The following is a 212,533-nucleotide window of genomic DNA, read 5'->3' on the forward strand; positions in this document are numbered from 1 at the left end:
AAATTCAGTAATTTTGAAAATTACTAAAATTCCCTTGAACTGGAAAAAAATCTCCGCTTCCTTGAAAGGTTAGATCTCCTAATCATGACTAAGGCCTGCTGCCTGACCTTTTGAGAACTAGCCAGCAAGCAGAAAAACACACCTTCACCCTCAGAATTCAACATGCATATCTCTTCTGGGATTCAAGCTGAGAGGATCAAATTAAAATAAGAGACTCCAAAAGAAGTTTTTTTATTTTATTTTATTTTAAGACGGAGTCTCACTCTGTAACCTGGGCTGTAGTGCAATGCAATCTCGATTCACTGCAACCTCCATCTCCTAGGTTCAAGTGATTCTCCTGCTTCAGCCTCCTAAGTAGCTGGGACTACAGGCATGTGTCATCACGCCTGGCTAATTTTTGTATTTTTAGTAAAGATGGGGCCAGGCTAATCTTGAATTCCTGACTTTGTGATCCACCTGCCTCAGCCTCCCAAAGTGCTGGGATTACCGGCATGAGCCATTGTACCTGGACAGGAGCTTTTTATTAACCCAGAAGTTGTTCTTCTTGGGACCAGCACAGTACCAAAAACTCCCCAGGAGCCCAGGTACAATCCTACTGCAGGCTGGGGTTCAGAGAAAGGAGGGTCTTAACATGTTAAATACAGTGAGCTCCAAGTTTCTCTTCAAAGAGTCAGTATGTCAGTATGTTCAGCTCTCTTATTCTTTATTCTCCATTTTAAAGTTTATCTTCCTTGTTCTCTTCACACCCTTGCCCCTAGTTTCAGTAAACAACCTGCCCACCAGTTCAAATCAGTAGTCCACATCTGTTACCCTGGTAACCTGCTCTGTCCTGACTCATGCTGGTCACCTGTTCTGACCTGAGTCACCCCTGGTCACCTGCTCTGACCTGATTCACCTTTAGTTACCTGTTCTGTGACCATCTTTCCCACTGAAACTGCTCACTTCACCACTCTGGCTCATACCCTTGCTCTCTTTAAAATAGTCAGTTGGAATTAGCTTAGACTGTGTGGTTCAACCCTAGCCGATAGAGGAATGACACAGTGGTAGGGGCTACCAGTGTCAGGGGTAAGAACCCCTTCCCCTCCCTTGTTCAGATGTGCTCTTGCCATTTCTCCATCTGCAAGACGCACCCTCCTATAGAAGTAAAATGCCTTGCTGAGAAAATTTATATTCAAGTGCTACTTCTTTTGTGGCACTGAAAGTTTATTTACAACATACAGAATAAGCAGGAATTTATCAGCTGCAGGGACAGGGAGAAGGACATTTTTGGCCTTTCATAGGCTTGAGACAAAGAAGAACTGTAGCTGAGAGGCTGCCAGCATTGGTGGTAGGGAAGGAGAAGTGGGTCCTCACAGGCGACCATATTTTCCCCAGATTGGCTTTGCATATCTGCAGTCTCAAGTTCTCTGAGTTCCAGAATCTTGTATCCAATTGCTTACCTAAAATCTTTACTGGAGTTCTTACTGACACCTCAAGTTCAACAGTTCCTAACTGAATCATGATTTACCTCTATCTATACCCCCAAAAGTCTGATTTCTCTCTAGTTCTCCCTCTCCTAGTAAATAAAACCACTGTATTGAATTATACAAGTCAGAAACCTAGGATTCCATCCACTGATAACTGTCCTTTCCTCTCTGATTGTGCTTCTCGACTTGGTCTCCTTTTCATCGCCATTCCCTGATCTGGTCTGAGCATTTGATCACCTCTCCTCTGGAATACTACAACATCTTTCTTATATCCACAATAGGCATGTGTCCAGTACTTTCTAAAAGCACAACTAGAAAAACATTCTAAACATGCTAATCTGACAATGCTATTCATCAGATAAAACCTTTAAGTGACTTTTAGTTTTCACAACCTAAAGCACAATGTACACACACACACACACACACACACTTCCTGTCTATGTGAAATTTACATGATAAAAGCATTAATACATCATAAAAGCATTAATTAAATGTACCAATTCATGTAAAATTTCAAGAAGGAGGTGAGAAGAGATGCATGACATATGTACTATCTCACAGCAGCAGGGAGATAAGGAAAGGCTTCCCAGAAGCAGCAAAATTTGAGCTGAAATCTAAGGGTGAATAAATAACATTTAGTTAAAGAAGTGAGAGAAGAGTAAGACAGACTCTTGGGGCAACACCTTCAAAAGGCCTTGAGGCGAGGAAGGAACAGGCTAAAAGAATGCCTGTGTGATTCAGCTCAACAGAGACATGTAGTTCAAGAAAGTAGAGAGGCGGAAAGACTATGTAGACCATGATAAGTAAATTTAACTTTATCCAAAGTAATTAAAAGATACCAAAGGTTGAGGTGGGGTTTGTTTTGAGATAGGAGTTCAGTAAGCCTTTTTTCTCAAGACACAGGTCACAAAGACCTTACTGATAAAACAGGATGTGATAAGGAAGCCAGCCAAAACCAGCCAGCATCAAAATGGTGATAAAAGCATAGTTGTCCTCATGGGTTATTATACACTAATTATAATCCATTAGCATGCTAACGGAAACTCTCATAAGCACCATGACAGTTTACAGATACCATGACAACTCACACGAGTTAACGTATATGGTCTAAAAAGGAGACGAACCCTCGGTTCTACAAATTCCCTGCTCCTTTCCTGAAAAACTGAAGAATAATTCACCCCTTGTTTAGCATCTGAGCAAGAAATAACCATAAAAATAGCTGACTAGCAACACTTGGGGCTGCTCTGCCTGTGAAGTAGCCACCATTTTATTCCTTTACTTTCTTCATAAATTTGCCTTCACTTTACTGTTAGCTTGCTCTTGAATTCTCTTCTGCATGAAGTCAAGGACCCATGTGACTTCCCAGGTTGAGCTTCAATTTTGGGGTTCACCCTGTGACATTATAAGACACCTGATTGACAGTTTTTGTTCTTTCAGCACCTTGAATATTTTATCCCATGCTTTCTGGCCTCCATTGTTTCTGATGAAAAATCATCTGTTATCTTATTGGGGTTCCCTTGTTTATGATAAGTCATTTTTCTCCTTTCTTGGAGGTGTCCCCCCACCAACCCTGCTTTTTGTGTAGAGTGGGCTCTGGCTATGTTGCCCAGGCTGGTCTCAAACTCCTGGGCTCAAACTATCCTCCTGCCTCTGCCTATACCCAGCCCATTTTTCTCTTGCTGCTTTCAGCATTTTCCTTTGCAATTTTCTCTTTTAACGTTTTTATTGTCATGTGTCTGGGTGCGAATTTCTTTGCATTTGTTCTACTTGGAGTGCGTTAAACTTCTTGGATTGTAGATTTCTCTGAACCTCCGTTTATTTTTCTTCATTCTTTTTTCCATTTGTTCTTAGTCACATAATCTCTATCAGTCCATCTTCAAGTGTGCTGATTTTTCTGCTAGTTCAAATCTACTGTTGAATGTATCTAGTGAAATTCTAATTTTAGTTATTACACTTTCCAAATTTAGAGCTCCAATAATTCATTTGGTTAATTTTTTATAATTTATATCACTTTACTGCTATTCTCTGTTCAATGACATATTGACATTATACCTTTCTTTACTTCATTAAGCATGGTTTCTTTAGTTCTTTGAACATACTTGTAATGTCTGCCTTAAACACTTTGTCCATCGAATCTGACATCTGGGCCATCCTTGTCAAGGCAATTTCTATTGCCTGATTTACTGCCTATGTATGGGTCACACTTTCCTGTTTCTCTGTATGTCTTTTTATAGATATTTAAGGTAATAGATTGTAGCGATTCTAGAAATTGATTGTCCCCTGAACTCCAGGGATTATTTTTGCTCCTTTTTGCTTATTTATTTAGTGACTTGCTTAGATAATTTTAGTAAAGTCTATTTTCCTCACAGTGTGAAGCCTCTAATGTTGCTCCACAGAGGACATACACAGACTTGGACATGAACAGTCACTGTGGGATGACAGTAGTTACAACAGGAGTCTCTTTCTCTCTCTTTCCTTGATCTCTCTGTTAAGCTACCTGCTTTTGTTAGACACTGCCTAATTGTCAGATAATTGCTTTTTTTTTTTTGACAGTGCCCTGAGACATAAATCACTCCACAGTCTGATCCAGTTAAATTTAATCCCCAGAAAAATAGAGGTAGTTTCTAAGCCTAGTTTTTGAGGTTTGTTGTGACTCCAAGAGGGTTCCTCTTAGCTGTCTCTTTTCCTGGTTCTCTCTGGCAAACTAATTGGCCTATGGTTCAGCTTCTTGCTCCCATGGAGTTACCAGCTTCTCTTAACTGCTTACTACCAGAATCTCCACTGTATTTGAGAGAATTTTTAGACTTGAAGTTTCTCATATTCTGCTTTAAATAAAGTCAGTTTCTTTGGAAAGAGCATTAGAGTTCTCTGTTCTTAGGGACTGCCTCTTCTCCAGGGCAAAAATCCCTGAGCCACTGCCCTGAAGGTGAGGACAGGGACAGTAGCCTGCTTCTCTTGAACAGACACCCCTGCTTTACAAACAAGGTAGAAGATGGAAATGGTAGCCTCAGAACTACCTGGCATGAAACCTCTCCTGGCATGAAACCTCCACCCTAAAAGTAAACTGGAACAAGGACTATTGGGACCCGAGTACTCTTACCTCCCATGACTAGGACAGAGCCTCCACCTATGAATGGGGGTTGGGTGGAGGAAGGGAGCCCCTTACCTCTCAGCCACATTCACCAGGAATTTAGTTTCTGCAATTCAGAGGTGGGGGATGAAAAATGCTAGTGGCGTGCCCCTCCTAGAGTCCATATATCCCTTTACTAGGAGCAGAGGGGAGAGGATCCCCATTTTCATGGTGATATTTGACCAGATTGGAGCTTCTGTCATCAGGTTGAGATGGGAAGGGAGGAGGGAGAGGGTGAGCTATGTCAAAGACTCCTATTGTTCTTCCCAAGATCTAGTACATTCTCTTTCTTTCTTTCCCTTCCTTTCTTTCTTCCTTCCTTCCTTCCTTTCTTCCTTCCTTTCTTTCTTTCTTTTTCTTTCTTTCTTTCCTTCTGTCGAGAAGGGGTTTCGCCATGTTGGTCAGGCTGGTCTTGAACTCCTGACCTCAGGTGATCCACCGCCTTGGCCTCCCAAAGTGCTGGGATTACAGGCTTGAGTCACCAGGCCCAGCCTAGATTATTTTAAGTAAGTGTTTCTTCATCTGCTATATGTTCTTGGGACAATTTCGAGGGATTTATAAATGATTGGGTTTTTAAAAAATATAATGTTCAGTAGTTACAGTGAACTCTAGGGATTGTGTCCATAGAGCTCCTCATGCTGCTGTTCCACAAGTGGAACTTCTAAGAGGTTTAAGGAGGGGATTTAATGACCAAAAGATCCTTCTGACTGCTGGGTGAAGAATGGATCAAAGGGAGATCACAGTATAAGCAGAAACACCAGTTAGAGGATAAATGGAGTTGTCCAAAAGAGAGACAAAAGTAGTGACTAAAGAAGTGGTGTGAAAATGGTGAAATAACCACCACATCTTTTGTTTATCATTGTAATTCTAGCACCCAGCACATGGTCGGTACTTAACAAATATTTGTTAAATGAAAGAGTGACTGATGCCCACCTTAGAATTAAACCGTCACATTATAAGGCTTCTCATCATTGACTTCTCTTTTGCTCTGATGCTGGATTATGGCAAGACTTGTTTTGGGGAAAGGGCTGAAAAATTATAGTAGAAATTCTAGTATATGAGAAAGCCTTTGAGTAGGGTGAGATGAGTCACCTCATCTGAGCCAGGAAAGCTTTTCCAAAAAGGTAAAACATTTGGCCAGGCACAGTGGCTCATGCCTATAATCTCAGCACTTTGGGAGGCCAAGGCAAGCGGATCACAAAGTCAAAAGTTCAAGACCAGCCTGACCACCATAGTTAAACTCTGTCTCTACTAAAAATACAAAAATTAGCCAGGCATGGTGGCAGGCACCTGTAATCTCAGCTAATTAGGAAGCTGAGGCAGGGGAATCGCTTGAACCCGGGAGGCGGAGGTTGCAGTGAGCTGAGACTGTGCCACTGTCCTCCAGCCTGGGAGACAGAGCAGGACTTCATCTCAAAACAAACAAACAAACAAACAAAAAACATTTGATCAGGCCCTTAAGTGTGATACTGGTGATACTGCAGCGGAAAAGAAGGAAAATATCAAACTCTGCTATGTTTTCTTAGACAAAAGCAACATTGTAATTAGCAGAAAGTCTCTGGAATATTTGCTACACTTAGAATTCCAGTAAATTTATCTCTTTCCTTTCCTTGGTGTCCTCAAATGTAAATTAAGAAGGTTAAATTGCCGGGTGCGGTGGCTCAAGCCTGTAATCCCAGCACTTTGGGAGGCCGAGGCGGGTGGATCACGAGGTCGAGAGATCGAGACCATCCTGGTCAACATGGTGAAACCCCGTCTCTACCAAAAATACAAAAAACTAGCTGGGCATGGTGGTGCATGCCTGTAATCCCAGCTACTCAGGAGGCTGAGGCAGGAGAATTGCCTGAGCCCAGGAAGCGGAGGTTGCGGTGAGCCGAGATCGCGCCATTGCACTCCAGCCTGGGTAACAAGAGCGAAACTCCGTCTCAAAAAAAAAAAAAAGAAGGTTAAATTAGCTGATCTGTACAGATTCAGCTGGCTCTGACATTCTAAGAGTCTATGCATCCATGAATAAAAGTATGCAATGAGCCGGGCACGGTGGCTCAAGCCTGTAATCCCAGCACTTTGGGGGGCCGAGGCGGGTGGATCACAAGGTCGAGAGATCGAGACCATCCTGGTCAACATGGTGAAACCCTGTCTCTACTAAAAATACAAAAAATTAGCTGGGCATGGTGGCACGTGCCTGTAATCCCAGCTACTCAGGAGGCTGAGGCAGGAGAATTGCTTGAACCCAGGAGGCGGAGGTTGCGGTGAGCCGAGATCGCGCCATTGCACTCCAGCCTGGGTAACAAGAGTGACACTCTGTCTCAAAAAAAAAAAAAGTATGCAATGAATAAATTATGAAAGGAACAAAACGCTCTTCCTATTAAATGCTAAACTTAAATCAAGACAAATGCATTTAATTTGGATTATGTGTTGTTTCCTTTTTCCCCTTGAATTTCACACACATGAAATTATAGTCTGGAAAAGAACAGATAAAACATAGTTTTACTGAACAAATAATCACTATTTTAGTAATCGGCAAAGATTAAAACATTTCAGCAATTTTTTTTTTTTTTTTTTTTTTTTTAGACAGAGTCTTGCTCTGTCACCCAGGCTGGAGTGCAATGGCGTGATCTTCACTCACCGCAACCTCCACTTCCTGGGTTCAAATATTCTCCTGCCTCAGCCTCCCAAGTAGCGGGGATTACAGGAATGCTTCACCATACCTGGCTAATTTTTTGTATTTTTAGTAGAGATAGGGTTTTACCATGTTGGCCAGGCTGGTCTCGAACTCCTGACCTCCTGATCCACCTTGCTTGGCCTCAGAAAGTGTTGGGATTACAGGCATGAGCTATGGTGCCCAGCCCATTTCAGCAACATCTAAATGAATAAACACAAAGCCAATCTGGTACCTTCTTCCTGTACTTAATTGTTTCAAATAATAATTTCCATTTTCAAATGCTTTAAAAATTTTTGGTGGTCAATGGATTATTTGAAACTCACTAAATATATGAGCATTCCCTGAAACACACATTAAAAAATACATATGCCCCCAGGTATCCATGCAACTTGAAGAGTTTTCTCAAACCTTAACGGCTCTGGTTTCCAGAGTTAAGTTTATATTGTGATTTACAATTTACAAAGGGCCTTTTGTATCTTGCTTAACACACATTTCTGTAAGTAAAGCAATATCAACTTCATCTTACATATGAAGAAATTGGAACTTAGAAGAGTTTATCATTCATCTTTTTCTAGGAAGGGAAGAGAAAACACTGAGGCTGCTTTTTTCCCAGAGTGTTGATAGCCTCCCATGGCAAGAGGGAAGGAAATCAAAGCTAATGTCCTGTCCAAAATAGAATCTCTAAGGAGGGGCCCCTTCACTCCAATGAAGATAGGGTACCAAAAGTTTATACCTCTTCCTTACTCCAAGGGCTATAAGAAAATTACCTTGTTGCTAAGCCTAAGAGAGGGAAAAGGACTGAAAAGTGTTGACAAGTTAATCATCACTCAAATTTGCAGCCTACAAATACATCACTGAATTTGATTTGTCAAAAAAATTTGGCAATTTCTGAATTTGTTTAAAAATTGTTAATGCCTTTGAACACCAAATAATCAAATATATATCCTCTCTAGAGGAAAACACCTTTATCCTAGACCAGAAAAAAATCCAACATATCATTTTTTCAAATAAATGAGCAGCACACAGTCAAAAATAATCAAGCACACAAGCAAGATACCCTGAACAAGATCCTTTAGAAACCACAGAACAGAGACAATATACCAGATTTTCACATATTTCTGATATTGGAATGATGACATTTAGGCTATAGAAGAAAATACTTTAAAAAACTATGCCTTTTTTTTTTTGATAGCTGGGAAAGGAGGTGAGGAGGGATGTGTGTGTGTGCATATGTGCGTGCATGCATGCGTGTGTGTGTGTGTGTGTGTGTGTGTGTGTGCGTTTTAATTCTCAGAGAGATAAAGCTTACTTCTGATTGGAGAAAAAGAATAATGGATAAAGTAACCTAACAAATTTGAAAAGGAATCAAAATGCATGTCTATAAATACAAATTATAATAATCAAAATTAAATGCTCAATAACATTAAATATAACTGAAGACAGAATAAGTAAACTAAATGTAGTTTAGAAAAAATTATCCAAAATATCACGAGATAAAAATATGGAAACTATGAGCATTCAGAGACATGAAGTATAGAACAAGGTCTGATGTATGTTCCATTGAAGCTCCACAAGGAGAAGGAGACAGAATAGCTGTTAATCCTCTTACGGCTCTTTGTTTTTTATTAAAATAGTACTATAAACCCTACATGCCCATCACCCAGATACCACATTTAACAAGATTTTGCCACATTTGTTTATTTTCTTTCTTTGTTAAATATGTTAAAGTAATTCCCAGAGGTCATATTGTTTTGCTTTTATAGGCAATACTTGAATATTTAATTGCTAGGAATTTTCTAAAATGAATAAAATGTACCACCCACGAATTCAAAAATCCCAACCATTCACAAGCAGGGTAAGCAAAAACAAACCCATATCTGGACACTGTACAGAAATTGTGCAGAATATCAAGACAAAGAGAAACTCTAAAAAGCAGCCACAGGTTTACGTAACTTGCTAAAGGCCGTGTAGCTAATAAATGACAGAGTCAAGCCTCCTTTCAGGGTCAATTTATTTCTAAATTCAGCATCTTCCCTTAATAGTACACTAAGCCTCTATACTAAACTCATTGCTTTTGTATCATGAAGAGAATTGATATATTTACATTAATAAATATATCTCTCGATATATATCTTCTTTTACAGTAATTTCTTCTAACCTATTTTGAGTTTACTAACTCTGTCTTCAGTTATATTTAATATATTATATTTACATTCTCCTTCAGAATTAGGACTGGAAAGAACTAACACTGAGTCCTTTACTAATGGGTTTTTAACTAAGGATTAAGACTAGACAGAGCCCTTACAGCTCAATGACCTTAAGTCTTAATTTTATAGATGAGAAAACTGGATCCTAAGTGAACAGAGTTGGCTGAAGATAACAGCTAACATATCATTGCCCAGATATACAGGAAGCTTCTGCTTGCAATGGAAATTGGTAACCATGTCCAAAATTTTTAGAGAGAGCTAGCTACATAGAAGGAATTTTTATTTTTAAGTTAGAAAAAAAATATTTCATCTGATCTGAAAAAGATGGGCTGTGTCAAAATTTCTTTAATTTCCTAATGAGAGAAATAAATTGGATATCCTTAAAACAAGCAGTTGTAGAAGTAAACGAATGTCTTCACCCTGGTAAGGTTGGGAACAATCAAAGAACTGGTGGAGTGAAAGCCACTAACAGTTGAGGATTAAAGGACCCGTAAGAGAAGACAGAGTGACATTTAATTCCAGCCTAGACCAGATATTGTTGGAAAGTGTGAGCTGTACAGAACATTTTAATCAGACTTTGTAACTTTGTATGTAAGATCAGGATTCAGTGATTGATGAGTTGAAGATTCAATAAAAATTACCAACATTTTAAAAATAAATTCTTTTTAATTTTTAGAAGTTATACATGTTTATTATAGGAATTTTAGAAAATACTGAAAAATATAATAATAAAAATTTTAAAAGATATATAAGAAATATTATTTAAAGTGCAATAAGGTCAGGCACAGTGGCTCATGCCTGTAATTCCAGCACTTTGGGAGGCCGAGGCAGGTGGATTACCTGAGGTCAAGAGTTCGAGACCAGTCTGGCCAACACAGTGAAACCCTATCTCTACTAAAAGTACCAAAAAAAAAAATTAGCCAGGTCCACACTTGGCACATACCTATAATCCCAGTTACTTGGGAGGCTGAGACAGGAGAATCACTTGAATTCAGGAGGCAGAGGTTGCAGTGAGCTGAGATCATGCCATTGCACTTTAGTCTGGGCAACAAGAGCAAAACTCCATCTCAAAAAATAAATAAATAAAAATTTAAAAATAAAGTGCAATAAAATCATCAATAACTCAGTAAAAGTTATATCAGTAAGTAATGATACATTGCTAATGTATCATTGTTTTCTTCTCATTTTTCTTCTATGCAACATAAATGTTTTTACTATCACTGTCATAAACAACCTCATTCATAAATCTTGACCATAATTTGTTTATTTCCTTTAAATAAACTCCTAGAAGTGAGGTTATAAAGGTAAGAGCTTTGTACAGTTCATGATATATTACCAAACTGACTTTCAGAATGGTTAAAATTACATTTTCAAGAACTTTATTCAAACTGGAGTCTAACAGTAGAGAATTTATTTCTTCAGCTATGGTAAAGCATATGATGAACTATTATGTAGCCACTGAAAATCATACATTATAGAATTTGAATTCTATATAATGATGCAGAAAATGCTTACACTGTAACATTAGGTTAAAAAGCAGGATACAAAACATTATACCCAACACAATCCCAATTTTGTTCAAAAAACTGCATGTACATCTAGAAAACACACGTAAGTATGTATATAAAAGAAACTGAAAGGCAAAATACCAAAATATTAATAATGGTCAGCGGGGAACAGAGTTCTTGTAAAACTGCAGAGTTGTTAAGAGATTAGACTTCCAGTCAAACAGAGCTGTGTTTGAATCCCGGCCTGCCTCTTGCAAGCTCAGGTTTACAACCTTAGGCTACTTCCATAACTTCTCTAGGACTCACCTACTCTAAAAAAATATGAAAAATGTAAAAAGTAAAACTACTTCATAGGTTCACAGTAAGGATTAAAATAATGGAATGAATCTAGGACTGCTGAGATACAGTAATCAATAAATGATTTTTATTTTTGTCTTTTGGATAGCATGATTATAGGGGCCTTTATTGCCTTTGGTGTACTTCTTTTTTTTTTTTTTTTTTTGAGACGGAGTTTTGCTCTTGTTACCCAGGCTGGAGTGCAATGGCGCGATCTCGGCTCACCGCAACCTCCGCCTCCTGGGTTCAGGCAATTCTCCTGCCTCAGCCTCCTGAGTAGCTGGGATTACAGGCACGCACCACCATGCCCAGCTAATTTTTTGTATTTTTAGTAGAGACGGGGTTTCACCATGTTGACCAGGATGGTCTAGATCTCTCGACCTCGTGATCCGCCCGCCTTGGCCTCCCAAAGTACTGGGATTACAAGCTTGAGCCACCGCGCCCGGCCGGTGTACTTCTTTTTAATTAAAACAAAAATTTTTTGAGACAAAGTCTCCCTCTGTCACCCAGACTGAAAGTGTGGTAGTGTGATCTCGGCTCACTGCAGCCTCTGCTGCCTGGGTTCAGGCAATTCTTGTGCTTCAGCCTTAGTAGCTGAGATTATGCTGGTGGCATATGTATGCCACCATGCCCTGCTAATTTTTTTTATTTATTAATAGAGACAGGGTTTCGCCATGTTGTCTAGGCTGGTTGAGAACTCCTGGCCTCAAGGAGTGATCTGCCCACCTCAGGCAGACAGATGAGGCTTTATTGTTTTTTCACATCCTCTGCAGACAAATCACTTCCTATTGCAACAGACTAGGCACTTCTACGGCTCTGCCCTTGGCATAGCACTGCATAGCTCCTGGCAGATAGCAAGCACTCCATACCTGTAAACTATTATTATTTCACTACAGGTCTTTTAAAACTTGAGAGGTTCCCAGGATTGTGCTTTTTGGTTTTTTGTTTTGTTTTGTTTTGTTTTGTTTTCAGAGAGAGAAACAATGACATAGAAATATGACTTCATTCCCCAATACAGAAGTAGTATTATCAGGCTGGGTGAGGTGGCTCATGCCTGTAATCCCAGCACCTTGGGAAGCCAAGGCGGGTGGATCACCTGAGGTCAGGAGTTCCAGACCAGTCTGGCCAACATGATGAAACCTCTTCCCTACTAAAAATACAAAAATTAGCTTGGTGTGGTGGCAGGCACCTGTAACCCCAGCTACTCTGGAGGCTGAGGCAGGAGAATCGCTTGAACCCAAGAGGCGGAGGTTGCGGTGAGCCGAGATCATATCACTGTACTTTGGCCTGGGCGACAGAGTGAGACTCTGTCTCAAAAAAAAAAAAAAAAAAAAAAAAAAAAAAAAAAAAAAGGATTATTTTAAGTTGTTCATTGTTTCTAACTAAAGAATAAGACAATGATGATAACTGTTAATAATTTTGTTGTTCCCGTGTCAAGCATGCCAGATATACCATTGTAACCTTGCCAGGTGCTCTTCCTCATTTAATAATCATGATGCAATGTCACAGATGAGGAGTTCAGAGAACTTCTGTAACTTGCACAAGTTCCCACAGCTAGAATTTGCTGACCTGGTTATCAATCCCACATTTGTCTCACTCCTGATCCCAAGATTGTAACTAGTGTGTCAGGATGTTTGAGTCGCTGACAACAAAAGCAAAGTGAGGAATAAAGGTTTTTGAGCTTTAGGTTCATTTTGAAAATCGAGCCTTGCTTCAAGGAAGTTCACTACTTTTGCCAAGAACCTTGGTTTTTAGATTGTCAATTATTTGTACCAATACTCTCCTAAGCAATTACCCAGGGCCCTGAAGGAATTTATGCACCTCCCCATAGGAAGCAATTTACTTTCCTTTCTCAGGACAAAAACAAGGGCATTTTCTCAGGTCACATAACAGAAATTTTATTTTTTTTCTAAATAATATTAAAATCATAAAGAGGTTCTAATTTTGGAGTTGAGACAAGGATGTTATAATGAGCCAAATGGGCTTTCTCAATAGATTAATAACTGAAGGCACTGGTGCTCACTCTGTATTACATGTGCCTTGACATTTACTTCCTAGAGAGGCACCAACATTTACAGTGCTTTTAAATGCAAGACTGCTCTCAAGCCACAACTTTTAATTCCGCTGTGACATTATCCTTTCCTTTTCCCTGAAGTCATGAATGAGTTGTGCTTGGCAACACATGAAGAAAATTGCTGATATCAGAAAAAGGACTGGTAATAGAATCAGAACTTAAATGCTGGAAGTGTTGGGATCAGGTTACTAAAGTCTTCCCTTTGGCAAAATTTCAACTCGAACTTTCTCTCACTATGGAAGCCCTTGAATTTCCAGGAAGATACTTGTGTTGGCAGAATGAGGGGCAAGAAGAAGAAATGACAAGAATTCAGACTTAAATATTCATTGAAGGTATGTTATATGTCCTGAAGGCTCTTACCTGTGCTTTGACATTTACTTCCTAGAGAGGCGCCAACATTTACAGTGTTTTTAAATACAAGACTGCTCTCAGGCCACAACTTTTTCTCAAACCTGAAGGCTCTCATACTTTTACCTTCACAGCAATCTTATGAGAGTTCTGTTTGTTCTTATTTTATAGATAGGAAAAGGGCCTTTTTTTTTTTTTTTTTTTTTTTTTTGACAGTGTCTCACTTTGTCACCCAGGCAGGAGTACAATGGCATGATCATAGCTCACTGCAGCCTTAACCTCGTGGACTCAAGCAACAATCCTCCCACCTCAGGCTCCTGAGTAGCTGAGACTTCTGGCATGCCCATCATATTGGCTAATTTTTAAGTTTTTGTACAGATGAAGTCCCACCATATTACCCAGGCTGGTCTTGAACTGGACTCAAGCAATCCTCTTGCCTCAAACTCCTAGAGTGCTAAGATTGCAGGCATGAGCCACTCATTCCTGGTGAAAAACTGCTTTTAGCAGAGACTGAGGGACTTGCCCAAGGTCTCACAGCTAGTAGGTAGTAAAATGGATATGTTAGCTCAATTGTCTCAAGTCTAGGGCTTTTCCCATCATGCTACAGCTGCCTCTCCAAACTATGGCCACTTCCATCCCCAACATAGCATTATCAAGTTATGAAAAAAAATCGCATGGACTCTGGCATCAGATAGCTTGAGTCACCTGAATGACTATGTAAAGCTAACCTTGCTACTTAATAGCTATTGGGCAGTAAACAAATCTCTTGGAGCAGTGACAGTGGGAATAATGCTTACCAAATAATCAATTTCTTCTACATTTCATCTACCCTTTGGTTATGTGAGGATATGTGACTAGTAGTAACTAGTAAAATGCAACCAAAAGTGGTATGTGTCATTTGTAGACTGAAGCAGTAAAAATTCCATGGGTAATTATCCAACCTTCTCTTCTTCCAGAAAGGGTTGGAAGAATTCAAGTTACATAGGGTGCAGCTAAAATATCTTAGAAAGCCGGCCACAGTGGCTCATGCCTGTAATCCTAGCACTGTGGGAAACTGAGGCAGGTGGATCACCTCAGGTCAGGAGTTCAAGACCAGCCTGGTCAACATGGCAAATCCCTGTCTCTACTGAAAATATAAAAATTAGCAGGACATGGTGGCATGTGTCTGTAATCCCAGCTACTCGGGAGGCTGAGGCAGGAGAATCACTTGAACCCCAGGAGGTAGAGATTGCAGCAAGCCAAGATTGTGCCACTGTACTCCAGCCTGGGTGACAGAGTGAGATTCCATCTGAAAAAAGTAAAATATCTTAGAGCCTTCATAAGCCTGGGCACCTGAATGATTGCGTAAAGCAGACACTATTATTGCCAACTCTCTCTCTGGACCAACTGCTGTGTCATACATACTGCAATGGAGAAATAAACCTTTCTCCTATTAAACCACCTAGATTTGAGAGTTAATTTGTTATAGCAGCTTAACACAGTCTATCAAGACTATCTTTTATACCTCATTTTACTAATCTCTAAAATAGTAATAATAATTTTTACTTAACAGACTTACTATAAAGATGAAGCAAGACTTTGATATGTTATACCTGAATACATTATCAAACTACCAAGAGGCAAGAAAAAAGTTGAATATATGGCAACCTTGGTGACTTGTTATCTCTCTGTGTTTTTCCCAAAAGTATAGGAAACTGGACTACGTGATCTTTAAAGATTCTGTGCCAGCAACTGCAACATTCTGCTACTTCTCACCTCTAAATTTCTCTTTAATCAGACTTTGTCCATTCAGGTGTTCAACCCAGATTTATCAGTGATGATTCTGTGTCAAACACTGTCCAGGGAATTGACCTCAAGAGTGGTCTATAAGAAGGGACAATCTAGGCTGGGATCATGCCTGTAATCCCAACAATTTGGGAGGCCAAGGCAGGTGGATCACTTGAGGTCAGCCATTCAAGACCAACTTGGTCAACATAGTGAAACCCTGTCTCTATTAAAAACCAAAAAAAAAAAAAAAAAAAAAAAAAAAAGAATTAGCTGGGCATGGTGGCATATACCTGTAATCCTAGCTACTTGGGAGTCTGAGACAGGAGAATCGCTTGAACCAGTGAGGTGGGGGTTGCAGTGAGCCAAGGTCATGCCATTGCATTCCAGCCTGGGAAACAGACCAAGACTTGATCTCAAAAATCATCATCATCATCATCATAAAATTTAAAAGATAAGGGACAGTCTGAATTTCCACTGAATTTAAACTGAGGACAGGGTACACATTTTCTGGGGATAGAAAGAAGATGGCCTGGAGGACCTTAGCATAGTTTCTCTTTCCTGCTTTTGAGGAAGCCATAAATGAAACTCTCCAGGAAGGAGCCTAGGGAAGCTGGTGACAGTCATGAGCAGGCCCTTCGGGAAGGGAACAGCATGTCATTTTTGCTTTACTACTCTTTTAAAATGTCTTTCTACATCCCTGCAACTAGCTGAGGGGGAGTAAGAGAGCAAAGCTGTCAGACCAGCAGCATCTTAATTATGGAGATTAGAAATATTTTATGCAATTGACACAGCCTCTTCTAAATTACATAGTGCTAAGGAAACGCCTCTGTCTAGCACCAATGGAAAAGGAAGAAAGGAGATCTGTGAGAAAGAACAGGTAGATTTTGACAGTTTTTTCAATAAAATAATAATAGGGAAAGAAACTTCAAAAACCAAACTAATACTATACTTTTCATTGCCTTAAACAAATCTCTTAACAGGACTTGAGGTAAGCTGGGAATGACTGCAGCTAAGCTTCAAATTGCTAGTTCAGCAATTTATACAGACCTTGTAGCCCACCCTGCCTCCCCATTCCTCCACATTGCTCTGTAGCACCACACTAGCAGGCAAACTATCAGAGCACTTGGGAAGTAAGTTGGTGGTCAAGTCAGGCTTCATTTCCAGGGAGTCTATGTCCTTTGCTCAGTGGGAGTAATATCAGTTAGTATCCCTGAAGTGGTACCTTGGTATTCTCAAAAAGGTCAATTACTTCCCAAGGCCTAGTAATTTCCTGCCAGGCACAGGAGCATCTGGTTCTATGAGAATTGAGTTCCACTGAAAGCATTCTGAAGACTGAAGGCTTTGGAAAAGAATATGGAAGACTCCTGTCAATCACACTTAGGCACCATTTTTTCTGAATTGAGTAGGGGAGTTGATGACTAGGGGCATAGCTCTAGCACCTACTGTTTTTATTATTTAATCTTTCTTCCCTCTAGTCCTCCCCGTAAGATACCATCACAGTGATCATTTTAAAGCAAAAAGCTCACTGTATTACTACTTTACTCAAAACCCTCTGATTCCTCTTAGCTGTAGGAGGTACAAATTCCAAGGCCTATGAATGCCAGAGGGTAAGGTAGATAGGAGAAACTGGCCCCCGTCAGAAGATACTTTAGTGTTTGAAACTGTGACAAACAGAAGAGCTCATGCCACAATCTCCCAACTGACATGTTCTTCTTACAGTATGACATTGATATTACTCAATGATACAGTTTGGGGAACACTTACAGTCCCTTCCCTTGAATCTGAATGGGCCTGTGACTATAGCAAAGTGATGCTGTGTGCTACCCAAAGCCAGGTTATAAAAGGTAATGCAGTGTTAGCCTGGTCCTCTAAAGATGCTCACTCTGGCCTGGTGTGGTGGCTCACACCTATAATCCCAGCACTTTGGGAGGCCAAGGCAGGTGGATCACCTTAGATCAGGAGTTCAAGACCAGCTTGGCCAACACGGCGAAACTCTGTCTCTACTAAAAATACAAAAATTAACCAGGTCTGGTGGCAGGTGCTTGTAATTCCAGCTACTCGGGAGGCTGAGGCAGGAGAACTGCTTGAACCCAAGAGGTGGAGTTTGCGGTGAGCCCAGATCATGACACTGCCCTCCAGCCTGGGTGGCAGAGCAAGAGTCTGTCTCTAATAATAATAATAATAATAATAATAATAATAATAATAATGCTTTTTTAAAAAAGATGCTCACACTTAGAACTCAGTTACCAAGCTGGGAGGAAACCCAGGTCACATGACAAGGCTCCAAGTAGGTATTCTGGCTGATAGCCAACAGCCAGTATTAACCTCTAGGCATGAGGAAACTTCAAGGTAACTTCTGCCTCATCCAATATCTAAATGCAACCACATGACAACGCTTAAGTGAGAACCGCCTAGCTGGGCCTACTCTGGTCCCCCAACTGTGAGAGCTGATGATTGTTATTGCTTTAAGTCATCAAGTTTTAGTTTGGTTTGTGATACAACAATAGATAACTGGAACATCCAGTAGATCTTATTGATTTCTAAGCCTGCACCTTTGCTTAAGTCATTTTACACCTGAGAGTTCTCTTTTTCTCCCCTCATCTTCACTTATCCAAAGCTACATGTTGGTCAAAAAACAACTGAAACACTATTTCCTTTATGAAGCTTTTCCTAATCATGGCATTTGTGACCTGTTCTTTCCTTGTACTCTGGACACCGTATATGTTCTTCATGATTAACAGGTCATTCCAGAGAACCCCCTCCCTGTTCTTAATGAAATAAAATGTTTTGTTTTCTTTTATTAAAATATTTAAATATAGTTTTGTTTTGTTTTGTTTTTTTTAAAGGTGGGGTTTCACCATGATGGCCAGGCTGGTCTTGAACTTCTGACCTCAGGTGATCCACCCACCTCAGCCTCCCAAAGTGCTAGGATTACAGGCATGAGCCAAAGTGCCTGGCCTAAATATAGTCTTTTAAAAAGCATATGCTTTTGTCAAAACTACAAAAAAATTCAGAAGTTATAATTCAGAACATGTCTCTCTTCTGTCTTGTTCTAGCTCACCACGATTTATCCCCACCTCCTCTCCAAAGGTAACTGTTGTTAACAGATTGGTATATATTCCTCACAGCCTCATCTATATAAACATGCACACATGTGCTCGTGCACACACAATTTACATCACATACACACAACTGACATGAACAGAATTCCATCATAATCCTATTTTGTGAACTACTGTTTTTTAGTTGATGGCATATTTTAGTTATGCATGGCCCATGTCATTAAATACAGGTTGCTCATACTTTTTTTTTTTTTTTTTTTTTTTTTTTTTTTTTTTTTTTTTGAGATGGAGTCTTGCTCTGTCTCCAGGCTGGAGCGAAATGGTGCAGTCTTGGCTCACTGCAACCTCCACCTCCCAGGTCCAAGTGATTCTTCCGCCTCAGCCTCCTGAGTAGCTGTGACTACAAGCGCATGCCAAATGCCCAGCTAATTTTTGTATTTTTAGTAGAGATGGGGTTTGACCATGTTGGCCAGGATGGTCTTGATCTCTTGACCTCATGTTCTGCCCTCCTTGGCCTCCCAAAGTGCTCATACTTTTTAACAGTTGTATAGTGCTTCCTATTTTTTAAGCAATTACTTAACCAATCTTCTGTCTATGGAAATTTAGATTTTTTCTCAATTTTTCCATGTTAAAAACAAGACTGTATTGCTGCTGGATATTCTAAGGGGAAGAATTGCTGGATTAAAAGAATACACCTTTTACATTTTGATACAAATTCATAAATTTCTCCCCAGAAAGAGGGTAACTATTTATATCACCATTAATCATGTGTAGAGTACTATGACCTTCTCTCACACTGGTTATTATTAAGCTTTTAAATCTTTGCCAATATGCTAGTTAAGGAATGATGTCTCCTAATTTTTAAGTTTACAGTTTTATTATTAGTGAGGTGGAGCAACATTTCACATTTTATTAGTTCTTATATTTCTTTCACTGTGGATTTTGTCTGTTATGTCCTTTACTCATTTTTCTGTGGAGTGGCTTTTGTTTTGTTTCAAATAGAAGCTTCTTGTGTATTATGTAAACCTTTATATAGACTTTAAAAGTATTACTAATCTCTTTGTAATTGGTATTTATTTTGTAGTACCTTTTGCATGGAAGAGTTTTAAAAATGTTTATGTGGTTAATCCTATCTGTCTTTTACTAAGGTATTAGGCTAGTGTTATCCAAAGAAAAGCCTTCTATACTTCCAATATTAGAAAAATAAACTTTTTTTTTTTTTTGAGACAAAGTTTGGCTGTATCACCCGGGCTGGCCTGCAGTGGTGCCATCTTGGCTCACTGCAACCTCTACCTCCCAGGCTTAAGCCACCCTCTCATCTCAGCCTCCTGAGTTGCTGGGACTACAGACATACACCATGATGCCTGGCTAATTTTTGTATATTTTGTAGAGACAGGGTTTTGCCATGTTGCCTAGGATGGTCTTGAACTTGTGAGCTCAAGTGATCTGCCTGCCTCAGCCTCCCAAAGTGCTGGGATTACGGATATCTGCCACTGTGCCCAGCCAGAAAAACAAACCTGTTTTATACCAGAAATTTTACAGAAAAAAAAAAAAAAAAAAAAAAAAAGGATTTTTTTTTTTTTTTTTTTTTTTTTTTAGACAGAGTTTCTTTCTTTTTTTTTTTTTTTTTTTGAGACGGAGTTTCGCTCTTGTTACCCAGGCTGGAGTGCAATGGCGCGATCTCGGCTCACCGCAACCTCCGCCTCCTGGGCTCAGGCAATTCTCCTGCCTCAGCCTCCTGAGTAGCTGGGATTACAGGCACGCGCCACCATGTCCAGTTAATTTTTTGTATTTTTAGTAGAGGTGGGGTTTCACCATGTTGACCAGGCTGGTCTTGATCTCTTGACCTCGTGATCCACCCGCCTCGGCCTCCCAAAGTGCTGGGATTACAGGCTTGAGCCACCACGCCTGGCCCCCACCCAAAAAAAGGATCTTTAAAAGTAGTAATCTGATATTTAAAATAAGCTTTCCTTTGAGACATTTTAGGCATTTATAAATCTAAATTCCTAGGGATTCATTGACAAAATTCATTTATTCATTGAATAAATATTTATGAAACATTCCTGGATACCAAAAACTGTTTTCTAGGCATTTGGTACACAGTGGGAACTTGTCTAGTGGAGGTAAGAAAGGGTTAACAGGAAAAAGAGGAGTGTAGCAGCATTTGTTTAATTAAAAAAAAAAATCAATCTTTGTGGACCTCCTTTAAGCTTATATAGCATGTGAACTTTTCCCTTTCATTAAATTTAAACTATACCCTGTTCTTGGTTTAAATATCTTTCCACACCTTAAGAATGATCTAAAGGCAAGGAGTGTACTTTGTCTTTGAATCCCAGGGACTTAGGTAGGTATTCGGTTCATTATAATGGCTCAAGAAATGTAGTTAAATAAATAGATTTCCCTGCTTTACAAATGTCTTCTTTCCTTCTCAAATTAATGCTCATAAACCTGCTTCTATTTCCTCCTCTTCCTCATCCCACTATCCCCCCAAAAAAGCCAGCACTAATTTTATGTTGGAAACAGCTCACATCCCTGAGGACTGACGCTTGAGCACAGGCTACTTAATCAAAATCTAACATGTTTAGCTCATAGAAAGCAGTCAATACAAAAATTATTAAATGAATTGAATGATTACAATTTTTTTAAAAAAGTCGTTTGGAAAAGTAGTAGGGAGAAGCTACACCTCTCTAAACAGAAGTTCTAGAAAGCATTTAAAGAGAATTCATACATTGTTTGATCTTGCAACAAAAATCCAAGTGAAACCACAAATGAAAGCCAGAGGTATTAATTAACACTGGAGGAATGTCAACTTACAAGTGTGAGCAGAAACAAAGTTGCAGAGCTAAGGACTTAAGAATTGCCAGTCTTGCTAATACAATGTTGTCTTTTTCTATTGCATGCCTGAGTTCTTTTCAGGTAAAGTGGATTTCTAACTTCTGGTTTAACTGGGAGGCTGAGATATATTTCTAACTTCTCAAATAGAGACCTGCTCTTGCCTCTCTAGCAATGAATGAACAGTTACATTGGTTACAATTAGTTTTTGCTTTTGGAGCATCTCCCAGGGGTGATATGTGAATGCTCAGGAGGAAGAGGTTGTGAGGCAAATCTGGAAGCTAGGGCTCTGCTGAAGCAAATATGCTCTTGTGGGATGTGACTGTGAGCACAGTATGTGCTAAAACGTAAATAACACAGCCAAAGCACCAAATGCCATAGTTTTTAAATTAAGAGGACAATTCTGAGCCGTTATATACCTATAGAGATGCATTTATATTTCTGTTACCCGAAAACCTGAAATCATGTGAACAATGAGTTGGGCTTTATTAAAATCATTGGAAAGACCATTAATTCAATGTTTTCCCTCAGTGAGTGGCCAGCACCAAGCCCTCCATCTGAAGCTCGAACCCTTGGAATTCACAAGGCCAATTATGCAATACTAGACCATTGGGAAGCATTTCTGGCTGGCTCAGCTGGTGATCCGATTTTACCCTCCAGCACCAAGATTGATAGACCTTATAATTTTATCCTGGTTAGTGCAGATGCTGTTTTTACATAAGTTTTATAAAAACTTCCTCTTTTTCCCAAAAGAAAAAGAACAACCTAAGCCCCTTTGAAAGGGCTTGCCCTGACATCTCACCATAGTGAGATGAGTACCCTGATCACTGGCTTCAGAAAAAAAAAATCCCTTTTGTGATTTCTGAGTTTGCTGTTTTTTAATTTCATTGAATGCTGTGTATACTTGTTTATGAGAAAGAGTGAAAAGGAATAGTAATTTGCCCCTCTCTCATTTTACAAGGCTTTTTTTTTTAGCCTGAGGGGGATGGGAAAGAGACTCATTCTTAGAAGGTACAGGATATCAGTGCAAGAAATGTTAGTTTCCCTGAGGCTAATGATGAGGTATAATTTTGAAACATCACATTCATATGCATATATGGTGCATACATACATAATTAGTGTGTTTACAAAGCACCTTGCAGAATCTTAGAACTCTTAGTTCTATTAACTTTAAAGAGGAAACCAAAGTTCAGATCAGTCAAGCACAAGGGACTGTGGTTGCTTTCAGTTATATTCACATTATCTATGTCTAGGAAAGAGATTTCCAAAAAAGTAAAATATATTTTATGAAGCACTGCCACAGTCTGTTACACATTTATCTGCTTCTACAGTTCCAGTTACAGAATAAGCACTAGCTACTCTATGGAACAACAGCACTAGCCAAAAAGATTTTTCTAATCTGAGAGAAATGCTCCCATATTGACTCTGCTAAGAGAAACAACTCCCCTTTCCTTGACAATAAAGGAGGAAGACAGATGGCTTCTTGTTTAGGACTGTAATTTTACTTTCAGCCTCCTCCCTGAGTTAAAAACAAGATGTACTTTTCTGGCTTTGAGGGAAAAATCTCAAGGGAATGTTTTTTATTCCTGGCTGCACTGAATAATTCAACAAACATTTGAGAGAGCTGAGGGAGATACAAAAGAGAAAATACTTTTCCTTGTTCTCAGGGAGTTTACAATCTAATTCTGGAGTTTACAACCAGAATTGGGACTAGAACCAATAGAGTTTTATGTCTTCACTTGTATTTATTGGTCTAATGGTTGCCGGAAACATGTAGGATTCGCCAGCTCCGTGGTATGGTGGACCCTCTGATCAAACTGAAAGGAAACTAGGAAGAAAGCAGAATTCAAGATTTCAAGCAGCTGGGTACTTGCTGACCTAGCAGCACATTTTTACGTTATTTAATCTTGACCACAAGACTTTGCAGTCATACCTGCTACCAGCATTTCACAGCAGAGGACAATGAGATTTGGAGAAGTAACTGCGTCCACAGTCACAAACTCAGGAAATGGCACAGGAAAACACCAATTAGAATTCTTCTCTGGCCCTTTCTGTTGCTGTCCCCTTACAGACTCCCATTCCAACTTTCCTTTGCTTAAATTCCCTTTCAATGTACGTAAAGTCAACTGAATTCGGTGTTCTTTTCTTCCCTTTAAAGTACTCCTTAACACTTGATATCTCATATTTGGTGAATCAGTCCTTTTGGAAGTCTCACTCCCTAGCATCTTTACAAATCAACTTACTTCCTTTTCTGAGTCTGTCTTTAGAGACATTCTTTGACAAGATGAAAGGAGATGCGAAGGTTATAACATTTCCTGACAATGTGGTTCTCTTAACATTAATCATTATCGTTAGTTTTATTTTTCTTTCACTTTTTTTTTTTTTTTTTTTTTTTGAGACAGGGTCTCCCTCTGTCGCTCAGGCTGGAGAGAAATGGAGCAGTCTCGGCTCATTGCAACCTCCACCTTCTGGGTTCAAGTGCTTCTCCTGCCTTAGCCTTCCAAGTAGCTGGGATTACAGGCACCTGCCACCACGCCTGGCTAATTTTTTTTTTTTTTTTTTTTTTGAGACGGAGTTTCGCTCTTGTTACCCAGGCTGGAGTGCAATGGCGCGATCTCGGCTCACCGCAACCTCCGCCTCCTGGGTTCAGGCAATTCTCCTGCCTCAGCCTCCTGAGTAGCTGGGATTACAGGTACGTGCCACCACGCCCGGCTAATTTTTTGTATTTTTAGTAAAGACGGGGTTTCACCATGTTGACCAGGCTGGTCTTGATCTCTTGACCTCGTGATCCGCCCGCCTCAGCCTCCCAAAGTGCTGGGATTACAGGTTTGAGCCACCGCGCCCGGCTTAATTTTTGTATTTTTAGTAGCGTCAGGGTTTCGCCTTGTTGGCCAGGCTGGTCTTAAACTCTGACCTCAAGTGATCCACCTGCCTCAGCCTCCCAAAGTACTAGGATTACAGGCGTGAGCCACCGCGCCCGGCCATTTCTTTCACTTTTTAACTGTTTTCACCTCACACTGTATTTCCTAACGACTCTTTTGTAGTGGCAAATTTCTTGAAGGTACTGACCATGTCTACTTTAACTTGTTACTACTTCCTTGAGTCTATTGGTTTAGCAGCAGGAACTTGGTAAGTCTCTTTTGTTCGTCTTTATTCCCAGTACCGGTTACTAGAACTTAGCATGTCTTCGGTAAGTATTTTTAATATCAATAAATGAATGTCCGCTTATTGTTTTTTGTAGACTATCCTGTATAAGAAAGTTTAGCTTAGATCCAATATGGCTTTGACTGGCGAGCCTGGATAACTTTTTGCCTTTTCCTTAATTCTGGCTCTTTATTCCCATTTCAACCTTGGGGACGTTTCATTAGGTTCTTGGTCCCTTTCAAGGCTCAGCTTCCACAACAGCAAAATAGGGACAGTAGCAACAGATGCTTGTTTCTTCCCGTCTTCTATCACCAATTCCTTCTCCAGGAAAGGTTTCTTGTCTACGCCTTCCTCTGGAGAGAGAGAGAAAAAAAAACAGCGACGGAGCTGTAGGAGGCCATCAGGACCCTCGGTTGCGCGCCCAGCGGGAAGGGTCTGAAGTCCCGCCTGCCTCCGGAGTCTGGAAGCAACCCGGCCCCTTCTCGGCAGCGAGTCGGCCGGTCTTCGGCTGCCTCCGTCCGCGCCGCCCGCTCGCCTCGAGGCCGAGCGCTGCCTCGGTGCCACCGCTAAATGAGCCCGGCGCCGCGCAGCCTCTGACACGCGCGGAAGGGCCCGGCCTCGTTCTGGCTGCCGCCGCCCTGCCGCCCGCGCGGCGCTGCACTGGGGGCGGGGAGTCTGATGGGAGACGCGCGCGGCGCTGAGGAGGCGGCGGCCCGGGAGAGGGAGCGGGAGAGGGACTGGGCGCGGGAGGCGGGAGGCGGGGGACAGAGGGAGGCGCCGCCGCCGCCGCTGCCCGCCCCTTTCCGCTGGGGAGCAGCTGCAGCAGCAGGAGCAGAGCAGGAGCCGCGCAGCCGCCGCCGCCGCCGCCGCCGCCGCCGCCGCCGGGGGATGTGGCCGGCGCCTGCCCCGAGCCGCGCCGTCCCTTGAGTACCAGCCGCTGCCGCCGCCGCCGCCGCCGCTGCCGCCGAGCCGTGCAGGGCCAGGCCGCGCCCTCCCCGGGCGCCCGCCGGCTCGCATGCCGAGGGGCTCCGGGGCGTAGCTGCGCGCCCGGCGCCGCCTCCGGGCTCCTTCGGCCCCGCCATGGGCTGCTGCAGCTCCGCCTCCTCCGCCGCGCAGGTGAGGGGCTCCCGCCTCCCGGCCGCCCGCCCGGATGCCTCCCTTGCTCCGCGACGCGCAGCGGGCGCCCGCCGCCCGTTGCCTCTCGCTGTCCCCAGCCTCCCCTGAGCGCACCGTGCAGTCCAAAGATCCCCACTCCGCCTCTCGCTTCCCCGGGTCCCGCTGATGCCCGCGCGCTGGCTCCGCGGCTGCCGACTCGCAGGCGCCTCTGCGCGGCCCCCGGTGCGCCCTCGGCGGCCCCTTCCCCACTCGGCCCCCTCCTCCCAGTCACACCTGAGCGGCCCGTCCCGCCCGCCGGCAGGTAGAGGCTGCACTGGCGCCTCCTCTGCCCCAGGTGGCATCCCCTTCCCTGGTCTTCCGGGCCTGGCTCCTCTCTTCCACCTCCTTGGAGTCTCCCCGCCATCCGCCGCCTGTTTTCTGTGCTCCTCGCAGCTGTACCCCCAGCAAGGGCTCTTCACCTCTCCCACCGAATTCCAGTTTCTGCTTCATTAGCTATTCGGTCCCTTTTCTCTTGCCCGTCGCCCGCCGGTTGGGTTCAGGTGTTTCAGCGGGTCCCGGAGCCCTTCCACGGCCCGCTCTGCAGACCTCGCTTGCTCGCTCGCACCCCATCCCCCCTTCGTGCCGTGACCCGGGCCCCGCGGCCTCCCCGCACTCGGAGGCCCCTGCGGGAGCGCTGGCTCTGGGCTGGGAAGGAGATTGGGCACCTGGTGGGTGACGGGAGCGTTACGGAAACTCCCTCTTTGTTGCTAGTGTAACAGGAGGAAGAGGTTCCGAATTTAGTTTTTCTGTGGGCACTGGCTGAATGTTGTCGCTGAGGGCTGAGATGCAGAGATTTCTCCCAGCTTCCACCCTGCCCCCATCCAAATTTCGCTAACCTCCTTCTCTCGGATCCGAGCCCTTAACCTGGGTGGAAATGTTCAGACAACTGTACGAGGATCAAATGTAATAGAACTTGACTGCTGGCCACTAATAACTGAGAGGACCTGTTTGTAAATTACCTAATTTAGTGGATTAGTGAGTGTATTTACAAATACGATATAAAGCAATCAGGAATACTGCATCAAACTGTCTTGTGGTGGTGTATGAAAAATAGGCTCTGACAACGCCTGGGATGTAATCTCACCAGTTTCATTAGCGTAGAATTTAACTGTGTCTTTGATTTGTTTGTTTTAGGGGTAGAGAAGGGCTCTTGTTTTTAGAAATAAAGGATGATTGGTTCTTGGTGAAGAAAAATTGCTAGTTTGAGGGGGAAAAAATTCCTGTAGCGATCTAGCATCTGTGATAATGCCAGAAGTGTTTTTGCTGCTGCTAAATGACTATATATAACTCAGTTTTAAATAACCTGCATACTTGTTCTGAAAATCTGAGATCTGCTAGAGAGAAAATGACTAGCATTGCAGATGAATGGGGGACATTTATGTTTTATTAGGTATCCATCCTGTCATCCTATTCTTCCAGTCCTTTTTTGTCCCCCAATGTTTGCTTACCCATTTGCTTTTTTTTTTTTTTTTTCTACTAGTAGTATAGTCAGGCTTATTGGTGTAGTTAAATATTATTATTCAGTTATAGTAGCACAGGAAAACTATATGTAGAGGTGTTAGGAAGGAGACACTTGGTATATCAGAGTTTTCATATTAATATACAAAGGTGTAGAATTACAAATAACTTTCAACTGGTTAGGAATTGAGGGGTTCTAGTTGGTTGCTGTTCATCTAATATTTATTTAAATATAATTTTCGCCAAAAAGGTGTTTTTCAGATTGCCTTTCTTTTTAGAATTCGGTTGATTTACATTCTGTTTCGATGGCGAAATGCCCTTAAGACAGAAAAGTATTGATAGTTTATGGATGGTTTGTTCAGTGCATGAACAATTAAATTTGGGAGGGATGGGTGCTGCACTGGAACTCTGCTTTACAACAGGTAGTCTTACATTTGTCTAGCTCCACGTCATACTTTTTAGAATGCTATCGTATACGTTTTCTTTTCTTTTACCTCTTCTCAGTGCAGAACATACCATGTTCTACAGATAAGATGCATGTCATGCACCCAAGGGGTGCATTTTTTTCCTGTGGATTCCTATAACCAATCAACAGCTGTCACATGCCTTTTAAGTTCAGCTTTAGGGACTTGTAGTGTTCAGTGGAGCATTGAGGAACAGGTTTTGTGCCTAAGAGCTGTTTTTTTTTTTTTTTTTTTTTCTTATTTGAGATTTTTGGCATCCTTCTTCATTTGTGAAATGTTAATAATCTGCTGGCATTTTAACTCTCCTTTCAGTAGCATCACCAGTTTTAGAACACTGTTGTTCCTATATGTGTTTTGAAGCAAAATAGGGTTGCAATTCCACATCTTCTCCAGCCTCTCTTAGGCGTCTCAAATGTTCAAATATATTTTCTTTTTCTTCTTGTTTATTTTTTTAAGACAGAGTTTTGCTTTTGTTGCCCAGGTTAGAGTGCAATGGTGCGATCTCGGCTCACTGCAACTTCTGCCTCATGGGTTCAAGTGATTCTCCTGCCTCAGCCTCTCAAATAGCTGGGATTATAGGCATGCATTACCTCACCTGGCTAATTTTGTATTTTTAGTAGAGAAAGGGTTTCGCCATGTTGGTCAGGCTGGTTTTGTACTCCTGACCTCAGGTGATCCACCTGCCTCAGCCTCCCAAAGTGCTGTTGTTACAGACATGAGCCACTGCACCTGGCCAGGGGTCTCAAATGTATTTTCACATAGAATATGTTTGTTTCATCCCGTCTACTGGATTGTGAGCTTCTTGAGCATAGGAACTGTTTTTGTTTTCCTTATCTGTGTATTCACTGCAGTGCCTCACTGTACCTTGTGTGTAATAGTCGCTCAGCAGTAGTCACCGGAGGGAATACATACACATATATTTGAACCTCTGGCTGGCAAGTGGCATCAAATGTGAATCTAGACCTGACCCTTCTTCTGTTTGAATTCCATGGGCTGGTTGACTAATTCTGCCAAGCCATCCTCTTCTGAACTCAAACCTGGACTGTTTAAGTTAAAATTTACCTGCCTTTCCTATATTCCTTCTTATTCTTTTCATGGTACCATCAGCTTGCAGAATTGTGCAAAGTTTTCCTTTGCTCCTGATGACTTGCTTAATGTGTCTGTTTGGAGCAGTGGCTATAACATCTTAAAAGAGCTTGTCTGCAAACTCTAATGATGACCTACACAACACATCAAAACACTGTGCTTTGAGGTAATCTTCAGTTCAGCTTAGCTTTTCTCAGCAGTATCTTTAGCAACTTTAAAGCTCTGGCAGGTTTTATCAATGTAAATAAAATGCATTTTCTTTTTGTGGCAGGGATTCACTTTTGAAATATAATTTATTTTCCTTTACAGTCTCTTGCTGTGTTGTAGATTCTCATAAAAGTTTGTGGTCTTCCAAACTTTCATCTCTTGTAATCTGTCCTGGTATTATTTTCATTTTCTTGGCAGTGTCTGGGTATCATAATTTTCCATCCAAATAATTATACTGTCTTAGGATTTAGATCAAAGAAAAGTGTCACATTCTATACGAGTATTTCATTGCTAGATGAGCAAATTATTGGCAAAATAATTTGTTCTGTATTAGCTATGTACATCTAATAATCTTAAAAGTGTGTAGTGAGTCAGGGCTCTTAAAAGAACTTTTAAAATTATTTTTAAAAGATTAGTGGCCATTACAAATTATTTACTAATATGGGTAAAAACCAACACGTGATAGTCTTTGCCTAAAAGCCTTTTGAGGTGAACATAAAAGTAAGATAGTCTTGAGTTTCTTTTTCCAGTACTAATCCTCCCTAAGACTCTTATAATTTTGTTCCCATCTCCCTATAATTCGTTTGTTCTGTTATAACCTGACATAATTTCTATCCTTGTAATGTTAAACTTCAAAGTTCACTTGTAAATCTTCAGATTTATTAAATGCTCTTTCCCATTGACAAACCAGTTTGAATGAATCTTTTGAAAGATTACTTAGCAAATTGCCATAAGTCTTTGTCCTTAATGGCTTGATCATTATTTCTCACAGCAGTGCTTTGGAGGCAAGGAGATTTTGCAAGTTCTGTGAAGTTCTATGTCCTTCAGTTCTAACCTTAGAAATTGTGAGAGGGATGGAGGAGACTCTTTCGAGTTGAATAAACTGCATCTTGTCTGTCTAGCTTTAGGAGACTTTTGTCCACTGTCTCATCCCATGGTCTTCAAATTGAAGGCTGTATAGTAACTGTCTTTTTCTAGCTCTCACATTCTGTTTTGGAAGTAAAAAAAACGATCCAAAGTGGCTTACAAATGCTGGTTAATATTTGCATATGCTAACTGTGCTTTAACAGAATTTTAATAATACTGTCATCTATAGCAGCTTTGTGGAGTTTGAAGTCAGATGGTAAAAATTAAATTTGAAGAGTATAGTGGGAATTACCAGCAGAGACTAAGTTGCTCAATTAAATTATGACCTGCAAAGTAAACTTGCTCTAACTGGAACAGAAATCACGACATGAAGCCTTTTTTTTCTTTCATCTTCTGAATACTGTGCTGTTAGCATAGAAGATCCACTCCTCAAAATATGTAAATCAAAGTTAGTGTCCAAATTGGAAAATAATGTAGAAATGGTATTTAATTTTATTTTTTAAGATGGAGTTTCACTCTCAGCGCCCAGGCTGGAGTGCAGTAGCATCATTTTGGCTCACTGCAACCTCTCCTTCCTCGGTTTAAGTGATTCTCCCGCCTCAGCCTCCCAAGTAGTTGGGATTACAGGTGCTCGCCACCACACCCAGCTAATTTTTCTTTCTTTCTTTTTATTTTTGCTTTTTTAATAGAGATGGGTTTTTACCATGTTGGTCAGGCTCATCTTGAACTCCTGACTTCAGGTGATCCACCTGCTTCGGCTCCCAACTGGGATTGCAGGCATGAGCCATCACGCTGGGCCAAGAAATGGTAATTTTTTTTTGTATAGCTGTTTTCCACAACCATTTTCATGTTTTAATTCCTATAGTAACTCTGAAGTTAATTTTGCTTCCATGTTACAGCTAAAGAAATTGAGACTTGAGGATTAGGAAACGGCTGAAGACACAGAGATACTAGGTGATTGATTTAAACTTAATCACAGATCTTCTGAATCTGAGTCCTGTGCTTCCCTCAGTTCACATGCATAATTCCCAAATCTTTTTTTTTTTTTTTTTGAAATGGAGTCTTGCTCTGTTGCCCAGGCCGGAGTGCAATGGCATAATTTCAGCTCACTGCAACCTCTGCCTCCTGAGCTCAAGTGATTCTCCTGCCTCAGCCTCCCAAGTAACTAGGATTATAGGCACGTGCCACCATGCCTGGCTATTTCTTCTCTTTTTTTTCCTTTTTTTTTTTTTTTTGTTTGGATTTTTAGTAGAGACGGAGTTTCACCGCATTGGCCAGGCTGGTCTCAAACTCCTGGCCTTAAGTGATCTGCCCTCCTTGGCCTCCCAAAGTGCTGGGATTACACACATGATCCACTGCGCCCAGCCAATTCCCAAATCTTAAATTGCAGCTTACTTCTTTTTTTTCTCTCTCTTTTTTTTTTTTTTTTTTTTCCTGAAACAGGGTCTCGATCTGTCACCCAGGCTAGAGTGCAGTGACGTGATCATAGCTCACTGCAGCTTCAATCTCCCAGGCTCAAGTGATCCTACCACCTCTGCCTCCTGAGTAGCTGGGACTATAGGCATGAGCCCACACTTGGCAATTTTTTAAAATGTTTTAAATTTTTTATAGAGACAGGATCCCACTGTGTTGCCTAGGCTGGTCTCAAACTCATGGGCTCAAACAATCCTCCCACCTTTGCCTCCCAAAGTGCTAGAATTATAGGTGTGAGCGACTACACCTGGTCTACTTTTTTATCTTTAAAAAAGGTTTACTTAATAAAATTTTGAATTAAATAATTTCCAAGCTAAATTTCATGTCACCATTTTGAACTTCCTGCAGTTGCCATCTGGAGAGTAGCATGGTACAGCAAAGCTACTCCACTTAGAATGCTTGCAGGCTTCACAGATACTATACCATCAAATACTGTTTGATGCAGTAACAGGGCAATCATTTAAAAATGTTGCAGGCCTGGGAAAATTATTTGTAAAAATATATTCTACTCCCAGTAATTGGTTAATAGTTTTTCTATGCTCCCCTTTCCCCACTCAGACTGCAAAGAAATAATAAAATATTTCAATTTTGTAATTTTGCCTCAGATTTTTGGGACTATAGGGGATATAAGAGATAAACCCACTATTACTTTTCTGTTGATCTAAACTAGAATTTAGGAATATGAAGTAGTCTGAGGTCAGAGAGATACATTATGAGGTAGCTGGGATCAGAAACCTGCTTAGTCTGTTAATCTCTTGTCCTTTCTGTAGTACAGTACTATTAATTCTTAATGTCTTAGGCTTTCTCCTCCTTTCAGCCTTGGCTACATGTTAGAATCACTTGGAGAAGTTTACAAAACACTGATGCCTGGGTCCTATTCCCAGATATTCTTATGTATTGGTTCAGGACTGCTGGCTGAGCATCAAAAAAATATTTTTTCTTTTTTATAACTGCTTCTTGCAGAGCAGGGCTAACTCATAGCAGTGCACCCAGAGTAGCCAGCATCAAAATGTTTAAAAGTTCCCCTGGTAACCCTCATGTGTCACCAAGGATGAAAGCCACTGTTCCTTATCCTTTCTGTAGGTAATTTCATCCCTTGTATGGTTTCAGTTACAATCTGTATGCTAACAGTTCCCCAACTAAATTACTGTTCTGGTCTCTGATCCTTATATGCAACTGATTAATTAGCATTTACACTGGAATATTGTACAGGCAACTCAAACTCAGCATGTTTAAATCTGACCTCAAAATTGTACCCCTCACCCCCAGCTTTTTCAGTACTTTATCTCTGGTTCCCTGAATGATACCAGTGTCCTGGTTGTGGAAACTGGAGACTTGAGTTCTTTAGAGAACCTGTCTTTCACTCTTCTATATCTGGTCTCCACATCTTGCCTCTTTGACTTTCTCAACGTCACTACCAGCACTCTGGTTCAAGCCTCTATCATCTCCAGCCCAGTACCTTGGTTACAGATCTCTTTGTAACTGTTCATGCTCCCTTCTGAAATTTCCTCATATTACAATCTTCGTGATCTTTGAAAAATCCCAAGCCAATTGTGTTCCTCTCTGACTTAAAACCCTTTAATGGTTTCCCATTGCTCTTAGGACAAAGACCAGAACCCCTAACCCTGGACAAGAAGACCCTGTGTGGCTGTTCTCCATCTGTCTACAGGTTCATCTTGTGCTGTGCTTATCTTTGCTCATTGCACTCCAGCCTCACAGATTCTTCAGTTGGTCATATTCCTTCTTCTCTGAGGGCTTTTGCATATGTGGTTCACTTGTCTAGAAGTCTTCTTGCTTTTCTCCCTGGCTTTTGGCTGATTGCTTTAAGTTTCAGTCTAAAAGTCACTTCCTTGGAAAAGTCTTTTCCGATCCCTTCACACTAGGCCATGTCTCCTCATTAAACTCTCATGGTCTTAGGTGTTTTCCCTGTGAGCACTTAAAGCAGTAAATACATAATTTTACAGTTAATATTAATGTCTAGACTAGGAGTTGGCAAACTACAGCCCATGGACCAAATCTGACCTGCTACCTGTTTTTGTATGGCTTGCAAGCTAAGAATGGTATTTACATTTTTAAGTGGTTGAAACAAATCAAAAGAATATTATTTCATGAGAAATGTATTTCATAAATTATGAAATTTTAATTTCAGTGTTCACAAGGTTTTATTGGGACACAGTCATACTAATTCATTTACTTGCCTGTAGCTGCTTTCATGGCAGGGTTGAGTGGTTGTGACAAAGGCCTTATGACCTGCAAGCATAAATATTTACTCTGTGTCCCTTTACAGAAAATGTTTGCTGACCCTTGCTCTAGCCTGAGTTGATGAAGAGAGGGGTCATGTTTGCTTTCTTTATTGCTATCTTGGTGCTTAGCTGGTACCATACATGCTAGGTCTTCATGAAATACTTGGATGAATTAACAAATATTCTCTTTCCCTCCGTGGATAGAAGTGATTGAACTCCTACCATAGAACTTTGGGGTTTAAAAATTCAATATAAAATTTAAAAAAAGATTCTTCTTTAGAAGATTCTTAACAGAATTTTCAACAGCTCTCTGAAGCAGCTTGTCTGTTGAAGGTATACATGTCATATACAAAGCAAGTATAAAGGTGTAAGTTACTGGATCAAGATGGATGTGAAAAGGCTAGTGCACTCCAGTAATGGGCCAGTCAGATTTACAGTGCTGATGTTTTTATAGCAAGCACAAATGGATGAAACTTTATGGCAAGCATTGTAAAGAAAAGATGTTTGAGCTGGTGAAAAATTTAAGTCATTAAAGAGTTGGACATTGTTATCTCTGCTATGGGAATTCACTCTGTGAAAATGGTTAAAGTTTTTGATACAGTAATATTTTTTCCTTTTTGGTAATTTTTGTTTTCTCATTTATTTGGAATATAGTATAGTGTAATGTTCCAATTTCGAATTTATGCATTGTATCAAATTTAGTAATCTTTTTGGCAATTTAAAAAACTGATTTGCATTTTTCAGTATGTTTTATTATACTCAATAAAGGGGTGCCAGTTTATTTCCTCTGGGGGACTCTTTTGTAACTGTATAATATGATAATGTTGTATAATAGGGTTCATTTAACAAACATTTGGTTGATAGAAACCACTGGAATTTATTTTTGTGTGTGTGTGAAAATATTAATTATTCCTTTGAGTTGCTCTCTACAGTATCCCACAACCAGATATTTAGACTTTTATTTAGTAGGGAAACCCTTAAAAGCAATTTTTATTCGAATTTTTAAAGTTGCTGGAAGTGCTGAAAATTCTTAAACAGAAGTGTTTGACTTTTGGATATGTTTATATTATTTAAAGTAAAAAAAACCAGCAAGAAGATGGAAAAATTAAAAACAGATGATTGCTTCAAGATATTTAAGTAGCAGGGAAGGTATTAAAGTTTGTGGGGTTTTTTGTAGATTTGTGATAATATAATGATGATTATGATCTCAGGACCTTTTTCATTATGAACTACTTATGAAGTTATAGCTATAAGAAATTTAAAAGACCAGGTTCAGTGACTCACACATATAATTCCAATACTTTGAGAGGCTGAGGCAGGAGGATTACTTGAAGCCAGGAGTTCTAACCCGTCTCTATAAAAGATAAAAAAAGAATTAGCCAGGTGTGGTGGTGTGTGCTTTTGGTCTCAGCTACTTGGGAGGCTGAGGTGGGAGGAAAATCTCCTGAGCTGGGGAGGTTGAGGCTGCAGTGAGCTATGATTGTGCCTGCACTCCAGCTTGGGTGGCAGAGCAAGACCCTGTCTTAAACAAAAAAACAAAAACTTAAATCCAAATAGCTAAAACATTCAGGAAAATTAGGTATCTCCTATAAGTCAAGGGGTAGGATAGCTTCCAGTTTGGTTAGTTCAGTGGCTTGATGGTATCAGCGAGGACCTAGGTTCTCTCCTTGTTTTTTGTTTTTTGTTTTTGTCGTTTTAAGGAAGGTAGCTTTTTCTTAATTAGATCCCCTGAAGATCCCATGATGGCTATGGGTCTTCTTACTGTCTTTTGCTGAGCTGACAATCTCCAGTGGTTTTCCTGTCATGGGAATTAGAGAGGGCTGCACACTCATGCCTAAACAAGCTTTAGCGAGAAGAAGGCAAAGGACTCTGCAATTGGTTTAGACTAACCAGGATTTCCCTGAGTCAAGTGAGGGGCAGAGCGTAACACTGGAACCAAAGGAGGACTTTGCCAGCAAGGTAGTGGCAGGGAGCAGGAGCAGGCATGGTGGCTGGGTAGGTAGCCAATTCTATCTGCTGTGGTTTTGCCATTTTCTTCTGTCTTTAAATCAGACTTCTGTAGTATTTCCTAACATTTTACTTATAGCTCTGTTATGAGCTTCACAGTTCGTAGTTGAAAGTCACACGGTTATCTTCTTATTGTCCTAGTGATGCTGCTCTAGCCATCACTGAAACCCCTGTCTTTCTCCTTTGCCCACCCCCGCTGCATCTTTCCCATTCTGAGCTAAGGACAGTTTCAGATAACAAGGGCATTTGAGGTTGGAATAACGGTTAAGTAGTGAGTGAGTATTCCTGCAAGCCATAGTCCCTCCAGAGCACCTTGGGGGTTAGGATATCCTCTTCTCTCTCTAGCTCACAATCTCCTTTTCTACCTCTTTTGAAGTCTCACTTCTGTATGTGTTTATCTCTGTTTCAAAACTGAGTATCAAAAAATTGATAGTTTTCATTTTCCTTATTTTTCTATCTTCAGCTAATACACTTAAGGAGCTATAATACCGAGTAGAATATACCTCAGAGGGAAAAGGAGAGTACCTCTGTTTTCTTTCTTTTTTTAACCTGTTTAATTACAGGTTTTTTTTTTTTTAAAAGTAAACAAGAAACTGAAAAGTCCCATTATTTAGAATATCTCTAATATAGAGTTCTCACAGTATATAAAATGCATCCTTGCAATAAATAATTTACAGAAGGAAACTAAAGTGTAAATATGTTTAATCTTGTTAATCAAATTAAAGCATAGAGGCATCCTTTCACATCTGTAACTTTTGCAGTGGTTAACAGAATCATATTAATTGCCCACGTGGTTTTGACTCACATATACTTTATTGGTTTGCTGAATAAATTGGAATGACCCTCTTGAGATACATTAAAAGCCATAAAAAAATTGACACCCTTTATTTGGTAATTTAAAAGTAGAGTGATGCAATATGTAAGAATCTTTCAATTGTAGCGCTATTTATTTATTTTTTTTATTTATTTTTATTTTTATTTTTTTTGAGACGGAGTTTCGCCCTTGTTACCCAGGCTGGAGTGCAATGGCGCGATCTCGGCTCACCGCAACCTCCGCCTCCTGGGCTTAGGCAATTCTCCTGCCTCAGCCTCCTGAGTAGCTGGGATTACAGGCACGTGCCACCATGCCCAGCTAATTTTTTGCACTTTTAGTAGAGACGGGGTTTCACCATGTTGACCAGGATGGTCTCGATCTCTCGACCTCGTGATCCACCCGCCTCGGCCTCCCAAAGTGCTGGGATTACAGGCTTGAGCCACCGCGCCCGGCTGTAGCGCTATTTATAATAGCAAAAAAGGTTTAATTTAAAACATTATATATTTACTGTAAAACTTTCTTCCCTTTTCTTAATAAAATTCATTTGAATTTAGTCTGTTATACTTCCTCATCCCCAACTAAATGGTCCTCCCTTAGTTCTTGAGTGGCCTTTTGCCTTCCTCAGAAGTCCTTTCACTATTTCTTCTCTAAAGGGCTATTAGAATCCAGAGGATTGAACACCATTGTGTACTGGCAGCAGGGTGGGCTGTATACCCAGACTATATGGTTTTGAATCCCACCCTGTCACCAGCTGGGTTATTTAGGCTACAACTTAGTTTTTTCTGAGGCAGAGTTTTACTCTGTCTCCCAGGCTGGAGTGCAGTGGCTTGATCTCGGCTCACTGCAACTTTCACCTCCTGGATTCAAGCGGTTCTTCTGCCTCAGCCTCCCAAGTAGCTGGGACTATGGGCACGTGCCACCACGCCTGGCTAACTTTCGTATTTTTAGTAGAGATAGGGTTTCACCATGTTGATCAGGCTGGTCTTGAACTCCTGACCTCATTATCTGCCCTCCTCAGCCTCCCAAAGTGCTGGGATTACAGGCATGAGCCACCATGCCTGGCCCCTATTTTGGCTACATTCTTTAACCTTTGGTGCCTGAGTTTCAACCGCTGTAAAATATAAACAATAATAAAACTTGCTTCAGAAGCTTGTAGCAAACTGTACTACTCATTAATGTATCTCAAAAGTTACAATTTTAATGTAAACCAAATCTCTCTGGTGTTCTAATAACCATTAATCCTTCCCTTAAACAATTTTTTTGTGTTTGAGTTTTGGAAAGGTACCCTGACTTGCAAAATTTCATTTTTTATTTTTGAGGCAGGGTCTCGCTCTATCACCCAGGCTGGAGTATGGTGGTAGATCTCGGCTCACTGCAACCTCTACCATCTATACTCAAGCAATCCTCCCACCTCAGCCTCCCGAGTGGCTGGGACCACAGGCAGTTACCACCATGCCAGCTAATTTTTATACTTTTTGTAGAGATGGGGTTTTGCCATGTCACCCAGGTTGATCTCAAACTCCGGAGGTCAAGCAATCTGCCCACCTTGGCCTATCAAAGTGCTGGGATTACAGGCATGAGCCGCTGCTCCTGGCCTGTATTTTTTGTTCAGATGAGGTCTCCCTATGTTGCCCAGGCCAGTCTCAAACTCCTGGGCTCAAGGGATATGCCCGCTTTGGCCTCCCAAAGTGCTGGGATTAAAGACATGAGCTACCACGCCTGGCCCTCAAATTGTAAACTGTGTCTGGAAAATGAGTGCAAAGAGGGAAACAAACAGAAATAATGAGAGGCTAAATTGGGTGGTGAGGAGTTCAGGGGATGGGGAAACCAAGAAAAAAAAAAAGGAATAGTTGGGGAGTGAGCTTCCTGAAAATGATTCTCCAACAAAAGATCTGGTCTGGAAGAATGGGGTTTAGAAAGAGTGAAAGGCAGACAGATTTTAATATAAAGCAGGGAGAGGAGAGGGCATTCCGGTGGAAAGGAACAGCTTGATCAAAGGGAAGGAAGCAGACAACTTACTGCATGTCAGTGTGGAAAGGAGACCTGACCAGAGTAGAGTGAAGAGATGAAGAGATGTTACATGTAGGGAAGGCATTAATATTTGAAGGGGAGGAAAGTGGGCAGCAATTTATATATATACAAATTTATGTATATGTGTGGCCCGGCACTGCCAGGGTTCAGCGACTCACACCTGTAATCCCAGCATTTTGGGAGGCTGAGGTGAGCAGATCACTTGAGGTTGGGAGTTTGAGACCAGTCTGACCAACACTGGAGAAACTCCATCTCTAGTAAAAATACAAAATTAGCCAAGTGTGGTGGTACATGCCTGTAATCTCAGCTACTTGGGAGGCTGAGGCAGGAGAACTGCTTAAACCCATGGGTGGAGGTTGTGGTGAGCCGAGATCACACCATTGGGCTCCAGTATGGGTGACAAGAGCAAAATTCCTATCTTAAAAAAAAAAAAAAAAAATCAGTGCACCTCTAACTATAGAGGCCAGGGTACAACAGTTTGGAGCCGAGTCTGAAAATGGTCATTATAAACTTTAGACTCTAAGTAAGGACCAATGGCTACTGTGCATTTCCTCCAAGGCCCTTCTATATTTTCGTCTGAGAGCTATGTCTGAACAAGTCTATCATGGCAGCAAGTTTACTACTTGTGAATATAATTGTGTTCTTTCCCTATAATTTACCAGTTTCTGAGAACACAGTTTTAAATAAGGAATGGATATTTATATGTTTAGTCAGTCTTTGGAGATTCATGGCCTCCGAAAGGGTTAATCTAATTGATGCTCTTGTTATTAATATTGAGTACCAACAAGGCTCTGGAGAGCAGTAAGAGAGGAAAGGGTGAAGAAAATGGCCTCAATGAAGTTGACTCTGGAGCACAAATGATTAGTGTGCACATTAAGATCATATTACGAAGGCAGAGATTCCTACCATCAGAGCAAGAACCGGAATTTTTAAAACAATAAACTTCACTTTAAAAACGCAGCATATTTAAGAGAATTTTCTTCCTTGCTTGCTAAACCTCAAAGGTTTTGCAAATCTATTTTGCATGTGGTTTTGTATTTTCATGACAATTCTGAAGCCACAAATGTTGGAAGACAATTCTGAAGATATCAAGTTTTAAATATACTTTGATATATTTTGAAACTAGCTGTACTTTTCATCAAGAAAAACATTTTTGAATGTACACTGCTGATAGAAGCAGATTTCAGTTATGAAAGTTTGGAAATAATACTTTAATAAGGCACTTCATTTTAAAACGGAAAGCAGTTCTAGTTTGATGCTAGTTTTAAAAGTTTATAGTTTAATGTTATCTAAGAAAGTAAACCAAGACCAAGTAGAAATACTTACAGATCTTGAGGTTGCAACAAGCAAGTTGAGCTGGGAGCCTCTGGGTGAGGAAGGATCTGCTACTTAAATCAGGCTCTAAGATATAGGTAGATGGTGCTCTACACACTATCCCTTTTAAAGATCCAAATGTTTCTTATATAAGAATATCTTAATTAGGATTTCTCCCAAGTATGTGCTTCCAAAGCATCAGGGCTACATGGTGTTCTGCCAGAAAATGGTTCTGAGGTCAGAAAAGTTTGAGAGGTTCTTTTGGTCACTTCATACCACTCCCAACCACCCCCCCCTCCCATTTGAAGAGTAATAATGCATATTAACATACTTAGGGTCAGTGCCCTGCCTCCCAGGAAACCAGTTTAACTTTGCTTAACTGGCGTTTATTGGACTTACCTGACCTTTAGAATTTTTTTCATTGCATCTTGAACTGTTCTCCTGCAGAGCACACTTTGAGTAACACTGCTTGAAATATTGGTTCTCAATTTCATTTTCCTAAATGACAACACAAATGATTACAGTGAAACCAGAAGCAACAAGAAGGTTGTTGGATCAGATGACTCTTAACTAAGAATCACTCAGCTCTGAAGCTGAGTTTGAGTGCATCACAAACTTCATGTTCCTCTATAAAATATTTGCAAATGTAGATAAATTTCAGGTCACTCAAGTATATTTTAACTTAAAATCCTTGCATGTGAATCATTGTTTCTCAGATTAGTGATTTGAGATCTCCAGGGGATATTAGGTAGGGTAAATGATTGACAAAGTATCCTTCAAGTTTGAAACTTAATAATATGAACTGCTATGGGGTCAGCTGGGCCAAAGCAAGAAGGGGAGCTGCCATCTACACTGAAGGATTTTCTCTTTTTCTTCAAGTCTGTTGTAGCAGAGGGGCAGTTACAGTTATCACTTAAACTCCAAATGGCCATCCAGAGATGGAATGCTATCTTTTGTTGGAGTAAGAATTGAGGACAGGGATAATGTTATATGGGCCAAGCAAGTAACAGATCCTCAATAAATGTTTATTGAATACATATGAAACAGGGATGGAGTACTCAGAGATTAAACATTTAGTTTGTGGTGCTGATACTTGTCAAGATTATGGTTAAAACAAATATAACTTGTCAATGGAGAGAAATGGGAATGAACCTGAAAATTTAAACTAGCTGCCATTCAAAATATTTAATTCTGGTGGGCTTTTGAACCATACCTTGCTAGCACGTATTGCTACATTATAATGAAGTCTTGGCGAAGACATTAATATTAACCAGTCAGGAAAAAAGACACATCATAAGCTAGAACCCTTTGGACCTCATCAAAACATCAGTAAGACAGGTAAACAGCACTGGACAATAGATTTATTATATAAGAATGAGGGCTTCTTTTCCCTTCTGTCACACCTGCTTCCCCCAGTTCCCCCACCCTTGTTTACTGAACTTCATCCTTGCCAGTTAAGCATAAACACAAACATGTTTCTGGCCCACAGAGCATAATGGAAGCTCTTCTGGCCCATTTTCTCAGTGCCTGCCTGGGAGTAGAGTGGGTAGAGCTCCAGTCCTGAGTATTTTGTTCAGAGTGGGACCAGGAGGGTGACAAGCAGCACTGCAAGAAGGACCCCTGCTTCTGCCCAGTGCAGCAATGAGGAAACTCAGGGCAGAGGGAAGATACTGAAAAGTAAAAGTAAAAGAACCAAGAATATCGATAGAATTAGAAGAGAATTCCAAGCTGGCTGCATCCTTTGGTTCTTTTCAATGTTTATGGGCTGGTATGCTGCTCAGGCTCCTAAATACTGGGCTCAACAAAGAATCAGGCTTTTCCCTCTGTAAGTGTGCAGTTTGTTAAGGGAGATGCTACAGAGGGGTGTAGCTTTGTCAGTGTGCCAGAGCACAGCTGAATCTGTGTTTCTTTTTTTTTTCTTTTTTTTTTTTTTTTTTTTTTGAGACGGAGTTTCGCTCTTGTTACCCAGGCTGGAGTGCAATGGCGCGATCTCGGCTCACCGCAACCTCCGCCTCCTGGGTTCAGGCAATTCTGCCTCAGCCTCCTGAGTAGCTGGGATTACAGGCACGCGCCACCATGCCCAGCTAATTTTTTGTATTTTTAGTAGAGACGGGGTTTCACCATGTTGACCAGGATCGTCTCGATCTCTCGACCTCGTGATCCACCCGCCTTGGCCTCCCAAAGTGCTGGGATTACAGGCTTGAGCCACCGGCCCGGCCTGCTAATTTTTTTAAAAAAATTATTTTTAGTAGAGACGGGGTTTCACCATGTTGATCAGGCTGGTCTCAAACTCCTGACCTCAGGTTATCCACCTGCCTTGGCCTCCCAAAGTGCTGGGATTACAGGCGTGAGCTTGTAAGAAATCACCGTACCTGGCCGTGTGTTTCTTATATAGCTAAACATTAGTATAGTTTACAAGGTGTAAAGCACTGATAATTTCTTGCTAGATTTTAAACTAATTTTCAAAACAAAAACCTAGAAATACAAAAATACCCTAAAGAAACATAGAGGTTATTTTTGAAGTTTACTTTGTGTTTATGCTTAACTGGTAAGGATGAAGTTCAGTAAACTTTAGGATAAAGTTACTGTAATTGTAGGCATGACAGAGTTTTATGATACAGAGTGGAAAAAAATATTGTCCTTGAGTCGAAAATAACAAAGATTCAGATGCCTATATGCAAATCACAATGACTTTTGAGGCAATCCCATAGAAAAGATTGTACCAATAATATGTGTAATATTTTAATTTTCATGTTGAAATGACCAGCTTTTAAGTTAATTTATGAGTTTTGTTTTTCGATAGAGCAAGATTCTAGAAACTTTAAAGTAGAACACATCAAAAGTATTCTTCTGTTGTTGTTGACTAACCTGTGGTGGCTCTTTTGTTGTTCTTACGTGTTTATGACCTAGTCATTTACCTCTGCCCTATTCCCCTGCCAGGAAACCCAAGTGCTCTTACCATAGTCCCAAAGTCTCATACCTAACTGGGTACAATGACCTGTTTAGTGTTCCATGGCCCTGAACTATAGGGTCCAGAATGGATTCAGGGACACCCACTTTTCAATTTGTTTCCTACCACTGCATCAGACCACCTTCTCATTTATCTTCCAGCTTTCTCCCATTCAGACATACATTTTCTCTTTATGTTCTTTAAGTTTTTATATCTCATTTGCTTCCAAAAACGTTTTAGGTAATTTTTAATCAAATGTAAATATATTTAAGACTTTTGAAATGAAAAACCAAAAGCTGAAAGGAGGTGGAGGTGGGATAAAAGGAAAAAGCAGCACAAATGTACTGAGTGCATAAGCTGCTTCACCTACCAGCGTTTGTAGTCCAATTTTAGAATGCTACTGTTTCAAAGGAAATTATCACATGAAATCCTTTACAGAATTGCACAACTTCAGGGACTTAAGAGGTCTACCATGGTAGCCATGAATTTTATATCTCATCCTCTACATGGATTTTGTTCAGTCTCTGTTTAAACACTTCCAGCCACAGATAACTTGCTGCTTCCTGAGACATTTGTTCTACATTCAGGCAGTTACTAGAAATTTCTTTTTGCACTACTGAGCTCTGTGTCCATGTAACTTTATTGTCCTGATTCTGCACCCTTTAGCCAAACAGAATAAAAAACTGAAATTAGCCTTTAATGTGTGCCAAGGGGTGTGTGTGTGTGTGTGTGTGTGTGTGTGTGTGTGTGTGTTTTAAAGTTAAACACCTTTAGTTTTTACAACCATTTATAAATGTCAGACTTTCAGAATCTTTACTGTTCTGGACCCCTTCCTTATTTTCCTTTTATGCTTTCATTATCAAATATATTTAATTTTTATTTTTATCTGTTACACAAGTATGTTTTGGTTTCTTTCTTTTTTTTTTTTTTTTTTGAGATGGAGTTTTGTTCTTGTTGTCCAGGCTGGAGTGCAATGGAGCAATTTTGGCTCACTGCAACCTCTGCCTTCTGGGTTCAAGTGATTCTCCTGCCCCAACCTCCTGAGTAGCTGGGATTATAGGTATGTGCCATGATGCCTGGCTAATTTTGTATTTTTAGTAGAGATGGGGTTTCACCATGTTGGTCAGGCTGGTCTGAAACTCCTGACCTCAGGTGATCTGCCCACCTTGACCTCCCAAAGTGCTAGGATTACAGGCATGAGCCACCATGCCCAGCCACATGTATGTTTTAAAGAGTTAAGCTTTTCTAGGGCTTGTTATTTTGAAAATCCACCTCCCCATTTTCTGCTGCATCACTTTTAAATATTTTATTCTTTTGCTTTTCCCCTTCTATGTCTTGCTTATACTTGTACCTCTTCACTTTTCAATTTTTGACATTAATTTTGGACTCCAATGTTGAAGATAAATATTGAGCTGTCTCCCAACACTATCCTCTGCCCTACCCCATGTACCTACTTCTGGTTGCCCTTATTCTTCTGCTGCAGATATATCATCATAACTTTGTTTGGATCAATGTTCAGTTTTTTGTTTGTTTTTGTGTGTGTGTGATAGAGTCTTAGAGTCTACTCTGTCACTCAGACTGGAGTGCAGTGGCATGATCATAGCTCACTACAGCCTCAACCTCCTGAAGGGTCAAATGATCCTCACACCTCAGCCTCCTCAACACCTGGGACCACAAATTCGTACCACCACGCCTGGCTGATTTTTAAAAATTATTTTGTAGAGATGAGTTCTGTGTTTCCCAGGACTGTCTTGAACTCTGGGGCTCAAATGATCCTCCTGCTTTAGCCTCCCAAAGTGTGGGGATTATAGGCATGAGCCACTGCATGCTGCCTAATGTGTAGTCTTCCTCTTATGACTAAGCGGTTGCACTTAACAACTGAGTCATTTAATATTTCATGATTTGTCACTCTTGGAGATCGTGATTGTCTTGTTCTATCTATCCAGCTTTCTATTAATATACACCTATAACTGATTATGTATAAACTCTCACTTAGTTGTGTGAATCTCCTTTATGTATACAGTACAATTCATTTTTTGTTGTACAGTTCTGTGAGCTTTGACAGGTGCATGGCCTTATGGAGCCACTACCACCAGTACCAAGATACAGAACGGTTCTCACTTTGAAAAGTTCCCTTGAGCTGGCCCTTTGTCATCAGATTGTTCTTCTACCCTTGGCAGCCTTTGATCTATCCTTCTAGTTTTGCTTTTTCCAGAATGTCGTATAAATGGAATCATAGAGTACTGTAACCTTTTGAGTTTAGCTTCTTTTCATCAGTGTAATGCATTTGGGATGCATCCACGCTATTGTATGCAGCAATAGTTTGTTTTTGCTAAGTAGTATTTCATTATATGAATATATTATAGTTTATCTATTCACCAGTTGAAGAACACTGGGTTGTTTCCTCTTTGGGGTGATTATTAACAAAGCTCCTATAAACATATGCAGTGTGAACATTTTCATTTGTTTTTGGTAACTATCTGGGAGTGGAATTGCTGGGTTGTATGGTAAGTGAACGTTTATAAGAATCTGCCAAACTGTTTTCCAAATGGACTGTACCATTGTGCATTCCCACAAACAATGTGGGAAGAGTTTCAGTTGTTTCGTATCCTTGTGAGCACTTGGTATTGTCAGTTTATTTTCTAAATTTTTGGCGTAAATATTTAGTGATATCCCACTGTGGTTTTAATTTGCATTTTCCTAGTGACCAGAGACGTTGAACATCTTTTCATATGCTTGTTTAACATCTGTATATCTTTCTTGGTGTCATACCTTTAAAATTACTGCTGTATGTATGTGTGTGTGTGTGTGTGTGCGTGTGTGTGTGTGTGTGTGTGTGTGTTAAGAGACATGGTCTAGCTCTATTGCTCAGGCTGGATTGCAGTGGTGCAATCATAACTCACTGCAGTCTCAAACTCCTGGGCTTAAACAATCTTCCTGTCCCAACCTCTTAAGTAGCTAGGCCTATAGGTGTGTACCACTGTAACTGGCTAATTTTTTTTTTTTTTTAATTTTTATGTAGAAACGGGGTCTCATTATGTGCCCAGACTGGTCTCAAACTGCTGACCTCAAGCTTCCCAGGTTTAAGCAATTCTTCTGCCTCAGCCTCCCAAGTAGCTGGGACTACAGGCACATGCCACCAAGCCCAGCTAATATTTGTTTTTTTTTTTTTTTTTTTTTTTTTTGAGACGGAGTTTCGCTCTTGTTACCCAGGCTGGAGTGCAATGGCGCGATCTCGGCTCACCGCAACCTCCGCCTCCTGAGTTCAGGCAATTCTCCTGCCTCAGTCTCCTGAGTAGTTGGGATTACAGGCACGTGCCACCATGCCCAGCTAATTTTTTGTATTTTTAGTAGAGATGGGGTTTCACCATGTTGACCAGGTTGGTCTCGATCTCTCGACCTTGTGATCCACCCGCCTTGGCCTCCCAAAGTGCTGGGATTACAGGCTTGAGCCACCTTGCCCAGCCTAATATTTATATTTTTAATAGAGACAGGGTTTCACCATGTTGGCCAGACTGGTCTCGAACTCCAGATCTCGTGATCTTTGTGCCACCGTGCCTGGCAGATCCTTCTTTCTTGGCCTCCCAAAATGCCGAGATTACAAGTGTGAGCCCCCATTCTTGACCTTCATTGCTTATTTAATCTCTTATTGTGTTGATTAATCATTTACTGTTGAGAGTTCTTTTAGACACTCTGGATACAAGTCTTTTATCAGATATGAGACTTGCAAATACTTTCTGCCAGTATGTTTGTTTTTCATTATTTCAGTATTTCAAAGAACGAACTTAAAATTTTGACAAAGTCTGTTTTATCAATTTTTCTTTTATGAATTATACTTTTGGTATCATAGCTAAGAACATTGCCTAGTCCAAGGCACAAATACTTTCTCCTTTGTTTTATTCTAAAATTTTCTAGTTTTACATTTTACACTTAGGTCTATTATTCATTTTGTTAATTTTCATATAAGGTTTGAGGTATAGGTTGAGTTGGTTTTTTGTGTATGAATATTCAATTATTTCAGTGCAAATTATTGAAAAAGACTATGTTTTCCATTGAATTACCTTTGTACCTTTCTTAAATATTAATCATGTATGTGTGGGTCTATTTCTGAGCTTTCTGTTCTGCTTCATCCATCTGTTTGTCTGTCCTAATGGTAATATTGTATGGTCTTGATTATTGTAGCTTTATAATATATACTGAAATCAGGTTATGTGAGTCCTTTAACTTTTTCCTTCTTTTTTGAAGTTATTTTTACTATTGTAGTTCTTTTACCTTCTCTTATACATTTTAGAATCAGCTTGTCAATATCTACCAAAAAATTTTGCTGGGATTTGGCTTGTATTGAAACTATGGATCCATTAGGAAAGAATTAATTGTCAAATAATACTGAGTCTTCCAATCTATGAATGTGGTTTAGTTCTCTATTTATTTAAGCCTTCTTTGAGTTTCCCCTGCCGCCCCTCCCTCCCCCCCCCCCCCCCAATCAGTGTTTCTGTACTGGTGTTTTCTTTCTTGGTTTACTCTCGGTTTGGTAGAACATCTCCATCAGTAGCTTACTGAGAAAGGCTCCATAAGGGAAGTTTTTTGACACCTTGCATTTTTAAATTTAGTTTTGTTTTTTTCCTTTTTCTTTCTACTTCTTTTTTTTTTAAGTAGAGACAGGGTTTCACCATGTTGGCCAGGCTGATCTCGAACTCCTGACCTCAGGTGATCCACTGCCTCAGCATCCCAAAGTGCTGGGATTACAGGTGTGAACCACCGCACCTGGCAGCATGTTTTTATTTTATGTCACATATGTAATAGTTGAGTGAATGTAGAATTCTAGGTTGGAAATTATTTTTCCTCAGAATTTTAAATGAGTTGTTCTACTGGCTTCTGACTTCTAGAGTCCCTGTTGAAGTCTGATATTCTGATTCTTGACTCTTCATATTAAACTTTTCTTTCTTGAATACCAGTAAGTGGGAAAAATAAAATTAAAAAAAAAAAACTACTCTCTCTCAATCTCTTAGGATCTTCCTCATAACCCTCCTCTGACATTTTTCAGCAATGGGCCTTCTATCTATTATGCTAGATACAGTGTGGGCTCTTTCAATCTGGAAATTTCTTGTTTGCAGTTGGGAAAATTTTTTCTTAATTATTTCTTGTTTTTTTTTTTCCCCCATCTTTTCCCCGTTTCTGAATTTTCTTATCTTTTAAAAGTATTTTTGAACTCCTTGTCTTTTCTCCATATTGCAATAGATTTCCTTAATTTACCTTTCTGTATTTCTATTGTGTTTTTATTTCAGCTGTGATTTCTAATTTCTTAGGGAGTGCTATTGTTCTCTTCAGTATTCTTTTTTGTTTTTATATCATCCATTCTTATCTCTCTGTGTGTGTTTTAATTTCACTTCTGTCTGCATCTGCATCATTTTTTTCTTCCAAGTTACTTTTTTCTGTTTGACATGGTAAAAGATTCCTTAAATGTTTGTTCATCCTTAGCTCTCTGGTTGTTATTAGTATTTGGGAACAGGGCCCTAAAGTTGTTTGAAAGCATTGTATTATTTGGGCATGGGATTGTTAGCTATGGCATTTTCTGTGGAGTGGTCTGGCTTACCTTTTTCTTTGGAAAACACCAAAGGTCAGTATCAGTTGGTGTTTTCTTTTGGACTCATCAGATTTTTCCAAAGAAAGTCTCTTCTGGGCTCCTGGAAAGGATATTAGTCCGGCTGCCAGAGTCCTGGGACTCAAGCAGGGAAAGAAGGTTGGGGTGGGGGTTGGCTTCAGTATTCAGTGTGTAAATTTCCACTTCATCTTTTTATTTTCTGTGTGGTACCTGTGTGTGGTCCAACTCTTCTGGGTAGAAGAGGGGCAATTGTCCAACTGCACAGAAGATCTGAATGCTCTCATGCAGCCCAATGACTCCTTCATTTTTAGCCCCATTGTCATCTGCAGTTCCAGAGATATTTTAAACCAGGAATTCTAGAGTTTTGAGGGAGTTTTGTGGCGTAAGTGGATTAGCTTCCTATCTTTTCCCACTGCTGGTTTAGGATTCAGCTTTTTGGAGTATACTAGGTCAATTTATTCTCTCCAACCTGCTTCTTAGTTCCAAATGTTTTAAATCCCTCTATTATTTCAGTGGAGTTTCGGAAAGGAGCAGAATTCAGTGCATGTATTCAGTTAGTCAGCATTTACTCTAAGTAGACTATATAAGTCTCTTTCATTGGTCTGAGTTCCAGTTTAACAATCTTCTTTTTTTTCTTTTTGAGACAGAGTTTTGGTCTTGTTGCCCAGGCCAGATTGCAATGGCGTGATCTCTGCTCACTGCAACCTCTGCCTCCTGGGTTCAAGTGATTATTTTGCCTCAGCCTCCTGAGTAGCTGGGATTACAGGCATGCGCCACCATGTCCAGCTAATTTTTTTGTATTTAGTAGAGATGGGGTTTCATCATGTTTGTCAGTATGGTCTCAAACTTCTGACCTCAGATGATCCACCTGCTTTAGCCTCCCCAAGTGCTGGGATTACAGATGTGCGCCACTGCTTCTGACCAACAATCTTCTTAAAGTAGGGTATGCAAAAAACAACTCATTAAAGTACATACAGGTAATCCTTTCTTCTGGATTCTTAATGTTGCCTAACGTTGAATTTGCTTTTTCAGCAACTTTACTTAACATTATCTTGCTGTTCACCAAAGCCCTTAAAGCCAACTTTCCCTTTTATGCTGTTGTTTCTTGTAGGATTTTGAAAACCTAGGTATGAAGTTGGAATTTTCCCCAAGAAATTTAAAGCTGTTGATTTTTGCCCAGCTTTGTAGACTATCATGAACTTTTATTTTTATTGTCCAGTGTATGTGCTATTCCTTTCCCAAGTTTCTATTATCTGATTAACATGCAGACATAAAGCAAATTATGTCTTCATATTAATTTAGGGAACACCTCCTGATTGTGGCGTTCACTGTAGGGTGGTCTGGCTGGCCTGTTTCCTTGAGAAACCCCTAATGACAGTATCTTTTGGCCTTGATATTACCATTTTATTTTTATTGTTAAACATTTTTAAACATTTTCTTTCAGATCCTGTCTTTAGATAGTCACTCTCTTTAGCTGGTCACCTCTTTTCTCAAGACCATCCTGGCAGTTTCCTATACAGTTGATCTGTACTTTTGTCCATTTCCTCCCATTTTATCCCCTGAAGTATTACCAGAGTTAGAATTAATAAATTTTAATAAAATTCAGGTATGTCATGTGTTTCCCAATTTCCATTCTCCTATCAAAAATGGACAAGACTTTAGCCAGGCTCACTCGGATGCATGTGTTGGCTCTAACTGGTCACCTCTTTGTCTAAGTGCCCACAGCTCTCCCTTTGTATTCTGTTCTAGGGTTTTACTCAGAGTTGACATTATGCTCAGTTGCTAAGTGTGTAGTGTTCACTTTCTTTCCGCTTTTAAAACCAGGGATGCTGCCATGTTCTCTCTGTGTTTTATTGCTGTGGTTCTCTGCTGTTGCTTGAAAGTTACTGACAGCTGCCAGCAGTCTTCTTGGCCCAGTCTTCTTTGTACAAATCTTCTTGATGTTTGTTCAGGCATGTGACTTGTCTGGGCCACCAGGGTGTGAACTCTTCCTTGGGAGACAGGAGAGGCAGGTCTTAGCTCTCTGTTCTTAGTGTGCCTCACTAGTAACATTCAGAGGACACTCAGTAAATGTTTCAGTAAGCTTGTTTATTTGAAACAGTTTACTCACCTACGAGAGCTTAAAGGTTTATAGACCAATATTGAATCCCATCTCACTAAATTTTGGTAATACCTGTAAGGTTATACTTGCTTTCTTGTGTTAAAGTGTCAAAATTTGTTGGAAAAAATATCTTTTCCCGGTACCTGCTGATGTTCCAAGCATTGTGCTGGGCTTTGGAAATAATCACAATGCATGACAGCTCTTACTCTCATGGAGCCCAGCAGTATTTTGTGCATGATCATTTTCTCCACTTGTTTATCGACATTGGAGGTTGCATATTTGATGTCCCTTTTTCTAAAAATTGTTCTAAGGCTGTCTCCAGTCTTTCTTTACGTATCGTATCTGACGTGTGTCAATTTTGTTGCTGCCATCCTAGTCCAACTCACAGTCGTCTTGTGCTTAACTGCCTGCAGTCCTTTCTTCACTCAATAGCCTAAGTGATCAAAAAGGTGATTCAGACTCCACATCCTCTCCCCTCCAGAGGCTTCCATCACACATAAATATAACATCCAGACTTCTTCTCTACCTTACTCTGACTCTGCCTCCCTTTCATCTTCCCACTACCACCCTTCTCATTTATTATGTTCTGACCAAGTTCACTGTTGTCAAACATGTCGAGATCCTTCGTCTTTCAGGGCCTTCCTTTTCTCTCTAGCTCTACCCTCAGATCTGCCAGACGTCCTCCCTCAGTTCTACACCTTCTACCCTAGCTGTCATTTTCTGTTTCTGTACTTGGCTGTATTTTTTCAAAGCTGAACATCACCTGAAATCATTATTATTATTTCTTTAATTGGCTTTCTCCCTCCATAAGCACTGGAATTTTGTCAGGTCTGTTGACTGCTGTATCCCCAGTGTTAGAACAGTACCTGGTCAATGTTTGTTGAATGAATGATGCAGTATTGTATCAATTTACATTGTTTCTCTCTACTTCTCCATTTTTAGTTCAGAGCCCTTTGGATGAGACAGGACAGTTTCTGAACAAAGGCATTCTTCCAGACTTAATTAGGTTCCCTCTTCTAGGGTTAAGTGCTTAATCTTTGCAGCATCTTAAAATGGTAAAAACTAAATTCTATTCTTTGATGCTATCTGTGTAATCAGTGGTTAACGTTTCACATGATTTTTATTCCTGTTGGAATAATACATGAAAAGATCAAGTGTGGCTTTAAGTCCTTTCATTTTGTAATTCCTGGACACATTTCCTGCTGCTGGTTTTCTTGTTATCCCATAATCTTGACAGGTTTGTCTCTCACCTCTCGGATTCCTCCTGTCAGACCTTGTTAGACTCGTTAATTTTCTGTATAGCATGGAGTGATGGTTTTCTAGAAGGTTCTGACAAATTTTTAATCTCATTTATCTCATCACTCCTATGGTACAGATCTTTCATTCCTCTCCTGTGGTCCGTGGTATATTTTTTTCCCCCTAAATCACCTCCCTTAATTCCAAGTGGGTGGAAGGAAAAGGAATGGAATTTGGTTTTACAGGATATCAGTAAAGGACCTGTAGTCTACAGGAATGGTAGGAGCAAAGACATAGAAGTGTGAAATGCATAATATGTTTGGCAAAAGTGGTTTGGGATGCTGGAGTGTGTTTTTATCTATAGTGTGAAGTCAAGTCTGGCCAAAAGGGTAAAGAGTAGATTGTGACTGCCCACTCCCCCCCCAGCCCCCCAGACAGAGTCTTTGTCTCCCAGGCTGGAATGCAGTGATGCAGTCTCGGCATGCACAAAATACTTCAACCTCCACCTCCCAAGTTCAGGTGATTCTCCTGCCTCAGCCTCCCAAATAGCTGGAATTAACAGACACCTGCCACCATGCCTGGCTAATTTTTGTATTTTTAGTAAAGATGGGGTTTTGCCATGTTGGCCAGGCTGATCTCAAGCTCCTGACCTCAGGTGATCTGTCTGCCTTGACCTCCCAAAGTGTTGGGATTACCAGGATGAGCCACTGTGCCCAGCCTGATTGTTATCTTAAGTGCTAGTTTTAGGATTATGGAAGTCTGTGCTTCGGTTTTATAATATTTTTGTTTTCGTAGTGTAGGAATTATTTTGCTCTGTTTTATATATTAGTTGAAAGCAATAGACTTTTTTTTTTTTTCCTCATCTTCAACAGTATCTAATGGAGTAGTTTGCGCGTAATAAGAGTTCAAAGTTGAGTTGAATTGAATTCTGATAAAAGGGTTTAATTTTCCGAAGAAAATCTAGAAGGCTGGACTATTTCTACTTATTTAATCTAAAGGAAATAATGCATACTTTTTAAATTGTACACCTTATATGAGTCTGTACTGTGAATATTCATTTTTTGTCTTTGTATCTCCTACCTCACTTCTCCTTTTTGTAATATGTAATTTCTACAACAGGCAGTGCTGGGATCAAGGAGAGGAGTTTGGGAGAATTTAACTGCTCGGCATCTCCATCAAGTCCCCTTTATTTGATAGGACAATTAATCTTTTCATCATCTTCAGTGCAGTGCTATGCAGAGGCATGTTCATGTACCTCCTTCCAGTCAGAGAACTGCCTGTGTCTATCAATGTAGAAAATCTGAATCCACCATTAAGAACTTATATCCCTTTGAGAAAGGCTGAGAGAAGAAAAAAAAACTTATGTATTAGGTATCACTCTTCAGTTTACAGGTGAAAAAGCTGATTCATAAAGGTTAAAGCTCTAAGATTAATTAGCTAGTAAGCAAATGAGTTGGAATTAGAACACAAGTCTTATATTATTTTCTTTCCTCTATTTTTTAGGTATGCCAAATTCCACTTAAGGTTGATGAATGGGCTACTGGTCAGTTAAAAAAATTGAATTTGTGCAGCATTGGCTAGCACAAATTCTGAAAGTAGGTCTCCTCATCTGCTAAGAGATACAAGCAAATTCAAAACCTCTAGCTTTTCTTGTGACACATGCATAAAAGTAGGTAATAAAAAGAAAAATAAGTATTATTTCATGCCACACTAAGTATAATGTTAAAATAATTTCATTCAGTACATTTAATTTTCTTTCATATGTATGTTACAGGCACCAGTCACTATACCCGGCTAATTTTTGTATTTTTAGTAGAGACAGGATTTCACCACGTTGGCCAGGCTGGTCTTAAACTCCTGACCTTGTGATCGCCTACCTCAGCCTCCCATAGTGCTGGGATTACAGGTGTGAGCCACTGCGCTTGGCCTCTTTTCCTGTATTTTTAACAATGACATTGTAATTCTCAAAAGGACTTCCACCATTTGGCATAAACTATTGCTGTTGATTGATAATTTTTTTTTCTTTTTTGAGACAGAGTCTTGCTCCATCTCCCAGGCTGGAGTGCAGTGGTGCGATCTCAGCACAGTGCATCCTCCACCTCCCAGTTTCAAGGGATTCTCCTACCTCAGCCTCCCAAGTAGCTGGGATTACAGGCACGCACCACCACACCCAGCTAATCTTTTTTAGTACTATTTTTAGTAGAGATGGGATTTTGCCATTTTGGCCAGGCTGTTCTTGAACTCCTCACCTCAGGTGATACACCCCCTCGGCCTCCCACAGTGCTGGGATTACAGGTGTGAACCACTGCACCCAGCCTGATAGTTTTTATTACAGTAAGAGTTTTATTAGAGTATGAGTGACCAAAATTTATTCCTAGAACATAGAGTTTTGATGAATTAGAAGGCAGTGGATGTTACTCCATATTATCTAAATGTTTCATGTAGACTGTGGAGATGAATGGATTACATTTGGCTTTTATTAATACTTATAAGCTGTATTTTAACTTTTTGCTTTTTTCCAGTTCCGACTGAACAGGATTGATTTGAAAAATTCATATGTAAACTCAGGATGCTGGGCTCTTATAACATTTCATGGTGGATTATTTGTGTAAAATTGCAACTGAGTGAATTTCATTCAAGCAGTAGGAATCTTGAAGATGTGAGTCCATTACTAGCAAATGCTATGTTCTGAGTATATTGTCTGAGTTTTTTTTTTGCTTGCAGTCACAGAGCAGTGACAGTTCATACTATTGAACATAGCCATAGCCATATCATACTTCGTTAAACAGTTTTACATTCCTCTAAAATCAGTTTTTGATTTTGTCCTCAACGATATCTGTCTGATTTTTTTTTTCCTCTTAGTAGTAGTAATAATAATCTACTTTCCCTGGCTATGATGCTCTTTAGAGATCAAACAGCATTTTTAAGTTGCATGGAACCCCTTCCCAGTTGTCGTCTTCTGCTTTTTACCCACACCCACACAGTCACATGTTAATGAATATGATAGTTCTATAGCTTATTATTTCTTTATGCATATAAATATGTTTCATGGTACTTAAAGACATGGTAGGGTAGTAATAATGACATTGATGTTAAAGTAGTGAATAAAGCCAGTAAAAAAAAAAAAGCAGTAAAGGATATATCCATCAGTAAGGTTTTGCTTATGCTTTTATAGCAAACTTATTCATCCATTTACTAGATAAACCACTAATTTTCATTTTACCAGATGTTTCCCTTAAGCAACATGAAGCTTCTTCTTTTCCACTTTTTTTCTGTTCTGCAATATATCTTTTATATCAGCGTTTGATTCAAACCTCCCCCTGGACTATTCCCTCAATTTACTCATCTGACCTATGTCACTGAACAAGAATTGTACTGGTGGAGGTGTATTCACCTTTTTGAATGAGCATCTTCACTGCTGCCTCGCTGCTTTTACTTCTGAGGTTCTTGTTTGGAATTTTTCTTCCTCTTATCCAAATCCTATCCTGATGAGCCGGTTCATATTGTCTCTTTTCAAGAAGGCTTCCTCTTCAGTCCACACTGACCACTCCCTTCTCTGAACACAGCATACATTACCTTGGGTATTGTTACCTAAGTGTTTCATGTCACCTACCTAAAGAAATATTAATTTTTTTTTAAAGCATAGGATGAGGCCCTATCATTCTGAGCATGAAACAAGTTCTTCTACCCAGAATTTAATAAGATTTTATTGAACAGTACGGGTCGAGCAAATAATAGCAGCACAGCTATGTGTCCAGTGTTACTTTGGTATATATAGTGGTATGTATTTCACATATACTGTGGTTAGCCTCACAACTGTTACAGGTGAGGAAAATGAGGCACACATAGGGTTAAATGATTTGCCTATGTCATGTAGTAGCTTTTTTGTAGTAGAGCCAGGAACTGTTAGTTATCTCCTCCAATCCCATCTATGAGTTTCTCAGGCATTTCTATCTTTCATAACCTTGATCCTATTGAAAAGTAAGCACATGTGCTTTTAAAGCAATGAATTATATAATCTGAAATCCACACATGTGGACCTATATGAAGTTTAAATTCTTAACAATAATGATATAAAACAGTTCAGTAGTATTATGATTCCAAAATTAATTTGAAATCAGTTTGATTTTTCCTTCAGAAGTACATAGTTAAAGGCTTGGAGCTAGTCTTGACAGGAAAGTGGTGTTTAAGAAACAACCATACTCTACAACTGTAGCATGTTAGTGAGGCCTATCTCAATTTGTTGTAATGCTAGATTTATATCACAGATGGTAACTGCAGCTTTGATTTCAGCTTTTTCATGAAAAATAATGTGTTTTACAGAATCAAGGATTATAATCATGTTCCAAAGTTGACTGCATGTGAGAAGTTTTGGGATAGCTCTACGCTTTGTAAATTCATCTTCAGAATGTCATGAATATCGAGTTTTTGTTGATTATATTTTGCTTTCAGCTCTTGCATTTTGTTCATGAAAATGTGAGCCATGGCAATGGGATAAATGCTTGGTAATTCAGGCCTGTCCCTGAGGTATACACCTTGGAGGTAAACACAGACAATGAAAGTGTGATTCCTTATAAAATTTTGTAACCTTCTTTTGAAATTGATTTCTAGGAAATGTTCTCTACGTTTAAAATTTAGTGATTCTGTTGAGTTTGGGGGTTGGTCAGCTTATGAAAAATGAATGCAGTCTCTGCTGATTTGATCCACATGTCTGGTTTGAATCAGAACGCTTGTGTTTCCTTGATCGTATCAGCAGTGCTACTGCTTTTTTCCTTCTGTAGTTTCAGTTTTGGTGTGATCAGATGTCTTGTCACCTCAGGGAAGAACCAAAATATATATATTATATATATAAATAATATATAATATGGGGGGGGGTGTGTGTGTGTGTGTGTATTTTTTTTTTTTTTTTTTTTTTGAGATAGAGTCTCACTCTGTTGCCCAGGCTGGAGTGCAATGGCTTGATCTCAGCTCACTGCAACCTCCAATTCTTGGGTTCAAGCGAATCTCCTGCCTCAGCCTCCCAAGTAGATGGGATTACAGGGGCCTGCCACCATGCCTGGCTAATTTTCGTAGTTTTAGTAGAGACGGGGTTTCACCATATTGGACCAGCCTGGTCTCGAACTCTTGGCCTCAGGTGATTGCCCACCTTACCCTTCCAAAGTGCTGAGATTACAGGCATGAGCCACCGTGCTCAGCCAGAAGAGCAATTTTATGAGTCCCCAGGGGGTCTGACAAGTTGAGCCACTCCAAGCTCTTTAATTCCAAGTGTCCTTGATCCGAGGAAGCAGCTTTGTAAATCTCTTGAACAAGTTTTCACAGCCTAGCTATATGACTGCATTAAAATAAAGTCAACTTCTATATACCTCTTCATCTTCTTTCAAATATTTCTTGGATTTGTGAAGATTAAGGTGACTCAAGAGTCACAATCTCAGTCCGTCACTGCCTTCATCACAGCATGCAATGAACCTGATTCATTCATTCAGTAAGTAGTTTTTGAGATTTCTATGTACTAGGAACTATTCTAGGTACTGGGGATACAGCAAAGAACCCCTATTTTTTAGGGGATGAAACAGAGACACAGGTAAAATATGTAATATAGTAGATGAAGATATGTACTGCTTTGGAGAAAATTAAGTTAGGAAATGGGGATGGGGAGCCTGTGCGTATGTGTGTGTGTGTGTCTGCAGTTTACAATAGGGTGGTTAGGAAAAGCCTCACTGGGATGAGGGGGCAAACCAGCTTGATATTTAAGAAAGGAACATCCCAGGTAGAGGGAATAACAAGTGAAAAAGTCAGGAGGCAATCCTGAGAGCTGACGCAGCATGAGGAAAACCAGCGTGGTCTGAGAACTGGAAGGAAGGGAATAGCAAGTCCAGGCTCGTCTGTGCCTGAGCATCTAGGGTGTTCCAAGCCATTATAAAAACTTGGCTTTTGCTCTGCATGTGACAGGAAGATATTATGCGGTTTCAAGCAGAGAAATAATAAGAACTGGCTTTCTGATCACGTTATTGAAAATAGTATTGAGGGGACATGTGTGGAAACAGAAGGCTATTGTAGTGATCAAGGTGACAGATAATGGTGACTTGAACCAGGATGGTAGCAGTGGAGAGCTGATAGGACATGGTCAGATTCTGGCCATATTTGGAAGACAGAGCCATCAGCATTTCCTGATGAACTAGATATATGCTGTGAGAAAGTGGCAATAAAGTTTTAAGTCTAAACACCTGAAGGTGGAATTACTGTTTACTGAAGTAGGGAAGGCTGTTGGTGGAGCAGGTTGTGTAAAGTATCAGGAGTTGGTGATAGATGTGTGTCCTGGATGAGACAATGGAACCCAAGTGTTGGTTAGCCTTATCTCTTGAATACACTTCAAAAGTTGCACACCCCTCTCTGTACTGCAGTTACTCCATTCATGATAATGATTTAAACTTTTCAGTGTTTAAATCAAGTGTCTTAGATTCCCTGATAGCAAGTACTCATGCCTATTAGCTAATGGGGTTACAAAAATATCTCAAATCTCAAGCAGGCCACACTCTGGTAAGCAGGTAGCACTAGATCCAATGGTTCTATAAGGAGGATCCAAATGTTTCTCCTGCCACACCGTATGGGAAAAAACAAGAAAACAAAATAGAATAAAATGGAAGCCTCAACAATAATTAAAAAATACAGTAAACAACTCATATTTGCAAAATCAGGGACTGAAAACAGTAGTGCTGATGGGAAAAATGGAGTTGGGACTGACCTATTAAAACTGAGCAACTTTGTAAACCAAGTAGTTTAATAGGACTTAGTCCTTCCCATGACACCAAGTAGTACATGGGAAGTACTCACAAAAGGTTAGTGGCTGTTGTTCATTTGTTGACACAAGAGTACTAAAAAACAAACTAAAACAAGAGCTAGCATAGTCAAGTCTAACTGGTATTTGTTTCTAGTATTACAGTCAGAAAATTCTATGTATCTATAAATCCTGGGCTCATGCTTTCTTCTTTGAGAAATAGTCTTAGAGGGTAATTTGCTTCTAATAGAGACCATTTGCATCAAAATTTAAAAGCTGATCCAGTATATAGCCTTCTTAATTAATCCATTGTTTTAATAAAGGGAGGAATGTATTTGCAGCCTTTGTTTTTTTGTTTGTTTGTTTGTTTGTTTGTTTTTGAGATGGGAGATAGAGTCTTGCACTGTTGCCAGGCTGGAGTGCAGTGGCACAATCGGGTTCAAGCAGTTCTCCTGCCTCAGCCTCCTTAGTAGCTGGAATTACAGGCACTTACTACGATGCCCAGCTAATTTTTGTATTTTTGGTAGAGACGGGTTTCACCGTGTTGACCAGGATGGTCTCCATCTTTTGACCTTGTGATCTGCCCACCTTGACCTCCCAAAGTGCTGGTATTACAGGTGTGAGCCACTGCACCTGGCCTTCTGTTTTTTGTTTTGTTTTGTTTTGTTTTTTTGTTTTTTGAGAAGGTTCTCACTCTGTCACCCAGACTGGAGTGCAGTGGCACAATCTCCACTCAGCACAACCTCCACCTCCCAGGCTCAAGCAATTCTCCTGCCTCAGCCTCCTGAGTAGCTGGGATTATAAGTACGCCACTACCACCCAGCTAATTTTTTTTTTTTTTTTTTTTTTTTGTATTTTTAGTAGAGACTGAGTTTCATCATGTTGGCCAGCCAGGCTGGTCTTGAACTCCTGACCTCATGATCCACCTGCCTTATCCTCCCAAAGTGCTTATAGGTGTGAACTCAAGTGATCCACCTGCCTTGGCCTCCCAAAGTCCTGGGATTATGGGCATGAGCCACCATGCCTGGCCATATGTGCAGCTTTCTCATCTGCATTTGCAGCTTTGCAGATAAAAGAAGGAAAGTATGGTGGTTTTTGAAGCCACTGAGTCAACTACCACTTATGCTGAAGTAAGTCACTTCTGTAGACTTTCAGCTTTTTTTCCCCCTGCTTCAGGTTATCTTATATTGCAAAGGCTTTCTCTTTAATAATCATGAGAAAACTTGTCTCTGCTTGAAAAATTATTTTGCTGGGAAAAATTACATGTGAGCCAATGTGACTTCTCTATTATGCCAACAGCATTCATCTGTTGCCAGTCAGGTATGAGGTAATGCCTGTCAAAGAAACACATTGCAGCAGAACAAACCGTGCTGCTGACCTAGGACTCCTTAGATCTGCCCTTCAACCTAGGAACCAAATGCAGATCAACTTCCTTATCGATACTCTAGGATTTTTCAGTTTAAAATAGTAAGAACAACCTTAAATTATTTTAATATGCTCAAAAAACATTTGAAAAAAGCTCAACATCTACATATTTTTAAAAGCCATTTTACAACTAGGGAAGAGAAAACTGTATCTTTAATAAGATCCATCATCTCAAACCAACAAGCCAGTCTTGTGCTTGACAGTGATACACTACAGCATCTTCAGTTTACTTTAGGAATATATTAAGTAAGCCTTCTATCACCATTAACATTGTTCTAGAAGTTCTAATTCGTGCAATAATCCACAAAACCAAAGTAAGTATAATGATCTAAAAGGAGATAAAATACAAAGAAAAAAGGAAATCAACTAAAAATTATAAGTGCTATATTTGGTAAGTATACAAAAATCGCTGTCTTTCTCAAGTGTTAGCAATAACCAGTTAGAAACATATAGTGTTAAAAAAAAATCCATGTTTTTATCAAAGTTTTAGCAAATATAAAATTAGAAATAACCCTAACAAATATGTTCAGTTGAAATGAAGAAAACTATAAAACTTTTCTTGAGATTTAAAAAATAAATAAATGAACAAGAGGGATATACATTGTTTCTGGATGCAAAAACTGGAATATTGAGATGTCTTGTTCAAATTAAATTTAACATGATTTGAGTAAAATTGACAAAATTATTTACAAAATGATTCTAAGCAAGAAGCATCCTCCCACTATGACCAATTTTAAGCTACCAACGTAAAGTCCATGAGTAGGAGTGAGGAAGAAATGTGCAAGGTTGGCTCTCATGAGCTGGCGTGAGCTCACTGTAGCACACAAATGACACAGGCATGGTAGAACATGCTGAGAAACCGTCTTGAGATCACCCAGTCCACCGAGGTAAACTTGTAACTCCCAGGCCAGAGCACATTTATTTTTGTAGATGCCTTCCCCAAGAAGCATAAGATAGACATAGCAGAGCAAAAAATTGACTGTCGTGCTGAAGAGCACCTTGACAGGAAACTGGACCTGCACATGGAGGGATTTATTTCTCCAGTGGAGAAATCCCTGTAGAGTGGCTAGGGCTTACCCCTGGGAGCAACTTCTTTGGGAGCAAAGTCATACAATGGCTGAAGACTACGGAGAGAGGTATGGCTAGGCAAATGCTCTGGACCAGAACAGAGATGACCTTCTGGTGGCTTCTTTTCTTTCTGAAACCTGTGATACTCTCGGCAGTGTCCCATGTGTTTTACTCTCTTCCTTGGTAGGGTGCTTATATTCTTTCTCTCTTTTTTTTTTAAACTATCTTTTTGACATTGTTTAATTATTGACTATAACAGTTTTCATAAATGTAGTCACCAGAAAGATGATTCATAGAGGCAGTGGTTGTATGTGAGTGCATGAAGGGTTGTGTCTAGGAGTGATGACTCAGGTGATATAGTAAAGGATGTGTCTCATAGTATCCAGGCAGACATATCATCAGGAAGGAGGTTTGAAGGTATAGAGGCTTGGGGTCTTGTATGTAACATGTTTGTTGGTTGACACAGGGCTTCCATCAAGGGCTTGCCCTTTTTATTCCACAGTGGATGACTACCAGCTGGTCATTTGGTAACCCAGGCTTACATGTGCCATCTTAAAATGGGTTGTTCCTTTGTGATTGCATCTGTGGTTCTAGTGGAAGCTTATTCTTGGGTGGACTTGAAAGAAGCAGGATTTAACTGTGTTTCAGAGAAATGAAGACTTGGTGAATTTGGGAGCCATATTATTCAAGTTGTATAGTTATTTGAAGCCTGTGATTGAGAATCATTACTTAGGGCAGTACAGAAAGAAACAATTGACGTGGGGTGGGATGGGGTGCAGAGAGAAGAAAGAATAGTTACTTTTGTGGGATTAATAAAGATTAATTTTATACTGTGAGAAAAGTAGCTGTAACAGACACATAGAAGACTGGCTGCTGGGCAAGATGAATTGCCATAATTGTATACAAACCAGTCAAGGTCTGAATGAGCTTGGAACCTGGCTTTGGAGATAGATGGATGACAATAGTTTCTTCCGAGTGCAATGTCTTAATGACTCATTGGGTGTGGAAATTTACAGATGCCTGTGTATTTAGAGCATTTACTTATTCAAGTTAGGTTCATTAGTATTCATTTTTCTTGGTTTTAAGAACAAGTTTAGTATCTCTGATTTGCAGAGCTATTAATTTGATGATTCAGTGTTCCCCCTCACTTATTTGGGTGTGTCTAATCTTTTTATGTGAGTTTTTATTTAACCACTTTCGTTCCGTAGCTGGTTTTCCTTAACTCAGCTTCTTTCTGGTGTGTCCTTATGTTTTCTTTTTTTCTTTTTGAGATGGAGTTTCACTCTTGTTACCCAGACTGGAGTGCAATGGCGTGATCTTGGCCCACCGCAACCTCCGCCTCCTGGGTTCAGGCAATTCTGCTGCCTCAGCCTCTTGAGTAGCTGGGATTACAGGCACGCGCCACCAGGCCCAGCTAATTTTTTGTATTTTTAGTAGAGACGGGGTTTCACCATGTTGACCAGGATGGTCTCGATCTCTTGACCTTGTGATCCACCTGCGTCCTTATGTTTTCTTCTGAATGTTTGCTGATCATGGAACCATTGAATCTCAGAGTTGGAAAGGACTGTAATATAATAGTCTTCTAATCAGACTGTCAATTTGATGTTTGAGTTGTCTGTATTATTTTCTTTTCTACTTCCTTCTTAATAATAGATTGGTTCTTAATTTTTTTTTTTTTTTTTTTTTTTTTTGAGACGGAGTCTTGCTCTGTTACTCAGGCTGGAGTGCAGTGGTGTGATCTTGGCTTACAGCAACCTCCACCTCCTGGGTTCAAGCAGTTCTCCTGCCTCAGTCTCCTGAGTAGCTAGGATTACAGGCGTGCGCCACCACGCCCAGCTGACCTTCGTATTTTTAGTAGAGATGGGTTTTACCATGTTGGCCAGGCTGCTCGTGAGCTCCTGACCTCACGATCCACCTGCCTCGGCCTACCACAGTGCTGGGATTACAGGCGAGAGCCACCATGCCTGGCAGGTCTTGATTTTTTACTAGTTGGAATTTGCCAAGAAGGAGGATTTGGGGGTTTTGTGACAGTATATCATATTCAGATTCAGTAGTCACTTGGAGATAACCCATTGGTCATACTTAGGGGTAGCTGAAGGCCAGCTTGTTATCTGATGCTGAAATGTCAGTGTACATTCAGTGGTCCCTGCTGCAGGGTACTCCAACCTTTAATTTTAAATCCTGGGCTAGAGGTGGGAGTTTAGTTGGACTTTGGACCCAAATTGTAGGGCCACGTTAAACTAAGCACTCTTATGTTCTAAGGACTTTCTCCATGGTTCTGATCTATTTCGAGGCATGGTGAGGGTACTGGAGGTTGGTTGGTTGTGGAGAAATAACCTTGTTGTATCCAAAGATTAAAGGCAAGCCGGCAGGTCAAGAGCTGCTTATTTGTAAATTGTACTGAAATGCTGGGAGAAGTTCTCTGAAAGTGGTCTAAATTGTAGTTCTTTAATATTTTCTGCTTGTAGAATTTGAATGAGGAGTACTCGGGTGGTTTAAATTTTACCAAGGAAGGCCAGCTGATGGCTGTGAAGAGGCTCTACTAAGTGTCATTGACCTTAGAATCCACCAAGCCCTGGGACTTTGGAGACTCAGAACTCAATTTTGCTAGATCTAGAGTGTACCCTTCTGTTAATGTAGAATTCATGTAAAACTGTATCATAAGGCTCACCTATCAATTCAGAAGGCTAATTTTTTAAAGAATCAATTGACAGGCAGACCAGAAATTTTTAGTCAGTTTGGTAAGCATAAAGTAAAGCCAAATTATTATTAAGAACTATTACATTTATTCTTAATAGAAAAGTAGTATGGTTATTTTTTAAAAATCCAATCCCAATGTGTATGAGTCCTGTCTCATTCCACCTCATGGAATAATAAGTGTTAACAGCTTAGTCTGTATACATTTTTCTCAATTGTCTGTAAATGCAGTAACTTCCATTGCTGTATTGCCTTATTTTTCTATCTCTCTAGTTATGTTGTGCACTACACTTGCTAACCTGCGGGAAGCAAGAGGACAGTCAGAAGGTTGCCTGATGACATGGAATCACATGAAGGAGAGTAGGCTGGATGACTCATGGCACAGTCACAGCTCAGTGACCTGAATTGTCTCTTCAGCAATAAAAGCACATCTGCAGGAGAGGCTAGGTGCTAGAGTTCACTCTCCTACCACCCTTTCCCCAACACAGTTTGGAAGAGCAGTATCAAGGTTTATCTCTCATACTTTTATTTTTTACTGTAACTACCCAGGTACAAGTCCTGGCACCTGATAGGTGCTAAGTAAATAGTAGCTATGTATCTTCCTGCCCTATCCGTTTCCTATTTTCTGACAAATACAGTCTTTCTTTTTTTAACTTTTTTTTTTTTTTTTTTTTTTAAAGAGATGGGAGTGTCACTATGTTGCCCAGGCTGGTCTTGACCTCTCAGCTCAAGCAATCCTCCCACCTCAGCCTCCCAAAGTGCTGGGATTATAGGCATGAGCCATCACACCCGGCCCTGAGAAGTACTATCTTTCTGTAGCTGTGTTTATGTTGCAGTCTGGTTTTGCCTTGTCACATGAGTCCTTTGGTCTCTTTAAGATGATTTTTCTGAGACCTATTTTATGTTATATTTTAGTTCTCTGCAACATTATTTACCCCTTCCCCTTGTGTTGCCTACAGAGGGATTGAAAATCAGCACCTTATCTAGTAATTCTAGTAACTTCTCATTTCTCAGAAATAAGCTTTTATTCATCAAATTTCATTATTACCCAAGTCTTTACATTATTTAAAGAGCTTCTGCTTTCGTCTTCTATGTCTGATGTGGTAGCTATATGAAAAGTGTTCATATGGAGTCTGTCATGAAGTCAGCAGAACTCTGCATGTGAGGTGGCCAATGTGGACCCTTTGAAGTGTTTTAATGTGATTTCTTTAATACACATAACAAATTTATTGAGATACAATTCATATACCATAAAAATGATTTTTGGTATGTTCACAGAGTTGTATGACCACAACTACAATCAGTTTTAGAACATTTTTATCATTCCAAAGTAAACCCCATACCCATTAGCAGTCATTCATCATTTTCCCTCCACTCCACTTTCTGTCTCTATAAATTTGCCTATTCTGGATATTCCATATAATTTGAATTATATAATATATGAGCTTTGTGCCTGGTTTCTTTCACTTAGAATGTTTTCAAGGTTCATTCATATTGTAGCATGTATCACTACTTCATTTTTATTGCAAAATTATATTCTGTGGTATAGATGTACTGTGTTGTGTTTAATCACTCACCAGTTGATGGACATTACATGTGATTTTTTTAATAGCAAACTAGCACTTTAGGTATTATTGTTTTTGAAATACAATCAGGTTTTTTACAGAATTTAGGTGGAAGTTACAGATGGTGAGGAGGAAACAACAGTTTGTTTCTATCTGTTAAATATCACTGCAGGTGTTTTCTTCAAATATAAGAGTAATATTTGAACATTTGAAAACCACCTTTGAAATCAAAAGACAAAATATGTTAATAACATGTTATTCTTGGTTATGACCTATAATTTTCCTGTAAGAAAGTTATCCATGTAAAAAAAATAATTTACCAGCCTGGCTAACATGGTGAAACCCCGTCTCTACCTAAAAACACAAAATTAGCCATATATGGTGGTACATGCCTGTGCCAGCTACTTGGTAGGCTGAGGTGTGAGAATCACATGAACCTGGGAGGTGGAGGTTGCAGTGAGCCAAGATCATGCCACTGCATTCCAGCCTGGGCAGCAGAGTGAGACTCTGTCTCAAATAAATAAGATAGACAGATAGACAGTCAGACAGACAGACAGACAGACACATACATACATACATACATACATACATACATACAGAATATACAGCAGTATTTTTACTGCAATTCTTATGCCTCTCATTTTCCTCTTTTCCCTCCTTTTTTCCACATAGTTCATTCCACAGTGTCTACACATGATATGCTAACTACAGTAAACAGAGCAGAGGAAAGTGTCATGAGTCCTGGAGCCCAACTGTCTGGTTCACATTCCTGCTGTAGTACTTACTGACCATTTCACTTGGGGATGTTACTTAATCCCTCTTTGCCTCAGTTTTCTCATCAGTAAAATGGGAACAATAACACTACCAACTTCATAACACTTGTTCTGAAGAATAAATGGGTTAATATAGGCAAAATGTCTGGCACATGAAATATGCTCAATAATATTAGCTAAAATCTATCTCTGTATAGTATTATGATTTAGTGTTACACAGTCACTTTAAGTACTTGTATAAAACATCATTTTGGTAATATTCTTAATTATGATTGCTCTATAACCTTTTTCTACCTTAATATGCACAGTTTTTCCTATCATTTTGCCAACCCTTAATTATGAACTCAAGTGGGTCGTGTTATAAAAGGGAGGACAACCAGGCATAGTGGCTCATGCCTGTAATCCCAGCACTTGAGAGGCCAGGGCAGGAGGATGACTGAACACCAGGAGTTTGAGACCAGCCTGGGCAACATAAGCAAGACCCTATCTCTACAAAAATAAAATTACCAGCCAGGGATGGCAGTGCATACTTGTAGTCCTAACTACTCAGGAGGCTAAGGTGGGAGGATTATTTGAGCCCAGGAGTTTGAGGCTGCAGTGAGCTATGATTGTGTCACTGCTTTGCAACCTGGGTGACAGAGGAGGATTCTGTCTCTAAAAAATAAATAAAATAAAAATAAAATATAAAAGGGAGGACAGAAAAGGTAGAACCCAGAGATGAAGAAGGTAAATTAGTAAGAAAACAGCAGAAAGTTGAAAGTAAAGTAGCTGAATCTCTTAAGCTCCAGCACAGTTCCTTTCGTATGATAATAAGTTATTTATCGAATGAATGGATTTTTAAGAGTTTGGTTGATTATGGGTTTCAGAATTGAAGTTTCCTTCAACTTTCTTTAAAGCTTTAGGACTTCACAGTGTATATGTATATCAAAACATCATGTTGTACACCTTAAATATATATACTTTTTACTAAATTATACCTCAAAAAAGCTGTGGAAAGTTTAAGCTATAAAAAAGGCAATTCAGTTTTTCTCATTGTATTGTCATTTGAAAGTTACTAATTGTTTCTTTCCACAATTTTCTATAAAATTGTGCACTCATTCATTTCTTCTGGTTGTGTTTCCCTTACAACTAGTTTTTCAGTTTTCAAGCACACATTTTGTAATATGTACAATATGGGAACAACTTAAATATGTTTGAGGTGAATATTTGTGGGAACTCAGTTTTTTAAGTGCTTTAAGGGAAGATTTTCCCTGTACCCCTTTAGGAAAGGATGTTAACAATGATTTGGGGCCGAGTTCTAGGAACTTAAAATAGTGTATGCTGAAAACAATGCATGGTATAGGGTGGTTGTCCTTTCCTGGCAGATGGGGAGTTCAGTTCAGCTGATCATACTCCTATTTAGAAGACTAGCTAGAATTCAAGCCCAGATTTGTGTTTCTTTCCCTCTCCACATCAGTTTACCTCTCAGAACTGCCAGTTTTCCTGCATTTTTCAGGAGAAATCTTGCTCCTACCTAGGTGATTCTCAGCATACAGCTTTCTAAGGAAGTTTGAAGTGTTCTGATCTCCCATCAGTAAATGTTATGTAAAATGACTTAAAACATTTTCTCGTGGTTTTGATACTATATCTTTTTATAGGTGATATAATGAGGAAGTAGAAAAAGCATAATCTGGATAAATGGGAGCTAATATATATATTTGTTATTTCTTTCATAATTAAAAAGCATTAATGGAAATTAGAATGGGAAAAATGCATTATAGATCAAACTACTTAAAAATTGCATCATCCCTTTCCAATGCTTACATATTTGCATATTCTCTTTTGCATATTTGTATAATCAGAACATAGATACAATTGCAAACCATGTTTCTAATATAACTTTATTATAATCATTTTTATATGTTACTATACAGTCTTCATAATTATTTTTATGACCACTTAATATCCTAGTTGTATATTTAACTCTTTCCTATTAATAGTTCAAACACTCTATAAATGTTCAAACAATTTTTTTTCTCATAATAGCATTGTATTGAACATGTAAAGCTATTTTAATGTGTTTTTTTGTTTGTTTCTTGTTTTGAGATGGGGTCTTGCTCTGTCACCCTGGCCAGGGTGCAGTGGTGTGATCCCAGCTCATTGCAGCCTCCACCACCTGGGCTCAAATGATTCTACCACCTCAGCCTCCCAGGTAGCTAGAACCACAGGTGTATGCCACCATACCTGGTTAATTTTTAAATTATTTGTAGAGACAAGGTCTCACTATGTTGCCCAGGCTGGTCCCAAACCCCTGGGATTAAGCAATCCTCTCACCTCAGTTTCCCAATGTGCTAGGACTATAGGCATGAGCCACCATGTCTGGACCCTATTTTAGTATTTTGGATTATTTCCTTGGGCTTCTAAAATGTATTGCCAAATTACTTTCTTAAAGTGGTTAACCAATTTATATTGCTTTCAGTTACAGCGTAGTCTCAACCAATGTTGTCAGCCTTCTGAAAGTTTTTCAGTGGGAGTAGCATCCTAACTATAAACTCTTATTCTTTGATTTTTAGAAATATAATGAGAGAGGTTGGCATTGTCTGCAACTACTTCTCTCAATGAGTTATTGACCAAATATGTTTTGGAGAATCTTACAATAAAGGCTCAAAGAAATCCTGCTTGAAATACTAGACTTCATTAACCCACATTTCCAAAACTTATCTAAAATGGGATTAATTTTTCTCATATAATCCATTAACAAGAAACATACCATATAATACCTGTGGGAGAAGGAGTCCGCTTATGATGCAATAGAATACTTTTTGGGTAAATAATCTCATGCAAGAGAAGCAGTAAGGTGGTCTGTTCTAACATGATGCCACTCTAATGGTAGGAGACCTTACATGCTAGCTGCTGTAACTGCTGGTGACATAAGAGTTAACAAAACCAAGTCCCTATCTCCAAGTAGGCAATAAAGTGGGAAGACTGAACATTATATATTCAACCATTTAGAGGAAGCTTCTGAACACCTTGTTTTGCATGGACTAGGTTTTCATTTGAAGAATATTTGAGTGTTTTCTATAAACAGTGTTAATCCTTGGGTTAAACAAAAAATAGACACATTACACTTACCATCAAAAAGGTCATCACCTGGGAAAACATAAATAATTATAATATGGAATGATAATTACTGTGATGGTATATACAGAGTGTGCTGTAGGAGCACAAAGGAAGGGAACCCAATTCACCTTATGGGTCCCTCCTGTAGGGATTTGGTTCACTTAAGAGTTTTATCCCAGTGCCGTAGAACTGAACACGTATTGTTTCAGTGCATGACTCCTGTGAACTGAAAACATCTTAATTGGCAAAGACAATATGTAATTTTGATTTAGAACATAAATTTGCCAAATTCTGCCTTCCATTTGCTATGTTATGATCAATGTAATCTTCATATTACTTCTCTATAAGTCAGTTCTTTTATTTTATTTTTTGAGATGGAGTTTGGCTCTGTCATCCAAGCTGGAGTGCAATGGCACAATATCAGCTCACCACAACCTCCGCTTCCCAGGTTCAAGTAATTCTCTTGCCTCAACCTCCTGAGTAGCTGGGATTACAGGTGCCCGCCACTATGCCTGGCTAATTTTTTGTGTGTTTTTAGTGGAGACAGAGTTTCACTATGTTGGCCAGGCTGGTCTCAAACTCCTGACCTCAGGTAATCTGCCCATCTCAGCCTCCTGAAGTGCTGGGATTACAGACAGGCATGAGCCACTGTGCCTGGCCTGTAAGTCAGTTTCTATCTGTTCCACTGTGGAAAGGGAGCAAGATTGGAGTAAGAATCTTATATTGCATATGTGTGAGATTTTAAAAAATGGTTACAGCATAGCAAGAAATGTCAATATACCTCTTAACGGTCTGGAAATTGTTCTGTAGCAGATGGGAGGTGGAAAGTAGAGCTTTGGTCTATCAGTCTTGGTATCGTCAGGTACTGAAGAGATTCTGACCTTTGTAGGATGTGATGGGAAAAAAATGAAGCCCATGAAACCTATAATTAAAAATAATTAAATAGTAATTTTAAATTATAAAGGTTGCTTACCACTGATTCAGAAGAAAGACGAGTTAGAGATACTGTTTGAGGATTGTAGGCAAGGCTTGTCTGTGTAATTTTGATTGTTTCTAAATTAATAGAGATAAAATATGTTATTAGCTATGTTGCAGAGCAGGATTAACTTGGCCTCTGCCCAGTAATTATCATGTGGTCACATGCAAGAAAGACAGTCATTGAGAAGTCTGATGCAAGAGGGACATCTGTATAACAGGCCCACAGTTATTTTTTAGGGGAGTTGGAGGAAGAATAAAGTCATTGGCAATTTATGTCTCTGTGATCTATCACTATGTAAATACCTAACTTACAAAGCAGCTCTGGTTTCCCCCTTTCTCCGTAAACGGATGGATGTTTGTGATTTAGCATAAAGTTCATGAACTAAGAAAAGCAGTTGGGCACAGAATCCTGTATCTTTCCATGCAGTGTATCTTATTACCTTTAACTGTCTGTTAAAATCATGCTTTTAGTTTTACCTTTCCATAATGAATTGCTGTCACCAGGCTTAGCAAATGAAACAGATTACTTATGGTAACTGTAAGTAGTTATGCACTTCAGATCCTTGACAGAGCCTTCCCAAAGGACAGGCAATGTCTTTCAAAATCCTATTACAAGATTTTATTTGCAGATGCTATGAACAGAAGGCTAGAGCCTCTATCGTTTATTGCTACTCAACTTCATCAGGTCTGCTCACTCTATTGAAAACTCTGGCAAAAATGATATACATCAGCTCTTTTATTCTTTTGTTACCACTCTGCGCAAATAAAAGCATATTGGGGAATTTAATGAAGCAGTATGTCCTTGGAGGGAGCTTTAAAGATTCTGAGTGTACAACTATTCATCTTTAATACTGGAGGTTTCTGTGTAAAACTGGCAGGAGCAAAATAAAGTCTTCACAGATCCGTGTTTGCCACATACACACTTGAATTGCATAAATGTCTATGCAGTGGTGACCTTGGAGATGGATGCATTCAGCGACTATTGTAGTGGCTTTTGAGATGTGTCAGGGAGTAGTTAGGTTAGTGAGAACTACGGCAGAGCTGCTGGAACTGTGAGACTGTTTTGGAGATGGTCTGTGCTAACTCAGGAAGTGAAGACTATGATGTTCAAACGAAAAACTGGGGGAGGGGTTGATTACTCTTACTCAGCAATTACCCAATTCAACCCAAGGACACATTCTGGAATCCATGCTGGATGACAGTACATCTTAGCTTGCTTTGGCTTTGCTAGGTACAGTTGGCTTTTTATCCGAATCTGGGAAAAGTAGTCGTGATGGATCTGTGCTGCAAAGATCTACACAGACATGAAGTTTAATATTCCTATGCTTGTCCTGAGGTGTAGGCTTCAGGTTATATGGGATTCCTGGCCTGCCAGCTTAACTGTCCTTACTAGTGACCGTAAGAACGGGCATATGTTGATAACCTTGTCAGAAGCATACTCTTGATTGTGCTTAAATTTCTAAGCTTCAATACTTTGTTAGTAATTAATACTTTTATGCCTCCCAATTGATTAGAAAAAATACAAGAATATGGGTGGTGCTGTAGTTGTGAAATGGGCGGCCCAAATGGTATTGGAATCTATAATGGTTGGTTCCTTATTTTTTTGTACACTTAACCCTGCCCGTATACCGCTTGCTTCTCTTCCTCGGGACCAGCCTCCCAGGCTGCTTTTTATTGAAACTTTGAATGTCGGAGAGTGCAGTTCTCTGTCTTACTCTGGGGGAATGCTAAAGGAACATGTAGTCATTTAGCCTGTCAAAAATTCCGAGTTGCAGCAACTCTAGATATATGTGACCAGATAGTACTGAACTCGTTGTTAGTAGGGATCTCACAAGTGACAGCTACATGAAATTATTATTCCAAAAGCTTAGTAAATATAGCCCTGTACAATAAGTGTCAGAAAACAAAGGAAGATATTTTTCCTGATTTCTGAGGCTGAAGGCCTCTTCCTAACTGGAGCCACAAAATCTTTAATGTATAAAACATCTTGATATGAAGTGAGAAATGGTTGATTTTTTTTTTTAAAGCAACTTAATGTTCTATTTGTTTACTACTAAACATTTCTGGGTGTAATAATTCTTATTTCCCCATAACTACCAAGAATTTTTAGAATGTTTTGGGGCACAAAACACATTCTATTTTAGGCACTGAAAGATCATTTTCATGTTTGCCTTGGAACTTAATCTGCAAAAGTTTATGAGGTAATTTCAACAGATCTTACAAATGTTTCCCCAACTATATCTGTATTTGCAATAACATGGAAATTTAGGTTAAAACATTTTATAGGTATATTTACTGAAACATACACACCTTTACTATAGCATATCAAATTCACTAGAAAGCTTTGGGTTTCGTTATTAGGGCTCATGGTGAATGTGGAGTCTAAGACATGATAGTACTATGACTTCTATAAGAGATACCATGGAAGCTAAAAAATTAGATATCTGTGCAGTACAAAATGTGGCAAGGCATATGAAGGCGTTACACATTGTTCCTCCGTAACTTTAAGGATATAAATATAGCACAAACAAGAGGTATATGCCAGCTGTGGTCTGACTTAGAATTGTTCCTTAATTCTCTAGTAGTAGTATTAGAAATTGTAATTCTGCCTTCTACATTATTAACCTTGTATACATGGGCAAAAAAAGCATGTACTGTGGATATTGTTATAAGAATATATTCACACACTTATTTTTAAACATTAAAAACTCTTTATTATGGAAAATCTCAAACCTTTGTTTTACCCGTTTTTGGAAATCTTTAAATCTTTCTTTTGTACCCCCAAGTTTGTCTGGTATCAATTCCTTGTGCCTGAAGAACTTTCCTTAACATTTCTTACAGTTCAGATCTGTGACTAATAAATTCTGTCATGTTTTTTTTTGATCTGAAAAGTCTTCATGTCTGAGAGATACCTTCTGCCAGCATAGAATTTGGGGTTGGTAGTTTTTTGTTTTTTGTTTTTTTCGTTTTCCTTTCAGTGAATTAAAGATGTCATTCTGTAGTTTTCTACTTTGCATAGTTTCTAACAAAAAGGCTGTTTTAATATTTGTTTTTCTGTATGTAGTGTGTCTTTTTTCACCCCTTTGACTGCCTTCAAGATCTTTGTATCTTTGGTTTTCAAGGGTTTGAATGTAATATGTGTAGGGGGTATTTGTTTGTGTGTTACATTTATCCCGCTTGGGATTCTCTGAACTTCTTGGATCTGTGCTTTGATTTCTTTCATTATTTTGGAAAATATGCAGTCATTATTTTTTCAAATATTTTCTCTGTCTCATTCTGTCTTCTTGGATTTCAATTACACATATGTCACATCATTTGTTCTTGATGCTCTATTCTGGTTTTTAAATCTCTCTCTCTCTTTCTCTCTCTCTCTGGGTGTGGGTGTGTGTGTGTGTGTGTGTGTGTGTGTGCATGTGTGTGTTTCAGTTTGGAAAATTTCTGTTAACCAATTTCTGTACCAATTTTTTTCCTTGCCTGTGTTTAGTGCACTGATGAGCCTGAGAGAGGCATTCTTCATCTTTGTTACCATGTGTGTTTGTTTGTTTTGGCAACCCTGGATCCTGTCTTATAGTTTATATTTTTTCTGCTAGAGTTTGAAACTCAGATGTCGGACATAGATTTTTCCACTTGTTTTCTTTGATTTTAGGTTTTCTCTTCTATAAAATAGAAAAGTCGAGAGTAATAGTAACTAACAGAATTGTTTTGGGAATCAAATGCGGTCATAGATAACAAAAATGTGTGCCCTTGGGCAAGCCCCTTTGTCTCTGGGTCTCAATCATTCTCATTAAAGGCTTGGACTATATGATTCCTTTGGTACTATTTAGTTCCTCAATTGCAAGATTCTGTGAAGGGGAGAGACCTAACATTTACTGAAAGCCTGGTATTAATCTCATGTAGAATCTGAGAAGGGGGTAAAATCACATTTAAAAAGTGCTTTTGCAAAACAGTTTACATTTGCTAGATCTAGGTAGAATTTTAATTGGAAGAAACAGACAGCATTAAATCCTATTGCCACTTGGTTGAATCTGTTAAAGAATTATTAAAATTTTTCAGCTCTTGGGTTTTCTGACTCACTTGAGAAACTTCATGGCTCCTAACATATCTCACTTGCTTTCTCTGTACCAATAGGATTTTAAATTATCGAGTTGGCTTACAAATTTTTCATTGTGAGGAGAAACTAATGGAGGCTGTTGCTCTTTACTAACTAGTGCAATAGACTTTGGAATAGGCTTTGGAGTCAAAGACTTGGAGACAAAGACTGATTGTACAGGTGTGAAACATTAGGCTGATTATTTAACTTCAAAGCCTGAGTTTTCTCATCTGTGAAATAGAGATGATACCTACGTTATCTCTATTCTACCTTTTGAAGGTAGAAGACATAGTGTGTGTGAAGCTTTGAGTCTAATGTTTGATTAATAGCAATCAGTAACTGATAATATTAACAATGGTGCTAAAATTATATGTGCCACCATTGAGTCAAATTTTTAGTAAGTATAAGGGAAAAAGAGAGTTTAACGTTCTTTATATCCTTTTTAGTGGGAAGGTCCACTTGGTAAAAGGATATTTTAACAGCAAAGAGAGGGTTAACTGAAAAGTATTGATGAATAGTAATAATACCTGAGAACTGAGTGCATGCTGGGTGACAGGTGCTCACATGTACTCCTCAAAACAGCTCTGTGAAGTAAGTGACCCCTCCTCTGCTAAGTCTTCCTTTGTCCAACTTTTGTTCTTCCACTCTACTTTAGACTCTGTCAATATTTTTTGTATATAACTCCTACCCTCTTTCACTTCTCATTTTCAGTGAAAGAATTTCTGTGTATTTTGCACAGAGGTAACCCACAGCAAGTTGAATGGAGTTATTGAAATGTTGAATCTTTGTATTTTTCTAGTCAAGAGTGAAATATCTCTTCCTTTATGTTATAGATGAAAATTTAAGCATTAATGAACTGAATGTTGGTCTAAGGTAAAAATACTAAGAAGACAGTTGTGGATAAAGAAACTACTCAGCCAGCCTGAGGCTTCCCCTTTCTTCCCTCCCCATACATGCTTTTTGTCAAGACAAACAAATATAGCATTTCAGAGTAGCTTTTGCTTTATAAATTACCATAGAATAAATATAATGAATATCAGAGATGTGTCCAAATTCTGTGTTTGGAAGCAGTTTTACTGTAATGGGTATTATTCAAGACTGAAATCATTTAATACAAAGAAACATTCTTCATTCACACTGTGAACAACTGTCTTCCAAAATACCACAATAGAGGCATTCTTATATGAATAATACAGGGAATTATGTCAAATTATTTTGCAGTTTTTTCCAGTCATAACAAAGTTTTCACAAAAGTGCATCCCTCATCATAGATTTTTAGAGTTGGAAGGAACCTAAGAGGTACAAACTAACTCTTTCCTGCCACCAAGAGAGATGAAGCAATTTATCTCAAGTCATGTAGCTAACTAATGACAGAGCCAGGGAGAGAACCAGTGCTTCGTCTATTATGCCACAGTGCTGCATTCCTCTGGAAAAAACTGCCTATTCATTCTTGGTTTTAATGCTAGTTAGAGTCTTAGGGTAAGGTTTTTTTCCATGACTAACTAGTGTTCTTTTGTTTTCTGTGTGGGTGTTTGGGAACAAGCTAACTGGTTGTGTTTTTTGTTTTGTTCTGTTCATAACAATTGTACAGTGTAAGGTAGTAACAGAGCATTTGTTTGGTTAACACTTTAGAGGTTAGGAAGAAATGCTTTTAACTCAAATTCTCTGCCGTCATTGTTGATAGGCAAATATTTTAAAGTTGTGTTTCTTAACCTGGGGTTTGAATTCCCTAAATTCTTATGAAAGTTATGTGATTATATGGTTACTTTTAGTTTGGAGATGGAGTTTCATTCTTGTTGCCCAGCCTGGAGTGCAATGGCATGATCTTAGCTCACCGCCACCTCCGCCTCCTGGGTTCAAATGATTCTTCTCCCTTAGCCTCCTGAGTAGCTGGGATTACAGGCATGCACCACCACGCCCAGTTAATTTTTTATTTTTAGTAGAGACGAGGTTTCTCCATGTTGGTCAGGCTGGTCTCGAACTCCCGATCTCAGGTGATCCGCCTGCCTCAGCCTCCCAAAGTGAGGCACTGCGCCCGGTCTATGCTTACATATTAAGGAAAGAATCTGTAGTTTCCTTCAGGTTATCAAAGGACACATAGTTCAATACTATGGTTTTAGAGGAAGAGAGATCTAAGCCTGATTACACTCTATATATACTAATTTTACTAGAGGGCTCCCTTATTTTCAGTCCTCTCCTGCTGGTGCCCTTTCTTCCTGACAAGTCTTTTCCAAATAGCTTCCTGAATCTTGTCATGGAAGCCGCTGGAGGCCTCAACCTTCTCAGAAGAACCTTTCCCATAGGCTTTCCAAGAATATCTTATTTCTCACTTCTCTGCTTACTTTTTCCAGGAGAAGGTGTGAGACTCAGGGATTTTTGTTCATTAGAAACTTCAGGGGGGTTATTTCAGTTACATTTCCATTAAAAGGAATTTGTGAGCTGACCTGAGATCCTTAGACTATTGAAATAAGAAAAAAAAAATTGCAACTAGAATTCCAGTCAATACTTTGCAAATTAACTTTTAGAATGCCTCTAGTTCTGTACTTCAGGATTCTCTGTGTTTGATCTAGAAACTCACATTTTCTAGGAGCAAAATGAAAATGCATGAATTTGCATGGATTATTTAGAAGTTGCACAGATCTGTCTATAAAAGCAGAATTTTTTCTTCCTGAATATTATTAGACTTAGAAGAATCTACCCCTGAATAGAACCTGAATAGAAATCCCGCCCCCCACGTTTTTTTGTTTTTGTTTTTGTTTTTGTTTTGTTTTTTTTGAGACGGAGTTTTACTCTTGTTGCCCAGCCTGGAGTGCAGTGGCATGATCTCGGCTCACCGCAACCTCCACCTCCTGGGTTCAAGCAATTCTCCTGCCTCAGCCTCCTGAGTAGCTGGAATTACAGGAGCCCACCACCATGCCCAGCTAATTTTTGTGTTTTTAGTAGAGATGGAGTTTTGCCATGTTGGCCAGGCTGGTCTTGAAATCCTGACCTCAGATGATCTGCTCACCTCAGCCTCCCAAAGTGCTGGGACTACAGATGTGAGCCACCAGGCCTGGCCTGAATAGGAATCCATTTTGATGGGCATCCTTTCTAAGAGATAATATATATATATATAAACAGGACATTCTTTTTTTTTTTTTAAGTTTAGCATCTGAACACACAAAGAAAAAGCTAGCATTAAGACTGAATTTGGAAGAATGTATTCATTTATTTATTCATTTTTTAAAAGCCCTTACTGAGTACATATTATGAACCCTCAGGCATCATGTTAGATGCTGAGAAATAAACCTGGTCTCTTTGCTTGTGAAACTCACAGTCTGCTGGGGACATAGCATAACAAATAAGAATGACAATTTTGCCTGCTAAAAACTCCATTATAGGTACCAAAAAAGCAGTGAACTCACTACCGGGCCTGACCAGGAAGAGGATTGGAAGTAGAGCCAGGGGAGTATTAGCTGTAGGAGTTAGCGTAAACATCACAGAAAAGGTGACAAATATTTGAGTTGTGTCTTAAAGGTTCAACGGAAACTTGTTCGGCAAAGAATGGCTCTAGCTGTAGCTGATGTTTTGTACCCTTCTAACTAAACTTAACATTTAACACTCTCTTATTTTGTGTTTCCAATTAGAGCTCCAAAAGAGAATGGAAGCCACTGGAGGACCGTAGCTGCACAGACATACCATGGCTGCTGCTCTTCATCCTCTTCTGCATTGGGATGGTAAGGAAACTCTAATAGATAATCTGAACCTGGACTCATGAGCCAAGGGAATGATGAGGAGTTGGTTTAATGTGGGGACTTGTGGAATATACCATTCCTCATACAATTCAGTGGTATTTTGTGTCACCCTTGCTTTTTTTTCTATATGAAAACTGAGCTCAAACTAAGGAGCAGCGGGGACTCATATGACATTCATTAGATCATTTCAGAAAGCCGATCATTTGATGTAAGTCTCTGAATAGTGATCTTGATGGGGTGGTGAGCAAAACAGTGACCATGAGTCAAGAGCCCTGTGTAGTCACACAACCCAGTCACACCAACTTGTTGGTTATCTTTAGGGCAGTCAGTTCCTCTCAGGGACTTGGTGTTCCATAGTTTTTCCTAGGTGGGAGGCTGGTTGCTTACTGCTCCTTGCTCCTTCTGCCCATCCTAGGCCCCTGCTGCCTGCTGTGTCTACTGTAATGAGTGGCATCTTTGAATTGGAGATCAAGGGACCTGGTGATTTTCCAATGGGTATAGAGAATGGAGGAGCAGAGTGCTGGTATAAGGTATTAAGGGTGTGCACATTCAATTGTATACCCACTCTGCCATGCAGGAGTTTCTAACACAGACTTCAGTGGCATTAGAGTCCCTGCTGGTGTGCTGGGCTGGAAAAAAGATAGAAAACTGCTATTTTTAAAGTGGACTGATATTTAGAGATAAAAAGGACTCAGAACTCCTCATCTAGTCCATCGTCCTTATTTTACAGATTAAAAACATCAAACTCAGAGATGGAAATGACTATACCAAAGCCATGCTGCTAGTTCATGACAGAGCTGGGTACAGAGCCCGGGCCTGTCTACTTCCAGGTCAATGCTGTTTTCTAACACCCCATTTCCTCTTCCTCAAGGGGACTGTACAGATTATTCCTCTCTCTTTCTTAGTCTTTATGTAATTACGCTACCTCAGGCAGCCGTTTTCTTACTCATGTGTATTTTTAACCCCCTTCTTACTATACCTTTTATAGAGTTTCTTTAGGAAAATCTTATTCTTTGTCTCCTCTAACTGCCCACCAGGCCAGCGCCATTTGTGAATCACAGAGCAACCATAATCTTGACTAATAGGCACAATTGTAGGTACCAGGTCTGCCTCTGAGCAAAGGAAAAGAAAGCAATACATTTTAATGAGATCTGATAAATCTAGTAAAATAAGGAGAGTTTATTTTAAAGATAAAAGCACAGTTTCACCAAATTTAGGATATTTAGGAAAGGTCAAAATACCTGTCTCCTAACTTATGACTTATAAGATATTGCTCAAAAGTTTACTTAGTTTAATGGAATGGCAGCTGAAATATATGCATGAATGTTTATGCAGCATGTGAAGAAATTTTGTTTTCTTTTGGAGACGTAGTTTCGCTCTTCTTGCCCAGGATAGAGTGCATAGCATGATCTCGGCTCACTGCAACCTCCACCTCCCAGGTTCAAGTGATTCTCCTGCCTCAGTCTCCCGAGTAGCTGGGATTACAGGCATGTGCCACCACGCCCAGCTAATTTTGAATTTTTAGTTGAGACAGGGTTTCACTCTATTGGCCAGACTGATCTAGAACTCCTGACCTCAAGTGATCTGCCTGCCTCAGCCTCCGCAAGTGCTGAGATTACAGGCATGAGCCACTGCATCTTGCCAGAGAAAGATTCTTTGATAACAGAATTAGTCCACGGCCTTTCCCCACTCCCTGAAAATAACCCTGGGACAAATAGAAGCTGACCTTTCAAAATTGTTTACAAAAACATATAACATGACACCCATGGTGGTTTGGATTTTCTGTGCTAAAATAGGTCAGGAAAGTACAATCATTAATGTTAATAGGATGATTTGGGAGTGACTTGACACTAAGGAGTTATTTGTTTACTGAAACATTTTAATGCAGTGGTAATTAATATAATGTTGATTTCAGTGCGATGGTAATTAAGACCCACTGTGTGAACTCTTAAATGTTGGCATAGCATTGTTTTCAAATGATTCTTTTTAATGGATCACCTTCACGGAATTAAGCTAACATCATATTTTGCCATGTAGAAACAAGAAATCTCAAAGTTCTATTCACTGGCACAACAGAAATTCAACATTTTTTGGCTTCTGGGTATTTGTTTTAAATGATTTTTGGAAGATTTCTTGATTTCTCCCTCTTTGGATTTCATTCCTTAGTACTTTTAAAAGAGATATTTAACAAACATTTGTTGGGCATTAATCTATGCTCAACACTTTAGTACGTGTGTGTGTGTGTGTGTGTGTGTGTATCTTTTTAAGTTTTTTTAAATTGCTCTATGAAACAGATTGTGTGTGTGTGTGTGTGTGTGTGTGTGTGTGTATCTTTTTAAGTTTTTTTAAATTGCTCTATGAAACAGATTTTATCCCCTGCTTATAGACAAAGTATAGCAAGGTTAAATATTAGCTTGTCTAAGAATATACTGCTGGAAATAAGTGGCAAAGACAGAATAGGAACTGGAACTTTCTGGCTATGTTCTTTTCATTGAGTGACCCAGCTGCCTGCCTCTCTTACAGATTATTTCTTCTTAGTCATCTTGCAGCCTGATACTTAAACCGTATCTTTATTCTCTGTCTTTATTTGTATTTTTTTGCTCACTTTTTGACACCTATGGTCTAGTTCTTAAATATTCTAAGATCTTGTCATCTTTCACTCATCTCTACTATTAAATCTCTACATGTTCATCTCTTCATCAATGTTTGTACTTCTCTTTTATTTCTTTCCTTAGTTTCAAGATTATTCTAATGCTTGAGTTGTCTAGAACTTAAGAGTTTTCCAAAGCAAATTGCTATCAGCCTTCTTAAGCACTATCTTCTAAATTTGAACTTTCCTTTTTCATCACTATTTTGGAATTACTGGGTATATACTTACTCTGCTCAGAAAAATTACTTGTAACATTGCACTGCTAAATTTGCATATTTCATTAAGGTAGTAAACAAGTGATTTTGAGGCCGAGTTGTACATTGAATTAGCTGGGATCTTTTCTTTGTTTATTATTATTATTATTATTATTTATTTATTTTTAAGATAGTCTTGCTCCATCATTCAGGCTAGAGTGCAGGTTGCCATCTCGGCTCACTGCAACCTCTGCCTCCCAGGTTCAAGCGATTCTCCTGCCTCAGCCTCCCAAGTAGCTGAGATTACAGGCACCCAGCACCATGCTTGTCTAATTTTTGTATTTTCAGTAGAGACAGGGTTTCACCATGTTGGCCAGTGTGGTTTGGAACTCCTGACCTCAAGTGATCTGCATGCCTCAGCCTCCCAAAATGCTGGGATTTCAGGTGTGAGCCACCGCGCCCAGCCTAGAATTAGCTGGGATCTTTTCTTTAAAAAAAAAAAAACCAAACCTATTTCCTCAGCCCTACCTCAGCAATTCCCATGTAATCTCTGCAAATCTGATGTTCAACCAAAGTCGAGACCCACTCTTATAGGCACAGATAAACCAGTGAAAAGTGTTGAGCAAGAAGTGATATGAGTGGGTTTAGAAAGGTGGCTCTGGCAGCTAATGTTAAGGATGGCTTGGAAGGTGTAAAGAGGTTTCAAGAGACTACTTTGGAGGCTGATGTAATGGTCCAGATAAGAGGTGAAAAACCTGAAATAAGGTAGTGCTAAAGGAGAGGAAGAGGGAGATTGAAGAATTAGGATGATTAATATTTATCAATGATGTTATCAGTGTTGTAGACAAGTGAGAGACAGATCAAGGATGACTAAGAGGTTCTTGTGTTAGGGGTTAAGGATAGGTTTTTCAGCTCAAATCCCTCCCCAGCTCCTCCTAAGTTCTCAACCATGGTTTCTGTACACATTAGAAAACAAGAGTGGAATGGATAAAGCCCCACTTTATTAGTAGATACCTGATTATGCCTAATAAGGTACTCCCGGGTAAAAATAACTTGTGGAATGAAACTTGGGCCCAAAAGGCTAAAGTTCCTTCGCATCTAGAATAGTCTGACTTCATTCTGTCTCAGGGAGAGGTGTTTGTCAGAAAAGGAGAAGAAGAGAGAATGGAAATCTACCTGGACAAAATCTGCCCAGATCAGGTTACCACAAAAAAGCAAAAACAGAAGAGACTGGAGGGCCCTAAAAAGAGTGCTTACCATGGAAAACAGAAGATACACAGACCCCCTACAACTTACTTACCCTAGTAGTTATTGCTGCTTACTCTGAGCTAAACACCGTTCTTAGCGCTTGACACATAGAAACTCATTTAATTCCCATACCTTCTCAAGGAAATGTACACTGTTATCACATTCCCATTTTACAGAGAAGGAAACAGAGGCATAGATATAAGCTCAATAACTGTCTAAGATTACATAGTGGCAGCACTGAACCCAGAAGAGAAGAGGGAGAAGGGAAGGCCTCGAGACGTAGTCCCCACTCTGTTGCCTGGAATTGAGGACAATAGAAAAAGTTGTTCAGAACATGGACCCACAGGACACAGTAGCCTTGCTTGCCAGTGAAATGTGATCTCATCAATATCTCAGGCCCTGACCAAATTGCTTGGCATCACCTCTTCCTTTAGTATGGTGTAAGGAAGCTAGAGAGTGAGGGGCAGAAGCACAGAGAGAGGAGACTGCAGTCTTCCACTTGGTGTCTTGTGTGTGCCACCTCGTAGATAAGTGATGCCACTATTAAGTATATGCAGAAAAGAGAAGTGTGGAATCTGAAAATGAGTTGTGGACACGTAGAATTTGTTGGTAAAGAGAAGCAATTGGAAATGCAAGGTTGGAATCTTGGAGAATGATCTGGACTAGAGTTGGATTTAGGGGACATCTTGCCTAGTTTGTCCCTTCAAACTGCTTTCAAGGAAGGACCTTTTCTGTTTTATAGCATTGGTTTACTTCCCAGGGCATGGTGTTTCTACCTCATTAACTATTGTTGAGCATTAAGAACAAAATGAGAAATTCACGGCAGTATTTAGTCACCTGTTTGATGGGCTGTTTTTTGCTGAAGAAATAAGCAGAACAGCATGCCAAAGATTACCATAAGGTTACCTGATCTAAATGACTTTCTACTTTCTGTTAAGTATGTTTCTTTTCTTTTTTTAAATATTGTGAGAAAATGTACCTATTTACCACTTTAACCATTTTTAAGTATGTAGTTCAGTTAAGTCCATTTGTTTTTAATCTGCTTTTGCTTTATTTATTCTCAATCACTGTAGTAAGTCAAACCGGTGTGAACTTCTCCCTGCACATATACTCTCAAAAATAGTACTCTGTATCCGCTTTCCCTTAGAATCACAATACATTGGAAGAGGAAGGGCTTTAGAGATTAATCTAATTCTATCCTTGTGATGATAAGGAAACTGAGGCTCAGGGAATGAAAAGTTACTTGCTCAGGATCGTAAGGAGCATTCATGGCAAAGTGAGGATCAGTTTTCAGTCTTCCTTGTCTGTGTTCTCGTCATTGTTTTAGCTGACCATGAAATTGAGCCTCTAATTTTGCTTCCCCTTACCCATTATTTTCTTCTCTTGAGAACATTTCAGTTCTTTTAGGGTAAACCTTGCATTTGTAATATGCTCAATAAATGCTTATTCAGTGGTTATTTCCTAGGCTTTCTATCATTCTTTTTTTTTTTTTTTTTTCTTTTCCAGAGTCAAGGTCTCACTTTGTTGCCCAGGCTCAAGTGCAGTAGCATGATCATGGCTCACTGTAGTCTCTAACTCCTGGGTTCAAGCAATCTTCTTGCCTCAGCCTCCTGAGTAGCTGGTACTTCAGGCATGTGCCACCACGCCTGGCTAATATTTTTATTTTTGTAGAGACAGGGTTTCACTATATTGCCCAAGCTGGTCTTTAACTCCTGGCCTCAAGTAATCCTCCCACCTCAGCCTCCCAAAGTCTCCCAAAGTGCTGGGATTACAGGATGAACCACTACTCCTGGCCTCATTTTTGTTGGTTTGTTGTTGTTGTTGTTGTTGTTGTTGTTGTTGTTGTTGTTTTCCTTTTTCTTCTTTCCACATTCTTAGAGTCAGGCATCCTATTATACTTTTTAAAAAATCTAGAAATCTGACAGATTGGCAAAAGTTTAAAATTAATTTTGTTTAATTTGTTTACATAAATTCTCACTCTGCATCAGGCTTTTCTAGGGTAGGATACTAATCTTGCCCTATCTGCTGGGTCCTAATAGCCCTCTGTGTCTCAGGGTTCTTAAAAGAAGAGAAACAAGCCAAATATTCCAAGGTTTTACAAATCAGTTTTTATGAGATCAAGCCCAAGCACTGAAGAGATACGGGCAGGATAGAGGTGAAGTGAAGGAGGTGATATCTGAGAAAAAGAGAGTCTGCATATGTTTTCATTAATTCCAGGGGAGAGGGCTGTAAGCAGAACTCCTTTTTCCCCTATCTTTTTAATTTGAAACATTTTGCCATATTCATGCACCATCTCCCACCCACTCTATACGTGTTTTTGTTGACCATTTTTTTCAAAACTAAATGAAGTCCTTCTGCCTTGCTCAGTTGCATAGTAAAAGCTCCAGGTATAAAATTCAAACATGCTTGTAAAATAAAAATGTGTCCTATTTTTTTTTTAACTAATAGCAAATAAAAGTAAACAAAAGCCCTCCTTAAGTACAACTAGACCTTGTGATATAAAGGGAAAATGAGCACAGTTCATTAATGAGCAAATTGTCTTTCTCCCACTTAGGCAGTCGGTACTTATGAGGTGCCAGATCATGCCTCTGAGCCACCATCCCTGTATGCCTTCATCTGACTTGAATCACCTCCTGTTTGTGAATAAATTTGTCTGTTCCTCTTCCCTTTCTCAAAATAGCAGTGCTGAAAGCACTTCCATAGCTCACTCATTTGAACATTTTAGCCATGGTTTTCTTCCTTGCTTATAGTTTTACTTTCTCTCTAAGATGGCCTTCTACTACATGCTTATGAAAGCCTTCCTTACCCCTTATCATTTGCTAAATTAATGTGATTTTTCCTCCTGTTGAATGCCCTTTCCCTCCTCTCTCTACTGAACCATTAAATTATTGAGTGTATTCTGTAAAGTTTCTCTCACCCCCACTTTAATTTTATGTGCCACATTTTTTCCCTTCTGAAACTATATTGCTTTCCACATTTGGATTTTAGAATTTTTCTTTTTAAAGAGATTGTATTTTTAATTATATTTGGCCTAGTTCCCCATTGTCAGTGCTTGTACCATATGAGAAGTCCCTAGGATAATAGTCATGGTTTCTTCTTATCTTATTAGCTTATTATTCTCCTGGCCCACCCCCTACCCCTGGCAGCTTCTCACCCTCTCTAATGCTTCTGGAAGCTACTAAGAAGTTTAAGTGGCCTGTGTGAAAATATGTCAGTGTCCCAATTTAGCATATATATGTAACATTCACAATTTATACCCCTGCCTACATCCCAGAGGGATGTGAGGTGGCTTATGATAAAGAAAAAAACCCACATGTCCAACAGTACTGTTAAAAATAGTCAGAAAAGGAAATCAGAAACCACTTAAAGGAATCTGTAACACAATGTACTTATCAAACATAGGAAGAAAATTTCTATAAAAAGTGAAAGAAGAACATAACCTTTTAATTATGTAACAACTTTGCTATTCTAGATTAGTAGTGAAAGAAGATTGTAATTGTGGTCTGAAAATATTTTTATATGGTAGCAAAATTATATTCTTACTGTTCCCCCCTAGAAATTTTTGTTCTAAAATAGAGAACTGAAGGGGTTTTTGTTAGTGTCCAATTACCGTTGTTAACCTCTTTAGTCTGACTTCCCCATTCAAATTCACCGCTAACAGCTACCATTTATTGATCACCTGCCATGGATCAGACATTCAGCTAGGGACTGGATATGTGTTATTTCATTTAGTTTTCATCATTAGGCTGTGAAATAGATGGTATTACTCTGTATTAGAGATGAGGAGGAAACAGAGTCTAAGTATGTAATTAGATCAAAGTCACACAGATAGTAATTGGTAGAGTGAGGGTTTGAATCCAGGTTTTACTGAATACAGAGTCCATTCCCTTATCATTAATCTGTGAGGCTTGTTAAAAAATGTGTTGGAGGCCAGGAGTGGTAGCTCATGCCTGTAATCCTAGCATTTGGGGTGGCCGAGATGGATGGATCACCTGAGGTCAGGAGTTTGAGACCAGCCTGGCCAACATGGTGAAACCCTGTCTCTACTAAAAAAATTAGCCTGGTGTGGTGTGCATGCCTGTAGTCCAAGCTACGCAGGAGGCTGAGACAGGAAAATCGCTTGAACCCGGGAGGCAGAGGTTGCAGTGAGCCGAGATTGTGTCACTGCACTCCAGCCTGGATGACTGGAGTGACTAGACTCCATCTCAAAAAAAAAAAAAAAAAAAAAAAAAAAAAAAGACGTGTTGGAAAGGTTAGCTATTAAACCTCTTAATACTCACCTCCTTTTCCAGTTTTTACTCAGCACAAGGCTTTTTAACTTGCAGTTCAAAGATATGCTTAAAATGGTATGGTATGTAAATATGCAAATATGTATGCAGAGGATTAAATTTTTTTCTCACATGTCTTAGTATTGGGTTGAAGTTCTGAGGTGGGATTGATTACCCTACAGTGTCCTTGGAGAAGTCAGGAGATGGGGAGAGGGGCGAAGGGTGAGTGTGCATGAATAAGTACTGACCAGCTGTGTCTAACCCTAATGCTAGCAGTTTGGTGCTTCTTGGAGGCAGAAGGAGACTAACATGTATTGAGATATGCACTTTACATGTAACATGTGTTATCTCATGTGATTTTCACAACAGCTTTTGTGATAAGTGGTTTTTAACCTTAATTTATAGGTGGCAAACAGAGGCATAGAATTAAGCAAGTTTGCTCAAGGTCACCCAAGATTGAAGGTCACCCAAGAAGAAAATGGAGTCATCAGTATTCCATTGATCAACGCAGGCTTTCTGACCTAAAAACCCACCATCTTTCCCTTATAGCATGTTCTCATTCCTAATAATAGTATCTAACAGCTATTAATAGCTAAGACTTTATTGAGCTCTTACTATGTGCCAGGCAGCTGTTTTCTTTTTAATCACTTTACTGGATTATATCATTTAATCCTTATAACAGCCCAATGAGCTACCTACACTCATTATCTCAATTTTACAGATGAGTAAATTGAGACAGAAAGTTGAAGCTAGTGAGTAGCAAATTAGGAATAGTCTCTACTCTGTCTACTTTTGCACACGGTATAGTTTTCAATAAGTTTCTACTGACTGTAGCTATGCTTTTTATTCTTTCCTCGTAGCTCCCTTACCTGCACAATGAAAGTACAGGGGTTATTTAGAAAAGACTTTGTTTGCTTTTTTAGGTAAGTATATTTAAAGGGGAAATACTTTTCTCTGAGGAATTGTATATGATTATAGTATTTTCCACTGTAGGCCTTAGATCTAGCAGGGCTATTTAGATAAGTACTGCTCATGATACTTGGCTGTGATTAATTAAATAATGGTAGTCTCTGCCTTCTTAGCCACTTTACTGAAGATAATAAAAAGTTAATCTTTTAATGACCAGGTTGTAAGAATAGTTGTTAACCTCAGTCTTTCCCCCCAATACAATCAATTTATCAGTAGTGATTCACTTCCTCTTCTTTTGGCTAGTAGCTTGCTGTCAAGCGTAGGCTTTTATTGATTTGTTTTGGTCAGTGCATGCTTGACTTAGCAAGCATGATGTGCTTCTGAAGTATCTACCATTTGCCTTTAGTACTGTGATGAAGCATATTCCCATGAAATGAAGTGACCTTTGCAGTATACAAAGCAAGCACTTTTACTCCCCTCGTCTTCAGTATTAAGAACATAAGAACATGGCACTGCTTCATGATATAATTCTTTGACTTGTATATAGCTTTATTGCAGGAAGGAAACAGTAGTGTGTGTGTACTGAAGCGATAGTAATTCAAAACCCACGTTCCAGTTTTTCTCTGAATTTGTTTCTTTCATCCTTTGCTGATGTTCACTTAACAGAACCCCTTTACAACCAAATGAAACTAAAGAATGAGGGAAGCTGGGTTTGATTCTATTTTCTGATCTTTGCTAGCTTTGATGGCCTTGGATAAACTTGTTTAATGTCTCTAGGCCTCAGTTTCTTCATCAGGAGGATTAGAGATAACATACAACAAGCACCTATTAAGAGTACACAGACTGCCACAGAGCAGATGTTCTATATTGAGAAGCTGCTGTTATTACTATTATTATTATTATAAAATTCAAAGATGATCTAATGATGTAAAGGTTGGGATTTGTTTTGTTATGATAGTAAATAGTGTTTCCCTATGGACTTCTTTGTACTGCTTATGTGCAATCCAAGGAAAACAGTGGAAGTGTTTGCAATAAGGAAAGATAGCTCTTTGTTCCCTTCAGCAGACAAAAGACTCTCATTATCGTATCAACTAGTGACTGTTGGCTATTGAAATGGTTTATTTGTATTTTTTTTTTCTGTTTCTTTCCTAGGGATTTATTTGTGGCTTTTCAATAGCAACAGGTGCAGCAGCAAGACTAGTGTCAGGATACGACAGCTATGGAAATATCTGTGGGCAGAAAAATACAAAGTTGGAAGCAATACCTAACAGTGGCATGGACCACACCCAGCGGAAGTGAGTAGACTGTTGCTGAATGATGAACACATGGGAACTTTGAAAGGGGCACAGAGAAAATCCTGCTATTCCTACTGTTTGAAAGATAATATCTTACCAAATATTATTTTTATGTGACTTCTGTTGGTGTGTTTGATTTTTTTTCCACTGAACCCTTGAATCATTCTTGGTTTTGGTCTACAAATATATTCTTCGGGAAACAGAATTAGCTACCATGTTAAAATGGCTACCTTTACCCATGTTAATGTTAATGGATAAAGGCTCGATTTGAACAGGTTATTCTTTTACTCTTTTTTTTTTTTTCCATTAGTCTTTAAGTTATACACTAAGTTTTAACCCTGTAACATTTTCCCCTAAGATTATACTTAATGGGAGACAGAGGGATGAGAATGGATTTTGAAATATTAACATTATAAAAAACATTTTATGTTGTATCATTTATAAGTACACATAAGTTTCCAGTTTTATAAAAGATACATTTTCTTTGTCAAACTTTAACATTTTCTTTAGGTTCTCAATATTCATCTTTTAGATTTCACGAAATTTCTGACTTAATTGATTTTTTCTTCAAAAGAGCTGTGATTTTGTTTTTAATATCTATGGAGAAAATAGATTTAATTTAGCATATTTTATGTATGATGCTAATATATTTGTACAGACCATATATTTATGCCCCATGAAACCTTATTAGGCATTTAAAATATCTAATTTGTTCTTCAGAATTAACAAAACTAATTTTAAGGTAGCAGGCTAACTAATCCTGTTAATGCACTTTATAGGAAAAGGCTAAGCAGGTAACATTTTTAAGGTTATAGGTCTATTATAAAGCATTTTCCAGGAAAGTAATATGTAACAACTGTATTTGTTATTATATAAATCTGTCAGTTAAATCTGGGCCCCTAGTGGGAAGTATGATTAATTTGATAATGTCACAAACCTGAAGAAATCCAAATAGTTAATTTCTCAGTGTTATTCCTCCCATTAATGAAGACAAGATAATGCAGTTTAAACAAAATTTTAAGTAACAACAATGAGTATTTGTATAGCATGCCAAAGTCAACTAGCATATGATACCACCCTGTGAGGTAGGTATAACAGAGGCCTGGAAGATTGAAGTAATTTTCCCAAAGTCACATGGCTGGTGGGCGGTAGAATATCCAGCCCAGAAATTGAGTTTTTCTCTTGATACACACCTGCATCCATTGAGAGAAGTGAAAATTGGACTCTTAGCAATTTGAAGGATTGTTACATTTATTCTTTATGATTGCTTCATGGCAAATTTTAGAATGTATGTTATTTCTTGTAACAAGACTACCCATATCCTTTTTGTTTATTTTTATTTTGAAATAACTTTAGACTCATAGAAGTTACAAAAATAGTGTAGAGTTCCACAGTACTATTTTTTTTTTTTTGTAGATACCATCTACTTTTGAGATGGAGTCTCACTCTCTTGCCCAGGCTGGAGTGCAGTGGTGCAATCTTGGCTCACTGCAACCTCTGCTGCCTGAGTTCCAAGGAGATTCTCCTGCCTCAGCCTCCAGAGTAGCAAGGATTACAGGCACCTGCCACTGTGTCTGGCTAATTTTTGTATTTTTAGTAGAGATGGGGTTTCACCATGTTGGCCACACTGATCTTGAACTCCTGACCTCGTGTCGTGATCCACCTGCTTCAGCCTCCCAACATACAGGGATTGGTCGTGAGCCACCGTGCCCAGTCAATTTAACTGTTTAATGCTGCTGACATGTATCAAATACAAAATATTACAATTTAGATAATTGAGAAGAGGAAAAGGGATCTACTCCCTCAGGTCTTCTACTTACATGGGATTGGAATCATTTTTGTGGATCCTTTCATAACTTGCCATGACTCCAAGTACATTCTCACCATAAAGTTTGTGTAAATGCCACTCTTTATATTTAACCTTGTGGTGATTCATCTGTTCAGTGGAGCAGATTGCAAATCCTAGAATTATTCTATGTACATTTTGGCCTCTTCCAAGAGAGGCTACTTATTATTCTGAAAAAGTGGTCACTGTTCCCTGAATGCTTAGCATAGTCAAGAGCCATTCACATAGAGGGAAAATAGTTTCCCAAGTGTAGCTGTTCTTTAATTCATGTACACATGCTTACAATTTATTTTTGATTTTGACTTTATCTTCTCTTACAGTATGACCTTTTTAGTGCTAACCTACTTAAATATTTCTGTCTATAAATGTTTATCTAAAAAAATGAAGAGGCTTTTTTTTTACTTTCTCAGATAAGTCTATGATATTTTGATTTGAAAAAAGACAGGAAAGCAGCAGTCTTTGTGTTTGCCATCCTCTTCTTCCATCCTCTTCTTCCTCCTGAAGATGCATTCGTTTCCTTCCTTTACACTTACTTCCTCGTACTTTTTTGCTTCCTTATGGATTGTAGGCCCTTCTGTAGCTATACAGTATTTTTACACCTGTTTGGCTCACTTTCTCCCATTCCTTACTGTCAGCCCCTACTACAGTAGCTGGTCTTACTAGGACCTTCTTACATATTTGTTGAAAAAGTCAACAGATCAGTCCTCTAAAATATCAACTATAACTCTTTCTTGCCTTCATGAATATTGTTTCTTCTATCAGGAAAAAAAAAATTCCTCCCAATCTTCACGTGGCAAAACTCTACTCATCCTTCAGCCCTCAACATAAATGTCACTTCCCAGAGAGGCCTTTTTATTGTCACAGTTTAAATCTGATATTCAAAAGTACTCTCATTGTATCCTGTAATATGTGTAATTATGTACTTATTTTTTGATTGTTTGTTAAATGTGTATCCTAAGTGCCATGAGAGAAGAGGTGAGATATATTTGATTCATTGCTGTGTCTCAGATCCTAGCTCACTTCCTAGAGCATAGTAGGCACTCATTTAAATCTTGTTGAATAGATAAATCAGTTTATTTCCTTAGAAAATATTTTAAGAATTAGTGAGTCTGAGGATTTGAATATTTTAAAATTATTAATGCATATTGCTGAATGGCTTTCCGTAAAGACCGTTCCATTTATATTCCCACCAACAGTGTCTGAGATTACTTTATCTTTGCTAGTATTATTAGTTTTTATTATTTACTAATTTATTAGGCCAGAAAATGGTGTTTTATAGTTTTAATTTGCATGTCTTTGATTATTAATGAATGTGAACCTTTTTTCCCCCATGTTTGTTAGCCTCTCATGAAGACTGTTGTGCTAGCATATCTATTCTTGGTCATCTTATCTCTAATCTGCTCTATCCTTTATACTTGATAAGATTAAGTTCTTTAAAATAGGGCTCTTATGTTGTCATTTCCCACCTCAAGAGCCTTTCCTTTGGTGGTGGTGTCTCTAGCATCAAAGAAGAGCCTCTCAGCCCTGCCCTTTCAGACCTTTTGTGATCTGGACCTGTCTCACCTATTCAGTCTCCTCCCACTGTTCCTCAGTGTGATATTCTTATTGTCCAAGACATTCAATTGATTCTTACCTCTTTGCTGTTCCTTCTACCTGTCTGCCAGTCTGAATTCTTGAAACACTTAAGACACGTCTCATAACTAACCCCTGTATGAAATGTTTCAAAACTAACCTTATCTGTAGTGAGCTTTCCTTTCCTTTACCTGAAATTTTCTAAATTTACTTGTTATTCTACTGCCTTAGTTTACGCTCTAACTGTATTTTGTGTTTCTCATTTGTCTGTATTAATTGGCAGTTGCTAGATAACAGTGTTACAATAAACTTAGTAGCTTAAAACAAGACACATTTGTGATCACTTTCGGTGGGTCAGAAATCTGTGGCTTACCTGGGTCTTCAGCCACAGAGTCGCTCACAAGCTGCCCTTAAGTTGCTGGTCAGGGCTGGGATTTCATCGGAGGTTCAGTGAGGGCAGGTTCCCCTTCCAAGCTCTTGTGGTTGTTGGCAGCATATTTCCTTGAGGATTGTTGGACTGAGGGCCTTTGTTCCTCTCTGGCTGCCGTTTTTTTGATGGTGGGGATGAGGGTGATAGTAATATATTTTGAACTCTGATTAGGAATTCCAAAAACATACTTTTTCTGCCACATTCTAGATTGTCTACAGCCTTTAGGTCTATAATATGTAAGTAGCCTTAGAGTGTATATGTCAATTTTAGATAGAAAATTATCATTATTATTATTATTACTATTGGAGGCAGAGTTTCACTCTGTCACCCAGGCTGGAGTGCAGTGGCGCAATCTCAGTTCACTGCAACCTCCACCTCCTGGGTTCAAGCGATTCTCCTGCCTCAGCCTCCCATGTAGCTGGGACCACAGGCATGCACCATTACACCTGGCTAATTTTTTTTTTGTATTTTTAGTAGACATTGGGTTTTGCCGTGTTGCCCAAGCGGGTCTCAAACTCCTGAGCTCAGGCAATCTGCCCGGCTCAGCCTCCAAAGTGCCAGGATTACAGGCATGAGCCACTGCACCCAGCCTTATTATATTATTATTATTCCCAGAGAGGAAGCTCCCTATCTTCCATACCTATTTGGACAGAGCAGTGATTATCCTATTTAGTTGTAAGATACCTGAATAAATGAGTGTGTGGACTGAGCTGGGGCAAAAGGTCTCACTTTGTTGACCTCTGGGAGAAGATTGGGGTGAGGGCAAGGGTGCTGTGCTTCTACTAAAGATGTTCCCATGTGTTGGGTGCCTGAGATGGGAGAAGATATGGCAAAGTGACGGTAGCTCCTAGTAAGCATAGGTTATCATTGTAAAGTTGGGCAACAGTTTAAGTAAGGAACTGCTCTTAATCTTTTTGACATAAGCATTATATCATTATTAGAACTCATTCTGCAAACGGTCCTAACACAGCTTAGTGTCAGCTTTCCTTATTACTCCAAGAAGTTTTCCCAGTGTGTCTCACACATCAGTATCGATTATTCTATAGAGGTTCTAAAGATATATTTTTGCACAAATCTAATTTTCTTTTTTATCTTTTTGTCTTTCTTCCAAGAAAGCCATTTAAAGTTCCAATCACTGATAAAGTCTTCATTGCCCTAAAATGCCTCTCAAATTTCAGATAATCTATATTAACAGGATGTAAAGAATTAGGGGTCTGAGGAGGATAATAGCATCTATGTATGAGTAAAATCTATAGGGGGTTCATTTTATTTGAGCTCTTTTCAATTTTCTGCGTAATCTTTACCAGAGTACCTAGTAAAAACAGAATCAGAGTGTGAGTTTTATTTCTTTCTCCTTAAGGTTCTCATTGGCAAGATTCTTAAAGCTTAAAATGTTTGTCCTAAAACGATCCTTGAGATCATTTTACAGGTGAAGAAACTGAGTCTAGGAAATGAGTGACCCGATGGTGATAGACCAGCACTCAATTCTCACCCTCAGTCAGTGCTCTTTGCATCATACACCAAAATATCATCATACACTAAAATAGATCTGGTGAGTTGTAAGGTAATTCCAGCTTCCCACCTTTTTTGCTTTGGGGCTTTCTCCCTCCCAACATTTAAAAGTGAAAGAAATTTTTAGGGGAACTTGACAAATCCCCATACATATTTTAAAAACTTTGAAGGGAACTAAAGCACTTATACAATCTAGAAAGGCTTTGAGTAATTTGAAGGCAATTTCGTGTGTTTCTTTCTCTGTCAGATAAAGAATATGAATTGTGATGATGAACTGTATTATTCTTAATTCATATTTGGATTCTTTTTTTTACCATTTATATGTTTTCAGTATTTACTGAAAAATACTTAGCTTCAAACTGATAATGAGTTTCTTTTTTAGTAGGATAATTGATTGTTTAATAGACAGTGGTCTTATTTTAGGGAAACTATTTTTATAATATCTATATGGATACAGAATAGGACTTTAGTGGCCACTGATCACCTTCTTTAAAGTCAGAGTTCTGTATCTTTTATGTCTCTGGTTCAGTCTACCCCATGATCACATATTAACCTGTGTAGAGGATTATTTAGGGGATTGTACCAATATGACAACTGTGTTCACTCTTTAAATGATTGCCAAACTTTCTGGGCCTATACTATGCCATGTAACCATCTATTTTAGGAAGAATCTTATTCTTTAATTAGTCAGCATATAAAATATGTCTCTTTTGAAGACTTTTTAGAGAGTTACCAAATCTAATTGACTGTGTATACCTGTTCCTGTTTGAAAAAAGAGCTAGAAAAATACAGATAAAATATGCTAAAATATTTGCATGGAAGGTTCTTTAATCAGCTAAGTACTTATACAGTTTTTCATTATGTGACTAGGACTTCTCTTCCTACTGATGACTTAAATCATATTGCTGTTTACTAAATGACTATCCTTCACCATTTTTGAAAATTGTGTTTATTATTTAGCCCTCAGCAGACATTTATTGTAAATCAGCTGTGTGCTACAGACCACTATTAGGAATATTAAAATAACAAGCAACCTAAGTGGCTGAAAAAAAGGTTTGGTTAAATTCATTCATTCATTTGTGAACTCTATTTCTTGGCTATCTTCTTTGAGTTAGGCACTTGAGACTATACTTTTGAGCAAAAGAAGCATACTATTTTTATCTCATGGGAATTACAGTTTAGTGGAGAAAACAGTAAAATTATCATATAATCACAAATTATTATAGCTATAGGAAGTGTTTTGAAAAGAGAGGTATAAGAGTATTGGAGAGGTTATAATGGGAGGGCCATGAGAGAGGTTACAATGGTAGGGCCCGGGCTGGTCTGAGACTGGAGTCAGTAAAATGATGCTTAGATGTCCATAGCATGCAATATATGCATAGTATTATTAAGGGAAAATAAATTGCAAACCGGTATGTACAGCATGATTTGATTTATATATGTAAAAATATACATGTACATAGGAAAGTATAGAATGACGTGAAAATGTTAACAGTGTGATTAACTGTTGAATTATGGATGTTTTAATTTTATACTTACCTCTTTTTTTCTAAGTTATCTATAATCAATATATATTACTTGGGATAATGAAAAAAAATTAAAAGGATAAAAAGACATTTGTAGTCCCTGTCCTTGAAGACCTTGCATTCTAGTGGGGAAGACAAAATACATAGATAAATTATAACAGTTCAATGTTGGAACATCATTTAAAAATGTTGTCTATTGTAAGCTGAGTGACTCCACTTTCTTGAATTCCTAACAGCAGGCTGGTGGGGAGAGGAAAATAAGGCAATTTGATGGTGGTACTGGAACCACCATTGTGTTAGTTTCCTAATGTTGCTGTGACAAATTACAATAAACTAAGCAGCTTTAAACCACAAAGTTCCATAAATCAGAAATTGAAGCAAATTCATTGCTTTAAATAACAAAGTTCTGTAAATCAGAAGTCTGTGTACAGCATAGCTTAGCTGGTTCTCTGCTATAGATTTTGAAGGCTAAAATCAAAGTGTTGGCAGGGCTGTGATTTTTTTTCTTGAGATTCTAGGGAATGAATTCTCTTCTGAGCTCATTAAGGCTGTTGACAGACTTAGTTTCATATGGCTGTAGGACTGAGTTCCTATCTCCTTGCGGGCTATAAACTCGGAGTCGTTCTCAGCTTCCAGAGGTAATCTGTATATTCTGTAGCATATATTCTATGGCTCATGACTCCCTTCCTCCAGTGTAATTGGGTCAGATTCTCGGTCTTGAATCTCTCCCCTGCAGGGCAGCATCTTAGTTACAGGTTGTACCTGTGGGTTGAAGACTCTCAGCCGGTGACTGGAGATTCAGGGACAGCGTAATGTTAGGCAGAATTTTGGAGCCCCAGTTAAACGTAAAGATGTGAACTAAATTTTCAGAAGGTAAATTTATGGAGATTTCATTGCAAATTTTTTTTTATTTTTGTCGTATTTTGGGGGTTCAAGGTAGGACTTGCATTTTATTAGGGTAAAATCAAGTAAAGTAGGCTGTAGAAGGATGATACATATAATGGTGATTGGAAAAAGAGGTGAATAGATGGTTATGAGGGTTTGGGGACTGAGAGCTGGCTCCAGGAGCCCATCTTCTGGTGAGGACGGAATTCTGATTAGAATGCCAAGCTTGGTTCTCATCAGCTGAGAAATAGTGTGGCTAAGTCTATAGGATGGAATTCTTGCTGGCCATCCTAAAGCCCAGGGAAGACTGGTCCACACAGGAAGTTGCTCCCGACTCTATCTTGTGGAGTTGTAGAAGCTTAGAAGAAGAGATGTATACATTTGTCCATTGGACTAATGCTTAAGTTTTACAGAGTATTCTACCTACTTGTTGTCAAGGTCTTCCTCAGAGCAGTCCCAATAGATGACCTGCTAGTTCTCACACTTAGGGATGAGTTTAAACAAATGGAGATGCTCTAAGCCTTGGATGAATTTGGCTTTACTTTGAGGGAAAGCACTCCTCTCTCTGTATCCTGTCAGTACTCTCTGATTCTAACTCTAACCTACTACCACTCCTACTTTAGCATAAAGTGAAAAAGAGCAGCCTAGGCACATACCTCACATAAGCTTGAATTTGAGAATTTATTTCCCTCAATTTACAAGCATTTGGAAATAGTAACATCTGTGAGGTTCTAAATGAAAACTGACTGTATTATTTATATAGATTTTTTGTTTGTTTGTTTTTGAGATGAAGTCTTGCTCTGTCACCCAGGCTGGCTGGAGTGCAATGGCAAGATCTCAACTCACTGCAACCTCTGCCTCCTGAATTCAATCAATTCTCCTGCCTTAGCCTCCCGAGTAGCTGGCAACACAAGCACCCACCACCACACCCAGCTAATTTTTGTGTTTTTATCAGAGATGGGGTTTCACCATGTTGTCGAACTGCTGACCTCAATGATCCTCCCTGCCTCAGCCTCCCAAAGTGCTGGGATTATGGGCGTAAGCCACCGCACCTGGCCTATACAGTTTTTTTCCCCCCCAAATTTTCATTCTCTCTCATGGAAAATATTAGAAGTTGTAAAGATGCTAACTAAATTTTTAGAAGGTAAATTTGTGGAGATTTCTTTGGAAAATATTTTTTGTCATATTTTGTGACCACGTTACTCTTTAGCCTAAATTTTTAAACTCTTTACAAAGATAACATCTGTATTGCTAGTGTAATTCTGCCTTTAGGATAATACTTGCTGTGGAAAATACTGCTATCATTTGAAAGAGGAGATTCAGCTACATACCTTAGAAAATATAGGAGTTGAAAGTCAAAATGTTTCACCAATTCTAAATAGGGAAGTGAAAAGCTGTTTAACAGAACGAGATGACATGTATGCAGCTAGGTGGCAAGGAAGGGATGATTGGTTTTTCTCCATGTAGTTTGACTAGGTGTGTATATTTGCCATGTCTGAGTTAAACAGCTGATAGAAATGCTCAATCTTAAGTCTCACTACTTGAGTTGGTTCTGGGTTACCTGACACCTGTAAAGTTCTTTAAAAGCTGTGATCATTGTACATGAGCTCATAGACAATGACCTTTGTAATATACTTCAGGTAATTATTAACTGCTTCAACCACAAGTCTGATACTCACTGGTTTGCCACCCATTTGTGTTTACCTGGGTGTGAGAGTTGAGGACACCTAAGAAGTTAGAGAGCACACAGTCCACACACAACCATCGTTATATCTGACCCCAATTGCAAGGTTAGGGGGTCCATAAAACCACCTATTTCCTGGCAAATAACTTGCCAGGAAGACTTACAGAACTCACTGAATGCCACTGTACTCATGGTTATGGTTTATTTTTAGGAAGGCTATAGAGTGAAATTAGCCAATAAAAGGAGTGCATGGGGCAGAGCTTCCATTGTTGTCTCCCTTGGAGAGAGTGGAGTACAGGGAGTCAGAGCACAGTACTTTCTCGTATGGGACAATATCAATATGGGACAATACACAGTGAGTGTGGCTAACCAGAGAAGCTCACCTAAGCCTCAGTGTTCATAATTTTTGTTGGGACTCTATTACATGGCTGACTCAGTCTCCAGTCTACAGCCCCTTGGGTCAAGTTGATACCATGTGATCGCAAACTCCTAATCTAAACAACATTGTTGGTCTTTCTAGGGTGCTCAACCCCCACCCTAAGTACTATGTGGTGTGGTCTATTCTGACCCTAAAACACATTGTTAGATGTCTGCCATGACCCAAGAGCACCAAGTAAACAAAGACATTCCTATAAGGCTTAGAAATTAACACCCAGAAGTGAAGGGCAAAGTCCAGATCTCTGTCTGAGTAATGTTAAACTCTTACTACACACTGGGGCTCATTAGATTAAATTGGATTTTGTAAAGTCAATTTTCAGGAAGAAATTTTAAAATATTTTATTTTATAGTTTTGTTGAGTTATAACTTACATATAGTAAAACTTTATATAGTTATCAAACTATAAAACATATTGTAAAACATACTGTATATAATTATCAAACAAAAGTTTAGTTTGAATTTTGATAACTATATACAGTCGTGCATCCTCCACCACAACCCACACATCTTTTGCTCTTAGAAAATTATCTTATGCCTCTTTGTAGTCAGTCCTTGCCCTCATTCTTGTCTCTTAGACAACCACTGATCTGTTTTTCATAGTATAGTTTTATTTTTTCTAGAATGTCATATACATAGAATTATACATTATGTAGTATTTTGTGTCCGCCTTTTTTCAACATATCACAATAATGCTACTGAGATTCATGCATGTTGTTCAGTATATCAGTGGTCAGTTCCTTTTAAATTGCTAAGAAGTATTCAATTATATGAATATAACACAGTTTATCTGTTCACTAGTTTTTTGCTATTTGGGTTATTTCAATATTTAACTTTTTTTTTTTTTTTTTTTTTTTTTTTTTTTTTTACTATTGTGAGTAATACTGCTTTAACAATCTGTTAATGTGAGTTTATCTATTTCATGACTCCTGGATAGTTAGCTATGTAGCATTGAGATTGCAGAGTCATGTGGTGAGGATGTTTAACTTTAAAAGAAATTATCAAGCTGTTTCCCAAAGTGGTTGCACCACTTTGCATTCCCACTAGGAAAGTAGGAGGGTTATATTTGCTTTACTTCCTCACAAGCATTTTGTATTATGAGATTTTTTTGTTATTTGTTTTATTTTATTTTATTTTATTTTATTTTTTTTAGAGATAGAATCTGTGTCGCACAGGTTGGAGTTCCATGGTTATTCATGGCATGGTTATAGCATACTACAGCCTCAAACTCTTGGCCTCAAGTGACCCTGAGGCTCCCAGATAGCTGGGAGTATAGGTACAGATCACCATGCCGGTCTCTGTTCTTTTTATTCTTAGCCATTCCAGTGAATTTGCAGTGGTATCTCAATGTGGTTTTAATTGCATGTTTCTAATGACCGATGATGGTGACCATCTTTTAAAGTGCTGGTTGACTATCCATCTGTTTTCTTTTGTGAAATGTTCATATCTTGCACATGTTAAAATAAACTGGTTAGTCTTAATGAGTTATAAGCACTTAAATCTGTATACAAGACCTTTGTTAGGTAAGTGTTTTGCAATTATATTTTCCAATCTTTGGTTTGCTTTTTGTTTTCTTAATGGCATCTTTTGATGAGCAAATTTTTAAATTATGATAAAGTTGAATTTGTCTTTACTAATAGCTTAGTTTTTTTGTGTCCTATCTGAGATATTATTGCCTCACCCCAAATTCACAATTTTTAATGCTTTCTTCTGAAAGTTTTTTAGTTAGCTCTTATGTTCATATATATGATTCATTTTAATTTAATTTTTGAATGTGCTGTGAAGAAAAGGTTAAAGTTTATTTTTTTTCTACAATACAAAAATACAGTTATTCCAGAAGCACTTATTGGAAAGACTATCTTCCCCGTTGAATTACTTTGGCACCTTTGTTGAAAATAGATTTTATTATAGGTTTAATGGAATGAAAGGAGGCTGATGGAGTTTCTAGTAATAGCAGCTACCAATATTATGGAGAAATAGAAATAGTATACCTCAAATTAAGTAAGCAAGAACATCATCTTTTTAATAGCACTGTTTTAAATAACTAGTTGCAGCAAATCATAATAAAAGAGATAAATAGAATATGTATAGGTGATTAGAAAGAAAAATAATACTACTTGCCAATGACCAGGGGCTATAACTTGGAATGTTTAGTAGATTCAACAAAAGCATATCTTGAAATGAAGTGCTTAAATTATAGGTTATAAAACAGATGCCTAACTAAAGTCAGTCATTTGTCTTATCAGTGCACAGAAAATACAATGAAAAATATAATACCTTGTTTTATTAAAAAATAAAATCTAACAAGATATATCTAGGACCAAATACAGAGAGTTATAGTACTTAATTTAACAAAAAACAAATAAGAGAGATGAGTAGTCTTAATATAGTAAAGATGACAGTGCTAACAAAGTTAATTTATAGATTTAATACAGTACCAGTTAAGATCCCAGTAGGATGTTCATTGAACTTGATTGATAGCATAAATCACAGAGTAAAGAACCAGGCAAGAATTTCAGAGGGGAAATGTTTTTACATTGTTTCTCATTCACAAAATAATTTAAAAGGATTAGAAGTAGGTGCATATGTTATATGACAATGAAATGGGAATAAAAAAGATCAGGAATTACACAATGGAAGTAGAGAAGTGATGAGACCAGAAATCTAGGCTAAGCGTAGTTACTGACATTAAGCACTAAATTAACTGTGAACTTTCCGGTTTTATAGGCAGGAAGGGAAATGCACGGTTTCATCAGAGGTTGCAGATCCAAAAGCCCCTAGGCATACAGTATAAATCACTTACATGGGTTGGGTATAAAACAACAGAAATGTTGGACACCCTGAACTTTATATGTGTGTGCCCCATATGAAGGAGATCGCTGCTAATTGGGTGAGTTTTGGCATGTGAGTAGATGCAGGCAGTGATGCTAAGTTTTTGAAAGAAGCCGGAAGTCTGTTTGTGAGAAGAAGAGTGTATCAGTATTAGGATTTTTAAATGTCGTCAGTATACTAGCCAAATAAAAGGTAGGAGTGAAGGATTACTCATTGTGTGAGTAAAGATTGTGTATCTATAGTTGTTATTATCTAATTAATAATTGTGTTACTTAGAGGAAAATAAAAGGGGTATTGCCATTCTAGGGCGAAACCTGTTCCAAATGACAGTAACAAGACTACCTGGACACAGGTTAATAGCAATGATGGAAACAAAATAGAAACAGCAGAAATAAAAACTGTTAAAGCAATTAGTGTTTAACAAAAAATGTGGGTTGAGTGATATTGTGAAGAAAGCTATATTTAGATCTATTTTAACCTCATACCATGCAAAATAAGTTCCATGTGTGTTAAGTATTTTAAAGTGAATATTCTACTTTGTATAATTGAATATTCTTCTTTAATGAACAGAAATTATACTTTGTAAATTTCAGTGTTATAAATATTATACTTTGTATAATTTCAACAATTGATATATTGTTAAAGCAATAAAGAAATTAAGTAAGGCCAGGCGTGGTGGCCTGTGATCTCAGTTGAGGTGGGCGGATTTCCTGAGGTCAGGAGTTCAAGACCAGCCTGGCCAACATGGTGAAACCCCCTCTCTATTTAAAAATAATACAAAAATTAGCTGGGCATGGTGGGGGGCACCTGTAATCTCAGTTACTCAGAAGGCTGAGGCAGGAGAATTGCTTGAACCCAGGAGGTAGAAGTTGCAGTGTGCTGGGATTGTGCCATTGCACTCCACCTGGGCTACAAAGCAAAACTCCGTCTCAAAAAAAAAAAAAAAAAAAAGAAAGAAAGAAAAGAAAAGAAATTAAGTAGTTCCAAGGTAGGCATGTTTGATTATCAAAAATTTGATTCTCTGATATAAAAGCAATACAATGGGAACAACATACAGTTTTTCTATAATGGGTAAGATTTTTCATGCAATTGGGGATGTGTCCGTATGGGTAGATCCAGTAGGCAAATATCAAAGGACAGTTTACACTGTTGAAAATAACAACAATAATGTTTGACCTACGATCTTCATTTGTAAAAATGAAAATAATAGCAGTACTTCCTTGGGCATTTTAGAGGACTAAAGATCATAAATCATGTATACTCCTTAGCCCAGTGCCTAGTACCATGAACATTAACTGCTGTTTATTATAAACGTCTTCATTACCATCATCCAAAAACAAGCTTCAAAATTACTTATCAAGGGTTCTTTCCTTTTCACCTAAATGAGGAAAACATAGCTATTTTAACCAACTGTTACATTTATGTAGTTTACAAAGTACTCTCACATACTGTCTCATTGATTCTCACTATCTCTGGGAACTGTTTAAATTTTTTCTCAGTGGAGGCTTGCAGGGTTCACTCTTTTATAGACACAGCTTGGTCTTCATCATCACCCTTAATTGTTTTACCTATAAAATCAATTCAGAGTAATTAAAAAATCCCCCACTCTCACCTTGGGCTTCTCTCCGTCCATCTTGCATTGCATGTCCTTTTTTGCCCACTGCAGTTATTCTTTGACCTCTAGTCCTTTGACTCCGGTACTTTCTCCCAAGTGCTTTTTAATTTTTCTTTTCTGAGACAGAATCTTGCTCTGTGGCCCAGGTGGGAGTGCAGTGGTGTGATCTCAGCTCACTGCAACCTCTGCCTCCTGGGTTCGAGTGAGTCTCCTGCCTCAGCCTCCTGAGTAACTGGGATTACAGTTGTGTGCCACCACGCCTGGCTAATTTTTTTTTTTTTTTTTTTTTTTGTAGAGATGGGGTTTCACTGTGTTGGCAAGGCTGGTCTCAAACTCCTGGCCTCAAGCAATCCACCTGCCTCAGCCTCCCAAATTGCTGGGATTGCAGGCATGAGCCACCATGCCTGGCCTGCAAGTGTTCTTTTTGCTCTACTTTCATCCTTGTTTTTTTATTGTAATATAATTTTTTCATAATGTTGTGACAATATCTAGTATATATCTATGCCTTACTCTGCCTTACTCAGAAATTTGAAAGAAAACTATGATAGGCAAAGGATTCCAATGGACATTTCTTCAAAGCCAGTATATGAATGGTTAACAGGCACATGAAAAGATATCCAGCATTGATAGCTATCAAGAAATGCAAATCAAAACCACAATGAGTTACTCTTTCACATCTACTAGAGTAATTATAATAAAAAGGTAGTTATAGATGTTGGTGAGGATGTGGAGAAATTGCAGCCCTCATACATTGCTTCTGGGGATGTAAAATGGAATAGCTACTCTGGTAAACAATATGACAGTCCATCCAAATATCAAACATAGAGTTACCATATGATCCAGCAATTCCACTTCTTAGTATCTACCCAAGAGAACTAAAAACACGTGTCCCCACAAAGACTTGTACACAAACATTCATAGCAGCAGCATCATCTAATAGCCAAAAACAGAAAACAGCACAAATGTGCATGAACTGATGACAGGATAAACAAAATGTGGTATATCCACACAATGAAAAGGTATCCAGCCATTAAAAGGCATGAAGTACTTATATATAACATGGCATGGATGAACCTTGAAAGTGTTATACTACGTAAAAGAAGCCAGCCACATACTGTATGATTCTGTTTATATGAAATTTGTAGAATAGGCAAATCTATAGAGACTTAAAGTAGATTAGTAGTTGCCTAGGCCTAGGGAGTAGGAGTACATGGAAGATATTCACTTGTTTTCAGTTGCCTATAGCAACTGGGTAATTTATAAAGAAAAAGGAATGTATTTCGTATAATTATGGAGGTTGAGAAGTCCAAGATGGAGCGTCTGCATCTGATGAGAGCCTTTTGCTGGTGGGGACTCTGTAGAGTCCTGAGATAGCTCAGGGTATCACATGGTGAGGGGGTATGCTAATATGCTAGGTCACATCTCTCTTCCTGCAAAGCCACCAATTCCCTTCCCATGATAATCCATTAATCCATTAACAAGGGAAGAGCTCTCGTGATCTAATCACCTCTTAAAGGTACCACCTCTCAATACTGCCACTCTGGGGATTAAATTTCAACATGAGTTTTGGACGGGACAAATATTTAAATCATAATAGATGGGAAGTAATTCTAATGGATGTAAGGTTTCTTTTGGAGGTGACAAAATGTTCTAAAATTAGATTGTAGTAAAGGATGAACTCAGTCAGAAATACTTAAAAACAGTGACTTGCACAGTTAACACAGGTGAATTTTACGGTATGTTAATTATATTTCAAAAACACCGTTAAACTAAAAAGAAAATGAAATTTCTGGCCATTGGCTCATGACACATATTATTTCTCAGTATGAGTGCTGGAACAAGTCGATTTAGCAATGTTCTTCCAATTTATTGAAGTAGGTAGAAAATTGTTTTTTTTTTTTTTCATGTGGCTCTTGTGGAATGTTCTTTAATATTTTTTTTTTTTTTTTTTAAGAGACAGGGTCTTGCTTTGTCACCTAGGTTGGAGTTCAGTGGTACAACCTTGGCTGACTGCAGCCTCAACCTCTTGGGCTTAAGTAGTCCTCCCGCCTCAGCCTTCCAAGTAGCTGGGACTTCAGGCATGTCACCACATCTGGCTAAATTTTGTATTTTTTTTTAGGAACGAGGTCTCGCTATGTTGCCCAGGCTAGTCTCAAACACCTAGCCTCAAATGATCCTCCTGCCCTTGTCTCCCAAAGTATTGGGATTGCAGGCAACAGCTAATGCACCTAGCTAAAATTGTTTTAATTTACTTTCTTGCCTCAGTTTATGATAAATATTTATAATTTATAACAATTTATTATATCTATTATTTGCTGTAAGTGACTCTTGGTTGCCATTCTGACAATTGTGTCTCCTTCCATAGTACCTAGATAAGGAGGAGACAGGCATTGTAGCTAAATAGGAGTGTCATTCTTCCCCTATGCTTTTCCAGTTCCATGACTTTGCTTTGCAATGTTAGTATCCATTTTGGCTCTTTCGTCATCTTTCTTTTTACTCTTTAGTTTTCATCTCTTCGGAGACCTTTGACAGTCTCTTCAAAACTATGAAGTATAAAGTCTGTCTTCAGAAAAATACATGTGAATTTGCACATCAGATTTTGCTTATCATTTCTGGAGGCTCACAGATTTCACCCAGGCTAAGAATATTAACCCTTCACACTGACTTTGGTGATCTCATGCATTCCCAGGGACAAGTTACCATTTATATGCTGATTATTCCAAAATCTGTATCTCCTGTCCAGATTTCTCTGCTAGAACCCTACAGCCAACTGTATAGGTCTATATGGACACTTCATAAACACCTCCAACTCACATTGTCTAAAGTTGGAACGTCATCCTTGTCCTTCTGTACTCTGCTCCTCCTCCTAAGTCCCCTATCTTACAAAATTGAGCAGGATTCCAAACCAGAATGTCCTAGCCATCTTGTCTGAGATGCTAAGCATCTTCTTTATTATTTTCCTTTCCCCCTACATAGAATCAGTCATCAAGTTTTCTTCATTGTGTCTAAATACTTTTGAAATCTGTTTCTTTTTACTCACATTCCCACCCTAGTCCAAGTCATCATTTCTTGATAGAAATTTAGTAGCCTTCTGACCAGTCTCCTTGCTTTTCTTGCTCACCTTTGATTCATTCTGCACATTGCAGCTGGTGAGCTCCCAGTGGCTTCCCAGTATCTTTAAGATGAACTTCAAGCTTTCTAACATCTTTTCTTTTTGGAGATAGAGTCTCACTCTGTCACCCAGGCTGGAATGCAGTGACACAATCTCAGCTCACTGCAACCTCCACTTCCCAGATTCAAGCAATTCTCCTGCCTCAGCCTCCCAAGTAGCTAGGATTACAGGCTTGCACCACCACACCTGGCTAATTTTTGTGTTTTTAGTGGAAACGGGATTTTACCATGTTGGCCAGGCTGGTCTCAAACTCTGACCTCAAGTGATCCGCCCACCTCGGCCTCCCAAAGTGCTGGGATTTACAGGCATACCATTTATAAGGCCCTACATGATCTAGTAACAGCTTGCCTTTCCAGCTCTCTGCCTCTTTCACTGTAGTTCCTACCAAGCATCCTGACCATTTTCTTATTCTCAACTGTGCCATGATCCCTTTCACCTCTTTGCCTTTGCCTGATCTGTTCCTGCCCTCTTCCTGCCCTGTTTCCTCCACACTCCACTCTTACTCATTCTTTAGGTCCCAGCTTTAGATATCCCTTCCTCAGGACACCTCTCCTGATTTTCCATTCATGGGGTATGTCTGATGCCTCCTCTGTGATCCTGTTTTCCGGGCTCTAGCACTAGCACACTGTAATTGTCTTCTTACTCTCTGGATTGTGAACACTGAGAAGGGAGACACTTATTTGTGTGGTCTTACGTATCATCGTATCTTTGGTAATTATTTAGGACTACACCTGGCAGAATAGGTGTTTAATAAAATTCTTTTGAATAAATGAGAGTATCTCTCTGTTCCTGAAATGTCTTCTTCCCTACCTTCACTCCACTCTGGCCCCACTTAGCAAAATCTTATGTAATTGCCATCTGTTTATTAACTTAGGAAATAATTATGCAGCAGCTTCTTTATTCCAGGCATCATTTTAGGCACTAAGGATATAGGGATGAATTAAGTAGTCAATTATCTCTGCCCTGTTGGAGCTGATATTCTACTAGTGGCAGTGGAAAATAAACAGATAAATAAGTAAAATATACAGTGTATGAGCGAGTGTAAGTCCTGAGGAAAAACAAAGCAGGAAAGATGAAGGCACATCAGAGTAGAAAGCTGGTGTTTTAGACAGGCTGGCCAGCGAAGCCTTCACTGAGAAGGTGTCCTTTGAGTGAAGACTTGAAAGGAGGGAAGGAGCTAGCTCTGTTGCTATCTAGAGAAAGAAACCAGGCAGATAGGCAGTGCAGCAGCCCCGATAGGAGAGTGTGCCAGGCTGCTTGAGGAACAGAAAGGAAAGCAGTGGGAGACCAGGGAAAGATGAGGTCAGAGAAGTGCACATTCCTGAGTATTGCTCTTAATCTGATCCTTGGGCTTCCTCTACAGTTTTAAAGTTATTTTCAGCTCTCAATGCTGTGAGTTACCTGAAAGGACCATGAAAGTTTCTCTTCTTAGCAGTTGCCTGTAAATCAAGGTCTACAGAAGTGCTGGCGGAGGAGGCTGCCATGCTGTTTAGAATTCAGTTGTCTCTTTGGGGGTTGGTGAGATGCATCCTTAGGTTTTAGTTTTAACAAGTGGCACCTCTTCCTTAGGATTTATGCCTCTTCCTAATTAGGATTGGGGAAGTGGTGGGAAAGGGGCACACCCCTGTCATCAACCTTATGGGTTGGTTTTCTTGGGTTTCACCAACTCTGGTGTGCTGCCCCCATAGTTCTGTCCTAATATAACAGAGCTCTTCTAGGGCTATTCACATCCCACCCCAGATGAGATGACTGGACTTGCACCCCGACGCCAGCCGCTCTGGAAATAAGAGGCCTCCTCTGGGCAGAATTCCACTGTGGGTGGAGTACAGATCTGCAGAGCTCTCTGTAGCCTATGTTTAGCAATAGCAAGCCTCTACTAGGCTGTCATGGTTTTCAGTTTGGTGTGATTCACTCACGGCAATGCTCTCTGTGGAAAGGGGCTGTAAATTGTAAATTGATATAAGGTAATAATTGGAAAAATGATCAGACTCCATTTTTATTCCCCTCTGGGGAAGACACGTGTCAAGAATCACTAAAGCAGAAGTGATGGAGGGATTTTTCAGCCAGCTCTCCGGCTTTAGTACCGCAGTGCTCCATCCTGATTAGAGAGGAGAGCAGCCAAATTCGGCAGGAGGCGGCCAGCAGACCTAGTATCTGCTTGCCACCTTTTGCTCCAAAAAGCCTTGTTGCAGAGTTGCCATGGCAGCAGGAGGCAATTGAATGGCAAAGGTTCATCTCTGGAGCAGCACTGCTGTTCCCCAGCCATTCCCTGTCTAGCCTTCAACCGAGGGGCTGGCCATACCAGGGTATCACTGTTCCTTGGCCATTTGAGTGCATGTTGACTAATGGAAGAGATTTAAGATCTTCCAGATTCTAAGGATGGCAACATCTTCTATCCCCTGCTTCTCCTTGGTGCATAGCTCTTTGATGCCCCATCCTGTAGTCGACTTTATCAGATTATTTGCAGTTCCTTCAATATGCTTTTTCATGTGCTTTTAGACATGCAGTTTCCTCTGCCTAGAGTGCTCCCTTCCCCATCTGTCTGGAAAATTCCTACTCAGTTTCAAAATGTGCCTTAGATGCTGCCTCCTCCTCCTCCTCCTCAATGGTTTCACTAACCCCTTATCCTCCTATGCAGAATTACACAATTTCCACTGCCATCTCAGCCTTGCCTCCTATCACATGGTTTTAAAATGACAGTTTACATTTGTGTTTGTTCTTCTCTAGAGTGCTACTTACTTGTATTCAGGAACTGCATTTTACGAATTTTGTATCCAAAGGATCTAGCCCAGGAGTGTACACCTACTGATGTTTGTTATAAATGAAGTTTTTCTTATCATCCTATTTAATTCCTGTCATGTGAGTGTCACATACCACATAGAGTACAGCCCTATATCATGTCCAGGTAGAGTTTTGTTTGCAGAGGGCATCCCAGAAGATCACACTGATTTAATCAGCTGACTTGACTGGTCTGTAACTCATTCTCCTTTACATTTATTCTCACTTTCCAGTTTGAACTGAAAAGTTAGGTTAGTCACCTAGCTTGCCAGTCAGTTCCCTCATTTGTTAAATTAGGATGTTGTGAGGGTAAAGCCTGCGATGCTTTATGACTCAAAGCAAATTACTGGTGAATGTTATTTTCTTTGCCTTCTCCTATCTTCAGTAAAGAAAGTAAAAGCAAAACAGAAGTTTAAACAAGTTTTAAACCTTCCGTGGCATCATATCATTCATTTTCATCTTCTTGCCGAGCATAGCTTTAATGTCCCACCTTTGCCTCATTGTCCCCCTTGTTCACTGTGTAGACAGAGCATTTTATTTACACATCTCTCCTTTGCCTGCCTTTTGGGATAATTTGTTACTGTATCTCAAAAATATCCATTTAAAAATAAACCATTTTCTCTTCCTCAAATAATTTCTGGAAACCACCCCAACTGTAATATATACATATTTATATGCCTTACCTGCTATCCTCTGTAATGTTTGCTTTGAAGTTTGGTCTGAGCATTTTTCTCCATTCCCATCTAACTTTTAAGTTCAAAGCTTACTTAGGCTGTTTTGCTATTTCCTTTGCAAATGTGTTTCTGTATCAGCTGATCATGCTATGTGTGTGTCGTATATGCCAGTGCCTGCAGGTGTCTAGGCTGTTTTGTTTATTGAGTATTTTTCTCTTACTGCTTCTTGTCTTTCATTCTCACTTTTGGTATTTTATTTATTCCTGTTCCTCTAAAGGATGTGAAACTTAAACAACGTTGTATTTAGGTTACTAATAGGCCCAGTAAAAGATTCACTGAGGATAGCAATGACAAACTTGCTCTTAACTTACATTTATGGATTATCTGTGACATGGGCTCTCCACCTTGGAGATGGAGTAGAGAAGCAGAAGGTATAGAGGCCAAGACACACAATCAGACAGGAGAAGCTTTCTCAAAATGGATGTGCCACATCTTTTTCCTGATTCCCTTTTGGGAGTAAAAGTAGGGAGATACTTTGCATTACCCTCTCAGCTGAAACTTCTGTCATTTTCAGTGATTTACAATGACCTCGTTTGACATTGCTGTGCTTATTTAAGATTCAATTGTTTGTTTCATTGTCAAAAAAGAAAAACTATCACACACAGTTCATTTACTTTAAGGTGAAAACTGAAAAACTAATGTAAGCATTTATTTACCTGGTTAAGGAAATTTTCAAATCAAAAGGCAAGAAAGTACAGTTTTAATAAATCATAAATTGGTTTGATACAAGCACTTTGCCCCCTCTATAAATATTTAGTTAAATATGAATTAATTAAAATATAATTACTTGTATGCATGTTGCCATGGATTGGATGAACTTCAGAATGCTGGAAGCAGAATATTCAAAATTAATAGAGAGCAGTTAAAGTTATTAATGATTATTTGTAGGAAATATTTTGAGAATAGAAAGTGAAACTCAGCATCAGAGATACTAGGTTTGAATTCATGGTTTGGAACCTACTAGCTGTCTTGGGCCTGGTGTTAGGCCTCAGGGCCTCAGTTTTAACATCTGTGGTGGTGATGGTCCCTACCTCACACAGTTGTTGCAAAGATCAAAGGAAGTCTTGAATGTGACACTGACTAATACCTATGCACCCAACAAATGTTAATAGAATCTGAACCTAAGGTCAAGGTCTCTATGTTATTTTTAATTTTATGTGTGTGCATTTGGATATGTGAAATGCATAGATAATTAAGCTTAATATATTATTTTTTCTTTGTTTCTTTCTTTTTTGAGACAGAGTCTTGCTCTGTCGCCCAGGCTGGAGTGCAGTGGGGTGATATTGGCACACTGCAACCTCTGCCTCCCACCTAGCTGGAAAATATAGATGCCTGCCACCACACCCAGCTACTTTTTGTGTGTTTTTAGTAGAGATGGGGTCTCATCATGTTGGTCAGACTTGTCTCAAACTCCTGACCTCAAGTGATCTGCCCACCTCAGTTTCCCAAAGTGCTGCGTTTACAGGTGTGAGCCACCACGCCTGGCCAGCTTAATATATTCTTAGACTTTGGAGAGCAGGTAAGATATGGAGTGTAAACATGCGATGTATGTGAGTGTGTATTTTTTGAAGATACCATTTCAAGTAAGTTTTTAGATCTTTTCAAATCATATACACGGGCTAAACAAATGTGCAGTATTAATTTCACAGTGTTGTCGTCATGGTAGCATTCTTCTCAGCCTCCTGTTCTTGTTTTCCTTGTGCTGGACCTATTGTGGGGGCCTACTTAGTTCTCAAGGGTAATGACCTTACCCTTAGTCATGAATACTCCTGCACAGAATTTTTTTTTTTCTAAATGAAAACTGAATGTTAGTGTTGTATCCCTGTTTTATGCCCATATAAGAAAGTATTGCATTTAGTTTCTTACTATGAAATGTAAAATGTGTGGAAAGCAAATAGTATTCTTAATGATAATGACTTGAATCACTGAATGCCTACTACGTTAGGTACTTATGTGTAGCATTGGTCACATTACAACAAACTATAAAATAGGTGATATGTAGTTTTTCAGATAAGGAAACTGAGGCTCAGAAGAATAAATGTATTTTCCAGGGTCAGAGAACTATTGGAACCAGAAAGCAAGTTCACATTGGTCTGACTAAAGGAAAGGATAAGGTTGCTGCCCATTCACTAGTATAGATCAAAGGAAAATGTTTTTAGGTATAAAAAAAGTTAGAAATATAATAGGGATACGTTTGCCCTTGGAGAAGGCAGAAGCCTGCAGGACAGATAGTGCATCTTTTCTCAAGAGGTTGTCATTGATCCAGCCTAGGCCCAGCAGCAAGGCTCTGGCAGCTTCTGGCTTTTTTTTCCTTTTCCCTAAGCTTCTTTCTCTACCGTGATGTGATTTCCCCAGATGGTTCTCAAGGCATTGCTCATCACTTAGAACTGTTTCCTCAATGCTTCTTTCCCATCCCAGTTCCGTCGCACACCTCCCACCCCATAGAGAAACACAACAGAATTACTATGAGAATTAAATGAGTTAATACTTGTAAATGATTAATACAGTGTCTGAGAAATAGTAAGTCCTCAATAAAATTGGCTATCACTTTAAAAAGTCTTTATCATTAAGTATTATTAGGCCAGGTGCAGTGGCTTATGCCTGTCATCCCAGCACTTTGGGAGGCCGAGGTGGGTGGATCATCTGAGGTTAGGAGTTCAAGACCGGCCTGGTCAACATGATGAAACCCTATCTCCACTAAAAATACAAAAAGTTAGCTGGGCGTTATGGCACACACCTATATTCCCAGCTACTTGGGAGGCTGAGGCAGGAGAATTGCTTGAACCCTGGAGGCAGAGGTTGCAGGGAGCTGAGACCACACCATTGTACTCCAGCCTGTGCAACAGAGCAGAACTCTATCTTAAAGAAAAAAAAAAAGTATTCTTAGTAGTAATGGTGGTGGTGATGGCAATGGTAGCGGTGATAGTGGTGGTGGTGGTAGTAGCTGTAGTGGTTGATTCAAAGGTTTTATGACACATTTCTCAAGGTTCTGATTGTTCCCTGTCCAAGATCTTCATGCAATTCATTATACGGGGTCTCTGGCATAGACATGCTTAGTCAGATGCCCGGATAGTTGAAGGGAGAATTACTAAGGGCATGCTTGTTTCCACTCAAAAGCTGGCAGAAATAATTCTCTGTATCAGCCATGGAAGCAGTCCACAAAACTGACTTCTAAACCACATCTTCCTGCCTGGCTTTTTTTCTTTCCTTCTGTTTGTATAGACAGAACATTAATGGATTTGGAGTCACTGATAGGATCATATATAAAATTTTTTTGTTTTTTAGTTTGGTAAGTTATACCTGACCTTCATGCCGGGTTTCCAGTCCCCTTGCTGTGCTGAAGTGTTCAGTGTTACTTGATCTGCAAAGGCCTCTGTAGTAGTTCCCCAACCCTCCGCCTTTTTTTTCCTACTTACTGTTTTTTTTTTTTTTTTTCCTGGTATCCCTTTATATTTTCCATTTCAGCATATGTATTGACTTTACCTTTCCTGCTTTTCAGTTTATTCGCCTAATTTTTATATTTGGTTGTATTTCCCGTTCCAGATTTGAAACTCACACAAGTTTAACTGTGTGAAAGGCTATTGACAGATGTATGATTTTATAAAACTTCTTATGGACTCAGTGGAATTGAACCCTGGTTGGAGATTGTTAACTCTTGTTTTAGGTGGAAGCATTCCTTCTTGTATTCCCTTCCTTGATCTGTAATATTGCACTTAGCTTATCTCAGTTGAGAATGTTTAGCCCTCACTTTCTCTTTGAGCAGGTGTTAACATCTATAATCTTTATCATCTCATTTACTTTATAACATTAAAAATACTTGCTTTAGCGTGCTTTCTAATTAATCTTCCCTTTCCTAAATATTTCCATAAATATACAGAACTTAACTTAAAGGGTATAATTTCAGACTTGGGGATTATTTTGTCTATCTGTAATGGACAGTATTTAAACCATTAATAAACAGTATTTACTGGAGTTATAGCAGTTCAAAAGTAATTTGCATTCTTTCTAGAAGATGTGGATTCCAAAAGGTAAAATAAAGTAAATTAAAAATCCCTTTATTTTAACACCTAGAGATGACTGTAGTTGAAATGTTGGTGTATTTCCCTCTAGTCTCCATTTAACTTTATATATTCAGTTGTATATATTAATTGCTATATATAATATATATTCATTTTTGGAATTATATAATTTTGTTTCTATGAATTATGTATAATGAATGAATTACATTTATTAACTAAAGTTTACAGTTTATATATGAACTGTAATTCATGCTGTACTAGATAGCAGTATTATGATATTCCAATAATTGTTTTGGTGCAAGTTTGACAAAATAAGAAAAAATTAATTATTTGAAGAAAATTAAAATAGGTGATTTCTGATTATAAAATCTTCATGTGCACATTACAAACACTTAAATGTTAGAAAAATAGATCATGAAAATTATGATCCTATGATTCCCCTATTCCCACTGTTAATAGTCTATTTATAAGCAATTTTTTAAAAATGTATTCATGATGAGATTTTTATTGTGGAGAAATGTAGAATAGATGTTCTTTGCTTTAGGCTTAGTCAAATACGCAGTGACCCGCAATGTGTTTTGTGAAATAATATCTCAGTTTTTTTTCTCCATGCTTTAGGTATGTATTCTTTTTGGATCCTTGCAACCTGGACTTGATAAACCGGAAGATTAAGTCTGTTGCACTGTGTGTAGCAGCATGTCCCAGGCAAGAACTGAAAACTCTGAGTGATGTTCAGAAGTTTGCAGAGATGAATGGTGAGATATTAGGCCATCCAAATCTATGTCCTGTCACTTTGTTCTCTTTGTTAAATATAAATTTGCCCTAGTGTTAAATAAATTATCAAGCAACCTTAGAGAATCGAAGTAATTTTGGACTTTCTTGCTAAAAGATATTATAGTCACCCAGGGAGCTGTTAAACTCCACATTCCTGGGCCCACCCCATGAAATTCTGACTGAGTGGGTCTTTGCACTCTGGAAATTTGTATTTTTTAAATAAATATCTCAGGTGAATTTGATGTAGTCTATTGAGTATTTGGAAATTACTAAACTACTCTGTGTAAAATTTGTTTTTTGTTCCCCTTTCCCAAGTGTTGGTTGAAAGTATTTTAATTCACCTGTATATATATGTACATAAATATGTAAATCAAAACAAATTTTATTTATTGAAATTATATATATATATATATATATTTACCCCTGGTTAGCAATGTAACTATATATATTATAGGAAATTTGAAAAGTTCAGAAAAAATAAGTAGAAATTAAAATTCCACCATCCGTACTTTTTCAATGAGTCGGTGTGTGTATAATTTTGTGTTCTGCTCTTTAAAATTTAATGTATGTCATAGATCTTTTTCTAAGAATAATTGTGAGAAACTTTGAGGCTAAACATATGGAAATTAGCTGAGAAAACTAACATAGTTTCCTGAAATTTAGCTCTGTTCTCTTAGGCTTTTAATCTCTAGGTACCATCCTCAGGTCCACATGATTTGCTTCACTTCTCTTCAGAGAATGGTTTGGCTTTTTAAACTGCCCTTTGTAGAGGCCCAGGTTTTTAAATTTCCTTGAAGTTTTATGCTTGTATTTAGTGTGTAGGAATCCTCAGAGCTGTGTTGGTCCTACCCAAATCCACAGGCTAGTGCTGGTTCTTTGGAACAAGGACTGACCCAAGTATCCCGTGGGTACAACTTCTAGCTGGGTGGACAGACAGGCTGGAACCATAGCGCTGTACATGGTAGCATGGCTCCAGAGTCTTTCAGTTGGAGATCCTAGCCTTCTGAAGGCAGGGGGACTGCAGCCTTCCAGGCTGGCTATATCCCTGTTCCATCATTCCATGCCCTCAGCATAGGATAACATGGATTGATTTGGATCTGATTCCAGTGCTGACTTTGTCACTGACTGGCTCTGTAATGAGGGCAAAAGGCAAAAGTTCTCTGAGCCTAGGCTTCCTCTTCTGAAAAAATATAGATTAAAAATAATACTCCCTCATAGGTTGTTGTGAAGACTAAATGAGATGATGTGTGAAGAATACTGGATGCTTGGTAGGCACTGAATAAAGAAGTGCTAATCACTCTTTACGATCTAATTTTTTATTCCCATATGGTATGTGGGGACATGTGTTGTTGCTGAGCCTCACAACTGTCAGCCTCATCATTATAAGGTTTCTTAGGGAGGAGTGAACCCTTCCTTAAGGGGTTTTCTAGAGTTTTAGACAGTGTGAGTACAGATAGTATACTCTGATAGGTGGTATGGTTGAGTGGTTAAAAGTATATGCTCTGGAGTCCAATTGTTTGGGTTCAAATGCTCCTCCTACCACTTACTGACTGTGAGACCCTGGGCAAATTATTTGACTTCTCCTTGCCTCAGTTCTCCCATCTATACAACAGGGACAATATTCATACCTAATATACTTTATAGGATTGTTATGAGAACTTGATACATGAACAATGCTTAGAACAGTATCTGGCAAAGATAAAGTTACTAAGAAAAATTACTGGCTACTGCTATTATCATTATAATTATTAATATTTTTATTCCACTAACAGAATGTAATAGTCTTTCTGCCTCCGGTCTCTCTCTACTTTTCGCTCTCTTATGTACTGCTGCCATATTAATAGTCCTAGAGCTTCAATCAATGCTAATCCCTTGCTCAGAAATCATCCATAGTAAGAAATAAAAGCCTATATGTCTTATATTGTCATTCAAAGCTATGATCTAGTCATGAACTATCTTCCAACATATCTTCTCAAATCCACTGGATGTGAGTCTTGCTACCTTGAACCTGAGCTGTCATCTGGAGGGCTAAAAGAGAGCTAGGTCTTTGTTGGCTGTATGGCCTGCTGAGATGTTCCCTGGAGGAGAAATGCCCCATGCTCTCCTGCTGGTATGCTTTGTTTCCAGGCTGGTATCCTTCTAAGTGAATATGATACTGACTGTGGCCTGTTCAGGTCTAGTTAAGAAGACACTCCTGGTGGGTTTTACAGCTTTGTATTTCTCACTGTGTCTTGCACAAAGAAGGTGTTCAAGATGTCGTCATGAATAAACATTATTTTAGAAAACAGACTTCTTAAGTTGGTCCCTAGCTACACAGGTACCATTAGGCTTTTGTGCCAGCTATATGAGTAATAATAAGGTAGCCATAAAAAATGACGGCATCAAGAAGCGCAACGATGGAGGATGGAGAAGACAAAATTTTAACATGCAAATAGAAAAGTTGTAAAATTATATCAGAGAGAGAGGCTTTGGTATAGGGGCCTCAATGCCTTATTTAAGTAGCAACCCTAAGTTGAAATTTCTAAGTTTCTCAAAAGAACCTATGCTGTTGTTTGAATTGCTGACTTAAAACTAGACCTGGTAAGATTTAATTCCAATGTTACCCTTATCACTGAGAGAATTACTTCTCCGTTTTTTTTATTATTTTTCCTTCTTTTGTCTTTTTTAAGTTATCTGGTTTTTTTCTCAAGTGCAGAGACAGGCTGAAGTGCAGTGGTCTAGGCTGTAGTACAGTGGCACAATCATGGTTCATTGCAGCCTTGTACTTCTGGGCCCACATGGTTCTCCTGCCTTAGCCTTCTGTGTAGCTGGGACTACAGGCATGTGTCACCATGCCCAGATAATTTTATTTTACTTTATGTGGCAATGAGGTGTTGTGTTGTACAGGCTGGTCTCAAACTCCTAGCCTTTAGTGATCCTTCCTCCTTGGCCTCTCAAAGTGCTGGGATTACAGGTATGAGCCACACATCTGGCGATTCAGTTATTCTTTCTATCATTTGAGGTGCAAGTTGTAGCAGATAATTCAAGAGTAGCAAATAATTTTTATTAGAATCTGCATCTGCATGTTATTACAGTATATTTCTTTAGAAACTACACAGGCCTTTTTACCTGAAATATGTAGACCTCAATCATTAATTTCAGAGGGGAATATCTTTAATATATAATTCAAACTTAAGTGGGAAATTTTCAAATCAGTATGAGGGGATAGTTAAGAGTCCATGAAAGAGCCTAACTTACAGCTAAAACTGCAAAAACTCATAGAAGAAAGTGGAGGGGTAAGCTGCATGGCATTGCATTTGGCAGTAATTTCTTGGATGGCACCAAATTGCATCAAAATCACAGGCAACAAAAGAAAAATAAATTGGATTACATCAGAATTAAAAACTGTACATCAAAGGACAAACATCAACAGAGTGAAAAGTCAACCCATAGAAGATATTTGCAAATCAGATATCTGGTAAGGAGTTAATATCTAGACTATTTGAAGATCTACTATAAAAAGCACACAGAAAAATCACACAAGTGTTGGTGAGGATGTAGAGAATTGGAACCTTTGTATACCATTGATGGGAATGTAAAACAGTGCATCTACTGTGGAAAATAGTATGGAAGTTCCTCAACAAAATAAAAATAAAATCAGCATATGATATAGCAGTCCCACTTCTGAGAATATATCTAAAAGAATTCAACATAGGAACTTGAAGAGTTATTTGCACAACCATGTTCATTGTAGCATTATTCACAATAGCCAAGCGGTGGAAGGAACCTGATGTTCATGCACCAATAAATGGATAAAGAAAATATGGTGTACTGCCAGTCATGGTAGCTCACACCTGTAGTCCCAGAACTTTGGGAAACTGAGGCAAGAAAATTACTTGAGTTCAAGAGTTCAAGACCAGCCTGGGCTGGTGCGATCTTATCTCTACAAAAAATAAAATTAGCCAAACATGGTGACATGCCCTTGTAGTCTCAGCTACTCGGGATGCTGAGGTGGGAGGATCGCTTGAGCCTAGGAGGTTGCAGTGAGATAAAATCATGCCACTGCACTGTAGCCTAGGTAATAGAGTGAGACCCTGTCTCAACAAAACCTCAAAAACAAGCAAAAACAAAGAAAATGTGGTATATACATACAATGGAATATTATTTCAGCCTTGAAAAAAGGAGGAAACAATGTCATATGGTACAACTTGCATGAAAATTGAGGACACTATGCTAAGTCAAATAAGTCAGTCATAAAAGAAAAAGATTGCATAATTCCACTTACGTGAAACAAAAAGTAGAAGTGTGGTTGCCAGGAACTGGAGGAGGGGGAAAAAGGGAGCTGTGGTTCAGTGACTAGAGTTTCAGATTTATAAGATGAAAAAGTTCTAAAAATCCGTAGCACCACAATACGCATATAGTTAATAGTGCTGTACTATACACTTAAAAATGGTTAAGACAGTCAGTTATATGTTATGTATGTTTTACCACAATAAGAAATAGGAAAAAGAATTCCGACACACGCTATAACATGGATGAACCTTGAAGACGTTATGTGAAGTGAAATAAGCCAGTCACAAAAGGATAAATACTGGATGATTCCACCTTGGAGTAGTCAAATTTATATAGACAGAAAGTAGAATGATAGTTGCCAGGGTGGTAGGGAGAATGGAATGGGGATATTATCTAATGGGTAAAGAGTTTTAATTTTGCGAGATGAAGAGGGTTCTGGAGATGGATGGTAATGATTCTTGCACAGCAGTTTGAATGTACTTAATGTCACTAAACTGTATACTTACAAATGATTAAGATAGTAATTTTATGTTTTCTTTATCATAATTTTTATTAAGTTCATGAAAGAGAAGAGTCCTGTTTGAGGTAGTAACAGTTTAAGTGCTAATTTTATACCTATTTTAAGATGCAAGGCAATATAACATGTTTCTTACTAGAATGAGAAGATAATATAAATCCTTTTCAAAGAATTTTAAGTTTCCGTGACAACATTTGAAAGTACTTTTTAGCACTTACAACCATCCATTCACATGAAATTTTATTACCTCTAGAAATTACAGGGGAAGAAGCTCTTGGTTCCTATGGTGGTGGTTGTAAGAAATGTATTTACTAGGAAAATAAATTATTTCCTCAGATCTTTGTTTCTTTTAAACAAGAAAGAGGAGTTGTTTTCTTGGGCACTTAGAGTTTGTGGAATGCCCCTGTCAAGTATGTCTGACTAGAATAGAGAGTTTGGAAACAATAGCTGGAAATTAAATTGGTATTGTGGAGATGCTACCATATTACAAAGAGCTTTGAAAAACAGGCAAACAAATATAAAAAATGTAAGTGCTGGCTGGGTGCATGGCTCACACCCGTAATCCGAGCACTTTGGGAGGCCGAGGTGGGTGGATCACCTGAGGTCAGCAGTACAAGACCAGCCTGGCCAACATGGTGAAACCCTGTCTTTACTAAAAATACAAAAATTAGTCAGGCATGGTGGTGTGCACCTGTAGTCCCAGCTACTGGGGAGGCTGAGACAGGAGAATGGCTTGAACCTGGAAGGTGGAGGTTGCAGTGAGCCAAGATTGTGCACTGCACTCTAGCCTGGGCGACAGAGCAAAAGTTCATCTCAAAGAAAAAATAGAAGAACTGTGAGTGCTAGTACATAAGTTGGGTGGTAGGGTACGTATGTGCATTTGTTTTTATGGTTCATAATTCATATAACACAATATTATAAATACATAATGCTAGAGAAGAAAACAGTTTAAAAATTGCCTTTAAAAAATTAAAGTTGCCAAATACCATAAGGACTCAGTATCAAACTTCTTGTAGTTGTGTATGAATTTCCTAGGAACAAGCCCTATACATCTGAGAATATCCAGGCCCTAATATAGAGGCTTACATAGTAGATATCCATAAATGTTTTTTGAAAGAATGATAGGCTGGATTTCCCTATTCACCTCTATTGCCATTTAATAATTTCTTATTCTCACAGAACCATTTATCCTAATTCTGCATCTGTGTGAGTTGATACCAACAGGTAAATGGTTCTGCTCCAATCTAAACACTATTTCTGTGAAATTGATTGTTTTATTCATCTCTAAATAACTCATTTTATTCATTCACTTATCTCCCTTATACACACTATCCAAGTGATTATTCATATCTCTTCTTCGTTTAAGCCCTCTTGTTTGTCCTCTTTCCTAAACTTACGCCCTACAGAGAAAACTAAAACCATCTGGTGAGAGCTCCCATCTGAGTTCTTATTTTCAGCAGGGCATGAATTCCATCTTACTTTTACTTTCCTTCTCTTCAGTTTCTGATGAACAGGCTACTTTGCTCCTTATTATCATTATTTTTAAGAGCTCAGATAACACATAAAATAGTTCTCCCTTATCCACAGTTTTACTGTTCGATTTTAGTTACCCCTGGTCAATTGCAGTCTGAAAACACTTAATGGAAAAATTTTAAAATAAACAATTCATAAGTTTTACATTTTGCACTTTGTTGAGTAGCATGATGAAATCTTGCACAGACCTGTCCCATCCCACCCAGACATGAGTCATCCCTTTGTCCAGCATATCCACACTGTGTATTCTACCCACCAGTTAATCTCTTAGTCGCCCTGTCAGTTATCAGATTGAAAAGACATAGTATATAGAGGGTTTGGTACTACCCACAGTTTTGGGCATCCATCAGGGGGGTCTTGAAATGTATTTCCATGGATCAGGGGGACTATGTACATTGTAGTGGCAGAGAATGTGCGATTTTCAGCTTTATGTGAGATTTTCATCTCAACCCAGCCATACCAACACAGGTGGTGAAGGGAAGGGGAAGACAGTGCCTGCTCAGACATTTCTTCTGCTTTCTCTCTTCTCTAATTCTGGCCCAGCATCTCTGGTCCATAAACCACCCTTCACTTCACTCCCCTGTCCCCACTGTTCAGCATGGGCAACTGAATCGGAATAGAAACATCAGACCTAAGCCCCAGGTTTTGTTTCAACATACCATTTATTGGTACCTATTGTATGCCATGGACTGTATCAGATGCTTTGCATATTATTTTTATTTTTTGTACTTGCTATCTAAATTCTAGGCAACTTACAAATGAGTACAATTTCCCTAGAGTAGTGATACATGTCTGTATTCCCAGCTACTAAGGGGCTAAGGCCGAAGGAGCAGTTGAGCTGAGGGGTTCAAGGCCAGCCTGGGCAACATAGCAATATCACTGTCTCTAAAAAAAATAAAAAATAAAATAAAGAAATAGAAATGAACATAACGTGCGAGTCATTTAGGGGCTGACTACAGGTTTTCAGTCCTAATCGTTCACATGAAATTTTTATTACCTTTTCCATTATTCTTATCAAACTAATTTATAATACCTGTTTTATCTTTCCTAACACAGTAGTAAACTCTGTCAGAAATCTTATTTTCCCTTTGTTTGCCTCCTGTTTAAGGTATGTAGAAAAAGCACTCCCATTTAAGAGTGCTTCTTCAATGTACTATATTTTGAAAAAATATTTGAGAGCTTTATAACCTGCCCTTGAGACAGTGTTTACATTTTGAGTAGAGCCATAAGCTTGGTATTTTCTTTTTTTTTTTTTTTTTTTTTAGATGGAGTCTCGCAACTTTTTTTTTTTTTTTTTTTAAATTGGAGTCTTGTTCTGTTGCCCAGGCTAGAGCGCAGTGGCACCGTCTTGACTCATTGCAACCTCTGCCTCCCAGGTTCAAGTGATTCTCCTGCCTCAGCCTCCTGAGTAGCTGGGACTACAGGTGCACACCACCACACCTGGCTATTTTTTTGTATTTTTAGTAGAGACAGGATTTCACCGTGTTAGCCAGGATGGTCTCAATCACCTGACTTCATGATCTGCCTTCCTCAGCCTCCCAAAGTGCTGGGATTACAGGCATGAGCCACCATGCCTGGTCTAGCTTGGTGTTTTCTTAATGATTATTGTTTAGCCATTAAAAACTTTAACTGATTGTGTGGTCCATTCAGATAATGCTAGTTGTGAATACTAATAAATCTTTTGATTATTGTTATCTGGTTGTTAGAGACAGTATCAATAGATGATCAGCATATCATCCTCTTTCTTACCAGTCAGTATCAATAAAATTTAAACTCTAGATTAATTATGTATTCTTTTTGGCACAGTAAGTCAAAAGATTTGACTTGATATCATTTATAAATGAATGAAATGATCAACTCTAGCAACTGAATTGCCTCCAAGTCAGATATCAGCAAAGATGCTTGGTTTTTAAAAAGAAGGAAAATTCTTACATTTGATAATGCAGTTTAAACTAATTCTTTCATTCAACAAATACTTGGTACCCATTAAGTATGCATCACAGATACAAAGTACAGTGCCCACATGTAAGGAGTTTGCAGTATAGTTGAGTCAGAATTCTCCTTATCCTCCACAACATCTAGTAGAAGTCTTGTACATGGATGTTCAAAATTAATTCACTCAGCAAATATTTATTATGTATGCCTAGTATGTGCCAACAGTGGTTGACAGATGATGCCACATTCTTATGTGGATAATTTCTGTAGGTGGATGCTTCTTGGGAGTTGCAAGTATGTCCATATTTTTCATGGGTTACTAGGAATTAAAATTGGAAAATTATCTTCCATTCTCTCAGCATATAAATAGTGGTTTCCTAATTACAGAAAAGGAGGTTAAATTCATTACACATCACAAGGCAATGGAAATCTTTCATAATAAAAACTGTTCTGCATTGAAAGACTCTCTCTTCTATTAATTTCAAATTTCCAAATCATGTTTTAAAGGATATTTCTTCTTTAATCTATCATACAAATATTGTGGTAGTAAATTAAACAAAATTTTAAAGCAAGAAAAATTAGCCTTCAACATAGCAACCCTTGGTTTTGTATCTTTATTTCAAATAATGTGCTTGATTCACAACTAAGAGTGCTTTTGACTCCCCAAAGATAATTGGCAATGTCTGGAGAAATTTTTGGCTGTGGTGAAAGCTTAGGGAGAGACTACTGGAATCTAGTGGACAGAAGCCAGGGATGTTGCTAAATATCTTGCAGTGCACACAAGACAAGCCCCTACAACCAAGAATTGTCCAACACAAAATGTCATCATAGCAAGATTGAGGAACTTGTTTTATATAGTATACTTTGTAGCAAATGGTGAAAAGCATCTGAACATTGTATATAACACAAAACATAATAGATTCAAAATAATTATTTTATCTTTTCCCCACTCAGGATATCTGTTTTATTCAACAGAAGGTTTTTTGATGACATCTGTGTACCAGGAAATATAGGTTCCAGACATTCCAAAGGCATAAGGTTCAAGTTCTCAAAGGGTTTGCATTACAAAAACAGGGATAATATATAAACAAAAAATTACAAAAGCATATTCCATGTTTTATCATAGAGCTAAGTAGTAAACAGCTTTGTTGGGTGGGTCAGAGAAGGCTTGACAGAAGAGATGAAGTTTGAATAATGTGTAGAAATTCTGCTCAGATGTTAACACTCAGGTGCTAGCTGGGAAAGGATGGAGCAAGCAGAGGGAACAGCATGTGTAGAAGCCTGGAAGCTTGTTAAACAGCAAGCATTGATTTCAAGTAGTTTATTATGTTGAGATGAGTCTGGAGTTTTAGGTAGAAACCTGCTTTAGAAGGATCTTGATTCCAGGGTGTTTGGACTTCATCCTAAGGAGAGGGGTATAGTATGACTAATTTGCATTTTACAAAGACCATTCTGATGGTTATATGCAGGATGGAGATGAGAAACACTTTAAAAGAGCATTTTAACTGACTCAGTAGGAGATCATGAAAGTCTGAGGTAACATAGGAAGGTCTAATCCTCAGGATGCGGCATCTCTTGAATGGTATAGGAAGACAGTAAATAAAAAAGATGTAGGATGACTGTTTCACAGATGATAGAACCATTAACCAGGACGGAAAATATACAGGCAGAAAAGTACATGCTGGAACTAATTTTTCTCCAGAGATGTTCTTTTTGGGGTATCTGTAGAACATATATATATATTTTGCCTAGGAGTTTATTAAATACTTGCCCAATTATGAGTCTTAGGAATGGCACAAAGGAAGCATGGTAGCTTAGGGACAAAGAATTCCACTTCTAAATATGCCACTGATTGCATTTAAGGCCTTGGAAGTATTACTTTTTTTATTTTTCATCTGTAATATTTGGAGTTAGTGATGGAAATGTACCTCTTAGGGGAGTTGATATAACTGATACTGAGCTAAAGAATAATAAATAAAGAGTAAATAATTGGCTATTATACAGCGTTTGAAAAATTGTAGTAGTTAAACATTCTGGGGGCCATAGCAACCATTTACCATGATGAATGTTTTTACACTAAAGTTAGGGTTCCTAAGCTCACTCATTTTGATAGTCTGAATAACATTGGCTGAGTTGCACGGATTGCCTCTGGTGTGCTTTAGATAAGCTTTTGTTCTTGGTTTTCTCCTTTTCATTACTCATGTATAATTTTTACCTGCTTTTGCATTAGAAGGAAAACTTTGTCTTACTGGTTATATCCAAACTTTGTGTGCTAAGTATTATTTATACTTTCACTGCAAAAATAAAACAGATTCTACCTTCCAAAATGTTCACTGAAAATGCCTTAGCTAATGAACGTGAAAGAAATACAATTGTAAAATCTTTGCCATTACTGCACTGTTTTAATGTTCCTCATTGAGGCTTCTCTGTTCATCAACCCTTTGAGCAGGAAGCAGTATAAGATTTCTTATTATTATTACTACTAACACATTGTAAAGATCTTTTTCGTTTAATCTGTTTAGTACAGGATCTATTTAGTACTGGCCTATGTCCCAGAACACCATCAGAGATAAGGCTATTTTCCTTTTATTGAGTATTATCCTGGGAAAGTATTTATAAAATTGAACTCCGTTGCACCTGCTGACCTCCTTTTTTAAATGAAGAAAGGGTGGGGATAGAGATTATGCTAACTGAATTCAGATGAAGCTGTGGGTTTGACAACACTGACACAAAGTGCTTTAGTTAGGGCCTTTTATTTTGTCCAAGTCAATTTCATCTTGGACTCTGAAAGAAATAAGTTGACAGTTCAGATCAGGAAGTTGATGATCACATTGGGTGCTCTGCACTTACTGCCACAGTTGCTATTTTTCATAAGCAATTCTGTTCTAGGATGCCTAGCTATTTCAGGATTAATCTAAAATGTTTGCTTGCCATTGTTGTCATGTTTTCTGCAAAATTGCTATAAATGTAATCTAGTAGCATTATATTCAAGCATGAAAGACATTACTTTTAGAAGAGTTAAATATTTAATATTCATGCTTAGCTTTTTTTAAAAAAATAGATTGTGAAAATGGAAAAGAATAGTCAAGCACAATTTTTAAAACTTAGTTTCTTACTGAGGCTATCTTAACCTTAAAAAGCTTGAACAGCTGCCCTGTAACTTGTAATTATCTCTTTAAAAATATTTCGCATTGTCAGATTAGTGGGACTATCTTTTTATAAAATATATGCTACACGTACTTATTTTGGTATGCTATTAAGGCTCACATATTTAAACAGTTAGGTTTTTGGCTGCTTTTGGGCAGCATTCCTCAGTTAATGGTTGCCTTTCTAAAAATTATTTTGATTGATAGGACAAGATATAAATGAAACAAATATGCTCCCGATTTTGTTGTACCATTAAATCAATCTTTTTTCTATATTCCCTTACAGTTCCTTCTCATATGCTTACATGCCTTTTCCATAATTAATGCAGTGTTGCAGTCTGCTGTTCACATTATATTTTAAGCTTTTTCCATGGTGATATAATATAAAAGTTCATTATCATAATACAAATGCAAAGCTATTCCGTTTACTTAAGAATAAAGTATTTGACCAAATTAGTAATCTAGTAATAATATCAGTTAATCAAATATAAACAGTTTATGTGATAAAATGCAGCAAAATTAGAACTGGAGCCTAGGTCTCCTCACTTAACAATATATTATACAATGAACCTTCGAGTATTCTGCTGTATTTTAAAATTAGCAGGTCAATAAAATAAGACTTATATAGGATTTAGTGGACTATATTCATCTCGATTTTCTATTTTAAGAAAATGTATATACCAGCTTTATAGAGTAATACTAAATTATATAATATACAAATGTAGTACATAAATTTTACATTATATACATTTTACATATATTAGATATGTGTTGGCCATATAATGAGAAAAATTAATGTTTTTTTTTGCATAACCAATCTAAAGTTGAATGTAAGCTATCTTAAACTCCGAAAACTAGGAATCACATTTATCAATTTATCAGTTTTATCAATTTGTTCAGTTTATTTATAGTTAGAATTGATTGCTGCTACCCTTACAGTTTTCCTGCTTTCCTGCTTTTTTTTTCTGCTCATGTATTATCTGAATTTACATGTGTTATATGCAGTAATTATAAACATTTAGTAATGGAAAGCATAGGAAAGACAGGCATAATGCGTAGTTGAGCACAGGCTTTATAGTCAGAGATGTGCTGTTTAATCCCAGCTCTATTCTTACTAGCTCTGTGTTCTTAGGCAAGTTATTTATCTTATCTCTTAGCCTCTATTTCCTTCTCTCTAAAGTAGGCCTAATAAAACCTGCCTTACAGAATTATAGTAAATTTTATAATATATAAATGTCATCTTGCCGAGAACCTGACACTCAATAAAGGTAGTTCTAGTACTTGTTACCTTTAATATTGATTAAAATCTGTACATGAATTACATTGATAGTAATTTTAGAGAAGAATCAGTTTTAAATGACTGAAGACTGATAATACAGATCAAATCAGATTTTTATGAATTCTATGATGTTTGGAAATTTGCATATGTTGAATAATACAAAATTAAAATGAATCTGTAAGAGAATTTTTTCAGACTGTTGGGCCAGCTGACATATAATTTTTCTTTTAACAGGTTCAGCACTATGTAGCTACAACCTAAAGCCTTCTGAATACACTACATCTTCAAAATCTTCTGTTCTCTGCCCAAAACTACCAGTTCCAGCGAGGTAAATTTTATTGCAAAGTTATTAACCTGTGACTATTGTTTTTGTAGGTAAATTTTAAACAATGTATGTTATTCTGAGCAAATAGTCATTTGATGATACCTGTTGGCGAGGTCCAATACTTTTAAACAAAAATTTTAAAGTAGCAATAGAAATGACATTATTTATTTCATATTTGAAAACAACACATAGACAACCAACTTTTCTTGTTCTGAGTTATTTTAAATTTCTTTTAGGGGCTTGCTTTTTTTGTTTTTATTTTCATGCCATAACTTTTAAGTACACAAAACCACTGAATTGCTGTAAAATCTGCAACAAAGTCAGAAACCAACTTTCATAATCTCCAAAGAATTTTTGAATTGATTCCAGTAATATTTACTGGGATTGTTCATTTACTTCATAAATTTAGAACATATGCCAGTGATTATTCCCCATAGTTTCTTTCAGGTTATATTTTTTAGGTAACATTCTCTGTATTAGGTTGTTTGCTGTATCTTATCCAAGGTCTTATTCAACAAACATTTATTATTAAGTACCTACTGTGCGTAATAGATGCAAAGATGAATCAAGAAATGTTCTTTGGAAGGATCTCAAAGTAGTTATAAGTAAAGCAACACTTAACATTATAAATAGATTTTTGAAAGGAAATGAATTATGAAACATTGTAGAATATATCCTCAGAATTAGGTAGGTATATGTATATGTGGATGTGTATATTTTTGTATATGTGCTCGTGTGCACACACACCCCCACACACTTTGGAGTGTTGCTCAGATCACCACCTTAGTGTAGATTGCCAACTATGTGTAACATGAGTCAACTTCTTCAGGAAAATTGACTTGAGGCCACTTTTATTGTATCAATATATTATAGAAGCTGTTGTATAAAAAATTTTGGGACTCATGTGTACTTTCTTTTGGATTACTTAAGGCTGTAACTTGGGGTTTATTGGCTTGAATTTGAAATTTTCTGTTGAAAGTAGAAAAAATACATCAGTTAAATATATTTTTAGCTCATTAATCTTGTGAAGTTGCTATTGAAAATCAAAATTTAACGCCTGTAGACATAAAAATAAAAGGGACTATTTTAAAATATAGTAAGAAAGACCTGCAAATTATGGCCTTAAACCAACAGGTAAGGAGATTGCATTCATAAAAATTGAGAATATTAGGGAGGCTGTGGCAGTGAAGAAAAGGAGATCCTTTGAATAGTCTTAGGAGAAAATTTATCCATATAAAAATGAGAAAAGCTCTGTACCCTTATCTACCCAAGTGATAAAGTCTGTTTTAAATATCTACTTTGAGTGTAGAATCATGCTTTCAAGATTAAAACATATTATGACAGGATAGCCAGAAAGCCTGGTGTGAGAGGGAGGCCTCTGCTCCCCTTTAATGGAGATTGGATGTCAGGTGGGGCAGCTCAGCTTATCCTGCACCTCCTTCCCTGCCTCTGACCTCTGAAGCTACCATGTTGAGGACTGTTCCTGGTTATCTTGGATTTTCCAGTTTTTGGTGCACACATGCATCTCACAATGTCCTAGGGGTATTCACTGGAAGACAGAACATAGTATTAAGGGAGAAGATTTTAGAGATGGACAGAAATGGCTTCTAACAAGATCATCATCTGATATCTCACTAATCTAAAATGCAGTGCTGAACCTATACCATCTGAAAACTGAATGCATGCTGTGTTTATGCTGCGTTTAAAGATCCTTATGTTTTACTTTTTTTAGTACATCACAGTCTAAGTATGTTATCACTTTTGTCTGAATTAAGCCAATTGGAAAGTAGGAGAGAAGAGCAGTTGATAAAAAGAAGGCAAATCTTGTAAATGCCAGAGCTATTTAGCATTAAGAAAACAAACTGAAAGGATCCAAGAATAAGAATAAATTTGTTTTAATAAAAAGACCCTGGGCATTGCCCCATTCCACACACCTTTGTATTAGATACCAAGTCTCCAAACATGAGTAAGACCTAGTCTCTGTCCTTAAACTCATAGTCTAGTAGGGACTACATTTTTGGTGACTTTTTTAAATGGCCAAAGACCAGCACCTGGTAAAACTGTGGGGCAGGCATGCACCCCTCAGCGTCTTTGACATCTCTTTTGGTGTTCTAGGAGCATACTATTGGACAGAAGAACGTGAACTTTGAGATAAGTCTGGGGTGAATTCCATGTAATTCCTATTTGTCAGCTTGAGCAAGTCTCTTAACCTCCCTGTAAAGCAAGTTTTCTCATGTGTGAAATGGGAATAGTCATACTCCCCTCAAGGAATTGTAAGAATTAAACCAGATAATATACATTTAACATCCATTACTGTGCCTGGCACTTGACTTAAGAGGTCTTTCTCTAAACTTCTAGAAACTCTTCCTTTGGCCCATCCTTCCTGGGTATTCAGGGATCTTTTATAGCTAAAAGCAGCACCTGTTTTAGAGAAGAGCAATTGTAAACTAATTTTCACTAAAGTATTAGTGACACATAATAACCAGATGATTACCATTCCTAAAAGCTTTTGAATTTTAAAAATAAATGCCTAGAAAGGGTTGTATTTTATCCAGATTCGTAACTCTCTATTGGTGAAGTGTCAACCATGGTGGCAAGATAGGGAATAACTAACCTGCATGTTTACAATGCTTTCAGAAATAGCCAGGTAAAATAGCAATAGTAGAAGCAGATTACATAAATTCACTTTATTCATCATGTATTTAGGTACCTCTGGGTGCCAGAAAAGTTACTAGGTTCTGGAAAATTAATGATACAATGATGTAAAGATGAGAAATTAATAACCAAAGGCTGGGTGTGTTGGCTTATGCCTGTAATTCCGGCACTTTGGGAGGCTGAGGGGGGTGAATTGCTCGAGGCCAGGAGTTCGAGACCAACCTGGCCAACATGACGAAACCCCATCTCTACCAAAAACAGAAAAATTAGCTGGGCATGGGGTGCATGCCTGTAATCCCAGCTACTTAGGAGGCTAAGACTCGAGAATTGCTTGAACCTGGGAGGTGGAATTGCGGTGAGTCAAAATTGCACCACTGCACTTTAGCCTGGGCAACAGAGCAAGACTCTGTCTGAAAAAAAAAAAGAAAGAAAAAAATTAATAACCAAGAAAAAAATGTTATCTGTTACAGTTTTTCAGTGGAGGATTCAAGAATAAATTATTACAAATCATCTGCTATGTGCCAGCTATCCCACAGTATCGCTCATATACGTTACCTCATTTAACCTTCACAAAAACCTATCAAGATACTGCCCCCAATTTGTAGATGAGGAAATAGAAGATGAGAGAGGTTACAGTTAAGTTATCTAAAACCATACAACTAATTGTTACAAATTGGAATTTGAATCCAGGATGTTGTAGTCTATACCATAGTCAGTGCTCAACAACAGCAAAGAGTATGGGAGTGAAAGAAGGCTGAACACAGTGACTCATGCCCGTAATCCCAACACTGTGGGAGACTAAGGCAGGAGGATCGCTTGAGCCTGGGAGTTCAAAACCAGCCTGAGCAACATAGCAAGACCCTATCTCTCTATAAAAAGTAAATAAATAAATAATTTAAAAATGTATTAAAAGGGGTGAAAGAAGAGATAAAAGAAACACCACTCCATATTTAGTCTCGTATTTCCTGCCTTTAGTGTACTATAGAGATATTGCCGGAATACTTTATTGTTATACTTTCTGAAATAAAACTTTTGGCTAGAAATCATATGTAATTATTTATTTATAACCTGAGGATCTAAAGTAATGATATGAGATACAGACTCCTGCCTTCTTGTGAAGGCAAATGGACAAGTGGTATTAGGCATTGTTTGTTATCATACTTTAAGGAGCTTATTAACTGTGATGATCTGAACTTAAAGGTAAATGTACAATATGTTTGCCAAGGTAAGATATAATTTTCATATGAGGAACTAATGTAAAACTTTTTTAAAGGCTCATTGTAAATTCATTTTGTTCTTGTTAACTGCTTCAGCAAGTGAAACAACATCACTTCCTAGTGTGACTATGTTAACATCTTCAAGATTCAATATTTGGTGGGCTTTGAAAGGTAGAAAAACTTAATGTATATAGAATACCTTCTGCTTGTCCTTTTAATTAAGAAGCACAAAATGTGTCTTTTAGGTAAGATACTAAAGTAGAAATGATTTCTATCTGGCTCCTAAGAAATATTATTTTCTCAGAGGCATATGAAATCAGTGAGTTCAACACCACCTAAATTCATTAAATCATGTGGGATTTAAATGCTAAAATATAAAACAAACCATTTCAATAACACAATTATTACTTAGGTTTTTTTTTAAATTTGATTTAAAAATATGAAATGCTTCACGAATTTGTGTGTCATCCTTGCGCAGGGGCCATGCTAATCTTCTCTGTATCATTCCAATTTTAGTATATGTGCTGCTGAAGCGAGCACTTTTTTTTTTTTTAATAAGAAAACAATTCAAATATCGAAACCCTGTGGCCGGCAGAGTTGTTATTATTTGGGGAAAAGTTGAGAAGAAGAATGACAAATAAGGAAATCTAGTTTGTTAGGATTTCAAACAAGCAAATCTCATGCTTTTTACTTTAAAGATAAGTATTTATTTTATTTTACTTTTGAATAATATGCCTATATATTATTTCCTATTACGTTTGCCTTCTGTTTTTGTTATTCCTTACCATTAGCAACAGATTTTGACTATGAGCTAGACAATCAGCTTGTGCTAATTTTATACCTTTAAATTTAGAGCATCAGGTTGTTGTTTGTTTTTTTAACTGACATAGATTGAATTTTGGTGTAAAGGACTGTTGTTATTTTGCTCCAGTTCTTTGAAGGATACTTATAAAAGTACTCTTTCCAATTGAACAAGTGTTAATAAACAGTGTAAACATGTTTGAAAGGATAAGTTCAGAGCAGATATTACCCAGTATTTCCTCCTAAATAAAAATGAAGGGTTTTTATTTTGAGAGTTATAGTTATTCTCTTTTAAAATCATCTCTCCTCATCCTAAATTGGAAAAGAAGAAAAACACTGAACATATTGGGTATCTGTTCCTATATATAATTTTGAATCGTCGATTTATGAGTGCCCTCTTGGATGATGATGATAATCTGAAGAGACTTGCAGAGTACTTACTCCAATGGAGAAAGTAAGAGAGAAATGGAGTTACATGCAGGGTGCAAGGTTAGAAGAATTGGGGCTATTTTGTAGTTACCTGGCAGCAAAAAGAAAACAGGAAAGCCGGGCTGAGAAAAATAGTGGATACTGAAAACAAGAAAAAGACATTAGTATCCTTAAGTGGATATATTTTATGTTCAAGGTTGGAGACAAGTGAGTTAAACAGAGACTAAATCAGAGATGATAGGCTAATAAATAAAGAGGATGGAGATATAGATAGTCATGAAACAGAGAGGATTTTAGTTTTGAAGGTTAGAGAACCAGGCTTTAGTTTAAAAATGTGGTTAGAACAATGAGAACACATGGACACAGAGAGGGGAGCACTACACGCTGGGGTCCGTTGGGGGGAAATGGGGGAGGGACGGGGAAGTGGGGAGGTGGGAAGAGATAGCATGGGGAGAAATGACAGATACAGGTGAGGGGAAGGAAGGCAGCAAACCACACTGCCATATGTGTACCTATGCAACAATCTTGCATGTTCTTCACATGTACCCCCAAACCTAAAATGCAATTTAAAAAAAAAATGTGGTTAGAAGAGTCCTTAGGCAGAGACATTAACTTGCAGAGATAGCATCTAGACAACATCAGAAATTTCATCATGACAAAGTTGTCGGCTTAAAGGTTTCTGTCACAAATCAGCTTCCATTGACTTAGAAATTTAGTGTTAAGCCTGGGTGCAGTGGCTCAAGGCTGGGTGCAGTGGCTCACGCCTGGAATCCCAGCACTTTGGGAGGCCAAAGCAGGCAGTTCTCAAGGCCGGGAGACAAAGACTATCCTGGCTAACACGGTGAAACCCCATCTCTACTAAAAATACAAAAAATTAGCCAGGCATGGTGGCATGCACCTGTAGTCCCAGCTACTTGGGAGGCTGAGGCAGGAGGATCGCTTGAACCTGGGAGGTGAAGTTTATAGTGTTACAACGAGCCAAGATCGTGCCACTGCACTCCAGCCTAGGTGACAGAGCAAGACTCTGTCTCCCCCCCAAAAAAAATTTAGAGTTAGTCTTTTTGATTCTCATATTTTTAACTAAATCTACTTCATTTAAAGGTATTCCATAATTTAATATTTTTTTCTATCATTAGCAAAACACTCTTTGGTTAAAAAGCAATGACCTGAATACCTATAATTCAAGCATTTGTTAGAATGCCCTGGCTTCCTGCACTTTCTGATACAGTATCAAACCTTTGGCATTAACTTTCACTAATACCATTTTGGAGGTTTACACAAATGCACAGGGATACAAGAGGCAATTTTTAAAAATGAATATTAAAGTCATATTATGTCATCATTTTTGGATATATTTACTAAAGCAAGACTAAGGCAAGGCTGGATCTTTAAAATTATATTATTTTAATGTTCCACCAAATATGACAGCACAGAAAATGTTACTTATTCTTACCACTAATGGTGCTCATTTACTAACATTTAAGGGAAACTGATACATAGTGTGCTTATACTCTTATTTGAAAAGACACATTATTTTTCAAGGAAGCGTTTTGCTTCAGGTCATACAAAGTTGCTTTGCTCAGCTTAGAAAGCTTTTAGTGCCCAACCATGTAATTTTATTCACTCGTTGGACCAAAATACAGTGCCAACCAAGAATGAGAACACATTTATATCATTCCAGTCAAAAATGTTGTAGCTGCGACTTAAAGTTCTATGAACATATTTTCATGGATACCATTAAAAAAAGTTCTGGAAATGTGGGATACATGTTAGCGATGGCTAAATTTTAACATAATGCACACATAAGTGTGTATGCATGGACTTGCATATGGTTCTCTTGGAATCCAAGTAAATCACAACCAAAGGCATATTCATAGTTCTTTGTTTAAAATCTCTCAGAAGTTGAACAATGTTGTAACAAACCAGACTAATGTCACAGTTCACATATAGCTGTAATCTTTCACAAGTAAAAGCTTCAGTCCATATAAGCCTAATATAAATGGCTAAGTAATTGGTTATTTTGCATCTTTTTAGACACAGATAATCTTGAATTAATAGTAACTGATAAAAAGAAAATAGTCCAGAATTCTGTGACCCTAACAATTCTGGTATTTTTCACTTTTTAAATATTTTCTGTTCTCAGGATTATGTGTGATCTTTTATGTAGAGATATCACATTAGATACACTTTTTTCCTCTTCTATTATTACATTATAAACATTTCCATATATTAGTACTCATGGTTACTGTTTTAAATAGCTGCCTATTATGCTGTTTGTTGATGTCTCAGCATGATTTTGTTTCTATGAGAGGTATTAAGCTTATGCCGTAAACACCTTTATTAATCTGAGATTTTGTATGCTGTTTTGTTAGAGGAAACATTCTATTAATGGTGGCACATTTCAAGTAAAAGCATGTGCTTTTTATTTTTAAATCGCTTATGGCAAAAATTCATTTTCAGTTCAATAAAGTATGTGTTTGTAAGCTTTGTCATCTGCCCCTTGATTGGTAGATGTGCAGGCTAAGGAGTTTTAAGTGTTTGGTTTTGCTTTTGGTAGTTCTGTGTATGTATGTGTGTGTGTGTGTGTGTGTGCATTTCTTTTCAGAAGGGGAGGGTAATGTCTTCTGTTGGAACATGCACTCCACCCTCTTTGATAAGGCTTGTGGTAAGATTTGCATCACTACCCATGACAGTCATCCTCATAGCATTAAGCACACAGCTCTTAGCTCCCATAATGATGTGTGGAGGGTGGAATGTATTGCAGCCATATTCACCTTTCATTTGTGTGTTTGATGTGGCATTTATATTAAGTAGGAGTAATTTTTTTTCTGATTTTTTTTTTCTTGTGTCACCAGTGCACCTATTCCATTCTTCCATCGCTGTGCTCCTGTGAACATTTCCTGCTATGCCAAGTTTGCAGAGGCCCTGATCACCTTTGTCAGTGACAATAGTGTCTTACACAGGCTGATTAGTGGAGTAATGACCAACAAAGAAATTATATTGGGACTTTGCTTGTTATCACTAGGTAATTGTTTTTCTCATTATTAGCTATTGCATAGTATTGCAGTAGAAGACTGTTTTGTCTTTTAGCCAAAATATGAATACAACTGGGGATACTTGTAAAATGTTTAACTTCCCATAGCCAAAGTCATTGTTTCAGATTATATAGTTAAGAATATGTACATATAAGTATGTATATATATCTGAAACTCATTCCCTTTTTTTCTTTCATTGGAGAAAACTGGTGTTTTCCCAAACATTGGTTATTATGTCTATAGCTACTTTAATATGATAGCAGGAGGCTTCTTTTAATGAATCAACAATCCTCTGTTTTTAGTTATGATTCCTAAATGGTATATTGACTTATACAGGAGGCTACATATTCTCTTACGTATTCCCATCTAAGAACTTAGATTTCTGATAGATTACTTTTGAAGTTTGCACTTTTCTTTTATTGCTGCAGTGCATAGTATCAATGTATTGCTGGAAAAATTAGGAAATCTCCACCTGTTAGCCACTGAGTTTTCTAGTCAATAAATAGATAATAAATACAAATTTTATTTTCAAGGTTAAAACTCCCTATATTATTCTAGAACTATATGTAGCCTTATCTAGAACTATTTATAGGCCTCTATAGTTGGGAGAAGTAAACTGTGGTAGGAACCAAGAGCTATTTCATGATATAAGTAAACAGTATTTATGCCTGTTAACAATTATAACCATTAAGAAGATACAAGCTGTATTTCCGTCTTTCCTGTCATTAGAGAGTATTTTCTTTTTGCTTAGGTAGTACTTGACTCAATTGAAATAATGCTGTCCATATGAAAATCTATTTCTGTGATATTTGAAAGGCTCCCATCTGTTTTTGGTTCCTGTACATTTATTGCAAAAGTGAGTACCTTAATAATGTTACCTAGACACAAATCCCAACCATTTATTTGGCTTTGCAAGTGGCCCCCAAAACCTTGACTATTAGTCCAGCTTTATATCAAAAATATTTGGTTTTTGAAATAGTTGAATACTTTAACCAAAAAACTAAAAATCCTATTAAAAATAGTGCCAATAATATTAAGCCATTAGAATTCTATTTTTTATCAGAATGATTCTCTTTTGAGGCTTAAGAATGTAATATAAACTTTAAAAATCTTTGTTCATTTGTTTGTGGAATGGGCCTTTAGATAATTAAAATTTTATAAATTTTTATTACAGAAATGTATTTCCAGTGCGAGGATTAAATCTTTTCTTTCTTCTTTAAGATTTTTACTCAAGATTATAGCACATGGAATTTAGCTTGGGTAGAGGGTAGCAGAATTGGCTTTGTAACTCAGGCAGCTTTGCTCCTTTTTGAGGAAGGTCTCCTTACCTGGGACCCCCGACTTCAGTTGAGAAATTAGACAGAGGAAGTTTGGCCATAGTAGGCTTCAGGATGTTATTCTATAGGATCAGACTGTCCACTGGAGTTCTAGAGGAGAAACAGCTAGAAAAGGATAAGATGCCATCTAGTTTGTTGACTGACTGTCAGAGAAGTTAGTTGGTCCTGAAATACATAGATTACTCAATAAAGTATAGCACCAAATTTAACTGATCGCTGCCTATGTGTAGTAATTTTTCTTGTCACCAACATGACATGTCATTCTCTACACTTTGTGTGCTGGCATGTATGTTTGTATGTCTGATGTCTTCCCCGTGGTGAATCCACAACAGTCTTGTGCTGTTTTTGAGTCACCATGTGCATTTGCATGTGTTTGTTTTTTTTTTTTCTGTAGTGTATAAACCCACAGTTAGGTGACTGGTTTCGAGTGATGCTATTTAAGTGGTACAAGTAGCAAAGTCAAATACAACAGCAGCCAGTTTCCTTCCTTATCTAAATTGTGATCAATAGCAACCAATTATTTCCCTGGGGGGAAAAATAACAATTGAGAGGGTTTTTCTTTATATTTACCTGCATTTTCAAATAATATTCTGTATGTTCTCTATTTATCTTCCCTGCAGTTCTATCCATGATTTTGATGGTGATAATCAGGTACATATCAAGAGTACTTGTGTGGATCTTAACAATTCTGGTCATACTTGGTGCACTTGGTAAGCTATTTATTTGTTTGTTTTCATGGTACTTAATTACTTTGGTAGAAAATAGAAATATAAAGAAGAAAATAAATTTTATTTTCACATTCTTTATCATCAAGGAAGAGTATTAATTTTTGCCTTAAAATTTTTCATAATTATATTTGCCACCTCCCCTCATTTCATCACTGTTAGCATTTGAAATCCAGACCTTTTTTTTTAATGCATATGTATATGAACATATATAGTTAGATTTTACCAGCTGAATATGAAATCTTTTAGTAATGGAATTTGTCCTCATTACATTTATAATCTTTTTTTTTTTTTTCTTTTTCTTTGAGACGGAGTTTCGCTCTTGTTACCCAGGCTGGAGTGCAATGGCGCGATCTCGGCTCACCGCAACCTCCGCCTCCTGGGTTCAGGCAATTCTCCTGCCTCAGCCTCCTGAGTAGCTGGGATTACAGGCACGCGCCACCATGCCCAGCTAATTTTTTGTATTTTTAGTAGAGACGGGGTTTCACCATGTTGACCAGGATGGTCTCGATCTCTTGACCTCGTGATCCACCCGCCTCGGCCTCCCAAAGTGCTGGGATTACAGGCTTGAGCCACCGCGCCCGGCTACATTTATAATCTTCACTGTTATGTTTGGTCTTAACTGTTCTCATCTGTTCTGTCTTTTCCTAAAATTCATTCTTTCTTGTTTTGTTTTCTGTCTTTGCTACATGAACTGTGTTTTCTTTGGTTATCTTCACCCTTGCTTTGATGGTATACATTACATTTTCACTTCTACAGTTTTCAGAAAATATTCTTTAGACTACTGTGATTGTTAAAGTCAGAAATAATATATGTTCAATTCTCCCCTACCGCCCTTAAATTTAGCATAAACTTTCCTTCCTTTCATAACTACTCTCTTATCCTCCCTCCCACTTTTTGCCCTTGCTAAATACTCGGGTTATAATTAAAGTTAAAATATTACTTTCACTTGCTGTATCTTTTTAAAAATCTTATTATCTTTGCCTTAAAAACTTCTCATAATTATATTTACATTTAAGTTTTCCTGGACTAGTTTTAGTAGGAACTACTGGTCCTTCTTCCATAAAGTAGTTCAGAACTGCTAGTGAGGAAAACTAATCAGTTATTTGGAAATACATTTGAAGAGGTCTTGCCGAAGGTAAAGGAAAATGACAAAAAAGTAAAATGATAATTTAGAAGATGATAGGAGAAGAATAAACAATGACCTTAGGAGACAAAAAAACCAATGGAACAGAAATAATAATCAAATACAGAAATAAAAAATTTCAGAATTGAAAAAGATTCCCTCAAAAGATATAGGCAAATTTAATTAAGATTCAGAATTCGACAAAACTTTAAAACTCTACATATTAATAGTATTGTGTTGATTAAATTAGATCACATCTATAAAGGACTTAGCACAGTTCCTAACACAAATTTGAATGTTTAATAATAAATAATGTCTACCACGACTATTGTGAATAGCTTCCTCCTTGACATCATTATTACAATTTCATTCTTTTTTTTTTAACTTAAGCTTTTCTCCTATAATTTATTTGTTTGTAGAAACATATTTTTTTCCACTTTCTGAATATATAAACATTTTTTCAAACAATTTTCTTATACCTGTAAGACTTAAAAATGGAAACATTTCTCTTGCTCTAAAAGGTTTTTCCCAATTTCTGGTAGTTTTGATTTGTTTCCTCCTCTTCAACAGATGGAAAATTTATACTTAGTGTTTGCCATCGATTAAGGTATGGAATTTCCCTTTGACCCTATTCACTCTTAACTTGAGTGCAGATGTTGATGTATATCAACTTCAGTTCAGTTTTTTATCTCCCAGACATTTATCGTATCAGTCACACACATACATATCTCTACTTGGAATCATACATTTCCCTTCTGTGACTTACAAGGCCTTACAATTGCGGTCTGGTCCCAGATACCTCTCCGCCCACATCTCTACCACTTTCCACATCGCTCATTGCAGTAGCCGCAATGGTCTTCTGACCCTCATACTAGGCATTGTTCTACCTCAGCCTCTTTGAAGGCTTTGCCTGGAACACTCTTTCCTTAGATAGTTTTATAGATTGCTCTGTCTTTGATTCCATTACTCAGATTTCATCTTATTAATACCAGCGAGACCTTGCTTACCCATCTTATATAAAATTGCAAAGCTTCCCAAACCAAACACTCTTTATCCTTCTTACCATGAGACTGTTTCTTCCTTAGACTTAATATACTATATACTTCCTTGTTTTCTTTTCTTTTTTTTTTTTTGAGACGGAATTTCGCTCTTGTTACCCAGGCTGGAGTGCAATGGCGTGATCTCGGCTCACCGCAACCTCCACCTCCTGGGTTCAGGCAATTCTCCTGCCTCAGCCTCCTGAGTAGCTGGGATTACAGGCACACGCCAGCATGCCCAACTAATTTTCTGTATTTTTAGTAGAGACAGGGTTTCACCGTGTTGACCAGGATAGTCTCGATCTCTTGACCTCGTGATCCACCCACCTCAGCCTCCCAAAGTGCTGGGATTACAGGCATGAGCCACTGCTCCCGGCTTTTTTTTTTTTTTTTTTCCTATTATTATATAAGTTCCATGAGCAGCAAGAGTTAGGACTTGGATTTGTTTACTGTTCCATCTCTAGCTAGAACAATAGGTGCTGTAAGCATTCAGAATGTTTGCTGAATGGGTTGAATGTAGGTACGTAAGTCAGCTTTCATATATAGAGGCAGATTTCTTTCCCTCTTCAGTCTAGTTCTTTGAATCTCTCAATCAGTGTTGGAGATTCAAAAATGCTCATCCCTAGCACCCACCACTGTCAGAGATTTCCACTTTGTTTCTCCCTTCTCCCTTTGGTGGTAACTTTTTTGCAACTATTTTGATTTGCATTTATTCATTATACAGATATTTAATCAATTTCATGACTCTGTGTCAGCGCTAGGCACAGAGGTGTCTGTGATGAATACAACAGAGAAGATCCTTGCACTCTTCAAGATTCATTGATGTTTTCTGTGATGCTTATTTTCCTTCCTTCAGCCTCCTCAACTTAAATGCTGAGGCTCTTTCTTTATGATCAATTCCTCTCAGGGGTATGTTTCTACTGGCTCACTCTTAGCTTCATAGTCAATAATAAATACATCTGAAAGAAGCTTATTTGATACACTGAAGGATTTATATGTGCTTACTGTGAAGGATGATAATAGAGTAATGGTCACTTACTTTATGCTGGCAAAAAGTTATAGCTACATGCTTCCCAGCCAAAGTATGTATTGCCACCGCATTAGTCCCATGATAACCTGTAGGGTCAAGAAAATTAAGGATTTATGTTACGCATTTTCTTAATGCTAATTCATGCAATAACAGTTGAGTTTTTTGTCTCCAGGAGGCACAGGTGTACTGTGGTGGCTGTACGCAAAGCAAAGAAGGTATCCCAAAGAAACTGTTATTCCTGAGCAGCTTCAGATAGCTGAAGACAATCTTCGGGCCCTCCTCATTTATGCCATTTCAGCCACAGTATTCACAGTGAGTATAGGCGTTAGTGTGTCTCTCTGTTTTGCGTTTTTATTTGCAGGAGATCATTAATGAAACAGAAACTCTAGCTTTTGCATTCCTAACTCTGATCTCCAGTAGATAATAGCTCTGTCCCACAGTCTATGAAACACTAAAAAGTCTCTTGAAGGCTTCCCTCATGGATATGTGCTATTTGATGAAACATTTTTTCTACCACCTGCTCTTTTTTTTTTTTTTCTTTTGAGACAGAGTGTCGCTCTTGTTACCCAGGCTGGAGTGCAATGGCGCGATCTCGGCTCACCGCAACCTCCGCCTCCTGGGTTCAAGCAATTCTCCTGCCTCAGCCTCCTGAGTAGCTGGGACTACAGGCACGTGCCACCATGCCCAGCTAATTTTTTGTATTTTTAGTAGAGACGGGGTTTCACCACGTTGACCAGGATGGTCTCGATCTCTCGACCTTGTGATCCACCGGCCTCGGCCTCCCAAAGTGCTGGGATTACAGGCTTGAGCCACCGCGCCCGGCCTTACCACCTGCTTTTTGAGAGAGGATTTTCACCTAGAATTTTCACCATTTGCTTACAAGAACATATTTCTTATTGTTATAATATAATTACTTTTAAAAATGGTTCCCTTTACTGCAGGAAAGTATATTTAAAAATGTATCATTCCACTTACTTGTTCACTAATTATTTCCCCATTTTTCTTTCAAACTTTTTGTTTAACAGTATGGCATTATTTGAAAAATATAGGTGTGGTGAGGTGCAGTGGCTGTAATATCAGCACTTTGGGAAGCTGAAGTGGGAGGATCACTTGAGCCCAGGAGTTCTAGACCAATTTGGGCAAGAGAGTGAGACCCCGTCTCTCCAAAAAATAAAAATCAGTTGGGCATGATGGTGTACACCTTTGGTCTCAGCTACTTGGGAGGCAGAGGTGGGAGGATCACTTGAGCCATGATTGTGTCACTGCATTACAGCCTGGCCAATAGAGTGAGACCTAGTCTCCAAAAAATATATGTGTGTGTGTGTGTGTGTGTGTGTGTGTGTGTGTGATTCACTGCTTAGGTATTAAGCAATAAAATTACCAATTAACATGAGGTTAAATAATTTATATGTATATCTTTGGTCCATCATGGTACTCTTTCTGAAAAAAGAAAAAAAATCAGTCTACTTCTCAGAGCAATCACAAGCTTTTTATTGAGCATAAGAAACAAAAAATAAAGCCACTATAAAACCATTGGTGCCAAAAGATATTTGTTACTTATTGTTATACAGATATTACAACAAAATATGAGTGAAATAATCTCATTTTAGGTACAATTTGCTTTGCCAGCTGCTGGAGATGGGAATTGGTGGTGGGAGGAGGCAAAGGGTGAATCTGACACAGATCCCACTCTTAAAGAGTTCTTGGTCCAGTAAGGAAGATACAAATAAAAACCTCGTTTTTGGCCAGGCGCGGTGGCTCACGCCTGTAATCCAAGCACTTTGGAGGCCAAGGTGGGCGGATCACCTGAGGTCGGGAGTTCAAGACCAGCCTGACCAACGGCGAAACCCCGTCTTAAAAACAAAAACAAAAACAAAAACAAAAAACTCGTTTTTGTGGTGTATCTGTTCAAATAAATTAAGAGTCTCATCCTGACTGACAATATGTTTTGATTCATAATGAGTGGCAAAGGGAAAAGGAGAAAAATTCTAGGATGTATTAATAAATTGAGAAATCCGTTTATGTTTTGCTTTAAAGGACACTTGGTAACCATAATATACAATTGACAATAAATATTGCAAGAATGATACATACTGATAAAGTATTACTGAAATGCAAAGAATGCTACCTCCAGGTTTCAGGATGAAAGGTTTTATGTTTTCACTATTTATAATAATAACTGAAACCATTCTCTCTATACAGGTGATCTTATTCCTGATAATGTTGGTTATGCGCAAACGTGTTGCTCTTACCATCGCCTTGTTCCATGTAGCTGGCAAGGTCTTCATTCACTTGCCACTGCTAGTCTTCCAACCCTTTTGGACTTTCTTTGCTCTTGTCTTGTTTTGGGTGTACTGGATCATGACACTTCTTTTTCTTGGCACTACTGGTAAGAAGATATGCTTCCTTTCTCTTGGTGACAGGTGTGGTTTGCATTCCAATATTTTAGAACATCAGAGAGAGGTAATTCTTCAGACATTTGTTGATGAAGGTCCAATAGCTATCAGAACTTGTAGTGGTATGGCTCTTCAATAACCTACTCCACAGTCAAGATTTTTTTTTTTTTTTTTTTTTGAGACAGAGTCTCTTTCTCTATTGCCCAGACTGGTGTGCAGTGGCACGATCTTGGCTCACTGCAACCTCCGCCTCCCAGGTTCAAGCCATTCTCCTGCCTCAGCCTCCCAAATGGCTGGGACTGCAGGCTTGTACCACCATGCCTGGCTAATTTTTGTTTTTTTGTTTTGTTTTGTTTTGTTTTTGTTTTTGAGATGGAGTTTCACTGTTGTTACCCAGGCTGGAGTGCAATGGCACGATCTCTGCTCACCACAACCTCCGCCTCCTGGGTTCAGGCAATTCTCCTGCCTCAGCCTCCTGAGTAGCTGGGATTACAGGCACATGCCACCATGCCCAGCTAATTTTTTGTATTTTTAGTAGAGATGGGTTTTTACCATGTTGACCAGGATGGCCTCAATCTCTTGACCTCGTGATCCACCTGCCTCGGCCTCCCAAAGTGCTGGGATTACAGGCTTGAGCCACCACACCCGGCCTAATTTTTGTATTTTTAGTAGAAATGGGGTTTCACCATGTTGCCCAGGCTGCTCTTAAACTCCTGGTCTCATGTGATCTATCCACCTCGGTCTCCTGAAGTGCTGGGATTACATGTGTGAGCCACTGTGCCCAGCTCATATTCGTGATTTTTTAGAACATCCTAGCAATGTAAGTCTAGATCAGGGAAGGCCTGAAATTACATTCTAATTCTGAAATGGTCATGAATTTGAAGTAAATTCCTGTACTGATTTAGACATTTGGATTTACCCTAAGACGAAGCAATGAATGCAGTGTCACTCAGGAGTTACTTCACATCCCAGGTATAGCCAAGGATCTACTTACTTTCTTGGGATTTTCTAGTTTGAAAATGATCTGACCCTAGTTAGAGCTCCAAGTGATGATATAGCTCATAGTTAGACAGACTTTCTGGTAGCCATACTCAATAACAAAGGGTAAGCTTAAGGGAAACTAATTGCAAAAAGTGTCATAAGGATAGTAAACTCGTATGTACCTATGTAACTTATCTGTCCCTTCAGTACACACACTCAGCAATTGAATATATTAATTTCTGTACTTTGCTAAGATACCATGATGATTGGATAAATAATAGGTCTTGAAAAAAACGGAAGTGTTTGAAAATTCACACCTAAACTAAATAACTGATAATGTAAGAAGAATTTTATCAAATAGAACAACTTGTAAAAGCTTTATATAATGCCTTTGAGGACATCAAAATGCATAATAGTACAATTCTTAATTTCACAACTTTTCAAGTGATAGTTATTTTTGTCCCTTTATGAAATAGCACCAGGATCAGGTTTGTGTCTAGGAATAGGGCCCTATATTGCTGTCTATTTAACTGCCATATTTCTGGGTTTGTACTTTATGTGCTTCTTCTTTCCTTGCTTGATATTTTCCTAGGCAGTGCTGTTCAGAATGAACAAGGCTTTGTGGAGTTCAAAATTTCTGGGCCTCTGCAGTACATGTGGTGGTACCATGTGGTGGGCCTGATTTGGATCAGTGAATTTATTCTAGCGTGTCAGCAGATGACAGTGGCAGGAGCTGTGGTAACATACTATTTTACTAGGTGAGAATTGGTTGTTATCAGAAAACTCAAGTTCATCTAAGGGATGTGTCCACAGGATGGAGGGGAAGGGAATCAGACTGGGGCTGTAGGAGTTTCATTTATTTAACAAAATAATTAGAAATGAATACAACAGAGTGTTGTATATAGTTGATAATTCTGGGAGGTGGTCAAATGAGAGATTATTGTTTTATTTATACTTTCTGCAATTGTTTCAAAAAATTATGATGTCACAAATTGTATTTAGCAGAAAAATAAATCTTATGGTGGTACCATATGTACTTTTGCTTTTTATAAAAGTCAATCAAAGGACAAGTCTTTTTAGTTTTAGATCAGAACAAGTGTGAGTTCCCTTTGCTAACTTTGGAGCCAAGTATAAAAGCTTTAGGCCTTATAAGTTTTCTAGTGTAATGAGATTCCAAGTCTATATTGAACATCTTTTTAAATTCTGTTTTCTAATTATATGATTAACCCCATAAGTATTCACTAATAAAAGCTTTCACAGTACAGTTTTATTTAACTTGAAGTATTAGAGCATCAGAACCCCACAAAACTACAATGACATTAATTTTATATAGCATGTCTATAGCATTTATATTTGTTATATATCACTTGGCCATTTTTTCATAAAGCTAATATAAGAATGATGAGCTGATTTTTTTTTTTTTTTTCACTGCATTGGACTCTATACCTGTGTCTCTATCCTGATCTAGGCTTTGTGTTAATTGTCTTTTTGGTCATTTTTTAAATAGGGATAAAAGGAATTTGCCATTTACACCTATTTTGGCATCAGTGAATCGCCTTATTCGTTACCACCTTGGTACAGTGGCAAAAGGATCTTTCATTATCACATTAGTCAAAATTCCGCGGATGATCCTTATGTATATTCACAGTCAGCTCAAAGGAAAGGTAAGGGGAAAATGCATTTCTGTACTTCTGTGGGCACATGCCAGACCTCAGTTCTGCATGTAGTAAAGTACCAAATAATGTTAAATACAAAGTTGTGTTTTCTTCAAAGTCTTTACAAGGTGAAATCCAGCCCTTCTCCCTTGTCGCCCAGTCATGCACTCTGTATGCTCCAGCAAATTTCATCTAATCACTAATTACTAAATGTGTCCTGTCCTGCTCTTCCTCTCTGTTGACTCACATACTCTTCTCCTTAGAACTCCTTCCCTATCCTTGACTGTTGGAATAATATGCACTTCAACATAGTTTAACTCAAATTCTACCCCTTTGTAGAAACCTTTCCTGAGTCCTCCCATCTCCCAAACAATGTGTCTCTTTGTTCTCCACTCTCATAACACTTAATATCTATACTATATTCTGATTCTAACCTTTTTTGTGTTTAGTATTCTTTTTCTCCTACTAGATTGTAAGCTCCTTGAAGGTGTTATAAACTTCACTGTATCTTTTATGCAATAAAGATGAAATAAATATTCAACTGATTAAAAATAATTCAGTCATTATGTTTTAAGGAGGTAATGGACAAGTACGGAGGATTTGAAGCATAAATTGTGATTTTTAACTTTTTATTTATTTTTCTAATGTTTGAAGTCCTCTATATGACAGCTTAAGTCTTTGGTTTTTTGATTATTTCAATTTTTCCCCCATCTAGGAAAATGCTTGTGCACGATGTGTGCTGAAATCTTGCATTTGTTGCCTTTGGTGTCTTGAAAAGTGCCTAAATTATTTAAATCAGGTAAAATATTTTTAAAATAAATCTAATATTTACTTTCAAAGATAGGTTCATTGTTTCTTCTCCCAAGATAAATAAACTAAATTGAAAGATGTTTTTCTTGTGGTATGGTACATTGTATCTTTAATTGTCTTTTTAATAGTATGTCTATTTCAATAATACTCTTATTTTTTAAATTAATGTATGTGCTTACCAAGGCTCATTATTATTTTAATTTTTTCCAACTTTTATTTTAGGTTCAGGTGGTACATGTACAGGTTTGTTACATAGGTTATTGTTTTTGTTTTAATAAATACATAAAGCATCACTAGGGTTTGTCTTTCAGGAAAAACATTTATCTCTTATCCCTCAATTCACATTCCTTCATCTTTAAATTTTTCCCTAAGAATCTGACTATTCTACCTATTAGTATCTTTTCATTTTTAAATATGTTGTTTGAAAACTTCAACATAAAGCTGTGTGATACTTAATCCTTTTTACAACTAACTACTATCATTCAAACTAGTATGCTCTCTATGCTGATTCTTTTTTTTTTTTTTCTCAACGGGTAAACACTATGATATTGGCCTGGGAAATATTATCACCGGGAGTACTATTTATAAGGTTGAATGGAGGAATTGGGAATTGATATTTATAGGATAACAGGCCTTAGGGAAATGGATTAATCCTCTATCTATGTCTGAGGATCTAGGAGTCTCTGTGGGGCACTCCTTCCTTCTTTTCTTTATTTTTTTAAGTTACTTTTCCATTCCTTGAAAATCAATTCTATTGCATTAATGCCCTCATCTAATAGGCCAGAGATAAAATTGACTTTCTCACCATTTATTGCTAAGTGATTGAAGACTAGCATTGCACTTTGCATTCACTCCAGGATAGTCACAGGTTGATAGTCCTATGGCCATGGTATTGAGCATGCCTGGACTTTGCTTTATTGGGTTCTATGGTAATATGAAAAAGTAGGTATGATATTCCATTAGCAAAATACATTCTTATAGATCATAATATTCCCTATGGATGTACAAGTGTTCGGAAGCTCATTCTTAATATAATTAGTAATGGCCATAACAACCTGAAAATTTGTGTTCTTTAAAATTGGTTTCAGGCCAAGTTGTCTTTATCAGAAAGTTGATGGATACACTAAAGATTATCATAATTGCATTTTTATACTCACTACTAAGTAGCTTATCCTCAGAGAGATATGCTAAGCCCAGATCTCTAGTCTCAATCCTACTACCATCCCCTAGGTACCTTTTACTTTTGCAGTTTTCCAACACTGGACTAGTTCCTACTTAATCTTAATAATTCTGCCTGAGCACCACCTCCCAGAAGCCATCCCTCTTCACTTCAGCCCCTCTGCTGAGCTTCTAATACTAGGTCATATCGTTTTTGTTTTTTTTGTTTTTTTTTTTTTGTTGTTGTTTTTTGAGGCGGAGTTTCGCTCTTGTTACCCAGGCTGGAGTGCAATGGCGCGATCTCGGCTCACCGCAACCTCCGCCTCCTGGGTTCAGGCAATTCTCCTGCCTCAGCCTCCTGAATAGCTGGGATTACAGGCACGTGCCACCATGCCCAGCTAATTTTTTGTATTTTTAGTAGAGATGGGGTTTCACCATGTTGACCAGGATGGTCTCGATCTCTTGATCTCGTGATCCACCCGCCTCGGCCTCCCAAGGTGCTGGGTAGGTCATATCTTAATGTTCAAATACTAACAATACTTTATCGAAATTATCTGTTAACTTCCCTTAAACTCCTAGCTCCTTTAAGGTAAGGATATTCTTTTTCTTGGTCTCCTCACAAGCTAGCACAGTACCCAATATACAATAGGTAGTCTTTAAGTGTTTTCTGAATGAATTATTAATTATATTAGTGAATAGTTGGACTCTTTAAAAAGACTAACAGGATGATATAAAACTATAAAAATACTGAAAAGGAGATGTGCAGTTATACTGAGGAAGAAAATAAATCATGTGATATCAAGATAGCTGATAAAAGGTTTTAAAAAATCGAAGGTTTTCAGCATATCCCAAGCTAAACATTAGTCAGTGATTTAGTACCGACAACCCTGAGATGTTGGTCTTTTTTATACAGGTTTTGTTCATTTTGGATCAGCATTTTGTAGTCATGATGTTCGAGGTTTAAGCAGAACATTAAAACAGTAGTAAATCAAACATGTGAGCAAAGGCTTAGGGAGAGTTATTCTGAACTCATACTTAGTAGTTCTGTTTGGGAATACAAAGTGCTGCAGTGTGGGGACTGATCACCTGCAGTGCTTCATGTCTCCTGGGCTCACAGGAAATGCCACATGTAAAATGTGGCCAACACAACTCTGTAAGGCTAGCATTATTTTCTCATCTGTTTTATAGATGAGAAAATTGAGACTGGCATCTTGTGACAGATCACAAGACCTAAAGGTGGAAGAAGTTTTCGACAAAGTTTTCATAGCTCTTTCCAATGTATCACACTGCTGCTATTATATCACATTCATATACATGTAAATATATACACATTTCTGAGTGACATAAACAAATACAAATATGGTTTATTATAGAAAATGTTGACATCTCAAGTTATAATGATTCATTCTATAAACTAAGACAATGATGTTTTTAAAGAAAATATATTGATGTCGGGTGTGGTGGCTTATGCCTGTAATCCCAACACTTTGGGAGGCCGAAGTGGATGGATCATTTGAGGTCAGGAGTTTGAGACCAGCCTGGCCAACATGGTGAAACTCCATCTCTACTAAAAATACAAAAATTAGCTGGGTGTGGTGGCACTTGCCTGTAATCCCAGCTCTCAGGAGGCTGAGGCAGGAGAATCCCTTGAATGTGGGAGGCAGAGGTTGCAGTGAGCCAGAGGTGGCAGTGAGCCAAGATTGAGGCATTCCACTCCAGCCTGGGCAACGGAGCAAGACTGTCAAGAAAAGAAGGAAAGAAGAGAGAGAGAGAGAGAAAGAGAGAGAGAGAGAGAGAGAGAGAGAGAGGGAGGGAGGGAGGGAGGGAGGGAGGAAGGAAAGAAGGAAGGAAGGAAGGAAAGAAAAAGATCTATTGAACTTAAAATTTGCAACACATTTATAATTTTTATGACCTTGAAAACATCTAAGAATTTAGAACAAAACTGGATGAAGGCTACAGTATGGGTTTGACTTTGTTCCCTGTTTAGGCTTCTATAACAAAATACCATACACTATGTGACTTCTAAACAACAGAAATTTATTTATCATAGTTATACAGTTTATGAGAACTATTCCGATAGTTCTAGAGGCTGGGAAATCCAAGATCAAGGCACCAGCAAATTCAGTGTCTTGTGTGGGCCTGTTTCCTGGTTCAGAGACAGCGCTTTCTTGCTGTGTCCTCACATAGTGGAAGAGACAAAACAGCCCTTTGGGGTATTAAAAAAAAAAAAAAGGGCACTAATCCCATTCATGAGAGTAGAACCCTTATGACCTAATCACCTCCCTAAGACCCTACCTACTAATACCATTACCTTGCTGACTATGTTTCAACATACGAACTTTGAGAAGACACAAACATTCAGACCATAGCCTTCCCCTTCTCCCCTTTGCCTCAAATAAGAAAGGAATAATTGTAATTACCTTTTCCTTTATTTAATTTATAAGGATCCACGCAGAACTGCACATACCCTATTCCCTTAGCATTGCTGTCTAGCTTGCCCCTGTTGAGTCATTATGTGAATATATTAAACTTTAAGAAAATTTCTAGGTTCTTCAGTAAAGAAAGGAAAGAAAATATAAAAATGAAGTTGTGTTCTGTGACAGATGGCCACACAGACCTGTTTCATGCATGGTGACCCTCTGCCCTAACATATTTTGTTTCACATGATCAGCACTTTTTTACTATATCCTGTCACACAGAAGTAAACCAGGAATTGGCGTGGGCTAACAGGTATCCTTTTAAAAAGATTCCTCAATGGTGGTCATCCTTCATCTTGCTCGTGGAGGTTGAATAGTCTCAAGTTTGTATCCTACCCAAGCAGATGTTGAGCGTGGGCTAAATGTTAATCACCGATGTCTATCTGTGGGCAGTTTAGCTCCAGATAAGGAAGGCTGTCTGAGAAGAAGGTGGGTGGACTCTAAAAATCTCAACCAAGAAGTCTGAAGAAAGCTCAGAGAACAGTTATCAGGGAAAGCCACAGGGACTCCAAAATTCCTAAGGACCTTAAGCATGAATTCTTGTAGACTAGGAAGTATAGAAAGAGGGAATTTTCATTGGCTTGCTATGATCTGCAGCACATTTTTCTTTCTGAAGAGGTCATCTTGACCTTTGTGTATCCAGTCCATCTTCCTACCTTGGGAGTGAGTGAAGGAGCTTGCAAAATAGGCATCTACTTTTTTTCAGTTTGATTGAATACAGAGGAATTTCATAGATCCAAATTTAGAAAGGTTAAATTTCTGTGAGTACATCTGACCCTTAACAAAAATTTCTCAGAGGGGTGGAGAAAAGAAATTATCACTGCCTCTTTATCTACAAACAAATAGACTTCTGCCCTAAAAGCAGATGGAATGGGGCAGGGCAGGGTGATAAGAAGGAAGCAAAAGAGGAATAATCATAATTCTCAAATGAAAGGAGGCTTCTAAAAATTAATGAGGGAAATAAAAACGCTTTTATAGTGTAGTTTAGAAGTGTTGGGCATCCTCGCATCATCTGGTCTGATGATGACACAGGAGAGAGAATGGATATGTGGGTCCTCTCTTGCTTCTGTCTCAAGGAAATTCATGGTGAACTGGAAAGGGTACAACACTGTAGTTAAGAGTGAGTTGTTCCTTATTGGGGGTGGGAGTGGACATAAGCTAGTACCTAGTTGATTTACATGGATTGTCCAATTTCCTTGATTCTAGGCATTATGAAACTTTAGCATCAGGATGCATCTCATAATCAGTATGTATATTTAATATGGTAGGATATTTTCTCATGAAAACTTGTTATGAATAACTGGCTCATGAGTCTCTTGATGAGATCTTAGAATGTGGGAAATAAGGTGTTTCTCTTCAGAGGAGTCAGATCCCAGGTCACTGAAGGCTTTTATCAATTATATTGTTTAACTGAAGAATTACAGTGAAAGATGCTGAAAGATTAGCGATTGTGGAGGAAGTTACTAAAACTTATAATAAGCACATATGGTTTGTACTTCCAATGAGAGGGTGGGTTCCACATACAGTAGATGAGGTAGATATTAATCCTTGGCAGTACTCTAGATAGGACAGGAGGACAGCAAGCTTTTTCTATAAGGGACCAGAGATAATATTTTTAGCTTTGTGGGCCATACAGGATCTTTCACGGCTGCACAATTCCATCACTGTTGCATGAAAGCAGCCATAGACAATGAGCACAGCTATGTGCCAGTAAAACTTTATTTACAAAAGGAATTGGCAGATCAGATACGACCTGCAGATGGTAGGTTGACAGCCCCTGCTCTAGAATAAATTGTTAACTGAGTGTTTTTGTGAGTACTTAGGGAACTGGTGAGAACTGGAAACCAATCTGTGTTCTTTGAGAATAGAACTAGCCTGGGCAGTTCTTCTTTATTGTTTTTCAGCAAGGTTAATGTTACACACGATCAAAAGTATAGTTTATTTTTACTTCATTGAGGCACTTGGCAGAGTATTTCAAAAGAAGCTTTTGTAGAATATAAAAAAAAAAAAACCTGGAGCACTGCAGTTAGTTAACTCTGTGGTACCTGCTATCGTTTGTCTGATAAGAAGCACTGGCAGATGGCAATGTAAAGGAGCAAGAAGCAGGAAGATGCTAACAGAAACACTTAGTTCTTTAAAATATTCCGTATTTTAGTTTTCGAAATAAAAAGACTTGTAAACATCATATAGTTATATATTCTGATGATAATAAACTGCCCCAATTTTTATGATGGAATTCTATATATCAAAATCATACTATATTTCTTAGAGAGCACCATCATTTATTTCCTACTGCCCCATTACTGGAAAAAGCTTAAGAACCATAGGTAGTGACCTGCTCAGTACAGTACTGTACTCTCTTTGGCTCTGAAATGTTCTGCATTTTTAATCTATGAATTTAATCATATAATGGCAGGATAAATTTTTGATAATTCAAACCTCATCTTCATTACAGACTCCTAATAACTAACAAGCTTATAATTAGATCCATAAATTGTAGACTGTCTCTCCTGGGCTCAGTGGTTAAAGCTTTATAGACAGCACAGTGTAAAGTAAGCCCTTTATCTCCAACAGTTGCCCGGCAATCCCAACATTCGGGATTTAAGTCAATTTAAGTCAATGCTAAACCCAAAATTCCTTAGGACCGAAAGTTTTAGTCACAAAGTTCATACACTTTTCCTTCCTAAGACTCAAACATATTTGGTGTTATAATGCTTTTTCACATTTCCCAGAAAACATCAATGCTGTTCTAGAATGTAACATAAAAAAGAATGGGGAAAAAAAAATCAGTCTATGACTAGTAGGTCAAAGAGCACATGGGGCAGCAGAAGCAGGTATAATTGAATGAAAGTGTACCAGCTGGAACTCAGTATTTTAAGGAACAGAAAGCTCAGCTCAATCTGGCCTGAACGAGGGAGAGAGAGAGAAAAGGGGAGAGGGAGACAAAAGTGGAGCAGGGAAGAGCTAAGATTCTTAACAATTTATTAGCTTCTATAACTGAAAAGTTAGAGATCTGGCAAGTTCCCAATGTCTGAATTGTCAACAAGGCAAAGTACCTGGTTCTCCCTACTCTAATTTCATGGTGTTGGCCTCACCCTCAGTTTTACACTGTGACCTTCAGCAGCTCTTCTCATTATATTAACCAAACAGCTATAGCCATTCATACCCTCACACCTTTCCAGAGAACCTATGGAAGAGAAAGAAAGCCTCTTTTTTCCAGAAGCCCCAGGGAATATCGCTTTTGCTTTCATCGACTCTGATTGGTTTATTCACCAATTCTGAACCAATCATTGTGGCCAGTAGGTAGAATATGCTAATTGGCTGATGTCAATCAAGACCCATCCCCAGAGCTCGAGGTAGTGATAGTCTCACTGGGACTGAGACAGGGAATGGGGTAAGGCTGTTTCCTCAAATAAGATTTAGGGTTCTGCTCCCAGGAAGAGGAGGGGTATAAAATGCCAGCCGTCAGAGTTGTGTACTACAAGAGCTGTGAGAAGTGAGAGCATAGGAGAAAGCCACCAAGGAGGAGAGAGTGGATATTCCAGATAAAACAGCACAGCAATCTGATGCCCACACCCACCTCTTCAGCTTTTAAAGCATCACTGAAATGATTACAGTGCACCGCTGATGTTCACAGTCACGACCCTGAGACATCTAGGAAAGATTAAATTATGTTTGATTTACTAAGACAGGGAAGAAGTTAATGGATGTTAGAAAGGTCTGTGTATGTTTTAATAAATAACAGCGTTTTTAAAGGAACAAAATGAAGCCAAATGGAAAGTTATTTTTACCATATGAGGTTTTAAGTCTTATATTTTCTTGTACTCAGTCTCAATCTTCACCTCATTAAAGGGTACCATATGTTTGACTGAAATATTTTTAAGCTATGTTTTAGCTGTGTTCAGTTTATATCTTAACAAAAGAAGTTCGGTTTTTGATGAAAATGCTGTTTTTGCTTTTGTCCAGAATGCATACACAGCCACAGCTATCAACAGCACCAACTTCTGCACCTCAGCAAAGGATGCCTTTGTCATTCTGGTGGAGAATGCTTTGCGAGTGGCTACCATCAACACAGTGGGAGATTTTATGTTGTTCCTAGGCAAGGTAAGACCAAGTATTTTGTCTGCAACATACAGTAATTTTTACATATATATTTGCTCTTTTATTTTAAAAATATCCAGCCTGCCAGAAAACTAAAAGTAATAAATAGCAGGTACTTAGAAAGCCCCTACTATGTGTCTAGCATTGTTATAAGTACTTGACGTATATTGTGCTCATTTAATCCTCAGAATAAATTTTTAAGGTAAATTCCATTATTATCCTCATTTTACAGATAAGGAAACTTAGACCCGGAGAGGCTAAGTCATGTGCTCATCCTTCTCTTTACATATTTCGAACTGTAAAGAATTAGGAAATAGTCTTCCTTGTAGTTAGTGGTACTGCAGCTGGAGCCTGACTGCCTGGATTTCAATTCTGGCTCAGTCACTGATAGCTGTGTGACCTGGGCAGGGTAGATAATTACTCTGGGCCTCAGTTTGCTCATCTGTAAAATTGGAATATAATAGTGCCAAACTTGTAGGGTCGTGAGATTAACGCATGGTTAATACATGTAGGGTATCTAAGAGAGTGCCTGACACATTTTAAGTTCTCAATGAATGTCAGTTGTCATCATTATTATTATAGTATTATGTGTAAGCCCCTTTAAAATAGAGCCATTAAAGAACAAGACTTATACTTTCCTTAGAAGTGTTGAACAAGAGGGAATTTATTCTATACTATTAAAATACTGCAAAATATTCAATAACATAGTTAGATTTCATTGTATCTGAATTTAAAACCATAAAATACTCAGAAATTTTTCTTAATTGGAGAAAGAAAAGGACTAATACTACCACCACTGTAACTGAATAATGTATCATTTCTATATATTTCTTTCCATGTTTTTTTATTGGCTTGTATTTCTCTATAGTATAACAATCACAGCATACATACCTGTTTGTTCTGCCCATTTCTCTTTATATTACATCCATATTTATTTTTCATCTAGCTTTGATACTTTTCACAGTTACTCATTATTACCATGGTAAATATCCACCAAATACTGTTTTTAAACGTTCTCTTACTATTGAACAGTTGGGTTGCCCTAGCCAACTGTGTTTTTAAATGTTTTTGTAAAGAAAATATGTTTGGCATGGAGAAGCATAGCATTGTGTACGGTGAAGTGGATAGGTTCTCTACAGCTGATTCAGAAAGACTTCACAGTCTTTATTTTTACTTTTGTTTACATATTTATAATTTATCCCTACAGCTAAGAAAGATATGAAGCAACTTAGAATAAAGGCATATATATGTATATACACATACACACAGCAATTTTTTTGGTGGTGGTGGTGACAGAGTCTCACTCTGTTGTCCAGGCCGGAGTGCAGTGGTGCCATCTTGGCTCACTGCAACCTTCACCTCTCAGGTTCAAGCAATTCTCTGCCTCAGCCTCCTGAGCAGCTGGGATTACAGGTGCCCACCACCATCCCTGGCTAATTTTTGTATTTTTAGTGGAGACAAGGGTTTCAACATGTTGGCTAGGCTGGTCTTGAACTCCATATGTATGTATTGAAGGGAACCGGGTAAAGGTACATGGAAGCATTCTACTGTTTCTTACAACTGCATATGAATTTGTAATTACCTCAAAATTTTAAATTCAATTTTTAAAACTCTGAATTTAAAAAGAAAAACTAAAAGACATCATTATGGGTTCCATTTCTATGGTACTCTAACATTTTTATGGAATATGAATTAGATTTGCAGGGGACCTTAGCTCTTCCAATTTAGTGACTTGAAACATACGGTCCCTGGCAGATAGGTTCCTAAAGGTAAAAATAGAGATTTATTTTAAATTTAAAGCTAATTTAAATATTTTAACTATTGATATTTGTCCTAATAAAGCTATCTGAAAACCCTTCAAAATCTCAAATTTCTTTGCTTCTATGTGAAATTATTTTACCTCTGTTTGGTAATATCTTTTCTCACACTAATTATATCTTCTAGTTAACAATTTATTCAACTTGGATTAATAAAAATTGAGAATATGAATTATTACTTATAAATGCTATTTTGTTGGTAAATGATATCTTTCAAAATGTAGGTTTTCTGGGGAAAGGGCATCATAAATGTTGCACTTACAATAGCAAAAAAAGAAAGAAAGGGAGGGAAGGAGAAACATTGCCAGGCATTGCATTACTTTTCGAATGCTTGTTTTAACAATCATGGGATGTATGTATTATTATGCCTCTTTTAAAGATGGAAAAACAGGCTCAGAATGGTTCAATGAACTTGCATAGAGTTACAAAACTAAGTACTAATTCTGTAATTCAAATCTACGTCTTTCTGACTCCAAAACTAGCATCCTTTCCTTCCTGCTTCCCACATCCTACCCAAAGTGTGAATCTCTTCTACTGTATTTTCAAGAATTTATCCTCTAGAATGTCTATTTTTTTTTTCTTTTTTGAGATGGAATCTTGCTGTTTGCCCAGGCTGGTCTTGAAGTCCTGGGCTCAAGCAATCATTCTGCCTCAGCCTCCCAAATAGGTGGGACTGTAGGTGCAAGCCATCATGCTCAGCAAGGGATATCTTAGCTTCTAAAGTCATGCACCCTATTAAGAAAAAAGTTTGATCATGGCTGTTCAATATATTTATATTTATTTATCTATTATATATATATATATATATACACACACACACACACACACACACATATTAGTAACAGTTGTTACTAATATAGGCCTTATAAAGCATACTAAAGAAGACATTTTAAATGTATGAGACATATACTGGAAGTCCCAGGTGATCCTGTTAAGAATACTCCCTAGGATGTGTGTACTCCACCATGGAGATCACTGATCCACACCAGTATTTCTTGAGACATAGGCTTTATCAGCACCTGGGATGCTTTTTAAATGTCAGCTACTGGGCTTTATCTTGGATTCAACCAACCAGACTCTGGGAATAGGGCCCAGGAATCTGCATTCTAAGCCTTTCTGCAGTTTGAGAACCATTCGTGTATCTACTTGAATAAGTGCATAATACTCTTTCAATGCATTTAGGAGTAACTACTACATTTTTTTTTTACTAAACATCACTAGTTGTTGAAGTTGTCCCTCGCATGACAGTATCTAACCTTCCATCTCACCAGCTTTTTTTCTCAATAGCTAGTTTGTTTGAGCCGCACCTTCTTTCTATAACTAACTTTACCATTTCAAAGGGGCTTAATTTTTAATAGCATGATAAGAGCATGAAGAACCTCAGCCCTTCAATAGGGTGGACATGTAACATTTGGAGAGTATAGTATAGTTATTACTCACTATAAAATTGAAACCAGGAGAGTGGAAGAAAATGGAAGTAATGGCTGAGCATGGTAGCTCACACCTGTAATCCCAGTTCTTTGGGAGGCCGAGGCGGGTGGATCATCTGAGATCAGGAGTTCAAAACCAGCCTGGCTAACATGGTGAAACCCTGTCTCTACTAAAAAATACAAAAAAAAAAAAAAAAAAAAAAGCCAGGGGTGGTGGCTGGTGCCTGTAGTCCCAGCTACTCAGGAGGCTAAAGTGGTGAATCGCTTGAACCCAGGAGGCAGAGGTTGTAGTGAGCCAAGATTGTACCACTGCACTCCAGCCTGAGCAATAAAGTGAGACTGTCTCCAAAAGAAAAAGAAAAAGAAAATGGAAGTAATTAAACATCTATGGAAATAACCCCAGAAAATATGTCACTATAAGAGAAGATTTATAAGTGTATTGCTACAAAAATGATGGGGAAGGCCAGGCACGGTGGCTCACGCCTGTAATCCCAGCACTTTGGGAGGCCTAGGCGGGCGGAACACGAGGTCAAGAGATCGAGACCATCCTGGCCAACATGGTGAAACCCCGACTCTACTAAAAATACAAAAATTAGCTGGGTGTGATGGTGTGTGCTTGTAGTCCCAGCTCCTTGGGAGGCTGAGGCAGGAGAATTGCTTGAACCCAGGAGGTGGAGGTTGCAGTGAGCCGAGATGGCACCACTGCACTCTAGCCTGGTAACAGAGCGAGACTCTGTCTCAAAAAAAAAAAAAAACAAAAATGGTAGGGAAGTCTTCCAAAGCTTGGGTGGACCCAGATTTGCTCCCTAAAAGCAATTTATAGCTTAACCAATGTCTCATCTGAGAGAGGGATCAATTTATAGCTGAACCAATGTATCATCTAATGCATTTAACTCCAGGTTAAGATAATGGTGAATGAAAAATGCTTTGATGATGATAAATATTGGAGAAAATGCCAAAGAAGAATTATCAGTCTTAGCACTAGACAAGAAGAAGCTGCCATGATTCTAGAGGTCTCTTTTGTCTCTTGACTTAAGGCCTTATACAAGACAAAGTCAAGGGCTAGGTAAGAGTGTGTCTAGAATTCAGTAGAATCCATTACTGCTGTGTATCAATCAATATCCAAATATTTGCTGAGTTTTTATCTGGAAAGAGCACTGGGGTTGACAACATAAGACCATTATTTGTGTAGGAGCTACTTTTTTTTTTTTTACTCTTGTGACCTTGACGTTGGATCTACTCTTTTCTTCTACTGAGGTCGGCTAGCATCTCTAAGTTTGTTTCCCAGTCTATAAAATGGGATGATAATATATGCCATAAACCATTCATAGGATTATTGAAAAGCTGGAATAAAATGTATTTTAAAAACCACAAAAATTTTAAAATGCTGCATGTGAAATGATGAAGCATCAGAGTAGGTGGTTCTTGACAATAATTAAATTGGCTATTTCTTTTATTCTTTTAGCATGGATGTTTTTGGCAACCACTTTCTTCACAGAGAGTCCAAATATATACTTCATGGTAAATTATGTTAAATTTACCACATATTCTATGTGAAATAAAATACGAAACACAGAAAAAGTTCTGAGACTATAGATATTTGTTGCAGCATTATTTATATCTGAAAACAGTATAAATCTCCAACAGTAAGAGAATGATTAAATGTATTTTAAATCACTCATAAAATGAAATTATGTAGCTGAGTAAATATTTATGAAGCATTTATAATGAAACTTCTATAAATATTAATGAAAAGCTTATAGTGATTTGTTTATATGATACTATTTCATATACATGAAAGTGCTTAGAAAAAAATGCATACAATTACACTGAAATATCAGTCTTTTTTGAGTGCTAAGTGCAAATTTTTACTAAAATATTCATACATTTATCTTAAAAATTGCCACAGATTCTCAATAGGTTAAGTTTTAGGGAGCAAACTTGAAAAACTTGATTATCTTTAAACCAGAATCATTTAAAGTATGATTTTAAAATTTATATGATTAGCATGTATACTCTGTGTGTATATGGGAATATGTGGATTATATTTCCTTCTTTGTGATGGAGTGGCCTCATGCAACCATCGTTTATAAATAGTAAAGAGAATTTAAAGTCTGCAAATGATGAAGAAAGAGTGGTTTTCTCCAGTAGGACATTAAATGTGGTCTTTGTTCTCTCTGCTTCAGGTGCTGATAGTCTGCAGCACAGGTTTAGCTGGGATTATGCTGCTCAACTACCAGCAGGACTACACAGTGTGGGTGCTGCCTCTGATCATCGTCTGCCTCTTCGCTTTCCTAGTCGCTCATTGCTTCCTGTCTATTTACGAAATGGTGGTGGATGTATTATTCTTGTGTTTTGCCATTGATACAAAATACAATGATGGAAGCCCTGGTAGGGAATTCTATATGGATAAAGTGCTGATGGTAAGTACTTCAAATGCCCTTTCCTATTTTAGGGATAAAAATACCAATAAAAATATTTTACAGAACATTCTCTATATTTAATTCGCACTGTATGCAATTGAGTTATTTAGAATTAAACCAGTAGCACTCACTCATGGATGAGGTTAATCTTAGGTAAGTAAGGGAAGAAGGCGTCTTGGTGTGAACAAGATCATTTCAGATACACCTAGCTAGAGCAGCACTCGTTAATAATCCTAAGTTCACCCTCTTCCTGCTGCTCCTCTCTCTGCAGTTAGATAGATTTGAATTGACTGGGCCACTGATGTTCTGTGTGCCTTTTCCTGAAATGGGGCTCAAAGACAAGATATCCTGTTTCCCAGGTCCCAGTGCCTTCCTGTCTTTCTCTATCTACCACTGCCCCAAATGTTACTGCTGTTACCCCGGTCGAAACTCTTCATCTTAAATATGGTAGGCCAAACTGAAAGCATTTTGTGATGAATACAGATAACAGACCCATGACTGATAGAGTGTATTGTTTTTTATTAGTTAAGATCTAAACCTTTGCACAGATATTATGTGCAGATTTTTTTTTTTTTTGAGACGGAGTTTCGCTCTTGTTACCCAGGCTGGAGTACAATGGCACGATCTCGGCTCACCGCAACCTCCGCCTCCTGGGTTCAAGCAATTCTCCTGCCTCAGCCTCCTGAGTAGCTGGGATTACAGGCACGCACCATGCCCAGCTAATGTTTTGTATTTTTAGTAGAGACGGGGTTTCACCATGTTGACCAAGATGGTCTCGATCTCTCGACCTCGTGATCCGCCCGCCTCAGCCTCCCAAAGTGCTGGGATTACAGGCTTGAGCCACCGCACCCGGCTGTGCAGATTTTTTATATTAGAACCACAATGAAAATTTTTTAAAAATTTGAAAACCTTATTAAATGGTTTAAGTACCATTATAATCGATGTTAAATGTTACCAAAGTAAAGATGCTTTTCTAAATAATAGTAGTTTGCTATTAAGCTATGAAATATTTCTATCTCAAAAATGAGTAATAATGAATACTAAGCATTATACATTGAAATAACAAGTCATTTACCAGGAGCATATTTTATCCAGTTAAATCTAAAATAAGTGTATTAATAAATAAGCTAGATTTTTTTTTTCCTTTTTTTTTTTTTTTTTTTTTTGAGATGGAGTCTTGCTTTGTCACCTAGACTGGAGTGCAGTGGCGTGATCTTAGCTCTGCAACCTCTGCCTCCCGGGTTTCAAGCAGTTCTCCTGCCACAGCCTCTCGAGTAACTAGGATTACATGTGTGCCCCACCACACCCAGCTAATTTTTAATAGAGACTGGATTTCACCATGTTGGCCAGGCTGATCTCGAACTCCTGACTTAGAGTGATCTGCCCGCCTCAGCATCCCAAAGTGCTGGGATTACAGGCATGAGCCATCATGCCCAGTCTAGATTTTTTCTTTTTCCAATGGCAAGAATTCCAAATGATTTAGCTAACCAGTTTGGCACCGATTTCTTCTTTTTCTGACAACATCAGCTAAATTGTGGACATTTTCTTAATGTCTAAACTAATTCTAACTGGTTATTTTCTTAATAGAATTTAATCATGAGTATTGCATCTCTTTTGTGATTAAAGCATTTAGAAGAGTGTTACTGTTTTTTGAGTTACTGATCAAAAGCAGAGTAAAAATACTGTTTTCCACCCTTCAGTTTTCTCTGTAGGAATGGCCAGAGTATTTAATAAAGAAGTGCCCCATAAACATTGACAGAACAGAAATGTTTCCTTCGGGGCATATTCCCAATTCGACTACTGCTAACCATAGGTTCTGGTTGATATACCCTGTCCTCCTGCTTTATGAAGTAATGTCATGGTCAGATTCACATTTTTTCTAAAAAAGTACTTTGTTTATGATTTTGTTTGATTTTAAAACAAAAGCATTATGTGCTTAGCAATATCAATGCGTTCTTTTACCTTCTATGGTTATTTAAAAGTGGAGGCTTATGGAGTAACATATTCTTGTTGTTTCATTAAACCTTGATATAGAAAAAAATAAAACAGCAAATAAAATGATATTCTGAGTGTGAGAAAATAGCCTCTTTAAAATGTTAGGTATTTTCTCTTCCAGATAGAACTAACATTATCTCTTGGAGCCTTAGTAAGAGTGTCACAATGAATGGATGGAAAGAAGATTATTTTAATCAGTGGATTGCAGTCCATTCCTACAAAATTTAGTAGCTCTCATGTGTGATACTAAGCATTATTTATTGCTATGTTTTTAGGCCATTCATTTACCAAGATTGAGTCAAAAATGTAAATGTTCTTTAGAATTTATCTACTAACAAATCTGAAAGGACCCAAGAATTTATGCAGTATGGTCCATGTTTTGCAGGAGTTTGTGGAAAACAGTAGGAAAGCAATGAAAGAAGCTGGTAAGGGAGGCGTCGCTGATGCCAGAGAGCTAAAGCCGATGGTAGGTGGAGATGAGGAGGTGGCCGCCCTCCCAGAATTTCACTTTCACTTCCTCTCTCTCTCTGTCTTCACTGACTGCACTTCTTCAGGAGAAGCTTTTGTTATCTGTATCACGCAGGACGTGCTGCTCTTTCTGTTTGTGTGCTTACCCATCACTTGGATGGCAGAATTCTTGTCACAACTGAGACCACCTTCTGTAAAAGTAAGCTGAAAGGAACAGCATCCTTGTCAGTGCTCAGGGGGGTTGGGGATGATAGTCTTGTCCCTAAGGTAAAACTGCTGTTGCTCTTATTTCCTTTTTAACTGTCAGCGTTTGGCTTTCATCAGACTGAACATTTTGGTGTACACTTGAACTGACGGTTTGATTTTTTTATCATTTTGGAAGGTGATCATAGCAATTCCTTTCAACTTGCTAAAATTCATACTCCCCCTTTTAAAAATATTGTTTTGTTTACATTGCTGTCCTTTTCCCTTGGCTGCCTTTTTCTTCTGTTGCCTAGGTTGTACTTTGTTTCTTAAGCTATTTTTCAGTAGCAAACAAAGCTGTTTTCATCAGTACTCACATTCCCATTCAGTAAAACAATCTAGTCTTCTCCCAGTTTAATTATGAGATGGACATATTATTTCTAGTCATTGATATTATAGATATGTATATATACACAAATATATCTCTCTACTTTTATTTGAAAAAAGCAGCTTAATGAGTGTAAGAGAATCTTGAGCTGCTTTTCCCGTGGATATTGTCACTATATCGTAACAACAGATGCCTCTATCATATATTGGTCTAATTACTTCTAATTTAAACACTGTTTAAACATAAAAACATTATTTTAAAAATAGCTTGTTTGTTTTCAAATATTACATAATTGTCTACATTCTTAAATAATTAATTTTAAACAATGTGCCCCTGACTGCATTAATGTTAAAAAGTGTGAGGTAAGAAATTTCCTTTCTGTCTTCCTTACACTTTAATAAATGATTTGATTTATAGCAAGCTTGTCTAACCTACTGTCTGTGGGCCGCATATGGCTTAGGAAGGCTTCGAATGCGGATCAACACAAATTTAAACTTTCTTGAAACATTATGAGATTTTTTTGCAATTTTTTTAAGCTCGTCAGCTATCCTTATTGTATTTTATACGTGGCCCAAGACAATTCTTCCAGGGGGGCCTGGAAAAGCCAAAAGATTGGTTACCCCTGATTTACAGGTTTTCAACTTAAAAATATATGGTATAAAATAAGCTCATTTAAGTAAGAGTAAAGGAAATAGGTTTATTTATGGAGGGAGGCAGGGAGGTTCTGTGTATATGTAAACTAATTGCATATTCAACCTAAGTTAAAGCCTCAATAAAATATTTAGATATAAACTCTTTCCTCTATAACCCCTTCCAGTGCCTGTTTTGGTGTTACTCTTACTTAATAGCCTGAATAATTATAAAATCAAATTTAAATGTTTAGCTTCCCAGAGCACAGATCATGCTAGTACCCACAGAGCTCTGAATTTTAAGTTTGCATCACCCAGACATGGATTGCTTGGGCAGATGGGAGCTCACCAGAAATACTTCCAGTCAGGTTTCATGCCCGCCCTCCCCACTACCCCCACACACACACACCTTCTGTATCCCTCTTACTTCACAAGGGCTGAGGAGGGCAGCAGTGGAGATTCTGCCAACCCTATGGCAACATGGAGAAATGAGGAAGACTTCCTTCCTTCCACTGCTTGGTAGTCCTAATTGTTCAGCAAATGGATTCCAAGCCCAAAACTTAAAAAGACGTACGAAATCCTAAAATATAGACCAAGCTTTCCCCACTTTTCTGTTTTTCCAGTGATTGAAGCTTTCTTTACATCATTCAGTAATAAGCATTTAAAGAAAGGGAAAAATATTTCAAGGTTGAAGACTAGATAATTTGACCATGAGCTGGCACAGATTTCTGTAGTATTCTTTCATAAATGGTAGGTGAATTGTAGTAGATCAGAATGCAAGTATACCTTCCTTACCTAAACTCCTAATTTATAGGTAATAATCCTGGGAGAATTGCCCAGGTTATGTGGCATTCTATCAGATGCCAAATATTTTAGAAAGAGTTTTTTCCTATTAGTATTTTCAGTTTGAAATATAGTGTCCCTTACTTCAAATAATGCATTAAAATCTTTAATTTTTGCTTTCATTTTATGTTGTTCATCAGTTCATTGCTTGCAGATGAATGGCAAAAACCCTCTGCTACATCCCAAAATACATCTGTGTGCATTGTTCAGGTGCTTTGGACATTGTAGCATTGGGTCCCTAAGAATGATATTTTAAATGGTTAAAAAAATCTCCCAGAAGACAAGTGTGAAATACTGCTTACAGAGTAATTTTATTTTTTCAGCACCTCAGTACCTTCTTTCTTTTTTCTCTTTCACAGTATGCATGATTAGAGTTGGCCCCTACTAACACCATTCCCTTGCATTTGTTTCTAAAAAACTATTTGAGAAATTTCTACTGAAAGTTTGGGGAATTGGTAGAATTTAGGATTGCTTATTTGTATTTGCTTGATATAATTGACATATTGTTGCTGTAGTTGAAAGTTCTATAAAAGAGCATCATGCCTATTTTGCAATCACTCTAGAAACATTGCTGCTGTTTGAATTCACTATCTTCCTCCCTCCTCAATGGGATATTTTAATTTAGGCTTCATTTTTAGCCTTTAAAATCATGTTCAGTAAAATGAGGCTTTATATTTTTCTTTTGATGGAGGATCATTGAACTGAATATGAGAACTTCCAGTTTTGCTCTTGAACTTTTCCTTTAGAGAGGCTGGTTAAGGAAACTTTAAAGATTGATGAATTTTTTAAGTGATTCTTTGAAAGAGATTTTGGAAAAATGTACCAAAAGTGATGAAGAGGTTTAGGAAAGAGACTTTATAACTGCCTGCTTGCTATCATTATAGGAAATAAAGAGAAAGGGGAAGAAAAATCCTAGACACTGTAGAAAAATGGGCTAGAAGTATGCTCTGTGTGTCTCCGAGGTGACCCTGGAGGAAGCGTGACTTTCAACATTCATAAGAATTTCAGCTCTAGGAATTCAGGGGAGAAGAATTCTCAGTCCATTTTGCCCTCTTGCTGTTTGTGACCATGTGTATATTTGTAACATCATTCATGATCTCCTTTTAATGGTAATTGTCTAAGATTATACTCTGTATGACTTTGTTTTCTAGGCTTCGGGAGCAAGTTCTGCTTGAACGTAGCCGACGGTTATGGAAATCCATTGACATTCCAAAACAATATATACACATAACTATGTATTTGTGTGTGTGGGTGTGTGTATATATGTATATGTATGTGTGTATATATATATGTATATGTATATACACACACACACATAAATCAGCCAAAATCAGAGAAAAGGAACAGGGATTTAATACCTTTTTTATGCTTATTTTTGTCAAACATGTACTCCTTTCATACGGGTGGCTTTTACAAGGCAACTTCCGTCATTTAATGTTTTCAACTGTAATTGTCTTAATGGAAATGTTAAAATTCATATCTGATTAACATTTTTAATAACTTAGAGGAGATTTTAACTATAGTTATTTAAAATTAGGTAAAATTATTGTACCAAATTATGTCTAAAGTCTATTCAGGGGTGATTTCCCTGATGTGTGTATAAAATCAAGATCTTATTTTACTGATGCATAAGTCCTAGTGGATCAAGACTAGGCATATGCTTTCAGATAAATAAGGAATTACTCCAATCAGTTTTCCCCAATCAAAGAAGCCATGTCATTTTACTTTTAGAAACATACAAGTGGGCCCAATATGGGAATTTTCATAATAGTTCATACATTTGTCAGCTAACATTGAAAGGTAACCAACTCCTCAGGTATTTGTAGTTTACCCTAACACTTCTATAAAAGAAAGTAGGTAAAAAAAAGAAAAGGGTAGATAATCTTTCGTATGCAAACTTTTTCCTTATATTTTGTCTTTCTTTCCTTTTTGACTTCGGTAGCATCCTCCACACATTTGTGTGCCTGATTTGAAAGGAAGCTGGGGCACCCAGCGAGTTTAGCCTTTAAGCTTCTGTGTATTGATTTGCAGATTAAGTAATGCTGGGAGGAATAAAGAAGGGACAGAAACATGGAACATAAAGCATTGAAAATTCCGGTGCTTGGGCTTCTGCTTCAGAGGAACATCAGTGGCTTAGGGTTAAACGGCCATTTTATTCAAATACTTACTATAAAATCTGAAAACATACTGGCAGGTGCTCCTCTCCTTGGCAATTCATTGAGTATCCAGAGTTCTACAATGTTTAACTGAAGAATTGGCTAATGTTTTGATCCTCCAGTATGACTGGTTTTTCTTTTTTGTTTGGGGGTGGATTTGGGGTTTTTTGCTTTTTTATTCCTAAAGCTTACCAGATATGAATGGCTAATATTCCATTGTTCTGCTTATTGTAAAGGTGAATGCTTTAAGAAAAAAAGTGTAATTTGCTAAGAATAATTCATGATCTGTTTATGCGATAACTCCTTTTTGTTACAATTTTTTTAAAAAAAGCTATTTTTGTTAATGTAAAGTAAATATTTCAGAGCAAATTTTTTAAACTTATTGCACTAAATACAGGCTCTGTACAAAAAAAAAAAAAAAAAAAAAAAAAAGTCTCAGCATTTTATCATTCCATGGAAGGAGAGTCTTTTGAAAGAAAGCATTGCCTCCTACCAGAACTAGACAGTGAATTAGACCGGTGTTATGGAAATGCATACAAGTAATGTCACTAGGGCTTAATAAGCAGCTGTTTGCTAATGTGCTTCCTTTCAAAGGGTTGGACCTTTAAATTGCTGCAAAAGGTAAATTGTATTTTTTTTTTTTAAGTATTGGTGTTCTTTACTATAGCTAGGCTAAGATTTGCTAAATGCCTTCGTTTCTTTTCAAAGTTCATGTAATATTTCTGATTTTTCAGAACATTTGCAATGAGTCTGGATTTAAAAACACACACACATACATACATACAATTAAGAGCTCATGTATTAGCAAGATCTGAGAAACCAACACGGCGAGAGTAGCTATTTTGAAAGAATAATTCTCCTGAAGTCAACATCTAACATCTAGCATCACCAAACAGTATCACTGTTCTCTTATTCATTTGAAATGGAGCAAATATAATTATGTAACTAACAATTGTCCAAATAGATGAGAGAGCAAATCATGTGAGAAAATTCAGAATACCATCTGTTTCATAGCCACACAGATTTTGGACTTTCACAAATGTTGGGAACTAAATTTAGAATTGGCAAAAGTCTAGAAGATGGGTATCAAAGCAGAAGATATTCAAGGAGCTAGCAATTTTAAGAGGTGTCCCTCCAAAGTGACCTGATGGAAGTCCTGAACTTGGAAATTAGGTTCTACTCACTTGGACATCCCTGCATCATGGACTGTTGCTGCTCCCTGTTCCATATGCTCGCAATCTCAGCTATTTGGAAGCCACCAGGAATGCTTTCTAATTATCATTTGCAACTAGAACTGTAATCAGAAAGAAATTTTGTATTTTTGTATAACTTGATTGTGTGCCATTTTATATAACAGGTCCTGTTTTACAAATAAATTTTGTTTTACTAACATTGTGTTTAGAAATTATGATCTATGTGTAACCATGTCATTTGAGTTGCAAATTAATTGCCAGGCTGTTTTCCTTAAGTAAATTCATGTGCCATATAGATATATGCAGATATGCATATATATTACACAGGCACACACAGAGAGATATTTGATATGTGGAATATCACTCTCTCATGAGCTTTATTCCTTGATTAATTTGATAAGCCTCACAGAGGATTTTAAGCAATATTAATGTGTTGAGGTTATGTTTGGATATTCCTGCTGCCTCTGTTCATTCATTTCAAGTCATTCTTCAGCTAGCTACGGGCTGCCTTATTGCTATTTGCTCACTGCTTCCATCTTCTGCCCAAGTGAGAAGAATAGATGAAGAACAAAAATTTATCTGTGAAATGTGGATTCCCAAATAATTTTATAAATCATTGATTCTGTGTTGTGGTTTTTGTCTTTTTCTGTGGTGAATCTTCAAAACTTCATTCAGGACTCATATTTCTAGAGTTTTAGTTAGGGTCTTGTATTGTCAATTGTGGTAGTGACCAGAGTGTCATGGTTTCTGTCATCAGATAATTAAGGCTCTGGTGCATAATTTAGGCCTTTTTAAAGCTCCTGCCTCAAAAATAAGGTCTTCCATAATGTGGAAGAGAAAAATTATATTTCAGTGTAAATGCAAGAGACCCATCTTCTATGAGAGGCTTACCCGTGCAATAGTAATTAAACATTAGCAATTTAGCTAGAGCACTGAGATTGTATAATCCTTGCATGGATGAGCAGAGCTCAAACCCAGTTGTTCCTTTAAACCATTTAATGCAATGGCTAATGTTTAGGATTAAAGTTTTTATCCTATCCTATAAGATAATTAAGTCCTAAGTCACTACAACTTAAGTAGCTTAACTGTGTGTTGGTCCCCAAACTTTTTCCATAATGGTTAAGGGGGGAGGTACTTACTCAGTTTATTTTAAAATTATGCTAGAAATGTTTTCCTTTGTAGAGATGCTCTTATTCTTCCCTGCCTCACCACCACCTCCCACCACGCCACCATTGAAGGGCATTAAGGTGCTGACTGTAAGTTCTTTCCAATACCACTGAACTTGGTATCTCCCAAAGGCTCCCTTGCCTTCCTTGGGCAGTTTTAGGATTTCACCCCAGTAGGGGGTATGAGGCACTGACCCCTTCATTCTGGACTGACTTTGCTTTAGAGCAGAGTTATTACCTCTCCCTCCCTCTTCAAAATAGCTACAGGAACTGCAGGCACCCCATATGTGTGAGACCACATCACTGCCCCCGAGGCTTCAACCATTTCCACCATGTACTATCACTAGCTACTAGCGGCCACTTCAAGAGATCTCCTAGCCTGCCAGGTAGAATTTTGTGATCAGTTCCAAAACCTGAACTGCCAGTAATGGTGACTTGAACATTTTATTTGATTTTTGGACAGTAACTTTTTCATTTAAATTGGACTTGACAATAGCCTTAACATGGCCTCTGAGAAGTTTCCTCCAGAAAGGTCTTTAAGCTTTTGCTTTTCAATAAGTACATTCTTTACTGCTTTTCTACTGCTACTTTAAAAAAACAACAACAAAACTCTCAGAGTTTGAAGGCTTATCAGTGTACCTGCAATAGTTAATTTCTGTTTTCTTTTCATACATTCCATCTGACAAATTGGAATGCATTATAATGGCTTGCCTAGAGTTGTTAAAAAGTGGTCTGTGAATATATATTGAAAAAAATTGGGGTTCATAAGTAAATGCATAATGCAGAGATTTGTGTATTCTGTATTCACAGCTTAGGCTGCCTTTTGCTTTAAATGCATATTCGTGTGTCTTTGTGTACTAAGAATGCATGTTAGTCCTTTTGAAAAGTAGGCACTGTTCATACACAGTAGCTTCTTGGAATTAACTCATCTTTGTTAACTTAGTGGCACATAGTCCAAATTAAAAAAAAAAAAAAAAAAAAAAGCAAGACCCTTGAGTATGCCAAGAGAAAATCTAAAGCTAGCGAACTTAAAAAACAAAAATTACACACGTTGTGTACACTAGCAAATTTAGAATAACACATTTTTCCCATTGAAATTTCACAAGTTTGAGCCAAATTCTTATATTCCACATTTTAATTTTAAAAGGATAATTTAAATCCAAGATTTAAATCTTTGAAAATATCTTTCTTACAGAAAACTTGAATGCGGTTTTTAAACTTAACTGATTTCTGTGAAAACCTTTCTTTTCTATAGAAATACTATAGTGCCCTTTCTTCCTCCCATCTATGATTCCGTTTCAATATTGCATGAATGTTTGCCACTTTTGTAAATTATGTGAACAGAATGTGTTATTTTCTAAGGAAACTGATTAGTAAATTTGTGAAAAATATATGAAATTTTTAGAGACCTATTAGCTATTCTTCAGTTGCTCAGTTTTACAACTTAAATGATTTTCTCCAGGACATGGAGCTCAGAACAATAAAGCTTTTATTAATAGTCTAGTGAAGATCTAGTTGAACATGGAAACATTGTAATTTACAAATGTCTCAGAAATTTTTCACTTTTATTTCCTAAGACCTGAATTTAATATTCAAAAACAAGTTACTTTGAAGGGGCCATGGGTCTCTTTGAGCTTAAGAAAATTATGGACTATGTTCCTCTCAAATGCTCATAGCATGTCTATGAACACTCAAAATGCTCATAGAATTTCAGGGCCCTCAGACTGCCAGCTCCCCCACAACTAACCCCTCGGGCTGATGAACACAAGTCAGAAGCCTGCTCTAAAGTTGTTCTGTTAATGTTTTTTGAAATGAAAAAGTGTGATTAGGCTTCCACTAGAGATACTTTTGAGATGATACTTACCACCTTCTGGCCTGGAATCGTTTTATAACTTAAAAACTTTATGTAGTTTAATAGCAGGTTAGGGAATAGAAACCACTCTAATCTGCAGGAATAACTTCATGACAGTAAGATTTTATTCCTTGGAGGTATGCGGGAGTGTACACGTGTGTGTGTGTGTGTCCTGGGGGTTATTCTGGGCGAGGTACCAGATTATTTGCAATGGGCCAAAATAATTCCAGAAGAAATAAATAGGGAATCCTTGGAATTAGTTCATCAACTAAAATACTTGATTCTTTTTATTGTAGCTCAGATACGACATTATGTGGCTTAGTGTTATCAGTATATTGCTGTCTTAAAATATATTTGTCAACACGTCTATGAACAGTTGAAGATGATGATGAATTAGCAAACTCAAGTGTAGTCCATAGTTGGCAAAAAAATAAATTTGGTAGAAAGTTGGAGGAGCAGATGCTAAAGGTGTTTTTTCTCCCAACATAAGCCAGGGAGGTGTTTTCTGTTTTCAAGTTTTCCAGTCACGCACTAGAGCAGCTTCGGACTGCTCTGCCAGTAGAACTCCGTCCCCAGTCCTTTATCCTACTCCATCTTCTATAGGGAAGCATGTGGATTTCTTCACATCTGCACCTTGCTATTAGGTAACGGTGCTGTGTCTACATGGAAGGCTCCCTGGGCCCTTGAGAAACCAGGCAGAAATTATTCAGGGAGCTTGAAGTTCTTGTGAAATTTGATTCCAGTGGCTCATGATTTATAGTCAGACATCAACCTTTTCAGGCTGAAGAAAGTGGAAATGTCATAACCGGCTGGTGAAAAAAAGAGAAAAGTCAGCTCCCTACCCCGCCCCACATTCATAGAAGAGGTTTTGGTTTTGGTTTTGTTTTGAGACAAGAGTTTTGCTCTGTCACCCAGGCTGGAGTGCAGTGGCGCTGTCTCAGCTTGCTGCAACCTCGGCATGCTGCAACCTCCACCTCCCAGGTTCAAGCGATTCTTCTGCCTCAGCCTCCTGAGTAGCTGGGACCACAGGCATATGCCACCACACCTGGCTGATTTTTGTATTTTTAGTAGAGATGGGGTTTCAATATGTTGGCCAGGCTGATCTCGAACTCCTGACCTCAGGTGATCCACCCACCTCAGCCTCACAAAGTGCTGAGATTACAGGCGTGAGCCACCGCAAACAGCCTAGAAGAGCTTTAATGAACCTTCCACAGTAGTAAATACAGAGACCACTGGTGGGAATCCCCATGTCAGATAGAAAAGGGCCTAAATCCAGTGTATCTAAATTTGATATGTCCTTTTGACACAGAAGTATAAGACTTAAAGGGAATATTCTGACTTTTGTATATGAATCTGATCCACCCATCCTGTCATCTGGCATTATAATTTGAGCTGTCATTTCAGGAGTATGTGTTAAATCATATAAGTAGGCATTGAAAAGACTTGGGAATAATTGGGCAGATAGAATGGGTTCCGTGGATCATTCTACCTGCCACTAGAAAATGTGAGCTCTCTCTTCATTTACCATGTTGATAATCAGGTTGTGACTTTCTCATAAATTGTACTAGATACCACACAGGAATAAGACAATAATAGCTTTGGGGGCTGGAATGTTAAGTAGATTTTCCCCATCCTCTAGGTTCCTGTAGTCTGTGCTCAGAGCTTGCTTTTTGGCCCCTATTGTTTTTGCCTATTTTGATTTTCAGAGATGAGCACATGGGGACAGTTAACTTTTCTTCTGCTGTGTTGCCTTAGTGCTACTAGAGTTGTGTTGTGTTGTGGAGTTTTCTGATTTCTTCCTTATATAAGGATACTAACAGCTCCATAATGAAAAGAAATTGTTATAGTTTCTCAAAATATTCTGGACCACTGAATGCACTTGTTAGAGATTTTACACCTAATGAAGTTAGTTTTGTGGTTGTTAACTGATTTTATTATAGGAGGAAAAAACTTTATAATGAACAAAAAGGCGGGGAGGAAAGTGTGAGGGTCATCATGTGAAATAACGGGACTTCAAAAAACAACCAAAGACAACAGCCTATCTTCTGAAGACCAAAGGTCCAACTTTACTTCCTGGCTGGCACAGCCTTTCTGAACTCCTTGAGTTTAGAATAGAGCTCCTGGAATAATAAGGCGGCCAAATTTAAAGATCAGCCCATACAGTAGGGACCTGCTATAGATCTCTAAGGCACTGAGTCTTCCCATCCAGTGTCGAGCCCAGCCCAGCATATGGGGTGGAATGAGCAGAAAACACATCAGATTTCTCGCGACTGTGTAATGTGGCATGAGAAGTATGTTGTAGTGCCACATTTCTCAATCTGATGCCTTTTTGTCTTTTTCTTTCTTTTTTTTTTTTTTTTTTGTCATTTGCATCCTGTTTCGTAGTGCCAAAATGAATTTTTGTATCTTGTCTTGTCTTTGTCCATTCTGAACTGGAGGATCGCAGTTAAGCCTTCCATGAATTCCATAGTTTGGGATCATTTACCTTACCATTATTTTGGATTTTTTTCTTATTACAGTGTCACTACACTGTATTCATGTGGGGAAACATACATGTAGGTGCTTGAACATGCCCCACAGACACAGTTGTAGTCCTAGTATTTGTGACTGTCGTTATTGACACAGTGCAGACTTTACAGATGGAGCATTATGCTCTCAGAGGACTTTAAAAATATGTATATTAAGCAATTAACTTTGTGGAGTTGGAGTTATCAAATCTTGCTGGGAAGTTAACTTTCAAGAGCTCTGAATTGGTTGGAATTCCATCTGGCTTCAGAGAACAATGAGCCTATATGAAATGGAGCTTTGAAATGTTTTTCTTGTGCAGAAATATGAACTAGAAACAAAAGTGCTGATCTAATGCTAACTTTCCTCTGTGTACTGACTCAGTTGCCAGAATTATAATGAAAACTGTATTTTAGTCTAACAAATGTATAGACATTTTTTATGTAATAAATAAAATTTTATAGGAAAGAATGTTATTGTCTGCTGTGTTGTAACACTTCCCAGAGCGGTGACTGATAAAATCGTGGGCAACATCTTCATTTCAAATTAGGTCAGTATGCTGCAAGGGTGCCCTAGAATTTCCTAACTATTCCTTTCTGCCTCTCACAGCATGTTCTGGGGGCCTAGGAATAGCAAACATAAATGTACTAAAACCAATTTCTGAAGTACAGAGTTTATCCACTGCCTAGCCAGGCTTCATAGCTGGAGTCTGAGTTGCCGTGTGAATGCTAAGATTGCAACTGAACTCAATCATCAGGCAGAGTAGAAAAGCCACCACTGGACGATGTCTGTCATGGAAAACATTCACTGTGCCTGGTCCAGTGCCCTGCAAGTGAATTGAAGCCTGGATCTGCACTGTGTTTACTGCATTTGTGAAACTGTGGTGTGCCATCATTTAGGCAGTAGCTGTGACCCATTCAGAGTTCAGAAAAAATCAAGCTTTTTAAAAGCCAATCATTGTAGATAATAGTAGGGACTAAGGAAGGGATGTTTTTCTTAAGTGGAAGACCTTTTCCAATACCATAAACCTCTCCTAATTTGTTTTGTTATTTTGGATTTTTCTTGAGGGGCTGTACTGTGAACTGTCTCATTAGCAAGTGTGAGCTGATGAGAGTCCTGGTTGTTTATGCCGTCCTGCCGAAAGAGTTGTTACAGAATATTTGTGAGGCATCTTAAACTTAGCTGGAGGAATTTGGGATTCTGAAGAATGTTAACCAATCTGGACTGTTCTTTCTTTTTTTGAGTGGTTCTGATGCAGATTTACATAATTTCTATTACATAGACCACCTGATGATTAAAGAGCCTGTGAAAAGCCTCACATCTGAAAGGTACCTGAAAGTCTTTTCTTCCTGTTTGGCCATGGAATGCATACTCTGTATTTAACCTCAAATCAAAGAAAATAGATTCTTTTAGGAGGTACTGTACTTATGCACCCTATCTTAATATTTAAGTAGTGATTAACATTTTAGCTGCTTTAAATAGCTGTACAGCTCAAAGCTCTTACAGATGTTGAAAGGTTCAGAAAGAAGCCAGTACCTCGTGAGGCTCTTTGGCTTCATGCCTTTGATCAGGTGCTGTGGAACCAGCCCACTGAGTCTGCCAGGGGTGTCCAATCTTTTGGCTTTCCTGGGTCACACTGGAAGGAGAAGAATTGTCTTGGGCCACACATAAAATATGCTAACACTAACGATAGCTGATGAGCTAAGAAAAAAAATTGCATATGTATGCCATATATATATATATATATATATATATATATTTTTTTTTTTAAAGAAAGTTTATGAATTTGTGTTTGGCTGCATTCACAGCCGTCCTGGGCCACATGCGTCTTGCGGGCCATGGGTTGGACAAGCTTGCTCTACACATTATTTTTTTTTTAACTTGTGGCAAGTAGTAGTGAAAATCAGAATTGCTTTATGCCTTTAATTTGACAACGTGCCTCATTTACTGTCCCAATTCCAAGAAAAATAATTTTAGCAGATTCACCTAGGTTAAGTTTAGGATTCCAGAAAAAGTAAAGCTAAGCTATTAGACCATTTCATGGGCTTATCAGGAATTTCAATAGAAACCTTAAAGCTCTCTAGGTACTTACAAGCTACCTGGCCAGGACTGTCAAGACTAGAGAGGCAACAGGAAGGAATTGCCTTCAAGGCAAAACAAAGCGGCTTTCAGTCAATCTCAGGTTGCATCCTGTAACCTCACACTGGGAGACAGGATATTAGGTATTTGTGGCTGGTCTACTCACTCCATCTTCCAGAAAGGATTCTCAACAGCTTACAACAAAATAAAACAATTTTAACACACACCACACATACAAGTTTTGTAATTAAGAGGCAAATCGAAAAAATTGAGGAAAGGAAATTAGCTATATAAGAAATCCTAGGCTAGGTGTAAGACTAAATTCCAAACTTCCTGTCAGTCCTGGCAAAATCAAGAAAGGTACATAGTTTTAATGTTAAATTTGAAAAAGCATAAATAAAAGTTCGATAAGGACTGGGAAGGCATTCACAATGATGTAAATAATATTTAATAACTTGGAATAATGTTTACAATATAGTTAGTGAAGAAAGCAGGGGCTCAATCTTATAAGATATGTAAGAATATTTATTTCATATAAATGAGATCAAGCAAAGCATTGTTGGCCGGGTGCAGTGGCTCACACCCTGCAATCTCAGCACTTTGGGAGGCTGAGGTGGGTGGATCATCTGAGGGCAGGTGTTCAAGGCCAGCCTAACCAATGTGGAGAAACCCCATCTCTACTAAAAATACAAAATTAGCTGGGCCTGGTGGCAGCGCATGCCAGTAATCCCAGCTACTCGGGAGGCTGAGGCAGGAGAATCGCTTGAACTTGGGAGATGCAGGTTGCAGTGAGCCGAGATCGCACTATTGCACTCTGGCCTGGCAACAAGAGTGAAACTCCGTCTCAAAAAAAAAGGAGAAATGAAAATCATTTTAAATTACAACATAGGTATATTCTTCTTTAAGACTCCTGACTCTTCTGAAGTTGTCTACTGTCTTTGGCATTAACACCACCAATAATGTAACCTCCCAAAAGTATAATAATATGAAATATTGATTATTAAAATGGATAAAAAATCAGAGATGCTTACGAAGCCCATTGAGTGTAGATTCCTAGTTTTTTTGGGTGTGTGGGGTTTTTTTTTTGTTGTTGTTGTTTTTGAGACAGAGTCTCGCTCTGTCACCCGGCCAGAGTGCAGTGGCACAATCTCGGCTCACCGCAACCTCCACCTCCCCAGGTTCAAGCAATTTTCCTGCCTCTGCTTCCCAAGCAGCTGGGACTACAGGCACCTGCCACTACACCTGGCTAATTTTTGTATTTTTAGTGGAGACGTGGTTTCACCATGTTGGCCTGAATGGTCTTGATCTCTTGACATCGTGATCCACCCACCTCGGCCTCCCAAAGTGTTGGGATTACAGACATGAGCCACCGCGCCCATCGGTTCCCAGGTTTTTATAATTTGTTTGCAATGTTTATGTTTCTCACCCTCACATAGCTTGAGCATAGTAATTTTAGCATTTTTTTGAATTTTTGCAAGGCATTCAACTTTTCAAAGGATTAATTTTTATAGAAATGACTCTTTTCATATTCATTGTTTTTATCAATATACAATAATATTTAAATAATCCTGGCAGTAGTGTAACCGTCACACCTCTATAACATGTTGAAATATACACACCTGACCCTTGCTAAGCACAACCATCTAATGCTGAGAATGAGCACACAGAACACAGGCCTGTGAGTGGAAGCCCCTCTCCAGGAATATTCAGCATTCAATAGTCATCAGCCAGTACATTCTACAGGAGGTTGGAAAAGATCAGTTAATATGGCAAAATGGTTAAGTAAAAGTCAGCCATGAAAGCCATCTATTTACATAAAAATGATAATTATGTTTATCTTTGTGGAATTATGAGTAATTTGGGTTTTTTCTTTGCTTATTTGTATATTTAAAATACTCCTCCATGGTTTTTAATAGGAAAAATTTATTTTAAAAACAAATAGCTGGGTAAGATAACAAACTGATAATAACTAAACCAGTGTGATAATAGGCCAATGGAATAGAAGAAAAGGTTTCCAAAACAAATCATATTATTTATAAGGGATTAGGCCAGGCGTGGTGGCTCACACCTGTAATCCTAGCACTTTGGGAGGCTGAGGTGGGTGGATCACCTGAAGTCAGGAGTTCAAGACCAGCCTGGCCATCATGGTGAAACCCCATCTTTATTTTTTTATAAAAGGTGATTATACCTAAAATAGAATATACCTAGAATAAATAAGGAAGGGAAGAATCCATTTAATAAATTGTATTTAGCACAGTTGGCTTTCAATTTGAAAACAAATCTAAGTCAAATCTAAATGGATTTAGGATTTTTTTTTTCAGTTAGACAAGTGAGGTCAGGAGAAGGAGTGGAGAAGATTTGATAAAATTAGAAAGAGTAGAAGAAATAAAAAATGATAGACTTGAAATAATAGGATGATAGAAATGATAGGCGGGGATTAGGGAGATACACACTTCGTATTTCATGGAAATTGTGATGAGTGAGGCCTATTTCAGATGCATTTCCTAAGCATGCCCACAGCAGTGTGCTAAATGTATCCACTTTCATTTAACAAACCTTCCTGGAGACCTCTTCTGGTCAGCCAGTTATATTTTGGGAGCTCAGTGCTAAATAATCCCTGATCTTAAGTAACTCACAGTCCAGTGAGGGAGGCCGAGAGCAGTGAGTGATGATAAGTAGCGGGTGCTTTGGAGCACAGAGGAAGGTGTTGAGGTCATTAGGAGAAGCTGTCTCAGCTGAGTCTCGAAGGATGAGCAGGGATTAGCCAGATGACGAAGGGGTGGGAGGGTGATTCTACCCAGAATAGAAGCACTTTGGCACTCATATAGCAACATGAGGAATACAAACCATTCAGGATGTCCAGAGCAAAGAAGATGTGGGTTTGCACTAAGAGGGAACCATCCTGGAGAGGATACAGAAGTTTTACATGTGTGTTCAGAACTAAAGTATGAGTTGTGGGGAGGCTGTGACAGGTTCTAAGCAGAGGAGAGATTTAGCCGTATGGAGACGGCAATGAGAGTGGAAATTTAGAAGAGAAAGACTTAGGAGGAAGAAAGCCTGAGCCAGGGCCTAAGAGGAAGACTGGAGAAGGGGAGGATTCCAGTGGGAAATCCAACAGGCTTCATGACTAATGAAATTAAAGGGAAAGGGAAAATAAATCATGAAGGCCTACACTCAGGATCATGTGTGCCACCTTTTCCTTTAAATATAGGGGCTTGTACCAGATGATCAAATTCATCTAAGCTCTGATTCTCTACTTCACTGAATATTGGAAATATTTGCCTTTTCTGTTCAATGCTAACTGTTGTAAAAATCTCTGTAATAAAAAGGAGCCCATTCGAGAAGAGTTGGAAGTCCTGAAAATATCGATCTGTGCCAGCAAAAAATGTTTTCCTCTGATAATGATATCTGGGTTTCAGCTCCCAACATAATGGCTTGTGTGGCTTAGGTAGTCGCAGACAAACTTTCTCTCAATGACTCCACCTCTGTTCTTCTACATTGTCACCCTAACCATTTGTTTGCTTCTATGCTAACAAGAAATAACAGGCAATGTGTTTTTAGTGTATGTATGTTTATATATTTATGCCCCTTTTGTTTTCCAAAAAGGCATATATGCAGAAAGATTTATTTTTAACCACAGGCTGAAGTGCAGTAATGCTGTCATAGCGCACTGCAGCCTCAAACTCCTTAGCTCAGGTGATCCTCCCACCTCAGCCTCCTGAATCGCTGAGACTACAGGCATGCACCTTCACGCCCAGCATTTTTTTTTTTTTTTTTTTTTAGAGACACGGTCTCACTTTGTTGCCCAGGCTGGTCTCCCAACTTCTGGCTTCAAGCAGTCTTCCCACCTTGGACTCCCCAAGTGCTGAGGTTACAGGTGTGAGCCACTGTGTCCACACCAAAAAGGTTATTAAGCCAAAAGTATAAAGGCAAAGACGTAAATAGGAAGAAACAAATATGCTAGACTCTAGGACTGATATGGTCACAATGCATTGAAGCCTTAAATTCTTTCAGCTTCCTTAGCAACCCGATAGGAAAGGAAAACACACAGATCTATAGAATGTTATTCTCTAGAAGAAGGTTTATGCATTCTTCAATTTACTGTGAAGCACGAATAACCCACATATGGCTCTTAAATTGGGATTTGGAGATGTTAAGCTGGGGAAGTCCCAGCATGTAATTTCCTGATGCTTTAACTGAAATTGTTACCTCATTCCTTATTCAGGTCTACCTCTATTATGAGTTACAAGACATGGTCTTAAGTGTAAATAGAAAGATAGCCTTCATTTATTTCAGATATATTTACTGAGTTCTATCTATATTAGCTAAGGAAACCAGAATAAGAGACCCAGCCTCTGTCCTCTGAAAACTCACAGCCTATTTAGGAAGCAAAGGAGTAAGCAGATGATTGTAATCTAGTGTGCCAGCCACTCTAATAGAGTTAACTCAGGAGGAGCAGGGAGACCCACCTGAAGGTGGGAGGGGCAGGGAGGTGGGGCTGTAATAAGTAAATAAGCAGTTGGGGAAAGGAAGGTAGAGAGTGTCCAAGGAGGAATAGCATGTGTGAAGAAAGGATGACATATCTGTGACTCTGCACTGCAGTGTAAGTGTGGGGACACGAAATTGGAGTGGTCAGTAGGCGTCAGATTTTGAGGGTCTTGCAGGCCACCCTAAAGGTCTTGATTCTATGCTGAAGAAAATGAGGACTCACTGAAAGATTTTAAGCAAGGGAATGTTTGGTACCCTGACAGCAGTGGGGAGTATGGCATGGGATGAGTTGCTTCTGGGTCAGGAAAACAAAGTGAAAAGACCATCGTAATGTCCCATGTGATTTAGAATGAAGACTCCAACTAGGGCACTAGCAATAAGAATGGAGAGAAAGGGCAGGACACTGAGGGAGGAGAACCCAGGAGGCGGAGATTGCAGTGAGCTAAGATCATGCCACTGCACTCCAGCCTGGGCGACAGAGCGGGACACCATCTCACAGAGAAAAAAAAAAAAAGAACGGAGAGAAAGGGATATATTTAAAAGCTAATGAGGAGATAGAATTATCAAAAATGGATGATTGGCTGGTGCAAGGGGCCAAGTGAAAGACAGGAGTCAAGTGTGAATCTCCAGGTCCTGGTTTGCATGCAATACTGCACTAGAAAATAATTTGCTTTTCACCTGGAAAGAACCACATTTAGATGAAGCCATATTTACTTTAATAAAGAGACAAGATAAAATAACAGAAAAAGCACTGACCTAGGATTTGGAATATTGGATTTATCACCGATGCCTCCAGTCCACTCATGGGTTGTTTACCTTCTCTGCCTGTTTTCTTGTCTATAAAATGGAATATGCTCAGCCTGTGCTGTAGGACTACAATGATAAATAAATAAACTGAGGGGACAGGAATATGCTTTGAAAGCAATTAAATACAAAAGAGTTGTTATCTCCTTATTTTCTGATGCCTAAAGGAGCCAGCATATTATAAGGAAGAGAACAAAGGTCTTGGGATTATGGATATAGATTTGAAGCCGTCTCTGCTACTTATTGTATAAGCTGGGTAACCCGGGAAAGCCACGAAAGCTTTCTGAGATTAAGTATCTTCCTTTGTAAAAATGGGAATAGTCATGTTTTATAGGGATTTTGTAAAATAATGATAATTTGTTCATTTCACTCAATCATTACCTAACAGATATTTAATCAGTACCTACCATGTGTTAGAAGCAAATAATATAAAAGTGAACACAAGCTAGAGTCTCCACTCTAGTTTTATGTATAAAAGCTAATAGTGGCTGGGCGCAGTGGCTCACATCTGTAATCCTGGCACTTTGGGAGGCCGAGGTGGGCAGATCACTTGAGGTCAGGAGTTTGAAACCAGCCTGGGCAACATGGTGAAACTCTATCTCTGCTGAAAATACAAAAAAACTAGCCAGGCATGGTTGTAGGCACTTCTAATCCCAGCTACTTAGCAGGCTGAGGCAGGAGAATCTCTTGAACCCAGGAGGCGGAGGTTGCATTGAGCCAAGATTGTGCCACTGCACTCCAGCCTGGGCAACAGAGCAAGACTCTATCTCAAAAAAAAAAAAAGAAGCTGATGTTGGGATATGGTCGAAATGGCAGAGCAAGAAATTCCAAAACTCCATCCTTCCACAAAAGCAACGATCAAGTTGGCAAAGACTGTCCAGTCAATTTTTGCCAAATTCTAGAATCTAATAAAGAACTTACACACCGAGGCAAATGCTAAATGAAGAAATTTCAGTAAGAGAGCATTGAGGCATGTTAACTTATTTGCATACCATCCCCACTCATCAGCTTAGCAGCTGCTGTGACAGTGGTGGCTCAGGCAGGTTTCTGATGTGGTTTGCTGATGCCCAAGTTAGCAATGTGTGGTTGGACCTTGTTCTCAAAAAAAAAAAAAAAAAAAAAAATTGTGGTTGTGTTTTGAACTGTCTGGTGGCTCCCTGAAGGATCAACTCAGGGGTTTATCTTTGTGTCACGTGCCTCAGAAGCTTCTTAGGGCTGAAGTGATCTCCCAGGTGACATCTGTCAATAGCACTTAAATAGCATATCTAGTAACTGCAGCAACCTGTGGTGAGGAATAACAGATGTGGCGAACAGCAGACAGGTGGAAGCCTGGGAAAGGACATACACGAAGGAGTAACAGCTTTCCGAAGCTCCTGCATGTACCAGGAAATCTACAAGGCCACACACGTGCCCATGGCTAGACACAGGAAGGACCTGAGAAGACCACAGACATTCACCCCTGGCTAACCTTTCGATGCAAGCAGGAAGTAAAGGCTAAAGCAGAGTTGTGAACAGTCTTGGTAAGTGTTAAGCAGTGCCCCCATGGAGAATGAATGTGCAAACATTAGAAGGTGATCTCTTTTTTTTGTGACTCCAGGTATTTAAGGAAAACTCAATCAAATCACTAGCGGACCACAGCTAACAAAACAGAGACTTCAGTGACCACGCACACACCAAAGAATACAGTCTCTAAAAGAAATAGTTCAGAAAAGTCATTAAACAAATTAACAGCTATAACCCACAACTAGCAGGAAGAACAAACCCTAGGGAGGTGAAGAATCTGATTTCCAGAGTTGCCACATTATAATATGCAAAATGTCCAGTTTTCAACAACAATAAGAAATTACAAGGTACACAAAAAAATAAAATGAAGTCTATTAGCAGAAGAAATTAACAGAAACTGTCCAGATGTGGTGGCTCACACCTATAATCTCAATACTTTGGGAAGCTGAGGCAGGAAGATAATGCTTGAGACCAGCGGTTCAAGACCAGCTGGGGCAACATAGTGAGACCCCCATCTCTACCAAAAAATACAAAAATTAGCCAAGCATAGTGGCATGCATCTGTAGTCCCAGCTACTCAGGAGGCTGAGGTGGGAGGCTTGCATGTAGTCCCAGGAGTTCGGGGCTGCAGTGAGCCAAGATTGAGCCACTGTACTCCAGCCTGGGTGACAGACCAAGACTTGATCTCTTTAAAAAAAAGTTTTTTAAAAAAGGAACTGTCTTTGAAGAAGCCCAGATATTTGACTTCCTAGACGGAGACTTTAAATCAACTCTTTTAAATATGCTCAAAGACACAAAGAAAGTGAAGGACAAAGAACTAAAGAAAATCAAGAGAACAATGTTTTACCTAATAGAAATATCAATAAAAAGATAGAAATGATTTAAAAGGGGAACTAAATAGAAATTCTGGAGTTGAAAATAACTGATATCAAAACTTCACTAAGAGGGGTTCAGTAGCAGATTTGAGCAGGCAGAAGAAAGAATCACTGAATTTGAAGATAGATCAACAGATTATTCAGTCTGAGGAGCAGAAAAAGAAAAGAATGAATAAAACTAAACAGAGCCTAAGAAACCTGTGGGATACCATCAAGCATACCAACATACACATAATGGGAGTTCCAAAAAGAGAAGAGTTAAAGAAAGGAGCAGAAAGAATATTTGAAGAAATATCTTTGTAAGGTCTGGGCTATTTAAAAAGAAGAAGAAGACTACTTGAAGAAATAATGGCTGAAAACTTCTCAAAAGTGATGAAAAACATGAATGCACAACTAAGAAGCTCAACGAATTCCACATAAAATAAACCCAAAGAGATCCACACCAAAACAGATTATAACCAAATTGCTGACAAAGAAAAACAGAGAATATTGAATGCAGCAAGAGGGAAGTAGCTCATTACATATACATGATTCTTAATAAGATTATTCCCTGATTTCTCAGAAACCCTGAGAGAAAAACAATTATTAATGAAGAATTCTTTAGCCAATGAAATTCCCCAACAAAACTGAAAGAAAGCCAGGTGCAGTGACTCACGCCTGTAATCCCTCTGTAACTCCAGCACTTGGGAGGCTGAGGCAGAGGATCACCTGAGGTCGGGAGTTCGAGACCAGCCTGGCCAACATGGGGAAACCCTGTCTATACTAAAAATACAAAAATTAGCTGGTCAGGGTGGCACATGCCTGTAATCCCAGCTACTTCAGAGCCTGAAGCAGGAAAATCACTTGAATCTGGAAGGTGGAAGTTACAGTGAGCTGAGATCATGCTATTGCACTCCAGCCTGGGCAACAGAGCAAGATTCTGCCTCCATTGATAATAATTTTCTATCTAAAATTGACATAAATAGGCAAATATCCATAAAGACAGAAAGCGTATTCATGGTTGTCAGGTACTGACTGGGGAAAATGGGGAATTCCTGCTAATTGGAAATAGGGTTTTCTTTTGCGGCAATGAAAATATCTTGAGGCCGGGTGAGGTGGCTCACGCCTGTAATCCTAGCACTTTGGGAGGCCGAGGTGGGTGGATCACCTGAGGTCAGGAGTTCAAGACCAGCCTGGCCATCACAGTGAAACCGCATCTTAAAAAAAAAAAAAAGAAAAAGAAAAAGGAAAATATTCTGGAACTATATAGTGGTGATGGGTACAAAGCTTTGTGAATTTACTAAATGCCACTGAATTGTACACTTTAAAATGGTTTAAATGGTAAATTTTATATCTATTTTACCATAATAAAAATACATATAGAAAAGTTAGAATAGTTCAAATAATTTTTATATATACCTTTCATCTACACTCCTTAAATATTAGTATTTTAATAAATTTGCTTTATCTTTTTCTCCTCATTTCCACTCAATCTAGCGTTCTGCCCTTCTCCTTCCTCTTCCCCTGCTTCCTTTTTCCTACGTCTTCCTCCTTCTCTCTTGCTCTGTCTCCATTTCTCTCTGTCTCCATGTCTCTTGGTCTTTTGGTCTCTCTCTCTCTCTCTCTCTCTTTCTCTCTCTCTCTCTCTCTCTCCTCCCGTGTGTGTGTGTGTGTGTGTGTGTGTGTGTGTGTGTGCACATGCATGCATTCTACAGACCTTCTTTAAATTTTAATAGTTGTCCCATTAATGTTCTTTATGGAAAATTTTTTTCCTGGTCAATAGTCCAATCTAGGATCACACATTGCATTTCATTTTTATGTCTCTTTAATCTCTTTTAACTTGGAGCAGTTGCAGAGTCTTTTTTTTTTTTTTTTTTTTTTTTTTTTTTGGTCATTCATGACCTTGATATATTTCAAGAGTTAGGCCATTTATTTTTCAGAATGACCTTCAATTTAGGTTCGTCTAAAGTTTCCTCATGATCAGATCCAGATGCATTTTTGGCAGGAATGCCACAGAAGGCATACTGTGTCCTTCTCAGTGCATTGTACCAGGAGACACATGGTCTCATTTGTCCCATTACTGTGATGTTGACTTTGATCATTTGGGTAAGGTGGATCTTCCTGGTCTCTCCAATGTAAATGTACTGTTTCTCCCTTTGTAATTAATAAGTATCTTGTGGAGAAATATTTTGAGACTATGAAAAATTTTTGTTTCTCATCAGCGTTTCACATATCTATTCACATTCTTCTCTGAAACAGCTATTACTGTTGTTTTCATATAATGGTGATTTTCGAATTTCATCATTCTTCTTATATTTACTAGCTGGTGTTCTACTGTAAGAAAAATCTTTCTCTTCTTGCCCACTTATTCATCAAATACTTATTTATTCATCAAATAAATATATATTTGTCAAATAAATTTTTAGTTACTCATCAAATACATATTTGTGTAATAAATATTGATTGTTCATCAAATAACTAAATATCAAATCCCAAATTGTTACTTTTTTCTGTTATACTCATTTATTTTTATGCCCACATTGTCTCAGATTTAGCCAACAAGAGCCCATTCAAGCTGGCTCCTGTACTTTTGATCTGTCCCTGTCATTCTTTGAATACTTCCTTGTTTACTGACACAAGCAGATGTTCCAGGCTCATCTTGTGCTTTCCTCGTCTCAACTCCGTAATCAGCCAAGTCTTCAATAGAGCCCTAGTTCCTTTTAAAGAAAACTTGTATTTGGAAACCAAGGTCTGGGCACAGTATGTGCTCTTTGTGGTAGCTATTCTGTAATAGCAACCACATCCTAGTATACAGCAGGAGAAACAAAATGACTCTGCATTACTTTTTATAGGTCAATCCACACCTGGAATATAATCGAATGGGAGTGTTTTCAGAGACAAGCCTAGAGAAGATACCTACTGGGAAAGGAGACACCTTGGGGTAGAGAAAGGGAAAAGCAATGATTACTATATTCAAGTATTTAAAGGGATGTTGTCAAAGAAAATGGTGTCTATACTCATGTCCTGAACCCCTAAAGGGTTCTAATGGTTGGAAAAAGAGAATTCTGTTTTATCAGTAATTAACATGTGTTAATCACCTATTACTATCAGACTGCGGCAGGGAGTACTGGTTGCCCTGCTATTGATCTTCTGCCCATCTTCCTCATGAATATAACCCAGATATCCTTCTGGTTAGCAAAATGCCTTACTAAAATACTCACCTTTCCATACTTCCCTGAAGCTTGAAGTGGCCATGTGACATAGTTCCAGTCAATGAGATATAAGCTGAAGAATAATGACGATTTCCAAGAAAATTTTTCCTTCCCAGTATAAGTGCTGCCCATCCTCGTGGTTTTCCCCTTCTCTGGCCTGTCTGGAATGCAGATATGATACTAGTTGGAGGAACAAAAGACATCTTACAAACACGAACAAAACCACAGACCAAAGATGGCAGAACCAAAAGACAGAAGGAGCCTGGTTCCCAGAAAGCGTTCTCCTATGATTTCTCCGCACTTGGGCCTGCTGTCTTCTGGGCTTACTGTTACATGAGAAGAATGAATCTCTTTCCTGTTTAAGCCGCTACAATAGGTTTCTGTTAAATGCAGCTGAGATGCTTTCCAAACTGAGGAGGGGAAAGGCCACCTAGTGAGGTCACTGGATTTTCCTGCTTATCAGACAGAATGCGAGGAAGACTTCCAAAAAACTGAAACAGTACCAAGATGGACTTAGCCCCAGGAGGAGACGTGATCCCCCTGACTGCAAAGGAATGTGTGTAGAGGTACTTTTGCAGCTGGGATGTTATAAAGCAGTATTGAGCACAGAGTGAAAGGCTAATTCAGTGACTCTTTTTCTTTCTTTCATTTATTTATTTATTTATTTATGAGACAGAATCTTGCTCTATCGCCAAGCTGAAATGCAGTGGCACAATCCTGGTTCACCGTAACTTCCGTTCTCCGGTTTCAAGCACTTCTCCTGCCTCAGCCTCCTGAGTAGCTGGGGCTACAGGCATGCACCACCGCACACGGCTAATTTTTGTATTGTTAGTAGAGACGGGGTTTCACCATGTTGGCCAGGATGATCTCGATCTCTTGATCTCGTGATTTGCCCGCCTCAGCCTCCCAAAGTGCTAAGATTACAGGCGCGAGCCACTGCGCCCAGCCTCAGTGACTCTTAGAGTCTATTCTAGTGCAAAATGTTTTCTAAGGGTCAGAAAGTTTAAAAAAAAAAAAAATGGTAGGTGGACTCAGGGCATGCTGTTTTCGCTGGACGTTACTGTTTTTTATCTGTAGTGTGCATTTGGATACACGATTTTCATTAAAGTTTCTAAGAACACATGCTCCTTCAACACCCCCTGGGTAAACATATTACTGCTATTTTCAGTTTCTAATGAAATATTTGTTTGTATTTTATTTGTAGCAATCTAATTTATCCCCTTTTTTTGCTAAAATTTTTATTTATCTTGGATTTACAATGTTAATATTGCAGTAAAACATAGGCATTTTTGAGTTTTAGATACCAATGGATTTATTATTTTTATCTGTGTTTAAAGTCATAGCAGTCTGGGCACTGTGGTGCACACCTGTAGTGCCAGCTACTCAAAAGGCAGGAAGCTCTCTGGAGCCAAGGAGTTCTGGGCTGTAGTTTGTGATGATCACACCTGTGAGTAGCCACTGCACGAATGTTTATGTCCTATAAACTAAGTGGTAGGGATCAATTTGTTAGCAGAGTTTCTATGAATATATGAATGCTCTTGATGAGAAGAGGAGATTTTTTTTTCCTCTCAGGATGGAAGTCAGGTTCTCTGGTGGGTTACTCACCCGTGAAACACAAGGAAGGAAATGTCAAGACTTGACTGGATTCTGTGGTTAATCTCAAGCCTGAGGTAGGAAGACAGATTGCACAACTTTGTGAAAGTACCCAATGGTAACTGGCAAGTTGTTAAGGGAACAATAGATGTTTGTTGAGTGAATCAACAAAGGAATCTTTTGGCAGCCTGATTGTTTCTGAGTTGAAACTATGAGATGATTTTGCACTGTCCACATAGGATGGAAATCAGTGTTTCTCAAAATGCATCACTCTAGGGGGTGCAGGGAAGGGGAAAAGGCAGTGTTTAAAACAGAAATTACTCAGGTTTCACTTCAGACCTGCTGAATCAGAATCGCCACAACCGGCAGAAGGAAATCTGCGTTTTAACACACCCCAACCCAATCCAGAGGATTCTGCTGCATAATGAACTCTGAGAACCATGGACTCACATGCTATTCCAGCTGAAGTTTCCACCGAGGGACAGAACCTTAGAGGGAGGCAGGAGTTCCAGCTGGAGCAAGGTTTTGGGGTGGTCGTCCTTGAGAAGGCAGCCGTAGTACATGTGCTTGTCTCTAGCGACACCCGCTGGTTGAGAGTGACAATTAACAAACTTAACCCCTGAAATGACACAGGTGTTTTCTCTAATGGGGCCTCCAATACTAAAGGTGTTTAGTGTTTGCATTCTAACAGTGGTAATTAATATACCCAAAGCCCCAGGTATGGGACACTAACTTTTTTTTTTTTTTTTTTTTTTTTTTTTTTTGAGACGGAGTTTCGCCCTTGTTACCCAGGCTGGAGTGCAATGGCGCGATCTCGGCTCACCGCAACCTCCGCCTCCTGGGTTCAGGCAATTCTCCTGCCTCAGCCTCCTGAGTAGCTGGGATTACAGGCACGTGCCACCATGCCCAGCTAATTTTTTGCACTTTTAGTAGAGACGGGGTTTCACCATATTGACCAGGATGGTCTCGATCTCTCGACCTCGTGATCCACCCGCCTCGGCCTCCCAGAGTGCTGGGATTACAGGCTTGAGCCACCGCGCCCGGCTTGGGACACTAACTTTTATATGTGTATCCTCTTTTCACTGGTTTTTAGGTGGAAGCAATATATACACGAAGAATATTGTCCTTCAATTATCTTATACGTTCCTTAGAACAAATGATCCCGTTTTATGTTCATTTGAAACAAGACCAAGTTTTGAATATCCTCTGAAAGGATTTACTGAACTTTTTTATTTTTTAGACAGAGTCTTGTCGCCCAGGCTGGAGTGCAGTGGCATGATCTTAGTTCACTGCAACATCCACCTCCTGTGTTCAAGTGATTCTCCTGTCTCAGCCTCCCTAGTAGCTGAGACTACAGGTGTCTGCCCCCATGCCCAGCTAATTTTTGTATTTTTATTAGAGGCAGGGTTTTGCCATGTTGATCAGGTTGATCTCGAACCCCTGACCTCAAATGATCCACCCACCTCAGCCTCCCAAAGGGCTGGGATTACAGGCGTGAGCCACCACACCCATCCTACTGAACTTTTTGACTAGGGAATTTGTTCACTGTGATTGTTTTGTGGAAATAAGAAGAAGATAATTCTTATCTGATATCAAAGACTCCAGGCAAGATAAAGAAAAAAAGTACTGTGATATCTTAGAGAAAAATTCATTCCTTTACTTCGCTGAGCACCTACTATATCCCAGTCTTCCTCTCAGGGAGCTCACAGTTGATAGGTGGAGAGGGAATAGGTGTGGTCAGCGTGGCAATGGAAGTGTGTATAATGTGTCAAAGCAGTTGGTGGGGGGGCGACACTTCATTCTACTGGGGTGGGGTCAAGGAATAAGTTGAGGCCTGGGGAAAAATTGTGTTCTTCCAACTCCTGCCCAGACGTCACCAGATCCGAAGTTCCCAGAAGAGACACTGGCGTGTGCTAAGTCATACACGTGTGAAATAGCATTTGCAGCGTATGCACTTGGAAAGCAGTAACGTCCAAATAATAGGATCTTATAAAGTGTGAGGCTGGAAATGATAAGAGATGAGGCCAAAGAGTCAGGCCGAGTCTCATTCACCTGCCAAGAAGGTTAGATTTTATCCTGTAGGTGGTGAATAACCGCAGAATAGTTTAAATTTAAGATCTGCTTTTTATCAGGTTATTTATCCTGCTGGAATATCAATGCACAAAGTATAGAACCTCCTATTTATCTTTTTTTTTTTCTTTTTTTTTTTTTTTTTTTTTTGAGACGGAGTTTCGCTCTTGTTACCCAGGTTGGAGTGCAATGGCGCAATCTCGGCTCACCGCAACCTCCGCCTCCTGGGTTCAGGCAATTCTCCTGCCTCCGCCTCCTGAGTAGCTGGGATTACAGGCACATGCCACCATGCCCAGCTGATTTTTTGTATTTTAAGTAGAGATGGGGTTTCACCATGTTGACCAGGATGGTCTCGATCTCTTGACCTCGTGATCCACCCACCTCGGCCTCCCAAAGTGCTAGGATTACAGGCTTGAGCCACCGCACCCGGCCCCAGAACCTCCTATTTATCTTGACAGTGGTCAAAACTGAGTCAAAAACCTAAGATTATATCTATTAATTAAGTATTTTTTTGCATATTAAACACAAAAAGTCCCACTCCCTTTGGAAAGTCTCTTAGTATTCTGGTAATTACATTTGATGTGTGTGGTGTAAAAGATTTTTGTTTTGGTTTCGGTTTTAATGCAGATATTTAACAGAGCTGAGTTTCTGTGCCCTTTATGTCTGAGCTTCTGCACTGCCTCCTCTCCTTGTCCTAAGAGGGACACACACAGAATTCCCCTCACACAGATCCCAGAAAATCCCATAGGTGTCTTTACTGGGGCCAAACCCTGAGCACTAGTTCCTAGAACCTGAGGTGTGAAATAAACCAATTCATTGTTTTCTGCATCATTTTGCATGCTTTTAAAATAATAAATATAATGGATATATTGCCAGGTTGCCTTTCACAGCAAGGTAAGATACTCACTTTGTGGTCATGCAGATGATCAGGCAGGACCTTCCCTCGTGGAAGATGGATAAAGAATCCCTTTGTTTTACGGCCGGGCGCGGTGGCTCAAGCCTGTAATCCCAGCACTTTGGGAGGCCAAGGCAGGTGGATCACGAGGTCAAGAGATCAAGGCCATCCTGGTCAACACGGTGAAACCCCGTCTCTACTAAAAATACAAAAAATTAGCTGGGCATGGTGGTGTGTGCCTGTAATCCCAGCTACTCAGGAGGCTGAGGCAGGAGAATTGCTTGAACCCAGGAGGCGGAGGTTTGGGTGAGCCGAGATCATGCCATTGCACTCCAGCCTGGGTAACAAGAGCGAAACTCCGTCTCAAAAAAAAAAAAAAAAAAAAAAAGAATCCCTTTGTTTCGCCCTCCTCCCTCCTGCTTGGTCTTCAGCCATACCATGCGTGTCTTTATGTACTTATCATGGTCTGGTAGAAAAGCATGCTATTTGAAATCTGATGCATTTGACTTTGGTTCTTGCCTACCCCATCACCTTGGCAAGTCCCTTAACTTCTCCTCTTTATTTACCTGACAAAAGGAGCTAACAATACTAATAACACCTTCTCTTGAGGATTGAGTGAAAAATGTTATTACATCCTGAAATCAGTGCCCAACACTGCAGGTCCTTAATACATGCTAGGTCCTTTCCATTCTCTTTCTATTTCCCCCTTGACTTCAGTGAGCCATCAGAAGGCAAGGAAGCAGCAGGCATGGTGGCTCACACCTGTAATCCTAGCTGCTCAGGCGGCCGAGGCTGGAGGATCACTTGCAGTCAGGGGTTTGAGACCAGCCTGGGCAACATAGCAAGACCTTATCCCTATTAAAAAAAAATTTTTTTTTTAATTATCCAGGTATCACCGGTGGCATGTATCTTAGTCCTAGCTACTCAGAAGACTGAGGCAAGAGGTTTGCCTGAGCCCAGGAATTTGAGGTTGCAGTGAATTATGATTGCACTACTACAGTCCAGCCCAGCCAACAGAATGAGACTGTCTCTAAAAATAATGATAATAAGAAGTAAATATGTTTTAAAAGACCAGGAAGCTCACAGCCTTAGATTCAGACTGCAGCAGTAGTAACTGGCCATTAGAACATGTTGTTCTGTGCTGTTCAATGGGGCTTACCTCTAGAACAGGTTAACTAAATAAAAGCAATCTTTTTGCTTACAGATTTTCTGTCTTGATGTCTTTGTAAAGATGTTAAGCTCTTTTGGGTATGGAGTCTGACAGTCATTAACCAGCCCCCACCCTTCCTACTCCCTTGTTGTTCCAAGAGGACCTGAGTTCTGTCAACATTTGCTCACCACGAGACCTGGGCCACACCCTGATGTGACCCCCAAAACCAGGCTTTCCTGGCCTATGGGTGAAGCTGCCCCAGTTGCACAGATAAGCAGCTTGTGCCTGACTGGTCTGGCCCCAAATCAGGAGAGGATCTCTTAGCCACTCATGCTGAATTGTGACTTTCTTATTGGCTGATATTGCCTAACAGATTGTGGTTTCTTGCTCATTGGCCAAGTCAACAGCCCAAAGGACCTTACTCTAAAAAATTTAGTCAAAAGTTAATCTTTGACTTAGACAGACAACATTTTTGGGGACAGACTTCATTGCACGTAGTTTTTTCTGTCTGTAATCATCTACCCTTAATATAATATTTTGGATATGCGAAACTGTTGGCAGATTGTGACTGAACAAAATTTGGCAGTGAACTTGACAATCGAAATAGAGCCAAGTGACAAAAGTTTGGAAAAGACACAAAAGAAAAGGACTTACAAGCTGAAGAACCCTAGCATTAGCATCGAGACATATGGTTTTTTTAAAAAATGCGAGTTTGCAAAGCTGTTGCACAAAACAGCACCAATATAATCGCCTGACTAAGGGCGACTGCAAGACAAAGCTGGTGCCTTATATGGGGAGATAATAGTGATCCTGAAATACTACCCTGCTGTGTTTGTACTTGAAGGATTTTAAAGTGTGTTCAAAGTAAATTCTATCTGTGTTTAACAAGCTCACAGGATAAGAAAGGGGATTGTGCCTTCATTGTAGTTTTACAAAAAGAGTATCTTTCAAGACATACACAAGAGAGAACCAGCCTTTGGAAAGACCATATGTTGCAGTCTGGGAATTAGAAGGTTTGAACATCTATACTCTGCAAAGCCTCTTACTTGCTTTGGAACTCCGAACTTACAGGTATAACCAACTGTTAATTATTAATAGAAATTAATTTAGTAATTTCTACCATCTACCTAGTTCAGAAGTTCTCTTAGAAGTCAACGTGTTTCCATGCTGCCTGCTCTGATGGTTGGAGAGCAAAATCTGTTGCTTCCTAACTCCTATGCAGTGCTCCTTGCTCTGTCTTCTGGAACAGCAGGTGCCCATGCTGTTCAGCAGCCCTTGGAGCATTTGATGAGAGGTCTCTTTTGTCTGCCATTACTCAGAACAAATGCATGGTCTCCAACCCTCCCATCCTCCAGCCAGAACCCCCTGACCCTGACGCAGGCAGAATGCACCCTGTTGCATTGCATCACCCCAAGGTTTTGGCAGGAACAGAGGAAAGAGGCCAAATGTTCTATTTTACTTATTTTTAGAGTAGTAGAAAGAGCAAGGCAGTGAAAACACTTGATTAAATAAAAGTTAGGATCATTGGTAACTTTTATTATTTACAAAATGTTGCCATCCTATTGGGTATGGGAAATTAAAGTTACGAATACTCTCTCCCTTGTCCCGGAGACATGTGCATTGGGTATAAGGGAGAGTTACAAAGACTCTTTTCTTTACTGAGAAACACACATCCCTTTTTATTATATCTTTCTTTTTTTTTTTTTTCTTTTTTTGAGATGGAGTCTTGCTCTGTCGCCCAGGCTGAAGTGCAGTGGCTCCGGCTCACTGCAACCTCCGCCTCCCAGGTTCAAGCGATTCTCCTGCCTCAGTCTCCTGAGTAGCTGGGATTACAGGCACCTGCCACCATGCCCAGCAAATTTTTATATTTTTAGTAGAGACAGGGTTTCACCATGTTGGTCAGGCTGGTCTCAAACTCCTGACTTCATGATCTGCCTGCTTCACCCTCCCAAATCTCCCAAAGTGCTGGGATTACAGGCATGAGCCTCTATGCCCGGCCTCTTTTTTTTTTCTCCCTCAAATTAAAAGAAGTGCCAGAAAGTTGAGCTGATTATGAGTCAGTGCCAAGTTTATCCAAACTGGATGGTCTACACATGCTGTTATGTCTCTTCGATGTCCTACTGAGTTAAGCACTGTCAGAGTCCATTCAGAAAGACAGATATAGAGCATAATTTCGATAAATAGAAAACATTCAGAAAATGTTGAATAAACTAACAAATATCCAGCGTTCCATAGGTTTAACCATATCATTTATTTTTAAAAGGCAGATGTTAAGCCTTTTAAAAATTATTTTACCTTAGAATTATTTAGTTTCCTTGTAAAACAATACCTGGAAGTGGTTCCTCTGGTTTTCAAATATATGGTCTGATAAATAAAATGTGTTAATACTATTTGAATTCGATGTGCTGGAATGGCATACATTGCTCCTGGAACAACTATCATTTACTGGACACTTTTTCTCCTTTTACCTGGTAAGCAAAAGCTACTGTGCTAAGGGCTTTATAGGCATTATCTTTAAGTCCTTTTAAGAATCATGAGACTGGGGGTTGTTCCCATTTTAGAGTTGAGAACACAAAGACTCAGAAACTTAAGTTACGTTATAGAGGTCAGAGAGCCTCTATCAAGTCATTTGAGTACGTGTTAGAGCCATAGTCATTAACAGAGTTCTGGATTACAGGAGTTTATATAATAACCCATATTCAGAGAATAGAGCAACAACACTCATAATCTGGTCTTGCATTAGGTTCACAAGACTTCAAGAATCTCCTTTCAATTCCTTCAGCACACTGGTGCATTGTTAGTATTTTTCAGCCTTGTGCAGGCCTAACTTTTCCAATAACTTCAGACTTCTGGTAGAAGTCACTATAGTACTGTGCATACTCAAGTGTTTCGCTGAGTGCCAGTTGAGAGGAGAGGTGATATCGTTAGGTTGGACTCTCCTACCTGAGTTACAACAGTAAGGAAATCCACCAACTTCCTTTTTTCCTGAAGGTCAGAGTTAGATCTAGCAACTTAGGTGCTCAAGCCAAGTAGTAGAAGTTTCTTCTCAAATCAACAGGGTGGAAGCTGGTTCTATACTGAACAAAAACGGGCCCTCATGTTGCGGGACTCCTGCCTGCCTGGAGTGTGACCTTGGGTCTCCTGCTCCATCCTTCTCTATCAGCTGCCATGAGACAGACCCCGGGATAGGACAGACCTGCCACATATGCTGGAGAATTGCTGTGACCATTTGGTTAATTAGAGGACCAAATTTGCACTGTAAAATGGTACCCTCTAAATTATAATTCCCTGGGGGTAAAGCCTATTTTTCAGTGGTCTGGACGAAGTTAAACATTTTTTTCTTACAAACTCAGTGGCACCACCAACTTAAATAAAGAAGGGATTTTAGCTTATTTGTCTGGTGTCCAGAGTCAAACAAGTTTGTGGGTAGAATATCCAAGTCATTTGTATTCAAAACTCTAGAGCAGGCATCCCCAAACTTTTTACACAGGGGGCCAGTTCACTGTCCTTCAGACCGTTGGAGGGCCGCCACATACTGTGCTCCTCTCACTGATCACCAATGAAAGATGTGCCCCTTCCTGAAGTGCCGCAGGGGGCCGGATAAATGGCCTCAGGGGCCGCATGCGGCCCACGGGGCCGGGCCGTAGTTTGGGGACGCCTGCTCTAGAGCTCTCCATAACCCTTCCTTCTCCCCAGTCATCTCCTAACTCCTAACAAGGAACAGAGATAGACTTACATCAGGCCCTGTGTGGAACATAATAGGTAGCCCTGTGTGGGACATAATAAGTACTTAATAAAGTTTAGTTATCAAGTGAACAAAGGAAAAATGGGAGGGAAGAAAAGAGGGAGGGAGACTTAGAACCTGAGTGTTTGAAATCTAATGTTAACAGTGTGAGGAAAGAGCTCTTTTAAAAGGCATTTGGCAATGTGTATTAAAAATCTCAAAACTGGGCCAGACATGGTGGCTCACGCCTGTAATCTCAACACTTTGAGAGGCCAGGGCAGGTGGATCACCTGAGGTCAGGAGTTCGAGACCAGCCTGGCCAACACAGCGAAACTCCCTCTACTAAAAATATAAAAAGTAGCTGGCCGTAGTGGCACACACCTGTAATCCCAGCTAGTTGGGAGGCTGAGGCAGGGAGAATCGCTTGAACCCTGGAGGTGGAGGGGTGGAGGTTGCAGTGAGCCGAGATTGCTCCATTGCACTTCAGCCCGGGCAACAGAACAAGGCTCTGTCTCAAAAAAAAAAAAAAAAAAAAAAATCAAGAATATGTACATTCTTTACCCGGCAATTCTGTGTTTAGAAATTAAGGATATGTGGGCTGAGCCCAGTGGCTCACACCTGTAATCTCAGCACTTTGGGAAGCCAAAGCGGGTGGATCACAAGGTCAGGAGTTCAAGACCAGCCTGGCCAAGATGGTGAAACCCCGTCTCTACTGAAAATACAAAAATTAGCTGGGCGTGGTGGCACATGCCTATAATCCCAGCTACTCAGGAGGCTGAGGCAGAGGAATCTCTTGAACCCGGAGGTGAAGTTTGCAGTGAGCTGAGATTGCACCACTGCACTCCAGCCTGGGCAACAGAGCAAGACTCTGTCTCAAAAAAAAAAAAAAAAAAAAGAAAGAAAGAAAGAAAGAAATTAAGGATATGTGAAAAGATTTTGCTGCAAAACAGACTATTGTTTCTTGTTATAAAATATTGCAGCCAACCTAAATACCCAACAATAGAGAATCAAGTGAATGAATCATGATACATCGACACCCGTTCTTCTAACCTTTCCTATCTCAGTAAATAGTAACAGTGTTAAACCAGTTGTTCAAGCTGATAACCTAGAATCATTAACTTTCCCTTTCTTTCAACCTGTCATTTTGAGTCTATCATTATCCTAAATATACAAGGAGCCATCTTATACCTGTATTAACATAAGCAATCAGTAGGTGTCATCAAGCCTAAAAGCCAATGTATCAAGAAAATACGATTGCTTTTAAGGGTTTACTCACCATGGATATAGAAGGCAACATTGTTCAAGTAACCAGGTAAGTGGGTGTTGATTCCATCATCACGGAAAATAAAATTAAATTAATTGAGAGCCATAGGGAAACATGAACAAGGAAAAATGAAAAGTAATGATACAGGGCTGCATACATAAAGCATATGTACAGTGTTCTACTTTATGGATGACTTAAGAGATTTTGATTAGATGTAATCAGTACAACCTTTAGATCCTGAATACCACGTCCCCTGCTCTTGCCCACCTCTGTCTGGTCCCCTTCCATGGAGCAAGGAGTCCACCATGGGACTAAGGGAACATGCCCACCCTAAGCCTAAGACCACTCTCCAGAAACCCGGGACCCTAGAACTCCCTCCCAAGACAAGGCCTGTATGGGTCTCTTCTCCAGGTACTTCTTCCTAAGGATGGATACCGGCTGTGATTGTGGCAGGGGATCTGACTGGAGCTTGCTCTTGTGTGCTCAGGTGTCCACAAGTAAGCGTGAACAGCCACTCCTAATGTGGGCTGGGGCGAGAAGTGGGAAGAGAATGGGAACAGGGTCTTCCATTTGTCCTCTTGCCTCCAACCACACAAATGTTAGTAGTCATCCTGAATGCAATGTTTACTGCTGACTAGTCATGCTAACTCTCTCACTCCCATGTAGGATATGACTCCATTAGACTTCAAATTCAACTTTTATAGTTACAAAGATGATAAACAGTATTTTAAAAGATAAGCAAAAATATTGGCAGGGTGCGGTGCCTCATACCTGCAATCCACGCACTTTGGGAGGCCAAGGTGAGCACATCACTTGAGGTCAAGAGTTCGAGACCAGCCTGGCCAACATGGTGAAAACCTATCTCTACTAAAAATACAAAAATTAGCCGGGCATGGTTGCAGGTGCTAGATACCACCACGAGTAGCAGTAATCCCAGCTACTCAAGAGGCTGAAGCAGGAGAATTGCTTGCACCTGGGAGGCAGAGGTTGCAGTGAGCCGAGATGGCGCCACTGCCCTCCAACCTGGGTGGCAGAGTGAGACTCTTAAAAAAACAAACAAAAACAAAACAAAACTGTATATTTAGGATCCTTGAGATGGAAAATTTCTTACTGGAAAGATGGTCACTAGGACTTGTACTCAGTGAGGCTGGGACAGACGAAGCTGGAGGCCTTCCACGCTATGCAAGGTGGTTTGCATTTTCAATCTGTGTAAATAACATACCTGTTTTATATTTTAGAAAGCTTACTCTGCCTGCTCTACGTAGGAGAATGGGTTGGGGCTCTGATGTAAGATGAAGGACTAGTTAGAGGAGTATTGCAGTAGTGCAAAGGAGACGATAAGGGCATGTAGGAGAATATTTGTGTAATTTGGCCTTTCTATCTATATAAACCATTTAAACTTCAAAATAAAATCTCTGGGCTAATAGTAATGCATCACTAATTCCACTAGGTGGCATAGCTATGAAGCAACACTGGTGAATTTCCTGGGGTTAGTGCACTGCATTATTTCTAAGGTCATATTTTTCAATGTTTGATCTCTGATTTACATTGACATTTACATTCCCTTTAGGTTCCAAGAATGTAATAAATGTAATATATTTTACAGTTCTTGTTTTAAAATTATAATTTCAATAACTCCCTTGACTGGGAGAACGTGAAGGTCTCTGCCCACACACTTTTAGTTCTTATTTCTTTGCATTTACTTAAAAAAATAGCAATCATAAAATAATGTCAATAGCCATTTCTTGAGCGCCTTTTCTGAGTGAGTTATCATGCTGAATATTTATATACATTACCTCATTTACTCATGCAGAGCAGATGTATTTCTTCTCATTTATAGACAAGAAAACAGAGACCAGGGAAGATTGGTAATTTGCCCAAAGTCACAATTATTGTCTACCAGAACCTGAATTCAAGCCCAGTCTCTTTAAACAAATTATTAAGTGGACAAATTGGTAAATAAGCAAATAAATGAGTAAATAAACAAGATGATTATACCTGGATGAATTGAATAAATTGTTTGCTCATTATAGATAATAAAATATCAGTTACAATGAAGTTGCAAATATAACCCAAAATATGCAAGTATGACAAATTAATGTTCTCATAACCCAAAGATAAAGATAAGATACATATTAAATAACTTCTATCTTCTCTTTTTCCTCTTTCCTCCCTTCTTCCTTCCTTCCTTTCTGTCTTTCTTTCTTCTTTTTCTTTTTCGAGACAAAATCTTGCTTTGTCACCCAGGCTGGAGTGCAGTGGTGCGATCATGGCTCCCTGAACCCTCCGCCTCCCAGGCTCAAGCAATTCTCCCATCTCAGCCTCCCGAGTAGCTGGGACTACAGGCCCACCATGCTCGGTTAATTTTTTGTATTTTCAGTAGAGACAGTGTTTCACCATGTTGGTAGGCTGGTCTTGAACTCTTGAGCTCAAGCAATCTGCTCGCCTCGGCCTCTCAAATGCTGGGATTACAGGTGTGAGCCACTGCACGTGACCTATCTTCTCTTTCCCTTAACATATTAGAAATTCCCAGTGGTATTAAAACTTCCTTGAAAGCAGGACTGATTCATAATATTCTTTCATTTGAACATACTGTATTCTATTCAATAATTATCTTATAATTGAACTTAGCAACTTCCTCTCAAAATTAAGAGTTTATTAATAATGCTATAATGATCATCTTTGTATAGAAATTGTATCTCTGCCCATTTTGTTAAGGATAACTTCCTAGAACTTAATTTATTGGATAAAAAGAAATTAACTTTTAAAACACTCTTGTTTGTGTTATTTTTTTTTAACCTGATGAGTAACACATTTTCCTTTAAAAATATGTAGCAAATATTCTCAGAAAAGAAAAACTATGCTGCATCCCTATAACAAGAATAACTACTTTTATGATTTTTGTATATTTATTTCCTGCTCTATATGTATTTATATATCTATATCTGTAATGATTATCCATATATACACCAATTTTCACAGTTATTATAATATATATATACATCTTGTCCTTGCCATTTAACATTATGTAAGGTTATATGTAGATATTTTATAATTTTTATAGGTTTAGCTGTCAATATCTGAACACACATATATAATAAACATGTTTCATATCATTAAATATTGTTCAGAAATATGTCTTTTTTTATAGAGACAGAGATCTGACTATGTTTCTCAGGCTAGTCTCAAACTGCTGGGCTCAAGGAATTCTCCTGCCTCATCCTCCCAAAGTGCTCGGATTACAGCAGTAACCACTGCACCCAGACTCAGAAATATGATTTTTAATAGTCTTATATTAAACTTTTATTTATGATCTTTTTATTATAGAGCTATATTTGCCATCCTGCTAATTCTTTCCTTTAGATAGACTTCTGGAAAGGGTATTACTACATCAAGAGGTGAAGGTACTCTATGAATGTTGATGCATAGTGCCAAATTACCCTCCAGAAAGGCTTGACCAATTTACCTTTTCACTGAAGTCTACGAATGTCACCAGTTTCCACATCTGGCAGATACTCATGTCATCATCCTCATCACCTTTAACAATATTAACAGCAAAAGATGACAGTCCCTTGTTATTTTAATTTGCATTTTTTTCTTAGTGAACTAAATATTTTAGAGTAATTTATTAGTCCTTTATATTTTCTCTTCTGTAAATTCTCTATTCATGTCTTTTGCTATTTTGTTATTAAGATGTCACCATTTTTCCTACTGTTGAATAAAAGATTTTTATATATTAGGGATAATAGTGCTTTTTCAGTCGTATTAGTAGCAATTCTTTCTCCTTCTTTGTAGTTTGTCTTTTAATTTTGTTAGTGATAATTTTACCTATAATCTATATGATTTAAATTTTTGATAATTTCCTTAAGCCCCCAAATCGGTAAAATAATTGCCTATATTTTCTTCTATTTTTTTAAAACATTGTATTTTATACATTAAGGAATAATTTATATTCTATTTTTAATGACATTGTTTCTTTCACTTTTTATACTTATATACTAGCTAGAAATAATTTTGTTGTGTTATGTGGAGTAAGACCCATTTGTTATGTAATTTATTCCTTCCTCCATTGACTTATGTGGATGTTTTGCCATACAGAATAGATCTATAATATTCTACAAAGTATAGTTGTTCAGAGTTTAGACTCTGTGATCAGTCACATCTGGGTTCAGATCTTAGCTCTGCCATCTTTTTGGTTCTGGGCAAGTTACTTAGCCCATTTAATTCTCAGTTTCCCCATCTGTAAAAGAGGAATTGTTGGGAAGATTCCATTATCTGGAGCATGTAGAACAGTCAGCATGGACTGTGTTACCTAGGAAACATTCAGTACAGTATGCATTCACTACTAGAATTATGACTATGATATCAACAAAGTTATTCATAACTTTAATAAATTCTGATATTCTTGAATGGTGCAGGAACACTCCAAACTTTTAATGAGTTACTTGGCATATGGTCGAAAAATAAAACAAAGCTGTATTCACATCTTCACAGTGGGCATTTGCTTGTCTCACTCCTAGGTAAGGGATACACTTCCACATCCACAGGGCATACAGCGTATATCTTGCCTTAAAAGGAAGAACTGAAAGTATATAAAACCAGATTATCTCAAACGTTAGAGTGATTTAGGAGGAGGGCTTTTCTATATTACTTTAATTTTCATTTGTTTTTGAAATGTAGTCTCACTCTGCTGCCCAGGCTGGAGTGCAGTGGCATGATCTCAGCTCACTGAGACTTCTGCCTCCTGAGTTCAAGCGATTCTTCTGCCTCAGCCTCCTGAATAGCCGGGATAACAGGCTCATGCCACCATGCCCGGCTAATTTTTGTATTTTTAGTAGCAATGGGGTTTTACCATGTTGGGCAGGCTGGTCTTGAACTCCTGACCTCATGATCCACCTGCCTTGGCCTCCCAAAGTGCTAGGATTACAAGCATGAGCCACCGCACCCGGCCTTGGTTTCGCTTTTGTTTTGAGACAGGATCTGGCTGTATCACCAAGCTTAAGTGCAGTGGCATGATCACAGCTCACAGCTACCTCCTCCTTCTGGGCTCAAGCCATCCTCCCACCTCAGCATCCCGAGTAGCTGGGACTGCAATTGTGCACCAGCGTCCCTAATTTTTGAATTTTTTGTAGAGATGAGGTTTTGCCATGTTGCCCAGCCTAGTCTCAAACTCCTGGCTCAAGCAATCCTCCCACCTTGGCCTCTCAAAGTGCTGGGATTATAGGCATGCACCACCGCACCTGGCCCTTCTGTATTACTTTAATTTTTGACAATAATTATGCATACTGAGGGGAAAACAATAAAGATGTACGCTTGGAAAAAATGCTTTCCTCAACGAAGTTAGAGATCAATCATCCAAGATTTAGAATTTATTGCGAATAGTAAAAACATTAACACTTCAATCTTCAAATACAGACACCTTTTAGGAACCATTTCAAGGTATGCGGAAATTTGGTATGATCTCAATTTTATTTAAATCTTCTTTCATATTTCTTCATGCATGTGTATACCTTAATTATATGGTGTAAAGTTATAAGTATAATTTTTTTGAGTCAAGGTCTCACTTTGTTGCTCATGCTGGAGTACAGTGGCACAATCACGGCTCACCACAGCTTTGACACTTCCAGGCTCAAGTGATCCTCCCGCCTCAGCCCACTGAGTCTTTGGGACTACAGGCATGTGCCTCCAATGCCCAGCTAATGTTTTAATTTTTGTCAGCTTCTTTCACTTAGCATGTTTTCAAGGTTCAATCACTTTTTATGGCTGAATACTGTTCTGTTGCGTGATATATTTTGTTCATTCATTCTTCAGTTGATGGATACTGAGGCTGGATTTGCACCTTTTTGCTACTCTGAATAATGCTGCTATGAATGTTCGTGTACAAGTGCTTATGTGGACATACATTTTCAATTCTTTTGAGTATATACCTAGGAGTGGAATTTCTAGGTCGTATGGTAATCCTGTGTTTAACTTTTTGAGGAATGCCAAATTGATTTATGCAGCAGCTGCCCCATTTTACATTCCCACCAGCAGTGTATAAGCGTTCCAATTTTTCTACATCCTCAACATTTGTAAGGTTCCATCTTTTTGATTATGGACATCCAATGAGTGTGAAGTTATATCTCAGTGTGGTTTTGTTTTGCATTTTCCTTATGACTAATGATATTAAGCACCTTTTCATATATTCATTGTCTATTTGTATATGTTCTCCGGAGAAATGTCTATTCAAGTTCTTTGCCCTTTTTAAAAATTGGAGTGCCTTTTTGTTGTCGAGTATGAATACTTTATATATTCTAGATACATACTAGACCCTTATCAGATATGTGATTCATATCTATGTTCGCCTACTCTATGAGCTATCTTTTTACTTCCTTATAGTATTCCTTGAAGTGAAAAGTTTTTAATTTTGATGAGCTCAAATTATGTACATTTTCCTTGGTTGCTTGTTCTTTTGTTGTCACGACTCAGAAAGCATTGTTAAATCCAAGGTCATAAATATTTAGCCTGAAGTTTATCTTCTGAGAGTTGTATGGTTTTAGCTCATACATTTAGGTTATTGATCTATCTTGAATTAATTTTATATGTGGCAAATATGGAGTATATGTAGGTGTATATGTATGATGTATTTGCAGGTGTCCAACTTTCCTCTTTCACACATGGATATCTAGTTGTCCCATCACCCTTTGCTGAACAACTATTCTCTTCCAAATGAATGGTCTTGATACCTCATCAATGTCCAACTCAACTGACCATAGATATATAGGTTTATTTATAGATTTGCAGTTCTATTCCATTGGTCTATAGGTCTTGGTTGAGCTCTTGATAAACACTGGCATAAGTGAACATATTTCATTCTCTAACAGGTGCCTGGAGTATAGCTGAACACTGGCCCATGCTGCTTACCTGCCAGCTGGCATGAGTAAGAGATTGACAGCCTCCTCTGAGACATGAGGATTATAAGAAGGGCATGCACCTGAAAACAGTTTGCACCTCTGATCAACTGAGTCTCCATAGAGACAGACAAACACGGTCCAAATACTACTCCACATAGCTTGGCTAAAATAATTTGAAATCTAGTAATTTTTAGGCAGGTGTAATTCATACACCATCTCAGCACCCTCAAATTCACCTGATAAATATTTATGGAGTTCTATTCTGTGCTGTGTGCAACAAAGCAGCTTTAATTTGAGGACTTTTATTTCCTGGTATTCTTTCAACAAACTACTTACAGCAAAGTTGCCAAAGACAGTAAGCTGATTGTATGAAGTTATCTTTATTTATTTATTTGTTTGTTTATTTATTTAGACAGGGTCTCATTCTGGCACCCAGGCTGTAGTGCAGTGATGCAGTCTTAGTTCACTGCAGCCTCCGCTTCCTCAGTTCAAGCAATTCTTGTGCCTCAGCTTTTCGAGCAACTGGGATTATAGGCATACGCCACCATGCCCAGCTAATTTTTGTACTTTCAGTAGAGATGGGATTTCACCATGTTGGCCAGGCTGATCTTGAACTCCAGACCTCAAATTATCTGCCCACCTGAGGCTTCCAAAGTGTTGAGATTATAGGCATGAGCCACTGCACCAGGCCTGAGGTTATTGTTACAGGCCAAAAACAGTTGAATGGTGGCTCTCATTTTTGAAAAGTTGATTTATAGCCCTTCTCTTTGTCAATAATTAGCTAATAGACCAACTGTCTCTTCCAGCCACTCCTTGTTAAAGGCAATACAACCTTATCATTTGGGTATAATAGAATGTTCAGTCTTTCTGTTTTGCTTTGCTGAAGGTAGGATGGTGAGATAGCTGCAGGATTCCATTAAACTTATCCAAAATGATATTAGGTTGTTAACATACAAGTTGTAAAGAAGGGAAGCAGAGACAATTATTCCCTGGGCCTGGAAGCTTCATTCTTCTGCTTTTAGGGACCAAAGCTTTGTTGCCATATGGTCTGCCATAACAACCCAAGACTGATCCCTTTCTTCCTGTTTACTGGTGCCAGAGATCCTAGAATAGCAAGGTATAGTTTGTGTCTGGTAATGTTTAATCTTGATGACAGCTGGAACAAGAAACATAACCCTGAACCCTGGAACATAGATGGTTTTCTGCTCAGTGCAAGTTCTCTTGCAGTGTATTACAGGAAGCTCAGAAAGATAGCCAGACTTCTAAATTACTTTATTCCTTTTTAAGTTGCTAAAATTGAGGCTGAGGCAGGAGAGTTCTTTGAGGCTTCCATTTGACACGGTAAAAATTAAGAACTTCGGCCGGGCACGGTGGCTCAAGCCTGTAATCCCAGCACTTTGGGAGGCCGAGGCGGGTGGATCACGAGGTCGAGAGATCGAGACCATCCTGGTCAACGTGGTGAAACCCCGTCTCTACTAAAAGTGCAAAAAATTAGCTGGGCATGGTGGCACGTGCCTGTAATCCCAGCTACTCAGGAGGCTGAGGCAGGAGAATTGCCTGAGCCCAGGAGGCGGAGGTTGCAGTGAGCCGAGATCGCGCCATTGAACTCCAGCCTGGGTAACAAGGGCGAAACTCCGTCTCAAAAAAAAAAAAAAAAAAAAAAAAAAATTAAGAACTTCAGTTCATCAAAAGACACCATTAAAAGACAGAAAAGGGAAGCCACAGACTGGAAAAGGATATTTGTAAAACAAATATTTGGTAAAGGATTTCAAACTAAAATTTATAAAAACAACTTTTACAAATCAATAAGTAAAAGACAGGCAACCCAAATGGATAAAACATTTAAATGAGTACCTCCCAAAAGAGGACAGCCAAGAGGACAGAGCATGTAAAATGTTGCTTAACATCTTCAGACACCATCCCCTACTCTGTGCAGTCAGGCAACCTTCTCATCCTCAGCAGACACAGAGGTATTCTCTGAAGAGGTTAAAGCAGGACTTGCAAGGGGAGAGGGGACAAGCATCTAAAACAGAGGTATCTTGCTAAGTCAGGGGGATTAAGACCCGCCCCTCACCACCAACTTCTAGAATTCTCACAGCCACGTCTTTACTCACCAAGCAGAAAACTGAAAGATTATTTTCCAGGGAATCTGACCAGCCCGAAGGAAAATACCTAGATGCTCACACGGGGTTCTCCAGCTAGAGGGCCCAATCAAGTCACTATACAGTGAAGCATTTCAATGACAAAATATACCCATGAATAAAAACTTCAAATTAGTTTTAGTGCTACTTTCTTAAATGAGAATTACCAGACTCTTGGGGCAAGTCTCTACCATGAAAGACAGAGATCAAAACAAAGAGAAAGATGACAACAACAAAGCAACTTAGCAGAAACAGACTATAAGGTAAAGGAGAACTATAAATTACTAAACTCAGCTCATAGAAAAGATTGTACTCAAGAAAATAGTTTGCTATTTAGGCCAGTGGGGTGGCGCATGCCTGTAACTCCAGCACTTTGGGAGGCCAAGGCAGGTGGATCTTTTAAGGTCAGGAGTTCGAGACCAGTTTAGCCAACATGGTGAAACCCTGTCCCTATTAAATAAATACAAAAATTAGATGGTCATGGTGGTGCATGCCTATAATCCCAGCTACTTGGGAGGCTGCAGCAGGAGAGTGGTTTGAACCCCGGGAGGCAGAGGGGTTACAGTGAGCCGAGATCTTGCCACATCACTCTAGCCTGGGTGACAGAGAGAGACTCTGCCTAAAAAAAAGAAAAAGAAAATAGTTTGCTATTTAAGAGAGGAAGGTACAGTGAACAAAAAAATTTTAAATAGAAAAAAGTGAAAAATCATAGAAGGGTTGAAGATGAATTTGAGGAATTCTCTTAGAAAGTAGGGCAAAAATAAGATGGAAAAGCCAAAAGTAGAGATTCATTCTAGGGGATTCAACATCCATGTAACAATTTCTTTATACCATACATATATAGAAGGAAAACTTGTTTGAACCATCTAATTAGATGTAGTCTTGGACTTTAAGTTGGAGAAGGGTGTTCTGGGCTCTCAAGGGATCTGACACAAAAAGAAAATTCAGGAAGCCTTGAACTGAATCTTCTGATCACTCATTGGGATGAGCTAGATTATGCTGCAAGTTTTCATGTTCAAGGGTAGTAGGAAAGATACATCACCCAAGTGTAATGAAATCACGTTTAATCAGACTGTATACATTCGTCTTAAGGGTTGCATTTGACTTTTTAAATTATATCTTAAAATTTAAAAACAGGAAGAGGTCCAGGTGCAGTGACTCAGGCCTATAATCCCAGCACTTTGGGATGCTGAGGTAGATGGATTGCTTGAGCCCAGGAGTTTAAGACCAGCCTGGTCAACATAGTGAAATCCCATCTCTACAAAAAACACACAAAAAAGTAACCATCCATGGTGCAGGCCTGTAGTCCCAGCTACTCAGAAGGCTGAGGTGGGAGGATCGGTTGAGCCTGGGAGGTCGAGGCTGCAATGAGCCGGTATCATGCCACTGCACTGCAGCCTAGGCAACAAAGCAGGACTCTGTTTCAAAAAAAAAAAAAAAAAAAAGCATGAACAAAAGAAAAAAAAAAAGGAGGAAAGCTCAATGTAATGTAGTCTTCTGGATAGGATTGTGGAACTGAAAAGGACATCAGAGAAAAATTAATGAAATCGGAATAAAGTATGAAGTTTAGCTAATAGCTGTGTACCCGTGTTCCTTCACTAGTTGTGGCAAATGTATCATAATAATGTAAGATGTTAGCAATAGGGGAAACTAGGTATGAGTAGATGGGAACTCTATATTATCTTTGCAACTTTTCTGTAAACCTAAAACTATTCTAAAATTTAAAAGTTTATTTAAATAGAAAAATGGTAGGAAAGAGGCCGGGCGCGGTGGCTCAAGCCTGTAATCCCAGCACTTTGGGAGGTTGAGGCGGGTGGATCACGAGGTCAAGAGATCGAGACCATCCTGGTCAACATGGTGAAACCCCGTCTCTACTAAAAATACAAAAAGTAGCTGGGTGTGGTGGCGCCTGCCTGTAATCCCAGCTTGGGAGGCTGAGGCAGGAGAATTGCTTGAACCCAGGAGGCGGAGCTTGCGGTGAGCCGAGATCGTGCCATTGCACTCCAGCCTGGGTAGCAACAGCGAAACTCTGTCTCAAAAAAAAAAAAAAAAAAAAATAGTAGGAAAGAATTTTTACCTTAACATCAGACAAATCACAACTTTGGCATAAGCCTAGTCACTAGGCCACATGACCATAACCAAGCAACAGTCAGTCAGATGTCAGTCTAATAATAGGTCCTGTTATCTTCAGTAAAGGGGAAAAAATGATCAAAGTTGAAACTGCAAGTCAAAGTATGTAAAATCATAAAAATGGAGTGGCATGGAATTTCTATAGCCCCAGTTACCAAGGAGGCTGAAGTGAGAGGATTGCTTGAGGCCAGGAGTTTGAGGTTACAGTGAGCTATGATCATGCAACTGCACTCCAGCCTGAGTGACAGAGCAAAACCTTGTCATAAATTAATTAATTAATTAAAGAAAATGAAACTGGTAAGACAGCAAAGTTTAGATGAGGTGTTGAGGAAAATAGGAAGCCATTGCCAATTTCTTGAGTGAGAGACTAATGTGGTCAAAGCAATGATTTAGAGATTTATTCTGTCAGCAACCTGCCAAATGGGTTGAAGTTGGGAAAAATCCAAGGCAGTAGGGGAACAGCAATAACTGGCATATACTAACATCTCAAAACTAAAACCCTAAAATGAAACTTTAGGTAAGGGTTTCAAGCAATGTTATTCTTAGTGCCATATGTGATCTGTTTTAAGCACCTGGAGACAAGCAGAGTCTATTGTAGAGACAGATGTATCCGCTCTTAACCTGACGTTGTTAGATATCTGAATCATAGAACTATTTCATATCCCCTTGTTCCAAGTCCAAGCTCTCCTGGCATCTTGCGGTTAGGACTGTATCTTGTTACTTTTGCTTGTCCTGCAGCGGCTCTGGGCTTGTTTGATAATCAAACTGAGCCTGCCCTTATTTTTAATTTTTAACCCATCCTAATGGGGCATTGTATTTGGAAATGATTTTAAACCTAAAGAAAAGCCACAAGAATAAGAATGGTACGTAGAAACACCATGCTACGTGTTGTTACACCTCTGTTAAACATGTATTTTACCCCATATGCTCATCCATTCTCTATCTAGATCTCTCTAGATTATCTATCTCTATATCTATCTATATATAAGCATTTGATAGAAATCTGTCTTGCGCACTGTCTTCACATTTAATATTGCTTTCTCTTCTAGCCTTCTTACATTTCATAATGATTTCTTTAAAGATCCAGATAGGTATCTAGATAAGTATCTAGATAGATTGATATAGGTGTATATAGAGAGAGTATTAGGTCCATACTCTCTCTCTCTCTCTCTCTCTCTATATATATATATATATATATATATGTATATATATATATATATGCATATCTATTAGGTATATAGTATATACCTAATACTTTTGGATCATTTGAGAATAACGTTCATATGCCATTTAGTATGAACTAAATACTTTAGTCCTAAATACTTCAATGTGTATTTCCTAGAAATAAGAATATCCATTTGAAGAACCACATTATACTTCTTATCTTCAGTTCATTTACTTAGTCACTATTTCTTGAATTGCACCAAACTATGAGAACACCCATTATCCTGGTCTGACCTGACCCACTGCTAACTGAATTACAGAAGTGAAAAAAATCAAAATTTCATTTGCATTCGGGTTTTGGTCTTTGAGAGTATCATGGAATCAAATTTTGCAGATTAGATTTGAATTTGACTCATCATGGGTTTATTTTATTCAGTTCAACTATCCTAAGAACCTCTTTGTGAAAGAATAATACTAATACCAATAATGGCAAACACTAATCTAGTCTTCCTCGATATGTGTCAGTGTTCTATGTACACTGTATTTACCAATGCATTTAATCCTTACAACAACCTTAAGGACTTCATAATTATCTCAATTTTAGACATGGAGAAATGTAAGAAGTTAAATAACTTGAGCATAAATACACAGTTGATAAGGGGATCTCTCAGATATCTTTTTAAATTTGTTAATCTGTGTGTGTGTGTGTGTGTGTGTCTATGTGTATAGCCTTCTTACATTTCATAATGTTTTCTTTAAAGATGATCCCACACTTTCTAGTTATTGATTACTTCTCATTGTGTCATGTTCCCCTAGGACAGAAGCATTCATTTTCTTGATGTGTTGATTTTTCAGCTGAAGAAAAGGTGACTGGTCTCATGAGCCCGGAACAATGAACTCAGAGGAGGTTGTTTACATGAGGTTCTCCCACTCACCAGCTGTTGAGAGTCTGCAATTATGAAGAGCAGGATCTTATTACTTCAATGAAAGCATGTAACCAGGTTCCCAAACCACCAACAGCCAAGTGGATTGGTACAGTGCGGCTGTCTAATAAATAATCAAAAGCATTTGATAGAAATCTGTCTTGCAGCACTGTCTTCACATTTAATGTTGCTTTCTCTTCTAGCATTGGGTATGTATAAATGATCCCTTTTCTCACTCTAGTGCCAATACTGGCCTGAAGGCTGGACCCACAGTGAAATTCTTGTTCAGGCTGGGTCTGTCCACTTTGACTCTGCTATTTATAGAGCCAATGTGGGTTAATAACTACTATTTATTGAGTGCCTGTTCCATGCCAAGCATTAGGCTGGGAGCTTTAGATACACTTAATCCTCACAATAGCCCTGGGTGCACCTATTATCTCCACTTTGCCCATGAAGAAATGGAAACTCAGAGTTTGTGTGCTACATGTAAGATCACAGAGTTGCCAGAGTCAGGATTCAAATCTAGCTCTAACTCCAAAGCCCTCTACACTTAACATTGTTTTGCTTATCAATGCTCCGAAGATAATTACCCCAACCCCTTATCAATGGTATACCTCCTCTCATGATGGCGGTGTATGTGTATGGGAAGTGTCTGAGATGGAGGACCAAGGAGTCTTCAGAGGTAGAGAAGAATCACAGAATTATCTTCTAAAAAACCCCACAATATTCCTTGAGACCAGCAGTTGATAAGATACAGCCCCCAGCTATTTTAGTAAATGAAGTTTTATTGGGAGCACAGCCGCACCCAGTCCTTCATGTCTGTGGCTGCTTTTGCTCTACAGTGATTGAGCTACATAGTTGTGACAGATTCATTTGGCCCCCAAAGCTTAAAATGTTGACTGTTTGGCCCTTTCAGAAAAAGTGTGCCAACCTCTGTTTCAGATGACTTTGGAAGAAAGTCAACCATCTTCATTCGGGTCAATTTATTACTTTTCCATTTGATTGAAAAAGTACTTAAAGATTTCTAATGCTAAGATAGTTACTGCATTCTGTTGGTGGTGGTGGTGATGGAGTGGGGGTAGAGGGGCTGTAGGGATCTAACCAGGAAAGGGAAGGGGCAGGGTTAGAAGAGGTCTGGGCCTCTGGATCAGCAGTCAACTCCTTACCCCAGACTCCTCCCACTCACGTCCTTCCTATTTCTCCTGCCAAATCAAATGTCCTAAAATAACTCATTGCTCATAAACATGCAAGTGGCTTCCCCCACACAACATGCTCAAAACCCAACACCTTGGCCTGGAATTCAGAGACCATTACAGTTTGACCCCTACTAATCTCTCTCTCCACCCTGTTTTTCCCTTTTCAGTTTTTTTAATCATGAGGAAATCATGCCAAATTTGAATTTATATATCAAAGCCAATTTTCTTGTCTTTGATTCACTTTTATGTAGCAGAAAAATAAACATATACTACTTGTAAGTGTTTGTCTTAGTCCTTTCTGGTGGCTGTAACAAAATACCACACACTGCGTGGCTTACAAACAACAGAAATTTATTTCTCACCAGTCCAGAGGCTGTGAAGTTCGATACCAAGGTGCTGGCAGATTCAGTGTTTTGTGAAGACCTGCCTCCTGATTCACAGATGGCACCTTCTCACTTCACGCATTCTCACCTGGGTTTCTCCCAGTACTCTTTTATTCATGCCATTCATGAGGGCTCTGCCTCTGACCCAGTCACTTCCCAAAGGCCCCATTCCCTATTACTATCACCTTGAGGGTTAAGATTTTAACAAATGAATTTTGTAGAGACTCAAACATTCGAACCAAAACAGTGTTGTAGCGGGCGCAGGGGCTCACGCATGTAATCCCAACACTTTGGGAGGCTGAGGTGGGCAGATCACTTGAGATCAGGAGTTCAAGACCATCCTGGCCAATGTGTCAAACCCCATTTCTACTAAAAATGCAAAATGTAGCCGAGTATGGTGATGGGTCCCTGTATTCCCAGCTTCTCAGGAGGCTGAGGTGGGAGAATCGCTTGAACCTAGGAGGCAGAGGTTGTAGTGAGCCAAGATTGCACCACTGCACTCCAGTCTGGGCAACAAAGAAAGACTTCATCTCAAAACAACAACAACAAAAAATTAATGTTGTATCTGATCACAGGAAGCCAGGCTGAGCTTTCATATATGATGCCACTTCACCTGAGCTAAAAGGTATAAACAAAATAAAAACTTATAAGTGCATTAGTTACTTTTCTATAGTAGGCATTATCCAATTATACTTAGAAAAATTATTCTAGCTATTTTTGAAGTTTATCATATTAGAACTCTCATTGCTATGTATTTTTCTTACAGATAATTTTCATGGCTGTAGAACATTTCATCTCCTATATGTTCTACAGTCCTCCTAATGTTTCCCCAGTACATGGGCACTGAAGGTTGCCCTTTACACTCACTTCACCCCCAACTTCATTTCTTGGAGTTGTTCTTCCATTGTTTCCCTTCT

General features: G+C 38.6%; 1 protein-coding gene, 2 long non-coding RNA genes and 1 other non-coding gene across 6 annotated transcripts; 2 read left to right on the top strand and 2 right to left on the bottom strand.

Moving 5' to 3' along the window:
- Nucleotides 1-25,386: 25,386 nt before the first annotated feature.
- Nucleotides 25,387-211,512, top strand: SLC44A1 (solute carrier family 44 member 1). Of its 3 annotated transcripts, none has more exons than XM_010336001.3 (16): nucleotides 25,387-25,652; nucleotides 77,641-77,730; nucleotides 88,170-88,312; nucleotides 113,971-114,107; nucleotides 127,043-127,136; nucleotides 135,091-135,260; nucleotides 137,228-137,317; nucleotides 140,698-140,837; nucleotides 142,728-142,914; nucleotides 144,495-144,660; nucleotides 145,410-145,566; nucleotides 146,273-146,356; nucleotides 153,969-154,106; nucleotides 159,537-159,773; nucleotides 162,154-162,234; nucleotides 209,970-211,512. In XM_010336001.3, exons 1-16 carry the CDS (start codon nucleotides 25,617-25,619, stop codon nucleotides 209,982-209,984), a joined length of 1,965 nt encoding a protein of 654 aa, XP_010334303.1. In that variant the 5' UTR covers nucleotides 25,387-25,616; the 3' UTR covers nucleotides 209,985-211,512. The 3 variants fall into 3 exon arrangements, with proteins under 3 accessions (XP_010334303.1, XP_003925308.1, XP_010334302.1); XM_003925259.4 differs by lacking the exon at nucleotides 209,970-211,512 and adding an exon at nucleotides 165,431-167,825 and having other exon boundaries at nucleotides 25,537-25,652; XM_010336000.3 differs by lacking the exon at nucleotides 209,970-211,512 and having other exon boundaries at nucleotides 25,537-25,652; nucleotides 162,154-165,424.
- LOC141583764 (uncharacterized) lies at nucleotides 88,320-102,007 on the top strand. Its single transcript, XR_012516656.1, has 2 exons — nucleotides 88,320-99,992; nucleotides 100,114-102,007. It is a non-coding gene; the product is annotated as an uncharacterized LOC141583764 (long non-coding RNA).
- Nucleotides 131,439-131,545, bottom strand: LOC120366419 (U6 spliceosomal RNA). The gene has a single exon (XR_005581088.1). It is a non-coding gene; the product is annotated as a U6 spliceosomal RNA (small nuclear RNA).
- On the bottom strand, nucleotides 186,093-190,743 carry LOC141583765 (uncharacterized). The gene is made up of 3 exons (XR_012516657.1): nucleotides 190,661-190,743; nucleotides 188,134-188,269; nucleotides 186,093-186,251 (listed from the first exon to the last, which is right to left on the bottom strand). It is a non-coding gene; the product is annotated as an uncharacterized LOC141583765 (long non-coding RNA).
- Nucleotides 211,513-212,533: the final 1,021 nt, after the last annotated feature.

Source organism: Saimiri boliviensis, chromosome 2 (assembly GCF_048565385.1).
Source record: "Saimiri boliviensis isolate mSaiBol1 chromosome 2, mSaiBol1.pri, whole genome shotgun sequence".
In the NCBI taxonomy this organism is placed as follows: Eukaryota; Metazoa; Chordata; class Mammalia; order Primates; family Cebidae; genus Saimiri; species Saimiri boliviensis.

Coding starts and splice junctions, on each gene's coding strand:
- SLC44A1 (XM_010336000.3), top strand. CDS start 25,617: ATGGGCTGCTGCAGCTCCGCCTCCTCCGCCGCGCAG. Junction 88,313..113,970: donor ATGGACCACACCCAGCGGAA/GTGAGTAGACTG, acceptor TCCATGCTTTAG/GTATGTATTCTTTTTGGATC. Junction 154,107..159,536: donor TTATGTTGTTCCTAGGCAAG/GTAAGACCAAGT, acceptor TCTCTGCTTCAG/GTGCTGATAGTCTGCAGCAC.